Source organism: Lucilia sericata, unplaced genomic scaffold (genome assembly GCF_015586225.1).
Source record: "Lucilia sericata isolate MDLA Ls3-8-SP2 unplaced genomic scaffold, ASM1558622v1 Contig000617F_arrow, whole genome shotgun sequence".
Lineage (NCBI taxonomy): Eukaryota > Metazoa > Arthropoda > Insecta > Diptera > Calliphoridae > Lucilia > Lucilia sericata.
Genome location: NW_023994623.1, coordinates 1872 through 266670, shown reverse-complemented (window position 1 = coordinate 266670; position 264799 = coordinate 1872). Strand labels below are relative to the sequence as shown.

Genomic DNA, 264799 nt, shown 5'->3' with positions numbered 1-264799 from the left:
AGTTTTATTTTTTACAATATTTTAGATTATAGTCTTGACAGCAGACTAGTGCAAGTCTTCACTGTCATCAAGTCTATAGTATTTACCATATTCTAATCTCAAGATTTGATCTTATATATAACCTTGGACTTATAGCCTTGACTATAGACTTGTCTAAAGCCTTGGCAGTCCATAGCCTTGTTACCTATTGCCTTCACTAAAGTCTAGTCTTTAGTCTTGATTAATACCCTAATATAGTAAAGACTACTAAAATCTTGATTAAATATACTATACTCTGATCGACAGTCTTTAATGGTCTATAGTCTAGTCTCTAGTCTACTTTATAACCTAGTCTATAGTCCAGGCTATAGTCTAGTGTACAGTCTAAGCTATAGTCTAGTCTATACTCTAGGCTATAGTCTAGTCTGTAGTCTAGGCTATGATCTAGTCTATGGTCTAATCTATAGACCAGTCTTTATTCTACTTTATAATCTAGTCTAGGCTATAGTGTAGTCTATAGTCTAGTCTATATTCCAGGCTATTGTCTAGTCTAAAGAATAGTCAATATTATAGTCTATAGTCTAGTCTATAGACTATATAGAGACTAGTCTATAGTCTAGTCTAATCTATAATTTAGTCTAGAGTCTTCTAGTATATAGTCGAGTCTTTTTTTCTATTATCTAGTCGAGTCTATAGTCTATTTACTTAGTCTAGTCTATAGTCTAGTATATATTCTAGTATATAGTCTAGTCTATTCTATATAGATATAGACTATATAGAGTCTGTAGTTTATTTACTTAGTTTGAAGAAAGAAAAAAGGAGCACACAACAGGCCCGCTGGATGTTTAGGTGCATTTCTGCGGATTAGATGTAACATATATTCTCCTTTCAAATTAACTAGAATTGAGAAATGCTTATCGATGGAACTATGGACTAATACCGGTAGAATAATTTATAAGTGAATCGAACATTATCAAAATTTGCCTTTAAAAGTTTTAGTCCCGTCTTTCTTTTTGTTCATATATAACTTTAATCGAGATTGCAATTTTAAATAATTTTGTTCAAATTAGAAATTTGGTACACAAGTGTTCTAAGGACGCACCTTATCGGACCATTTTTTCCTATATAGTGCCCCTTAAAACTGTTACTTCGTAAAGTTATACATCGATAATTTTAACAACTTCTAAGCCCTTCTCAAAAAATGCTTTAATAAGATTTTTTTGTTTAAATTGGACTATGACCCAAGGCTCCATATTAACACTTATTCAAAAACTCTGTTTGTCAACAATATATCGGTATTGGAATCAAATCGTATGTAATATTTTATAATGATAAATACATTGTTCTTTGAAAATCTGTTTAGTTTGGTTCGCTGTTGAATTAATACCCGTTAAAGGTCCTCTTCCAAAATCCAGTGTAATAGTCATACTGAATAGGGAACTCGTTATTTCCACGAGAATTGGTCCATAATTGACAATCTTTTTCTATACTTGATAAAGACTCCGTGGGATTCTTATTAAATAAATAAGGAAATTGTTATTTTTCGCCTTCACCTTCTTCTAGACTTGATCAAGATTCCGTCGGATTGTCATTTTATAAATGAATAAATCGTTATTTACCCGATAATTGGTCCATATTTGATTAAGATCCACTAGACTAGATTTTAAACTGCGTCGGATCCTCATTACATAAACGAGGGAGGAAATGGTTATTTCCATGAAAAGTGGTCCATAATGAAAAAAATTCTTCTAGACTTGATCAAGACTCCGTCGGATCAAAATCATATTCCATTAAAATTGACAAAATTAGAAATTAACCATTTTTTTCGAACTGCAAACCTATCAGACTTATTGACCCTAACTCCTTTTGAAAATAAATCTTCCTTGGTTCCACATTGAAATTGAAAATTTATATTAAAAATGAACTATTCTTAGAAAGTGGCCGATATTATACAAGAAAAATCTAGGGAAACTTTTGAATAATACGTCTCAATTTCGAACTTAAATTACAAGACAAACGCTCACCTTTTCTCTATGCCTAATCCTTTGATATTCTTCCGATTCATGGCGATTATTATTATGAGTATTTGAAATCGATTTTGAATGAGAATTATTATTATTATTATATTCACTTGATGGCAGTGCTGAAGCTTTTAATTTATCACTATCACTTGAAGAAGTTTTTAAAGAATTTTTTGACGATGATTTTAATTTATTTAAAACACCATTATTGTTATTATTTTGATTGTTATTATTATTATTGTTATTATTATTATTGTTATTATTATTTAAATTTTGGCATAATATATGTTCTATGGAAAATGGGGTCTTCGCAGAGACCACGCAGGTTGTATTAGAAGCCGTTGAATTTGTATGATTTTGTTGTTGTTGGTTCACGGTTTGATGTTGCATTATTTGTGGCAATTTTGTCACTAAATTTGTTGCAGAAGTTACATTTAAATTTTCACTTATTTGTATAGACATTTTATTTGATTTTTTCTTTAATTTGTTTTTTTTTTATAAATTACTTTTTTAATTAAATGAAAATCGTTATAGTAGTTAACTATTCTTCTTTTACTTAACGTTACAAGTAGTTATTTAACCGTTATTTAGCTGTTTACTCGTTGACGGTTGCATTAACAGTGATTTAACATGAATATACCACAAAATCTGTACTTGAGTTTATAACGTTCTGAAATTTTGCAATCTTTTCCTTTGGCAGGCATCACCAGCTCTTGGTTATTAAAACATCAAGAGCTGCAGCACAAAAAAAAAAAAAAAACAACCACATTTACTCGTTCATCGTTCATGCGATAAGTTGGGAAACCAACCCATAGAGAACTTTGAGTGTGTGCAATTTAATTATCCTTTTTAGTTTTGTATTGCACAACCCCCACCTTAACTGTTAAGTTTATTGTTAACCCTTAGAGGGCAGGAGAATTATTATCGCTCTAGAAACCTTCTAAAAAATATTCAGTCTATAGTCTAATCTATAGTTTAGTTTATAGTCTAGTCTATAGTTTAGTCTGTAATTTAGTCTGTAGTCTAGTCTATAGTCTAGTCTATAGTGTAGTCTATAGTCTAGTCTATAGTTTAGTCTATAGTCTAGTCTATAGTCTAGTCTATAGTCTATTCTATAGTCTATTCTATAGCCTATGCTATAGTCTATTCAATAGTCTAGTCTATAGTTTAGTCTATAGTCTAGTCTATAGTCTAGTCTATAGTCTAGTCTATAGTCTAGTCTATAGTTTAGTCTATAGTCTAGTCTAGTCTAGTCTATAGTCTAGTCTATAGTCTAGTCTATAGTCTAGTCTATAGTCTAGTCTATAGTCTAGTCTATAGTCTAGTCTATAGTCTAGTCTATAGTCTAGTCTATAGTCTAGTCTATAGTCTAGTCTATAGTCTAGTCTATAGTCTAGTCTATAGTCTTGTCTATAGTCTAGTCTATAGTCTAGGCTATAGTCTAGTCTACAGTCTAGTCTATAGTCTAGTCTATAGTCTAGTCTATAGTCTAGTCTATAGTCTAGTCTATAGTCTAGTCTATAGTCTAGTCTATAGTCTAGTCTATAGTCTAGTCTATAGTCTAGTCTATAGTCTAGTCTATAGTCTAGTCTATAGTCTAGTCTATAGTCTAGTCTATAGTCTAGTCTATAGTCTAGTCTATAGTCTAGTCTATAGTCTAGTCTATAGTCTAGTCTATAGTCTAGTCTATAGTCTAGTCTATAGTCTAGTCTATAGCTCTAGTCTATAGTCTAATCTATAGTCTAGTCTATAGTCTAGTCTATAGTCTAGTCTATAGTCTAGTCATAGTCTAGTCTATAGTCTATAGTCTAGTCTATAGTCTAGTCTTATAGTCTAGTCTATAGTCTAGTCTATAGTCTAGTCTATAGTCTAGTCTATAGTCTAGTCTATAGTCTAGTCTATAGTCTAGTCTATAGTCTAGTCTATAGTCGTCTATAGTCTGGTCTAGTCTATAGTCTAGTCTATAGTCTAGTCTATAGTCTGGTCTAGTCTATAGTCTAGTCTATAGTCTAGTCTACAGTCTAGTCTATAGTCTAGTCTATAGTCTAGTCTATAGTCTAGTCTATAGTCTAGTCTATAGTCTAGTCTATAGTCTAGTCTATAGTCTAGTCTATAGTCTAGTCTATAGTCTAGTCTATAGTCTAGTCTATAGTCTAGTCTATAGTCTAGTCTATAGTCTAGTCTATAGTCTAGTCTATAGTCTAGTCTATAGTCTAGTCTATAGTCTAGTCTATAGTCTAGTCTATAGTCTAGTCTATAGTCTAGTCTATAGTCTAGTCTAGTCTAGTCTAGTCTATAGTCTAGTCTATAGTCTAGTCTATAGTCTAGTCTATAGTCTAGTCTAGTCTATAGTCTAGTCTAGTCTATAGTCTAGTCTATAGTCTAGTCTATAGTCTAGTCTATAGTCTAGTCTATAGTCTAGTCTATAGTCTAGTCTATAGTCTAGTCTATAGTCTAGTCTATAGTCTAGTCTATAGTCTAGTCTATAGTCTAGTCTATAGTCTAGTCTATAGTCTAGTCTATAGTCTAGTCTATAGTCTAGTCTATAGTCTAGTCTATAGTCTAGTCTATAGTCTAGTCTATAGTCTAGTCTATAGTCTAGTCTATAGTCTAGTCTATAGTCTAGTCTATAGTCTAGTCTATAGTCTAGTCTATAGTCTAGTCTATAGTCTATCTATCTAGTCTATAGTCTAGTCTATAGTCTAGTCTATAGTCTAGTCTATAGTCTAGTCTATAGTCTAGTCTATAGTCTAGTCTATAGTCTAGTCTATAGTCTAGTCTATAGTCTAGTCTATAGTCTAGTCTATAGTCTAGTCTATAGTCTAGTCTATAGTCTAGTCTATAGTCTAGTCTATAGTCTAGTCTATAGTCTAGTCTATAGTCTAGTCTATAGTCTAGTCATAGTCTAGTCTATAGTCTAGTCTATAGTCTAGTCTATAGTCTAGTCTATAGTCTAGTCTATAGTCTAGTCTATAGTCTAGTCTATAGTCTAGTCTATAGTCTAGTCTATAGTCTAGTCTATAGTCTAGTCTATAGTCTAGTCTATAGTCTAGTCTATAGTCTATTCTATAGTTTAGTCTATAGTCTAGTCTATAGTCTAGTCTATAGTCTAGTCTATAGTCTAGTCTATAGTCTATTCTATAGTCTATTCTATAGCCTATGCTATAGTGTATTCAATAGTCTAGTCTATAGTTTAGTCTATAGTCTAGTCTATAGTCTAGTCTAGTCTATAGTCTAGTCTATAGTCTAGTCTATAGTCTAGTCTATAGTGTAGTCTATAGTCTAGTCTATAGTCTAGTCTATAGTCTAGTCTATAGTCTAGTCTATAGTCTAGTCTATAGTCTAGTCTATAGTCTAGTCTATAGTCTATAGTCTAGTCTATAGTCTAGTCTATAGTCTAGTCTATAGTCTAGTCTATAGTCTAGTCTATAGTCTAGTCTATAGTCTAGTCTATAGTCTAGTCTATAGTCTAGTCTATAGTCTAGTCTATAGTCTAGTCTATAGTCTAGTCTATAGTCTAGTCTATAGTCTAGTCTATAGTCTAGTCTATAGTCTAGTCTATAGTCTAGTCTATAGTCTAGTCTATAGTCTAGTCTATAGTCTAGTCTATAGTCTAGTCTATAGTCTAGTCCATAGTCTAGTCTATAGTCTAGTCTATAGTCTAGTCTATAGTCTAATCTATAGTCTAGTCTATAGTCTAGTCTATAGTCTTGTCTATAGTCTAGTCTATAGTCTAGTCTATAGTCTAGTCTATGGTCTAGTCTATAGTCTATAGACTAGTCTATAGTCTAGTCTATAGACTAATCTATAGTCTAGTCTATAATCTAGTCTATAGACTAGTATAAGTCTAATCTAGTCTATAGGCTATCTTATTTAGCCTAGTCTATAGTGTAATCTATAGTTGACTCGTAAAAACTTTTTCTAGTACTCTTTCACATCTCCATGGGTTAAAAACATTATATGATGCAGGGCAGTTTATATGCTTTATAACAAACATTATCTCCATTAAAAATCATCCCTGTTTTCTTCAATAAATGGAAAAAATTTATATTACACTCAGTCACACACACACCCCAAATATACGCAAATTGTAAACGCCCCTTTTGTATGCTATCAAATCCTTTACCACGCAAACAGCCTATAGCTGTCTCTTTCTTGAAATTTTCTTCCCACTCTACCCTTATATAAAGGTCCTTAAAAATTTCAATAGAATTATTTTATCGTTATATTTTATATAATTTTTTTTTTCATCTACTACATGTGTAATTCCCCAATTAGTGTGTTATTTTAGTCTTAACTAGGTTATATAGTCTCTCGATTTCGGTTCTTGGTACTAAACTCACTCACACAACCATTTTTAAGTGTATGTATGCATGTATCTGTGTTTTTAAATATAAAAAATTTCTGTTTTTCATTTCCTTTATTTATCATGTCAAAGTATTTTTTCACTTCATTAAGTAGGTATTATATAAATGTGTGTATGTGTGGATATGGACTAGAGTATTTGGTACCAAAAAAGGTACTTTTTTAAAGATAGACTAAACTAGGATGAAGGCTAGACTAAGGTCAAGATTATAAAATAGACTATAGTACAGATTATTGACTATACCTTAATCCATTATTAACTAAAGGAAATTCTAAACTATAAACCAGAATAAACTATAGTCCAGACTATACATGTAAATAGACTAGACTATAGACTAAATTATAGATTAATATATAGTCCTGACTATATATTAAACTATAGTTTAGGTATAAACCAAACCATTGTCCTGACAAAGATTAAACTATAGTTCATACTATAAACTAACTACAATAAACTAAAGTCTTCAATATCGTCCATACTGTAGACTAAACTATGCTCCTGGCTATAGACCAAACCACGAACCATAAATACTATAGACATTACTTCAGACCAGCCCTGACTATAAACTAGAGCATATATCAACCTAATGATTTAGCTATTGTTCAGAATAAAGACTAAATTATAGACATAGTCATCATTACGGACCAAACTATAGTCCAGATTATAGAGTCAGCTGTAATGCACACTTAAAACTAGGTCGGTGTCCAGCCTATAGACTGAAATTCAGTGCTAGACAATGGTCTAATATAAGTCTAATCTATATTCCAATCAGGACTATAGTCCAGACTACAGCCTCAATTGAAGTCTAGTCTATAGTCTAGTCGATAGTGCAGTCTCTAGTCTAGTCTGTAGTGTAGTCTATAGTGTAATCTATAGTCCAGTCTTTAGTTTAGTTTTTAGTGTATTCTATAGTCTAGTCTATAACCTAGTCTGTAGCTTAGTCTACAGTCTAGTTTATAGTGTAGTACTTATATAGACTTAGTACCATTTTCCAATTTCATGACCACCATTTTAACACGTAGCATTGCGCAAATCTATTACAAATACACATATTCTTCAACACGAATACAAAATCGTATACCATCCTTAATTGTAGTCGTCGTTCTCAGTTTGCTTGTCGTTTAGTATGTATGAGTGCTACTAGTATTTTGTGAAAGTAGTGAGTGGGTGTTGTACTACTATAGTAGCATCCAAACAGCAATAATAATTTTATGTACATAAATTCAACCATAAACGACTTAAGTATTCTCAATGTATTGATTTTTTACTGCTGCTGTAGTTACTGTGCTTCATTAATTTTACTCTGACTAAAAGACTGACGGACTGACTATCTATATAATATGTAATTTTGTTGTAACTTGTCAACGTTTATAATTTTATTTAATAATTTGCTTGTTTTTTCCTCTTCGCTTTTCTCATCTTGTTCGGGGAAATTGTGCATAATTATGAGAGAATTCAATTAGTTTGACATTTTTTCTGTTCTGCTAATTATCTCTTGAAAAATTTTGTTTATGAATTTTTCTTTTAGAATGAAAAGCGAAAATCGGATTGCAGTAGAGTTCATGTTGATTAAGTTGAAGACTAGATTATAGATTGTAGACTAGACTATAGACTAGACTATAGACTGGACTATAGACTAACTATAGACTAGACTATAGACTCGACTTTAGACTAGACTATAGACTAGACTATAGACTAGACTATAGACTAGATTATAGACTAGACTATAGACTAGACTATAGACTAGACTATAGACTAGACTATAGACTAGACTATATATTAGACTATAGACTAGACTATAGACTAAACTATAGACTAGACTATAGACTAGACTATAAACTAGACTATATATATTAGACTATAGACTAAACTATATATTAGACTATAAACTAGACTAGACTAGACTAACTATAGACTAGACTATAGACTAGACTATAGACTAGACTATAGACTAGACTATAGACTAGACTATAGACTAGACTATAGACTAGACTATAGACTAGACTATAGACTAGACTATAGACTAGACTATAGACTAGACTATAGACTAGACTATAGACTAGACTATAGACTAGACTATAGACTAGACTATAGACTAGACTATAGACTAGACTATAGACTAGACTATAGACTAGACTATAGACTAGACTATAGACTAGACTATAGACTAGACTATAGACTAGACTATAGACTAGACTATAGACTAGACTATAGACTAGACTATAGACTAGACTATAGACTAGACTATAGACTAGACTATAGACTAGACTATAGACTAGATTATAGATTAGACTATAGACTAGACTATAGACTAGATTATAGATTAGACTATAGACTAGATTATAGACTAGACTATAGACTAGACTATAGACTAGACTATAGACTAAACTATAGACTAGACTATAGACTAGAATATAGACTAGACTATAGACTACACTATAGACTAGACTATAGACTACACTATAGACTAGACTATAGACTACACTATAGACTAGACTATAGACTAGACTATAGACTAGACTATAGACTAGACTATAGACTAGACTATAGACTAGACTATAGACTAGACTATAGACTATACTTAGACTATACTATAGACTAGAGACTATAGACTAGACTATAGACTAGACTATAGACTAGACTATAGACTAGACTATAGACTAGACTATAGACTAGACTATAGACTAGACTATAGACTAGACTATAGACTAGACTATAGACTAGACTATAGACTAGACTATAGACTAGACTATAGACTAGACTATAGACTAGACTATAGACTAGACTATAGACTAGACTATAGACTAGACTATAGACTAGACTATAGACTAGACTATATAGACTATAGACTAGACTATAGACTAGACTATAGACTAGACTATAGACTAGACTATAGACTAGACTATAGACTAGACTATAGACTAGACTATAGACTAGACTATAGACTAGACTATAGACTAGACTATAGACTAGACTATAGACTAGACTATAGACTAGACTATAGACTAGACTATAGACTAGACTATAGACTAGACTATAGACTAGACTATAGACTAGACTATAGACTAGACTATAGACTAGACTATAGACTAGACTATAGACTAGACTATAGACTAGACTATAGACTAGACTATAGACTAGACTATAGACTAGACTATAGACTAGACTATAGACTAGACTATAGACTAGACTATAGACTAGACTATAGACTAGACTATAGACTAGACTATAGACTAGACTATAGACTAGACTATAGACTAGACTATAGACTAGACTATAGACTAGACTAGACTATAGACTAGACTATTGACTAGACTATAGACTAGACTATAGACTACTCTATAGACTAGACTATAGACTAGACTATAGACTAGATTATAGACTAGACTATAGACTAGACTATAGACTAGACTATAGACTAGACTATAGACTAGACTATAGACTAGACTATAGACAGACTATAGCCTAGGGACTATATAGGATAGACTATAGACTAGATATATACTATACTATAGATCGACTATAGACTAGACTATATACTGACTATGACAGACTAGAGACTAGACTTAGGGACTAGACTATAGACTAGACTATAGACTCTACATAGACTAGACTATAGACTAGACTATAGACTAGACTATAGGACTAGACTATAGGACTAGACTATAGTACTAGACTATTAGTCTAGACTCTAGACTAGACTATAGGACTAGACTATAGACTAGGACTATAGACTAGGACTATAGACTAGACTATAGACTAACAAAGATAGACTATAGACTAGACAATAGACTAGACTATAGACTATGACTATAGACTAGGACTATAGACTAGACAATAGGACTAGACTATAGACTAGACAATAGACTAAGGACTATAGACTAGACTATAGACTAGACTATAGACTAGACTCATAGGACTAGGACTATAGACTAGAACTATAGACTAGACTATAGACTAGACAATAGACTAGACTATAGACTAGACAATAGACTAGACTATAGACTAGACTATAGACTAGACTATAGACTAGACAATAGACTAGACTATAGACTAGACAATAGACTAGACTATAGACTAGACTATAGACTAGACTATAGACTAGTCTATAGACTAGACTATAGACTAGACTATAGACTAGACTATAGACTAGACTATAGACTAGACTATAGACTAAACTATAGACTAGACTATAGACTAGACTATAGACTAGACTATAGACTAGACTATAGACTAGACTATAGACTAGACTATAGACTAGACTATAGACTAGACTATAGACTAGACTAGACTAGACTATAGACTAGACTATAGACTAAACTATAGACTAGACTATAGACTAGACTATAGACTAGACTATAGACTAGACTATAGACTAGACTATAGACTAGACTATAGACTAAACTATAGACTAGACTATAGACTAGACTAGACTATAGACTAGACTATAGACTAAAATATAGACTAGACTATATACTGTATACTCTATAGACCTTTTGTTTTATAATTAAATATAATTTATAACCTTTTTTTAAACATATTTATCAACTTTAAATGCAATATTTTAAATATTTGTATTAATTGAGTACATCCACACATCAAATTAACATATTCGACTCCCTTCCAGGTCGATTGTTGAAATTAACTACCATAACAACGTAATATATTCATAGAATTTTTGTACAATACATTTACTATATACATAACTATCGCCGTTATAAAATACCTAGTAGTTCTGGGAAACTTTGAACAATTAGGAAATCATCAATATATCGTTTATAGTGCCAGATATTTACTTAAAGTCATCAAAGTGACAATTAACACTAGAATAGATTACTAGTAAAGTGTTAGGTAAGCAATTCAACTCTGCATATTACCGTAATACTTTAACTACTTGCAAAACTACTGGGGCCAATCACTTTATCCCTCAAAATCCCCACCTGCCATACACACACACACACCGAAATACCTTACATGCTTTTATTTACCAGGGATAAATGATGTTTTTATCAATTAATATTTTTCTTTCATAAATTAATTACAATAATTGTGGCATTTAATGAATTTAATGTACGCAATTTATTTATGTCTATGCGTATGTATAACAATATCAACCTATAATATTTTTATAAGTATGTGTGTGTGTTTAAGTAGGAAAAAATATATTGCATATAAAAAGGAGTAAATGCAGCAGTACTGTGGCATGAAATAGATTGAACTATAAAGTAGACTATAAATTTGACTGACTATAGAACAGGTTATTGTCTAGACTATATAGCAAACTATAGTATAGAATATGGACAATAAAGACTATAGAGCAGAATAGACTATAGCGCAGAATATTGACTACACTATGGTCTAGGCTATAGACCAAACTATAGTCAGGACGACTATAACGCAGACTTCATACTAAACTAGACTACAGACTATAGTCCAGATTATGATTAGACTATAGAATAGACTATAGTCCATACTATCGACTAAGCTATGGGCCAGGCTACAGACTAGCCTATAATCTGCACTATAGTCAAGAATATAATATAGTAAATACTATCAACCAGCCTCTAGTCCATACTATAGACAAAACTATAGACCAGATTATAAATTAAACTATCGTCCAGACTTTAGACTAGCATTTAATTCAGACTAAAGTCTAAACTATAGTCCAGATTATAAACTAAACTATAGTCCAGACTATAGGCTAAACTCTATTACAGACTATAGACTATACTATAATACTGACTATAGACTATATTATAGTTCAGACTAGAGACAAAAATATAGTTCAGACTATATATTATACTATAGTCGAGATGATAGATTAACTGTGGTACAGACCATAGACTAGATTATAGTCCTAACTATAGACTAGCATTTAGTCCAGACTATAGACTGCACTATAGTCCAGACTATGTATACACTAAACTATAGTACAGACTATAGACTGAACTATAATCCAATCCAGAGGCTAGCCTCAATTCCAGACTATAAACTTAAGTATTATCCAAACTATGGACTAAACTATAGTCTAGACTATAGACTAAACTATAATCCAGAATATAAACTAAACTATAAACAATAGACCAGACAATCGACTAGCCTATAGTCCAGTCTTTAAACTGAACTGTGGTAGTTACTATAGACTAGACTATATAGTCCAGTATATAGACTAAAGTACTATAGAATTAACTATAGTCTAGACTATATACAAAACTATAGTCTAGACTACAGTCTAAATTATAGTTCATACTATAATTTAGACTAAGTAATAGTCTAAACTATGGTCCTTACTATAGAATAAACTAGAGAACATACTATAGACTAAGCTATTGTCAGACAACCAACTAGCCTAGTCCAGACTAAACTATAGTTTGGACTATAGACTAAATTATAGTCTGGACTATAGACTAACTTATAATTTAGATTATAGACTAAACTACAGTCCAGGCAATAGACAAAACTATAGTCCAGAGTATTGACTAAACCATAGTCCAAACTAATGTCTACACTATAGACTAAACTACATTCCATACTATAGACTATACAATAATCAGACAATTGACTATGGAATAAATACTATAGACTAACAGTAGTCCATACTATAGAATAAGCTACAGTCAGACAATCGATTAGTGTATTCCAGACTTTAGACCAAACTATGGTCCTTACTATTGACCAAACTTCAGACCATACTATAGACTAAACTATAGTCAGACAATCGAATAGTCTATTCCAGACTTTAGACTAAACTATAGTCCTGACTATAGGGTAAACTATAGTTCAGAGTATAGATTAGCCCATAATCCAGACTTTAGTCTACACTATAGATTGGACTATAGACTAGACTATACACCAGACCGTGAACTTGACTAAATTCCTGACTATTGACTAGGGTATAGTCCAGACGAAGAACTAGACTATAATATAGACTATGGATATGATTATAGTACGGACTATAGGGTGAACTATAGTTCAGAGTATAGACTAGTCCTTAATCCAGACTTTAGTCTACACTATAGATTGGATTATAGACTAGACTATACTCCAGACTGTGGACTTGACTATAGTCCAGACTATTGACTAGGGTATAGTCCAGAATATGAACTAGACTGTAGTATAGAATTTTGATAAGACTCTAGTGTAACCAGATTATATTACTTCTCTATACATTTTTGCAAAACATTTTCCTTGATTAGTCCCACTATATTTACGAAATAAATAATAAAGTTTAAATATTCCCTGCTGGAAAATATTTAAACTTATTATGTATTTTATTGATGAGAGCAAATAACTCTGTAACCACATTATCATATTATTTTACCATTTTTAAATGTAACTTTTGGTCAATTGCGTAATTTGGTTTGGTATAGAGTTGATAAAATAAAAATTGTCTATTGAAATATAAATAATTAAAATAAAATGAATAAAATTTAAAAAAAGAATTTTATTTCTAATTAAGCCTCTCTATTCTAAAAAAAATTATTTTCCTTTTAAACTCCCTTGTCGAATTAATTTTGCTATGAAAATATGTACAATAATAAGTTTTTAGCTGTTATTATTGCATTTTTTTTGAAGTCATGATAAAATAACAAAGATAATTTGACAAATACTGCTGTCACTAATTCAATTTTAAAAGCCTTAACGTGACTTCACATTCTTTCGTACTAAATTAAAATGACGACAATAACAAAAAAACAAAATACCCAGAGCTTAATTTAAGAGCATCATCATAACAAGAAGTCCCATGTATAGGGGTTGTAGTGGTGAAAGAAAAGAGGTCCCTAAAAACTCAGCTAACAACAATAAAGTATTTAACCCCACTAAAAACAAATTTCAAAAAGTCCTGTTTTACTCCAACTCCTCTTTAAAAAAACCCCTCTAAAATGAACGCTTTTTTTCCAACAAATAACTGACTTAAAATGGGTACTTAACAAGGAAAATAAAAATTGTCTATATAAATAATTCTACAAACATATGTATGTACAACAACAAAAGCTAATGATAAGGATTATGTTGCTACAACAAAAAGTTGGTTATGGCAAAAATACGTTTTGTTTTTTTCAAATTTTTTTCTAACCAAAAACAGGGCGGTTTTTTCGTTTAATTCTCAACCAATCACAAAGAGTTTCACTTAACCTCTCAGGGGTTAACTATATACTTTTTACCAAACTATATGTAGTTATCCTTTTCTCTCTGCTAACATACTATTTACAGCCTAGAGATTTAGTCCTTGTTTTGTTGTGGCAATTGTTGAAAGTGTTTGGCTAAAATGTGTTTCTTTTTTTATTTTCCACAGATTCTTTTGCTAAAACTTTAGTTTTATAAATCTGACATATGTTTAACCATAATACCCTTAATTTAAGTGTAATATAGAAAAAAAAGTATAACAAAATAAAAAAAAAATCGTATAAAAATATGTATAATGGGAGAGGTTTTAATGATTTTTAATGGATAATAAAACCAACTAAAAAAATCAAAACAGTTCAAAATATGGACTAGATTATAATCCATAATATAGATTAGACAAACGTTCAGACTATACACCAGACCATATTACAGACTAAAGTTCAGACTATAGTACAGACTAGACGATAGACTTGACTATAGTCCAGACGATAGACTAGACTAGACTACAGTCCAGACTACAAACTAGCCTATAGTCCAGACTATAGACTAGACTATAGTCCAGACTATAGACTAGACTATAGTCCAGACCATAGACTAGACTATAGTCCAGACTATAGATTAGACTATAGTTCAGACTATAGACTAGACTATAGCCCAGACTATAGACTAGACTATAGCCCAGACTATAGACTAGACTATAGTCCAGACTATAGACTAGACTATAGTCCAGACTATAGACTAGACTATAGTCCAGACTATAGACTAGACCATAGTCCAGACTATAGACTAGACTATAGACTAGACTATAGTCCAGACTATAGACTAGACTATAGTCCAGACTATAGACTAGACTATAGTCCAGACTATAGACTAGACTATAGTCCAGACTATAGACTAGACTATAGTCCAGACTATAGACTAGAGTATAGTCCAGACGATAGACTAGACTATAGTCCAGACTATAGACTAGACTGTAGTCCAGACTATAGACTAGACTATAGTCCAGACTATAGACTAGAACATAGTCCAGACGATAGACTAGACTATAGTCCATACTATAGACTAGACTATAGTCCAGACTATAGACTAGACTATAGTCCAGACTATAGACTAGACTATAGTCCAGACTATAGTCCAGACTGTAGACTAGACTATAGTCCAGACTATGGACTAGACTATAGTCCAGACTATGGACTAGACTATAGTCCAGACTATGGACTAGACTATAGTCCAGACCATAGACTAGGCTATAGTCCAGACTATAGTTCAGACTATAGACTAGACTATAGTCCAGACTATAGACTAGACTATAGTCCAGACTATAGACTAGACTATAGTCCAGACTATAGACTAGACTATAGTCCAGACTATAGACTAGACTATAGTCCAGACTATAGACTAGACTATAGTCCAGACTATGGACTAGACTATTGTTCATACTATAGACTAGACTCTAGTCCAGACTATAGTCCAGACTATAGACTAGACTATAGTCCAGACTATAGACTAGACTATAGTCCAGACTATAGACTAAAATATAGTCCAGACTATAAACTAGACTATAGTCCAGACTATTGACTAGACTCTAGTCCAGACTGTAGACTAGACTCTAGTCCAGACTATAGACTAGACTCTAGTCCAGACTATAGACTAGACTATAGTCCAGACTTTAGACTAGACTATAGTCCAGACTATAGACTAGACTATAGTCCAGACTATAGACTAGACTATAGTCCAGACTATAGACTAGACTATAGTCCAGACTATAGACTAGACTATAGTCCAGACTATAGACTAGACAATAGTCCAGACTATAGACTAGACTATAGTCCAGACTATAGACTAGACTATAGTCCAGACTATAGACTAGACTATAGTCCAGACTATAGACTAGACTATAGTCCAGACTATAGACTAGACTAGACTATAGACTAGACTATAGTCCAGACTATAGACTAGACTATAGTCCAGACTATAGACTAGACTATAGTCCAGACTATAGACTAGACTATAGTCCAGACTATAGACTAGACTATAGTCCAGACTATAGACGAGACTAAAGTCCAGACTATTGACGAGACTATAGATGAGGCTATAGTCCAGACCGTAGACGAGACTATAGTCTATAGTCTGGACTATATTCTAGTCTATAGTCTGGACTATAGTCTAGACTATAGACAACATTATAATACAGATTGTAGTCCGGACTATAGTCTGGACTTTTGTTCATGCTATAAATTGAACCACATTTTAGAGTATAGACTTTACTATAGTCTAAAATATAGACTTGACTATAGTCCCGACTATAAACTGTACAATAGTCCTGAGTATAAATTATACAATAGTCCAGACTATAAACTAGACTATCGTGCAGACTATAGGCCGTACTGTAGACTAGACTATTATAACTTAGATTACTGCTGTCCGTAGACTATAGTTATTATATCTTTATTAGTTGGTCACATTTTCTTAATTTATTTAATATGCTTCAGTTGGTTAACTAGGTGTAGTTCATTTTGAGCAGGAGTAGGTGGCAGCTGTAGTAGTAGTACATAGTTGTATTATTGCTGTCATCATCACGATGTTGTCGTTTATATTTATATTATCATTTTATGTGGTTACTGTTAGTTCATTTAATAATTTACTTACTTGTTTTTATCATTAGGTTTACATTACATAAAACATATATACATACATACGGCTAATATAAACATTCAAACATACATACATATTTATGTAAGAATAAACAGCAAACAAGGATGTCAAATCCTTTTGTTTATGGTGACTAAAATCTGGGTAATGTTTTGCTTTTATAAATAATTTATTTTCTAAAAGTGGTTTATACCTTTAGATCTATGATGATGTTTTTGCTCTAATTATTTCTTTTAAAAAATCTTAAAAAAAGAATAGAATATTTTTAATATTACAACAGTTTGACGAGTAGAATGTGCAAAAGTGTTGTAAAGGTTGTAATGTTTTAAGTATTTGACAAATTATAATAATTTTTAATGAACAGATATTTAAAAGTATACATATATTCTAGTCTATAGTCAATTTTATATCTACTCTATAGTCTATCTATAGTCTAGTCTATATCTAGTCTATAGTCTAGTCTATAGTCTAGTCTATAGTCTAGTCTATAGTCTAGTCTATAGTCTAGTCTATAGTCTAGTCTATAGTCTAGTCTATAGTCTAGTATAGTCTAGTCTATAGTCTAGTCTATAGTCTAGTCTATATCTAGTCTATAGTCTAGTCTATAGTCTAGTCTATAGTCTAGTCTATAGTCTAGTCTATAGTCTAGTCTATAGTCTAGTCTATAGTCTAGTCTATAGTCTAGTCTAGTCTATAGTTAGTCTATAGTCTAGTCTATAGTCTAGTCTATAGTCTAGTCTATAGTCTAGTCTATAGTCTAGTCTATAGTCTAGTCTATAGTCTAGTCTAGTCCTAGTCTATAGTCTAGTCTATAGTCTAGTCTATAGTCTAGTCTATAGTCTAGTCTATAGTCTAGTCTATAGTCTAGTCTATAGTCTAGTCTATAGTCTAGTCTATAGTCTAGTCTATAGTCTAGTCTATAGTCTAGTCTATAGTCTAGTCTAAGTCTAGTCTATAGTCTAGTCTATAGTCTAGTCTATAGTCTAGTCTATAGTCTAGTCTATAGTCTAGTCTATAGTCTAGTCTATAGTCTAGTCTCTAGTCTAGTCTATAGTCTAGTCTATAGTCTAGTCTATAGTCTAGTCTATAGTCTAGTCTATAGTCTAGTCTATAGTCTAGTCTATAGTCTAGTCTAAGTCTAGTCTATAGTCTAGTCGATAGTCTAGTCTATAGTCTAGTCTATAGTCTAGTCTATGTCTAGTCTATAGTCTAGTCTATAGTCTAGTCTATAGTCTAGTCTATAGTCTAGTCTATAGTCTAGTCTATAGTCTAGTCTATAGTCTAGTCTATGGTCTAGTCTATGGTCTAGTCTATGGTCTAGTCTATAGTCTAGTATATGGTCTAGTCTATGGTCTAGTCTATAGTCTAGTCTATAGTCTAGTCTATAGTCTAGTCTATAGTCTAGTCTAGTCTAGTCTATAGTCTAGTCTATAGTCTAGTCTATAGTCTAGTCTATAGTCTAGTCTATAGTCTAGTCTATAGTCTAGTCTATAGTCTAGTCTATAGTCTAGTCTATAGTCTAGTCTATAGTCTAGTCTATAGTCTAGTCTATAGTCTAGTCTATAGTCTAGTCTATAGTCTAGTCTATAGTCTAGTCTATAGTCTAGTCTAGTCTAGTCTATAGTCTAGTCTATAGTCTAGTCTATAGTCTAGTCTATAGTCTAGTCTATAGTCTAGTCTATAGTCTAGTCTATAGTCTAGTCTATAGTCTAGTCTATAGTCTAGTCTATAGTCTAGTCTATAGTCTAGTCTATAGTCTAGTCTATAGTCTAGTCTATAGTCTAGTCTATAGTCTAGTCTATAGTCTAGTCTATAGTCTAGTCTATAGTCTAGTCTATAGTCTAGTCTATAGTCTAGTCTATAGTCTAGTCTATAGTCTAGTCTATAGTCTAGTCTATAGTCTAGTCTATAGTCTAGTCTATAGTCTAGTCTATAGTCTAGTCTATAGTCTAGTCTATAGTCTAGTCTATAGTCTAGTCTATAGTCTAGTCTATAGTCTAGTCTATAGTCTAGTCTATAGTCTAGTCTATAGTCTAGTCTATAGTCTAGTCTATAGTCTAGTCTATAGTCTAGTCTATAGTCTAGTCTATAGTCTAGTCTATAGTCTAGTCTATAGTCTAGTCTATAGTCTAGTCTATAGTCTAGTCTATAGTCTAGTCTATAGTCTAGTCTATAGTCTAGTCTATAGTCTAGTCTATAGTCTAGTCTATAGTCTAGTCTATAGTCTAGTCTATAGTCTAGTCTATAGTCTAGTCTATAGTCTAGTCTATAGTCTAGTCTATAGTCTAGTCTATAGTCTAGTCTATAGTCTAGTCTATAGTCTAGTCTATAGTCTAGTCTATAGTCTAGTCTATAGTCTAGTCTATAGTCTAGTCTAGCCTATAGTCGATAGTCTAGTCTAGTCTATAGTCTAGTGTATAGTCTAGTCTATAGTCTAGTCTATAGTCGAGTCTATAGTCGAGTCTATAGTCTAATTTATAGTCTAGTCTATAGTCTAGTCTAGTCTATAGTCTAGTCTAGCCTATAGTAGATAGTCTATAGTCTAGTCTAGTCTATAGTGTAGTCAACAGTCTGGTCATTAGTCTAGCCTATGTTTAAGTCCATATTCTACTTTGGAGTCTTCAATCTGGTCTTTAGTCTAGCCTACAGTCTTCCTAAATTATAAAACTAATAAATTAAAAATGTTTTCATTGCCATAGTTTCAAATAAGATTAAAATCAAATTTTGTCATATTTTAAACGCCTTTTAAATAAATTTACATTTTCCTTCTTCTACTTAGTCGGTGTGATTTCCAACTGTTTTGCCATATTGTTGAATTTCATTTAAAATTAAAAATTAAAAAAAAAAAAAACAGAAGTAGATAGACATCAAAGTCACGTGAGAAGACTAATTTGATTAAAATTTGCCACAGCAACACAATAAACAGACACAGCATGTGATTAATGCGATAAAAAAGTTCTCATAAACATAATTTTTGTTTGCTTCACACTCATACAGCAAATCAACGAAGAACATAAGGATATGATGATTTCAACAACGTGATACTTTTAATAAAGATTTTTTTTTATTTTAGCGAGAAAAAAAGGACTAAAATAATAACTCTAATCAATAAAAGTTAACAATACACAACACTGCCCACTTATGAACTGAAAGGTAGTTCATACTTTCCACCCCATTAATACAAAAGCAAATTGAACTAACAGGCAAAACCTCTTGACTACATGCGGGTTAATGAATTTTTATTATTATTGTTCTCATCATCACCATCATTCATCATATAATATTGCATATTTTACGGCTATTTAAAAGGAGGTATTTGTGCGTATACTTGTCTAAGGACATTTGTGTGTGTTTGTGTGTACTTGTTGTTGTCTTAAGTGTGTGTTGCTAACACAATGGCACTTTGATTTTTATTTTTTAACAAACTTAACCCAACATTTGATTTTGCAAATTTCACATGCTGATAGGTCACGTGTTGACAATTAGTTGTTTACAAATATTTATTTATGACAATAATAAACAAAATCTTTATCACAGACTTTTTTTTCTTTTCTTTAAGAATTGACAAAGTTGTCTCGCAGCTACACTTAGTTCTAATGATCTGAAAATATCGTATACTTAAAACTGTCATTTGTCAGTCAAAATTTTTGTTTGAATATGTTAACTCCCAGAAAGGGGGGGCAAAGCAAATCATATTGAAAATTTTTACACAATGGAGGGTATAAAACAGACTAAAGTCTCGATTGGAGGCTATTATATATTCAAGGCTATAGACTATATTCCAGATTATAGACTGTTCTATAGTCTATATTATAGACTGTAGACTGTTCTATAGTCCAGACTATAGATTGTTCTATAGTACAGACTATAGATTGTTCTATAGTCCAGACTATAGACTGTTCTATAGTCCAGACTATAGACTGTTCTATAGTCCAGACTATAGACTATTCTATAGTCCAGACTATAGACTATTCTATAGTCTAGACTATAGACTATTCTATAGTCTAGACTATTCTATAGTCTAGACTATAGACTATTCTATAGTCCAGACTATAGACTATTCTATAATCCAGACTATAGACTATTCTATAGTCCAGACTATAGACTATTCTATAGTCCAGACTATAGACTATTCTATAGTCCAGACGATAGACTATTCTATAGTCCAGACTATAGACTATTCTATAGTCCAGATTATAGACTATTCTATAGTCCAGACTATAGACTATTCTATAGTACAGACTATAGTCCAGAATATAGACTGTTTTATTGTCCAGACTATAGACTATTCCATAGTCCAGACTATAGACTATTCTATAGTCCAGACTATAGGCTATTCTATAGTCCTGACTATAGACTATTCTATATTCCAGACTATAGAATATTCTATAGTCCAGACTATAGACTGTTCTATAGTCCAGACTATGGACTGTTCTATAGTCCAGACTATAGACTGTTCTATAGTCCAGACTATGGACTGTTCTATAGTCCAGACTATAGACTGTTCTATAGTCCAGACTGTAGACTGTTCTATAGTCCAGACTATAGACTGTTCTATAGTCCAGACTATAGACTGTTCTATAGTCCAGACTATAGACTGTTCTATAGTCCAGACTATAGACTGTTCTATTGTCCAGACTATAGACTGTTCTATAGTCCAGACTGTTCTATAGTCCAGACTATAGACTGTTCTATAGTCCAGACTATAGACTGTTCTATAGTCCAGACTATAGACTGTTCTATAGTCCAGACTATAGACTGTTCTATAGTCCAGACTATAGGACTGTTCTATAGTCCAGACTATAGACTGTTCTATAGTCCAGACTATAGACTGTTCTATAGTCCAGACTATGGACTGTTCTATAGTCCAGACTATAGACTGTTCTATAGTCCAGACTATAGACTGTTCTATAGTCCAGACTATAGACTATTCTATAGTCCAGACTATAGACTATTCTATAGTCCAGACTATAGACTATTCTATAGTCCAGACTGTAGACTATTCTATAGTCTAGACTATAGACTATTCTATAGTCCAGACTATAGGCTATTCTTTAGTCCAGACTATAGACTATTCTATAGTCCAGACTATAGATTATTCTATAGTCCAGACTATAGACTATTCTATAGTCCAGACTATAGACTGTTCTATAGTCCAGACTATAGACTGTTCTATAGTCCATACTATAGATTATTCTATAGGCCAGACTATAGATTATTCTATAGTCCAGACTATAGACTATTCTATAGTCCAGACTATAGACTATTCTATAGTCCAGACTATAGACTATTCTATAGTCCAGACTATAGACTATTCTATAGTCCAGACTATAGACGGTTCTATAGTCCAGATTATAGACTGTTCTATAGTCAGATTATATACCGTTCTATTTACCAGACTATAGATTGTTCTATAGTCCAGACTATAGATTGTTCTATAGTCCATACTATAGACTGTTCTATAATCCAGACTATAGACTATTCTATAGTCCAGACTATAGACTGTTCTATAGTCCAGATTATAGACTGTTCTATAGTCCAGATTATAGACTGTTCTATTTACCTGACTATAGATTGTTCTATAGTCCAGACTGTTCTATAGTCCAGACTATAGACTGTTCTATAGTCCAGACTATAGACTGTTCTATAGTCCAGACTATAGACTGTTCTATAGTCCTAATGCTACTTTGCAAAGTGTCATATTTAAATACATATATTTTGTCTAATACATTTTTGGTCTTAAACTATTGTTTCATATTTTAGTTGCTAATTTGTTTAAATACTAAAAATAAATCTCTAACACGTGTCACTTGCCACAAATTCTTAAAAATCAATCAGTTAAAGAAACAAACAGAACGAACCGTGCAACCGGAACAAACGCTAAACCACTAGTTTGGGAAAACAAACATGTAAATGTTTCTCAAAAACCCACTTCCGTTATATTTGAACCAAAGTTCAAACTCTAATTACGGGCATTTTATGTCAGCTTAAGATCACACAGACTCTCTTGTTTTTTATTATGTTAACTTGAAAATAATTCCCAGAAATCAAGAAAACTCGAAACACTTGCATATTACAAAATAACATAAGTGTGTCTAAGATCAGGTTACAACCATGTAACTTGGTAAATTTTTACAAACTCTCTACAAATCTCTTTGAAAATTAGCGCTACAAAAAAAGACTACATTCTCATATTTAATATAAGCTCATTTAGTTTGATTCTCTGGAATGAAAAATTAACTTATGTTATCCTGTTTGTAAGGATAATAGGGCGTACTCTTATGAATATGTATAATAAAAAACTGTAATTCTTCCTGTAGAGGGTGAAAAGTTTTTTAATTTTTCTACATTGTTTGGAACACAATGAAGTGTGGAGTATAGCTGTTCTGGGCAAAAGGTTAGAGAATGTTGTTGTTCTTATTTTTTTTATTATATAAAATATGTGCTTTTGTTAAAGTAATTTTTGACATATTGTTGCTTTAGATGAGGAGTCCTTATTTTTTGTACGTTTGTCTGCCTGGTCCTTATTATCAAAAGCGTGTGAAGTAGAGACTTCCTTTCAGAAGACAACAACAAAAAAAGTTCACAGGTTTAGTATTAAGAGGTTAGTTTAAAGTGCCGAATTATAAAGAAGAAATTTAAGAGATTACACTATAGACTATATATCAGGCTATAAAGAAGAACAGGCTGGACAATAGACTAGACTATAGACAATACTCTAGACTGGACTGTAGACTAGACTGTAGACTAGACTATAAATTAGACTATAGACCATACTATAGACTAGACTATAGACTAGACTATAGACTAGACTATAGACTAGACTATAGACTAGACTATAGACTAGACTATAGACTAGACTATAGACTAGACTATAGACTAGACTATAGACTAGACTATAGACTAGACTATAGACTAGACTATAGACTAGACTATAGACTAGACTATAGACTAGACTATAGACTAGACTATAGACTAGACTATAGACTAGACTATAGACTAGACTATAGACTAGACTATAGACTAGACTATAGACTAGACTATAGACTAGACTATAGACTAGACTATAGACTAGACTATAGACTAGACTATAGACTAGACTATAGACTAGACTATAGACTAGACTATAGACTAGACTATAGACTAGACTATAGACTAGACTATAGACTAGACTATAGACTAGACTATAGACTAGACTATAGACTAGACTATAGACTAGACTATAGACTAGACTATAGACTAGACTATAGACCAGACTATAGACTAGACTATAGACTAGACTATAGACTAGACTATAGACTAGACTATAGACTAGACTATAGACTAGACTATAGACTAGACTATAGACTAGACTATAGACTAGACTATAGACTAGACTATAGACTAGACTATAGACTAGACTAGACTATAGACTAGACTAGACTATAGACTAGACTAGACTAGACTATAGACTAGACTATAGACTAGACTATAGACTAGACTAGACTATACTAGACTAGACTAGACTAGACTATAGACTAGACTATAGACTAGACTATAGACTAAACTATAGACTAGACTATAGACTGGACTATAGACTAGACTATAGACTAGACTATACTAGACTATAGACTAGACTATAGACTAGACTATAGACTAGACTATAGACTAGACTATAGACTAGACTATAGACTAGACTATAGACTAGACTATAGACTAGACTATAGACTAGACTAGACTAGACTATAGACTAGACTAGACTATAGACTAGACTAGACTAGACTATAGACTAGACTAGACTATAGACTAGACTATAGACTAGACTATAGACTAGACTATAGACTAGACTATAGGCTAGACTATAGACTAGACTATAGACTAGACTATAGACTAGACTATAGACTAGACTATAGACTAGACTATAGACTAGACTATAGACTAGACTATAGACTAGACTATAGACTAGACTATAGACTAGACTATAGACTAGACTATAGACTAGACTATAGACTAGACTATAGACTAGACTATAGACTAGACTATAGACTAGACTATAGACTAGACTATAGACTAGACTATAGACTAGACTATAGACTAGACTATAGACTAGACTATAGACTAGACTATAGACTACTATAGACTAGACTAGACTATAGACTAGACTATAGACTAGACTATAGACTAGACTATACTATACTAGACTATAGACTAGACTATAGACTAGACTATAGACTAGACTATAGACTAGACTACTATAGACTAGACTAGACTAGACTAGACTAGACTATAGACTAGACTAGTAGACTAGACTAATAGACTAGACTATAGACTAGACTATAGACTAGACTATAGACTAGACTATAGACTAGACTATAGACTAGACTATAGACTAGACTATAGACCTAGACTATAGACTAGACTATAGACTAGACTAATAGACCTAGACTAATAGACTAGACTATAGACTAGCCTATAGTACTAGACTATAGACTAGACTATAGACTAGACTATAGACTAGACTATAGACTAGACTATAGACTAGACTATAGACTAGACTATAGACTAGACTATGAGACTAGACTAGCTATAGACTAGACTATAGACTAGACTATAGACTAGACTATAGACAGACTAGACTAGACTATAGACTAGACTATAGACTAGACTATAGACTAGACTATATAGACTAGACTATAGACTAGACTATAGACTAGACTATAGACTAGACTATAGACTAGACTATAGACTAGACTATAGACTAGACTAGACTAGACTAGAACTATAGACTGACTATAGACTAGACTACTAGTATAGACTAGTATAGACTAGACTATAGACTAGACTATAGACTAGACTATCGACTAGACTATAGACTAGACTACTAGACTAGACTAGATAGAGACTAGACAGTAGACTAGCATATAGACTAGACTATAGACTAGACTATAGACTAGACTATAGACTAGACTATAGACTAGCTATAGACTAGACTAGAAGACTAGACTATAGACTAGACTATAGGACTAGACTATAGACTAGACTATAGAACTAGACTATAGACTAGGACTATAGACTAGGACTATAGACTAGACTAGACTAGACTAGACTAGACTATAGACTAGACTATAGACTAGACTATAGACTAGACTATAGACTACGACCTCTAGACTAGGACTATAGACTAGACCTATAGACTAGGACTATAGACTAGACTATAGACTAGACTATAGCTAGACTATACTAGACTATAGACTAGACTATAGACTAGACTATAGACTAGACTATGACTTACTAGATAGACTATAGGACTAGACTAGACTAGACTACTAGACTATAGACTAGACTATAGACTAGACTATAGGACTAGACTATAGGACTAGACTATAGACTAGACTATAGACTAGACCTATAGACTAGACTATAGGCCTAGGACTATAGACTAGACTATAGACTAGACTATAGACTAGACTATAGACTAGACTATAGACTAGACTATAGACTAGACTATAGACTAGACTATAGACTAGACTATAGACTAGACTATAGACTAGACTATAGACTAGACTATAGACTAGACTATAGACTAGACTATAGACTAGACTATAGACTAGACTAGACTAGAACTATAGACTAGACTATAGACTAGACTATAGACTAGACTATAGACTAGACTATAGACTAGACTATAGACTAGACTATAGACTAGACTATAGACTAGACTATATACTAGACTATAGACTAGACTATAGACTAGACTATAGACTAGACTATAGACTAGACTATAGACTAGACTATAGACTAGACTATAAACTAGACTATAAACTAGACCATAGACTAGACTATAAACTAGACTATAAACTAGACTATAAACTAGACTATGGACTAGATTATAGACTATACTATAGACTATTATGGAGAGTAGAGTGTTTCATAAATTATGCTACAATTCCCTTAAACACCCTTCATTTATGGTTTTAATTGTGTTTGTAGAGTTTTATCAAGTGCTATACACTTCACTATGGAAAGGAGTTAAAGCAAACTGCTAAACGAACGTGAGGGTGTATCAAATATTTCAAAAGACCTACAAAAAGCCGCCTAAAAATATAAGTGAACTTTAATTATTCTATCAAGTAGTGTTTAATAAAATTATGTTACATTTTCCCTATAATTTTGTTTTTATTGTTACATTTATAACAAAATCTATAATCAAATTATTGTAAAGAAAATCAGTGTAAACTGAACGAAAAAAAAACTACCCTTTCAAGTAGATCCACATAATGTAAAAGATGCCCCGATAAAAATTTTTCTAAAATGTTAAATGTTTACTCCTTTTTAGTTCTTCAAAAAGAGTAACAATTTCTAAATCTCATTACAAATCCCTTGACTTTTTTTTACTGTTCTAATTCTATTTACCTTTTCTTTAGTCTGGTTGTTGTAGTTGTTCGCTTAGGATTTAAGGGCTCGAATATGAATGAATGTTTGTGTCAAACTTGTCGTATGTCTGTAATTTTTTAGTGTAATTTAATATACGACACGCGTCTCTATTTCATTTAAACATCTCTTGATTGTTTGTTGGTATTTATTTGCTTTTGGGAATGTGAGCGGCAGTGACTGAGTGAGTGAGTTCATTCGTCTAGTCCATAATTATATTTAAAAGTATGTAATTGTGGGGTGTTACTTGCAAATTAAGAGCAATAAACTGGTAATAGTTGGACAAAAGGTAACTAATCAGATAAATTCTTATGAATAATTATTGTTATTATTAATGTTTAGAAAATCACTACTGGTGGTGAGGTGTCTAAATGTGTTTGTTTAAGCTTAAAGTACATATAGTAGTTAAGCGTATAAAGAAGATTGTAGTCGGCACTATATAACAAACTGTAGAAAAGGACTTTATAATATACTATAATCTATTATACAGTCTATTCTTTAGTATAAACTCTGGTCTATAGACGATTCAGCAGCCTTAAGTCGCGACTATATGTATTATTTTCTATAGTCTCGACTATAGTTATTATATAATAGTTTTTCAATGTTCTGAACTCATGTCTTTCAGAATTTCTACAGTCCTACTACTGTTCTTTATTATCTAAAGTCCCAAATATAATATATTCTGTTGAATCGACTATAGTCTATTTTTTAGTTTCGTCTTTAGTCTAAACTACAGTCTCGTCATACAGTCAGTTCTGTACTACAGACTATTCTATAGTCTCCTCTGTACTCTATTCTATACTCTTGATTTTAATCGATTTTATATCCTAGACTTAAATCTATTTTATTGAATCGACTATAGTCTTATCTATAGCCTCGCTATAGTCTATTCTATAATTTTGACTATAGTCTATAGTTTTGGCTAAAGCCTACTGCCTCGATAATAGTTTATTCTATAGTTTTGACTATATTGTAATTCTACAGTCTTGACTATAGTCTATTCTATAGCTTATTTTATAAAATAGTCGTACACAGACACCAAATTTTTCAATAAGGATGTTATTAAAAAATTTGGTGTCAATTTGGTAACAGGCGTGTATATTTTTTCCTCTGTGTATGTCGAGTCTATAGTCTAGTCTATAGTCTAGTGTATAGTCTAGTCTATAGTCTAGCCTATATTCTTGTCTATAGACTAGTCTATAGTCTAGTCTATAGTCTAGTGTATAGTCTAGTCTATAGTCTAGTCTATAGTCTAGTCTATAGTCTAGTGTATAGTCTAGTCTATAGTCTAGTCTATAATCTTGTGTATAGTCTAGTCTATAGTCTAGTCTATAGTCTAGTCTATAGTCTAGTGTATAGTCTAGTCTATAGTCTAGTCTATAGTCTAGTCTATAGTCTAGTCTATAGTCTAGTCTATAGTCTAGTCTATAGTCTAGTCTATAGTCTAGTCTATAGTCTAGTCTATAGTCTAGTCTATAGTCTAGTCTATAGTCTAGTCTATAGTCTAGTCTATAGGTCTAGTCTATAGTCTAGTCTATAGTCTAGTCTATAGTCTAGTCTATAGTCTAGTCTATAGTCTAGTCTATAGTCTAGTCTATAGTCTAATCTATAGTCTAATCTATAGTCTAGTCTATAGTCTAGTCTATAGTAGTCTATAGTCTAGTCTATAGTCTAGTCTATAGTATAGTCTATAGTCTAGTCTATAGTCTAGTCCATAGTCTAGTCTATAATCTAGTCTATAGTCTAGTCTATAGTCTAGTCTATAGTCTAGTCTATAGTCTAGTCTAAAGTATAGTCTATCGTCTAGTCTATAGTCTAGTCTATAGTCTAGCCTATATTCTTGTCTATAGACTAGTCTATAGTCTAGTCTATAGTCTAGTCTATAGTCTAGTCTATAGTCTAGTCTATAGTCTAGTCTATAGTCTAGTCTATAGTCTAGTCTATAGTCTAGTCTATAGTCTAGTCTATAGTCTAGTCTAAAGTATAGTCTATCGTCTAGTCTATAGTCTAGTCTATAGTCTAGTCTATAGTCTAGCCTATAGTCTAGTCTATAGTCTAGTCTGTAGTCTAGTCTATAGTCTAGTCTATAATCTAGTCTATAGTCTAGTCTAGTCTATGTCTAGTCTATAGTCTAGTCTATAGTCTAGTCTATAGTCTAGTCATAGTCTATCTAGTCTAGTCTATAGTCTAGTCTATAGTCTAGTCTATAGTCTAGTCTATAGTCTAGTCTATAGTCTAGTCTATAGTCTAGTCTATAGTCTAGTCTATAGTCTAGTCTATAGTCTAGTCTATAGTCTAGTCTATAGTCTAGTCTATAGTCTAGTCTATAGTCTAGTCTATAGTCTAGTATATAGTCTAGTCCATAGTCTAGTCTATAGTCTAGTCTATAGTCTAGTCTATAGTCTAGTCTATAGTCCAGTCTATAGTCTAGTCTATAGTCCAGTCTATAGTCTAGTCTATAGTCTAGACTATAGTCTAGTCTATAGTCTAGTCTATAGTCTAGTCTATAGTCTAGTCTATAGTCTAGTCTATAGTCTAGTCTCTAGTCTAGTCTATAGTCTAGTCTATAGTCTAGTCTATAGTCTAGTCTATAGTCTAGTCTATAGTCTAGTCTATAGTCTAGTCTATAGTCTAGTCTATAGTCTAGTCTATAGTCTAGTCTATAGGTCTAGTCTATAGTCTAGTCTATAGTCTAGTCTATAGTCTAGTCTATAGTCTAGTCTATAGTCTAATCTATAGTCTAGTTATAGTCTAGTCTATAGTCTAGTCTATCGTCTAGTCTATAGTCTAGTCTATAGTCTAGTCTATAGTCTAGTCTATAGTCTAGTCTATAGTCTAGTCTATAGTCTAGTCATAGTCTAGTCTATAGTCTAGTCTGTAGTCTAGTCTTAGTCTAGTCTATAAGTCTAGTCTATAGTCTAGTCTAGTCTATAGTTAGTCTATAGTCTAGTCTATAGTCTAGTCTATAGTCTAGTCTATAGTCTAGTCTATAGTCTAGTCTATAGTCTAGTCTATAGTCTAGTCTATAGTCTAGTCTATAGTCTAGTCTATAGTCTAGTCTATAGTCTAGTCTATAGTCTAGTCTATAGTCTAGTCTATAGTCTAGTCTATAGTCTAGTCTATAGTCTAGTCTATAGTCTAGTCTATAGTCTAGTCTATAGTCTAGTCTATAGTCTAGTCTATAGTCTATATCTATAGTCTATCTTTCTAGTCTATAGTCTAGTCTATAGTCTAGTCTATAGTCTAGTCTATAGTCGTCTATAGTCTAGTCTATAGTCTAGTCTATAGTCTAGTCTATAGTCTAGTCTATAGTCTAGTCTATAGTCTAGTCTATAGTCTAGTCTATAGTCTAGTCTATAGTCTAGTCTATAGTCTAGTCTATAGTCTAGTCTATAGTCTAGTCTATAGTCTAGTCTATAGTTAGTCTATAGTCTAGTCTATAGTCTAGTCTATAGTCTAGTCTATAGTCTAGTCTATAGTCTAGTCTATAGTCTAGTCTATAGTCTAGTCTATAGTCTAGTCTATAGTCTAGTCTATAGTCTAGTCTATAGTCTAGTCTATAGTCTAGTCTAGTCTATAGTCTAGTCTATAGTCTAGTCTATAGTCTAGTCTATAGTCTAGTCTATAGTCTAGTCTATAGTCTAGTCTATAGTCTAGTCTATAGTCTAGTCTATAGTCTAGTCTATAGTCTAGTCATAGTCTAGTCTAGTCTATAGTCTAGTCTAGTCTATAGTCTAGTCTATAGTCTAGTCTATAGTCTAGTCTATAGTCCAGTCTATAGTCTAGTCTATAGTCTAGTCTGTAGTCTAGTCTATAGTCCAGTCTATAGTCTAGTCTATAGTCTAGTCTATAGTCTAGTCTATAGTCTAGTCTATAGTCTAGTCTATAGTCTAGTCTATAGTCTAGTCTATAGTCTAGTCTATAGTCTAGTCTATAGTCTAGTCTATAGTCTAGTCAATAGTCTAGTCTATAGTCTAGTCAATAGTCTAGTCAATAGTCTAGCCTATAGTCTAGTCTATAGTCTAGTCTATAGTCTAAGTCTATAGTCTAGTCTATAGTCTAGTCTATAGTCTAGTCTATAGTCTAGTCTATAGTCTAGTCTATAGTCTAGTCTATAGTCTAGTCTTAGTCCAGTCTATAGTCTAGTCTATAGTCTAGTCTATAGTCTAGTCTATAGTCCAGTCCTTATAGTCTAGTCTATAGTCTAGTCCTATAGTCTAGTCTATAGTCTAGTCCTTATAGTCTAGTCTATTAGTCTAGCTAGTCTATAGTCTAGTCTATAGTCTAGTCTATAGTCTAGTCTATAGTCTAGTCTATAGTCTAATCTATAGTCTAGTCTAGTCTTCAGTTTAGTGAATAGTCTAGTCTATAGTATAGTCTACCTAAAAATTATGTTGTTATTAGAATGTAGAAACGGCCCTTGTGTATAATTTGTACATAAAAATAAACTTGGCAGCACTTTATACTATACACAATAAACGTAAATTTGGTAACACTCATATGTAGTACAGAAGCAATTTCAAAGAGGTCGCATCAGTTGCCAAAGCAAAACTGTTCATTTTAAACCATTTTATTTAACTCACTGTATTTTAGCAATCTAAAAATCCACACATATTTTAGGCTCGACATATTTAGCAAATATGCGAACCATTATGTTATACTTATTATGAACCAAATTCTTTTCACTTCCTAAAAGTATGCTTTGGAATAAAATTTGCTAACAATATTATTTTTAATGAAATAAAACACTTTTAATTATATTTTTACGATTATATTTGAATATGAACAAATTATTTATTATTTTTCTTGTTTATCAAATAAAAAAGAATGAAACTTTCTTTTAACTCTGTTGAAGATTGTTCTTTTTTTGTTTTGCTCTCTTTTATATTGTTGTTGGTCAACATCTCTATCAAATGTATAAAATATTTTTTGTTATTAGTTTTAGATTGGATTAATGAAAGGATTTTTCGTTAATATATTTTGTTAGTATTATAAAATTTGTTTAAAGCTTTGTTTTTTTTATTATATTTATAAAAGTAAAGTACATATATATTTTATGCTTGGTTTTGTATTAAAATTCAAAATTAGGTTTTGTGTTTTTTCTTTTTATTTTTCACGCTAAACAAAATTTGGCAACATCCTGCAGTCCTGTAATTAAATTTTTTTGTAGGGGGTTTGGAGTGGAATTTTAAGAATTCAAATTGTTATTAATTGAAGAGTTTAGTACTGATTTTATAAGTTTTAGTTTTATGTAGTTGTTCAAACATTTAAAGGTTTTAATATTTTTATTTTTCTATAATTTGTTGTTATTTTTGTTTTTAGCTACAATTTTTGGTTCCCATGGGTTAAATAGATTTAGTTTAAAGGTTGTCTTTAATGCTGTGGGTAGGGAGTCGTTAAGAAGTAAACTAGAACTGAACGAGAACACAACTATGTAGAACTGAACTATGTAAAACTGAACTATCACTAAACTAGAACTAGAAATGGAATAGACCTGACCTAGAACTGAACTAGAACTGACCTAGAACTGAACGAGAACTGAACTAGAACTGAACTAGAACTAAACTAGAACTGAACTAGATCTGAACTATAACTGAACAAGAACTGAAGTAGAACTAAGTAGAACTGAACTATAACTGAACTAGAACTGAACTATAACTGAACTATAACTGAACTATAACTGAACTATAACTGAACTATAACTGAACTATAACTGAACTATAACTGAACTAGAACTGAACTAGAACTGAACTAGAACTGAACTAGAACTGAACTAGACTGAACTAGAACTAGAACTGAACTAGAACTGAACTAGAACTAGAACTGAACTAGAACTGAGCTAGAACTGAACTAGAACTAAACTAGAACTGAACTAGAACTGAACTAGAACTGAACTAGAACTGAACTAGAACTGAACTAGAACTGAACTAGAACTGAACTAGCACTGAACTAGAACTGAACTAGAACTCAACTAGAACTGAACAAGAACTGAACTAGAACAGAACTAGAACAGAACTAGACAAGAACTAGAACAGAACTAGAACAGAACTAGAACAGAACTAGAACAGAACTAGAACTGAACTAGAACTGAACTAGAACTGAACTAGAACTGAACTAGAACTGAACTAGAACTGAACTAGAACTGAACTAGAACTGAACTAGAACAGAACTAGAGCAGAACTAGAACTGAACTAGAGCTGAACTAGAGCTGAACTAGAACAGAACTAGAACAGAACTAGAACAGAACTAGAACAGAACTAGAACAGAACTAGAACAGAACTAGAACAGAACTAGAACAGAACTAGAACAGAACTAGAAACAGAACTAGAACAGAACTAGAACAGAACTAGAACTAAACTAGAACTGAACTAGAACTGAACTAGAACTGAACTAGAACTGAACTAGAACTGAACTAGATCTGCACTAGAACTGATTTAGAACAGAACAGAACTGAACTAGAACTAGAACAGAAATAGAACAGAACTATAGCAAAAATAGAGAAGAACTAAAAAAGAACTTAAACAGAACTACAACTCAACTAGAACAGAACTTGAACAGAACTAGAACAAAACTAGAACAGAACTAGAACAGAACTAGAATAGAACAGAACTATAACAGAACTAGAACAGTACTAGAACAGAACTAGAAACAGAACTAGAACAGAACTAGAACAGAACTAGAACAGAAACTAGAACAGAACTAGAACAGAACTAGAACAGAACTAGAACAGAACTAGAACAGTACTAGAACAAAACTAGAACTGAACTAGAACAGAACTAGAACAAAACTAGAACAGAACTAGAACAGAACTACAACAGAACTACAACAGAACTACAACAGAACTAGAACAGAACTAGAACAAAACTAGAACAGAACTAGAACAAAACTAGAACAGAACTAGAACAGAACTAGAACAGAATTAGAACAGAACTAGAACAGAATTAGAACAGAACAGAACTAGAACAGAATTAGAACAGAACTAGAACAGAATTAGAACAGAACTAGAACAGATCTAGAACAGAACTAGAACAGAAACTAGAACAGAACTAGAACAGAACTAGAACAGAACAGAACTAGAACAGAACTAGAACAGAACTAGAACAGAACAGAACTAGAACAGAACTAGAACAGAACTAGAACAGAACTAGAACAGAACTAGAACAGAACTAGAACTGAACTAGAACAGAACTAGAACAGAACTAGAAAACTAGAACTGAACTAACCAGAACTAGAACAGAACTAGAACAGAACTAGAACAGAACTAGAAACTAGAACAGAAACTAGAACAGAACTAGAACAGAACTAGAACAGAACTAGAACAGAACTAGAACAGAACTAGAACAGAACTAGAACAGAACACTAGAACGAACTAGAACTGAACTAGAACTGAACTAGAACTGAACTATAACTGAACTAGAACTGAACTAGAACGGAACTAGAACTGAACTAGAACGAACTAGAACTGAAACTAGATTGAAACCATACTGAACTAGAACTGAACTAGAGCTGAACTAAGAACTGAACTAGAACGTAACTAGAACAGAACTAGAACTGAACTAGAACAGAACGTAACTAGAACAGAACTAGAACGTAACTAGAACAGAACTAGAACAGAACTGGAACAGAACGGAACAGAACTAGAACAGAACTAGAACAGAACTAGAACAGAACTAGAACAGAACTAGAACAGACTAGAACAGAACTAGAACAGAACTAGAACAGAACTAGAACAGAACTAGAACAGAACTAGAACAGAACTAGAACAGAACTAGAACTGAACTAGAACAGAACTAGAACAGAACTAGCACAGAACTGGAACTGAACTAGAACTGAACTAGAACTGAACTAGAACTGAATTAAAACTGAACTAAAACAGAACTAGAACTGAACTAGAACAGATCTAGAGCTGATTTATAACTAAACTAGAGCGATTTTAGAACTGAACTAGAAGTAAACTAAAAGCAAAATGTTTCTAAAACCAAATTTTAAAAAATTTTAAAATTTGTCTTTAACACTCCCTTGTTTTTATATAAAAATGTTTATATTGATTATAATTTTCTATATTTAGACGTGATTATAGTTTTTGTTTTTGTTTTAGTTTTGTTGGTACAAATTTTAAAGTCTGATTGATTTTATTTAATTTTGGAAAAATACTGCCACAACTCTAGTTTTATATTAAAGTTAATTGTATTAATTTTGTTAATTAATTAGTTTTTTGTTATTAATAAATTTCGTTAATAGTTTTTATTTAAAGTTATTTGATTGTTTTGTTTGTTTTTTTTTTTTTCCACTAATATTTTTTAAGATATTTGCAGCTGTAAAGGGGAAAATACTTTACTTTAAGAGTTTGTTTTTTTAAATAAAAATTTTCAGTTTTTTTTTATGGTTTAAATTTCTTTAGTTTTTTTAATTATAATAATAATATATTTATATAAATTTAAAAAGTTTTTTACAAATTATTAAATAATTTTATAAAAAAAAAGAAAATAAATTTAAATTAAAATTAATTAAAATGCTTATAATTATAATTTAAATTAGGTTTTTTTTTAAGAAAAAATAAGTCATAGACAAGTTAAACAATAAAATAATAATAGTAAATGATTAATAAGCCTTTAACAATAAATTATATTACTAATATACACAATTAAACAACTAATTAAAAACAAACAAAAGTGATAATCATAAAAAAACAAATTTTTTAATTTTAAATTTAAATTTTGTCCAGAAAAAAATTTAATGCTAAAAAACAAGATTTTTTTTAATTTAAAATTAAGAACAAAATATTGCAGTTTTTGCAGTTTGCAACTTATATAAACTTAAACCTTTTTTTAAATTTTCATTAAAACTTAAAAATTATTTAATAAAATTTACAAATTATTTAGTTTTTTTTCTGTTATAAATGAGTATTTTTAAATAAACTTTATATTTCTTATTTTTTAATAAAAAAAAGGAAAACCGTCATGTTTCTTCATCTTTGGATTTTAAATACAATTCAAAAATGTTTTAATTTTTATATAATTATTTGCCTTTTAAGTGATGTTTTGTTTTTTTTTTCATTTAATACTATAAATTATTTATTTCTTTTATCTTAAAAAAAAAAACATATTTAATTTTGTTTTCTCCATCAAAACAAATAGTTTGTTAATATATTTAATTATTTAAATATTATTTTCTTTAACAAAAATTCTATTCATTTAACGCCTTTATTATTGTTTACCTTATGAGGAGTAAGTAGTTTTGTAATTAATTAATATGCTTTAATTTATTTATTTATATATAATAATTATTGAATAGAATTTCAAAATTTTAAGTATTTTATTGTGATATAATTTCTGTGTTATTTGTTGTTGTTGTTATATGTATATCTGTTGTATTTATAAATATTTCTTAAAAAAAAATATTAATTTAATAATAATTATTGTTGATTTTGAGAACGAGATTCAAACATGGCTGTGACATCGCGTATAGAAAATTGTGGTGAAATTTTTTCACGACTGTAAAAGAAAATAATTTAAAAAAAAAAAAAATTAATTTAAATTAGAAATATTTATATTCAATATAAATTGTTGTTTAGTTCTAAATCCTTCTAAAAAAGTTTAGTTGTACAGCAGCTTTAGTTAGTCCTACATCACTTGTAATTCATTTCTTGTTCAGTTAAAAATCAGTTCTAATTCTAGTTCTGCACTAGTTCAGTTGTAGTTCAGTTCTATTTCAGTTCTAGTTCAATTCTAGTTCAGTTCTAGTTCAGTTCTAGTTCAGTTCTAGTTCAGTTCTAGTTCAGTTCTAGTTCAGTTCTAGTTCAGTTCTAGTTGAGTTCTAGTTGAGTTCTGTTCTAGTTCTGTTCTAGTTCTGTTCTAGTTCTGTTCTAGTTCTGTTCTAGTTCTGTTCTAGTTCTGTTCTAGTTCTGTTCTAGTTCTGTTCTAGTTCTGTTCTAGTTCTGTTCTAGTTCTGTTCTAGTTCTGTTCTAGTTCTGTTCTAGTTCTGTTCTAGTTCTGTTCTAGTTCTGTTCTAGTTCTGTTCTAGTTCTGTTCTAGTTCTGTTCTAGTTCTGTTCTAGTTCTGTTCTAGTTCTGTTCTAGTTCTGTTCTAGTTCTGTTCTAGTTCTGTTCTAGTTCTGTTCTAGTTCTGTTCTTGTTCTGTTCTAGTTCTGTTCTAGTTCTGTTTTAGTTCCGTTTTAGTTCTGTTCTAGCCTGTTCTAGTTCTCTAGTTCTGTTCTAGTTCTGTTCTAGTTCTGTTCTAGTTCTGTTCTAGTTCTGTTCTAGTTCTGTTCTAGTTCTGTTCTAGTTCTGTTCTAGTTCGGTTCTAGTTCTGTTCTAGTTCTGTTCTAGTTCTGTTCTAGTTCTGTTCTAGTTCTGTTATAGTTCTGTTATAGTTCTGTTCTAGTTCTGTTCTAGTTCTGTTCTAGTTCTGTTCTAGTTCTGTTCTAGTTCTGTTCTAGTTCTGTTCTAGTTCTGTTCTAGTTCTGTTCTAGTTCTGTTCTAGTTCTGTTCTAGTTCTGTTCTAGTTCTGTTCTAGTTCTGTTCTAGTTCTGTTCTAGTTCTGTTCTAGTTCTGTTCTAGTTTTGTTCTAGTCCTGTTCTAGTCCTGTTCTAGTTCTGTTCTAGTTCTGTTCTAGTTCTGTTCTAGTTCTGTTCTAGTTCTGTTCTAGTTCTGTCTAGTTCTGTTCTATTCTGTTCTGTTCTAGTTCTGTTCTAGTTCTTTCTGTTCTAGTTCTGTTCTAGTTCTGTTCTAGTTCTGTTCTAGTTCTGTTCTAGTTCTGTTCTAGTTCTGTTCTAGTTCGGTTCTAGTTCTGTTCTAGTTCGGTTCTAGTTCTGTTCTAGTTCTGTTCTAGTTCTGTTCTGTTCTGTTCTAGTTCTTTTCTAGTTCTGTTCTAGTTCTGTTCTAGTTCTGTTCTAGTTCTGTTCTAGTTCTGTTCTAGTTCTGTTCTAGTTCTGTTCTAGTTCTTTTCTAGTTCTTTTCTAGTTCTGTTCTAGTTCTGTTGTAGTTCAGTTCTAGTTCAGTTCTAGTTCAGTTCTAGTTCAGTTCTAGTGCAGTTCTAGTTCAGTTCTAGTTGAGTTCTAGGTTAGTTCTAGTTTAGTTCTAGTTCTGTTCTAGTTCTGTTCTAGTTCTGTTCTAGTTCTGTTCTAGTTCTGTTCTAGTTCTGTTCTAGTTCTGTTCTAGTTCTGTTCTAGTTTCTGTTCTAGTTCTGTTCTAGTTCTAGTTATGTTCTAGTTCTGTTCTAGTTCTAGTTCTGTTCTAGTTATGTTCTAGTTCTGTTCTAGTTCTGTTCTAGTTCTGTTCTAGTTCTGTTCTAGTTCTGTTCTAGTTCTGTTCTAGGTCTGTTCTAGTTCTGTTCTAGTTCTGTTCTAGTTCTGTTCTAGTTCTGTTCTAGTTCTGTTCTAGTTCTGTTCTAGTTCTGTTCTAGTTCTGTTCTAGTTCTGTTCTAGTTCTGTTCTAGTTCTGTTCTAGTTCTGTTCTAGTTCTGTTCTAGTTCTGTTCTAGTTCTGTTCTAGTTCTGTTCTAGTTCTGTTCTAGTTCTGTTCTAGTTCTGTTCTAGTTCTGTACTAGTTCTGTTCTAGTTCTGTTCTAGTTCTGTTCTAGTTCTGTTCTAGTTCTGTTCTAGTTCTGTTCTAGTTCTGTTCTAGTTCTAGTTCTTTCTGTGCTAGTTCTGTTCTAGTTCTAGTTCTGTTCTGTTCTGTGCTAGTCTGTTCTAGTTCTGTTCTAGTTCTGTTCTAGTTGTTCTAGTTCTGTTCTAGTTCTGTTCTAGTTCTGTTCTAGTTCTGTTCTAGTTCTGTTCTAGTTCTGTTCTAGTTCTGTTCTAGTTCTGTTCTAGTTCTGTTCTAGTTCTGTTCTAGTTCTGTTCTAGTTCTGTTCTAGTTCTGTTCTAGTTCTGTTCTAGTTCTGTTTCTAGTTCTGTTCTAGTTCTGTTCTAGTTCTGTTCTAGTTCTGTTCTAGTCTGTCTAGTTCTGTTCTAGTTCTGTTCTAGTTCTGTTCTAGTTCTGTTCTAGGTTCTGTTCTAGTTCTGTTCTAGTTCTGTTCTAGTTCTGTTCTAGTTCTGTTCTAGTTCTGTTCTAGTTCTGTTCTAGTTCTTGCTGTTCTAGTTCTGTTCTAGTTCTGTTCTAGTTCTGTTCTAGTTTCTGTTCTAGTTCTGTTCTATTTCTGTTCTAGTTCTGTTCGAGTCTGTTCTAGTTCTGTTCTAGTTCGGTTCTAGTTCTGTTCTAGTTCTGTTCTAGTTCTGTTCTAGTTCTGTTCTAGTTCTGATTCTAGTCTATTCTAGTTCTATTCTAGTTCTATTCTAGTTCAGTTCTAGTTCAGTTCTAGTTCAGTTCTAGTTCAGTTCTACTTCAGGTGTAGTTAAATTCGAGTCCCCCACAAAATTTTCTGTAATTTTTTGTTTTTATTATATTTTCTACTCACTTTGCTGCTAAACTATTTCTAGAAGTCGTTGTTGTTGTATTTGAGGTTGTCAATCCAGTGGTACTACCCGGTTCCTGTTGTCTAGGCCTTTCACGGCTATTCAAATTTACACCTCCACCGACACTAACACCATTAACAAAATCCATACTTTTACGTTCGAATTTTTGTACTGTAGCGCGAGCAGAAAATTCCTCCTGTTCACTGGGACTATTGGGTGAAATGACTTTATGCAGAGAATGCTGTGAGTGAGGAGAACGTTTAATGAAATCTTTGGTCTCCGTTGTTGTAGTGTTAGTTGTAGTATTATTGGCATTTGTTTCAACATAATTATTTTGATTTTTTTCATCCGAAATACTTCTGACACGATGTTGTATATTCAGGGTTGTTTCGGATACCGCAGAAGAAGGAGGATTTCTACCAAATTCTTTAAGATTATCCATGTCTTTCTGTAGCGTACGCATATCAGCACGAGATTTTGATTTAACTCTTAGTGAGGTGTTATCGGGTACGAATTTTTCATCTTCATTTTTCGAGGAATTTAAATCACATTTTGATTTCGATTTGAAGCTATCGGTATGATATTTTTGCGTTAATTGTTGGCGTCTTTCCTCCTTAATGCGATCAATTCTTTCTCTGTCCAATTTAACTCCTGAAAGTACTTTCAAAGGAGGATTATTACTGGAGTTGCTGATATTGGAATTATTAAGATCCAGAGAGTTTTCGGGTTGTACATTATTTGTATAAGAGAGATTCTATTTTCGGTTGTGGGAGTTATTTTCAACTCACTGCTGTCGTAATCATTGTCTAAATTATTGAAATTCTTTTCTTTGGGTAAATCAATTCTCAATAGAGATTTCTCTGTAGTTTTAGAGGGGAAATGTTCTTCAGTTATGGGCATGCCGGGTAGTCTTTTAGGGGGATTTAGCGTTTTGGGCCGGGTAAAATCAAAACTTTTTCTTCTATTGTGGGGCTCTGAGAGTTCAGGCAATTGCTGGGAACTTTTGATTTGCAATTCCTGTAGATTTTTATTGCCAAATTCTCGTATAAAAGCATTTTCATCTAGAGATCTGGTTATTTGTTGTGTTTTATTAAGTTTCTGTTTGAGGGAGGATGTCTGAGGCACCTTGCCATGTCTCTCGGGATGAGTATTAATATTTGGCTGTGGTGGTGTGGATTTCCGTATAGAACTGCGTGTAGAGAAATCAAATGCCGGCATTTGTTCTATGGGTGAAGACTCAAACTTATTGGCCAACTCTTTGACACTGAAATTCGAAGGAGATCTTCTGGCAGAACTGCAAATTTCTATAGTTTCGGACTCCTGATCTTTAATGCTATCCAAACTATCCAGCTCTACCTCTGGGTCTTGAAAATCTTCGGTTTTTGCTTGTTTCATACTCTCACCCATCATGTTTTCGTAAACACTTTTTGGTTTGCGCAGTTCAACATTCTCATACAAAAGTTTCTCCTCATCAGACATTTGTATATCATCCACATTTTCTACAGGAGTTATTAGCTCCTTATCCGACTCCCTCTCACTTTCACTTAATTCCTCGATTTCAGCCAAATTCTCCAATTCACTGTTCAGAAACTTGCGATCCTCATTAAGCAATTGATTGACTTCTGTTACCGAATTCCTAAAGAATTTCACTTGTTCATACACCGTATTCTCATCGAAAGAAGTTTCCAATATAGTTCTTGGCTTTTTATCTTCTTTGGCTCTTAAAAATGATGGTTTACCACCAACACATTTATCACTAGAATCCTCCGTTTCCCTGGAGGGTGATTTTAAATTAAATGTTATACTTATGGTAGATTTAATAGGACTAGCTATATGTTTTAAAGGAGAATAAGATTACTTGGAGTATTCTCATATTCTTCATAGGCTGGTGAATTTTCTTCCGTTTCGATTAGAGAATGCATGCTCAATTGGCGCTGCAAGTTTTGATAACCAAATTCACTGGTGTTACCGATTGACTAGTGTTATCGGTGAAATTTGAATTAGGAGAAATTAAATTTTGATTACGTTGTGTATTAATATCAGCTGTGGAAAGTTTAGAGCCTCCTACAGTGTTTAAATCCAAGGATAGCTCTCGCTTTAAGCCTGCATATCACGTTTGTCATGTAACTATGGGGGAAAAAGAAGGAAATTTATTAAATTTTCTGTTTTCTACTTATGTTCTAGTTCTCTTCTAGTTTTCTAGTTCTGTTCTAGTTATGTTCTAGATCTGTTCTGTTCTGGTTCTGTTCTAGTTCTAATTCTGTTCCAGGTCTTTTCTAGTTCTGAGTTTCTGTTCTAGTTCTGTCTATTCTGTTCTAGTTCTGTCTAGTTCTGTTCTAGTTCTGTTCTAGTTCTGTTCTAGTTCGGTTCTAGTTCTGTTCTAGTTCTGTTCTAGTTCTGTTCTAGTTCTGTTCTAGTTCTGTTCTAGTTCGTCTAGTTCTGTTCTAGTTCTGTTCTAGTTCGTTCTAGTTCTGTTCTAGTTCTGTTCTAGTTTCTGTTCTAGTTATGTTCTAGTTCTGTTCTAGTTCTTTCGAGTTCTGTTCTAGTTCTGTTCTAGTTCTGTTCTAGTTCTGTTCTAGTTTCTAGTTCTGTTCTGTTCTAGTTCTAGTTCTGTTCTAGTTCTGTTCTAGTTCTGTTCTAGTTCTGTTCTAGTTCTGTTCTAGTTCTGTTCTAGTTCTGTTCTAGTTCTGTTCTAGTTCTGTTCTAGTTCTGTTCTAGTTCTGTTCTAGTTCTATTCTAGTTCTGTTCTAGTTCTGTTCTAGTTCTGTTCGTTCTGTTCTAATTCTATTCTAGTTTGTTCTAGTTCAGTTCTAGTTCTAATTCTGTTCTAGTTCTGTTCTAGTTCTGTTCTAGTTCTGTTCTAGTTCTGTTCTAGTTCTGTTCTAGTTCTGTTCTAGTTCTGTTCTAGTTCTGTTCTAGTTCTGTTCTAGTTCTGTTCTAGTTCTGTTCTGTTCTAGTTCTGTTCTAGTTCTGTTCTAGTTCTGTTCTAGTTTGTTCTAGTTCTGTTCTAGTTCTGTTCTAGTTCTGTTCTAGTTCTGTTCTAGTTCTATTCTAGTTTGTTCTAGTTCTGTTCTAGTTCTGTTCTAGTTCTGTTCTAGTTTGTTCTAGTTCTGTTCTAGTCCTGCTCTACTATTCTAGTTCTGTTCTAGTTCTGTTCTAGTTCTGTTCTAGTTCTGTTCTAGTTCTGTTCTAGTTCTGTTCTAGTTCTGTTCTAGTTCTGTTCTAGTTCTGTTCTAGTTCTGTTCTAGTTCTGTTCTAGTTCTGTTCTAGTTCTGTTCTAGTTCTGTTCTAGTTCTGTTCTTTCTGTTCTAGTTCTGTTCTAGTTCTGTTCTAGTTTGTTCTAGTTCTGTTCTAGTTCTGTTAGTTCTGTTCTAGTTCTGTTCTAGTTCTGTTCTAGTTCTGTTTTAGTTCTGTTCTAGTTCTGTTCTAGTTCTGTTCTAGTTTGTTCTAGTTCTGTTCTAGTTCTGTTCAGTTCTGTTCTAGTTCTGTTTAGTTCTGTTTTAGTTCTGTTCTAGTTCTGTTCTAGTTCTGTTCTAGTCCTGTTCTAGTTCTGTTCTAGTTCTGTTCTAGTTCTGTTCTAGTTCTGTTCTAGTTCTGTTCTAGTTCTGTTCTAGTTCTGTTCTAGTTCTGTTCTAGTTCTGTTCTAGTTCTGTTCTAGTTCTGTTCTAGTTCTGTTCTAGTTCTGTTTTAGTTCTGTTCTAGTTCTGTTCCAGTTCTGTTCCAGTGTTCTAGTTCTGTTTTAGTTCTGTTCTAGTTCTGTTCTAGTTCTGTTCTAGTTCTGTTCTAGTCTGCTCTACTTCTATTCTAGTTCTGTTGTAGTTCTGTTCTAGTTCTAGTTCTGTTCTAGCTATGTTCTAGCTATGTTCTAGCTATGTTCTAGCTATGTTCTAGCAGTTCTAGCTATGTTCTAGTTCTGTTCTAGTTCTGTTCTAGTTCTGTTCTAGTTATGTTCTAGTTCTGTTCTAGTTCTGTTCTAGTTCTGTTCTAGTTCTGTTCTAGTTCTGTTCTAGTTCTGTTCTAGTTCTGTTCTAGTTCTGTTCTAGTTCTGTTCTAGTTCTGTTCTAGTTCTGTTCTAGTTCTGTTCTAGTTCTGTTCTAGTTCTGTTCTAGTTCTGTTCTAGTTCTGTTCTAGTTCTGTTCTAGTTCTGTTCAGTTCTGTTCTAGTTCTGTTCTAGTTCTGTTCTAGTTCTGTTCTAGTTCTGTTCTAGTTCTGTTCTAGTTCTGTTCTAGTTCTGTTCTAGTTCTGTTCTAGTTCTGTTCTAGTTCTGTTCTAGTTCTGTTCTAGTTCTGTTCTAGTTCTGTTAGTTCTGTTCTAGTTCTGTTCTAGTTCTGTTCTAGTTCGTTCTAGTTCTGTTCTAGTTCTGTTCTAGTTCTGTTCTAGTTCTGTTCTAGTTCTGTTCTAGTTCTGTTCTAGTTCTGTTCTAGTTCTGTTCTAGTTCTGTTCTAGTTCTGTTCTAGTTCTAGTTTGTTCTAGTTCTGTTCTAGTTCTGTTCTAGTTCTGTTCTAGTTCTGTTCTAGTTCTGTTCTAGTTCTGTTCTAGTTCTGTTCTAGTTCTGTTCTAGTTCTGTTCTAGTTCTGTTCTAGTTCTGTTCTAGTTCTGTTCTTTTCTGTTCTAGTTCTGTTCTAGTTCTGTTCTAGTTCTGTTCTAGTTCTGTTCTAGTTCTGTTCTAGTTCTGTTCTAGTTCTGTTCTAGTTCTGTTTTAGTTCTGTTCTAGTTCTGTTCTAGTTCTGTTCTAGTTCTGTTCTAGTTCTGTTCTAGTTCTGTTCCAGTTCTGTTCTAGTTCTGTTTAGTTCTGTTTTAGTTCTGTTCTAGTTCTGTTCTAGTTCTGTTCTAGTCTGTTCTAGTTCTGTTCTAGTTCTGTTCTAGTTCTGTTCTAGTTCTGTTCTAGTTCTGTTCTAGTTCTGTTTAGTTCTGTTCTAGTTCTGTTCTAGTTCTGTTCTAGTTCTGTTCTAGTTCTGTTCTAGTTCTGTTCTAGTTCTGTTCTTTCTGTTCTAGTTCTGTTCTAGTTCTGTTCTAGTTCTGTTCTAGTTCTGTTCTAGTTCTGTTCTAGTTCTGTTCTAGTTCTGTTCTAGTTCTGTTCTAGTTTTAGTCTGTTCTAGTTCTGTTCTAGTTCTGTTCTAGTTCTGTTCTAGTTCTGTTCTAGTTCTGTTCAGTTCTGTTCTAGTTCTGTTTTAGTTCTGTTTTAGTTCTGTTCTAGTTCTGTTCTAGTTCTGTTCTAGTCTGTTCTAGTTCTGTTCTAGTTCTGTTCTAGTTCTGTTCTAGTTCTGTTCTAGTTCTGTTCTAGTTCTGTTCTAGTTCTGTTCTAGTTCTGTTCTAGTTCTGTTCTAGTTCTGTTCTAGTTCTGTTCTAGTTCTGTTCTAGTTCTGTTCTAGTTCTGTTCTAGTTCTGTTCTTTTTCTGTTCTAGTTCTGTTCTAGTTCTGTTCTAGTTCTGTTCTAGTTCTGTTCTAGTTCTGTTCTAGTTCTGTTTAGTTCTGTTCTAGTTCTGTTCTAGTTCTGTTCTAGTTCTGTTCTAGTTCTGTTCTAGTTCTGTTCTAGTTCTGTTCTAGTTCTGTTCTAGTTCTGTTCTAGTTCTGTTCTAGTTCTGTTCTAGTTTCTGTTCTAGTTCTGTTCAGTTCTGTTCTAGTTCTGTTAGTTCTGTTCCAGTTCTTCTAGTCTGTTTAGTTCTGTTCTAGTTCTGTTCTAGTTTCTGTTCTAGTGCCTGTTCTAGTTCCTGTTCTAGTTCCTGTTCTAGTTCTGTTCTAGTTCTATGTTCTAGTTCGCTAGTGTCTAGTTCGATGTTCTAAGTTCTGTTCTAGTTTCTGTTCTAGTTCTGTTCTAGTTCTGTTCTAGTTCTGTTCTAGTTCTGTTCTAGTTCTGTTCTTTTTCTGTTCTAGTTTCTGTTCTAGTTCTGTTCTAGTTCTGTTCTAGTTCTGTTCTAGTTCTGTTCTAGTTCTGTTCTAGTTCTGTTCTAGTTCTGTTCTAGTTCTGTTTCCTAGTTCTGTTCTAGTTCTGTTCTAGTTCTGTTCTTTTTCCTGTTCTAGTTCTGTTTCTAGTTCTGTTCTAGTTCTGTTCTAGTTCTGTTCTAGCTATGTTCTAGCTTGTTCTAGTTCTGTTCTAGTTCTGTTCTAGTTCTGTTCTAGTTCTGTTCTAGTTCTGTTCTAGTCCTGCTCTACTTCTATTCTAGTTCTGTTCTAGTTCTGTTCTAGTTCTGTTCTAGTTCTGTTCTAGTTCTGTTCTAGTTCTGTTCTAGTTCTGTTCTAGTTCTGTTCTAGTTCTGTTCTAGTTCTGTTCTAGTTCTGTTCTAGTTCTGTTCTAGTTCTGTTCTAGTTCTGTTCTAGTTCTGTTCTAGTTCTGTTCTAGTTCTGTTCTAGTTCTGTTCTAGTTCTGTTCTAGTTCTGTTCTAGTTCTGTTCTAGTTCTGTTCTAGTTCTGTTCTAGTTCTGTTCTAGTTCTGTTCTAGTTCGTTCTAGTTCTGTTAGTTCTGTTAGTTCTGTTCTAGTTCTGTTCTAGTTCTGTTCTAGTTCTGTTCTAGTTCGTCAGTTCTGTTCTAGTTCTGTTTTAGTTCTGTTTTAGTTCTGTTCTAGTTCTGTTCTAGTTCTGTTCTAGTCCTGTTCTAGTTCTGTTCTAGTTCTGTTCTAGTTCTGTTCTAGTTCTGTTCTAGTTCTGTTCTAGTTCTGTTCTAGTTCTGTTCTAGTTCTGTTCTAGTTCTGTTCTAGTTCTGTTCTAGTTCTGTTCTAGTTCTGTTCTAGTTCTGTTTTAGTTCTGTTCTAGTTCTGTTCCAGTTCTGTTCCAGTTCTGTTCTAGTTCTGTTTTAGTTCTGTTCTAGTTCTGTTCTAGTTCTGTTCTAGTCCTGCTCTACTCTATTCTAGTTCTTAGTTCTGTTCTAGTTCTAGTTCTAGTTAGTTCTGTTCTAGCTATGTTTCTAGCTATGTTCTAGCTATGTTCTAGCTAGGGGGGGGGAGTGTTCTAGCATGTTTCTAGCTATGTTCTAGTTCCAGTCTAGTTCTGTTCTAGTTCTGTTCTAGTTCTGTTCTAGTTCTGTTCTAGTTCTGTTCTAGTTCTGTTCTAGTTCTGTTCTAGTTCTGTTCTAGTTCTGTTCTAGTTCTGTTCTAGTTCTGCTGTCTAGTTCTGTTCTAGTTCTGTTCTAGTTTCTGTTCTAGTTCTGTTCTAGTTCTGTTCTAGTTCTGTTCTAGTCTGTTCTAGTTTTTCTGTTCTAGTTCTGTTCTACAGTTCTGTTCTAGTTCTGTTCTATGTTCTGTTCTAGTTCTGTTCTGTCTTTCTAGTTCTGTTCTAGTTCTGTTCTAGTTCTGTTTCTAGTTCTGTTCTAGTTTCTGTTCTAGTTCTGTCTAAGTTCTGTTCTAGTTCTGTTCTAGTTCTGTTCTAGTTCTGTTCTAGTTCTGTTCTAGTTCTGTTCTAGTTCTGTTCTAGTTCTGTTCTAGTTCTGTTCTAGTTCTGTTCTAGTTCTGTTCTAGTTCTGTTCTAGTTCTGTTCTAGTTCTGTTCTAGTTCTGTTCTAGTTCTGTTCTAGTTCTGTTCTAGTTCTGTTCTAGTTCTGTTCTAGTTCTGTTCTAGTTCTGTTCTAGTTCTGTTCTAGTTCTGTTCTAGTTCTGTTCTAGTTCTGTTCTAGTTCTGTTCTAGTTCTGTTCTAGTTCTGTTCTAGTTCTGTTCTAGTTCTGTTCTAGTTCTGTTCTAGTTCTGTTCTAGTTCTGTTCTAGTTCTGTTCTAGTTCTGTTCTAGTTCTGTTCTAGTTCTGTTCTAGTTCTGTTCTAGTCTGTTCTAGTTCTGTTCTAGTTCTGTTCTAGTTCTGTTCTAGTTCTGTTCTAGTTCTGTTCTAGTTCTGTTCTAGTTCTGTTCTAGTTCTGTTCTAGTTCTGTTCTAGTTCTGTTCTAGTTCTGTTCTAGTTCTGTTCTAGTTTTGTTCTAGTTCTGTTCTAGTTCTGTTCTAGTTCTGTTCTAGTTCTGTTCTAGTTCTGTTCTAGTTCTGTTCTAGTTCTGTTCTAGTTCTGTTCTAGTTCTGTTCTAGTTCTGTTCTAGTTCTGTTCTAGTTCTGTTCTAGTTCTGTTCTAGTTCTGTTCTAGTTCTGTTCTAGTTCTGTTTTAGTTCTGTTCTGTTCTGGTTCTGTTCTGGTTCTGGTTCTGTTCTGGTTCTGTTCTGGTTCTGTTCTGGTTCTGTTCTGGTTCTGTTCTGGTTCTGTTCTGGTTCTGTTCTGGTTCTGTTCTGGTTCTGTTCTGGTTCTGTTCTGGTTCTGGTTCTGTTCTGGTTCTGCTCTGGTTCTGTTCTGGTTCTGTTCTAGTTCTGTTCTAGTTCTGTTCTAGTTCTGTTCTAGTTCTGTCCTAGTTCTGTCCTATTTCTGTTCTAGTTCTGTACTAGTTCTGTTCTAGATCTGTTCTAGTTCTGTTCTAGTGTTGTTCTGTTATGTTCTAGTTTTGTCTAAGTTATGTTCTAGTTCTGTTTCAGTTCTGTTCTCGTGTAATAATTACTTACATTTGAACCCAAAGATTCATGGGAAGTACCCAAATACGAAGAGGTCTCCACACCCAATAACATTTGTTGCATTTGATTGGAAGAGGCTGCAGATATACCCGACATGGCTGAATTAATCATTAAAGGCTCTAAATCATGTTGTGGCGTAGTAACCGCTGAACTATTCTCCGAACTTGTGTCACCCATTAGCAAAGAATAACGAGGACTCTGTATAGGTGATGAGGGTGTCACCGACAGTTTGGATTGTTCCATTTCATTGTGTGTAAGAGTTCTATGTAAATTTTCTTTGGTTATATCACCCGAATAACTGCGCAGCAGTTGTTCCTGCAGAGAGCCTTCCTGGGGAGCACAATAACTATTGCGATTTTTAACTTTAAGTAAATCATAAGCAGGTTTGGCGGTTAAATGATGTTTCGTGGGTTTGGGGGAGTTATTGCCGGAACTGTTTGAAGCCGGACTGCTGGCACTAAAGGAAACGGTTCTGAAACAGAAAATAAAGAAAAATGATAAAAGTTTCTGTTGTTATATAAAAAAAATATACCTTTGCTTGCCGGATTGATGCTGCTGCTGATCCTCTTCCTTTTTCTGTTGTTCTGCCTCCTGTAGCAACATTTTGCTCATGGCTTCCTTGGAGGAAAAACGTCTATCCGCTGTTACATTTGATCCGGGATAACTAAAACGTTCTTTGGTTCCTGTTATGGCTGTCGCATTTGTGGCATCTTGATCTTTACGTTTCGTGCCCAAGGGTACAGAAGGATAACTGTAACGTGAGTTTAAAGATGAAGTATAATTTGTATTATGTGATGCAATTGATTTAACCGATTCCTGTGCGGACGACTGTTGTCTTTGTGACGTTATTTCCGTAGAACCATAAAGAGATGATTTCGATAGTGAAGTTTTGGGAGGAGCATGTACCTGTACACTAGTGTATAAAGTCTGTGTAGTGGGCGGCACTGCATGCTCGGGAGTGCCACAATCTATGAATTGTATATCCGATAGTTGATCTTCTAATTTATAACGTTTGCAACAACTTTCATCTCCATTGTGTTCGTGACAATTTTCACTATTACATTCTCCATTGGCGGAGGATTGAGACCAATTACTGGGACTAGCTGCTGTACTGGGTGATAGTAGTAAATTGAGACGTGGTTGCTTTTTGGGACTGGGATTAACACTATTCGTTTGACTGGAGAACTCCTCAGGGCGAGCTCTCATTATGCGTCTCGAGGTGGCACACGAAGAGGGAGGTATATTTTCTTTACCCACCCGAGGAGAACTAACTAAAGATTCACTCTCAGAGAAAATGCGCATTTCAGGCTCCTCACGATCGAAATTAAGACCCAATTCGGAAAGTTCTCTGTTGGAAATAAGGAAATGAAAGTGTTAGAAGAAAGAAATTTATATCAAGATAAAATTTTCTAAAGAAATTTATGTTTAAGGCATAATAATCTTAAGAAATTTATGTCTAAAACATAAACGGTACATACCTTGAGGGACATGTAGTCATATGACCCCTTTGGGGTGATTGTAACAAATCAAAATATGAATCATGTGATACAGATCTAGAGTGCCCAGCTGTGCGCAAACTATCAATAGAATTTGAACGAACACACACCTCAATGGGTTTGCTGCTGGTTTCACCACAATAAGAGCGTGACGTTTCAAACATTTCAATCGATTTGTGTTTATCTTCACGCTTCATTAGAGCACTTTTTGAGGGTTTACCATTTACACCGATTATTGAGTCGTTGTCGGCAAATGTTACTTGAGTAGCTTCTTTATGGCGTGGTAGTGGTGGTGAAGAGGAGTCTTCGTCGTTGTTGTGTGAGGCCACCACTATGGAGGATTTGAGTTCATGAGCTGCTCCATTGCTAACGGGTCGTTGATTGCGTGAAAATAGGGATTTCCAGGAGTGGGTTTTACGTTTTTGCCAACTGCGTGGCACTGAGAGAACTGTATGATATTTATCGGGTAAGGAGGAGGGACCACCGCCCACCTCTATATAGGAGCCTATGTTTTGACCCGAATTTACGCTAGAAATCATATTAATGGGCATGGAGTGTTTCATATCGAAACCATCATAGCGCATGTGTCTTTCTTGAGCTTCTTCCAGGCTAATGAGTTTGGGACCACTGGCACTTAGACTTTTGGGCCTTTCTACACACATAAGACTTTGATCGTGTTCTCTTTGTTCCACTAGCAAACTTTCACAGTCTGTTAAGGAATCTAGACGATTATCGGCAGCCAATGAAACCGGGGTGGCTCCCTGGGTAGCTATATAACTTAAACGAGCGGTGGCCTCTTCCAAAGCATCGAATATATGATGGCAATTGCGTATTAAATATTCCGTAACTACAGCTTGTACACCAACACCTCTTAAGGCGGCCACGCCCCCGGATTCTAAGGCGGGGGAACGTAATAAATTGGGAGCCCAGACTATGGCCAGATTCTTATCAGTCATACCCGTGCGATCGGAGTATTGAGAGATTTTATTTAAATGCTCGGATAAATATTTGAGAGTTCTAAAAAGAGAGAATATTAGAAATGTTCAATAGACTTTTGGGATTTCAAACACTTACCGATAATGAGGGGGAGGCAATTTCAAAACTGTCTCCTTCATCAATCTCAATCTTTCGTTGCTTTCACTTTTCGCCTGTATGGCTTCCACAAAATTATCATACAACTGATAGGTGCACAATGGATTGGGCAGTTCTCGGAAATACATTTTCAGCAACGAACTGACAGCATGAATATCCTGTTTCATTTCCGGATTACCCAAATCTGGTATTCTTTCCTCATCAAATGCGCGACGCAACTTTTGTATATTGGAGGTAATACCGGACAAACGATAAATGCCATCAACAATGCCATGTTCCTCAATAAATTCTGCACAACACTTCAAAACCATGGGAATCTCTTGACCACTGTTTAGTAAATGCTCTGAGAGATCACAGGAGAATACACGCTCCCGGTAAATGCCACTTTGTTTAAGTCTACGCCTTGAGGGTCTTGATAATATAAATGAGCGAAAGAAGGCTATGAGTTTGCCATGTTTGCGTAAAACTGGTTTAGTGGGCGACACCTCCACTTGGCCCACTAAGGGGGCGGGCATTGGAAAATGTCTGGGTATTTTATCGCCTATGGTGGCCACACAAGATTGTGGGAAAAAACCCACTTCATAGTGTGATTTTTGTAAATGCGATTTCTTGCCTCGCCACCATATAGACTCCGCGGGGGAAGGCATGTCAATTACGGAAATCATATCCCCCACTTCTATGGATATCTCATCTGAGGCCTGAGCCTGATAACGTCTTACACCATAGGCCGCCCCTACAGCCGGGGTATTTATTGTCCTCATAGTATCATCATCGGCCAATGGTAAACGTCTGCCTTTATTGTCCAACTGCAGCCAAGTTAAGATAGTACCACAGGTCAATGAATCAGAGGCTATTTTCGAAAATCTCTCCAAATATTTAGCCACTGCATACTCGACATCTTCCTCACTTTTGAAGTCCATTTCATTAAGATTCTTAAGGCCGCTTATTTTACGATCATAAACACATCTGTGTAACATTTCATCCAACATTTGCATATTATCAAAAGATCTCTTAACTAGAAAGGGATCTGAACGGTGTGGAAATACTTTAATGATAAACCAACAGGAGGAAGGAGAAAAGGGTCGCAGTGAGGAGGGTCCCTGTGAAGAATTGGCAGTGCCTGCTATATCACCGCCTATCGACTGAGAGGCAATACTGCTATTTAGCAATTCAGACTTGTCATCGACCAAACGTACCGAGAGTGGCCCCAACTGGACACGTTCATAGTGGAAATGGGCACATTCTTCGAGTTTTGGAAAACGACACGTTTTCTGTAAATAGAGAAAAGAAGAGAAGAGTTTAATAAAAATTTTGAAACTAGAGGACATATTTTATAAAATTAGAATTTAAGAGTTCAGTTCTGTAGTAGTTCTGTTCTAGTTCTGTTCCAGTTCTGTTCTAGTTCTGTTCTACTTCTGTTCTAGTTCTGTTCTAGTTCTGTTCTAGTTCTGTTCTAGTTCTGTTCTAGTTCTGTTCTAGTTCTGTTCTAGTTCTGTTCTAGTTCTGTTCTAGTTCTGTTCTAGTTCTGTTCTAGTTCTGTTCTAGTTCTGTTCTAGTTCTGTTCTAGTTCTGTTCTAGTTCTGTTCTAGTTCTGTTCTACTTCTGTTCTAGTTCTGTTCTAGTTCTGTTCTAGTTCTGTTCTACTTCTGTTCTAGTTCTGTTCTACTTCTGTTCTAGTTCTTGTTCTGTTCTAGTTCTGTTCTAGTTCTGTTCTAGTTCTGTTCTAGTTCTGTTCTAGTTCTGTTCTAGTTCTGTTCTAGTTCTGTTCTAGTTCTGTTCTAGTTCTGTTCTAGTTCTGTTCTAGTTCTGTTCTAGTTCTGTTCTAGTTCTGTTCTAGTTCTGTTCTAGTTCTGTTCTAGTTCTGTTCTAGTTCTGTTCTAGTTCTGTTCTATTTCTGTTCTATTTCTGTTCTAGTTCTGTTCTAGTTCTGTTCTAGTTCTGTTCTAGTTCTGTTCTACTTCTGTTCTAGTTCTGTTCTACTTCTGTTCTAGTTCTTGTTCTGTTCTAGTTCTGTTCTAGTTCTGTTCTAGTTCTGTTCTAGTTCTGTTCTAGTTCTGTTCTAGTTCTGTTCTAGTTCTGTTCTAGTTCTGTTCTAGTTCTGTTCTAGTTCTGTTCTAGTTCTGTTCTAGTTCTGTTCTAGTTCTGTTCTAGTTCTGTTCTAGTTCTGTTCTAGTTCTGTTCTAGTTCTGTTCTAGTTCTGTTCTAGTTCTGTTCTAGTTCTGTTCTAGTTCTGTTCTAGTTCTGTTCTAGTTCTGTTCTAGTTCTGTTCTAGTTCTGTTCTAGTTCTGTTCTGTTCTAGTTCTGTTCTAGTTCTGTTCTAGTTCTGTTCTAGTTCTGTTCTATTTCTGTTCTATTTCTGTTCTAGTTCTGTTCTAGTTCTGTTCTAGTTCTGTTCTAGTTCTGTTCTACTTCTGTTCTAGTTCTGTTCTACTTCTGTTCTAGTTCTTGTTCTGTTCTAGTTCTGTTCTAGTTCTGTTCTAGTTCTGTTCTAGTTCTGTTCTAGTTCTGTTCTAGTTCTGTTCTAGTTCTGTTCTAGTTCTGTTCTAGTTCTGTTCTAGTTCTGTTCTAGTTCTGTTCTAGTTCTGTTCTAGTTCTGTTCTAGTTCTGTTCTAGTTCTGTTCTAGTTCTGTTCTAGTTCTGTTCTAGTTCTGTTCTAGTTCTGTTCTATTTCTGTTCTATTTCTGTTCTATTTCTGTTCTAGTTCTGTTCTAGTTCTGTTCTAGTTCTGTTCTAGTTCTGTTCTAGTTCTGTTCTAGTTCTGTTCTACTTCTGTTCTAGTTCTTGTTCTGTTACTTCTGTTCTAGTTCTGTTCTAGTTCTGTTCTAGTTCTGTTCTAGTTCTGTTCTAGTTCTGTTCTAGTTCTGTTCTAGTTCTGTTCTAGTTCTGTTCTAGTTCTGTTCTAGTTCTGTTCTAGTTCTGTTCTAGTTCTGTTCTAGTTCTGTTCTAGTTCTGTTCTAGTTCTGTTCTAGTTCTGTTCTAGTTCTGTTCTAGTTCTAGTTCTGTTCTAGTTCTGTTCTAGTTCTGTTCTAGTTCTGTTCTAGTTCTGTTCTAGTTCTGTTCTAGTTCTGTTCTAGTTCTGTTCTAGTTCTGTTCTAGTTCTGTTCTAGTTCTGTTCTAGTTCTGTTCTAGTTCTGTTCTAGTTCTGTTCTAGTTCTGTTCTAGTTCTGTTCTAGTTCTGTTCTAGTTCTGTTCTAGTTCTGTTCTAATTCTGTTCTAGTTCTGTTCTAGTTCTGTTCTAGTTCTGTTCTAGTATAGTTCTAGTTCAGTTCTGGTTAAGTTCTAGCTTAGTTCTATTTAAGCTCTAGTTCAGTTCTAGTTCAGTTCTAGTTCTAGTTCAGTTCTAGTTCAGTTCTAGTTCAGTTCTAGTTCAGTTCTAGTTCAGTTCTAGTTCAGTTCTAGTTCAGTTCTAGTTCAGTTCTAGTTCAGTTCTAGTTCAGTTCTAGTTCAGTTCTAGTTCAGTTCTAGTTCAGTTCTAGTTCAGTTCTAGTTCAGTTCTAGTTCAGTTCTAGTTCAGTTCTAGTTCAGTTCTAGTTCAGTTCTAGTTCAGTTCTTGCTCAGTTCTAGTTCAGTTCTAGTTCTAGATCAGTTTTTTCTAATGATATTTATGTTTTGACATAAAATTTTCTAAAGAATTATATGTTTAAACATAAATTTCTATAAAATATTTGTTTGGTACATTTCCATACCAAAAAAATCTTAATTCTTTTCATAATTTAAGCTTTAGTTACTTCTAGGTCACTTGGTTGATTTCATTCTTCTTCAAAAAGTAATAAATGTTTTGTGTTTAAAATCTACATGTAAATATTTTTTTCCAACAACCCTTTTTTTAGCTAAACGGGGAAAAAAAGTATCAAAAACATATTCGCACGTTTCAAGCTGTGTTTTTGCATTAATATCAAAATATGCTAAAGAAAATATACAAAAAAAAAAGAATTCAACATAAATTGTTAATGTTAAAAGGAAAACATCAAACATACAACGCACAAGGAAATAATGTAGAAGAAATATTATAATAATAATTCCACAAAACATTTTGCGCATTTAGCTGTCAGCTTTTGTAGTGTAATATGAACACATTTAGTGCCAAAAAGTAGAGGAATGAAAAACAAATATTAATGAATCATAAATACCATGTATTTATAGCCTTTAAAGGGGAACTAAATATGTTGGTACTTTGTTAAAATAGTACTTTTTGGATAGCGAAAAAGTTGCTTTTTAAGAAAGTTCTTAAAATAAATTGAATATTCGAACTGAAACTTGAAATTTCAGAATCAAAGTAGAAAATTTATCTTTTGTAAAAGGTTTTACGGTTTAAGTGTTAAAAGTACTTTTTTTAAGTTGCAATTTTACTAAACATCATCTCTGTTAGAGATATCTACTTGCTTTTTTTTGCTCCAGCACTCACACACAGATTGACCTAATTCCTTTTTCTCTAAATGTTGTAGTTTTTTAATGTTGAGTAAAGAGAGAGAACCACCAATGTTGCGGAAAGTATGATGAAAAACAAAAAACAACAAGTATTGCGTAAAATTGTTGTCATTATTGTGCTATGTACAGGAAAACAATGAAAATCTTATATAGAGGATTGTGTGTCCATGTGTTGGTATGTAAAGGATATGTGATAGAGAAAATAAACAAAGGATGTTTATGGTTTTAGGCAGAGGTGTAAAGGAACTAGTTCTGTTCTAGTTCTATTCTAGTTCTGTTCTAGTTATGTTTTAGTTATGTTCTAGTTCTGTTCTAGTTCTGTTCTAGTTCTGTTCTAGTTCTGTTCTAGTTCTGTTCTAGTTCTGTTCTAGTTCTGTTCTAGTTCTGTTCTATTTCTGTTCTAGTTCTGTTCTAGTTCTGTTCTAGTTCTGTTCTAGTTCTGTTCTAGTTCTGTTCTAGTTCTGTTCTAGTTCTGTTCTAGTTCTGTTCTAGTTCTGTTCTAGTTCTGTTCTAGTTCTGTTCTAGTTCTGTTCTAGTTCTGTTCTAGTTCTGTTCTAGTTCTGTTCTAGTTCTGTTCTAGTTCTGTTCTAGTTCTGTTCTAGTTCTGTTCTAGTTCTGTTCTAGTTCTGTTCTAGTTCTGTTTTAGTTCTGTTCTAGTTCTGTTCTAATTCTGTTCTAGTTCTGTTCTAGTTCTGTTCTAGTTCTGTTCTAGTTCTGTTCTAGTTCTGTTTTAGTTCTATTCTAGTTCTGTTCTAGTTCTGTTCTAGTTCTGTTCTAGTTCTGTTCTAGTTCTGTTCTAGTTCAAGTTCAAGTTCAGTTCTAGTTCAGTTCTAGTTCAGTTCTAGTTCAGTTCTAGTTCAGTTCAGTTCTAGTTCAGTTCTAGTTCAGTTCTAGTTCAGTTCTAGTTCAGTTCTAGTTCAGTTCTAGTTCAGTTCTAGTTCAGTTCTAGTTCAGTTCTAGTTCAGTTCTAGTTCAGTTCTAGTTCAGTTCTAGTTCAGTTCTAGTTCAGTTCTAGTTCAGTTCTAGTTCAGTTCTAGTTCAGTTCTAGTTCAGTTCTAGTTCAGTTCTAGTTCAGTTCTTGTTCAGTTCTTGTTCAGTTCTTGTTCAGTTCTTGTTCAGTTCTAGTTCAGTTCTAGTTCAGTTCTAGTTCAGTTCTAGTTCAGTTCTAGTTCAGTTCTAGTTCAGTTCTAGTTCAGTTCTAGTTCAGTTCTAGTTCAGTTCTAGTTCAGTTCTAGTTCAGTTCTAGTTCAGTTCTAGTTCAGTTCTAGTTCAGTTCTAGTTCTGTTCTAGTTCTGTTCTAGTTCTGTTCTACTTCTGTTCTAGTTCTGTTCTAGTTCTGTTCTAGTTCTGTTCTAGTTCTTGTTTCTAGTTCTGTTCTAGTTCTGTTCTAGTTCTGTTCTAGTTCTGTTCTAGTTCTGTTCTAGTTCTGTTCTAGTTCTGTTCTAGTTCTGTTCTAGTTCTGTTCTAGTTCTGTTCTACTTCTGTTCTACTTCTGTTCTACTTCTGTTCTAGTTCTGTTCTAGTTCTGTTCTAGTTCTGTTCTAGTTCTGTTCTAGTTCTGTTCTAGTTCTGTTCTAGTTCTGTTCTAGATCTGTTCTATTTCTGTTCTATTTCTGTTCTAGTTCTGTTCTAGTTCTGTTCTAGTTCTGTTCTACTTCTGTTCTAGTTCTTGTTATGTTCTAGTTCTGTTCTAGTTCTGTTCTAGTTCTGTTCTAGTTCTGTTCTAGTTCTGTTCTAGTTCTGTTCTACTTCTGTTCTAGTTCTTGTTCTGTTCTAGTTGTGTTCTAGTTGTTGTTCTAGTTCTGTTCTAGTTCTGTTCTAGTTCTGTTCTAGTTCTGTTCTAGTTCTGTTCTAGTCTGTTCTAGTTCTGTTCTAGTTCTGTTCTAGTTCTGTTCTAGTTCTGTTCTAGTTCTGTTCTAGTTCTGTTCTAGTTCTGTTCTAGTTCTGTTCTAGTTCTGTTCTAGTTCTGTTCTAGTTCTGTTCTAGTTCTGTTCTAGTTCTGTTCTAGTTCTGTTCTAGTTCTGTTCTAGTTCTGTTCTAGTTCTGTTCTAGTTCTGTTCTAGTTCTGTTCTAGTTCTGTTCTAGTTCTGTTCTAGTTCTGTTCTAGTTCTGTTCTAGTTCAGTTCTAGTTCAGTTCTAGTTCAGTTCTAGTTCAGTTCTAGTTCAGTTCTAGTTCAGTTCTAGTTCAGTTCTAGTTCTGTTCTAGTTCTGTTCTAGTTCTAGTTCTGTTCTAGTTCTGTTCTAGTTCTGTTCTAGTTCTAGTTCAGTTCTAGTTCAGTTCTAGTTCAGTTCTAGTTCAGTTCTAGTTCAGTTCTAGTTCAGTTCTAGTCAGTTCGTAGTTCAGTTCTAGTTCAGTTCTAGTTGAGTTCTAGTTCAGTTCTAGTTCAGTTCTAGTTCAGTTCTTGCTCAGTTCTAGTTCAGTTCTAGTTCAGTTGTTTCTAATGATATTTATGTGTTGACATACAATTTTCTAAAGAAATATGTGTTTAAACATAAATTTCTATAAAATATTTGTTTTGTACATTTCCATACCAAAAAAATCTTAATTCTTTTCATAATTTAAGCTTTAGTTACTACTAGGTCACTTGGTTGATTTCATTCTTCTTCAAAAAGTAATAAATGTTCTGTGTTTAAAATCTACGTGTAAATATTTTTTTTCCAACAACCCTTTTTTTAGCTAAACGGGGAAAAAAAGTATCAAAAACATATTCGCACGTTTCAAGCTGTGTTTTTGCATTAATATCAAAATATGCTAAAGAAAATATACAAAAAAAAAAGAATTCAACATAAATTGTTAATGTTAAAAGGAAAACATCAAACATACAACGCACAAGGAAATAATGTAGAAGAAATATTATAATAATAATTCCACAAAACATTTTGCGCATTTAGCTGTCAGCTTTTGTAGTGTAATATGAACACATTTAGTGCCAAAAAGTAGAGGAATGAAAAACAAATATTAATGAATCATAAATACCATGTATTTATAGCCTTTAAAGGGGAACTAAATATGTTGGTACTTTGTTAAAATAGTACTTTTTTGGATAGCGAAAAAGTTGCTTTTTAAGAAAGTTCTTAAAATAAATTGAATATTCGAACTGAAACTTGAAATTTCAGAATCAAAGTAGAAAATTTATCTTTTGTAAAAGGTTTTACGGTTTAAGTGTTAAAAGTACTTTTTTTAAGTTGCAATTTTACTAAACATCATCTCTGTTAGAGATATCTACTTGCTTTTTTTTGCTCCAGCACTCACACACAGATTGACCTAATTCCTTTTTCTCTAAATGTTGTAGTTTTTTAATGTTGAGTAAAGAGAGAGAACCACCAATGTTGCGGAAAGTATGATGAAAAACAAAAAACAACAAGTATTGCGTAAAATTGTTGTCATTATTGTGCTATGTACAGGAAAACAATGAAAATCTTATATAGAGGATTGTGTGTCCATGTGTTGGTATGTAAAGGATATGTGATAGAGAAAATAAACAAAGGATGTTTATGGTTTTAGGCAGAGGTGTAAAGGAACTAGTTCTGTTCTAGTTCTATTCTAGTTCTGTTCTAGTTATGTTTTAGTTATGTTCTAGTTCTGTTCTAGTTCTGTTCTAGTTCTGTTCTAGTTCTGTTCTAGTTCTCTTCTAGTTCTGTTCTAGTTCTGTTCTAGTTCTGTTCTAGTTCTGTTCTAGTTCTGTTCTAGTTCTGTTCTAGTTCTGTTCTAGTTCTGTTCTAGTTCTGTTCTAGTTCTGTTCTAGTTCTGTTCTAGTTCTGTTCTAGTTCTGTTCTAGTTCTGTTCTAGTTCTAGTTCTGTTCTAGTTCTGTTCTAGTTCTGTTCTAGTTCTGTTCTAGTTCTGTTCTAGTTCTGTTCTAGTTCTGTTCTGTTCTAGTTCTGTTCTGTTCTGTTCTGTTCTAGTTCTGTTCTAGTCTGTTCTAGTTCTGTTCTAGTTCTGTTCTAGTTCTGTTCTAGTTCTGTTCTAGTTCTGTTCCAGTTCTGTTCTAGTTCTGTTCTAGTTCTGTTCTAGTTCTGTTCTAGTTCTGTTCCAGTTCTGTTCTAGTTCTAGTTCTGTTCTAGTTCTCTTCTAATTCTCTTCTAATTCTGTTCTAGTTCTGTTCTAGTTCTGTTCTAGTTCTGTTCTAGTTCTGTTCTAGTTTTGTTCTAGTTCTGTTCTAGTTCTGTTCTAGATCTGTTCTAGTTCTGTTCCAGTTCTGTTCTAGTTCTAGTTCTGTTCTAGTTCTGTTCTAGTTCTGTTCTAGTTCTGTTCTAGTTCTGTTCTAGTTCTGTTCTAGTTCTCTTCTAATTCTCTTATAATTCTCTTCTAATTCTGTTCTAGTTCTGTTCTAGTTCTGTTCTAGTTCTGTTCTAGTTCTGTTCTAGTTCTGTTCTAGTTCTGTTCTAGTTCTGTTCTAGTTCTGTTCTAGTTCTGTTCTAGTTCTGTTCTAGTTCTGTTCTAGTTCTGTTCTAGTTCTGTTCTAGTTCTGTTCTAGTTCTGTTCTAGTTCTGTTCTAGTTCTGTTCTAGTTCTGTTCTAGTTCTGTTCTAGTTCTGTTCTAGTTCTGTTCTAGTTCTGTTCTAGTTCTGTTCTAGTTCTGTTCTAGTTCTGTTCTAGTTCTGTTCTAGTTCTGTTCTAGTTCTGTTTTAGTTCTGTTCTAGTTCTGTTATAGTTCTGTTATAGTTCTTTTCTAGTTCTTTTCTTTCTAGTTCTGTTCTAGTTATGTTCCAGTTCTGTTCCAGTTCTGTTCCAGTTCTGTTCCAGTTCTGTTCCAGTTCTGTTCCAGTTCTGTTCCAGTTCTGTTCTAGTTCTGTTCTAGTTCTGTTCCAGTTCTGTTCCAGTTCTTTTCCAGTTCTGTTCCAGTTCTGTTCTAGTTCTGTTCTAGTTCTCTTCTAATTCTCTTCTAGTTCTGTTCTAGTTCTGTTCTAGTTCTGTTCTAGTTCTGTTCTAGTTCTGTTCTAGTTCTGTTCTAGTTCTGTTCTAGTTCTGTTCTAGTTCTGTTCTAGTTCTGTTCTAGTTCTGTTCTAGTTCTGTTCTAGTTCTGTTCTAGTTCTGTTCTAGTTCTGTTCTAGTTCTGTTCTAGTTCTGTTCTAGTTCTGTTCTAGTTCTGTTCTAGTTCTGTTCTAGTTCTGTTCTAGTTCTGTTCTAGTTCTGTTCTAGTTCTGTTCTAGTTCTGTTCTAGTTCTGTTCTAGTTCTGTTCTAGTTCTGTTCTAGTTCTGTTCTAGTTCTGTTCTAGTTCTGTTCTAGTTCTGTTCTAGTTCTGTTCTAGTTCTGTTCTAGTTCTGTTCTAGTTCTGTTCTAGTTCTGTTCTAGTTCTGTTCTAGTTCTGTTCTAGTTTTAGTTCTGTTCTAGTTCTGTTCTAGTCCTGTTCTAGTTATGTTCTAGTTCTGTTCCAGTTCTGTTCCAGTTCTTTTCCAGTTCTTTTCCAGTTCTGTTCCAGTTCTGTTCTAGTTCTGTTCTAGTTCTCTTCTAATTCTCTTCTAATTCTGTTCTAGTTCTGTTCTAGTTCTGTTCTAGTTCTGTTCTAGTTCTGTTCTAGTTCTGTTCTAGTTCTGTTCTAGTTCTGTTCTAGTTCTGTTCTAGTTCTGTTCTAGTTCTGTTCTAGTTCTGTTCTAGTTCTGTTCTAGTTCTGTTCTAGTTCTGTTCTAGTTCTGTTCTAGTTCTGTTCTAGTTCAGTTCTAGTTCAATTCTAGTTCAGTTCTAGTTCTGTTCTAGTTCTGTTCTAGTTCTGTTCTAGTTCTGTTCTAGTTCTGTTCTAGTTCTGTTCTAGTTCAGTTCTAGTTCAATTCTAGTTCAGTTCTAGTTCTGTTCTAGTTCTGTTCTAGTTCTGTTCTAGATCTGTTCTTAAGAAAATTCTTTTAAGTATCTGTTTAAGCACACAAATACTAAGCAACAATTTTTGTATAGAATAAAACAAAAAAGAATAATATTTAAAACATGAGGACGAATAACTAAAATAAACAAAACACGAGGATGTTTCTAATGATGATGATGATTATGAAGTTTGTGGTGGTGCTGATGGTAATGGTTGAGTCGAGAAATTTTTCTTTTTTTTGCCTTAAAAGGCAAATATTATTTGGGGCGTTGTCTGTTGAACAAGTTGCTAGTTGTTTTAAGCATTATTAAGACTATTACTGTGAATATTTTTATTTTCAAGAGAAAAAAAAAGAATTGTAATATTAACACAAATATGTCGTTAAATATAGAACATGTTAAATAATAAAGTTTACCATGATGTTATACTTGTTTCTGTATTCAATCATTAAACAAACATTAAAAAAAATTTGTATAAAAACGCAAATTATAATAAAAGTATAAATATTTTGCTGGTTTAGTTAAACAAATTTCAAAGGAGTGGTTTTATTTTACAAGGACTCACATAGGACTTTTATGCTAAACTAAATGACAGTAATAGTGGTTTAGAAAAAAAAAGAACAAGGGAAGGTCAAGTATTATTAAGAGTAATGAGAAATGTAATGCGCACAAAAATAAAGTGTGAAAAACTTGTTAATTTGCTAAAGTAATAAATTAAAGTAATTAAATAGAACTTTATAAGGACGGACTTAAGATAAAATCTATAAAAAGACCTAAATTTTTCAACTAAAATGGGTTTTTGAAACAAAATTTTATAAGAAACTTTGTTGAGAGACAAATTTCTAAAGAAAACTTTGTCCAGACACAAAATTGTAAAAGAAACATTGTTTAGATACCATATTTTATTAGAAAACTTTGTTGCGAAACAAAATTATGTAAGAAAAATTGTTTAGATACTTATTTGTTTGGGAAACTTTGTTGTCTAGATACCAAATTATGTAAAAAACTTTATTGAGAGAAAACATTTTACAGAAAACTTTGTTTAGATACAAAAAATCTAAAGGAAACTTTGTCTAAAGACAAAACTGTATAGGAAACTTTGTTTAGAAACAAATGTATATAGAACATTATGTTTAGAAACACATTTTTATAGAAAACTTGTATTGAAACTATGTTGATAAACAAAACTTTGTTCAGAGACAAAACTGTATAGAAAACTTTGTTGTGAGATAAAATATAGATACAAAATTATATAAGAAACTTTGTTAAAAAACATATGGTTAAGGAACATTGTTTAGAGATAAAATTATATATCAGAAATATTGTTGAGAGACAAACTAGTATAAGGAACATTGTTTAGAGACACATATATATATATAGGAAACTTTGTTGTTTAGACACAAAATTACATTAGATACATTGTTGAGAGAAAAAAATTTACAGAAAACCTTGTTTAGATACAAAATTTCTATAAGAAACTTTGTTGAGAGACAAAACTCTATAGGAGACTAGTTATAATAACAAAATTTCTAAAAGAAACTTTGTTGAGAGACAAATTTTTATAGAAAACTTTGTTGAGGTAGAAAATTGTATAAGAAACACTGTTTAGAAACATAATTGTATAGGAAACGTTGTTGCACTTTGTTGAGTAACAAAATTGTTTAGAAAACTTTGTTTAGAAAACGTTGTTTACAAACTTTGTTGAAAAACAAAATTGTCGAAGAAACTTTGCTGAGAGACAAAAATTTATCGAAGAAACTTTCTTTAGAGGCAAAACTCTATAGGAGTCTCCTTTTAGATACAGCATTTCTAAAAGAAACTTTGTTGAGAGAAAAATTTTTATAGAAAACTTTGTTGAAGTAGAAAATTGTATAAGAAACACTGTTTAGAGACAAAATTGTATAGGAAACATTGTTGAGGGATACATTTGTATACGAAACTTTGTTGAGAAACAAAATTGTTTAGAAAACTTTGTTGAGTGACGAAACTGTAGAAGAAACTCTGTTGAGAAAACAAATTGTAGAAGAAACTTTGTTGAGAGACAAAATTGTTGAAGAAACTTTGTTGAGAGACAAAAATTTGTCGAAGAAACTTTGTTTAGAGGCAAAATTCTATAGGGGACTCGTTTTATATACAAAATTTCTAAAAGAAACATTGTTGAGAGACATATTTTTATAGAAAACTTTGTTGTGGTGGAAAATTGTATAAAAAACACTGTTTAGAGACAAAATTGTATAGGAAACATTGTTGAGGGACACATTTATATACGAAACTTTGTTGAGAAACAAAATTGTTTAGAAAACTTTGTTTAGAGGCGAAACTGTAGAAGAAACTTTGCTGAGAAACCAAATTGTAGAAGAAACTTTGTTGAGAGACAAAATTGTCGAAGAAACTTTGTTGAGAGACAAAAATTTGTCGAAGAAACTTTGTTCAGAGGCAAAACTCTATAGGAGTCTCGTTTTAGATACAGCATTTCTAAAAGAAACTTTGTTGAGAGACAAATTTTTAAAGAAAACTTTGTTGAGGTGGAAAATTGTATAAGAAACACTGTTTAGATACAAAATTGTATAGGAAACATTGTTGAGGGATACATTTGTATACGAAACTTTGTTGAGAAACAAAATTGTTTAGAAAACTTTGTTTACAGATGAAACTATAGAAGAAACTTTGTTGAGAAACCAAATTACAGAAGAAACTTTGTTGAGAGACAAAATTGTCGAAGAAACTTTGTTGAGAGACAAAAATTTGTCGAAGAAACTTTCTTTAGAGACTCCTATAGAGAGTCTCGATTTAGATACAAAATTTTCTAAAAGATACTTTGTTGAGAGACAAATTTTTATAGAAAACTTTGTTGAAGTAGAAAATTGTATAAGAAACACTGTTTAGAGACAAAATTGTAAATTGTACCAAATTGTAGAAAAAACTTTGTTGAGAGACAAAATTGTCGAAGAAACTTTGTTGAGAGACAAAACTTTCTCGAAGAAACTTTGTTCAGAGACAAAACTCTATAGGAGTCTCCTTTTAGATACAAAATTTTCTAAAAGAAACTTTGTTGAGAGACAAATTTTTATAGAAAACTTTGTTGACGTACAAAATTTTATAAGAAACACTGTTTAGAGACAAAATGGTATAGGAAACATTGTTGAGGGACACATTTGTATAGGAAACATTGTTGAGAAACAAAATTTTTTAGAAAACTTTGTTTAGAAACATAACTAAAGAAGAAACTTTGTTGAGAAAACAAATTGTAGAAGAAACTTTGTAGAGAGACAAAATATGACGAAGAATGTTTGTTGAGGGATACAATTTTGGAAGGAACTTTGTTGAGATACAAAATTGTATAGGAAACTTTGATGCGAGACACTTTGCATACGAAACGTGTTTTAAAAACTTTGTTGGGAAACAAATATTAAAAGAAATTTTGTTGAGAGACAAATTTGTAAAAGAAACTTTGTTGCGGTAGAATATTGTATTATGAACATTGTTTAGAAACATATATAGAGAAAACTTTGTTGTGAGACACATTAGTAAACTTTGTTGAGAAACAAAATTTTTGAGGAAACTTTGTTGAGAGTTTAAAATTGTTTAGGAAACATAGTTTTTTTTAAAGATTATTTTAAAATATTTGTTATAAACTTAATTTTTAAAAACACTTTCTTTTTTTTATAAAATTTTGTTTAATTTTTTTTTTTTCTTAATTTTTTACCTCAAAATCTAAAGATAAAATTATAAGTTTGCCTTCTTGCACTTTACTCATTTATATAGAATTTTTTCTTTCTTTACAATAAGAAATTTTAGCACCATTTAAAATGATATTGTCTAACCAGAACTCACTCACTTAAAACTGATTTAAAAACGATGAAATTATATCTAGACAAGCAATAGCTCACAATGTATAATCTTTAAGTTTTATAATTAAAAACAAAACAAGATTATATCGCGGTTTAAATTATTATTATTTTTATAACAACAGACTCACTCAAAACACAAATGATTCACTTGGTGTGCAACGTTTGGGGTTTTCAGTTACTTGCCAGCAACATTGACAATAACAAAAAATAAAGAATATCTAAAGAAAATCTCGAAAATTTCAAAAAAATAAAAATGCAAGTTGCAAGTCTAATTTTACATGTTTTCAAACGTTTTAAATTATTTCAACTAAAGGTATTTTATTTCTGTAAAAAGATTTTAGCAGCAGACTAGAATAGAAAACATGAAATATTAAATATGCTTTAAAGTTTGAAGGCATAAAGCATGACATTTTGCTTTATGAACAAAAACAAAAAAAAAAAGTGGAAAATAAGAATGCAATGAAAAGGAAAAAATCAAAGCTGGAAAAAAGGGTTGTTAAGGTAGAATTAAAGAGAGAGAGAGAGAGGAGGAAAGAATTTTTACAAAAAAACTTTTGGTATAAGCGAATTTTAGATACCCAACACTCAAAAGTTTTGTTGAGCAACAAAATTCTACAAGAAACATTGTTGAGAAACTAAAATGTATAAGAAACATTGTTTAGAAACATTGTTGAGTCAATATTGTATAGAAAAACTTTGTCGAGAGTTACATTTGTATAGGAGACTTTGTTTGGGGACAAAGCTGTAGAAGAAACATTGTTGAGGGACAAAATTGCATTTGAAGAAACATTGTTGAGAGAAAAAATTGTACAAGAAACATTGTTTAGAGACAAAATTGTATTGCAACACTTTTTGAGTAACAAAATTGTGTAGAAAATTTTGTTTATAGACAAAATTGTTCAGAAAACTTTGTTAAAAACAAAACTGTTGAAAAAACTTTGTTGAGAGACAAAACAGTTTAGTAAACATTGTTGAAAGACAAAACTGTAAAGGAAACATTGTTTAGAGACAATATTGTATAGGAAACTTTGTTGAGAAACAAAATTGTTGAAGAACATTTGTTGAGAGACAAAACTATTTAGGAAACATTGTTGAAAGACAAAACTGTATAGGAATCATTGCTTAGAGACAAAACTTAAAATTGTATAAGAAACATTGTTTAGAGACAAAGTTGTATTGGAAAGTTTGTTGAGGAACAAAATTGTATAGAAAACTTTGTTTATAGACAAAACTGCAGAAGAAACATTGTTGAGAGACAAAATCGTAGAAGAAATTTTGTTGAAAGAAAAAAACTGTAAAGGAGACATTGTTGAAAGACAAAACTGTATAGGAAACATTGTTTAGAGACAAAATTTGTTGAGAAACAATAAACACTTTGTTTAGAGACAAAACTGTAGAAGAAACATTGTTGAGAGACAAAACTGTATAATGAACTTTGTTGAAAGACAAAACTTTATGGGAAACATTGTTTGGAGACAAAATTGTATAGGAAACTTTGTTGAGAAACAATATTGTATATAACACTTTGTTTAGAGACAAAAATGTAGAAGAAACTTTGTTGAAAGACAAAACTGTTTAGGAAACATTGTTGAAAGACAAAACTGTATAGGAAACATTGTTTAGAGTCAAAATTGTATAAAAAAAACATTTTCTATAAAACAAAATTTTATAGAAAACTTTTTTGAGAGAAAAAATCCTTAAAGAAACTTTGTTCAGAAACAAAATTGAAGAAACATTGTTTAGAGACAAAATTGTATGTGAAACTTTGTTTATAGACAAAATTTTAGAGGAATCTATGTAGAGAGAAAAAACTGTTGAAGAAACTTTGTCGAAAGACAAAACTGTATAGGAAACATTGTTTAGAAACAAATTTATAAAGAATACATTGTTGAGAAACAAAATCGTATAGAAAACTATCTTTTGAGACAAAACTACATTCTTTATAGTCAAAATTGTAAAGGAAACTTTGTTGAGGCACAAAATTGTAGAATAAACTTTATTGAGAAACAAAATGGTATAAGACACATTGTTTAGAAACAAAATTGTACAGAAAACTTTGTTTGGAAATAAAAATGTATAAGAAACTTTGTTTAAAAACAAAATTCTATAGAAAACTTTGTTTAGCAACATGAGTACTAAGGAAATTCTAGATAGAATGATGTTTAGCAACAAAATATTTTTGTTTAGATGCAAAAAACTATAGGCATATATGTTACTGTATAAACTTTTGTTTAGCAACAAAATCTTATTGTTTAGAAACAAAATTGTATTGTTTGCAATAAAAATTTGAAAGAAACTTATGTATAGCAATAAAATTGTATTGTTTAGAAACAATATTTGCAAGAAAACTTTGTTTAGCAACAAAATTATATAGAAAGATACATATGTTTAACAACAATATTCTATAGAAACTTTTGTTTAGTAACAAAATTCTATAGAAACTTTTGTTTAGTAACAAAATTCTATAGAAACTTTTGTTTAGCAACAATATTCTATAGAAACTTTTGTTAAGCAACAAAATTCTGTAGAATTCTAAGAAAATTCTAAAGAAAATTATGTTTAGCAACAAAATACTATTGTTTAAATGTAAAAATCTGCTATAGAAATAAAATTCTATATAAACATTTGTTTAGCAACAAAATTGTATACAAACTTTAGTTCAGCAACATGAGGCATTACAAACCTTATAAACAAATTATAATACTTCTCTCCTTTTTAGCAGTTAAAATATATTTTAAATTATACACATTTCATAACGAGAAGAAAATATGGAGAGCTTTAAGAAGAGGGTTGAGTCGAGAGGGTTTCAGAGACCTAAAATGAACACAAACAAATTTACATAGTAAGTAAATCCCCTTTTCTCAATGGTGGCTAAATGTATTTAAGCATAAAATGCAATTTTTTTACCTTTGACGTTTTCCTCTAATGAGGTAGCAAAGAAAGTAAACATAAATAAAGGAAATCGAAAAAATATGAAAACATAACAAAACACTTAGAGAAAAAATAAGGGCAAAAGAAAATATTTCAGATCATATAAAATAAATATGATCAAATATCAGTTTAAAAACCAGAATTCTCATTGAAAACCTGTTGCTTTTTTATTTAAAAGGTCAAAGTTCAATTTCTTATTTACAATATAATATTGAGAGCATCTTGAAACCTTCACAAACAATCTGAACCATAAATATGTGAACAACTATTTTCTCATAATTTCATTTTTTTATCTTATAAAATATATAAAATTTATTATTTGAAAACGATTCAATTATCGATAAAAGAAATCATTGAAAAATATTTGAAATTCTCTTCTCCTTTAGTTTATGTCATATAAAGACATTTTCAATAGGAAATATATGAACATGAAGTCGACAGAAAAAAAAAACCCAACTTAACCTCATTTCAATTATTTTTAGCCCTTTTTTGCTATATACGCTCTCATATATAGTTTTTTTCGAATAAAGTGTCTACAATAGTTTCGGGTGGAAAACAAACAATAAAGCAAAAAAAAAGTAGAAGAAAACAACTTAAGCAAAAGCAACATGTAGACTGAGGTCTTAGGGAGGGAAATAAGGTACAAAAGTACTATTTTTTTATGGTACTTTGGATATCAAGTAAAACGTGTTATTGAAAAATAAAGGAAAAAGATGCTTCAGGAAATCATAGTTAGTCAATCCAACGACACTCCAAATGAAAAATCGGACTCTCTCACAAGATCTGAGGCAAAGAGGATCAGGTCTCCCGAAAAGTTGACAACTGAGAATAAACCTAAGAAGAAAAAGAGCTCCCCGTCTTCTAATATACAGTCGAAGCCAAGCCATACTCCACTCAAAGGAACCTAAAGTCAGAATCCAGCGAGTAAGGGTGACAACGCCAAGATAGATATACCGAAGACGATCACTCGAAGGTACGGGTATCTCAAAAGAAGCTCCGAAAAGCGAGGAAAGAGAGGCTAGACAGTGGAAAAGGAAAATAGCCGCCATCTTACGCCAAAATTGCCAGAAGAAGACACCGGGACGATCTCTGCTATACAGTTAACGATGCCGGTAATCCGACAGGCAAAATTCCAATAGACCAACAGACTAAGGTAGAAGATTTGATGAACAATAAGATAGTGGACCATGAAATCGCTTCAAAGGGCAAACAACCAATAGCGAACGTGAGCTGCGAGTTCAGCATGGTCGTGATGTTGATGAGATTGGCATCTCACCAATGTGTTAGCACCCTAAAGAACTTGATGGAAAGTATCCCTCCTCCCTGGGACGGCGGTAAGCTAGGACTGTTACAACAAGCCTCGAAAAGGACACTAAAATACCTAACGTTAAGGAGTCAAATCCTAAAAGCGAGGAAGCTACCACTAACTCGCAAAAAGAAGATGCAGCTACCCTTTCCAAAATTGGGAGGGCGCTGATTGAAAGGGATGTCAAAACCGGCCCCGATAAGTACACTAAAACACCTAAGACGGTAGCCAAAGCATCATTAGCAAGTACTGGTAATTTTGAGGAGTCAAATCCTAAAAGCGAGAAGGAAATCGCCCACTCGCCAGAAGACAGAACAGCAGTGCTGTCCAAAATTGGGAAAGTGTCAATTAAAAAGACTGCTCCTGCTAACTTTAGATAAAATTTTAATTTTTCATGAGTTTAGCTGATTTTATTGCATAACAAATAGAACTCAAGCAATTTTAATAACTAAACTTTAGTTTCAAAGGTTTAAACTAAGTTTAACTAAGCTAAAATCAAGTTTAAGATTTAAATTTAGTTTCATTAAATTATTTAAATAACAAAAACTTAAACTTTGGATAACCAAGTTTAAACTTAGTTTAACTTTAACAAAATTTTGAAGTTTTCTTAAGTTTAGCTGTTTTTATTGCATGACAACTTATGCAAAAGCAAATTTAATGCTTAAACTTAAATTTTTCAAGTTTAAACTAAGTTTAACTAAGCAAAATTTAAGTTTAAGGTTTAATTTTGTTCGCAAAGGTTTATTTGGCAAACAAATAACATAGTTAAGTACTTTTTGGCCGACTTTTTTTTAACCCATCTCTAATGCAGTTGATTTCTAAAGGGAAATAGTACAATTTTATAAATAAAACAAGGCACTGCCTGAACCTACAACTAAAAGGCAAACAACAATTGTGTCTACTTGATATAAAAACAAGTAAGAGTGCTATATTCGGTTGTGCCGAATCTTATATACCCTTCACCAAGTATGTTTTAACAAAACAGTTTTTATTTATATTTAGAATTTAATTTAATTTTATAAAATTTCAATTAATTTTTGTATTTTATTATAATTCTACATTTTATATCTGCATCAAAGTAAGTAAAAACAACAATAACAAATAAATAGATCATTTGTAGTACAAACCGCATTTTGAATCGACTTGTGTATCTCTGCACACATGTCACACATAACATACACACAAACAAATATAAACTGTATTAGCGCAGAAAGAACTGTACTACCACTGTTAACTGTTAAACTGTATTACCACCCTCAAACAAATATGAGCTGTTTTACCAACATTTTACTGCTTTATCTCATTGTTGTTGTTTTTTATACTTTTATTTATAATTTGTTGAGGAAATTTTCAGAGGTAGTCTCAGATTTTTGCCAATATCTCAGTTATTTATGGATCGATTTGGCTGATTTTCAATAGGAAACTTCTTGAAAGCATGTCTGACAGAATTTTTGAAGATTTGGATCCCGAAGATATCGGGGGTCTTCAGAAAATTGATTTCAACAGACAGACGGATATGGCTTAATCGACTTCGCTATCTATAAGGATCCACAATATATATATATATATACTTTATAGGGTCGGAAAATTATATTTTGGAAATTACAAACGGAATGACAAACTTATATATACCCTTCTCACGAAGGTGAAGGGTATAACAAGACACTGCCTGGACCTACAACTAAAAGGCAAACAACAATTGTGTCTACTTCATATAAAAAAAAAGAAGACAACGGACAAACGACAACAACAACAAAAAACGACCAAGACTAGTAATACCAGAAAACCCTAAATAACACCCCACGTACAGTCGATGGCGGTACAACAACTTGGCCAAATGCCAATTTTATATTGTATACTAGTATTTTCTTCTTTAAGTAAATTCATCCGTGTGTATGTTGCATGCATGAGCATGTAATCTTTCCATACAATTGTTTATTCCTATACATTTGTACGATTTTATATTTGTTTAAAATGCAAGAAAAACCATAATTTATGGACAATATGAATTCTAAATAAAATATGTACGAAAGAAACAAAAAAAAAACAAACAAAATTGCATATAAAAAAATTTCCTATATGAATAGTAGTAAAATTACATATTTTTGTTGTTGTTTTTTTTTTACATGGACAAATACTCATAAGACTTGTTGTTGGAAATGGAAAAAAATTTTGAAATTATAAACATTTTTTCCTTAAGAAAAAATGTTTTCCAGTTGTCTTATGTTATAATTTCTATTTGTTTTCTGTACATTTTTTCGTTTAAAAACAAAAAAGTAAAAAGTTTTGGGCACTGGAGCATGAAATTTTCTTAAAGTTAAAAGTTTATTTTATTTCCTACTATTTGCACTGAGAAAAAACATCCAGTTAAAGTAGAAAAATTAAAAATTTTTAAGCCTAAATACTAGTATCAAGTGAAATTTCCCGTTTATATAAAGTTTAAACCAAGTTTAAGAAAAACTATTTCTTGTTTTACTTTGCTTGTCATTTTATCTACTATTTAAAACTAAAAATGAATGATAAACTTACTTTAAGCTAACTTAAACTAAGTTTAAACCCAAAGTTTTAATAAAATTTTTTGCAATTTCAATTACAAAGAGAAAAATTTCCTGGCATCTAAATCTGCTATTAAACGTTTAAATAAGTTTATAAATTAAAAATTCTAACAGTTAAACTTAGTTTAAACTTAATAAACTCGAGTTTAAGCTAAAATTTTTAATGATTCTAATTCCTTATAATTTTAATAAATTTTTAAAATCAAAAAATAAAGTTAAACTTGATTTAAGCAAGCTTAAACCGAGTTTAAATCTACATTTTAACAAAAAAATATATATTTTTTATAAAAAAATTTATATTTTTTTTTTGTAATTTTAACTATAAACATTTAAATAAGTTTGTAAATTTTAAAATAACTATTTATAACTTAATTTTTTAGCAGTTAAACTGAGTTTAAACTTATCTTAACTTAATAAACTCAATTATAAGCTAAAAACTTGTAATGACTTTATTTCCTTAGACTTTTCTTAAATTTTTAAATTAAAAAACGAAAGTTAAACTTGACTTAAGCAATGTTAAACTTAGTTTTTTCCTTAGTTAAACTTAGTTTAAACTCAGTAGAATTAAGTTTAAGACTTAAAAACATTATTTTCTTTACAAAACACAAAATTGTGCAGAATTTTTAGTAAAATTTTAGGTAAACTTTACTGTTTCTTTAGTTAAACTAAGTTTAAACTCGAAAGCTAGTCTTACTAGGGTTCTATAGTTGAAACGAAAAGTCGACTTTTTGCATTCAGTTAAAAGTCGACTTTTCGACTTTAAGTATTTTATAAATAGTCGACTTTTTCCGACTTTTCGATTTTTTTCAACTTTTTGACTATTTTCGACTATTTTTTGACTTTTTCGAGTTTTTCCGACTTTCCGACTTTTTTCACAGACGGTAGTCTAGTTATCATCTTTTTTGGAACAAAATAGTCGACTTCGACTTTTCGACTTTTTTCGACAAAAAGTCGATTGTTCGATTATTCGAAAGTCGATTTATAGAACCCTATTTAAGACTTAATATTGTTTTCTTCATATACACTCAAAATTATAAAAATTTTACAAGAACATTTTATTTAAACTTCAGTTTTCCTCGTTTAAACTAAGTTTAAACTCTGTAGAGTTAAGTTTAAGCCTTAAAAATTTAGTTTTCTTTAAAAATAATTTAAATTACAAAACATTTTCAGTAAAATTTTAGCTAAACTTGTTTTTATCAAAAGTAAACTCGGTTTAAACTTAATAAAACTAAGTTTAAGATATAAAACTATTGTTTTCTTTATACTAATAAAAAACTAAAAAGAATTTTTAAGAAAATTTTTATTAAACTTGAGTTTTCCTCGTTAAACTAAGTTTAAACTCAGTAGAGTTAAGTTTAAGCCTTAAAAACTTAGTTTTCTTCAAATATAATCTAAATTACAAAACTTATGCGGTAAAATTTTGGGTAAACTTTATTTTTTTCATATTTAAACTCGGTTTAAACTTAGCTAAACTAAGTTTAAGCTATAAAAATCTAATTTTCTTTATATAAGCTTTATATGGTAAAGAGTTTGTATGAATATTTTAACAAAACTTGATTTTTCCATAGTTAAACTAGGTTTAAACTTAGAGGAAATAAATTTAAGCTGCAAAAATATTGTTTTCTTAGTACAAGAACTGAATAGTAAAACAATTTAAAAGAAACAGTCATTAAACTTGAATTTCTCACAGTTAATCTTAGTTTAAACTTGCTTATTGAAAGATTAAGCTGTGAGGCCTTTTGCTGACAAATCCTCGCGTTATTCTCATTTCAAAGGTTTTAGTTTGCTAAACATATATTTCAGTCTTTAATAAAAATTTGAAAAATTTTCCTAAACTTAGAAAAGAAGACGAAAAAAAAAAGTATCGCCAAAAAATGTTCCTCTTCGTTTTTGTCCTATAACCAAACTTCCATAAACTACTAAAAATACATTTTATCATTTTCAAGCAGTTCTATCGATGATAATCTTCTAAATACAAAGTAATCTTTTAAAAGAAAATCTCCATTAGCAACTTTAGCAGACCCTTTCCTCCCCCAATACAACAAGCACACACACTCAGCAGATATACAACATAAATTACTGACACATTAAATTCTATGCTTTTTTGGAAAAAACGTATAAATTTCAAAAATACAATGTCTTGCCTTTTGATACTAAGGCACAAGAGAACGAAAGAAACAAAATTAAAAGATTATCGATAAAGATTTGAACTTAATGTCACAACAACAAATTCCCAATGTGAACAATCTAGCGAAGACAATAATGCAGCTAGCAAATGAATGCAATTTTTGTTTTGTAAAGATTTCCATCTGCAAGGGGGCGGGGGGAGTAGAGATAAGAATTTGTAAAAGAATTTTTTACGCCCCCATATTGTAATGGATCTTATGCATGCAAATACATGTTAGAACATGTATGCGTAAAATTTTAAAAATAAATAATACTTTTGCTCTTTCTCTTATCTTCCTTGATATTCAAATGAGTTGAAGTTGATACTTGAGACTGTAAAATTTTCTATATGATATTTTTGTTACAAATGAGTCCTTATTTTTGACTTCAACTTCTTGTCGCTTTGTTTTGGAAGTCCTTATTATATGTTTGATGACTAAATTAAGGTTTGAAATGGGAAAAGAAGTTGATTTCTTTTATTTACAGAAAAAACACTTAGAGAAATTAAGGGGTAAAACAGCATAAACAGATCTAGAACAGAACTAAAACAGAACTAGAAGAGAGCTAGAACAGAACTAGAACAGAACTACAACAGAACTAGAACAGAACTAGAACAGAACTAGGACAGAACTAGAACAAAACTAGAACAGAACTAGAACATAATTAGAACAGATCTAGAACAGATCTAGAACAGAACTAGAACAGAACTAGAACAGAACTAAAACAGAACTAGAACAGAACTAGAACAGAACTAGAACAGAACTAAAACAGAACTAAAACAGAACAAGAACAGAACAAGAACAGAACTAGAACAGAACTAGAACAGAACTAGAACAGAACTAGAACAGAACTAGAACAGAACTAGAACAGAACTAGAACAGAACTAAAACAGAACTAGTACAGAACTAGAAAAAAACAGAACAGAACTAGAACAGAACTAGAACATAACTAGAACAGCACTACAACAGAACTACAACAGAACTACAACAGAACTACAACAGAACTAGAACAGAACTAGAACAGAACTACAACAGAACTAGAACAGAACTAGAACAGAACTAGAACAGAACTAGAACAGAACTAGAACAGAACTAGAACAGAACTAGAACAGAACTAGAACAGAACAGAACTAGAACTGAACTAGAACTGAACTAGAACTGAACGAGAACTGAACGAGAACTGAACTAGAACATAACTAGAACAGAACTAGAACATAACTAGAACATAATTAGAACAGATCTAGAACAGATCTAGAACAGAACTAGAACAGAACTAGAACAGAACTAGAACAGAACTAGAACAGAACTAGAACAGAACTAAAACAGAACAAGAACAGAACAAGAACAGAACTAGAACAGAACTAGAACAGAACTAGAACAGAACTAGAACAGAACTAGAACAGAACTAGAACAGAACTAGAACAGAACTAGAACAGAACTAGAACAGAACTAGAACAGAACTAGAACAGAACTAGAACAGAACTAGAACAGAACTAGAACAGAACTAGAACAGAACTAGAACAGAACTAGAACAGAACTAGAACAGAACTAGAACAGAACTAGAACAGAACTAGAACAGAACTAGAACAGAACTAGAACAGAACTAGAACAGAACTAGAACAGAACTAGAACAGAACTAGAACAGAACTAGAACATAATTAGAACAGATCTAGAACAGAACTAGAACAGAACTAGAACAGAACTAGAACAGAACTAGAACAGAACTAGAACAGAACTAGAACAGAACTAGAACAGAACTAGAACAGAACTAGAATAGAACTAGAACAGAACTAGAACAGAACTAGAACAGAACTAGAACAGAACTAGAACAGAACCAGAACAGAACTAGAACAGAACTAGAACAGAACTAGAACAGAACTAGAACAGAACTAGAACAGAACTAGAACAGAACCAGAACAGAACTAGAACAGAACTAGAACAGAACTAGAACAGAACTAGAACAGAACTAGAACAGAACTAGAACAGAACTAGAACAGAACTAGAACAGAACTAGAACAGAACTAGAACAGAACTAGAACAGAACTAGAACAGAACTAGAACAGAACTAGAACAGAACTAGAACAGAACTAGAACAGAACTAGAACAGAACTAGAACAGAACTAGAACAGAACTAGAACAGAACTAGAACAGAACTAGAACAGAACTAGAACAGAACTAGAACAGAACTAGAACAGAACTAGAACAGAACTAGAACAGAACTAGAACAGAACTAGAACATGACTAGAACAGAACTAGAACAGAACTAGAACAGAACTAGAACAGAACTAGAACAGAACTAGAACAGAACTAGAATAGATCTAGAACAGATCTAGAACAGATCTAGAACAGATCTAGAACAGAACTAGAACAGAACTAGAACAGAACTAGAACAGAACTAGAACAGAACTAGAACAGAACTAGAACAGAACTAGAACAGAACTAGAACAGAACTAGAACAGAACTAGAACAGAACTAGAACAGAACTAGAACAGAACTAGAACAGAACTAGAACAGAACTAGAACAGAACTAGAACAGAACTAGAACAGAACTAGAACAGAACTAGAACAGAACTAGAATAGATCTAGAACAGATCTAGAACAGAACTAGAACAGAACTAGAACAGAACTAGAACAGAACTAGAACAGAACTAGAACAGAACTAGAACAGAACTAGAACAGAACTAGAACAGAACTAGAACAGAACTAGAACAGAACTAGAACAGAACTAGAACAGAACTAGAACAGAACTAGAACAACACTAGAACAACACTAGAACAGAACTAGAACTGAACTAGAATAGTTCTAGAACAGAACTAGAACAGAACTAGAACAGAACTAGAACAGAACTAGAATAGAACTAGAACAGAACTAGAACAGCTCTAGAACAACACTAGAACAGAACTAAAACAGAACTAGAACAGAATTAGAACAGAACTAAAATAGAACTAGAACTGAACTAGAACTGAACTAGAATAGATCTAGAACAGAACTAGAACAGAACTAGAACAGAACTAGATCAGAACTAGAACAGAACTAGAACAGAACTAGAACAGAACTAGAACAGAACTAGAACAGAACTAGAACTGAACTAGAATAGATCTAGAACAGAACTAGAACAGAACTAGAACAGAACTAGAATATAACTAGAACAGAACTAGAACAGAACTAGAACAGAACTAGAACAGAACTAGAACAGCACTAGAACAACACTAGAACAGAACTAGAACAGAACTAAAACAGAACTAGAACTGAACTAGAACTGAACTAGAACTGAACTAGAACTGAACTAGAACTGAACTAGAACTGAACTAGAACTGAACTAGAACTGAACTAGAACTGAACTAGAACTAAAGTAAAAATGATTTAGAAAAAATCCATCTGCTTCGAAATTTGAATATTTTGAAAAAATTCATGGAAAAAATTTTCTTCAATCAAGCAATTTTGTTTTAAAATTAAAAAAATATTTCGGATGATATTTTTTAAATATTTTTACTAAATTTAATAGCTTATGTTAAGGTCTATTAAATTTAAAAGAAACACAAACTGTCTTTTACAACTTAAGATTGCACAATTTTAAAAATGTAGCGAGAACAAAAGATAAAATATTTTTTGCTTAAAACATCAGAAGTTTTGTTTTAATACAAAACATTTTTTATATGTTAATAATATTGTCTAAAAATTTTGTTTAATTTTATTAGCTCTGGTTATGGCCTATTAAATGTTAGAAAACATGTCGCGTGTTTTTTTTTTAATTTATACCCGGGAGATTTTGACTATAATAAAATTAAGGCTAAAAAATGTTCTAACAACTTTATTTTCATAAAGTTTGTATTAAAATTTTCAAAATATTTTGATAAATTTTAATAGTTTATAATACGGTCTATTAAAATTTAGAAAATAATTTCGTAATTTTGTTGTTTTAAATGCTAAAAGTTTGGGATCTTTGAAAATTAAGTAAAAAGCTTTAAAATAATTTTTGTCTAAGAAATTTGCTTTCTTGTTCTTTAAAAATTTAAAAAAAAATATTTTAAAATTTAAGTTTAAGACAAAGACCAATTTTTTCGTTATATGTATAATTTTATTGTTTAACAAAAATGTCCTTTTTCATAAAAAGAAAGTGAAACATGTGCTTTTGTCTTCAATATATGTAATTTTTTGTTACTTTTTGTTTGTGTAACAGATAAGGGTGTTTAAAAACACAAGTAATTTACATGTTCTTTAACAAATAAAACAGTTATCAAATGCATAAAATATATGTATGTATTCAAAAATTGTTGGGTTCAAAAGAGCCCAAAAAGTTTAATGGGCTTGGTGGTGGCAAAATTTATTCAAATGGTGGTTGTTGGTGACAGTTTTGTTTTTTTGTTGTTGTGTCTCGTTATAATATTTTATCGTCTAAATGCAATGAAAGCTAGTGAGGCAAGTGCAAACCAGACATGGAAAATAGACAATTTGAAAAAATACAATAACTCAAACCAAAAGACAAGACTAGACTATAGATTAAACTATAGACTAGGCTATAGACTAGACTATAGACTAGACTAAAGATTAGACTATAGACTAGACTATAGACTAGACTATAGACTAGACTATAGACTAGACTATAGACTAGACTATAGACTAGACTATAAACTAGACTATAAATAGACTAAACTATAGACTAGACTATAGACTAAACTATAGACTAAACTATAGACTAGACTATAGACAGGACTATAGACTAGACTATAGACTAGACTATAGACTAGACTATAGACTAGACTATAAACTAGACTATAAACTGGACTATATACTAGACTATAGACTAAACTATAGACTAGACTATAGACTAAACTATAGACTAAACTATAGACTAGACTATAGACAGGACTATAGACTAGACTATAGACTAGACTGTAGACTAGACTATAGACTAGACTATAGACTAGACTATAGACTAGATTATAGACTAGACTATAGACTAGACTATGGACTACACTATAGACTACAGTATGGACTACACTATAGACTACTTTATAGACTATAAACTGGACTATAGACTAGATTATAGACTAGACTATAGACTAGACTATGGACTACACTATAGACTACTTTATAGACTATAAACTGGACTATAGACTAGATTATAGACTAGACTATAGACTAGACTATGGACTACACTATAGACTACACTATGGACTACACTATAGACTACTTTATAGACTAGACTATAAACTAGATTATAGAGTAGACTATAAACTGGACTAAAAACTAGACTATAGACTAGACTATAGACTAGACTATAGACTAGACTATGGACTTACACTATAGACTAGACTTATAGACTAGACTATCGACTAGACTATAGACTAGGACTAATAGAACTAGACTAATAGACTAGACTAAGACTAGGACTATAGACTAGACTTAGAACTAGACTATAGAATTAGACTATAGACCTAGACTATAGCCTAGACTATAGACTAGACTATAGACTAGGACTATAGTTCTAGACCAATGTAATGAGACTATAGTCTAGTTCTACAGTCCCTTCTATAGTCTAGTCTATAGTTAGTCTAAGGTCTAGTCTATAGTCTAGTCTATAGTCTAGTTCTATAGTCTAGTCTATAGTCTAGTCCTATAGTCTAGTCTATAGCTAGTCTATAGTTCAGTATAGTCTCGTCTATAGTCTAGTCTATAGTCTAGTCTATAGTCTAGTCTATAGTCTAGTTCTATAGTCTAGTCTATCGTCTAGTCTATAGGTCTAGTCTATAGTCTAGGTCTATAGTCTTAGTCTATAGTCTATAGTCTTATAGTCAGTCTATCGTCTAGTCTATAGTCTAGCTTTATAGTCTAGTCTATAGTCTAGTCTATAGTCTAGTCTATAGTCTAGTCTATAGTCTAGTCTATAGTCTAGTCTATAGTCTAGTCTATAGTCTAGTCTATAGTCTAGTCTATAGTCTAGTCTATAGTCTAGTCTATAGTCTAGTCTATAGTCTAGTCTATAGTCTAGTCTATAGTCTAGTCTATAGTCTAGTCTATAGTCTAGTCTATAGTCTAGTCTATAGTCTAGTCTATAGTCTAGTCTATAGTCTAGTCTATAGTCTAGTCTATAGTCTAGTCTATAGTCTAGTCTATAGTCTAGTCTATAGTCTAGTCTATAGTCTAGTCTATAGTCTAGTCTATAGTCTAGTCTATAGTCTAGTCTATAGTCTAGTCTATAGTCTAGTCTATAGTCTAGTCTAGTTAGTCTATAGTCTAGTCTATAGTCTAGTCTATAGTCTAGTCTATAGTCTAGTCTAGTCTATAGTCTAGTCTATAGTCTAGTCTAGTCTATAGTCTAGTCTATAGTCTAGTCTAGTCTATAGTCTAGTCTAGTCTATAGTCTAGTCTAGTCTAGTCTATAGTCTAGTCTATAGTCTATAGTCTAGTCTATAGTCTAGTCTATAGTCTAGTCTATAGTCTAGTCTATAGTCTAGTCTATAGTCTAGTCTATAGTCTAGTCTATAGTCTAGTCTATAGTCTAGTCTATAGTCTAGTCTATAGTCTAGTCTATAGTCTAGTCTATAGTCTAGTCTATAGTCTAGTCTATAGTCGAGTCTATAGTCTAGTCTATAGTCTAGTCTATAGTCTAGTCTTTAGTCTAGACTATAGTCTAGTCTATAGTCTAGTCTATAGTCTAGTCTATAATCTAGTCTATAGTCTAGTCTATAGTCTAGTCTATAGTCTAGTCTATAGTCTAGTCTATAGTCTAGTCTATAGTCTAGTCTATAGTCTAGTCTATAGTCTAGTCTATAGTCTAGTCTATAGTCTAGTCTATAGTCTAGTCTATAGTCTAGTCTATAGTCTAGTCTATAGTCTAGTATCGTCTAGTCTATAGTCTAGTCTATAGTCTAGTCTATAGTCTAGTCTATAGTCTAGTCTATAGTCTAGTCTATAGTCTAGTCTATAGTCTAGGCTCTATAGTCTAGTCTATAGTCTAGTCTATAGTCTAGTCTATAGTCTAGTCTATAGTCTAGTCTATAGTCTAGTCTATAGTCTAGTCTATAGTCTAGTCTATAGTCTAGTTATAGTCCTAGTCTATAGTCTCGTCTATAGTCTAGTCTAAGTCTAGTCTATAGTCTAGTCTATAGTCTAGTCTATAGTCTAGTCTATAGTCTAGTCTATAGTCTAGTCTATAGGTCTAGTCTATAGTCTTAGTTATAGTCTAGTCTAAGTCTAGTCTATAGTCTAGTCTATAGTCTAGTCTATAGTCTAGTCTATAGTCTAGTCTATAGTCTAGTCTATAGTCTAGTCTATAGTCTAGTCTATAGTCTAGTCTATAGTCTAGTCTATAGTCTAGTCTATATCTAGTCTAGTCTATAGTCTAGTCTATAGTCTAGGTCTATAGTCTAAGTCTATAGTCTAGTCTATAGTCTAGTCTATAGTCTAGTCTATAGTTTAGTCTATAGTCTAGTCTATAGTCTAGTCTATAGTCTAGTCTATAGTCTAGTCTATAGTCTAGTCTATAGTCTAGTCTATAGTCTAGTCTATAGTCTAGTCTATAGTCTAGTCTATAGTCTAGTCTATAGTCTAGTCTATAGTCTAGTCTATAGTCTAGTCTATAGTCTAGTCTATAGTCTAGTCTATAGTCTAGTCTATAGTCTAGTCTATAGTCTAGTCTATAGTCTAGTCTATAGTCTAGTCTATAGTCTAGTCTATAGTCTAGTCTATAGTCTAGTCTAAAGTCTAGTCTATAGTCTAGTCTATAGTCTAGTCTAAAGTCTAGTCTATAGTCTAGTCTATAGTCTAGTCTAAAGTCTAGTCTATAGTCTAGTCTATAGTCTAGTCTATAGTCTAGTCTATAGTCTAGTCTATAGTCTAGTCTATAGTCTAGTCTATAGTCTAGTCTATAGTATAGTCTATAGTCTAGTCTATAGTCTAGTCTATAGTCTAGTCTATAGTCTAGTCTATAGTCTAGTCTATAGTCTAGTCTACAGTCTAGTCTATAGTCTAGTCTATAGTCTAGTCTATAGTCTAGTATATAGCCTATTACCTAGTCTATAGTCTATTCTATTGTCTAGTCTAAAGTCTAGTCTATTGTCTAGTCTAAAGTCTAGTCTATAGTCCAGTCTATAGTCCAGTCTTTAGTCCAGCCTATAGTCTAGTCGATAGTCTAGTCTATAGTCTAGTCTATAGTCTATAGTCTAGTCTATAGTCTAGTCTATAGTCTAGTCTATAGTCTAGTCTATAGTCTAGTCTATAATCTAGTCTATAGTCTAGTCTATAGTCTAGTCTATAGTCTAGTCTATAGTCTAGTCTATAGTCTAGTCTATAGTCTAGTCTATAGTCTAGTCTATAGTCTAGTCTATAGTCTAATCTATAGTCTTGTCTATAGTCTAGTCTATAGTGTAATCTATAGTCTTGTCTATAATCTAGTCTATAGTATAGTGTATAGTCTAACTATTGACCATCCTATGGACTCAGCTAAAAAAAATTTAAATAACGAAAATGCCGCAATATATTTCAATGTCAAGGATTTTCCATCCCTGCTATGTTCTGTCGGGTACTTTTTATATGTATGATGAGTGGGTCTATCTATAGCAATGACGACGATGAGGATGACATGACGCAAACACTTAATTTTAATTAATCTAAAAGGAAAACCGGCTTTATACTTTTTTTTTTTTTTTGTGGGTAAGTTATCAGTATTGTAACATTTCTCTATATGGAATCAAGACAGCAGCCACTTTTAAGTCTGCTTTTGTCTTAATATTTTAAGTGATTAAGAGAAAAATCATAGCAAAGGATTAATACAATTTAAAAGGGGACTATATAATATAAAACAAAATCCTGACAAATGATGATACAGATTTATGTGACAAATGATTATTAAGATTAGTAGAATGTAATAGAAAGGGGGCCAAAATAGAGTTTTATTGGGTTTAAGTGAGCTTTAGTAATTAATCTTTGTCTAAGCCAATTATGGTTAGAAATTGCTTACTATCTATGTATTTGTAATTGAAAAGATTTATGGATTTAATTTAAATGTTTGGCATAATTTTCTTATGAAATTGCAGTTGTATTTTTTTTTTTTCTTCTAATAAAGTGTGACTTGTTTGGGATTTTAATAAGTCCAGAGTTAGAAGATGTAAGAGTTAATGGGGTTTTGACGTTAAAGTGTGTTGTGTATTTTTGCTGGTTGGCTTTTTTGTGTCTGTCAGTCTGCATTTATATGAACGTTTGGTCTTTCTTTCTGTCTGTCCTTCCGTCTGTCTATCTGTCTGTCCTTCCGCCTGTCCGTCCGTCTGTCTATCTATCTATCTGTCTGTCGGTCCGTTTGTTATATAAGATAAAAACGTTTTGTTGTTTAAATGTTTATTCTCAGGTCTGGTTTTACTGCTAGTCTGCATTTTCTTCCAGTCCATCCGTCTGTCTATTTGTCTTTCCATCCGTCCGTCCGTCTGTCTTTCTGTCTGTTAAACAGCTTCGAATTTATTGTCAATTTGTCTGCTTTTGGGAAAATTGCATTTCCTTTTCTATTTGTTACAGACGTGTTTTATTTTCTTAATGTTTTTTTTATCACTCTTCCTATATTTATCATTTAGTTTATGTCTGTATTTTTTTTTATTGCTTCATTTTGTAAATGCTAAAGCTCTATCAAGCAAAAGTTATCAAGTTTATATATTCCCATATCTAATACCTATTAAGGTTATAATCATATTTTTCAAAATTTTTATTTTGCTCTCTCTATTCGGCACCTCTAAAGCCCTTAAGGCTTTTAAGAAATAAAAAAAAAATTTTTGACAATAATATTTTCATGACTTGTCAAGCAATCATTCTATTTTACCCCCCCAAAAAAAACAGAAAAAAATTTCAACACGTTTTACTCTTACACAACATGTCAACATAAATTATGTTCTTTTTTTCGCAAAATTATTGAAATTTTTAACGCACAACTTGTAAAAGTACACTTTAAGGTTTCGATATAATAATAAAAAAAAGCATAAAAGACGCTTTTTGATAACTTAATTTACATATAAATAAAAAGCTTAAATTAAAACAACCCTCCAAAAAGAAATCCTTTTAAATGTGTTCAAAAAACTTTGACACTTTAAGCTAACACCCCTTATAAAGAGAATATTGCCTAAAGACTCATTACAAATGAAAAAACCCCCCAAAAAAAGTTATTCCCCCTTTTAAACAGGAAGTATTATTTGAAAATTTTTAGACTGAAACATTATTCAGCTAAAAGTTCAAAATAAATATTTTAAAATTTAAAAGATTTTAACATTAACTTTGTTTAAGCAACATTTTGAATAAGGCAGAACATGTTTAGCAACATTATGTTAGGTTTGAGCATGGAAATGTTTAGCAACATATTAAGTTTTAAACATGAGATTAAACTCAAAGAAAAAGTAAATTTTTCGAAATTTTTTTTCCAAAAATACCAAAGAAACAACTTTAGTTTCCAGCGGGAAATGTTTAGCAACATGTTTCTTATTAAAGAAATTGTCTGAACAAACGAAAAAGAAAAGTTGCTTAGAAAAAAAAAAACATCAGTAAGATACAACATATACGCTTGAGTTGAGAAATGTATAGCAACATGAGACGAGAACTATTTAGCAACTTTTCAACTTGAGTCTGGAATTGTTTAGCAACATTTAAAGTTTCAAATTCAAGATTAAGTTTAAGGAAAATGTATATTTTATTCATCTAACGAATTTCATAACTAGTATGGAAAATTTAACAAAATGTTGCTAAACAACTTTAGTAACTAGCAGGAAATGTTTAGCAACATGTTAGGTTTAATATTAAAGAAATTGTCTGAACATATTTCTTTATAAAGAGAAAAATAGCTTAGAAAGAGACATTAGTACGAAGCGGGATATGTTTAGCAAATTATCAGCTTGAGTCTGGAAATGTTTAGCAACATGTTAGGTGGCAAATTAAAGAAATTTTCTAAAAACAAATGAAAACAAAATATTTCTTTATAAATGGAAAAAGGGTTTATAAATAAACATCAGTAAGAGACGGGATATGTTAGCAACTTTTCAACATGAGACTGAGAATGTTTAGCAACATTTAAAGTTTCAAATTCAAGATTAAGTTTAAGGAAAATGTATATTTTATTCATTTAACAAATTTTATAACTATTATGAAAATTTTAACAAAATGTTGCTAAACAACTTTAGTAACTAGCGGAAAATGTTTAGCAACATGTTAGGTTTAATATTAAATAAATTGTCTGAACATATTTCTTTATAAAGAGAAAAATAGCTTAGAAAAAGACATCAGTACGAAGCAGGATATGTTTAGCAACTTATCAGCTAGAGACTGGAAATGTTTAGCAACATGTTGATTTGAGCAAATTGAAGACTAAGATTAAAGAAAAAGTATATTTTATTCATTTTTATAAAAAGAAAAGTTTAGGAAAAAAAAAACATCAATAAGAGACGAGATATGTTTAGCAACTTATCAGTAAGTGACGGGATATGATTAGCAACTTATCAGCTTGCGACTGGAAATGTTTAGCAACATGTTGTATTGCAAACTGAAGATTATGATCAAGGAAAAAGTGTATTTTATTCATCTAACAAATTTCATAACTATTTTGAAAAATTTAACAAAATGTTGCTAAATAACATTAGTAATTAGTGGCAAATGTTTAGCAACATGTTAGGTTTAATATTAAATAAATTGTCTGAACATATTTCTTTATAAAGAGAAAAATAGCTTAGAAAAAGACATTAGTACGAAGCGGGATATGTTTAGCAACTTATCAGCTAGAGACTGGAAATGTATAGCAACATGTTTAGTTGCAAATTGAAGATTAAGAAAAAGTATATTTTATTAATTTTTATAAAAAGAAAAGTTGCTTAGAAAAAAGAAAACATTAGTAAGAGACGGAATATGTTTAGCAACTTATCAACATGAGACTGCGAAAGTTTAGCAACATTTTAAGCTGCAAATTGAGGATTAAAATCAAGGAAAAAGTTTACTTTAGAAATCAGTTTCCTTATTCATTTAACAAATTTCAAAACTATTTTGAAAAATATAACAAAATGTTGCCAGACACCATTAGTTTCTAGCAGGAAATGTTTAGCAACATGTAAGGTATCAAAATAAAGTAATGGACTTTAAGAGGAAGCAAAATGTTTCTTTTTAAAAAGAAAAATTGCCTAGAGATATAATTAAGGAATAGGAAACCTTTAGCAACATATTTGTTAGAAACTAGAAATGTTTAGCAACATGTTAAGTTTCCATGAAATGTTAATTTTTCTAAATTTGTTTCCTTCTTCGTCTATCAAATTTCATAATAATTCAAAAAAATATGTAAAACAAAATGTTGCCAAACAACTTTAGTATCAAGCAGGAAATGTTTAGCAACATGTTTGGGTGACAAATTAAAGAGATTATCTATTAAATTTAAGACAAATTTTTTGAACATATTTCGCTCAGGACTCATAAAAAAGTTGCATAAACTTTATGCAAAACTTTTTAAATAAATTTCTTTTTCCTCAAAAAACAGACACTATTAAAATTGTCTTAATTAAGTAATGGCGCAAAACTTTCAACCAAAACGAAAAAAATGTTTTTAGATTAATTAACCAAAAAATGTCGATAATGTGAACGCACGATTTATTTCACAACATACGATTTACGTGATCATTAGATGGATTAGACATTGAAAAAGGGGGGGTACAAAAGAGTCAAATCAACATAATTTAAAGACAAAATACAGTTTTAATAAAAACCAGAAGTAAAAGTTTTATGCTTTCCAAGAAAAACTACTAAAATACGTGACCCTGCTAAACAAATGAAAGCTAAGTTTTGCCCCCTTTACAAACAAATAGACCCCAAAATAATGTTATGTGTTGGAAACACCCTTATGTATAACAAACTTTATAGGCTTAAATTATAACAACAACAACCCTTCAAACTTTTTGTCTAGTTTTACAAATCTACTCTCTTTTGTAACTGACATTTATAGCTCCTTTCCCTCTTTCCTTTATATTTCTATAATTTATTTAACATTTTGTGATTGCTAGACCAAAAATTTGTTGTAACTCTAGGTTTTATATCCGTTTTCTAGTACATAACACTGACAACAACTTGTTTTTTGTTTGTTAACTGTCTCTCCTCCTCTCTCTCTCTCTCTCTACTAACTGTCATTTCATCATCTCCTTTGTGTTTATAAACATTATACATTGTTGCAAAATTGCATGAAATTGTTTAGACTCATTTCGCTTGTGTTGTTTCTAGTGTTGCTAGCAAGTGTTTTGTTAAAAAAAAACAAGCAAACAAATGTTTATGTCTAAATGACTGTCTGCCATATGTAATTTACATTGTATATAACTTCCTTTAATGTTACTTAACATCCTTCCTAAACCCATTCCCAGGGAAACAAAAAAAGAAGGTGTTTTGTTTTGCACTAAAAGTGAAAACTTTAAAAATCAAATATTTTTCAAAACGATTTTAAACTAATTTTCTGTATTTATAAAGGAACACATAAGCTTTCAGAAAATATAGTTTTTGTTTATATTGTTTAAACATTGTTAAAGCTTTAAGCTTTCAAAGTTAAAAACATACTTCATTTTTAAGCATTTCTTGTCAAAATTAAAAATTGAAATATTTCAAAAATTTTGCTATCGATTTTAATAAAAATTGCTCCAGAATTATAGAGAAGGACATAAGCTTTCAGTAAATAAAGCTTTTAAACATTATGCTTGAGTACAATTAAAGCTTTAGGCTTTCAAAGTTTACTGCCAAGTGTAAATAACAAAAATTCTTGGAGAAAAAGTTGTAACTTATAAAAACGAATATTTCGAAAACTTCTAAACCGATCTTAAAGGAATTTGTTTTAGAATTATAGAGAAAGACATAAGCTTTCAGAAAATGTAGCTTTTAAACATTTTGTTTAAATGCTTACAAAGCTTAATTTTGTCAAAGTTAAGCCTTAACAAGTGTAATGAAAACTTCTTGCAGAAAAAGTTGCATCTTTAAAAATCGTATACATTCGAAAACTTCTAAACCGATTGTAGAATAATTTTATAAAAAAATATACAGAAAGGCATAAGCTTTCAGAAAAAGTAACCTTTACACATATCGTTTGAATACTGTTAGAGCTTTAGGCTTTCAAACATAACTATCTCAAGTGCAATAAAAAGTTCATATTTTTCGAATTCCTTGCTAAAAAAAGTCAAATATTTTGAAAACTTCTCACACGATCATAAAGAAATTTGGTAACAGATTATAGCTGAGGACATAAGCTTTCAGTATAGGTAGCTTTTAATAATTTTGTTCAACTACTGTAAGAGCTTAAGGCTTCCCAACATAAGCATCTCAAGTGCAATAAAAAGTTCATATTTTTCGTATTCCTTGCTAAAAAAAGTAAAATATTTTCAAAACCTTGGAATTAATCTTAAAGAAATTTAATCATAGATTATACAGAAGGACCTAAGCTTTCGGAAAATATAACTATCAAACATATCATTTCAATACTGATAGAGCTTTAGGCTGCCAAAGTTCCAAAGTCTCAAGTGTTATAAAAAGTTTATAATTTAGGCATTTCTTGCTGAAAAAGTCAAATATTTTGAAAACTTTTATACGATCTTATAGGAATTTGGTCATGGATTACACAAGAAGACCTAAGCTTTCAGAAAAGGTAGCCTTTACATATACCGTTCGAATACTATTAAAGCTTTAGGCTTCTAAAGTTAACTTTTTCAAGTGTAAAAGAAAAGTTCTTGCAACAAAAAGTTACAACTTTTAAAATCGAATATGTGGGTATTTGGTTAACAATGTTAGACTTTTGATATACCGAATGAAAGCTCAGAGGATCTAGACTTTAAACATTTAGACATAATTGTACTAACTTAAAATATGTTTAACAAAATTATGCAAAATTTTAGGTTTTGAAGTAAAATTAAACTTTTTGTTTTTTTTTTTAATATGGTTATGTTTGGCGTCCATTTTGTGGAAGTATCGTTAGTAAAATCTGGACTTATTTTATATCAAAAGAAAGGAAATCAAATCTAGTTTTTGAAAATGTATAAATAACTTAAAACTTTTAATAAAAGTTTAATAAATGAACATAAAATTAATAATATGAAATGAAATTCTACTTTTTATTTTTATAAAATGGGGTCATGCTTCGGTTATCTTTTTTTGGATGATAGGGAATCAAAATCTGAACTTATTATATATCAATAGAAAGGAAATTCTGTCGAGTGTTGATATAATTTCAATAATATTAAGTTTGTTTAACAATTTCTATGATTTTTAAGGTAAAATTATAATTTTTGTGTTTTATAATATAACGTAAATTTTGTCGGCCATTTTGTTGGTATATTGGTATCAAACTTTACACGTATTATATATCAATAGAATGGAAAAATGTATAAAGAATTATAATCCCTTAATAAAAGTTTAATAATTGACACAAAGTGATGATGTGAATCAACACATTTTTAGTGTTATAAAATAAGGTTATGTTTAGGGTATATATTTAAGATATTGGGGAATCAAAATGTGCACTTATTATATATCACTTGAAAGGAAAGAAAACTATAGACAATTATAGTTTTCAAAAATGTTCAAATAGTTTCAATAATATTAAATTTGTTTAATAAGTTTAATTTTTTAAGGTAACATTAAACTTTTTGATTGTTAAAAAATAAGGTTATGTTGGCGGCCATTTTGTTGGTTGTAGAGGGTTAAACTTTAGACTTATTATATATCAATGGAAAGTTGATGGTGTCTAGTTTTTTATAATTAATTATACTCTTTCAATAAGAGTTTAACAAATTCAGGTAAAATTAATTATATGAAGTAAAATTTTACATTTTTATTTTTATGAAATGGGGTTCTGTTACGGGGGTCTTTTAGGAATTGGGGTATCAAAATTTAGACTTATTGTATATTAATAGAAAGGAAATTGTGTCTAGTTCTCAAAAATGTTGCAAAAGTTTTACAAATATGAAATTTGTTTAAAAAATTTTATGTTTAAAGGCTTTAAAAACTGAGTTTATGTTTGGCGGCCATTTTGTAGCTACATGGGGATCAAACTTTATACTTATTATATATCAATGGAAAGGTGATGGTGTCTAGTTTTTAAACATATGTAACTGATTGTACTTTTTCAATAAAAGTTTAACAAATTCAGGTAAAATTAATTATATGAAATAAAATTCAAACTTTTTATTTTTATAAAATGGGGTCACGTTTCGGGGGACTTTTTATGGGTAATATGGACTCAAATTTGGACTTATTATATATCTGTAGAAAGGTTATTGTGTCTAGTTTTTAAAAATTTTGCAATCATTTTAAAAATATAAAATTTGTTTAAGAAATTCTATGTTTTTAGAAAAAAATATACTTTTTTTATTCACAAAATAAGGTTATGTATGACGGCCATTTTGTGGGTGTTTTTCGAACAAAATTTAGTTGTATTATATATCAAAAGAAAGGAAATTGTACGTAGTTTTCAAAAATGTATAAATTTTTATAAAACTAATTAGACCAAATGAAATTTTAAAGATCTATTTAAGATAATATTAATAGTGATGCTTTTATGAATAAAACTGTTTTAATTTTTCTTCTAACTTGTGAGTTTAGTTAAACTTAGTTTAAAAAATTTTACGGTTAAGGTTCAAAAAAGTTATTTATACTAAACTTTTTTAAGAAAATCCTGATTTCTTTTAAATTTTTGTTAATTTTTTTTTAATAAAAATAATCAAAAACAACTTACCCCAGCTACACTTTGAGCTACAACCGGTTTACCAGCTCCAGCCTTAACTAAAGCCATAGCATTGCTGCTTAAACAGCTACCAACATACGAAGAAGTCTGCTGCTGTTGTGATGATTGCTGCTGCTGTGTTGTTACTTGTAAAGAATCATTAGAAATTGCCGAAAATTGTGATGAATTCATTATAGAATTATAATCCAAAATGGTTCCACTACTACTGTTGCCATTTATAGCCGCCGCACTGCTGCCGTTGTCCACCACATTTGTGGGTATTAATTGAAATTGCAATTGAGCCGTTATAGTGCCAGGAGCAAATTCAGCTGATGATTCCATATCACTGCCACTGTTAAGGCTGGTAGTGGTGTTGGTATTTAAAGCCGTAGGCGTTGTTAAAGAGCAGTCACGTGTTTGAGCTGCCGTTATTAAATCAACAGTGGGTGTTAAATTGTGATTTGTACTCAAAGTACTAGAGATTAGTGTAGGATTACCAATGAGTGTAGTAGAGCCCACTCCAGCACTAGTACCAGCCGAACTACTGGCGCCCACTGAAGAGGTTAAATGCAGTGAACGTACCTTTTCAGACATTATTTGTTGTGTGTTAAAAAAAATAGTAGGCGGGGGGTTAGCAAGAGGCGTGGTAGCAGTACAAGTTAAGAGCTGGTAGCATTAAGAACAGTATTTAAGTTAAAGTCTCATAAAGTTTAAGTAAAAGGAAATCCCAATCACGTCCCCGTCAGTTTGTTTATAAGTCCCCGTCAAGTCCCCCGTCTGTTAGTTTATGTTGTTGTTTTTGTATTTAAATACTGCGCTAATGATTCATTTTATTAATTTATTTTAAACAGCTAAAAAGAAAATGAAAGACAAGAGAAAAAAAGAAATGATTATGAATGTGATTTTTAATTTTTTTCTTTTTTTTTTGGTAAAAGCGTCTATTTAGTGTGTGAATGTTTTTTAATTTATTATTATTTATGGTCTAAAGTTTTATTTGTGTGTATGTGCAAGAATTTGTTAAACTTTTCTTTTTTTTTCATTTCTACTTAATTAACTAAATATTCTAATTCTTATAAATCTATTTAATATTAATTGGGAGTTAACAGCATTTGACAGTTTTATGATTTTGTTAAATTAATTGTTGTAAATGTATTTTCTTGTTTATGGTTTTTAGGTTTTTGTTTTAGTAATTTTTCTTATTTTATTTTTATACAAATTATTTATGTAAAGAAGTTCAATCACCAGTGTAGACGAGCATTGACAAACATTAAGAGACTTCGAAATGTTTGTTTGAAATAAAAGAAGAATGATCATAAAATGACCACACAAACATCATGAATTTAACCCTTTGAGGGGGTAAACCAACACAGCAGAAATATAATATAATCTGGATTATAGAAAAGTCCATAATCTGGACTATAGAACAGTCTACACACTGGGCTATAGAACAGTCTACACTGTACTGTAGAACAGTATATAGTCTGGACTATAGAACAGTCTATATATAGTCTGGACTATAGAACAGTCTATAGTCTGGACTATAGAACAGTCTATAGTCTGGACTACTGAACAGTCTATAGTCTGGACTATAGAACATTCTATAGTCTGAACTATAGAACAGTCTATAGTCTGGACTGTAGAACAGTCTATAGTCTGGACTATAGAACAGTCTATAGTCTGGACTATAGAACAGTCTATAGTCTGGACTATAGAACAGTCTATAGTCTGGACTATAGAACAGTCTATAGTCTGGACTATAGAACAGTCTATAGTCTGGGCTATATAACGGTCTATACACTGGACTATAGAACAGTCTAAACACTGGACTGTAGAACAGTATATAGTCTGGACAGTATAACACTATATGGAGAACAGAGAACAGTCTATAGTTTGGACTACAGATCAGTCTATAGTCTGGACTACAGATCAGTCTATAGTCTGGACTACAGATCGGTCTATAGTCTGGACTATAGATCATTCTATTGTCTGAATTATAGATCAGTCTATAGTCTGGACTATAGATCAGTTTATAGTATGGACTGAAGATCTTTCTATAGTCTTTACTATAGATCAGTCTATAGTCTGGAGTCCAGATCAGTCTATAGACTGGGTTATATATCGGTCTATAGTTTGTGCTATAGATCAGTCTATAGTTTGTGCTACAGATCAGTCTATAGTCTGGACTATAGATCAGTCTATATTCTGGACTATAGATCTGTCTATAGTCTGGACTATAGATCTGTCTATAGTCTGGACTATAGATCTGTCTATAGTCTGGACTATAGATCTGTCTATAGTCTGGACTATAGATCTGTCTATAGAATGCACTATAGATCTGTCTGTAGTCTGGACTATAGATCAGTGTATAGTCTGGACTATAGATCAGTGTATAGTCTGGACTATAGATCAGTGTATAGTCTGGACTATAGACCAGTCTATAGTCTGGACTATAGATCTGTCTATAGTCTGCACTATAGATCTGTCTGTAGTCTGGACTATAGATCATTGTATAGTCTGGACTATAGATCAGTGTATAGGACTATAGATCAGTCTATAGCCTCCACTATAGATCATTCTATAGTCTGGACTATAGATCAGTCTATAGTCTGGACTTCATATCGGTCTATAGTCTGGACTACAGATCAGTCTATAATCTGGACTACAGATCAGTTTATAGTCTGGACTGTAGATCTTTCTATAATCTGGACTTCATATCGGTCTATAGTCTGGACTACAGATCAGTCTATAATCTGGACTACAGATCAGTTTATAGTCTGGACTGTAGATCTTTCTATAATCTGGACTATAGATCAGTCTATAGTCTGGAGTCGAGATCAGTCTATAGTCTGCACTATAGAAGAGTTTATAGTCTGGACTATAGATAAGTCTATAGTCTGTATTACAGATCAGTCTATAGACTGGGCTATATATCAGTCTATAGTTTGAGCTATAGATCAGTATATATGGTGGACTATAGATCAGTTTATAGTAATGACTATAGAACTGTCTATAGTCTGTACTATAGATCAGTGTTTAGTTTGGACTATAGACCAGTCTATAGTCTGGACTATAGATCAATCTATAGTCTGGACTATAGATCAGTCTATAGTCTGGACTATAAATCAGTCTATAGTCTGGACTATAGATCAGTCCACAGCCTGAACAATAGGTCAGTTTATAGTCTGCACTGTAGATCAGTTTATAGTCTGGTCTGTAGATCTGTCTGGACTAAAAAAACAGTCTATATTCTGGGCGTTAGATCCATAGTCTGGACTATAGATCTATATTATGTACTATATTCTTCTCCATAATACTGCAATGCAGTGAAAGCTTAAAACTTCTTAATTACTTTTTATTTTATCTTTCATTATTTTTTTCATTAAGCCCATAACTAATTATTTTAACTATTATGTTAATAATATTACGCTGACTGAGCCCCCTCCCATAATTTAGTGCAGTTAAAAAAAACTAATTTACATTTTTCATTTCTGAAAAAAAGCTCATTTCTTATCTCTTTTTTTTAATTTTTTTAATTAAAAATGTTAAACAATTTATCTATGTTGTTGCGTTTTATTTCAAAAACAACATTCTATACTAAAAGTTGCTTTTCAACACAAAATGGTTTTTCCTTTTGAAATTTAAAAATTTATAAAAAAAAAAGTATGAAGAAAAAAGGGTGGTTGTTGCTGGGAAAAAGCCATGATAGCAGTAGACTAGAAGAAAAGAAAAATTACATTAGACTAACCGGTCTACATTTAATTTACGGTGAACGAACAAAAGTTGAAAAGTCTATTTAGTGTGTGCAGAGAGCAGGGTGTTAGGCAGGAGGTGGGGAAGGAGGGGTGCTGTTATAATAAAGTGGAGTTGTTTGATTAAACTGCTCGTAACTGCCACTATTTAGTCGGTAAAGCGCCAACTTTTAAACTCTTTTTTTTTGTGTGTTTTTCATAGTAAAACAGACAAACGTGTAGAAGCAGCAACAGAAAAAAAACAGTAGTTGTTGGTTGACTGATTTAACCATAAACCAGCTGTAATAACAAGCAACAACAACAACAGCAAAAACAATAATAACATCTAAACTATAGTTAAAGCTATAACAACGAATCGAAAGTTATTGACCGGAACTAATAACTTTTTATGATTTTTATGTTTGTTGTTTTTATTGCACAGTTTTTGTTGTTATTGTTGTGTTTTTTTCCTACTTCTAGTGTTTTTTCTTTTCTATAAAAAGCGTTCAAATTGTTTGTCTCTCTTTAGTCAACTGTGGACTTACCAGACTTTTAATAATTAAAAATTAGAACTGATCTATACTTCAGACTATACACCCTGACTATAAACTGATCTATAGTGCTGACTATAAACTGACCTATAGTCCAGACTAGACTGTTCTATAGTCCAGACCATAGAATGTTCTATAGTATAGGCTATAGAACATTCTATAGCCTGGACTATAGAATATTCTATGGTCTGGACTATAGACTGTTCTATAGTCCAGAATATAGACTGCTCTATATTCCAGACTATAGACTGTTCTATCGATACTATAGACTGTTCTATAGTCCAAACTATAGACTGTTCTATAGTCCAGACTATAGACTGTTCTATAGTCCAGACTATAGACTGTTCTATAGTCCAGACTATAGACTGTTCTATAGTCCAGACTATAGACTGTTCTATAGTCCAGACTATAGACTGTTCTATAGTCCAGAATATAGACTGTTCTATAGTCCAGACTATAGACTGTTCTATAGTCCAGACTATAGACTGTTCTATAGTCCAGACTATAGACTGTTATATAGTCCAGACTATAGACTGTTCTATAGTCCAAACTATAGACTGTTCTATAGACCAGACCATAGACTGTTCTATAGTCCAGACTATAGACTGTTCTATAGTCCAGACTATAGACTGTTCTATAGTCCAGACTATAGACTGTTCTATAGTCCAGACTATCGACTGTTCTATAGTCCAGAATATAGACTGTTCTATAGTCCAGACTATAGACTGTTCTATAGTCCAGACTATAGACTGTTCTATAGTCCAGACTATAGACTGTTATATAGTCCAGACTATAGACTGTTATATAGTCCAGACTATAGACAGTTCTATAGTCCAGACTATATACAGTTCTTTAGTCCAGACTATAGACCGTTCTATAGTCCAGACTATAGACTGTTCTATAGTCCAGACTATAGACAGTTCTATAGTCCAGACTATAGACAGTTCTATAGTCCAGACTATAGACAGTTCTATAGTCCAGACTATAGACTGTTCTATAGTCCAGACTATAGACCGTTCTATAGTCCAGACTATAGACTGTTCTATAGTCCAGACTATAGACTATTCTATAGTCCAGACTATAGACTGTTCTATAGTCCAGACTATAGACTATTACATAGTCCAGACTATAGAATGTTACATAGTCCAGACTATAGACTGTTCTATAGTCCAGACTATAGACTGTTCCATAGTCCAGACTATAGACTGTTCTATAGCCCAGACTATAGACTGTTCTATAGTCCAGACTATAGACTGTTCTCCTTCCAGACTATAGACCGTTCTATGGTCCAGACTATAGACTGTTCTATAGTCCAGACTATAGACTGTTCTATAGTCCAGACTATAGACTTTTCCATAGTCCAGACTATAGACTGTTCTATAGTCCAGACTATAGACTGTTCTAAAGTCCAGACTATAGACTGTTCTATAGTCCAGACTACAGAGCGTTCTACAGTCCAGACTATAGACTGTTCTATAGTCCAGACTATAGACTGTTCAATAGTCCAAACTATAGACTGTTCTATTGTCCAGTCTATAGACTGTTCCGTAATCCATTCTATAGACTGTTCTATAGCCCAGACTATAGACTGTTCTATAGCCTAGACTATAGATTGTTCTATAGCCCAGACTATAGACTATTCTATAGTCCAGACTATAGACTGTTCTAAAATCCATACTATAGACTGCTCTATAGTCCAGACTATAGACTGTTACATAGTCCAGACTATAGACTGTTCTATAGTCCAGACTATAGACTGTTCTATAGTCCAGACTATAGACTGTTCTATAGTCCAGACTATAGACTGTTCTATAGTCCAGACTATAGACTGTTCTATAGTCCAGACTATTGACTGTTCTATAGTCCAGACTATTGACTGTTCTATAGTCCAGACTATTGACTGTTCTATAGTCCAGACTATAGACTGTTCTATAGTCCAGACTATAGACTGTTCTATAGTCCAGACTATAGACTGTTCTATAGTCCAGACTATAGACTGTTCTATAGTCCAGACTATAGGCTGTTCTATAGTCCAGACTATAGACTGTTCTATAGTCCAGACTATAGACTGTTCTATAGTCCAGACTATAGACTGTTCTATAGTCCAGACTATAGACTGTTCTATAGTCCAGACTATAGACTGTTCTATAGTCCAGACTATAGACTGTTCTATAGTCCAGACTATAGACTGTTCTATAGTCCAGACTATAGACTGTTCTATAGTCCAGACTATTGACTGTTCTATAGTCCAGACTATAGACTGTTCTATAGTCCAGACTATAGACTGTTCTATAGTCCAGACTGCAGACTGTTCTATAGTTCAGACTATAGACTGTTCTATAGTCCGAACTATAGACTGTTCTATAGTCCAGACTATAGACTTTTCTATAGTCCAGACTATAGACTGGTCTATAGTCCAGACTACAGACTTTTCTATAGCCCAGACTATAGACTTTTCTATAGTCCAGACTATAGACTGTTCTATAGTCCAGACTATAGACTGTTCTATAGTCCAGACTATAGACTGTTCTATAGTCCAGACTATAGACTGTTCTATAGTCCAGACTGTAGACTGTTCTATAGTCCAGACTATAGACTGTTCTATAGTCCAGACTATAGTTCTATTGTTCACACTATAGTCCAGTCTATAGACTGTTCTATAGTTCAGACTATAGTCCAGTCTTTAGACTGTCCCATAGTCCAGTATATAAACTGTTGTAGAGGGAGATTAGTTTAGTTTTCAATCCCGGAAGTATATTTGTTTTTTTTTTTTTTTAAGGTGGCATCACTTAATTCTTCTTTTTACTAACTTTCTTTACCTTATTTTGTTTATTAGTATTATTATATTAAAATTCAATAATTATTGTATAATCCATTTAAAGACAAAACGTGAAAAAATGTTTACAAAACGTTTTTAACTTTTTTTATTTCTTTCGAAATTTCATAACTTTTTTGGACGTTTTTGGTTTTTTTATGATTTTCAAAATGCAAAATTTAGAAATGTATAAAAATTGTTAACAAATTAACATAATTTTAATAGAGAAAACACAACTCATATTTCACTCTATTGTTAATTTAATCAAATGTTTAAATATGCTAATTTTAAAAGAAAAAAATTTAAAAAACAAATTTGAAAAAGTCTGGTATTTTAGCCTGGAGCTAAAATTTTAAATAAATTTTTTCTTAATAAATTTAGCATATTTTAAACATTTATTTGAAATTTAAATAAAGCTGGTTGGTTGGTTTAAGATTTCTTAAACTAAGATTTAGTTAAACTTAAATTTTGTTAAACCATTACTTAAGGCACGTAATTTTTTTAAGATTTTTCAATATCTTTCTTTAAATAATTTGTTTTTATTTTTAAAGTCATTGACTTTTCACCCATTTAATGTTTTATAAATGTTTTAAAACTTGAAAAAATAGAAAATTTACATTTAATTAAAATTAAAACAATTCGTCTTAATCACCAGGTTTAAGACTTAGAACACGTATAAATAAAATTTACTTAAAAATTGTTTTTTTAAAGCATTTGCTATTCCTACTCATAGAATATTCAAATTAACGGTTGAAATATAAATTAAATAATAATAAAAAAAATCCCATGCATTGTTCTATGAGAATTTTTGTATTTACTTTGGGAAAGCGGGAGTGTTTCTTTCTCCCATTGTTGTGTTAAATAGCGGCTTTAGTGACTTTTTAGGCCCTTAAAGATTTCATTTAACTAACTCTATTGTGTGTTGCTTTTATTGTCTATATAAACAAATTGTAGAAGAAGAAAGAATCGTAAAAAAACAGTAGTTTTTTTAAGAAAAATAAAAACAAAGACATAGTAAATCATTATGCAGCTACTTTTCTAGCTTCAACATTGTGTAATTAAACCTTTAAGAGACAAATACTAATAATGGGGAACAGTCTATAGTCTGGACAATAAAACAGTCGATAGTCTGGACTATAGAACAATCTATAATCTGGACTATAGAACAGTTTATAGTCTGGACTATAGAACAGTCTATAGTCTGGACTATAGAACAATCTATAGTCTGGACTATAGAACAGTCTATGGTGTGGACTATAGATCTGTCTATAGTCTGGACTATAGATCAGTCTATACTCTGGACTATAGATCAGTCTATAGTCTGGACTATAGATCAGTCTATAGTCTGGACTATAGATCAGTCTATAGTCTGGACTATAGAACAGTCTATTGTCTGGACTATAGAACAGTCTATAGTCTAGACTATAGAACAGTCTATAGTCTGGACTATAGATCAGTCTATGGTGTGGACTATAGATCTGTCTATAGTCTGGACTATAGATCAGTCTATACTCTGGACTATAGATCAGTCTATAGTCTGGACTATAGATCAGTCTATAGTCTGGACTATATTTCAGTCTATAGTCTGGACTATAGAACAGTCTATAGTCTGGACTATAGAACAGTCTATAGTCAGGACATTGAACAGTCTATAGTCTGGACTATAGAACAGTCTATAGTCTGGACTATAGATCAGTCTATAGTCTGGACTATAGAACAGTCTATTGTCTGGACTATAGAACAGTCTATAGTCTAGACTATAGAACAGTCTATAGTCTGGACTATAGATCAGTCTATGGTGTGGACTATAGATCTGTCTATAGTCTGGACTATAGATCAGTCTATACTCTGGACTATAGATCAGTCTATAGTCTGGACTATAGATCAGTCTATAGTCTGGACTATATTTCAGTCTATAGTCTGGACTATAGAAGAGTCTTTAGTCTGGACTGTAGAACACTTTATAGTTTTGACTATAGAACAGTCTGGAGTATAGATCAGTCTATAGTCTGGACTATAGAACAGTCTATAGTATGGACTATAGAACAGCCTATAGTCTGGACTATAGAAAACTCTATAATCTGGACCATAGATCAGTTTATAGTCTGGACCATAGATCAGTTTATAGTCTGGACTATAGATCAGTCTATAGTCTGGACTATAGAAGAGTCTATAGTCTGGACTATAGAAGAGTCTATAGTCTGGACTATAGAAGAGTCTATAGTCTGGACTATAGAAGAGTCTATAGTCTGGACTATAGATCAGTCTATGGTGTGGACTATAGATCTGTCTATAGTCTTAACTATAGAACAGTCTATAGTCTGGACTATAAAACAGTCTATAGTCTGGACTATAGAACAGTCTATAGTCTGGACTATAGAACAGTCTATAGTATGGACTATAGATCAGTCCATGACCTGGACTATAGATCAGTCTATAGTCTGGACTGTAGATCGATCCATAATCTGGACTATAGATCAGTTTATAGTCTGGACTATAGATCAGTCTATAGTCTGGATTATAGATCAGTCTATAGTGTGGACTATAGATCAGTCCATAATCTGGACTATAGATCAATCTAAAGTCTGGACTATAGATCAGTCTATAGACTGGACTATAGATCAGTATATAGTCTGGACTGTAGATCGGTCCATAATCTGGACTATAGATCAGATTAAAGTCTGGACTATAGATCAGTCTATAGTGTGGCCTATAGATCAGTCCATAATCTGGACTATAGATCAATCTATAGTCTGGACTATAGATCAATCTATAGTCTGGACTATAGATCAGTCATAGTCTGGACTATAGAGCAGTCTGGACTATAGATCAGTCTATAATCTGGACTATAGATCAGTCAATAGTCTCGCTTATAGATGAGTCTCGCTTATAGATGAGTCTATAGTCGCGCCTGAAGATCATTCTATAGCCCCGCCTACAAATTACTCTATGGTCTATACTACAGATCAATTTGCAGTCTATAGATCAGGACATAATCCGCACTCTAAATGAGTCTTTAGTCAGAACTATAGAACTTTGATCCACTGTTATTAAGTTTGTTATAGATTTTTCAGAACTATCTGAACATATTCTGAAAGCTTAATCTCTATTCCATTAACATGCGAAATTTTACCCTTAATGAATCATTAGTTTCCATTTAAACTTGATAAGATTGCACAGACCCTTTTCGTTTACAATTTAAAAGAAATGTATCATGATTCTGATGATTCATTAAAAAAATCACTTTTTTATAATAAATTTAAAGGAAAAAGTAAACATTATTTTAAAATAAATTTTATAAATTCTATTAAATATTCAACTCATAGGTAATTTCGTAAAAAAACGAAAACTTTCACTTAAATTTCACGAGAAATAATTATTTCTTTTTCTCTTTTTTTTTTTTTTTTTGATTAAAATGACAACAATTTAAATCAAATTTCAATTGAAAACATCAAAAAAGCAAACAAAGCAAAAAAAAGAAATTTATTTTTAAACAATTAAAAACACACTTGTTCAACAAAAAAAAAAAACATGTAAACTTTAGCAAAAAAAAAAATGTGTTACGATTTTTTTAATGATTTGGCAATATCAACTAAATAATAAATGTTTTACACAAAAACATTTATTTAATTGCTTTTGTTTTATATTTAGAAAAATTGCAAAATTTCCAAATGTTTATAAAAAATAATTAAAATTAAATCTAGCGCCTCTAAACAATAAATGTTAATGTATGCAAAAAAACCAGGCGAAAAAATGTGGTTAAATATTTTTCATTTAAAGTGTTGATTACTCAATTATTTAAACAAAATTTCAAATAAATCCACAAAAAAACTTGCTCTCATTAAAAACCATATGGTCCAAATATTGGCGAAGAAAACAAATTATTTATTTATAACAAACTGTGTTTTATTGCTAAAATTCAATCATGATTTATGAGACATTTTCCAGTATTTTGCCCAAAATGTATAATTGCCACATTTCCTTAAATGTCTTTCATTTCAATATTTATTGATAAATCATAGATAAATAATAAATACAAACAAAAATTTCCAATATTTTCCTGTTTTTTAAAGCATTTCCTTTTCTCCCCATATACATGGGGTTTGGATTTTTTTTGTTGATAAAATTCAATATGGCAAACGGGAGATTTCATTTTTATAGACCAGACATTGTAATAAGAGTATGATGGATGGAAAGACAAAAATTTGTTAAAATAATAATAATAAAAAACGTTTTCGATAAAAAGTCAAAGGAAATTGTTAAATTAAGGAGCCGGTTATCGTTAATAATTTGAAAGAAAAGTTTTAATATTAAAGAAAATTTTTGTATAATACTGATGTAAAAAATAGACTATAGACAGATCTATAGTACAAAATGAAGACTATAGAACTAGAAGAGAACTAAAACAGAACTAGAACAGAACTAGAACAGAACAGAACTAGAACAGAACTAGAACAGAACTAGAACAGAACTAGAACAGAACTAGAACAGAACTAGAACAGAACTAGAACAGAACTAGAACAGAACTAGAACAGAACTAGAACAGATTATAGACAGATCTATAGCCCAAGCTATAGATAGATCTTTACTCCAGATTATAGTCAGATTTTAAGTTCAGACTATAGACAGGTCTATAGTCCCGACTAAAGACAGATCTTTAGTCCCGACTATATGCAGATCAACAGTCGAGACTTGAGACAGATCTATAGTCCAGACTATAGACAGATCTACAGTCAAGACTAAAGACAGATCTATAATCAAGACTATAAACTTATTTATAATCCATACTATAGACGGATCTATAGTCCCGACTCTAAACAGAGCTATAGTCCAGACTATAGACTGATCTATAGTTTAGACTATTGGCAGATCTATAGACCAGACTGTAGACCTAGCTATAATCCAGACTATAGTGAGATTCTTAATCCAGATTATAGACAGATCTGTAGTCTACAGAGATCTATAGGCCAGACTGTAGACCTATCTATAATCCAGACTATAGAGAGATTCTTAATCCGGATTATAGACAGATCTTTAATCTACACTATAGACAGAGCGTAGACAGATCCAGACTAAAGACAGGTATATAGTACAAACTAAAGATAGATCTATAGTTTAGACTAGAAACAGTTCTATAGTCCAAGCTATAGATAGATCTATAGTTCAGATTATAGACAGATCGATATACAGTCCCGACTAAAGATAGATCTATAGTCCCGACTAAAGACAGATCTATAGTTCCAGCTATAGACAAATCTATAGTCGCGACTATAGACAGATCAATAATCGAGAATAGAGACAGATCTATAGTCCAGACTATAGACAGATCTATGATCAAGACTATAGACATATCTATAATTCATACTATAGACGGATCTATATTCCCGACTATCGACAGAGCTATAGTCCAGACTATATACAGATCTATAGTTCAGACTATAGGCCGATCTATAGGCCAGACTGTAGACAGATCTATAATCCAGACTATATACATGCCCAGACTAAAGACAGGTATATAGTCCAAACTAAAGACATATCTATAGTTCAGACTATAAAAAGCTATAAACAGTTGAAGCTGTAGATAGCACTATAGTACAGATTATAGACAGATTTAAAGAGAGGTCTATAGTCCAAACTATAGACAGATCTATAGTCCAGACTATATGCAGATTTTTAATCCAGACTATAGACAGATCTATAGTCTATACTATAGACATAGTTATTGTTCAGACTATATACTTCTAGAAACTAGAAGATGTATAGATCTGTCTATTGATCTATAATCTAGACTATAGACAAATCTATAGCATATACATTTTTTATAATTAAATTTTAAATTTTAGTTGTTTACCACTTTGTCTCACTGTAACTTTATTTGGTTTAAACTTTTTCAAAATTTAAAAAAAAAAAAGATTTGGAAAGTATTGGAATTGGTTATGTAAAAACGTTTATAATTATTTTTGAAAATTTGATATTTTTTTTTATAATTACTTTATTAGTTGTTAATAAATAACTCTTTCTTAATATTAAATAAAATATATCATTTAACCTTGAAATTCCACACACAATCATAAAATTTAGCAATATCTGGCAACTATTTACACAATTTTGAAATAAAACAAAAAATTCTCATTAAGTTAAGAAATAATTCCTTCAAACAAAACAAAATCAGGGTCAAGTTTTTATATAAAAAATAAAAAAAATTTCTTGTAAACAAAAAAATATTAAGAAATTTACCTTTTTTTTATTAAACGTTTTGTAAAAATTATTTAATCCAAAAACTCTGCCAAGCGGCCCACAAATGTTGTTTGTTTTTGTTGTTATTTTTATATAAAATTTTTGATATTTTTCTGTTAGAAAAAAATTAATTTATCATACTATTCTTTTTCAAAAAAACAAATTAATTTTTTTTTTGTTTTTATTTTTTTAATTTTTTTTTTAATTTATTATTTCATTTATTGACTTATAAACAAAATATAAGCTGTTGATAAATGTTTTTTGTTACAATATTTATTTATTTTTTTAATACAAAATAAATCACTTCATTTAACAGCAAAAAAAAATTTAAACAAAAATACAACAGCAATAAAAACAAAAGAAACAACAGGTTTGTCAAACACTAAAAAAAAATTAATTTCAAAACTTACAAAAACAATAACAAAACTTAAAAATGAAATAAAACAAAAAAACTCTTACAAAATATTTACTCATTTAAAATTTTTAAAGATTTTTATAGGTTTTTTTTCTTCATGAAAACCACCAAAAACTCATAAAAAAGAAATACATATTTTTTTGATTGACACTGACCCCGTTTCAAGTGAAATAACAAAAATTTTTAAGAGTTTTTCAGTCCACCGATTTCTTCCTTTTTAAATAATAAAATTAATTATATTTTATGTATTTTTTACACATTTTTCTTTAATTTTTAATTTAATGCATAATAAATGTGTTAATTTTAATAAAAATTTAAGTTTTTAAAAACATTTTTAATGATTAATCATTTCATTGATTAAAGTGAACAATTTTTTCTTTTTCCACCTTATTTTCTTTAAGTGTACTAGAACTGAACTTAAACTGAACTACAACTGAACTATAACTGAACTAGATCTAACCTAGAACTGAACTAGAACTGAACTAGAACTGAACTAGAACTGAACTAGAACTGAACTAGAACTGAACTAGAACTGAACTAGAACTGAACTAGAACTGAACTAGAACTGAACTAGAACTGAACTAGAACTGAACTAGAACTGAACTAGAACTGAACTAGAACTGAACTAGGACTGAACTAGAACTGAACTAGAACAGAACTAGAACAGAACTAGAACAGAATTAGAACTGATATAGAACTGAACTAGAACTGAACTAAAAATGAACTAGAACTGAACTAGAACTGAACTAGAACAGAACTAGAACAGAATTAGAACTGATATAGAACTGAACTAGAACTGAACTAAAATGAACTAGAACTGAACTAGAACTGAACTAGAACAGAACTAGAACAGAACTAGAACAGAACTAGAACAGAACTAGAACAGAACTAGAACAGAACTAGAACAGAACTAGAACAGAACTAGAACAGAACTAGAACAGAACTAGAACAGAACTAGAACAGAACTAGAACAGAACTAGAACAGAACTAGAACAGAACTAGAACAGAACTAGAACAGAACTAGAACAGAACTAGAACAGAACTAGAACAGAACTAGAACAGAACTAGAACAGAACTAGAACAGAACTAGAACAGAACTAGAACAGAACTAGAACAGAACTAGAACAGAACTAGAACAGAACTAGAACAGAACTAGAACAGAACTAGAACAGAACTAGAACTGAACTGAACTAGAACAGAACTAGAACAGAACTAGAACACAACTAGAACACAACTAGAACTGAACTAGAAATGAACTAAAAATGAATTAGAACTGAACTAGAACTGAACTAGAACTGAACTAGAACTGAACTAGAACTGAACTAGAACTGAACTAGAACTGAACTAGAACTGAACTAGAACTGAACTAGAACTGAACTAGAACTGAACTAGAACTGAACTAGAACTGAACTAGAACTGAACTAGAACTGAACTAGAACTGAACTAGAACTGAACTAGAACTGAACTAGAACTGAACTAGACTGAACTAGAACTGTACTAGAACTGAACTAAACTGAACTAGAACTGAACTAGAACTGAACTAGAACTGAACTAGAACTGAACTAGAACTGAACTAGAACTGAACTAGAACTGAACTAGAACTGAACTAGAACTGAACTAGAACTGAACTAGAACTGAACTAGAACTGAACTAGAACTGAACTAGAACTGAACTAGAACTGAACTAGAACTGAACTAGAACTGAACTAGAACTGAACTAGAACTGAACTAGAACTGAACTAGAACTGAACTAGAACTGAACTAGAACTAGAACAGAACTAGAGTAGAACTAGAACAGAACTAGAACTAAACTAGAACTGAACTAGAACTGAACTAGAACTGAACTAGAACTGAACTAGAACAGAACTAGAACTGAACTAGAACTGAACTAGAACTGAACTAGAACTGAACTAGAACTGAACTAGAACTGAAGTAGAACTGAACTAGAACTGAACTAGAACTGAACTAGAACTGAACTAGAACTGAACTAGAACTGAACTAGAACTGAACTAGAACAGAACTAGAACAGAATTAGAACTGATATAGAACTGAACTAGAACTGAACTAAAATGAACTAGAACTGAACTAGAACTGAACTAGAACAGAACTAGAACAGAATTAGAACTGATATAGAACTGAACTAGAACTGAACTAAAAATGAACTAGAACTGAACTAGAACTGAACTAGAACAGAACTAGAACAGAACTAGAACAGAACTAGAACAGAACTAGAACAGAACTAGAACAGAACTAGAACAGAACTAGAACAGAACTAGAACAGAACTAGAACAGAACTAGAACAGAACTAGACAGAACTAGAACAGAACTAGAACAGAACTAGAACAGAACTAGAACAGAACTAGAACAGAACTAGAACAGAACTAGAACAGAACAGAACAGAACTAGAACAGAACTAGAACAGAACTAGAACAGAACTAGAACAGAACTAGAACAGAACTAGAACAGAACTAGAACAGAACTAGAACAGAACTAGAACAGAACTATGAACTAGAACTAGAACAGAACTAGAACAGAACTAGAACAGAACTAGAACAGAACTAGAAAGAACTAGAACAGAACTAGAACAGAACTAGAACAGAACTAGAACAGAACTAGAACAGAACTAGAACAGAACTAGAACAGAACCTAGAACGAACTAGAACAGAACTAGACAGAACTAGAACTGAACTGAACTAGAACAGAACTAGAACAGAACAAAAACTGAACTAGACAGAACTAGAACACAACTAGAACACAACTAGAACTGAACTAGAAATGAACTAAAAATGAATTAGAACTGAACTAGAACTGAACTAGAACTGAACTAGAACTGAACTAGAACTGAACTAGAACTGAACTAGAACTGAACTAGAATGAACTAGAAAGAACTAAACTGACAGAACTGAACTAGAACTGAACTAGAACTGAACTGAATGCACTAGAACTTGAAACTAGAATTGAACTAGAAATGAACTAGCAACTGAAACTAGAACTGAACTAGAACTGAACTCAGAACTGAACTAGATGAACTAGAACTAGAACTGAACTAGAACTGAACTAGAACTGAACTAGAACTGAACTAGAACTGAACTAGAACTGAACTAGAACTGAACTAGAACTGAACTAGAACTGAACTAGAACTGAACTAGAACTGAACTAGAACTGAACTAGAACTGAACTAGACTGAACTAGAACTTACTAGAACTGAACTAAACTGAACTAGAACTGAACTAGAACTGAACTAGAACTGAACTAGAACTGAACTAGAACTGAACTAGAACTGAACTAGAACTGAACTAGAACTGAACTAGAACTGAACTAGAACTGAACTAGAACTGAACTAGAACTGAACTAGAACTGAACTAGAACTGAACTAGAACTGAACTAGAACTGAACTAGAACTGAACTAGAACTGAACTAGAACTGAACTAGAACTGAACTAGAACTGAACTAGAACTGAACTAGAACTGAACTAGAACTGAACTAGAACTGAACTAGAACTGAACTAGAACTGAACTAGAACTGAACTAGAACTAGAACAGAACTAGAGTAGAACTAGAACAGAACTAGAACTAAACTAGAACTGAACTAGAACTGAACTAGAACTGAACTAGAACTGAACTAGAACTGAACTAGAACAGAACTAGAACTGAACTAGAACTGAACTAGAACTGAACTAGAACTGAACTAGAACTGAATTAGAACTGAACTAGAACTGAACTAGAACTGAAGTAGAACTGAACTAGAACTGAACTAGAACTGAACTAGAACTGAACTAGAACTGAACTAGAACTAAACTAGAACTGAACTAGAACTGAACCAGACCTAAACTAGATCTAAACTAGAACTGAACTAGAACTGAAATAAAACGAACTCTGATCTCCGGAAGTAGTTCCTTTGGAATTTTCCAATCTGTATTGCTGAGGGATGTAAAATCTGGATATAACTTTGTGCTTCACTATTCTTCCGTCATGCTCTATATTCTTCTGAATCCGTGTGCCATTTTATCAGATTTTTTGGGAGTTAATACTTTCTTTTAATTTTTTATTGATTGTTGATTTTTGTTTAAATTTCTACTAAATTTTATGATTTAATTTTTGTATTTTTTTATAAATTTTTATTTAAAACTTAAGTTTGTTTAATTTAATAAACGATTTTGCTTTAAATTTATGCATTTTTTTAATTCTTTTAAATTTTTTGCTATTTTACTTTTAGTTAAAATTTAAATACTAATCTTTTTAATATTTAATATTTTTAAAACATTCTAAGAAATGTATTTAAAATTATTTATTTATATTTTTTAATAATAATTCTTTATATTTATCACTTTTTTATTTTTTTTTTTTTTTTTTTTTTTTGTTAAAATTTTTTATTATTTTTTTTAATAATAATTTGATTTAATAAATTCTTTGTTTTGTTTAAATTCTGTATTTTTTACCAAATTTTAAATTTTTTATTTTAATTTTTATTATTTTTTATTTCAACTCGACTTTTTTTTATTTTACATTCTAATTGTTTTTAGAAATGTTTTTTTTTTAATTTTTAAAATTTTTATTTATTTATTTAAAATTTTCATTATTTATTTTAGATTTAGCTGAATTTATCTTAATTTTCTTGTTTATTTTTCTTTTTTCTCTTTTCAATTAGGTTTCAAACATTTTCTTTAATTTCTTTGTCAATTCCTTAAAAAAATTCTTCTTTTAAACAACATTTTTTATTCAACAAATTTATAAACCAATTTAATTTTTTTATAAATTACCTTAAAACAAATTACACTTTTTATCGTATTAATTTACACTTATAGAAAAAAATAATCACACACGCGCGTTTTTTATTTTTTCTACAAAAAATATTTTTCTTATAAAAATTTTACGTTTTTCTCCAAACCGCCTTTTCGTTTTCGTGTTTAAAGTATGACTAAAATGTGCGATTTCATTGAATATTGTCTAAAGGCCCTATTAAAATAGACAACAACAACAAAAACAAAACACATGGAGCAGCAGCCAGAAACAACAACAACTAAACATTTACGAGAAACGAAGTAGAAGAAGAAAAAGAAGCAATGAATAATAGAAAAACAAAAACAAATAATCACTTGTTCGGGAAAAAATTGTATACACCAGGTATGGAAATTACAGTGCTATAGTGAAATTTTTAAATGGAGTATAGATGGAATAAAATAGACTATACTATAGACTAGATTCTAGACTAGACTATGGATTAGACCATAGACTTGACTATGAACTAGACTACATACTAGACTGTAAACTTGACTATAGACTAGATTATAGAAAAGATTACAGACTAGACTATTGTTAAGACTATAGTCTTGACTATGGACAAGACTATAGACTAAACTACAGAATTTACTATATATTTGACTATAGACTAGACTATAGACTTCCCTATGGACTAGATTATAGACAAGTCTATAGATGGAACTATAGACTTTATATATAGACTATAGACTAGACTATAGACTATACACTAGACTATAGACTAGACTATATACTAGACTATATACTAGACTATATACTAGACTATATACTAGACTATAGACCACACTATATACTAGACTATAGACTAGACTATAGACTACACTATAGACTAGACTATAGACTAGATTATAGACTATAGACTATACTATAGACTAGACTATAGACTAGACTATAGACTATACTATAGACTATAAACTAGACTATAGACTAGACTATAGTCTGTTCTAGTTCTCTTCTAGACTATAGACTAGAACAAAACTAGAACAGAACAATAACAGAACTAGAACTGAACTAGAACTAGAACAGAACTAGAACAGAACTGGAACAGAACTAGAACAGAACTAGAACAGAACTAGAACAGAACTAGAACAGAACTAGAACAGAACTAGAACAGAACTAGAACAGAACTAGAACAGAACTAGAACAGAACTAGAACAGAACTAGAACAGAACTAGAACAGAACTAGAACAGAACTAGAACAGAACTAGAACAGAACTAGAACAGAACTAGAACAGAACTAGAACAGAACTAGAACAGAACTAGAACAGAACTAGAACAGAACTAGAACAGAACTAGAACAGAACTAGAACAGAACTAGAACAGAACTAGAACAGAACTAGAACAGAACTAGAACAGAACTAGAACAGAACTAGAACAGAACTAGAACAGAACTAGAACAGAACTAGAACTGAACTGAACTAGAACAGAACTAGAACAGAACAAAAACTGAACTAGAACAGAACTAGAACACAACTAGAACACAACTAGAACTGAACTAGAAATGAACTAAAAATGAATTAGAACTGAACTAGAACTGAACTAGAACTGAACTAGAACTGAACTAGAACTGAACTAGAACTGAACTAGAACTGAACTAGAACTGAACTAGAACTGAACTAGAACTGAACTAGAACTGAACTAGAACTGAACTAGAACTGAACTAGAACTGAACTAGAACTGAACTAGAACTGAACTAGAACTGAACTAGAACTGAACTAGAACTGAACTAGAACTGAACTAGAACTGAACTAGAACTGAACTAGAACTGAACTAGAACTGAACTAGAACTGAACTAGAACTGAACTAGAACTGAACTAGAACTGAACTAGATCTGAACTAGAACTGTACTAGAACTGAACTAAAACTGAACTAGAACTGAACTAGAACTGAACTAGAACTGAACTAGAACTGAACTAGAACTGAACTAGAACTGAACTAAAACTGAACTAGAACTGAACTAGAACTGAACTAGAACTGAACTAGAACTGAACTAGAACTGAACTAGAACTGAACTAGAACTGAACTAGAACTGAACTAGAACTGAACTAGAACTGAACTAGAACTGAACTAGAACTGAACTAGAACTGAACTAGAACTGAACTAGAACTGAACTAGAAAACTGAACTGAACTAGAACTGAACTACTGAACTAGAACTGAACTAGAACTGAACTAGAACTGAACTAGAACTGAACTAGAACTGAACTAGAACTGAACTAGAACTGAACTAGAACTAGAACAGAACTAGAGTAGAACTAGAACAGAACTAGAACTAAACTAGAACTGAACTAGAACTGAACTAGAACTGAACTAGAACTGAACTAGAACTGAACTAGAACAGAACTAGAACTGAACTAGAACTGAACTAGAACTGAACTAGAACTGAACTAGAACTGAATTAGAACTGAACTAGAACTGAACTAGAACTGAAGTAGAACTGAACTAGAACTGAACTAGAACTGAACTAGAACTGAACTAGAACTGAACTAGAACTAAACTAGAACTGAACTAGAACTGAACCAGACCTAAACTAGATCTAAACTAGAACTGAACTAGAACTGAAATAAAACGAACTCTGATCTCCGGAAGTAGTTCCTTTGGAATTTTCCAATCTGTATTGCTGAGGGATGTAAAATCTGGATATAACTTTGTGCTTCACTATTCTTCCGTCATGCTCTATATTCTTCTGAATCCGTGTGCCATTTTATCAGATTTTTTGGGAGTTAATACTTTCTTTTAATTTTTTATTGATTGTTGATTTTTGTTTAAATTTCTACTAAATTTTATGATTTAATTTTTGTATTTTTTTATAAATTTTTATTTAAAACTTAAGTTTGTTTAATTTAATAAACGATTTTGCTTTAAATTTATGCATTTTTTTAATTCTTTTAAATTTTTTGCTATTTTACTTTTAGTTAAAATTTAAATACTAATCTTTTTAATATTTAATATTTTTAAAACATTCTAAGAAATGTATTTAAAATTATTTATTTATATTTTTTAATAATAATTCTTTATATTTATCACTTTTTTATTTTTTTTTTTTTTTTTTTTTTTTTTTGTTAAAATTTTTTATTATTTTTTTTAATAATAATTTGATTTAATAAATTCTTTGTTTTGTTTAAATTCTGTATTTTTTACCAAATTTTAAATTTTTTATTTTAATTTTTATTATTTTTTATTTCAACTCGACTTTTTTTTATTTTACATTCTAATTGTTTTTAGAAATGTTTTTTTTTTAATTTTTAAAATTTTTATTTATTTATTTAAAATTTTCATTATTTATTTTAGATTTAGCTGAATTTATCTTAATTTTCTTGTTTATTTTTCTTTTTTCTCTTTTCAATTAGGTTTCAAACATTTTCTTTAATTTCTTTGTCAATTCCTTAAAAAAATTCTTCTTTTAAACAACATTTTTTATTCAACAAATTTATAAACCAATTTAATTTTTTTATAAATTACCTTAAAACAAATTACACTTTTTATCGTATTAATTTACACTTATAGAAAAAAATAATCACACACGCGCGTTTTTTATTTTTTCTACAAAAAATATTTTTCTTATAAAAATTTTACGTTTTTCTCCAAACCGCCTTTTCGTTTTCGTGTTTAAAGTATGACTAAAATGTGCGATTTCATTGAATATTGTCTAAAGGCCCTATTAAAATAGACAACAACAACAAAAACAAAACACATGGAGCAGCAGCCAGAAACAACAACAACTAAACATTTACGAGAAACGAAGTAGAAGAAGAAAAAGAAGCAATGAATAATAGAAAAACAAAAACAAATAATCACTTGTTCGGGAAAAAATTGTATACACCAGGTATGGAAATTACAGTGCTATAGTGAAATTTTTAAATGGAGTATAGATGGAATAAAATAGACTATACTATAGACTAGATTCTAGACTAGACTATGGATTAGACCATAGACTTGACTATGAACTAGACTACATACTAGACTGTAAACTTGACTATAGACTAGATTATAGAAAAGATTACAGACTAGACTATTGTTAAGACTATAGTCTTGACTATGGACAAGACTATAGACTAAACTACAGAATTTACTATATATTTGACTATAGACTAGACTATAGACTTCCCTATGGACTAGATTATAGACAAGTCTATAGATGGAACTATAGACTTTATATATAGACTATAGACTAGACTATAGACTATACACTAGACTATAGACTAGACTATATACTAGACTATATACTAGACTATATACTAGACTATATACTAGACTATAGACCACACTATATACTAGACTATAGACTAGACTATAGACTACACTATAGACTAGATTATAGACTATAGACTATACTATAGACTAGACTATAGACTATACTATAGACTATAAACTAGACTATAGACTAGACTATAGTCTGTTCTAGTTCTCTTCTAGACTATAGACTAGAACAAAACTAGAACAGAACAATAACAGAACTAGAACTGAACTAGAACTCAACTAGAACTCAACTAGAACTGAACTAGAACTGAACTAGAACTGAACTAGAACTGAACTAGAACTGAACTAGAACTGAACTAGAACTGAACTAGAACTGAACTAGAACTGAACTAGAACTGAACTAGAACTGAACTAGAACTGAACTAGAACTGAACTAGAACTGAACTAGAACTGAACTAGAACTGAACTAGAACTGAACTAGAACTGAACTAGAACTGAACTAGAACTGAACTAGAACTGAACTAGAACTGAACTAGAACTGAACTAGAACTGAACTAGAACTGAACTAGAACTGAACTAGAACTGAACTAGAACTGACTAGAACTGAACTAGAACTGAACTAGAACTGAACTAGAACTGAACTAGAACTGAACTAGAACTGAACTAGAACTGAACTAGAACTGAACTAGAACTGAACTAGAACTGAACTAGAACTGAACTAGAACTGAACTAGAACTGAACTAGAACTACTAACTACTAGAACTGAACTAGAACTGAACTAGAACTGAACTATAACTGAACTAGAACTGAACTAGAACTGAACTAGAACTAGAACTGAACTAGAACTGAACTAGAACTGAACTAGAACTAAACTAGAACTGACCTAGAACTGACCTAGAACAGAACTAGAACAGAACTAGAACAGAACTAGAACAAAACTAGAACAGAACTAGAACAGACTATAGTCTAGTCTATAGTCTAGTCTGTAGTCTAGACTATAGACCAGTTTATAGTCTAGTCTATAGTCTAGTCTATAGACTAGTCTATAGTCTAGTCTATACTATAGACTATACTATAGACTATAGTCTAGTCTATACTATAGACTATACTATAGACTATAGTCTAGTCTATACTATAGACTAGACTATAGACTAGACTATAGACTAGACTATAGACTAGACTATAGACTACACTATAGACTAGACTATAGACTAGACTATAGACTAGACTAGTCTATTCAATAGTCAAGTCTATAGTCTAAGCTATAGTCTACAGTCTAGTCTATGGTCTAGTCTATGGTCTAGTCTATGGTCTAGTCTATGGTCTAGTCTATGGTCTAGTCTATAGTCTAGTCCATGGTCTAGAGTATGTTCTTGTATGTAGTCTAGTCTATGGTTTGGTCAATAGTCTAGTCTATAGTCTTGTCCATAGTCAAGACTATAGTCTTATCAATAGTCTAGTCTATAGTCAAAGCTATAGTCAAGTTCATAGTCTAGTATGTAGTCTAGTCCATAGTCAAGTCTATAGTCAAGTTTATAGTCTAGTATGTAGTCTAGTCCATAGTCTGGTCTACAATATAGTCTTTAGTATAGTCTTTATAGTTTATTCTATAGTCTATTCTATAGTCTATTCTATAGTCTAGTCTATAGTGTAGTCTATAGTCTAGTCTATAGTCTAGTCTATAGTCTAGTCTATAGTCCGATCAATAGTCTAGTCTTTAGTTTACACTTTAGTCTAGTCTATAGTCTACTTTTTCAAAATTTCAATTTTCCATGCCTGGTTTACTTAGAGTGGGGAGAGTAAGAGAGAGAGAGCCCGAAATAGAGAGAGAACAAAAAGTGGAGTGAAATGTAAACAGCCCCCATTCACCGTTCACACACAATCACACTTATTTATACATTCAATAACATTCAAAATTGTAATTTTAATGAGTAAAAGAAAAAGCAGAATAAAAGAAAAACAAACGAAAACAACACACAACAAAAACAACAATTTTATGTAAAAATATTAAAGTAAAATAGAAAATAATCATGTTATTCAGTGTTTTAATAAAACTACAAGTAATGTGAACAATCATCATTATCAACATCATCATTGTCATCAATAACAAACAACAACAGCAACAGTAATAACATCCATTTGAATAAAGAAGAGTTGTTATGGAAAGAAATATAAGATAAAAAGCAACAACAATTGAAAACAATATAGATTTTTTTTGGTATATGCTGTGTTCACACTTATTGAAAAAAAAAAATTCATATAGATTTTTTTAAGTTATTTTTTTTTTTTTTGTAAATATAAAGAGAGCATGAAACGTTATGATAATTTACAATTGAAAAAAAAGAGTCACTTTTTCTTACTCATACGTACTCTTTAAAAAGTACTTGAGTACTTTTTTTTTCGTTTTCTTCAGGTTTTTCTGCTACTAATTGCAATAAAATTTGCTTTTATGTTTAAACAAAATTAATTATTAATCATTTTAAAACTTTTAATTCATAAATATTTATAAATTTGTTTAAGAAAAAGGAAATTATTGCAAAATTTTTTTTCCGAAAAGGTTTTATAAAGAAACCGCAAAACAATTCTTGTGATAAGTAATAAAATTCTTAAAATTTCTCGTACTTAAACGATTAATATTACAAAATATTTCTCATTCTTTAAAACAATTTTTTTAAATAATTATCAAAAATGTTTGCGGTTTTTTATAGAAAAAGAATTTATAAAAGATTTTAAAGCAATTTCCGCAATATTTTATAAAGAAAAACAACAAAACTTACTAAAAAACCGATTACTTGCCAGAAAAAAGCTCTTAAACCTAAAAAAATAAGAATAAAAACGAAAATTTGTAGAAATTTCAAAACGGTTACTCGAGTACCGATTTAAAATTTAAACAAAATTTCTCAAATTTTCTTAGAATTTCTAAAAGAAATATGATTTTGCTATAAAATCTATCAAATTTCGAGTATTTGCAAGCAATTTCAAAACGGTTACTCAAGTACTCGCAAAACAATTCTTGCGATAAGTAATAAAATTATTAAAATTCCTCGTACTTAAGCGATTAATATTACAAAATATTTCTCATTCTTTAAAACAATTTTTTAAATAATTATCAAAAATGTTTGCGGTTTTTTTATAGAAAAAGAATTTATAAAAGATTTTAAAGCAATTTCCGCAATATTTTATAAAGAAAAACAACAAAACTTACTAAAAAACCGATTACTTGCCAGAAAAAAGCTCTTAAACTTAAGAAATAAGAACAAAAACGAAAATTTGTAGAAATTTCAAAACGGTTACTCGAGTACCGATTTAAAATTTAAACAAAATTTCTCAAATTTTCTTAGAATTTCTTAAAGAAATATGATTTTGCTATAAAATCTATCAAATTTCGAGTATTTGCAAGCAATTTCAAAACGGTTACTCAAGTACTCGTTTAAAAATTAATCAAATTTTCTCAAAATTGTTTAAAGAAATATGATTTTGTTATAAAATCTATGAAATCTCGAGTATTTGCAAGCAATTTCAAAACGGTTACTCGAGTACTTGTTTAGAAATTAAACAAATTGTCTCAAATTTTATTAAAATTTCTTAAAGAAATAACATTTTAATGTAAAATCTATAAATGTTTGAATAATTTCAAAACGGTTACTCGAGTACTCGTTTAATAATTAAACAAATTTTCTAAAATTTTCTTTAAATTTCTTAGAGAAATATGATTTTGCCATAAAATATATCGAATTTCGAGTATTTGCAAGCAATTTCAAAACGGTTACTCGAGTACCCGTTTCAAATTTAAAGAAATTTACTCAAGTTTTCTTAAAATTTCTTAAAGAAATATGATTTTGTTATAGGGCCTATCAAATTTCGAGTATTTGCAAGCAATTTCAAAACGGTTACTCGAGTACCCGTTTGAAATTTAAAGAAAGTTACTCAAGTTTTCTTAAAATTTCTTAAAGAAATAACATTTTAATGTAAAATCTATAAATGTTTGAATAATTTCAAAACGGTTACTCGAGTACTCGTTTAATAATTAAACAAATTTTCTAAAATTTTCTTTAAATTTCTTAGAGAAATATGATTTTGCTATAAAATCTATCAAATTTCGAGTATTTGCAAGCAATTTCAAAACGGTTACTCGAGTACCCGTTTGAACTTTAAAGAAATTTACTCAAGTTTTCTTAAAATTTCTTAAAGAAATATGATTTTGTTACAGAATTTGTCAAATTTCGAGCATTCGCAAGCAAATTTCAAAGCGGTTACTCGAGTACTCGTTTAAAAATTAAACAAATTTACTAAAATTTTCTTAGAATTTCTTAATCGGTTACTCGCCTAAAACAATCATTAAAAGCTATTTTTAACAAAAAAGTTATTTAGGTTTTAATTTTGGAGCAAAAATAATAGCAGTGGCGCAATTATAAAACGGTTACTCGATTAAAACTAATGGTTACTCGTTAAAAATAGCCATTTAAACGAATTTTTTTATTAAAAAAGTTATGCAGCTTTAGGTTTTTATTAAAAATAATATAGGTAGCACCAATAAAATTCGGTTACTCGGTTAAAATAATCTGTTACTCGTTTAAAAAAAACCATTTAAACGAAATTTGTTTCAAGAAAAGTTATTTAATTTTCAATTTTGCACTAAACTAATATCTGTAACACATTTATAAAACGCTTACTCGTTTGAAATAAACGGTTACTCGTTGAAAATAATCATTTAAACAAATTTGTTGTTGAAAAAAGTGCAATCATTTCTAGTTTTGGACAAAACTATTACCAGTAGAGCAATTATAAAACGGTTACTCGTTTAAAATAAACGGTTACTCGCCTGAAATAACCGGTTACTTCTTAAAAATAATCATTTAAATAAATTTGTTATTGACAAAAGTTCAATAACTCTTAGTTTTGGACAAAACTAATACCAGTAGCGCTATTGTAAAACGATTAAAATCACCAATAAAATTCGGTTACTCGGTTAAAATAATCGGTTACTCGTAAAAAATAACCATTTAAACGAAGTCTGCTTCAAGAAAAGTTATTTAATTTTCAATTTTGCACTAAACTAATATCAGTAACACATTTATAAAACGGTTACTCGTTTGAAATAAACGGTTACTCGTTGAAAATAACCATTTAAACGAATTTGTTATTGAAAAACTTTGCAATAATTTCTAGTTTTGGACAAAACTAATACCAGTAGAGCAATTATAAAACGGTTACTCGTTTAAAATAAATGGTTACTCGTCTGAAATAACCGGTTACTCGTTGAAAATAACGATTTTAACGAATTTGTTATTGAAAAGAGTGCAATAATAAACGGTTACTCGTTGAAAATAACCATTTAAACGAATTTGTTATTGAAAAAATTGCAATAATTTCTAGTTTTGGACAAAACTAATACCAGTAGAGCAATTATAAAACGGTTACTCGTTTAAAATAAACGGTTACTCGTCTGAAATAACCGGTTACTCGTTGAAAATAACGATTTTAACGAATTTGTTATTGAAAATAGTGCAATAATTTATAGTTTTGGACAAAACTATTACGAGTAGCGCAATTATAAAACGGTTACTCGTTTGAAATAAGCGGTTACTCGTTGAAAATAACTATTTAAACGGATTTGTTATTGAAAAAAGTTCAATCATTTTTAGTTTTTGACAAAACTGATATTAGTAGCGCTATAATAAAACGGTTACTCGTCTAAAATAAGCGGTTACTCGTGGAAAATAACCATTTAAACGAATTTGTTATTAAAAAAAAATTCAATAATTTCTTTTTTTGTACGAAACTAATACCAGTAGTGCAATTATAAAGCGGTTACTCATTTAAAATAACCGGTTACTCAACTAAATTAAACATAAAACCGAATATTTTTATAACAAAATTTATTTAGTTTATATTTTGAAACAAGAAATAACAACAATAGCAAGTTTAAGAAACGGTTAAAAACGGAAAAAAAAACGGTTACTTTAACCGGTTACTTAACAAAAATGAACTTCTAACTGAAAAAAATGTGGAAAAATGCATGGAAACTTCTTTACTAAAGTGTATTTAACAAAATTTAGGTCATTAATATGTGGTTACTCGAGTACCCGTTTAACTAAAATTCAAATTTTCTTAAAAAAACTGAACTGAAAATTGCGTTTAAATGAAAAAATTGTTATTTGGCAACAACTAATCTAATTTTGAACATGTTATAACAAAAATAGTTCATTAGTATGTGGTTACTCGAGTACCCGTTTAACTAAAATTCAAATTTTCTTAAAAAACTGAACTGAAAATTGCGTTTAAATGAAAAGAATTGTAATTTGGCAATAATTAATCTAATTTTTAACGTGTTAAACGGCCATTTTTTGGTAAATTTAAAATTTTATCTTTTTTAACAAAAAACAATTTTAAAATTTTAGAAATTTTCTCTAAACTTTTTCTTTCTACTAACATTAAATTTTTATTATTATTTCTAACATACTTCAAAAACAATGAGTTTAATGTTAACACTTGTTTTGCATTCAAAACCGAATGAAATTGAAAGTTTCTAAAACGAAAATTTCACTTTCTGCGTTTTTTTTTATCTTCTCAAGAAGAAACCAAAAAAAGCGTATAAAAACGGCATAAAAAAAAAAAAAAAACGTTTTAGAATTTTTAATAAACTTATAACAATCAAAAAAACAAAAATTCATACTCTTATACAGAAATAAAATTTGTTAAAAAAAATTTTTAAATGTGTTTATTTTTTTAAATATTTTTTTAAATATTAACAGCAGCAGTAAATGTGTGGCACAGCAGCAGCAACAGCAGTCACATACAAAGTAATAAATGTTTTTTTGAATATGTCATGGTTAGCGAAAGTTTTTTTTTTATGGTTTGTTTTTAGATTGAAATCCCCCCTTCTATTTTTAAAAAAAACCTCCTCTAACACCATGAACTCTCTATGATAAACAAAATACCACAAAAAAGTTAAAATGTAAATTATAAAAATATATTAAAAAAAAATTTAGCAATATTAAAAATACGCTTGTGTTTTTTGTTAAAAACACATAAATTTCCTAATATTTCTATGTGTTCATTCAAAAAAATTTCAAAGAGTGTTTTTTTAAATATTGTTTGAATATGACTAAACTAAACTATTTATCATATGATGTATGATGTATAAATTATTTGAAATGTGTATCAGCAACACCAAATAATTTTAATGCCAAAATATGCAAAAAATTATAAACAATTTTATGATGTCGGTTATTTTTCAAATAATTCAAAAGCCTATGTAAGCTAAAATGGCGTTTAAATGTGACATATGTTTTACTCATTTCTTTTTTAATTCTAAATTAATGATTCATTCCATAGAATTGTTTTACTAAATTATAAGTACAATAATCTAGTTATAGTTAGGCCTATAGACTACACTAGTCTAAACTACAGTATAGTTCAACAAAACTATAGACTGGAATATAAGGTGCTAGACTATACTATATACTAGACAATAGTCAAGACTGTAGACTATACTATAGACAACAGACTAGACTTTTGAATAGACTATAGACTACGGACTAGACTAGCGACTAGACTATAGACTAGACTATAGGCTAGACTATGGACTGGATTAATACTATAGACTAGACTATAGACTAGACTATAGACTAGACTATAGACTAGACTATAGACTAGACTATAGACTAGACTATAGACTAGACTATAGACTAGACTATAGACTAGACTATAGACTAGACTATAGACTAGACTATAGACTAGACTATAGACTAGACTATAGACTAGACTATAGACTAGACTATAGACTAGACTATAGACTAGACTATAGACTAGACTATAGACTAGACTATAGACTAGACTATAGACTAAACTATAGACTGGACTAGACAGTAGACTAGACTATAGACTAGACTAGACTATAGACTAGACTAGACTAGACTAGACTAGACTATAGACTAGACTATAGACTGGACTATAGACTATAGACTTGACTAGACGAGACTAGACTAGTATAGTCTATAGTATAGTCTATAGTCTAGTCTATAGTCTAGTCTATAGTCTAGTCTATAGTATAGTCTATAGCATAGTCTATAGCCTAGTCTATAGTCTAGTCTATAGTCTAGTCTATAGTCTAGTCTATAGTCTAGTCTATAGTCTAGTCTATAGTCTAGTCTATAGTCTAGTATATCAGTCCTAGTCTACTAGTCTAGTCTATAGCCAGTCTATAGTCTAGTCTATAGTCTAGTCTATAGTCCAGTCTATGGTCTAGTCTATAGTCTAGTCTATAGTCTAGTCTATAGTCTAGTCTATAGTCTAGTCTATAGTCTAGTCTATAGTCTAGTCTATAGTCTAGTCTATAGTCTAGTCTATAGTCTAGTCTATCGTCTAGTCTATAGTCTAGTTATAGTTCTAGTCTATAGTCTAGTCATAGTCTAGTCTATAGTCTAGTCTATAGTCTAGTCTATAGTCTAGTCTATAGTTAGTCTATAGTCTAGTCTATAGTCTAGTCATAGTCTAGTCTATAGTCTAGTCTATAGTTCTAGTCTATAGTCTAGTCTATAGTCTAGTCTATAGTCTAGTCTATAGTCTAGTCTATAGTCTAGTCTATAGTCTAGTCTATAGTCTAGTCTATAGTCTAGCTATAGTCTAGTCTATAGTCTAGTCTATAGTCTAGTCTATAGTCTAGTTATAGTCTAGTCTATAGTCTAGTCTATAGTCTAGTCTATAGTCTAGTCTATAGTCTAGTCTATAGTCTAGTCTATAGTCTAGTCTATAGTCTAGTCTATAGTCTAGTCTATAGTCTAGTCTATAGTCTAGTCTATAGTCTAGTCTATAGTCTAGTCTATAGTCTAGTCTATAGTCTAGTCTATAGTCTAGTCTATAGTCTAGTCTATAGTCTAGTCTATAGTCTAGTCTATAGTCTAGTCTATAGTCTAGTCTATAGTCTAGTCTATAGTCTAGTCTATAGTCTAGTCTATAGTCTAGTCTATAGTCTAGTCTATAGTCTAGTCTATAGTCTAGTCTATAGTCTAGTCTATAGTCTAGTCTATAGTCTAGTCTATAGTCTAGTCTATAGTCTAGTCTATAGTCTAGTCTATAGTCTAGTCTATAGTCTAGTCTATAGTCTAGTCTATAGTCTAGTCTATAGTCTAGTCTATAGTCTAGTCTATTGTCTAGTCTATAGTCTAGTCTATAGTCTAGTCTATAGCCTAGTCTATAGTCTAGTCTATAGTCTAGTCTATATATAGTCTAGTCTATAGTCTAGTCTATATAGTCTAGTCTATAGTCTAGTTCTATAGTCTAGTCTATAGTCAGTCTATAGTCTAGTCTATATAGTCTAGTCTATAGTCTAGTCTATAGTCTAGTCTATAGTCTAGTCTATAGTCTAGTCTATAGTCTAGTCTATAGTCTAGTCTATAGTCTAGTCTATAGTCTAGTCTATAGTCTAGTCTATAGTCTAGTCTATAGTCGTATATTAGTCTAGTCTATAGTCTCGTCTATAGTCTAGTCTATAGTCTAGTCTATAGTCTAGTCTGTAGTCTAGTCTATAGTCTAGTCTATAGTCTAGTCTGTAGTCTAGTCTATAGTCTAGTCTATAGTCTAGTCCGTAGTCTAGTTTATAGTCTAGTCTATAGTCTAGTCTAAGTCTAGTCTATAGTCTAGTCTATAGTCTAGTCTATAGTCTAGTCTAGTCTATAGTCTAGTCTATAGTCTAGTCTATAGTCTAGTCTAGTCTATAGTCTAGTCTATAGTCTAGTCTAGTCTATAGTCTAGTCTAGTCTATAGTCTAGTCTAGTCTAGTCTAGTCTAGTCTAGTCTATAGTCTATAGTCTATAGTCTAGTCTAGTCTAGTATAGTCTAGTCTAGTCTAGTCTATAGTCTAGTCTATAGTCTAGTCTATAGTCTAGTCTATAGTCTAGTCTGTAGTCCAGTCTATAGTCTAGTCTATAGTGTAGTCTAGTCTATAGTCTAGTCTATAGTCTAGTCTATAGTCTAGTCTATAGTCTAGTCTATAGTCTAGTCTATAGTCTAGTCTATAGTCTAGTCTATAGTCTAGTCTATAGTCTAGTCTATAGTCTAGTCTATAGTCTAGTCTATAGTCTAGTCTATAGTCTAGTCTATAGTCTAGTCTATAGTTAGTCTATAGTCTAGTCTATAGTCTAGTCTATAGTCTAGTCTATAGTCTAGTCTATAGTCTAGTCTATAGTCTAGTCTATAGTCTAGTCTATAGTCTAGTCTATAGTTTAGTCTATAGTCTAGTCTATAGTCTAGTCTATAGTCTAGTCTATAGTCTAGTCTATAGTCTAGTCTATAGTCTAGTCTATAGTCTAGTCTATAGTTTAGTCTATAGTCTAGTCTATAGTCTAGTCTATAGTCTAGTCTATAGTCTAGTCTATAGTCTAGTCTATAGTCTAGTCTATAGTCTAGTCTATAGTCTAGTCTATAGTCTAGTCTATAGTCTAGTCTATAGTCTAGTCTATAGTCTAGTCTATAGTCTAGTCTATAGTCTAGTCTATAGTCTAGTCTATAGTCTAGTCTATAGTCTAGTCTATAGTCTAGTCTATAGTCTAGTCTATAGCTAGTCTATAGTCTAGTCTATAGTCTAGTCTATAGTCTAGTCTATAGTCTAGTCTATAGTCTAGTCTATAGTCTAGTCTATAGTCTAGTCTATAGTCTAGTATAGTCGTCATAGTCTAGTATAGTCTAGTCTATAGTCTAGTCTATAGTCTAGTCTATAGTCTAGTCTATAGTCTAGTCTATAGTCTAGTCTATAGTCTAGTCTATAGTCTAGTCTATAGTCTAGTCTATAGTCTAGTCTATAGTCTAGTCTATAGTCTAGTCTATAGTCTAGTCTATAGTCTAGTCTAAATAGTCTATAGTCTAGTCTATAGTCTAGTCTATAGTCTAGTCTATAGTCTAGTCTATAGTCTAGTCTATAGTCTAGTCTATAGTCTAGTCTATAGTCTAGTCTATAGTCTAGTCTATAGTCTAGTCTATAGTAGTCTATAGTCTAGTCTATAGTCTAGTCTATAGTCTAGTCTATAGTCTAGTCTATAGTCTAGTCTATAGTCTAGTCTATAGTCTAGTCTAGTCTATAGTCTAGTCTGTATAGTCTATCTAGTCTATAGTCTAGTCTATAGTCTAGTCTATAGTCTAGTCTATAGTCTAGTCTATAGTCTAGTCTATAGTCTAGTCTATAGTGTAGTCTATAGTAGTCTAGTCGATAGTCTAGTCTATAGTCTAGTCGATAGTCTAGTCTATAGTCTAGTCGATAGTCTAGTCGATAGTCTAGTCTATAGTCTAGTCTATAGTCTAGTCTATAGTCTAGTATATAGTCCAGTCTAGTAGTCTGAACAATTTGTAACAAAATATTTACCCAAATGCTGTCAACACATAAAGAAACAAAATCGCAATATTTACCTGAAAGTAAAAAAAAAAAACAAATACATTTTATTAATATTTATTGTAATTTTAGGAAAATAATTAAAAATAATATTGAAAATTTTATAACATTTCATTAGACTTTTTTTGATATTTTAGAATTTTTTTAGATTTTATTAAAAATTTTTAATATTTTTGCTGTATAATTCATTTTTTTAAAATTGTGGTAACATTTTTGATGCGACTTAAATTTAGTTAAAAGAAGTCTTGACATTTTTTAATTTCTTTAGTTATTTTGACAAGTTGGCCTATGATTTCAGCTAAATTTAAATCACTTGCGATTTTAAAAACAAATTGTTTTTTTTTTTTTTTTTTTTTGGCGTAAAAAAAACGTAAAAAGAATATGTTTAAGAAATTGTTGGCGTGTGGCCAGTTTAAAAATAAATTGAAAACAAAAACTTACGCATACGAGTTGAATGACGAAAAAAAAAAAAATAATTGAAAAAAATTTTAAGAAAAAAATATACAATGAATAAGAAATTGTGGCGTTTTTTTTGAGTAGGCTGACAGTTTCCTTTGCTATTTTTAAAAAAAATTTTTGATAAAGAAAATCTGCCAACAAAAGAAAAAATTTTTTTAAAAAAATCGCATAAAATATAAAGAATTTTAATAATGGGGGACAAATTTTTCTTAAATTTTGTTAAATAAAACATAATTTAAAAGTTTTTTTAAATAAAAATTATTTAAATTACAATATTTACATAAAAAAATATTAAGTTTAAGTAGAAACACACTACTGCAAGGCATTCAATACATTAGACAGAGTGAACAACAACACAGTCATAATAAATATTCAATGATAATTTTTAATAAAAACACATGTTTACATACAAGTTCATTTTATTTAAATTGAAATTTTCTAAAATCTAGTTTATTAATTATTAAAAGCTTAACAAAAAGCTACAAATCTAAAGCAAAAACAACAAAAAATATATAAAAATATTAATAACTTGTAAATGACCTAGAAATTGTAGAGGAGAACAAAATAAACTTATAAAAAAAAAAACAACGACAACAACACTAATAATAATATAGTGTTAAGCAACTAATTTAGTAATATATAAATAGCAAAATGTGTTTTTGTAAACTTGAAATGAAATAAATATAACAAAGCAATTAAGTAATCAACAAAAATATTAATTAAAAACACACTTAAACAAAAATTTAAAAAACAATAACAACAACAACAACACTATATAGCAATTATTTGTTAGAAAGGCAAGGGTGCATTCTAAAGCAGGAAAGGAATAGCTATAGTCTAAAAACTGCACTACAAATAAGTTCAAAAAGAACTATAATATATCTTTATTCTGGGCTATAGATTAGTCTATAGACTGCACTACAGTCTAGAGACTACAGTCCTATTCTATAGTTTGGGCTATAGTCTAGTCTATAGTCTGGACTATAGTTTAGTTTATAGTCTGGACTACAGTTTAGACTATAGTCTGGTATATAGTCTGCCCTATATTGTAGTGTAGAATCTATTGTCTGCGAATAGTCTAGTCTTTACAGTCGACGATAGTCTAGTCTATAGTGTGGATAAATTGCTTTGCTATAATCTAGTTTATAGTCTGTGCAATAGCTGGTCTACAGTCTGGACAATAATCTAATCTATATATTCTAGTTTATTGTCTGTGCAATAAACTAGTATATAGTATAGTCTATTGTGTGAACTATAGTCTAGTCTATGTAGTCTATAGGTAAGTCTATAGTCTAGTCTAGTAGTCATAGTCTATCTATAGTCTAGTCTATAGTCTAGTCTATAGTCTAGTCTAGTAGTCTAGTCTATAGTCTAGTCTATAGTCTAGTCTATAGTCTAGTCTATAGTCTATTCTATAGTCTAGTCTATAGTCTAGTTTATAGTCTAGTCTATAGTCTAGTCTATATAGTCTATAGTCTAGTCTATAGTCTAGTCTATAGTCTAGTCTATAGTCTAGTCTATAGTCTAGTCTATAGTCTAGTCTATAGTCTAGTCTATAGTCTAGTCTATAGTCTAGTCTATAGTCTAGTCTATAGTCTAGTCTATAGTCTAGTCTATAGTCTAGTCTATAGTCTAGTCTATAGTCTAGTCTATAGTCTAGTCTATAGTCTAGTCTATAGTCTAGTCTATAGTCTAGTCTATAGTCTAGTCTATAGTCTAGTCTATAGTCTAGTCTATAGTCTAGTCTATAGTCTAGTCTATAGTCTAGTCTATAGTCTAGTCTATAGTCTAGTCTATAGTCTAGTCTATAGTCTAGTCTATAGTCTAGTCTATAGTCTAGTCTATAGTCTAGTCTATAGTCTAGTCTATAGTCTAGTCTATAGTCTAGTCTAGTCTAGTCTATAGTCTAGTCTATAGTCTAGTCTATAGTCTAGTCTATAGTCTAGTCTATAGTCTAGTCTATAGTCTAGTCTATAGTCTAGTCTATAGTCTAGTCTATAGTCTAGTCTATAGTCTAGTCTATAGTCTAGTCTATAGTCTAGTCTATAGTCTAGTCTATAGTCTAGTCTATAGTCTAGTCTATAGTCTAGTCTATAGTCTAGTCTATAGTCTAGTCTATAGTCTAGTCTATAGTCTAGTCTATAGTCTAGTCTATAGTCTAGTCTATAGTCTAGTCTATAGTCTAGTCTATAGTCTAGTCTATAGTCTAGTCTATAGTCTAGTCTATAGTCTAGTCTATAGTCTAGTCTATAGTCTAGTCTATAGTCTAGTCTATAGTCTAGTCTATAGTCTAGTCTATAGTCTAGTCTATAGTCTAGTCTATAGTCTAGTCTATAGTCTAGTCTATAGTCTAGTCTATAGTCTAGTCTATAGTCTAGTCTATAGTCTAGTCTAGTCTATAGTCTAGTCTATAGTCTAGTCTATAGTCTAGTCTATAGTCTAGTCTATAGTCTAGTCTATAGTCTAGTCTATAGTCTAGTCTATAGTCTAGTCTATAGTCTAGTCTAGTCTAGTCTATAGTCTAGTCTATAGTCTAGTCTATAGTCTAGTCTATAGTCTAGTCTATAGTCTAGTCTATAGTCTAGTCTATAGTCTAGTCTATAGCCTAGTCTATAGTCTAGTCTATAGCCTAGTCTATAGTCTAATCTATAGTCTAGTCTATAGTCTAGTCTATAGTCTAGTCTATAGTCTAGTCTATAGTCTAGTCTATAGTCTAGTCTATAGTCTAGTCTATAGTCTAGTCTATAGTCTAGTCTATAGTCTAGTCTATAGTCTAGTCTATAGTCTAGTCTAGTCTAGTCTATAGTCTAGTCTATAGTCTAGTATAGTCTAGTCTATAGTCTAGTCTATAGTCTAGTCTATAGTCTAGTCTATAGTCTAGTCTATAGTCTAGTCTATAGTCTAGTCTATAATCTAGTCTATGGTCTAGTCTATAGTCTAGTCTATAGTCTAGTCTATAGTCTAGTCTATAGTCTAGTCTATAGTCTAGTCTATAGTCTAGTCTATAGTCTAGTCTATAGTCTAGTCTAGTCTATAGTCTAGTCTAGTCTATAGTCTAGTCTAGTCTATAGTCTAGTCTAGTCTATAGTCTAGTCTATAGTCTAGTCTCTAGTCTAGTCTCTAGTCTAGTCTATAGTCTAGTCTCTAGTCTAGTCTATAGTCTAGTCTATAGTCTAGTCTATAGTCTAGTCTATAGTCTAGTCTATAGTCTAGTCTATAGTCTAGTCTATAGTCTAGTCTATAGTCTAGTCTATAGTCTAGTCTATAGTCTAGTCTATAGTCTAGTCTATAGTCTAGTCTATAGTCTAGTCTATAGTCTAGTCTATAGTCTAGTCTATAGTCTAGTCTATAGTCTAGTCTATAGTCTAGTCTATAGTCTAGTCTATAGTCTAGTCTATAGTCTAGTCTATAGTCTAGTCTATAGTCTAGTCTATAGTCTAGTCTATAGTCTAGTCTATAGTCTAGTCTATAGTCTAGTCTATAGTCTAGTCTATAGTCTAGCCTATAGCCTAGTCTATAGTCTAGTCTATAGTCTATAGTCTAGTCTATAGTCTATAGTCTAGTCTATAGTCTAGTCTATAGTCTATAGTCTAGTCTATAGTCTAGTCTATAGTCTAGTCTATAGTCTAGTCTATATTCTAGTCTATAGTCTAGTCTATAGTCTAGTCTAGTCTAGTCTATAGTCTAGTCTATAGTCTAGTCTATAGTCTAGTCTATAGTCTAGTCTATAGTCTAGTCTATAGTCTAGTCTATAGTCTAGTCTATAGTCTAGTCTATAGTCTAGTCTATAGTCTAGTCTATAGTCTAGTCTATAGTCTAGTCTATAGTCTAGTCTATAGTCTAGTCTATAGTCTAGTCTATAGTCTAGTCTATAGTCTAGTCTATAGTCTAGTCTATAGTCTAGTCTATAGTCTAGTCTATAGTCTAGTCTATAGTCTAGTCTATAGTCTAGTCTATAGTCTAGTCTATAGTCTAGTCTATAGTCTAGTCATAGTATAGTCTAGTCTATAGTCTAGTCTATAGTCTAGTCTATAGTCTAGTCTATAGTCTAGTCTATAGTCTAGTCTATAGTCTAGTCTATAGTCTAGTCTATAGTCTAGTCTATAGTCTAGTCTATAGTCTAGTCTATAGTCTAGTCTATAGTCTAGTCTATAGTCTAGTCTATAGTCTAGTCTATAGTCTAGTCTATAGTCTAGTCTATAGTCTAGTCTATAGTCTAGTCTATAGTCTAGTCTATAGTCTAGTCTATAGTCTAGTCTATAGTCTAGTCTATAGTCTAGTCTATAGTCTAGTCTATAGTCTAGTCTATAGTCTAGTCTATAGTCTAGTCTATAGTCTAGTCTATAGTCTAGTCTATAGTCTAGTCTATAGTCTAGTCTATAGTCTAGTCTATAGTATAGTCTATAGTCTAGTCTATAGTCTAGTCTATAGTCTAGTCTATAGTCTAGTCTATAGTCTAGTCTATAGTAGTCTATAGTCTAGTCTATAGTCTAGTCTATAGTCTAGTCTATAGTCTAGTCTATAGTCTAGTCTATAGTCTAGTCTATAGTTTAGTCTATAGTCTGGACTAAAATCCAGTCTATAGTCTGGACTAAAATCCAGTCTTATAGTCTTGACTATAATGTGGTCCATAGTATAGACTATAGTGTGGTCCATAGTTGGTCTGTAGTCATTTAAACTTTACCATTTGCACATCAATAATATTTTAATCACCCTCCCTGTCTGTATAGATATTGGCTTTATTATTTAGATGTCTCATCATCTATTTTCATCGTTCATTCTCTATGACACTATACAAATTCAATTCAATTTATCTTAATTAACTTTTAAGTGTATTTGTATGTAGTTTTTTTATTATTATTTTATTTTAATATCTTTTAAGAATTTTTTTATTTTATTGCGCGTTTTTAGAAAAAAATATTTTTTTAATCATGTCACATTCGCTACAGATGTGTCTTGTCTATTGGATTTGTATTCTAAAAAAATATGGAGTGAACTAAAATTTAATGCATATCAGCTTATTTTTTTTTTTTTTTTTTTTGTGTTGTTTAAAGCTACAATTGATACTACCTTCAATTGTAATTTAAATTTCGAAAAAAATGTTTAGAAAATGTGAGCAACAAAAAGTTTTTGTGGTTTAGAAATTTTTAATAGAAATTAAAAACGAAATGAGAATTTTAAATGAAAATTCATTCAAAATCTTATAATACATTTTAAAAGTTTTGTTAGTTAGTCATAAGCCATCTAACCTCTTTTTCCAAATTAAATTTGTTTTGTTAAAATATTTTTTTTTTTTTTTTGGCTAAAATCAACCTTAATTTTCTTCCGTTCAGTTATCTCATATTCAAAATCCCCCATAAATTTTTAAAATTCTTATTTAATCTTAATTTATGTTTAAATTTGTTATAATAATAATTTTCATTCAATATTTTTTTTTTGTTTTTTTTTTTGCAAATGTCATTAAAGCATAATTTAAGGTAACAGGTGCTACTGTCATAAAAAAAAACTCTATACTTTTGCCACCAACTGAAGGCATTGCCCCATTACATTCTGCAGTTATGGTGGTGTCAGTAATGCTAGTAGGTGCCAAGTTTGGCAATGCAAAAATATATTTTCAAATTGAAATTCAAATATATCGTATATAAAGATTTTTTTCATTAAACTTTAAAAAAATGACGACTGCACCTTTTTGCTGTGGCCTGGTAGTTGTAGCATTTACTATTTGGCCAATATTGCTATGAGTTTGTAAAAAAATATGCAGACATGTATTTGGCATTAAATTGTTTAATACTTTATTTTCACACTAACAAAAAAACTCAACAAAAAGAAAAAAGAAAAACAATAAAATTTATACATAAAGATTTCATAATGACAAGTGTAAAATAATGACAAACAATTTTGTTTGTAACTATTAAAGCAATATTTTTACTATTTATTTGTTGTTAATTTACGGATAAAAAAGTCAATGAACTTATGGAAATATGTCTTAATCTAGCCGATAAAAGACTATAGACTAGACTATAGACACTAGAACTACATAACAGACTGTATACTAGAACATACACTAGACTATAGACTAGACTTTAGACTAGACTATAGACTAGACTATAGGCTAGACTATAGACTAGACTATAGACTAGGACTATAGACTAGACTATAGACTAGACTACAGACTAGACTACAGACCAGACTATAGACTAGACTATACACTAGACTATAGATTAGACTATAGAATAGACTAGACCATAGACTATACTATAGTCTAGACTATAGACTAGACTATAGACTAGGCTATAGACCAGACTATAGACTAGACTATAGAATAGACTATAGACTAGACTACACAATAGACCAGACTATAGACTAGACTATAGAATATACTATAGACTATACTATAGACTGGACTATATACTAGACTATATACTAGACTATAGACTAGACTATAGACTAGACTATAGACTAGACTATAGACTAGACTATAGACTAGACTATAGACTAGACTATAGACTAGACTATAGACTAGACTATAGACTAGACTATAGACTAGACTATAGACTAGACTATAGACTAGACTATAGACTACACTATAGACTAGACTATAGACTAGACTATAGACTAGACTATAGACTAGACTATAGACTAGACTATAGACTAGACTATAGACTAGACTATAGACTAGACTATAGACTAGACTATAGACTAGACTATAGACTAGACTATAGACTAGACTATAGACTAGACTATAGACTAGACTATAGACTAGACTATAGACTAGACTATAGACTAGACTATAGACTAGACTATAGACTAGACTATAGACTAGACTATAGACTAGACTATAGACTAGACTATAGACTAGACTATAGACTAGACTATAGACTAGACTATAGACTAGACTATAGACTAGACTATAGACTAGACTATAGACTAGACTATAGACTAGACTATAGACTAGACTATAGACTAGACTATAGACTAGACTATAGACTAGACTATAGACTAGACTATAGACTAGACTATAGACTAGACTATAGACTAGACTATAGACTAGACTATAGACTAGACTATAGACTAGACTATAGACTAGACTATAGACTAGACTATAGACTAGACTATAGACTAGACTATAGACTAGACTATAGACTAGACTATAGACTAGACTATAGACTAGACTATAGACTATAGACTAGACTATAGACTAGACTATAGACTAGACTATAGACTAGACTATAGACTAGACTATAGACTAGAATAGACTAGACTATAGACTAGACTATAGACTAGACTATAGACTAGACTATAGACTAGACTATAGACTAGACTATAGACTAGACTATAGACTAGACTATAGACTAGACTATAGACTAGACTATAGACTAGACTATAGACTAGACTATAGACTAGACTATAGACTAGACTATAGATTAGACTATAGACTAGACTATAGACTAGACTATAGACTAGACTATAGACTAGACTATAGACTAGACTATAGACTAGACTATAGACTAGACTATAGACTAGACTATAGACTAGACTATAGACTAGACTATAGACTAGACTATAGACTATAGACTAGACTATAGACTAGACTATAGACTAGACTATAGACTAGAATATAGACTAGACTATAGACTAGACTATAGACTAGACTATAGACTAGACTATAGACTAGACTATAGACTAGACTATAGACTAGACTATAGACTAGACTATAGACTAGACTATAGACTAGACTATAGACTAGACTATAGACTAGACTATAGACTAGACTATAGACTAGACTATAGACTAGACTATAGACTAGACTATAGACTAGACTATAGACTAGACTATAGACTAGACTATAGACTAGACTATAGACTAGACTAGACTAGACTATAGACTCGACTATAGACTAGACTATAGACTAGACTATAGACGAGACTATAGACTAGACTATAGACTAGACTATAGACTAGACTATAGACTAGACTATAGACTAGACTATAGACTAGACTATAGACTAGACTATAGACTAGACTATAGACTAGACTATAGACTAGACTATAGACTAGACTATAGACTAGACTATAGACTAGACTATAGACTAGACTATAGACTAGAATATAGACTAGACTATAGACTAGACTATAGACTAGACTATAGACTAGACTATAGACTAGACTATAGACTAGACTATAGATTAGACTATAGACTAGACTATAGACTAGACTATAGACTAGACTATAGACTAGACTATAGACTAGACTATAGACTAGACTATAGACTAGACTATAGATTAGACTATAGACTAGACTATATACTATAGACTAGACTATAGACTAGACATAGACTAGACTATAGACTAGACTATAGACTAGACTATAGACTAGACTATAGACTAGACTATAGACTAGACTATAGACTAGACTATAGACTAGACTATAGACTAGACTATAGACTAGACTATAGACTAGACTATAGATTAGACTATAGAACTAGACTATACTATAGACTAGACTATAGACTAGACTATAGACTAGACTATAGACTAGACTATAGACAGGACTATAGCTAGACTATAGACTAGACTATAGTCCAGATTATTATAGACTATAGATCAAACTATAGACTAGACTATTACTAAAGTGTAGTCCAGACTAAAGAGTAGACTATAGCCCAGACTATTGACTATAGATCAAACTATAGACTAGACTTTAGTCTAAGCTTTAGACTATAGTCCAGACTATAGACATGACAATACACTAGACTATAGACTAGACTATATACTAAACTGTAGTCCTAACTATAGCCCAAACTTTAGACTGGACTATAGTACAGACTATAGACTAGTCTATAGACTAGACTATAGACTTGCCTATAGACTATAATATAGAGTAAACTATAAACTAGGTTATAGACTATAATATAGACTTGACCAGGGAATAGACTATAGACTAGTCTATAGTCCAGACTATTCCTAAATCATACACCCTTTTGCATTTAATACCTTTACCTTAAGTGACAAACCAAACAAGTTTATTCGTGTAATTCCTGCATTAATAATATTCAACTTTAAAAAATTGCTTTTCTTATATAAACATAAATCAATGTCAGTCTATAAGACTGTCTTACGAGACAGTGGTGGTGGTTCTATATTTAAAAAGAATGAATACAAAAACCCAGTCTACAATAATACAACAGAGTGGGTAGTTGGCTTCTAAATATTAAAATAATTCATTTTTATATATTTAAGATAAAAAGGAAAATAAACTATAAAATATAAAAAAAAAACTATCATAATTTTTTATTTATCACAATTAAGCTTTGGTAATTTTCATATTTTTCTTTTACAACAAATTTGTCATCATAATAAGTTTGCAGAGCAGAGCCAAAGACACATTTCTAGTCTGATTTCAATATTAAGACTTCAGTAGTGAATAGTGGATTTTCTACATTGAAAATGAAAAGTCATAAATTTGCTTTCAAAACAACAACAACAACAACAAAAAATAGTGCTTTTGGTTTGAAAAAATGTTGTTTTCAACTCCAATACAAACCTGCCTACGCACTGGCCATAAACAATAAAACTCGAAGGCTGTTGTGGTTGGTGTTGTTTATGGAGTTTAGTTTAGTTTTATTTTTTTTTGGAGCAACATTTAGTCTAAATGAGGCTATAAAAATTGCCAGCAACATCAAAAAGATACAAAATGAAATGGAAAATCTAGTTTTTGCCTTGTTATTGGCAGAAAACTATTTTTCTGGGTAGGATTTTGTTTTTGCATTTAGAAGACAAGATGTTTGAAAGAAAATGTTAAAGAAAGTGTGTCCACGAGATCGGAACCCAAGAAATAGTTTAACTTAAAATAAAGTGTACATGATTTTAGAAGCAACTAAAAATAACGTGGGACTGAACTAGAACTGAACTGGATCAGAAGTCAAACAGAACCAGAACAGAACTAGAACAGAACTAGAACAGAACTAGAACAGAACTGGAACAGAACTAGAACAGAACTAAACAGAACTAGAACAGAATTAGAACAGAACTAGAACAGAACTAGAACAGAACTAGAACTAGAACAGAACTAGAACAGAACTAGAACAGAACTAGAACAGAACTAGAACAGAACTAGAACAGAACTAGACAGAACTAGAACATACTAGAACAGAACTAGAACAGAACTAGAAATGAACTAGAACAGAACAGAACAGAACAGAACTAGAACAGAAATAGAACAGAAATAGAACAACTAGAACAGAACTAGAACATAACTAGAACAGAACTAGAACAGAACAGAACCAGAACAGAACTAGAACAGAACTAGAACAGAACTAGAACAGAACTAGAACAGAACTAGAACAGAACTAGAACAGAACTAGAACAGAACTAGAACAGAACTAGAACAGAACTAGAACAGAACTAGAACAGAACTAGAACAGAACTAGAACAGAACTAGAACAGAACTAGAACAGAACTAGAACAGAACTAGAACAGAACTAGAACAGAACTAGAACAGAACTAGAACAGAACTAAACAGAACTAGAACAGACTAGAACAGAACTAAAACAGACTAGAACAGAACTAGAACAGAACTAGAACAGAACAGAACTAGAACAGAACTAGAACAGAACTAGAACAGAACTAGAACAGAACTAGAACATAACTAGAACAGAACTAGAAATGAACTGGAACAGAACTAGAACCAGAACAGAACTAGAACAGAACTAGAACAGAAATAGAACATAACTAGAACAGAACTAGAAACATAACTAGAACAGAACTAGAACAGACTAGAACAGAACTAGAACAGAACTAGAACAGAACTAGAACAGAACTAGAACAGAACTAGAACAGAACTAGAACAGAACTAGAACAGAACTAAAACAGAACTAGAACAGAACTAGAACAGAACTAAAACAGAACTAGAACAGAACTAGAACAGAACTAGAACAGAACAGAACTAGAACAGAACTAGAACAGAACTAGAACAGAACTAAAACAGAACTAAAACAGAACTAGAACAGAACAACAGAACTAGAACAGAACTAGAACAGAACAGAACTAGAACAGAACAGAACTAGAACAGAACTAGAACAGAACTAGCACAGAACTAGCACAGAACTAGCACAGAACTAGAACAGAACTAGAACAGAACTAGAACAGAACTAGAACAGAACTAGAAACAGAACTAGAACAGAACTAGAACAGAATTAGAACAGAACTAGAACAGAACTAGAACAGAACTAGAACAGAACTAAACAGAACTAGAACAGAACTAGAACAGAACTAGAACAGAACTAGAACAGAACTAGAACAGAACTAGAACAGAACTAGAACAGAACTAGAACAGAACTAGAACAGAACTAGAACAGAACTAGAACAGAACTAGAACAGAACTAGAACAGAACTAGAACAGAACTAACAGAACTAGAACTAACTAGAACAGAACTAGAACAGAACTAGAACTGAACTAGAACTGAACTAGAACAGAACTAGAACAGAATTAGAACAGAACTAGAACAGAACAACAGAACTAGAACAGAACTAGAACAGAACTAGAACAGAACTAGAACAGAACTAGAACAGAAACTAGAACAGAACTAGAACAGAACTAGAACAGAACTAGAACAGAACTAGAACAGAACTAGAACAGAACTAGAACAGAACTAGAACAGAACTAGAACTAGAACAGAAGTAGAACAGAACTAGAACAGAACTAGAACAGAACTAGAACTGAACTAGAACTGAACTAGAACTGAACTAGAACTGAACTAGAACTGAACTAGAACTGAACTAGAACTGAACTAGAACTGAACTAGAACTGAACTAGAACTGAACTAAACTGAACTAGAACTGAACTGGAACTGAACTAGAACAGAACTGGAGCAGAACTAGAACAGAACTAGAACTAGAACAGAAGTAGAACAGAACCAGAACAGAACTAGAACAGAACTAGGACAGAACTAGAACTGAACTAGAACTGAACTAGCACAGAACTAGCACAGAACTAGAGAACTAGAACAGAACTAGAACAGAACTAGAACAGAACTAGAACAGAACTAGAACAGAATTAGAACAAACTAGAACAGAACTAGAACAGAACTAGAACAGAACTAGAACAGAACTAGAACAGAACTAGACAGAACTAGAACAGAACTAGAACAGAACTAGAACAGAACTAGAACAGAACTAGAACAGAACTAACAGAACTAGAACAGAACTAGAACAGAACTAGAACAGAACTAGAACAGAACTAGAACAGAACTAGAACAGAACTGGAACAGAACTAGAACAGAACTAGAACAGAACTAGAACAGAACTAGAACAGAACTAGAACAGAACTAGAACAGAACTAGAAACAGAACAGAACTAGAACAGAACTAGAACAGAAACTAGAACAGAACTAGAACAGAACTAGAACAGAACTAGAACAGAACTAGAACAGAACTAGAACAGAACTAGAACAGAACTAGAACAGAACAGAACAGAACTAGAACAGAACTAGAACAGAACTAGAACAGAACTAGAACAGAACTAGAACAGAACTAGAACAGAACTAGAACAGAACTAGAACAGAACTAGAACAGAACTAGAACTAGAACAGAAGTAGAACAGAACCAGAACAGAACTAGAACAGAACTAGAACAGAACTAGAAGAACTAGAACTGAACTAGAACTGAACTAGCACAGAACTAGCACAGAACTAGAACAGAACTAGAACAGAACTAGAACAGAACAAGAACAGAATTAGAACAGAACTAGAACAGAACTAGAACAGAACTAGAACAGAACTAGAAACAGAACTAGAACAGAACTAGAACAGACTACTAGAACAGAACTAGAACAGAACTAGAACAGAACTAGAACAGAACTAGAACAGAACTAGAACAGAACTAGAACAGAACTAAACAGAACTAGAACAGAACTAGAACAGAACTAGAACAGAACTAGAACAGAACAGAACTGGAACAGAACTAGAACAGAACTAGAACAGAACTAGAACAGAACTAGACAGAACTAGAACAGAACTGGAACAGAACTAGAACAGAACTAGAACAGAACTAGAACAGAATTAGAACAGAACTAGAACAGAACTAGAACAGAACTAGAACTAGAACAGAACTAGAACAGAACTAGAACAGAACTAGAACAGAAACTAGAACAGAACTAGAACAGAACTAGAACAGAACTAGAACAGAACGAACAAACTAGAACAGAACTAGAACAGAACTAGAACAGAACTAGAACAGAACTAGAACAGAACTAGAACAGAACTAGAACAGAACTAGAACAGAACTAGAACAGAACTAGAACAGAACTAGAACAGAACTAGAACAGAACTAGAACAGAACTAGAACAGAACTAGAACAGAACTAGAACAGAACTAGAACAGAACTAAAACAGAACTAGAACAGAACTAGAACAGAACTAGAACAGAACTAGAACAGAACAGAACTGGAACAGAACTAAACAGAAACTAGAACAGAACTAGAACAGAACTGGAACAGAACTAGAACAGAACTAGAACAGAACTAGACAGAATTAGAACAGAACTAGAACAGAACTAGAACAGAACTAGAACAGAACTAACAGAACTAGAACAGAACTAGAACAGAACTAGAACAGAACTAGAACAGAACTAGAACAGAACTAGAACATAACTAGAACAGAACTAGAACAGAACTAGAACAGAACTAGAAATGAACTAGAACAGAACAGAACTAGAACAGAACTAGAACAGAAATAGAACAGAATAGAACATAACTAGAACAGAACTAGAACATAACTAGAACAGAACTAGAACAGAACAGAACCAGAACAGAACTAGAACAGAACTAGAACAGAACTAGAACAGAACTAGAACAGAACTAGAACAGAACTAGAAGAACTAGAACAGAACTAGAACAGAACTAGAAACAGAACTAGAACAGAACTAGAACAGAACTAGAACAGAACTAGAACAGAACTAGAACAGAACTAGAACAGAACTAGAACAGAACTAGAACAGAACTAGAACAGAACTAGAACAGAACTAGAACAGAACTAAACAGAACTAGAACAGAACTAGAACAGAACTAAAACAGAACTAGAACAGAACTAGAACAGAACTAGAACAGAACAGAACTAGAACAGAACTAGAACAGAACTAGAACAGAACTAGAACATAACTAGAACAGAACTAGAAATGAACTGGAACAGAACTAGAACCAGAACAGAACTAGAACAGAACTAGAACAGAATAGAACATAACTAGAACAGAACTAGAACATAACTAGAACAGAACTAGAACAGAACTAGAACAGAACTAGAACAGAACTAGAACAGAACTAGAACAGAACTAGAACAGAACTAGAACAGAACTAGAACAGAACTAGAACAGAACTAGAACAAACTAGAACAGAACTAGAACAGAACTAGAACAGAACTAGAACAGAACTAGAACAGAACTAGAACAGAACTAAAACAGAACTAGAATAGAACTAGAACAGAACTAGAACAGAACTAGAACAGAACAAACAGAACTAAACAGAACTAGAACAGAACTAGAACAGAACTAGAACAGAACTAGCAGAACAGAACAGAACTAGAACAGAACTAGAACAGAACTAGAACAGAACTAGAACAGAACTAGAACAGAACTAGAACAGAACTAGAACAGAACTAGAACAGAACTAGAACAGAACTAGAACAGAACTAGAACAGAACTAGAACAGAACTAGAACAGAACTAGAACAGAACTAGAACAGAACTAGAACAGAACTAGAACAGAACTAGAACAGAACTAGAACAGAACTAGAACAGAACTAGAACAGAACTAGAACAGAACTAGAACAGAACTAGAACAGAACTAGAACAGAACTAGAACAGAACTAGAACAGAACTAGAACAGAACTAGAACAGAACTAGAACAGAACTAGAACAGAACTAGAACAGAACTAGAACAGAACTAGAACAGAACTAGAACAGAACTAAACAGAACTAGAACTAACTAGAACAGAACTAGAACAGAACTAGAACTGAACTAGAACAGAACTAGAACAGAATTAGAACAGAACTAGAACAGAACTAGAACAGAACTAGAACAGAACTAGAACAGAACTAGAACAGAACTAGAACAGAACTAGAACAGAACTAGAACAGAACTAGAACAGAACTAGAACAGAACTAGAACAGAACTAGAACAGAACTAGAACAGAACTAGACAGAACTAGAACTAGAACAGAACTAGAACAGAACTAGAACAGAACTAGAACAGAACTAGAACAGAACTAGAACTGAACTAGAACTGAACTAGAACTGAACTAGAAGAACTAGAACTGAACTAGAACTGAACTAGAACTGAACTAGAACTGAACTAGAAGAACTAGAACTGAACAGAACTGAACTAGAACTGAACTAGAACTGAACTAGAACTGAACTGAAAGAACTAGAACAGAACTAGCAGAACTAGAACAGAACTAGAACTAGAACAGAAGTAGAACAGAACAGAACAGAACTAGAACAGAACTAGAACAGAACTAGAAATGAACTAGAACTGAACTAGAACAGAACTAGAACAGAACTAGAACAGAACTAGAACAGAACTAGAACAGAAACTAGAACAGAACTAGAACAGAACTAGAACAGAACTAGAACAGAACTAGAACAGAACTAGAACAGAACTAGAACAAACTAGAACAGAACTAGAACAGAACTAGAACAGAACTAGAACAGAACTAGAACAGAACTAGAACAGAACTAGAACAGAACTAGAACAGAACTAGAACAGAACTAGAACAGAACTAGAACAGAACTAGAACAGAACTAGAACAGAACTAGAACAGAACTAGAACAGAACTAGAACAGAACTAGAACAGAACTAGAACAGAACTAGAACAGAACTAGAACAGAACTAGAACAGAACTAGAACAGAACTAGAACAGAACTAGAACAGAACAGAACTAGAACAGAACTAGAACAGAACTAGAACAGAACTAGAACAGAACAGAACTAGAACAGAACTAGAACAGAACTAGAACAGAACTAGAACAGAACTAGAACAGAACTAGAACAGAACTAGAACAGAACTAGAACAGAACTAGAACAGAACAGAACAGAACTAGAACAGAACTAGAACAGAACTAGAACAGAACTAGAACAGAACTAGAACAGAACTAGAACAGAACTAGAACAGAACTAGAACAGAACTAGAACAGAACTAGAACAGAACTAGAACTAGAACAGAAGTAGAACAGAACAGAACAGAACTAGAACAGAACTAGAACAGAACTAGAACAGAACTAGAACTGAAAAGAACTGAACTAGAACTGAACTAGCACAGAACTAGCACAGAACTAGAACAGAACTAGAACAGAACTAGAACAGAACAAGAACAGAATAGAACAGAACTAGAACAGAACTAGAACAGAACTAGAACAGAACTAGAACAGAACTAGAACAGAACTAGAACAGAACTAGAACAGAACTAGAACAGAACTAGAACAGAACTAGAACAGAACTAGAACGAACTAGAACAGAACTAGAACGAAACTAGAACAGAACTAAACAGAACTAGAACAGAACTAGAACAGAACTAGAACAGAACTAGAACAGAACAGAACTGGAACAGAACTAGAACAGAACTAGAACAGAACTAAAACAGAACAGAACTGGAACAGAACTAGAACAGAACTAGAACAGAACTAGAACAGAACTAGAACAGAACTAGAACAGAACTAGAACAGAACTAGAACAGAACTAGAACAGAACTAGAACAGAACTAGAACAGAACAGAACTGGAACAGAACTAGAACAGAACTAGAACAGAACTAGAACAGAACTAGAAACAGAACTAGAACAGAACTAGAACAGAACTAGAACAGAACTAGAACAGAACTAGAACACTACACTAGAACTAGAACAGAACTAGAACAGAACAGAACTAGAACAGAACTAGAACTGACCTAGAACTGACTAGAACAGAACTAGAACAGAACTAGAACAGCACTAGAACAGAACTAGACAGAACTAGAACAGAACTAGAAACAGAACTAGAACTAGAACAGAACTAGAACAAAACTAGAACTGAACTAGAACTGAACTAGAACTGAACTAGAACAGAACTAGAACTGAACTAGAACTGAACTAGAACAGAACTAGAACAGAATTAGAACAGAACTAGAACAGAACTAGAACAGAACTAGAACAGAACTAGAACAGAACTAGAACAGAACTAGAACAGAACTAGAACTGAACTAGAACTGAACTAGAACTGAACTGAACTAGAACTGAACTAAAACTGAACTAAAACTGAACTAGAACAACTCTAAAAAGAACTAGAACAACTAGAACAGAACTAGAAAAGAACTAGAACAGAACTAGAACTGAACTAGAACTGAGCTAGAACTAGAACTGAACTAGAACTGAACCAGAACTGAACTAGAACTGAACTTGAACTAAAACAAAACTAGAACAGATCAAGATGAATTAATCATTATTCAAGTTCTACTCGTAATCAATAGTTAATATATAATGCTTTACCAAATGTTTTACCATATCTTTCTTCCCTTAGTTAGTTTAAGAGTAAAATTGTTATAAACTTTTCCTCAAAACAGCCACAGCAGGAGGGCCATTTTCAACTTTAGATGATAACTTGCCCATTTTCTTAAACTAGAGTCTCTAATTTATAATCAAAAGAAAACAAAAACTAGTTTCTTCTTCAAACACAAACTTATTAAACTTCACTCCACAAAACAGACTACAAGTTTCATGATCAAAATATTACTTGATGATCTTCATAGTCAAGAAAGACACATAAATAATGTAAATCTAAAAAAATTAAAATTAATATAAAAAACCCCCGACATCTTTCATATTAATTAAATATACAAACATATTTTTTTTTCAAACATTTCCAAAGTAATTTCTCTCTTTAATTGTAAGAAAGATTAATGTTAAATGATAAACATTATTAACTATAAAATCCTGTCTTGAAGTTTCTTTACTAACTAGGAAGAGGTTTTTAGTTTATTATCTGAATGAAGAAAATGTAATAAAAATTTTAATTTGTTTAAGCAGCACGAGTTAAAAACGTGAATGTGTTACAGAAACTCATAAATTTTATTTGTTTTACAATTGATTAAGTGTTTACAATTTAGTAGTAATAATGACGGAAAGATTTTGTAAAAACAAATGTATAAAGAAATTTATGTGTCAAAAAGTAATTGACAAAACAAAACTGGACTGAAATGAAAGAAACGAAAAAAGTGAAAACGGTTCATTAATGTCTTTAATAAATAAATGAGGCCTACTTAATTATTTTAATAAAAGATTTAAATTGATTAAGACTAATAATGAGTAACAATTTAAAAAGTTGTTTAATAACTTTAAATAACTTTATTTTTACTAAAAATCAGTTTTAGTTCTGCTTAAGTTTAGTTCTAGTTCAGTTCTTGTTATGTTCTACTTCTGTTCTAGTTCTGTTCTAGTTCTATTCTAGTTCTGTTCTAGTTCTGTTCTAGTTCTGTTCTAGTTCTGTTCTAGTTCTATTCTAGTTCTGTTCTAGTTCTGTTCTAGTTCTGTTCTAGTTCTATTCTAGTTCTGCTCTAGTTCTGTTCTAGTTCTGTTCTAGTTCTGTTCTAGTTCTGTTCTAGTTCTGTTCTAGTTCTGTTCTAGTTCTGTTCTAGTTCTGTTCTAGTTCTGTTCTAGTTCTGTTCTAGTTCTGTTCTAGTTCTGTTCTAGTTCTGTTCTATTTCTGTTCCAGTTCTGTTCTAGTTCTGTTCCAGTTCTATTCTAGTTCTGTTCTTCAGCACTTTGCTGAAAACTCTTTAAAAATATTTTTTTTTTATTTCAAAAAGAAACAGAATTTTCCATTTAAGGAAATCATTCTGCTCTTTAAAAGAAAAATCAAACGTTCACCTTGACATTTACAATTTGAAACTTTAGAAGCAAAAAACTGCACAAGACATTAAAACAGACATTTCCAAATGCTAAAAGTAGCTTCTTCGAATCTGTATTTTGGAATGAGTTGCACAAAAAAAACGATAAATTACTTGCAACAGAGCACTCCCTATTTTGAATTTAAAGCATTTTCTGTTTTTCTTAATATATTGAAATAGATTTTTTGTTGTTATCTATGCAAAAATAAAGAAATAAAATTCCATGTTAACAGTTTTAATGGAATATATATATTTTTTGTATTCTTTCAAAAAATAAGTGTGCCAGACTTATGCTGCTGTTAGTATTCGATTTTATTTTATTTTATTCATTTAGTTTTTTTGTTAAATATTTTTCTATGATTTTTTTTCCAAAAGTCAATTAAAACATGTTCTATGCCTTTTTATGGTCGTTTGAGAGTATTTTTATGGCGACAATATTTTTTTTATTTTATTTTTATTATTATATTGACTATTTGCCACATTGTACTACATGTCTCTTTTCAATTCAGTCATTCTTTCATTCATTCTTTTGAAGCGCCCATTGTTCTTGATTACTAGATTGTAGAGACTCAATATTTTTTCTATAGTTTTATTATTTATTGATAGTTTTACACAATTTATATTCAATTAAATATATCATCCATCGTATGTTTTCCTTTTTTTTTTTGTTTTATTATATTAAATGTGGAACACTATCGTTTAAATTGTTTTAATAGTTGATTTATTTGAACTTAAATTAACACAATTGTTTGATATATTTATTAGACCCTTCAAACAAAGTGACAAGTTATTTTAAATTTCACATAAACTGGACTAGAACTGAACAATAACTGAACTAGAACTGAACCGGAACTGAACAATAACTGAACTAGAACTGAACTAGAACTGAACTAGAACTAGAACTGAACTAGAACTGAACTAGAACTGAACTAGAACTGAACTAGAACTGAACTAGAACTGAACTAGAACTGAACTAGAACTGAACTAGAACTGAACTAGAACTGAACTAGAACTGAACTAGAACTGAACTAGAACTGAACTAGAACTGAACTAGAACTGAACTAGAACTGAACTAGAACTGAACTAGAACTGAACTAGAACTGAACTAGAACTGAACTAGAACTGAACTAGAACTGAACTATAACTGAACTAGAACTGAACTAGAACTGAACTAGAACTGAACTAGAATTGAACTAGAACAGAACTAGAACAGAACTAGAACAGAACTAGAACTGAACTAGAATTGAACTAGAACAGAACTAGAACAGAACTAGAACAGAACTAGAACAGAACTAGAACAGAACTAGGACAGAACTAGAACAGAACTAGAACAGAACTAGAACAGAACTAGAACAGAACTAGAACAGAACTTGAACAGAACTAGAACAGAACTAGAACAGAACTAGAACAGAACTAGAACAGAACTAGAACAGAACTAGAACAGAACTAGAACAGAACTAGAACAGAACTAGAACAGAACTAGACAGAACAGAACTAGAACAGAACTAGAACAGAACTAGAACAGAACTAGAACTAGAACAGAACTAGAACAGAACTAGAACAGAACTAGAACAGAACTAGAACAGAACTAGAACAGAACTAGAACAGAACTAGAACAGAACTAGAACAGAACTAGAACAGAACTAGAACAGAACTAGAACAGAACTAGAACAGAACTAGAACAGAACTAGAACAGAACTAGAACAGAACTAGAACAGAACTAGAACAGCACTAGAAAGAATTAGAACAAAATTAGAACAGAACTAGAACAGAACTGAACAGAACTAGAACAGAACTAGAACAGAACTAGAACAGAACTAGAACAAACTAGAACAGAACTAGAACAGAACTAGAACAGAACTAGAACAGAACTAGAACAGAACTAGAACAGAACTAGAACAGAACTAGAACAGAACTAGAACAGAACTAGAACAGAACTAGAACAGAACTAGAACAGAACTAGAACAGAACTAGAACTAGAACAGAACTAGAGAACTAGAACAGAACTAGAACAGAACTAGAACAGAACTAGAACAGAACTAGAACAGAACTAGAACAGAACTAGAACAGAACTAGAACAGAACTAGAACTGAACTAGAACTAAACTAGAACTGAACTAGAACTGAACTAGAAGTGAACTAGAACTGTACTACAACTGAACTAGAACTGAACTAGAACTGAACTAGAACTGAACTAGAACTGAACTAGAACAGAACTAGGACAGAACTAGAACTGAACTAGAACTGAACTAGAACTGAACTAGAACTGAACTAGAACTGAACTAGAACTGAACTAGAACTGAACTAGAACTGAACTAGAACTGAACTAGAACTGAACTAGAACTGAACTAGAACTGAACTAGAACTGAACTAGAACTGAACTAGAACTGAACTAGAACTGAACTAGAACTGAACTAGAACTGAACTAGAACTGAACTAGAACTGAACTAGAACTGAACTAGAACTGAACTAGAACTAGAACTGAACTAGAACTGAACTAGAACAGAACTAGAACAGAATTAGAACAAAATTAGAACAGAACTAGAACAGAACTAGAACAGAACTGGAACAGAACTAGAACAGAACTAGAACAGGACTAGAACAGAACTAGAACAGAACTAGAACAGAACTAGAACAGAACTAGAACAGAACTAGAACAGAACTAGAACAGAACTAGAACAGAACAGAACAGAACTAGAACAAAACTAGAACAGAACTAGAACAGAACTAGAACAGAACTAGAACTGAACTAGAACTGAACTAGAACTGAACTAGAACTGAACTAGAACTGAACTAGAACTGAACTAGAACTGAACTGGAACTGAACTAGAACTGAACTAGAACTGAACTAGAACTGAACTAGAACTGAACTAGAACTGAACTAGAACTGAACTAGAACTGAACTAGAACTGAACTAGAACTGAACTAGAACTGAACTAGAACTGAACTAGAACTGAACTAGAACTGAACTAGAACTGAACTAGAACTGAACTAGAACTGAACTAAACTGAACTAGAACTGAACTAAATCTGAACTAGAACTGAACTAGAATTGAACTAGAACTGAATTAGAACTGAGCTAGAACTGAACTAGAACTAAACTAGAACTGAACTAGAACTGAACTAGAACTGAACTAGAACTGAACTTGAACTGAACTAGAACTAAACTAGAACTGAACTAGAACTGAACTAGAATTGAACTAGAACTGAACTAGAACTGAACGAGAACTGAACTAGAACTGAACTAGAACTGAACTAGAACTGAACTAGATCTGAACTAGAACTGAACTAGAATTGAACTAGAACTGAAGTTGTCATACTCTAAATTTGAAGGACCCATTTCAAATATAGCAGAAAAAGGGTCCTTCGATCCAGGATAAATACATAGATTTTATTTTCTAATTTCCTGAAACAATAAAAATTTTCTTTCCGTACATTTTCTTCTTAACATTGAACTGCTTAGAAATGTATGATGACCCATTTTTTTCGATCAGAATACTACATAGTCTGCTTTTCATTATTTATTTAATGTGGAATTAGTAGAAGTAAATAGAATTTATTAGAACAACTCTTACCATTTTTGGCCACAAAACTTGTTTAAAAGTGTTCTTGTTGTTTAGTGACTGCAGCCGCATTTGTACGTGTTGCATATTGAAAAGGTGTCACATTTGTTTTTTTTTTATTTATAAATGTTGCACATTCATTACGGAATGTTGCGTTGTATGTTGTACGCATATTTTGTTTTTAAATGTCTTGTGACATAAATTTCAATGGAATTTCTTAATTTTTTTTTTATTTGAAACTCTTTACTTGGAGTTATAATTTTAGTTTTTTTTTCGGATTTCTTAATAAGATCAAGTATTGTAGTGGAATTAGTAGTGGTCTGTCTGTCTGTCTGTCTCTCTAGTATCTGTTTTCAGAGTTTGGTTACGCTTTTTAATACCATATGTCTTGTCGGTTTGTTTTAGGAGTTTTGTTTTTTAGTTTTTAACATTTTCGAGAAAAAAAAACATGACTTGGGGAATTGTATAATTCTTTTGCATTTGATGTCTGCTGTTGACTTCGTTACGTTTTAATTTCAGTTTGATTTGGTTTTGCTTGAATGATTTGAAAAATATGACCCAATAATTGTTATATAAATTTCAAAAGAAGAATCGTATCAACAACTGGTTGTTCTAATTGCAACAACTGTTGACTTATTTTTCAGTTTTATTAAATTGTATCACCAGATTATGTGTATTAAATTACATGACAGTTTATTCGAAAGTTGTTATTTGAAGTGGTCTATTAACAGTTAAATTAATAAGAGAATATAGATTAAAAATCCAACTGATTGAAATTTACAAAGAAATGGTTCTCCAAACTACAATTGAGTAAATTAATGGTGATGCGAACTAGAACAGGACTAGAACAGAACTAGAACAGAACTAAAACAGAACTAAAACAGAACTAGAACAGAACTAAAACAGAACTAAAACAGAACTAAAACAGAACTAAAACAGAACTAGAACAGAACTAGAACAGAACTAGAACAGAACTAGAACAGAACTAGAACAGAACTAGAACAGAACTAGAACAGAACTAGAACAGAACTAGAACAGAACTAGAACAGAACTAGAACAGAACTAGAACAGAACTAGAACAGAACTAGAACAGAACTAGAACAGAACTAGAACAGAACTAGAAACAGAACTAGAACAGAACTAGAACAGAACTAGAACAGAACTAGAACAGAACTAGAACAGAACTAGAACAGAACTAGAACAGAACTAGAACAGAACTAGAACAGAACTAGAACAGAAGTAGAACAGAACTAGAACTAGAACAGAACTAGAACAGAACTAGAACAGAACAAGAACAGAACTAGAACAGAACAAGAACAGAACTAGAACAGAACTAGAACAGAACAGAACTAGAACAGAACTAGAACAGAACTAGAACAGAACTAGAACAGAACTAGAACAGAACTAGAACAGAACTAGAACAGAACTAGAACAGAACTAGAACAGAACTAGAACAGAACTAGAACAGAACTAGAACAGAACTAGAACAGAACTAGAACATAGAACAGAACTAGAACAGAACTAGAACAGAACTAGAACAGAACTAGAACAGAACTAGAACAGAACTAGAACAGAACTAGAACAGAATTAGAACAGAACTAGAACAGAACTAGAACTAGAGCAAAACTAGAACAGAACTAGAACAGAACTAGAACAGAACTAGAACAGAACTAGAACAGAACTAGAACAGAACTAGAACAGAACTAGAACAGAACTAGAACAGAACTAGAACAGAACTAGAACAGAACTAGAACAGAACTAGAACAGAACTAGAACAGATCTGGAACAGAACTAGAACAGAACTAGAACAGAACTAGAACAGAACTAGAACAGAACTAGAACAGAACTAGAACAGAACAGAACTAGAACAGAACTAGAACAGAACTAGAACAGAACTAGAACAGAACTAGAACAGAACTAGAACAGAACTAGAACGGAACTAGAACAGAACTGGAACAGAACTAGAACAGAACTAGAACAGAACTAAAACAGAACTAAAGCAGAACTAAAACAGAACTAGAACAGAACTAGAACAGAACTAGAACAACAACTTAACTACTGTTGAACTACAACTGATCTCCAACTGAACTACAACTGAGCAACAACTGAACTATAACTAAACTACAACAGAACTGTAATTGAACTACAACTGAACTGAAACTGAAGTACGACTGAATTACAACTGGAACTGAACTAATACTGAACTACAACAACTACAACTTAATTACAACTGGATTACAACTTAACTACAACTGAATTACAACTTAACTACAACTGAATTACAACTTAACTTCAACTGAATTGTAACTAAACTACAACTGAACTAGTATTTATCTAAATTATAAACTGAATTGGTTCAGAATTGTTCAAGAGCTGAAATAATTAGAAATTAAAATAGATCTGTACCAATGAAACTGAACTGGAACTGATAAAAAAGCTAATTGTAAATGCAGTAAATATTTGAAGAATATCTGATCTCTCATTTTCATTTTAGTTTTTACATTTAATATTATATTGAGAATTTAGAACAAAAGCTCTGTCAAACATTTAGTTTACTTCGAGACACTCAACTCAAGGCAACAAACAGCAGCCCCATGTAAAAACCTTGTGAAGAGGCATTTCAAGCCGTGAGGCACAATGACAGAAATAAAAAATGTTGAAAGAATTGAAAAAACAAGTAGAAAATAAATGTTACAAAAGGAAGAAAATGATTCTGCCTGCATTTACACAGAATTATAGACAAAAATAACATCTATGTCACGTAAAAATCTAGTAAAATAAAATACTGGTAGTTGCACTACTTTTATTTCATTCCATTTCTATTATTCTGCTTAAAAAGATACTGTATCTGTAGCGATAAAAAATAAAAACTAAAAATGGGTCTAAAGAATTGTCACAAATACGGGGACAACAATGAGCAATAACTTTTTATTTCTATTTCATTATTATTTTTGTATCGGTGGTTCAAACCAGATTTCATATTGACCCATTTTTATCTTTTAATACAAGTCTGAGATTTATTTGTATTTTTATTTATTTCTTTTTGTTGTTATTAATGTTTAACGATTTCTTTTTAGTGGTTTCTGGTTTAATAAATTATTATTATTTGATTTTTATTATTGCAAATGGTTTTTTAATGTTTTTAAATTTGTTGGTTTTTATTTTTTATTATTATTTTTATTTCTCCAGGTGGCTGCTGTCAGTCGTCATTCCAATATTTTGTTTGGATTTTAAGTGTTTGTGGCGTGACTCCGAAAACTCGCTTGCAAATTTTGTATTGTGTTGGTTTTAGTTCAGAAAATGCATGTTTTACAAATGCATATTTATTCTTTTGACACAATTAAATTAGTTCAAAGCACACTAAAGCCACACCAAAGAAGAAAATTTAGTTTAAAATAATATTTTTGTAAAAATCAACAAATAAATGATAAGATTTGTAAAAAATCTTAAATTTTTAAGATTTTCTTCACACCATGCTAAATATGTATTTATATGCAAATGTTTTACATAGTGCGAACAATATCCATAGAAAAAATTTATAAAATTCCAAAAAAGTTCAATTCTAATTCTGTTCCAGTTCCGTTCTAGCTCTTTCCTTTCTGTTCTAGTTCTGTTCTAGTTCTATTCTAGTTCTATACAGTTTTTATTCAGTTCTAGTTCTGTTCTAGTTCTGTTCTAGTTCTGTTCTAGTTCTGTTCTAGTTCTGTTCTAGTTCTGTTCTAGTTCTGTTCTAGTTCTGTTCTAGTTCTGTTCTAGTTCTGTTCTAGTTCTGTTCTAGTTCTGTTCTAGTTCTGTTCTAGTTCTGTTCTAGTTCTGTTCTAGTTCTAGTTCTGTTCTAGTTCTGTTCTAGTTCTGTTCTAGTTCTGTTCTAGTTCTGTTCTAGTTCTGTTCTAGTTCTAGTTCTAGTTCTGTTCTAGTTCTGTTCTAGTTCTGTTCTAGTTCTAGTTCTGTTCTAGTTCTAGTTCTAGTCTGTTCTAGTTCTGTTCTAGTTCTGTTCTAGTTTCTGTTCTAGTTCTGTTTCTAGTTCTGTTCTAGTTCTAGTTCTGTTCTATTTCTGTTCTAGTTCTGTTCTAGTTCTGTTCTAGTTCTGTTCTAGTTCTGTTCTAGTTCTAGTTCTGTTCTAGTTTCTGTTCTAGTTCTGGTCTAGTTCTAGGTTTCTAGTTTCTAGTTCTGTTCTAGTTCTGTTCTAGTTCTGTTCTAGTTCTGTTCTAGTTCTGTTCTAGTTCTGTTCTAGTTCTGTTCTAGTTCTGTTCTAGTTCTGTTTCTAGTTCTGTTCTAGTTCTGTTCTAGTTCTGTTCTAGTTCTGTTCTAGTTCTGTTCTAGTTCGTTCTAGTTCTGTTCTAGTTTTGTTCTAGTTCTGTTCTAGTTTTCTGTTCTAGTTCTGTTCTAGTTCTGGTTCTAGTTCTGTTCTAGTTCTGTTCTAGTTCTGTTCTAGTTCTGTTCTAGTTCTGTTCTAGTTGCTGTTCTAGTTCTGTTCTAGTTGTTCTAGTTGTTCTAGTCTGTTCTAGTTCTGTTCTAGTTCTGTTCTAGTTCTGTTCTAGTTCTGTTCTAGTTCTGTCTAGTTCTGTTCTAGTTCTGTTCTAGTTCTGTTCTAGTTCTGTTCTAGTTCTGTTCTAGTTCTGTTCTAGTTCTGTTCTAGTTCTGTTCTAGTTCTGTTCTAGTTCTGTTCTAGTTCTGTTCTAGTTCTGTTTAGTTTCTGTTTTAGTTCTGTTCTTGTTCTGTTCTTGTTCTGTTCTAGTTCTGTTCTAGTTCTGTTCTAGTTCTGTTCTAGTTCTGTTCTAGTTCTGTTCTAGTTCTGTTCTAGTTCTGTCTAGTTCTGTTCTAGTTCTGTTCTAGTTCTGTTCTAGTTCTGTTCTAGTTCTGTTCTAGTTCTGTTCTAGTTCTAGTTCTGTTCTAGTTCTGTTCTAGTTCTGTTCTAGTTCTGTTCTAGTTCTGTTCTAGTTCTGTTCTAGTTCTGTTCTAGTTTCTGTTCTAGTTCTGTTCTAGTTCTGTTCTAGTTCTGTTCTAGTTCTGTTCTAGTTCTGTTCTAGTTCTGTTCTAGTTCTGTTCTAGTTCTGTTCTAGTTCTGTTCTAGTTCTGTTCTAGTTCTGTTCTAGCTCGGTTCTAGTTTTGTTCTAGTTCTAGTTCTGTTCTAGTTCTTTTCTAGTTCTGTTCTAGTTCTGTTCTAGTTCTCTTCTAGTTTTGTTCTAGTTCTGTTCTAGTTCTATATTACTTCTGTTCTTGTATAACTAAGGCATTTTTATTATTTACATCATGTAAATAATGTATTTTTATCGTGTAAAGTATGGTTTTTTATACTGTACATCATGTATAATTATATCCTTATTATTTTCTTATATAAATTATTACTTTTTGTAAAAATTTTCTTTAAAAAATGACTTGTTTAACTATTGATTACATGTTAAAAACAAACCAGATCATGTTTTAGTGGCTGCTGTTCTTGTTATTGCAATATAATTAGTTTGCAAAAAAAAAAAACAAAATTAATAAAGAAACATGTCTAAAAAGTGTGTTGCTCTTGTTAACAAAATACACTAGAAAATTGTGAAAAAACAACATTGTGTTGCCATAAGCTAAAACAAATTTTACGATTGACACATGATAATTAAACGAATGACAGGCAGCTGTCATGGTGAAACAAAAATTTGTGGGTTAAATATGGTTAAAGTTAAGATAAACAGTAAATAGTGAGTAAATAGGATTAAAAAGACATTTTTGTTATATATATGTTAAGGAATTTGAAGAAAGTTTGTTGTTAAAGAGGTTTTACTGTGTCACGCAATCAATATTAAATATGATACTCAACAAAACTTAAATATTTAACGCTATTTAAAGTCTTATAAAGACAGCTATTAGTTTCAGTTTTTTCATTTATTGGCAATAAAGTAATTAATGGCTTTGAATGAAAGGAATTTAAGAAAATTTAATTTTGCCACAAGTTTATTTTGGCAAAAACAGGGAGCGTTTCTCAAGTAATAAATTCTTATTAAAATTCAAAATTTACCTTTTAATTTAAATGATTAAAACTGCTGCTGATGAGGTTTGTTAAAGATGATGATGATGGTGTTGTGTTCATTATTTAACGGCTAAAAGAGAGAGAGAGAGAGAATTAAAATTTTGAGTAATTTTTGTAACAAAGTGAGTCAAATTTGCAATATTTAAAAGATGATGAGTAATATTAAATGTAAAGCATACTTTAGGGCAGACAAAAATAAGTAAAGTGAAAAATTATTGTATAAGTTTAAGGCTTAAAAAAATGAATCATACTTTTAGGCATTTGAAAAATAAATTGGTAAAAATAATTCTAGGAAAAAAGTTGTTTGATTGGGCAGATTACTCAAAGGGAATTTCCCAGAAAATGCTGCCAAAAGAGAGAGAGAGAGAGAAATTTGAAAGGGAAAGAGAATTTAAAGAAAAACTTGTTATTCAAAGGGAAATTCCAAAGAAAATGATGACAAAACGGAGAAAATTAAAGGGGGAAACAAGAAATTTACATTATTTACATTAGGTAAACAGTGTAAATACATAATTTACAGCATATAAACAATTTAAATACATTATTTACAGCATGTAAACAATGTGTTTACATTATATACATCGGGTAAACAGTGCATTTTTATTGTTTACATAGGGTAAACAATATATTTTCATTATTTACATCGGGTAAACAATGTATTTACTGTATTTACGTCGGGTAAACAATATACTTTCATTATGTACATCGGGTAAACAATGTATTTTCATTATTTATAACGGGTAAACAATGTGTTTTCGTTATTTACATCGTGTAAAGAATATGTTTCCATTATCTACGTCGGGTAAACAATGTATTTACTTTATTTACATCGGGTAAACAATGTATTTTCATTATTTACTTCGTGTAAACAATGTATTTACTTTATTTTCATCGGGTAAATAATTCATTTTCATTATATACACAAGGTAAACAATGCATTTACTTTTATTTTCATAAAGTAAACAATGTATATACTTTATTTACATCGCGTAAACAATGTATTTTTATTATTTACATTGGGTAACCAATGTATTTTCATTATTTACATCGTGTTAACAATGTATTTTCATTATTATCATCGTGTAAACAATACATTTTCATTTATTACATCGTGTAATCAATGTATTTTTATTATTTACATCGGGTAAACAATGTATTTTCATTATTTACATCGTATAAACAATACATTTTCATTTATTACATCGGGTAAACAATGTATTTTCATTATTTACATCGTGTAAACAATGCATTTCCATTACTTACATCGAGTAAACAATGTACTTTTATTATCCACGTCGCATAAACAATCTGTTTTACTTAACTAAGTGCTTCAGTTGTTAATTTCCATGTTCTATGTTTCCAAAACATTCATTTAGTTTCCCTTAAACAAATTAAATTCTTTAGTTTAAAGAAAATATTTCTGAACAACAAATTTGTTCAACTTAACGGTTAGTTAAACTTTATTTTTTAAACAATTATTTCCTCTAGCGAAAATTTTCTTAATTTTCTTTCAGTTTACCTTAACGGTTTTTAACAGTCAAGTGTTGAAAATTGCTTCAAGGCTGATTTAATCAAAATCTTTTTTTCTATTTAATACAAACTAACAAGTTTGGGAAAATTTCTGTTAAAGTGTTGCCAACAAGAGGGGAGAGAGGGAAGAGTTTTAAACATAAAATAAAGTAGCAAAATGTTTTTTTCTTCAAACTGTTTGTTATGCTTATAAAATAAGCTTTTGCTACTTAAAAAATTATTTTTCTAAAGTGTTAACACTTTGTGAAATTTTTGTAGAAATTATTAGAGCACTTCATATTAAATAGATTTTTTTTTTCTAAAGGCTTTAGGGTTTTGTTTAGAAGGAAAAGAAGAAACAATGAAAAAAAAAAAAACAATTTAAACTTAATTTTTAATGGTTTGTTAAATTATGTTTAAACTGTTAGAAGCCAAAGTGCTAAATCAGCTTGAAAATTCTATTAGTGTAAAGAAAATTTAGTTGCAAACGAAAAGAGTATTGTTTAACCATAAATAAAATGTAAAATTTCTTTTAGTTTTTAACAAACACTTTGTAAATTGATTAATGATAACAAATGCTCTTTAAAATGTGAGAAAATAATAAAGTTGTGTTAATTAAAGATCTTTAGAATTAGTGTAGAATTAACGAAAATATTTTCTAGTTTATAGCGCAAAAAAAAATCAGCGAAATCGCTTTAGAAATGGCCGAGTTATAAGCGAAAGAGTGTAAACCTATAAGTTTTCACCTCAATAAACTCGATTCTCACCAGTTTTCACCACAACTCTCTCTCCCTCTCTTTCTCACGATCTCTAATAGGGTTTTCAAATCAAACAAAACTTTAAAAAATCGCTAAAATGTATAAAATGGGTAAACAAAGTGTTTTTATTATTTACATGAAGTAAACAATGTATATGTTTATTTACATCGAATAAACAATACATTTTCATTATATACACAAGGTAAACAATGTATTTACTTTATTTACATCGGGTAAACAATGTATTTTTATTATTTACATCGGGTAAACAATGCATTTTTATTATTTACATCGGGTAAGCAATGTATTTCAATTATTTACTTCGGGTAAATAATGTATTTTCATTATTTACATCGGGTAAATAATGTATTTGCATTATCTACATTGGGTAAACAATGTATTTTCATTATATACATCGGGTAAACAATGTATTTTTATTATCTATATCGAGTAAACAATGTATATAAATTATTTACATCGGGTAAACAATGTATTTTCATTATTTATCTCGGGTAAACAACATATTTTCATTATTTACATTGGGTAAACAATGTATTTTCATTATTTACATCGAGTAAACAATGTAATTTCATTATCTACATCGGGTAAACAATGTATTTTCATTATTTACATCGGGTAAACAATGTATTTTAATTATCTACATTGGGTAATCAATGTATTTTCATTATTTACATTGGGTAATCAATGTATTTTCATTATTAACGTAAGGTAAACAATGTATTTTCGTTATCTACGTCGGGTAAACAATGTATTTTCATTATTAACGTAGGGTAATAATGTAGTTTCATTACATACATCGGGTAAACAATATATTTTCATTATTTACATAGGGCAAACAATGTGTTTTCATTATTTATATCGAGTAAACAATGTATTTTCATTGTTTACATCAGGTAAAAAATGTATTTACTTTATTTATTTCGTGTAAACAATGCATTTTCAGTATTTACATCGGGTAAACAATGTGTTTTCATTATTAACTTCTGGTAAACAATGTATTTTCATTATTTACATCGGGTAAACAATACATTTTCTTTGCATACATGAGCTAAATAATGTATTACATGAGGTAAACAATGAATTTTCATTATTTACATGGGTAAACAATACTTTAAACAATGAATAAACAATGTATATTGATAATTTACATGGGTTAAACGTTGTATTTTCATTATTTTACATTGGGTAGACAATTGATTTTTATTATCAACATCGGGTAAACAATGTATTTTCATTATCTACATTATTAACATCGGGTAAACAATGTATTTTTATTATTTACATCGGGTAATGAATGTATTTACTTTATTTATTTCGTGTAAACAATGCATTTTCATTATTTACATCGGGTAAACAATGTATTTTCATTATTTACATCGGGTAAACAATGTATTTGCATTATTTACATAGTGTAAACAATGTAGTTTTATTATTTACATCGGGTAAACAATGTATTTACCTTATTTATTTAGTGTAAACAATACATTTTCATATCATACAAGAGGTAAATAATGCATTTTCTTTATTTACATCGGGTAAATAATACATTTTTCCTATTTACATTGGGTAAACAATACATTTTAATTGTATATATGAGGTAAACAATGCATTTTCTTTAATTATATGAGGTAAACAATACATTTTCCCTATTTACATCGCGTAAACCATGTATTTTATCGCGTAAACCATGTATTTTCCCTACTTACAATGTGTAAATAATCTATTTAGCTAATTTACATAACGTAAATCATACATTTTCTCTACTTACTTTAATAAAACCAAACATATTTCTCCGTTTACATCAAGTAAATATTGTATTATCGTTGATTATTCTAAAAAAAATTCCATTCTTTAAACCCTAAACATTCTTTTGTTTCCCTACAAAACAATTTTTTTCTTTTTTCTACAATTTTCTTAATTTCTATATATTTTTCTAATTGTTTAATGTCAATAACACCTCTCTTCTTTTTTTTTTGGATTTATAAATTAATTTGTTTATTTATCTTTATTTTTAAGTTAAAATTCAATGACTCTTTTCATTCACTAAATATTTACCTAAACTAAACATCTATTGTTGTGTCTGTGTGTGTGTGTTGTCTATATTTGGTTTAGTTAGAAACAAAAAATACCACAAGTTCAAGTGCAGGCTAAAATAACAGCTAAAAAAGCCATAATTTGCTTTTCAATAGAAAACAATTGTTGGTGGTTTAGAGGTGTTTTTTGTCACCAAAAACCAAAACGTTTGACAAATAGTTAGACAATAGAGCCGTTTATGGATGAGGCAAGTAAATATTTGAATATTTCATTTTGTTAAACAATAAATGAGTAAAACGTCTTTTAAGTAAACTTTTAAAAGGAAGTTATAATAATGAAAAAGAAAATGTTCAAGAACTTTGTAAGAAAATGAAGAAAAATTTAAATAATTTTTCTATAACAAATCCATTCTTTTAAAAATAGCCTCCTTTTTCTCTAGAATCTTTTTTATCTATACAAAATATTTCTGCATTAATGTGTATACTTTTTATCACATAAGCAACCCTCCTTGACATCTTGTGGCATAAAAACTATATAATTGCTGCATCTCTACATGATGTTGCAAAGAAACTATGACGACGATGATAATGATGACGTTGTTGACCTTATTCCCTTTTCATTATTATTACAATTTTGCAGTTTAACTTTGAAAAACATGTTTCTTTTTTTGTTTCATTTAAAATATTTTTTTTTTGCTTATTCATGACGGGTTTATTAAAAATGCGAAAAAAGTATAAAAAAACATTTTCTCTTTTTTTTATTATAAAAAATTCTATGTTGTTTTTTTTATCGCAATGAATGAATAAAATAATGAACAACATTGACCGCACTTGATTTTTTCCTCTACTGAGTTAAGGGAAATTTTTTTCTATTAAGGGAAAGTATGCGAATACCTGCCTATGATCACTCTATAGTCTTTACTTCTGGATTAGGGATTAATCTGATCAAATAGTCTGTCTCTGGATTAAAGATCAGTCTGTAGTCTGGACTATAGATCAGTCTATAGTCTGGACTATAGATCAGTCTATAGTCTGGACTATAGATCAGTCAATAGTCTGGATTATAGATCAGTCAATAGTCTGGACTATAGTTCAGTCTATAGTCTGGACTATAGATCAGTCTACAGTCTGGACTATAGATCAGTCTATAGTCTGGACTACAGATCAGTCTACAATCTGGACTATAGATCAGTCTATCGCCTGGATTATAGATCAGTCTATAGTCTGGAATATGGATCAGTATATAATCTGGAATATAGACAATCTATAATCTGGACTATAGATCAGTCCATAGTCTGGACTATAGATCAGTCTATAGACTTTAGTATAGATCGGTTTGGCCTATAGATCAGTAGTCTATATAGTATGTATTACAGTTCTGTTCTGGTTCTGTTCTAGTTCTTTTCTAGTTCTGTTCTAGTAATGTTAGTCGTTCTAGTTCTGTTCTAGTTCTGTTCTAGTTCTGTTCTAGTTCTGTTCTAGTTCTGTTCTAGTTCTGTTCTAGTTCTGTTCTAGTTCTGTTCTAGTTCTGTTCTAGTTCTGTTCTAGTTCTGTTCTAGTTCTGTTCTAGTTCTGTTCTAGTTCTGTTCTAGTTCTGTTCTAGTTCTGTTCTAGTTCTGTTCTAGTTCTGTTCTAGTTCTGTTCTAGTTCTGTTTCTAGTTCTGTTCTAGTTCTGTTCTAGTTCTGTTCTAGTTCTGTTCTAGTTCTGTTCTAGTTCTGTTCTAGTTCTGTTCTAGTTCTGTTCTAGTTCTGTTCTAGTTCTGTTCTAGTTTCTGTTCTAGTTCTGTTCTAGTTCTGTTCTAGTTCTGTTCTAGTTCTGTTCTAGTTCTGTTCTAGTTCTGTTCTAGTTCTGTTCTAGTTCTGTTCTAGTTCGTTCTAGTTCTGTTCTAGTTCTGTTCTAGTTTCTGTCTAGTTCTGTTCTAGTTCTGTTCTAGTTCTGTTCTAGTTCTGTTCTAGTTCTGTTCTAGTTCTGTTCTAGTTCTGTTCTAGTTCTGTCTAGTTCTGTTCTAGTTCTGTTCTAGTTCTGCTGTTCTAGTTCTGTTCTAGTTCTGTTCTAGTTCTGTTCTAGTTCTGTTCTAGTTCTGTTCTAGTTCTGTTCTAGTTTCTGTTCTAGTTCTGTTCTAGTTCTGTTCTAGTTCTGTTCTAGTTCTGTTCTAGTTCTGTTCTAGTTCTGTTCTAGTTCTGTTCTAGTTCTGTTCTAGTTCTGTTCTAGTTCTGTTCTAGTTCTGTTCTAGTTCTGTTCTAGTTCTGTCTAGTTCTGTTCTAGTTCTGTTCTAGTTCTGTTCTAGTTCTGTTCTAGTTCTGTTCTAGTTCTGTTCTGCTTCTGTTCTGCTTCTGTTTAGTTCTGTTCTAGTTCTGTTCTAGTTCTGTTCTAGTTCTGTTCTAGTTCTGTTCTAGTTCTGTTCTAGTTCTGTTCTAGTTCTGTCTAGTTCTGTTCTAGTTCTGTTCTAGTTCTGTTCTAGTTCTGTTCTAGTTCTGTTCGAGTTCTGTTCTAGTTCTGTTCTAGTTCTGTTCTAGTTCTGTTCTAGTTTCTGTTCTAGTTCTGTTCTAGTTCTGTTCTAGTTTAGTTCTTTTCTAGTTCTGTTCTAGTTCTGTTCTAGTTCTGTTCTAATTCTGTTCTAGTTCTGTTCTAATTCTGTTCTAGTTCTGTTCTAGTTCTGTTCTAGTTCTGTTTTAGTTCTGTTCCAGTCCTGTTCTAGTTCTGTTCCAGCTCTGTTCTGGTTCTAGTTCTGTTCTAGTTATGTTCCATTCCTGTTCTAGTTCTAGTTCTGTTTAAGTTCTGTTCTAGTTCTATTCTAGTTCTGTTCTAGTTCTGTTCTAATTCAGTTCTAGTTCTGTTCTAGTTCTGTTCTAGTTCTGTTCTAGGTCTGTTCTAGTTCTGTTCTAGTTCTGTTCTAGTTCTGTTCTAGTTCTGTTCTAGTTCTGTTCTAGTTCTGTTCTAGTTATGTTCTAGTTATGTTCTAGTTCTGTTCTAGTTCTGTTCTAGTTATGTTGTAGTTCTGTTCTAGTTCTGTTCTAGTTCTTCTCTAGTTCTTCTCTAGTTCTGTTCTAGTTCTGCTCTAGCCTAGACTATAGATCAATCAATAGTTTACATTATAAAGTCTAAAGTTTCCTTTCAATTTCTATTACGTTTCCTAAGGAAACCTTCCCTTTTATTTGCAACAATATCTCAGTACACTCTTTGCATTTCATTCACAACATTACGTGGTTTTACTTGAGACGAGTTTCTATGGAAATTATTGCGTGCCAAGAATTAGTAAAATAAATGACAAGTATTTTTATAAATAATTCCCTTTCAATTTGTATGTCTTGTCTTAGGCCTAAAAGAAAAACACTGATTTCTTTATAAAATAAAATAATTATTAAAAAAAAAAAACAAAGTTGTGAATCAGTTTTTAAAACAAATATTTTCAGTGAAATTTTATTTGAATCTATCAAATGTTTAAGCAATATTTCTAAAGCTTTCAATTATTTTCCTAATGACCTTTTTATCTAATGTAATCTAAGTAAAATGTTGTTTAAAAGTTTTAAATTACCAAGAATTTTTCCATCTGAATAATAATATTGAAAAACCTGCTATTTATTTTCTTAAAATACATTGTTATTTCAACCGCAAATCAAAGTATTTTTTTCTAGCTTTTTTTTCAAATGAAATTTAAATATAGAATTTCTTAATTGATATTGATTTACAACTGGAAGTTGGCTGGGTGTTAAAATGGATGTATTAACCTTAGGGAGCAAAAAACTCAAGTAATACTAAAATGAAAATTAAGAAAAAGAATAAAAATATAAATAGATTATGTAGAATAAAAACGATTTCATAAGCAAGATATTCCAATTACCAGTAGGAATCAGTTTAAACTTTAAGTTATGGACAAGCCATAGACACTATAGAATAAAATATAAACTTGACTATAGACTAGACTTCACATAAGACTACTACAGACGACACAAAAGATTAGACTATAGACTACACTTCAGACTAGACTATAGACTAGACAATAGACACGGCTATGGACTAGACTATAGACTAGACTATAGACTAGACTATAGACTAGACTATAGACTAGACTATAGACTAGACTATAGACTAGACTATAGACTAGACTATAGACTAGACTATAGACTAGACTATAGACTAGACTATAGACTAGACTATAGACTAGACTATAGACTAGACTATAGACTAGACTATAGACTAGACTATAGACTAGACTATAGACTAGACTATAGACTAGACTATAGACTAGACTATAGACTAGACTATAGACTAGACTATAGACTAGACTATAGACTAGACTATAGACTAGACTATAGACTAGACTATAGACTAGACTATAGACTAGACTATAGACTAGACTATAGACTAGACTATAGACTAGACTATAGACTAGACTATAGACTAGACTATAGACTAGACTATAGACTAGACTATAGACTAGACTATAGACTAGACTATAGACTAGACTATAGACTAGACTATAGACTAGACTATAGACTAGACTATAGACTAGACTATAGACTAGACTATAGACTAGACTATAGACTAGACTATAGACTAGACTATAGACTAGACTATAGACCAGACTATAGACTAGACTATAGACTAGACTATAGACTAGACTATAGACTAGACTATAGACTAGACTATAGACTAGACTATAGACTAGACTATAGACTAGACTATAGACTAGACTATAGACTAGACTATAGACTAGACTATAGACTAGACTATAGACTAGACTATAGACTAGACTATAGACTAGACTAGACTAGACTATAGACTAGACTATAGACTAGACTAGACTATAGACTAGACTATAGACTAGACTATAGACTAGACTATAGACTAGACTATAGACTAGACAATAGACTAGACTATAGACTAGACTATAGACTAGACTATAGACCAGACTTTAGACTAGACTATAGACTAGACTATAGACAAGACTATAGACTAGACTATAGACTAGACTATAGACTAGACTATAGACTAGACTATAGACTAGACTATAGACTAGCCTATAGACTAGACAATAGACTAGACTATAGACTAGACTATAGACTAGACTATAGACTAGACAATAGACTAGACTATAGACTAGACTATAGACTAGACTATAGACCAGACTTTAGACTAGACTATAGACTAGACTATAGACTAGACTATAGACTAGACCATAGACTAGACTATAGACTAGACAATAGACTAGACTATAGACTAGACTATAGACTAGACTATAGACCAGACTTTAGACTAGACTATAGACTAGACTATAGACTAGACTATAGACTAGACCATAGACTAGACTATAGACTAGACTATAGACTAGACTATAGACTAGACCATAGACTAGACTATAGACTAGACTAGACTATAGACTAGACTATAGGCTAGACTATAGACTAGACTAGACTATAGACTAGACTATAGACTAGACTATAGACTAGACTATAGACTAGACTATAGACTAGACTATAGACTAGACTATAGACTAGACTATAGACTAGACTATAGACTGGACTATAGACTAGACTAATAGACTAGACTATAGACTATAGACTAGACTATAGACTAGACTATAGACTAGACTATAGACTAGACTATAGACTAGACTATAGACTAGACTATAGACTCTATAGACTAGACTATAGACTTGACTATAGACAAGACTATAGACTAGACTATAGACTAGCTTATAGACTAGACTATAGACTAGACTATAGACTAGACTATAGACTAGATTATAGACTAGACTATAGACTAGACTATAGACTAGACTATAGACTAGACTATAGACTAGACTATAGACTAGACTGTAGACTGGACTATAGACTAGACTATAGACTAGACTATAGACTAGGCTATAGACTAGACTACAGACTAGACAATAGACTAGACAATAGACTAGACCATAGACTAGACTATAGACTAGACTATAGACTAGACTATAGACTAGGCTATAGACTAGACTATAGACTAGACTGTAGACTGGACTATAGACTAGACTATAGACTAGATTATATATTAGACTATTGACAAGACTATAGACTAGACTATAGACTAGTCTATAGACTAGACTATAGACTAGACTATAGACTAGAGTATAGACTAGACTATAGACTAGACTGTAGACTTGACTATAGACTTGACTATAGACTTGACTATAGACTAGACTATAGACTAGACTATAGACTAGACTATAGACTAGACTATAGACTAGACTATAGACTAGACTATAGACTAGACTATAGACTAGACTATAGACTAGACTATAGACTAGACTATAGACTAGACTATAGACTAGACTATAGACTAGACTATAGACTAGACTATAGACTAGACTATAGACTAGACTATAGACTAGACTATAGACTAGACTATAGACTAGACTATAGACTAGACTATAGACTAGACTATAGACTAGACTATAGACTAGACTATAGACTAGACTATAGACTAGACTATAGACTAGACTATAGACTAGACTGTAGACTAGACTATAGACTAGACTATAGACTAGACCATAGGATAGACTATAGACTAGACTATAGACTAGACTATAGTTCTGTTCTAGTTCTGTTCTAGTTCTGCTTTAGTTCTGTTCTAGTTCTAGTTCTGTTCTGTTCTACTTCTGTTCTAGTTCTGTTCTAGTTCTGTTTTGTTCTGTTCTAGTTCTAGTTCTGTTCCGTTCCGTTCCGTTCCGTTCTAGTTCTGTTCTAGTTCTGTTCTAGTTCTGTTCTAGTTCTGTTCTAGTTCTGTTCTAGTTCTGTTCTAGTTCTGTTCTAGTTCTGTTCTAGTTCTGTTCTAGTTCTGTTCTAGTTCTGTTCTAGTTCTGTTCTGGTTCTGTTCTAGTTCTGTTCTAGTTCTAGTTCTGTTCCGTTCCGTTCTAGTTCTGTTCCGTTCCGTTCTAGTTCTGTTCTAGTTCTAGTTCTGTTCTGTTCCGCTCTAGTACTGTTCTAGTTCTTTTCTAGTTCTATTGAAGTTCTGTTATAGTTCTACATCAGTTCAATAATCTCTTTCAAAAAGGGATCATGATTTTTATATTGTAAAAGTTTGTATGTATATGTGCCTTAAATTTTGTTAAACAATTTTAAATTGTTTGTTTTCTTTTATGCATTTCGTAACAATGTGTTTGTACATCATTTAACATTTATCATGTTTTATTATTTTTTTTTTCTTTTTTGTTTTAAACATTTACCACCTTTAAATTTTTTCCATTTTATTTTCCTAGTTTCACGCTTAAATTGTGTTTTATAACATTTAATTAAGCTTTAAATTTACATTAACTGACTGTTTACAGTTTGTTTTGGTGTTTTTTATATTAATGTAGTTGTTGTTGTTATTGTTAGTGTAATTGTTAAGTGGAGAGTAAAAGCAACAATATATTAACTAAACTTTTAAAATTATTTTAATTATGTAGTAGTGACCGTTATTTTAATGTTCACTCATTTAGTTTCAGTGTTTCTTTTCTGTTTTTTTTTTTTTTGTTTATTTACTTCGACTATTAAACCATAACAAAAACAACAAAAAAGTAATGATGTAATAAATATTATGCAGCAAAAACAAACATAGAGAAAACATAAACAAACTTACATATACAAACATATCGATTAATATTAATCCGTTAGTCATTTTAATAATAACAATAACAAACTTATATTAAAGAGTAATTAAGTAATGAGAGCCTTTTTTAAGGCAAGAGAGGAGTTTAAAATACTTTGTTAAGTGTTAATTATTTAAAATCACTTTTTAAAACCTTCTCTCAATTACAGATTTTGTTTTAATCTTAATTATGACTCATTCTCCCAAAAAAAAAAAGTACAAAAGTTCATTAAACTCATTTATTATCGTTAAAAATCATCTACATGAAAATCAATTATGATTGAATTTAAAAAATTAACTCAAAACAAATTATCGCCCTCTATACTACTACACACACTGAAAAATTAAATGACAATATAATGTGACACAAAGAAACAATTCCCCTCTAGACAAGAAAACCCAAAAATGAAACCATATTGATTTCTTAAGAAATTCCAAAAAAAAATCAATTTCATAAATAAAGTCATAAAAATCTTTGTCATAATAATTTAAAAATTTTCATAGAAATTCCCAACAACAAAACAACAAATAATACTAAGGGATCATCTTAAAAACTACAAAACAATAATGACAATCATTAAACTAAAATAAATTACACACACAAAATTTAAATCCCCCAAAAAAAAGCAGGAGGGGAAGACCAATACTAAAAGATAATAAAACTCTAAAAACTAAAAAAAAAGAATTATTACACAATATTTTAAATTAGGGTTTTATGTAGAAAAGAAATACTACTCCTACCAAGCCATTAAAGTGGATAGACAGACGTACAACATAGTGATTTAGCTGTTAAGTTCAAGCAGTTGGAGTTTAAATAATTATTAACTTAAACCCGACACTCACTCTTTAAAACGCTTAATAAATGAATATGATCTTTAAAAATGGAAAGCGAAAGTATCTATATAATTAATAGGCAAGACGATTTTTTGTGACCCCTTTTACTCTTACCGTATACATCTGATCTTGGCAAAAAATATATCATTTTAAAGGTATTTGTTCACAGATGTGCACAATATATATATTAATGAGATCGGTTCAGAATTTTAGGAGCTATAAGCGTTTAAAGTTGTTACTAATACATAGAAACAATAGTCACACGTACGTATTCTTGAAATTAAAAACAAACAAAAAAAGCATGAACCAAAACAAAAAAGTAAACAACACGGCTTTTTTAAAAAAAGAGAGGAGAGTGCAGAAACGTTTAACTTCTCTGTTGCTGTTTTCTTTTTATATTTTGCATGATATTTGTTTTTGTTGCTTTTAATAAGATTTTTGTAAACAAATAAGTATGTAAACAGGCTCAGGCAATGCGAAAACAGGATTTTATTGTTTTATATTTTTGTGTAAAGTGCTAAATTGTGAATGAGATAATGATCTATTTTGTTATAACATCGTTACGATTGTTACCAAATCGAATATTTTTATAAGAAGTAGGACTTCAGTTTTATATTTAGAGTTTTCGATTGAAGGTTTTTCGTTATTTAAACTTTTCAAAATAATTAAATTGAAGGACTTTCCTGAGGAAACAACGAACTGCGAATATAAAAACATGTGTAAATAATGCTTGGGGACACCTCAAGATATGCCAAAAAATGTACTGATATTGATGTTTGACCTGGAAAAATATTGGTAGGACATCAGTACCGGAATTCAAATTGTTTTAATTTTAAGTATTGATATCGTAAAGTAATGACAAATATCGGTTACATTAACGAATTTTCAATTCCCTAACTTTTTAACGACCGTAGAATATTTTAAAAACAAAGATCGGAAAACTATAAGAATGTCAAAGTTATGTATTGATACATAATTATTAGTTTTGATTTGGAAGATTTAAATGATGGATTAACGAATTGATTCAGTGTCAGTAAGTAATAAAAAAGCCTGTATAAAATATATGTAAGTAAAGTTTAGTTCGTCATGCCGGTACATGATACACCGCAATAAATGGATAGGTATATCGCTTATATGCAGGTTTAGCACAGCGAGGATTTGATGATATTCTTCTTTTTTGGGTTATTCTAACCAATTAGGAAATAGTAGTGTAAAGTGAAAACTGTAAGTTGAATAGGTGATGGTTATATGCTATACACAAATAGATAAAACTGCTAAATATAAATCATGTCTTTTGGGATGAAGAGTGTTTAACCGTACTTAGCAATTTATCGTTTATTTAATAAATGTAGGTCTGCTGAAGTCTTTGTCGAGTGTTATAAGGGAGAATTTATACAGCATATACTTGATGGAAGGACTACTAATGACATCCAAATAAAATTTATTTATAATTAGATAAGACATTATTTATTTTAAATATTTTTATTGTTTTGACAAATTATTTAGAACATTTCCACTCTGTATTTTGAGCAGCTAACGTATCTTGGTGTGTACAGTAGAGTACTCCAGCATTGTTAACGTAGCGTAAATATGTAGGGGATAATAAGTCGATAGAAGAAATGTTCGTTATTTATTATTTTTAAAATAGTTCAAATACTTTTGTAAAACAAGTTGTATAACTAATTTTGACAATTGAGGTTTTGAACTTCTGATGGGACTTTTACCAAAAACCCATCACATTTTCTAAAAGAAAACATTAATCAATGCAAATTATACACTTTGATAATATCAATAAAGTCAATTTTTTACCGCAGATTTGAACTACAAAAAAAGGGTTTTATTTTAGCATATTTATGCATTTTTTTCAGCATAGGTTCTGGTCGAATTTCGACCGCTGGGCGAACTCTAGTTTATATAAAAAAATAAAAAGTTTTAACCACAGACTAGATGTAGTCTAGTCTAGTCTATAGTCTAGTCTGTAGTCTAGTCTATAGTTTAGTCTATAGTCTAGTCTATAGTTTAGTCTATAGTCTAGTCTATAGTTTAGTCTATAGTCTTGTCTATAGTCTATAGTCTAGTCTATAGTCTAGTCTATAGTCTAGTCTATAGTCTAGTCTATAGTCTAGTCTATAGTCTAGTCTATAGTCTAGTCTATAGTCTAGTCTACAGTCTAGTCTATAGTCTAGTCTTTAGTCTAGTCTTTAGTCTAGTCTTTAGTCTAGTCTATAGTCTAGTCTATAGTCTAGTCTATAGTCTAGTCTATAGTCTAGTCTATAGTCTAGTCTATAGTCTAGTCTATAGTCTAGTCTATAGTCTAGTCTATAGTCTAGTCTATAGTCTAGTCTATAGTCTAGTCTATAGTCTAGTCTATAGTCTAGTCTATAGTCTAGTCTATAGTCTAGTCTATAGTCTAGTCTATAGTCTAGTCTATAGTCTAGTCTATAGTCTAGTCTATAGTCTAGTCTATAGTCTAGTCTATAGTCTAGTCTATAGTCTAGTAATATAGTCTATAGTCTAGTCTATAGTCTAGTCTATAGTCTAGTCTATAGTCTAGTCTATAGTCTAGTCTATAGTCTAGTCTATAGTCTAGTCTATAGTCTAGTCTATAGTCTAGTCTATAGTCTAGTCTATAGTCTAGTCTATAGTCTAGTCTAGTCTAGTCTATAGTCTAGTCTATAGTCTAGTCTATAGTTAGTCTAGTCTAGTCTATAGTCTAGTCTATAGTCTAGTCTATAGTCTAGTCTATAGTCTAGTCTATAGTCTAGTCTATAGTCTAGTCTATAGTCTAGTCTATAGTCTAGTCTATAGTCTAGTCTATAGTCTAGTCTATAGTCTAGTCTATAGTCTAGTCTATAGTCTAGTCTATAGTCTAGTCTATAGTCTAGGTCTATAGTCTAGTCTATAGTCTAGTCTATAGTCTAGTCTATAGTCTAGTCTATAGTCTAGTCTATAGTCTAGTCTATAGTCTAGTAGTCTAGTCTAGTCTAGTCATAGTCTAGTCTATAGTCTAGTCTATAGTCTAGTCTATAGTCTAGTCTATAGTCTAGTAGTCTATAGTCTAGTCTATAGTCTAGTCTATAGTCTAGTCTATAGTCTAGTCTATAGTCTAGTCTATAGTCTAGTCTATAGTCTAGTCTATAGTCTAGTCTAGTCTAGTCTATAGTCTAGTCTATAGTCTAGTCTATAGTCTAGTCTATAGTCTAGTCTATAGTCTAGTCTATAGTCTAGTCTATAGTCTAGTCTATAGTCTAGTCTATAGTCTAGTCTATAGTCTAGTCTATAGTCTAGTCTATAGTCTAGTCTATAGTCTAGTCTATAGTCTAGTCTATAGTCTAGTCTATAGTCTAGTCTATAGTCTAGTCTATAGTCTAGTCTATAGTCTAGTCTATAGTCTAGTCTATAGTCTAGTCTATAGTCTAGTCTATAGTCTAGTCTATAGTCTAGTCTATAGTCTAGTCTATAGTCTAGTCTATAGTCTAGTCTATAGTCTAGTCTATAGTCTAGTCTATAGTCTAGTCTATAGTCTAGTCTATAGTCTAGTCTATAGTCTAGTCTATAGTCTAGTCTATAGTCTAGTCTATAGTCTAGTCTATAGTCTAGTCTATAGTCTAGTCTATAGTCTAGTCTATAGTCTAGTTCTATAGTCTAGTCTAGTCTATAGTTAGTCTATAGTCTAGTCTATAGTATAGTCTATAGTCTAGTCTATAGTCTAGTCTATAGTCTAGTCTATGTCTAGTCTATAGTCTAGTCTATAGTCTAGTCTAGTAGTCTAGTCTAGTCTATAGTCTAGTCTATAGTCTAGTCTATAGTCTAGTCTATAGTCTAGTCTATAGTCTAGTCTATAGTCTAGTTAGTCTATAGTCTAGTCTATAGTCTAGTCTATAGTCTAGTCTATAGTCTAGTCTATAGTCTAGTCTATAGTCTAGTCTATAGTCTAGTCTATAGTCTAGTCTATAGTCTAGTCTATAGTCTAGTCTATGTCTAGTCTATAGCTACCTATAGTCTAACCTATAGTCTAACCTATAGTCTAGTCTATAGTCTAGTCTATAGTCTAGTCTATAGTCTAGTCTATAGTCTAGTCTATAGTCTAGTCTGTCTAGTCTAGTCTATAGTCTAGTCTATAGTCTAGTCTATAGTCTAGTCTATAGTCTAGTCTATAGTCTAGTCTATAGTCTAGTCTATAGTCTAGTCTATAGTCTAGTCTATAGTCTAGTCTATAGTCTAGTCTATAGTCTAGTCTATAGTCTAGTCTATAGTCTAGTCTATAGTCTAGTCTATAGTCTAGTCTATAGTCTAGTCTATAGTCTAGTCTATAGTCTAGTCTATAGTCTAGTCTATAGTCTAGTCTATAGTCTAGTCTATAGTCTAGTCTATAGTCTAGTCTATAGTCTAGTCTATAGTCTAGTCTATAGTCTAGTCTATAGTCTATAGTCTAGTCTAGTCTATAGTCTAGTCTATAGTCTAGTCTATAGTCTAGTCTATAGTCTAGTCTATAGTCTAGTCTATAGTCTAGTCTATAGTCTAGTCTATAGTCTAACCTATAGTCTAACCTATAGTCTAGTCTATAGTCTAGTCTATAGTCTAGTCTATAGTCTAGTCTTTAGTCTAGTCTATAGTCTAGTCTATAGTCTAGTCTATAGTCTAGTCTATAGTCTAGTCTATAGTCTAGTCTATAGTCTAGTCTATAGCCTAGTCTATAGTCTAGAATATAGTCTAGTCCATAGTCTAGTCTATAGTCTAGTCTATAGTCTAGTCCATAGTCTAGTCTATAGTCTAGTCTATAGTCTAGTCTATAGTCTAGTCTATAGTCTAGTCTATAGTCTAGTCTATAGTCTAGTCTATAGTCTAGTCTATAGTCTAGTCTATAGTCTAGTCTATAGTCTAGTCTATAGTTTAGTCTATAGCCTAGTCTATAGTCTAGAATATAGTCTAGTCTAGTCTAGTCTATAGTCTAGTCTATAGTCCAGTCTATAGCCTAGTCTATAGTCTAGTCTATAGTCTAGTCTATAGTCTAGTCTATAGTCTAGTCTATAGTCTAGTCTATAGTCTAGTCTATAGTCTAGTCTAGTCTAGTCTATAGTCTAGTCTATAGTCTAGTCTATAGTCTAGTCTATAGTCTAGTCTATAGTCTAGTCTAGTATAGTCTAGTCTATAGTCTAGTCTATAGTCTATAGTCTAGTCTATAGTCTATAGTCTAGTCTATAGTCTAGTCTATAGTCTAGTCTATAGTCTAGTCTATAGTCTAGTCTATAGTCTAGTCTATAGTATAGTCTATAGTCTAGTCTATAGTCTAGTCTATAGTCTAGTCTATAGTCTAGTCTATAGTCTAGTCTATAGTCTAGTCTATAGTCTAGTCTATAGTATAGTCTATAGTATAGTCTATAGTCTAGTCTATAGTCTAGTCTATAGTCTAGTCTAGTCTATAGTCTATTCTATAGTCTAGTCTATAGTCTAGTCTATAGTCTAGTCTATAGTCTAGTCTATAGTCTAGTCTATAGTTATAGTCTACAGTCTAGTCTAGTCTGTATTCTAAAGTCAGGTTTATTGCCTATAGTCTGGACTTTATTATTGTATTTAGTCTAGACTAAAAGTCTTAATTATAATTTAATCTATTATCTGTACTAAACTAATAAATCATTTGCGGAATTGGTAGTATTGTAAAGAACATCATGCAATATCCACGTTTTCTATTTTCCCATAAAAGAAAGCTTTAAGAATTCCTCTTTTAATTAAATATTTCTTTAGTTTGCTATATTTCTCATGGCAAAATCAGGCTCTCGGGCTGTTCTTTTGATCATATGTAGTCTGATTTTAAGGTATTTTTTGTTTGTAATAAACATATTGCTGTTTAAGAAAAAAATCAACACCCAACTAAAACTGAACATTAATGTAGAAATATGTTGTATTTGCTTGCCTCTGTCAGTTTGTCATTAATAATTTTTACCCTTTTCTGCTGTTGTCGTGTTGCTTCCGTTTCATGTTTTGGTTTTTTATGAGAGTTTTTGCACAAATCTTTAGTTTTGTTTTAATTGCTGGTTTTTGTTGTGTTTGTTTTGCTTTAAAGGAAGTTCATGTTGTTTGTAAGAACAATAAGAAGAAAAAGAAAACATACTTTAGATTAATTATGTGAAGAGAACATTATGGTGGGAAAATTTGTAGCTCAAGACAGGAAAAACATTTTTATGTTAAATATTGAATTGTTTGTTGTATTTTTGTTATAATTTTATTATTTTTTTTTATAAAATTTTATAGCAATTTGTTTTATTTTCTAATAATTTTCAATTTTTCTTTTGTTTTAGTGATTTTTTGTTTATAAAATGTGTCACTTTGTTTTGAAAAGTTTTGTTTACATTTTCATTTTAGAGAGTTGCCAATATTAAATGTTAAAGCTACCAGATAATATTCAAGATAAAAACGCTTAAATGTTTTATTACATTCGTTTTGTTTTGGTTTTTCTTTATTGTTTGTTGTATTTGAAATTTCCTACCCCACTTAATGTAATTAAATTCAATTGAAATCAATTAAACAATAATAAAATACAACAACAACAAAAAAACTGACATGTATCTCTTGCTTCTTTCACAAAAACAAAGTTTTTTTTTATTTGTTTCATGTTTTTGACACAAACAATTACTTTTACAACATTGTCTGCTGTAAATTTTATGAATCATTTTCATCATTACTAAACTTGTAGTAAAAATCTTAAAACGTTTTCTTTAAAATTTGCAAAAATACATTCTATATTGTAAAGGTTTTAAATTTCCTGGTTTCATTAAAGATAAAAATCTCAACTATAGTGAACCCCTCCCTACTCCCTGTGCGTTTCAAGAATCATGAATTAATTATAAATAAAAAAAGAAATAATCAAAGTCTCTCGTGTTAAATAATGCAACTGAACTTTTATAAACACAAATAACTAATTATCTCATAATTTACAAAAGCAAAAAATTAAAAAGACTTTTATTATTATTTAATGTTAAACAATTATGTCTGTTTAAATGCTGATCACTGAGAAAGTGACTAATCTCTGTCTCAATATATACATATAAATAATTAATAAATTATTTATAAATATTTAATAAGGCTTATTAAAAAAGAAATAAATTAATAATAAAAAGAAATAAAATAAATAACCAAACTCTGGTAAACAAATTAAATCATAATAGTAAATAAGAGTTTTCAAAAACAACATTAAAAGGTAAACAAAAATATCCCATTGCAAAACGTCACCCTGAACTTTATTCCTAACTATACCAACAACTGGCATCTCTACGCAAGTAATTAAAACAAAACAGCTGTTTGCAAAATGTAAACATTGCAATCAACTGGAAAGTTTTTTTTAAACTTTTTTAGGAATTTCAACAAATATTATAAAAAATATGATTTGATTTTATTAAGAAAGGGTGTGCCGATTAGATTTTCCAGGAATACACCTTATTTTTTTAATTTTTTTTATCAATTCACAAACTTTATCACAACACAAACTAATAATAAATAAATAAAAATGACTTAAACTTATAAAAATTAAATAAATTTTAACTATAACTAGGATAGAGTTCAGACTAGAGACTACACTGTAGACCAGACTATAGTCTGGACTATAAACCAGACTATAGACAAACTATAGACTATACTATAGAATGGACTAGACTAAAGACTTAAATAGAGACTAGACTATAATCTAGACTATAGACTAGACTATAGGCTAGACTATAGACTAGACTTTAGACTAGACTATATACTAGACTAGACTGACTAGACTCGACTAGACTAGACTATAGACTAGACTATAGACTAGACTATAGACTAGACTATAGACTAGACTATAGACTAGACTATAGACTAGACTATAGACTAGACTATAGACTAGACTATAGACTAGACTATAGACTAGGACTATAGACTAGACTATAGACTAGACTATAGACTAGACTATAGACTAGACTATAGACTAGACTATAGACTAGACTATAGACTAGACTATAGACTAGACTATAGACTAGACTATAGACTAGACTATAGACTAGACTATAGACTAGACTATAGACTAGACTATAGACTAGACTATAGACTAGACTATAGACTAGACTAGACTATAGACTAGACTATAGACTAGACTATAGACTAGACTATAGACTAGACTATAGACTAGACTATAGACTAGACTATAGACTAGACTATAGACTAGACTATAGACTAGACTATAGACTAGACTATAGATCGACTATAGACTAGACTATAGACTAGACTATAGACTAGACTATAGACTAGACTATAGACTAGACTATAGACTAGACTAGACTAATAGACTAGGACTATAGACTAGACTATAGACTAGACTATAGACTAGACTATAGACTAGACTATAGACTAGACTATAGATAGACTATAGACTAGACTATAGACTAGACTATAGACTAGACTATAGACTAGACTATAGACTAGACTATAGACTAGGACTATAGACTAGACTATAGACTAGACTATAGACTAGACTATAACTAGACTATAAATAGACTATAGACTAGACTATAGACTAGCTATAGACTAGACTATAGACTAGACTATAGACTAGACTATAGACTAGACTATCTAGACTATAGACTAGACTATAGACTAGACTATAGACTAGACTATAGACTAGACTATAGACTAGACTATAGACTAGACTATAGACTGGATTATAGACTAGACTATAGACTAGACTATAGACTAGACTATAGACTAGACTATAGACTATACTATAGACTAGACTATAGACTATACTATAGACTAGACTATAGACTAGACTATAGACTAGACTATAGACTAGACTATAGACTAGACTATAGACTAGACTATAGACTAGACTATAGACTAGACTATAGACTAGACTATAGACTAGACTATAGACTAGACTATAGACTAGACTATAGACTAGACTATAGACTAGACTATAGACTAGACTATAGACTAGACTATAGACTAGACTATAGACTAGACTATAGACTAGACTATAGACTAGACTATAGACTAGACTATAGACTAGACTATAGACTAGACTATAGACTTGACTATAGACTAGACTATAGACTAGACTATAGACTAGACTATAGACTAGACTATAGACTAGACTATAGACTAGACTATAGACTAGACTATAGACTAGACTATAGACTAGACTATAGACTAGACTATAGACTAGACTATAGACTAGACTATAGACTAGACTATAGACTAGACTATAGACTAGACTATAGACTAGACTATAGACTAGACTATAGACTAGACTATAGACTAGACTATAGACTAGACTATAGACTAGACTATAGACTAGACTATAGACTAGACTATAGACTAGACTATAGACTAGACTATAGACTAGACTATAGACTAGACTATAGACTAGACTATAGACTAGACTATAGACTAGACTATAGACTAGACTATAGACTAGACTATAGACTAGACTATAGACTAGACTATAGACTAGATAGACTAGACTATAGACTAGACTATAGACTAGACTATAGACTAGACTATAGACTAGACTATTTTTTTATTTATTTTAAAGTTGTACACATTATTTAACAAATTTTGTCTGTAATTTGACAGTGAAAATAATTTGTATTATTAGCGGATATTTATTTAATTTTGTTGATTTTGGCAGCAAAGGGAAAGTTTTTTTCATTTTATTTAAGCCGTAAAATGATTACTTAATTTATAATACAGGAATAATCCACTATAGACTAGACTATAGACTAGACTATAGACTAGACTATAGAGTAGAATATAGACTAGAATATAGACTAGACTATAGACTAGAATATAGACTAGACTATAGGCTAGACATAGACTAGACTATAGACTAGACAATAGACTAGACTATAGACTAGACTATAGACTAGACTATAGACTAGACTATAGACTAGACTATAGACTAGACTATAGACTAGACTATAGACTAGACTATAGACTAGACTATAGACTAGACTATAGACTAGACTATAGACTAGACTATAGACTAGACTATAGACTAGACTATAGACTAGACTATAGACTAGACTATAGACTAGACTATAGACTAGACTATTTTTTTATTTATTTTAAAGTTGTACACATTATTTAACAAATTTTGTCTGTAATTTGACAGTGAAAATAATTTGTATTATTAGCGGATATTTATTTAATTTTGTTGATTTTGGCAGCAAAGGGAAAGTTTTTTTCATTTTATTTAAGCCGTAAAATGATTACTTAATTTATAATACAGGAATAATCCACTATAGACTAGACTATAGACTAGACTATAGACTAGACTATAGAGTAGAATATAGACTAGAATATAGACTAGACTATAGACTAGAATATAGACTAGACTATAGGCTAGACATAGACTAGACTATAGACTAGACTATAGACTAGACTATAGACTAGACTATAGACTAGACTAGACTAGACTAGACTAGACTATAGACTAGACTATAGACTAGACTATAGACTAGACTATAGACTAGACTATAGACTAGACTATAGACTAGACTATAGACTAGACTATAGACTAGACTATAGACTAGACTATAGACTAGACTATAGACTAGACTATAGACTAGACTATAGACTACTATAGACCAGACTATAGACTAGACTATAGACTAGACTATAGACTAGACTATAGACTAGACTATAGACTAGACTATAGACTAGACTATAGAATAGACTATAGACTAGGCTATAGAATAGACTATAGACTAGGCTATAGACTAGACTATAGACTCGACCTATAAACTAGACATAGACTTAGACTATAGACTAGACTATAGACTAGACTATAGACTAGACTATAGACTAGACTATAGACTAGACTATAGAAAAGACTATAGAAAAGACTATAGACTAGACTATAGACTAGACTATAGAAAAGACTATAGACTAGACTATAGAAAAGACTATAGACTAGACTATAGACTAGTCTATAGACTATAGACTAACTATAGACTAGACTATAGACTAGATGATAGACTAGACTAGACTATAGTCTAGTCTATAGTCTAGACTATAGTCTAGTCTATAGTCTAGTCTATAGTCTAGTCTATAGTCCCTAGGTCTATAGTCTAGTCTATAGTCTAGTCTATAGTCTAGTCTATAGTCTAGTCTATAGTCTAGTCTAGTCTATAGTCTAGTCTATAGTCTAGTCTATAGTCTAGTCTATAGTCTAGTCTATAGTCTAGTCTATAGTCTAGTCTATAGTCTAGTCTAGTCTAGTCTATAGTCTAGGCTATAGTCTAGTCTATAGTCTAGTCTATCGTCTAGTCTATAGTCTAGTCTATAGTCTAGTCTATAGTCTAGTCTATATTCTAGCCTATAGTCTAGTCTATAGTCTATTCTATAGTCTAGTCTACTGCCTAGTCCATTATTCCCTGTATTATAAATTAAGTAATCATTTTACGGCTTAAATAAAATGAAAAAAAACTTTCCCTTTGCTGCCAAAATCAACAAAATTAAATAAATATCCTCTAATAATACAAATTATTTTCACTGTCAAATTACAGACAAAATTTGTTAAATAATGTGCACAACTTTAAAATAAATAAAAAAAATTACAAATGTGCAACAAAATGCAGCCAAATATAAAATGGAGAAAAAAAATTAAAGGTTATTTACCTTTAACTAACAAATAAAAAAATCCACTTAAAATATATTTTGTCATTTTGTGTTTTATTATTTGAAAATTACAACTAACTGTGAAATTATTAAAATTATATAGATTGTAGTTTTAGGTTTGTATTTTATTTTAATGCAATATAATTTTATTTATTTTTAAAATTATTGCTCCAATTTAGTTTTTGCATTTAAACAAAAACAAAACTGTCTTAATTTAATCAAATTAAATTTGTTTTGCTGTTCAAAAAAATAAAAACCAATTAATGTCTATTTATTTTCCATATGACAGTTAACAATTTTTTCAAGTTTTTTTTTTTGGCAAAACAAACACAATTTGATTACACAAACTTTCACTTTCACTCTCTAATATTTTAGACATACAAGTCAAAAATTTGAAAAAAAACTTTGTTCGATATACAAAACTTTTACAAGTAAGTAAAGCCGTCAACACAGTTAGCGAATTCAGTTAAAGTTAAAAAGACAGACAGGCGGACGGACGGACGGACGGACAGACAGACAGACATATGAACTTTCTTAAAAATAATTCATTACAACCCATGGAAGGTGGTGTTGGTGTTGGTTACACAAATCATGTTTAATAGTTTATTTTAATATTTTGTCTTAATTTCTATTATTTGGTACAATTTATGGTCTGAATATGTTAATAAAGAAATTATAAATTATTGTAGTTTTTAGCTGACAATGAAATGTCAAGTCTTGCGTCCATTAATGTTTTCAGTTAAAGTGACATGTTTTGTGAGAGAAACAAATGAATTTCAAAATAATCAATTAAGCTTGACGAATAAAATTGTAAAAAATTTAAATTTTATGAAAATTAATGAAATTATCAGCAAATATAGTAAAAATTATTCGAATAACCGAATAAAATTATTCGAATAATCGAATAAAATTATTCGAATAATCGAATAAAATTATTCGAATAACCGAATAAAATTATTCGAATAATCTTTCAAAAGCATTTATATAATAGACTAAGCCATCAAAAGTAATATTTGGGAATTTTTCAATAAAATTTTTTATTAAGCGAATACAATTTAACGATTAATCGCTTAATATTATCCAATTATTCGTATAAAAATATTCGCTTAAACAATTAAAAGTATTTTTATGAGATTTAGCGCAAATTATAAAATTAATCGATTCAAATTACCCGATTAATCGATTAAAATTATTCGAATAATCGTTCGAAAGCATTCGTATAATCGACTAAGCTATAAAAAATAATATTTGCGAATTTTTCTATAAAATTGTTTTTAACCGAATAAAATTTAACGATTAATCGGTTAATTTTATCCAATTATTCGAATAAAAATATTCGCTAAAATAATTAAAATAATTTTTATGAGATTTTTCGCAAATTATATAATTTATCGATGAAAATTATCCCATTAATCGATTAAATTTATTTGAATTAAAATTATTCGATTAAAATTATTCGAATAATCGTTCAAAAATATTTATGTAGTCGACTAAGCGACTAAAATTAATATTTGACGATTTTTTTATAAAATTTTTCTTATTAATCAAATAAAATTTAACGATTAATCGATTAATGTTTTCCAATTATTCGAATAAAAATATTCGTTTATACGATTAAAAGTATTTAAAGAGATTTAGCGCAAATTAAATTATTAAAAATTTTAATTATCCGATTAATCGATTAAAATTATTCGAATAATCGTTTAAGAATATTCGAATAATCGATTAAGCAATCAGAACTAATATTTAATAATTTTTTATAATTTTTTGAGAATTTTTCAACAAAATTATTGTTTTAATCGATTAGTACTGAACGATTAATCGATTAAAATTATCCAATTATTCGAATAAAAATATTCGCTTAAACGATTAAAAATATTTTTATGAGATTTAGCGCAAGTTAAATTATTAAAAAATTTAAATTATCCGATTAATCGATTAAAATTATTCGAATAATCGTTTAAGAATATTCGAATAATTGATTAAGCAATCAGAGCTAATATTTAATAATTTTTAATATTTTTTGAGAATTTTTCAACAAAATTATTGTTTTAATCGATTAAAAAGTAAACATTAATCGATTAGTACTGAACGATTAATCGATTAAAATTATCCAATTATTCGAATAAAACTATTCGCTTAAACGATTAAAAGTAATTTTATGAGATTTAGCGAAAATTATTAAATTCATGTAGTCGACTAAGCGATTAAAATTAATATTTGACAAAGCATTTTTCTTATTAATCGAATAAAATTTAACGATTAATCGATTAATATTATACAATTATTAGAATAAAAATATTCGTTTTTTATGAGATTTAGTGCAAATTAAATTATTAAATTATTAAAAAATTAAAATTATCCGATTAATCGATTAAAATTATTCGAATAATTGTTTAAAAATATTCGAATAATCGATTGAGGGATTACAGCTAATGTTCTAGAATTTATAATATTTTTTTTTCATAATTTTTCAGCAAAATTTTTGTTTTAATCGATTAAAATTTAACGATTATTCGAATAAAAATATTCTCTTAAACGATTATAAGTATCTTTATTTCTCACAATTAATCGAATAAAAATATTCCGATTAATCGCTTCAAATTATTCGAATAATAGTTTAAAACCAATCGAATAATCGATTAAAAATATTCGATTAACCGAATAAAAATATTCGAATAATGGATTTAAAACTATTTTTTAAAATTTTAAATGAAATCATTGCATTAATCGGATTAAAATTGTACGATTAATCGATTAAAAATATTCGAATAATCGATTAAAAATTTTTCGAATAATCGATTATTTTAGAAAATAGTCAAATGAAATTTTTGCATTAAAAAGATAAAAATAATGCGATAAATTGATTAGAAACTATTCGAATAATCGATTAAAATTAGTCAATTGATTCGTTAAAAGCTATTTCTTGAAAACTAGCGAATAAAATATGTATATTTGTATTAAATGGATTAAATGTATACGATTCATCGATTAAGAATATTCGAATAATCGATTAAAAATTATTTTAGAAAATTGCCAAGTAAATTAATGAGAAGGAATGTAATGAATGAGTGATTAAGCAAATAAGAATATTCGAATAATCGATTAAATATATTCGAATGATCGATTAAAAATATTCGAATTATCGATTAAAAATATACAAATACTCGATTAAAAATATTGGATTAATCGATTTGAAATATTCGATTAAAAATATTTGAATAATCGTTTAAAAATATTCGAAATAATCGATTAAAAATATTCGTAAAATCGATTGAATATATTCGAATAATCGATTAAAAACATTCGAATAATCGATTAAAAATATGCAAATACTCGATTAAAAATATTGGAATAATCGATTAAAAATCTTTGAATAATCGATTAAAAATATTCGAATAATCGTTTAAAAAAATTCGAATAATCGATTAAAAACCTCCGAATAATCGATTAAAAATATTCGAAAAATCTTTTAAACATATTTAAATACTCGTTTAAAAATATTCGAATAATCGATTAAAAATATTCGAAATAATCAATTAAAAATATTCTAATAATCGTTTAAAAATAATCGATTAAATATAATCGAATAATCGAATAATCGATTAAAAATATTCGAACAATCGAATCGAATAACACCAGAATAGACGATTAAAAATATTCGAATTATCGATTAAAAACATCCGAATAATCGAATAAAAATATTCGAATAATCGAATAAAACGATTTTAAATTTCCGTAAAATTATGAATTTTCAGTGAAATTTTTTTTTTGGTAAAAATTTAAATTTTTGGTGAAATTTTGTGTTTTTTTTTTAAATTTTTTTAGAAAATTTGATTTGAATTTTAAAAAATACTGGATTCTACCCAAAACATTTATAAAAAATACCTTTTTAAGTTTTGCTTTAAATTTTAAAAATCCGTTTAATTACCTGCAAAGAAATAATGAAATAAAATGATTAATATTTTAAAACAAAGTCAGGGTTTAATTAAAACAAAATAAAAGACAACCCTGTCTAATAAAATAAGGCTGCCATATTACATTCACTTAATGTCTGTCTGGCCACTTGGTTTGTTTTTGTTTACAAATAAATTCCCTTTTGTAGCAAAGAGTGACAAAAAAACGGGATCAATTATTTGCCATAGTAATTGTTGTTTGTTTTGTTTGGCATTTATTACACTTAACAAAAAAGTATGGGTAAATATAGCAGCTAAAGTATGAATAAGTTGTAAGCAAAAGTAAAGAAATTATAAATAAATTAATTTGTGGTATTTTAAAGTTTAAAGTAGAAGAAGAAAAAAACTCCACAGACAACAAACTACTAGAGAGGAGAAGATAATGGGACTACATATTTTGAAAAAAAAAAGAAAATTAAAATACAAGACAAAATGTCAGCTAACGAACAGCAGTCGGGCAGTCAGTAGTCATTTTAGTGATTTTGTTGTATGGCATAAGTTTCAATGAGGCAAACTATTGCGCCGAGTAAGTAGTAGGCTTGGGGTTTTGGGGATGTAATGCAATGGCTGGCAATGGATGTATACAATCAAAATGTGTAGAATGAATACTAAGTAAATGTATGACACAATGAGGCTATTTTTATAGCTGTCAAATAATAGTTGATGGTGCTTTGGGCCGTGAGCTGTAATACAAAGGAAAAGAAGAAATACTCTGCCAGGCCAACCAACCAACTAGCTTTAGCTAGACATATAAACAACAGTCAACTAAAGCAGCAGCAAAAACTGTCTGCTACATGAAGTATGTATGTAAGTGCTACATACATCGTTTCACACATGTTGAATTTTAGAATTCATAGACCTTTTCTTTATTTCTCTATATGGAGCAACAACTACATACTGAAAAAAGTGGCAGCAATCAGTCAGTCAGAGTCAGTAGCTGCTGCAATTGCTGCTGCTGCTGCGACATTATTTTGCATTTAAATTTATTCCATGCAACACTTACATGTCACAACAAACACTAAAGATTTTAGAATTTATAAAAAAAACTTTGTTCTTTTTACTAGTTTGTTGTTTAAAGAGTTCTTTACACTTTTATTTTAAAGTGTCTGGTTTCACAGTAAAAAATAGAAATAAAAGAAAATAATTTTTAATTTTAACAGCTTTTGTTTTCAAAATATTTCTTTAAATTTGCAACAACTTTTGTAAAGATTTTCTTAAACTCTTAAAAAATTCATGTATGTACAACTATAACTACTACTAGTCCATAGTTCAGTCCATAGTCTAGTTTATTTCTAGTCTATAGTCTAGTTTATAGTCTAGTCTATAATCTAGTCTATAGTCTAGTCTATAGTCTAGTCTATAGTCTAGTCTATAGTATAGTCTATAGTCTAATCTATAGTCTAGTCTATAGTCTGGTCTATAGTCTAGTCTATAGTCTGGTCTATAGTCTAGTCTATAGTCTAGTCTATAGTCTAGTCTATAGTCTAGTCTATAGTCTAGTCTATAGTCTAGTCTAGTCTATAGTCTAGTCTATAGTCTAGTCTATACTCTAGTCTATAGTCTAGTCTATAGTCTAGTCTATAGTCTAGTCTATAGTCTAGTCTATAGTCTAGTCTATAGTCTAGTCTATAGTCTAGTCTATAGTCTAGTCTATAGTCTAGTCTATAGTCTAGTCTATAGTCTAGTCTATAGTCTAGTCTATAGTCTAGTCTATACTCTAGTCTATAGTCTAGTCTATAGTCTAGTGTATAGTCTAGTCTATAGTCTAGTCTATAGTCTAGTCTAGTGTATAGTCTAGTCTATAGTCTAGTCTATAGTCTAGTCTATAGTCTAGTCTAGTGTATAGTCTAGTCTATAGTCTAGTCTATAGTCTAGTCTATAGTCTAATCTATAGTCTAGTCTATAGTCTAGTCTATAGTCTGGTCTATAGTCTAGTCTATAGTCTGGTCTATAGTCTAGTCTATAGTCTAGTCTATAGTCTAGTTCTAGTCTATAGTCTAGTCTATAGTCTAGTCTATAGTCTAGTCTATAGTCTAGTCTATAGTCTAGTCTATAGTCTAGTCTATAGTCTAGTCTATAGTCTAGTCTATAGTCTAGTCTATAGTCTAGTCTATAGTCTAGTCTATAGTCTAGTCTATAGTCTAGTCTATAGTCTAGTCTATAGTCTAGTCTATAGTCTAGTCTATAGTCTAGTCTATAGTCTAGTCTATAGTCTAGTCTATAGTCTAGTCTATAGTCTAGTCTATAGTCTAGTCTATAGTCTAGTCTATAGTCTAGTCTATAGTCTAGTCTATAGTCTAGTCTATAGTCTAGTCTATAGTCTAGTCTATAGTCTAGTCTATAGTCTAGTCTATAGTCTAGTCTATAGTCTAGTCTATAGTCTAGTCTAGTCTATAGTCTAGTCTATAGTCTAGTCTATAGTCTAGTCTATAGTCTAGTCTATAGTCTAGTCTATAGTCTAGTCTATAGCCTAGTCTATAGTCTAGTCTATAGTCTAGTCTATAGTCTAGTCTAGTCTAGTCTATAGTCTAGAATATAGTCTAGTCTATAGTCTAGTCTATAGTCTAGTCTATAGTCTAGTCTATAGTCTAGTCTATAGTCTAGTCTATAGCCTAGTCTATAATCTAGTCTATAGTCGAGTCTATAATCTAGTCTATAGTCTAGTCTATAGTCTAGTCTATAGTCTAGTCTATAGTCTAGTCTATAGTCTAGTCTATAGTCTAGTCTATAGTCTAGTCTATAGTCTAGTCTATAGTTTAGTCTATAGTCTAGTCTATAGTCTAGTCTATAGTCTAGTCTATAGTCTAGTCTATAGTCTAGTCTATAGTCTAGTCTATAGTCTAGTCTATAGTCTAGTCTATAGTCTAGTCTATAGTCTAGTCTATAGTCTAGTCTATAGTCTAGTCTATAGTCTAGTCTATAGTCTAGTCTATAGTCTAGTCTATAGTCTAGAATATAGTCTAGTCTATAGTCTAGTCTATAGTCTAGTCTATAGTCTAGTCTATAGTCTAGTCTATAGCCTAGTCTATATCTAGTCTATAGTCGAGTCTATAATCTAGTCTATAGTCTAGTCTATAGTCTAGTCTATAGTCTAGTCTATAGTCTAGTCTATAGTCTAGTCTATAGTCTAGTCTATAGTCTAGTCTATAGTCTAGTCTATAGTCTAGTCTATAGTCTAGTCTATAGTCTAGTCTATAGTCTAGTCTATAGTCTAGTCTATAGTCTAGTCTATAGTCTAGTCTATAGTCTAGTCTATAGTCTAGTCTATAGTCTAGTCTATAGTCTAGTCTATAGTCTAGTCTATAGTCTAGTCTATAGTCTAGTCTATAGTCTAGTCTATAGTCTAGTCTATAGTCTAGTCTATAGTCTAGTCTATAGTCTAGTCTAAGTCTAGTCTATAGTCTAGTCTATAGTCTAGTCTATAGTCTAGTCTATAGTCTAGTCTATAGTCTAGTCTATAGTCTAGTCTATAGTCTAGTATAGTTAGTCTATAGTCTAGTCTATAGTCTAGTCTATAGTCTAGTCTATAGTCTAGTCTATAGTCTAGTCTATCTATAGTCTAGTCTATAGTCTAGTCTATAGTCTAGTCTATAGTCTAGTCTATAGTCTAGTCTATAGTCGAGTCTATAGTCGAGTCTATAGTCTAGTCTATAGTCTAGTCTATAGTCTAGTCTATTAGTGTAGTCTATAGTCTAGTCTATAGTGTAGTCTATAGTCTAGTCTATAGTCTAGTCTATAGTCTAGTCTATAGTCTAGTCTATAGTCTAGTCTATAGTCGAGTCTATAGTCGAGTCTATAGTCTAGTCTATAGTCTAGTCTATAGTCAGTCTATAGTCTAGTCTATAGTCTAGTCTATAGTCTAGTCTATAGTCTAGTCTATAGTCTAGTCTATAGTCTAGTCTATAGTCTAGTCTATAGTCGTAGTCTATAGTCTAGTCTATAGTGTAGTCTATAGTCTAGTCTATAGTGTAGTCCTATAGTCTAGTCTATAGTCTAGTCTATAGTCTAGTCTATAGTCTAGTCCTATAGTCTAGTCTATAGTCTAGTCTATTAGTCTAGTCGATAGTCTATAGTCTAGTCTATAGTCTAGTCTATAGTCTAGTCTTAGTGTAGTCTATAGTGTAGTCTATAGTCTAGTCTAGTCATAGTCTAGTCTATAGTCTAGTCTATAGTCGAGTCTATAGTCTAGTCTATAGTCTAGTCTATAGTCTAGTCTATAGTCTAGTCTATAGTCTAGTCTATAGTCTAGTCTATAGTCTAGTCTATAGTCTAGTCTATAGTCTAGTCTATAGTCTAGTCTATAGTCTAGTCTATAGTCTAGTCTATAGTCTAGTCTATAGTCTAGTCTATAGTCTAGTCATGTTAGTCTAAGTCTAGTCTATAGTCTAGTCTATAGTCTAGTCTTATAGTCTAGTTTATAGTCTAGTCTAGTAGTCTAGTCTCTATAGTCTAGTCTACTAGTCTAGTCTATAGTCTAGTCTATAGTCTAGTCTATAGTCTAGTCTATAGTCTAGTCTATAGTCTAGTCTATAGTCTAGTCTATAGTCTAGTCTATAGTCTAGTCTATAGTCTAGTCTATAGTCTAGTCTATAGTCTAGTCTATAGTCTAGCTATAGTCTAGTCTATAGTCTAGTCTATAGTCTAGTCTATAGTCTAGTCTATAGTCTAGTCTATAGTCTAGTCTATAGTCTAATCTATAGTCTAGTCTATAGTCTAGTCTATAGTCTAGTCTATAGTCTAGTCTATAGTCTCGTCTATAGTCTAGTCTATAGTGTAGTCTATACTCTAGTCTATAGTCTAGTCTATAGTCTAGTCTATAGTCTCGTCTATAGTCTAGTCTATAGTCTAGTCTATAGTCTAGTCTATAGCCTAGTCTATAGTCTAGTCTATAGTAGAGTCTATAGTCGAGTCTATAGTCTAGTCTATAGTCTAGTCTATAGTCTAGTCTATAGTCTAGTCTATAGTCTAGTCTATAGTCTAGTCTATAGTCTAGTCTATAGTCTAGTCTATAGTCTAGTCTATAGTCTAGTCTATAGTGTAGTCTATAGTCTAGTCTATAGTGTAGTCTATAGTCTAGTCTATAGTCTAGCCTATAGTCTAGTCTATAGTCTAGTCTATAGTCTAGTCTATAGTCTAGTCTATAGTCTAGTCTATAGTCTAGTCTATAGTCTAGTCTATAGTGTAGTCTATAGTCTAGTCTATAGTCTAGTCTATAGCCTAGTCTATAGTCTAGTCTATAGTCGAGTCTATAGTCTAGTCTATAGTCTAGTCTATAGTCTAGTCTATAGTCTAGTCTATAGTCTAGTCTATAGTGTAGTCTATAGTCTAGTCTATAGTCTAGTCTATAGTCTAGTCTATAGTCTAGTCTATAGTGTAGTCTATAGTCTAGTCTAGTCTATAGTGTAGTCTATAGTCTAGTCTATAGTCTAGTCTATAGTCTAGTCTATAGTCTAGTCTATAGTCTAGTCTATAGTCTAGTCTATAGTCTAGTCTATAGTCTAGTCTATAGTCTAGTCTATAGTCTAATCTATAGTCTAGTCTATAGTCTAGTCTATAGTCTAGTCTATAGTCTAGTCTATTAGTCTAGCCTATAGTTAGCCTATAGTCTAGTCTATAGTCTAGCCTATAGTTTAGCCTATAGTCTAGTCTGTAGTTTAGCCTATAGTCTAGTCTGTAGTTAGCCTATAGTCTAGTCTGTAGTCTAGTCTATAATTTGGTCTATAGTCCAGTCTATATTCTAATCTATAGTCTAATCTATAGTCTAGCCTATAGCAGCAAATTTTTATTTTTTTTTATTTTAATATTTTCTTTAATTTTTTATAAGAAAAATCTTAAATTTATTTCTCACCAAAAAAAAAAAAAAGGCTGGCAACCAAATATTTCAATACCTTAAAATATAAAACCATCCGTCCATCCATCAATCATGTCATATCAAACTTTTGATAAAAAACAAGATTTAATGTTTTCTATTTTCTTTAACTTAAAAGTGACCAGCTGAGAGAGCTAAAGGTCACCAAGGGCCAAAACCATAAGAAGAAATTTATTTGAAAGAAAAACTTTAAAGAAAGTTTTCCATAATGATTAATTATACAGAGACAAAGTGATTCTTGTTGATTTCCAGGAATTTGAAATAAATTTGTTAAGTGAAAAAAAAAACGTAACGTTACAATGAAGATAGTTGGCAAAGTTTTCACTTAGACGACGTTGTCTAACAAAAGTAAGAAAAAATATAGTTTTTTTTATAAAAAAAAAAGATAATTTCTTTTATTATTTTTGCAACAACTTGGCATTTCTTTTCTTTTATTAACTTGGAATAGTGAGAGTTTAATTTCATTTATAGTTTCTTCAGGTTTTTTTTACAAGCAAGTACCAATTAAAAAGAAATAGACTTAACAAGAAAATGTGTTCAGTCAGCAATTTATTTGTAAATCAATTATTGTTCGAATATAGTTTTAAAATTTCTTAAGAAAATTAAAGAATTGCCGAAGAAGAAGAAGGAAATTTACTATTATTTTAAAAAATTTATTAATGTAATTGATGTTTTTCATACTTTTGAAATGTTTCTCTTGTTAAGGGGTGTGTAATCGTTTATTGTTTTGCCTTGATTGTTAATGTTCATAATGGCCATTGAAAAGTGTAACAATAAGTGGCATCCTACTAGCCTAGATTTAGTTTAAATCGGCAGCACTGCACCTAAAACAGTGATGCCAAATGCATCAAATAAAGTTTAATGTAATTGCAAACGTGAGCTTTATAACTAAACTCAGGAATTCATGGTATCCTGAAAGTTGTTCACCTTAGCTGCATAAAATTTTTCTCAAAAAAATCTATAAAAAATGCCACCTTTAAATAACAAATATTTGTTTAAAAAACTTTATCAAATGTAAACCAAAGGTAAAAGGTAAAAAACCTTATAACTACCCTTTGTCATAATGAAAATTTCATGCATATAAAAATATAAAAAGCGAAATACTACTCAAGTTGAATGACAGACAACCCTCTCTCTGTGTTCAAGCAAGATATAATAAAAATAGATAACCTACAACAACACACAACAGCAACAATCTTATCATAATAGTTTCGGGTAAAGTAAATAAAATACACGTGTGTGAGTCCTTTTTCCACATGCACTTTGACTTTGTGGGAGGTTAGAAGCAGCAGTAACTAATTGCCCTACTCCAGTGTCTTTAAAAAACCAGCAGATCTGAGGACCAAGAAAAAGAACTAGAACAGAATTAGAATAGAATAAAACAGAACTAGAACAGAACTAGAACAGAACTAGAAAATAGAACTAGACAGACTAGAACATACTAGAACAGAACTAGAACAGAACTAGAACAGAACTAAACAGAACTAGAACAGCACAGAAAGAGAACAGCACTAAACAGAATAGACAGAACTAGAAACAGAACTAGAAAAGAACTAGAACAGAACTAGAACAAACTAGAACACGAACTAGAACAGAACTAGAACAGAACTAGAACAGACTAGACGAACTAGACGAACTAGAACAGAACTAGAACAGAACTAGAACAGACAGAACAACTAGAACAGAACTAGAACAGAACTAGAACAGAACTAGAACAGAACTAGAACTAGAACAGAACTAGAACAGAACTAGAACAGAACTAGAACTAGAACAAACTAGAACAGAACTAGAACAGAACTAGAACAACTAGAACAGAACTAGAACAGAACTAGAACAGAACTAAACAGAACTAGAAAGAACTAGAACAGAACTAGAACAGACTAGAACAGAACTAGAACAGAACTAGAACAGAACTAGAACAGAACTAGAACAGAACTAGAACAGAACTAGAACAGAACTAGAACAGAACTAGAACAGAACTAGAACAGAACTAGAACAGAACTAGAACAGAACTAGAACAGAACTAGAACAGAACTAGAACAGAACTAGAACAGAACTAGAACAGAAAAGAACTAGAACAGAACAGAACTAGAACAGAACTAGAACAGAACTAGAACAGAACTAGAACAGAACTAGAACAGAACTAGAACAGAACTAGAACAGAACTAGAACAGAACTAGAACAGAACTAGAACGAACTAGAACAGAACTAGAACAGAACTAGAACAGAACTAGAACAGAACTAGAACAGAACTAGAACAGAACTAGAACAGAACTAGAACTAGAACAGAACTAGAACAGAACTAGAACATAGAACTAGAAGAACAGAACTAGAACAGAACTAGAACAGAACTAGAACAGAACTAGAACAGAACTAGAACAGAACTAGAACAGAACTAGAACAGAACTAGAACAGAACTAGAACAGAACTAGAACAGAACTAGAACAGAACTAGAACAGAACTAGAACTAGAACAGAACTAGAACAGAACTAGAACAGAACTAGAACAGAACTAGAACAGAACTAGAACAAACTAGAACAGAACTAGAACAGAACTAGAACAGAACTAGAACAGAACTAGAACAGAACTAGAACGAACTAGAACAGAACTAGAACAGAACTAGAACAGAACTAGAACAGAACTAGAACAGAACTAGAACAGAAAAAAAGAACTAGAACAGAACTAGAACAGAACTAGAACAGAACTAGAACTAGAACAAACTAGAACAGAACTAGACTAGAACAGAACTAGAACAGAACTAGAACAGAACTAGAACAGAACTAGAACAGAACTAGAACAGAACTAGAACAGAACTAGAACAGAACTAGAACAGAACTAGAACAGAACTAGAACAGAACTAGAACAGAACTAGAACAGAACTAGAACAGAACTAGAACAGAACTAGAACAGAACTAGAACAGAACTAGAACAGAACTAAAACAGAACTAAAACAGAACTAACACAGAACTGGAACAGAACTGGAACAGAACTAAAACAGAACTAGAACAGAACTAGAACACAACTAGAACAGAACTAGAACAGAACTAGAACAGAACTAGAACAGAACTAGAACAGAACTAGAACAGAACAGAACTAGAACAGAACTAGAATAGAACTAGAACAGAACTAGAACATAACTAGAACAGAACTAGAACAGAACTAGAACAGAACTAAAACAGAACTAGAACAGCACAGAACTAGAACAGAACTAGAACAGAACTAGAACAGAACTAGAACAGAACTAGAACAGAACTAGAACAGAACTAGAACAACTAGAACAGAACTAGAACAGAACTAGAACAGAACTAGAACAGAACTAGAACAGAACTAGAACAGAACTAGAACAGAACTAGAACAGAACTAGAACAGAACTAGAACAGAACTAGAACAGAACTAGAACAGAACTAGAAACAGAACTAGAACAGAACTAGAACAGAACTAGAACAGAACTAGAACAGAACTAGAACAGAACTAGAACAGAACTAGAACAGAACTAGAACAGAACTAGAACAGAACTAGAACAGAACTAGAACAGAACAGAACTAGAACAGAAACTAGAACAGAACTAGAACAGAACTGAACAGAACTAGAACAGAACTAGAACAGAACTAGAACAGAACTAGAACAGAACTAGAACAGAACTAGAACAGAACTAGACAGAACTAGAACAGAACTAGAACAGAACTAGAACAGAACTAGAACAGAACTAGAACAGAACTAGAACAGAACTAGAACAGAACTAGAACAGAACTAGAACAGAACTAGAACAGAACTAGAACAGAACTAGAACAGAACTAGAACAGAACTAGAACAGAACTAGAACAGAACTAGAACAGAACTAGAACAGAACTAGAACTAGAACAGAACTAGAACAGAACTAGAACAGAACTAGAACAGAACTAGAACAGAACTAGAACAGAACTAGAACAGAACTAGAACAGAACTAGAACAGAACTAGAACAGAACTAGAACAGAACTAGAACAGAACTAGAACAGAACTAGAACAGAACTAGAACAGAACTAAACAGAACTAGAACAGAACTAGAACAGAACTAGAACAGAACTAGAACTAGAACAGAACTACTAGAACAAACTAAACAACTAAACTAGAACAGAACTAGAACAGAACTAGAACAGAACTAGAACAGAACTAGAACAGAACTAGAACAGAACGAAACAGAACTAGAACAGAACTAGAACAGAACTAGAACAGAACTAGAACAGAACTAGAACAGAACTAGAACAGAACTAGAACAGAACTAGAACAGAACTAGAACAGAACTAGAACAGAACTAGAACAGAACTAGAACAGAACTAGAACAGAACTAGAACAGAACTAGAACAGAACTAGAACAGAACTAGAACAGAACTAGAACAGAACTAGAACAGAACTAGAACAGAACTAGAACAGAACTAGAACAGAACTAGAACAGAACTAGAACAGAACTAGAACAGAACTAGAACAGAACTAGAACAGAACTAGAACAGAACTAGAACAGAACTAGAACAGAACTAGAACAGAACTAGAACTAGAACAGAACTAGAACAGAACTAGAACAGAACTAGAACAGAACTAGAACAGAACTAGAACAGAACTAGAACAGAACTAGAACAGAACTAGAACAGAACTAGAACAGAACTAGAACAGAACTAGAACAGAACTAGAACAGAACTAGAACAGAACTAGAACAGAACTAGAACAGAACTAGAACAGAACTAGAAGAACTAGAACAGAACTAGAACAGAACTAGAACAGAACTACTAGAACAGAAACTAGAACAGAACTAGAACAGAACTAGAACAACTAGAACAGAACTAGAACAGAACTAGAACAGAACTAGAACAGAACTAGAACAGAACTAGAACAGAACTAGACAGAACTAGAACAGAACTAGAACAGAACTAGAACAGAACTAGAACACAGAACTAGAACAGAACTAGAACAGAATAACAGAACTAGAAGAACTAAAACAGAACTAGAACAGAACTAGAACAAACTAGAACAGAACTAGAACAGAACTAGAACAGAACTAGAACAGTACTAGAACAGAACTAGAACAGAACTAGAACTGAAACTAGAACTGAACTAGAACTGAACTAGAACTGAACTAGAACTGAACTAGAACTGAACTAGAACTGAACTAGAACTGAACTAGAACAGAACTAGAACAGAACTAGAACAGAACTAGAACAGAACTAGAACAGAACTAGAACAGAACTAGAACAGAACTAGAACAGAACTAGAATATAACTAAAACAGAACTACAACAGAACTAGAACAAAACTAGAATAGAACTAGAACAGAACTAGAACAGAACTAGAACAGAACTAGAACAGAACTAGAACAGAACTAGAACAGAACTAAAACAGAACTAAAACAGAACTAGAACAGAACTATTTCTTAAGGGTTCCTTTTGGCACCCTTAAATCTAAAGGGCTTTTTCTTCCTGTATCTACCGGGGGGTAGTTTTTCTTTTTGCTGTTATCTATTATTCTTATCCTCTCTCTTTTTTAATTTTTGACAGTTGCACCCTCTCATGTTTGCTCATAAAAAAAGAAAACAAATGAAATAAAAAAGAAAGGAGTAATGAACAATAAAAAAAAAACAAAAACTGAATAAACAAAAACATTTTGTTGTGTTCCAAAGACACAATTCTGTTATGGTGAAAACAACAACAAAAAGAGGATTAACAAGACAACGCCTTTGTGTGACACTAGTCTACTGAAGCGACACATGTAATTTTTCTGGATTTTTTTTATTAAAAAAAAAAAATAAAGAATTACAGTTTTAACACAGTGATTGATAATTTTCGTACTTTAATTTTTAAGTTTGTATAAAAAAACTCCTGAAATTACTTCTTTGAGATTTTCTAACATATTTTATTCAGTTGGGGTACCAACTTTAAGAAGCCGCTCTCCAGCAATTGTGATCAGGTAAAGAGTTGACAACACTTATTTTCAGTAATCTTTCTATTACTTACAATAACAGAGGGTTGCCATATGTAACCAAACACAACTTTAGTTTTCAAATTATATCAAATTATTTCCCTATAAATAATTATGAAATTTTATTTGCTGCCTAAAATCTTCATTAATTTAATTTAAAATATTTCTTATAATTTAGTTTTTTTTTAGATAAAACTAAAAATACTTCTTCTATGTCATGCTTAAAAGATTTCTTTAGAAAAAAATAACACAAAAACAAAAGTATTTGGAGCATGAAACATGCAATTGTAAGATAGATAGTTTGAAATTAACAAAAAAATATCATGTTACAGTTTTAGTTTTTCTTTATATTGTTTGAAACCCAAATATATCTTTAAGATCATATTATGTAAGCTGCAACTTACATGCTTAAAAAGAGAAGAAAACAATAACAAAGATTTACAGTTGTTAGTTTTCTGGGGGAAATGATAGTACTCGTATTAAAAGGGTCTAATAAGATTATTATCCATGACTTTTTAATTATGAGAAAGAAAGAAAAGGGATTTTTTAAGAGGAAATAAAGAGAGCATAAACGAATTAATGTTTAAGCTAGATTAAAACATAGATCTGAAATAGAACAGAACTAGAACAGAACTAGAACAGAACTAGAACAGAACTAGAACAGAACTAGAACAGAACTAGAACAGAACTAGAACAGAACTAGAACAGAACTAGAACAGAACTAGAACAGAACTAGAACAGAACTAGAACAGAACTAGAACAGAACTAGAACAGAACTAGAACAGAACTAGAACAGAACAAGAACAGAACTAAAACAGAACTAGAACAGAACTAGAACAGAACTAGAACAGAACTAGAACAGAACTAGAACTGAACTAGAACTGAACTAGACCTGAACTAGAACTGAACTAGAACAGAACTAGAACAGAAACTAGAACAGAACTAGAACAGAACTAGAACAGAACTAGAACAGAACAGAACTAGAACAGAACTAGAACAGAACTAGAACAGAACTAGAACAGACAAGAACAGAGCAGAACTAGAACAGAGCAGAACTAGAACAGAGCAGAACTAGAACAGGAGCAGAACTAGAACTAAACTAGAAACAGAACTAGAACAGAACTAGAACAGAACTAGAACAGAACTAAACGAACTAGAAACAAAACTAGAACGAACTAGAACAGAACTAGAACAGAACTAGAACAGAACTAGAACAGAACTAGAACCGAACTAGAACAGAACTAGAAAAGAACTAGAACAGAACTAGAACAGAACTAGAACAGAACTAGAACAGAACTAGAACAGAACTAGAACAGAAACTAGAACAGAACTAGAACAGAACTAGAACAGAACTAGAACAGAACTAGAACAGAACTAGAACAGAACTAGAACAGAACTAGAACAGAACTAGAACAGAACTAGAACAGAACTAGAACAGAACTAGAACAGAACTAGAACAGAACTAGAACAGAACTAGAACAGAACTAGAACGAACTAGAACAGAACTAGAACAGAAACTAGAACAGAACTAGAACAGAACTAGAACAGAACTAGAACAGAACTAGAACAGAACTAGAACAGAACTAGAACAGAACTAGAACAGAACTAGAACAGAACTAGAACAGAACTAGAACTAGAACAGAACTAGAACAGAACTAGAACAGAACTAGAACCGAACTAGAACAGAACTAGAACAGAACTAGAACAGAACTAGAACAGAACTAGAACAGAACTAGAACAGAACTAGAACAGAACTAGAACAGAACTAGAACAGAACTAGAACAGAACGAACAGAACCAGAACAGAACTAGAACAGAACTAGAACAGAACTAGAACAGAACTAGAACAGAACTAGAACAGAACTAGAACAGAACTAGAACAGAACTAGAACAGAACTAGAACAGAACTAGAACAGAACTAGAACAGAACTAGAACAGAACTAGAACAGAACTAGAACAGAACTAGATCAGAACTAGAACAGAACTAGAACAGAACTAGAACAGAACTAGAACAGAACTAGAACAGAACTAGAACAGAACTAGAACAGAACTAGAACAGAACTAGAACAGAACTAGAACAGAACTAGAACAGAACTAGAACAGAACTAGAACAGAACTAGAACAGAACTAGAACAGAACTAGAACTGAACTAGAACTGAACTAGAACTGAACTAGAACTGAACTAGAACTGAACTAGAACTGAACTAGAACTGAACTAGAACTGAACTAGAACTAGAACTAGAACTGAACTAGAACTGAACCAGAACTGAACTAGAACTGAACTAGAACTGAACTAGAACTGAACTAGAACTGAACTAGAACTGAACTAGAACTGAACTAGAACTGAACTAGAACTGAACTAGAACTGAACTAGAACTGAACTAGAACTGAACTAGAACTGAACTAGAACTGAACTAGAACTGAACTAGAACTGAACTAGAACTGAACTAGAACTGAACTAGAACTGCACAAGAACTGAACTAGAACTGAACTAGAACTGAACTAGAACTGAACTAGAACTGAACTAGAACTGAACTAGAACTGAACTAGAACTGAACTAGAACTGAACTAGAACTGAACTAGAACTGAACTAGATCTTAACTAGAACTAAACTAGAACTGAACTAGATCGTAACTAGAACTAAACTAGAACTGAACCAGAACTGAAGTAGAACAGAACTAGTTTAAAGGAATGTCTATAGAATAGTCTATAGTCTAGACTATAGAATAGTCTAGTCTTAGAATAATCTATAGTCTAGTCTATAATCTAGTATATAGTCTAGTCTATAGTTTAGTATATAGTCTTGTCAATGGTCTAGTCTATAGTCTAGTCCAGTATTTAGAGTGGTATATAGTCTTGTGTATAGTATAGCATATAGACAAGTCGCTAGTCTAGTCTCAAGTCTAGTCTTTGGTCTTAAATTCACTTTAAATTATTTTCAAACTTTAACTACAAGTTTTATCCAAAGATTTAATACAAAGTTCATTGATCTTTATGCTGTTTTTAATCTCCCCTATTAGCAAAATAAATAAAAAATATGAAAACTTTTTAAAAATAACAAGTGTTAAGTGTAAAAGAAAACTCTTTAAAATTGACACATACAAAGTAGCAAGTAAAAAGAAAATGGTACCATCATCTTACCAAAACTACAAAATTTTTAGTATAAATATAAAAAAAGTATTAAAATAAGTTTGTTTATTAACACTTAAAGGAAATTGCATTTACAAGGTGGTGAATGGGGATGGTTAAGGGGGGTCACACCATAGTGTAATGTTTAGGAGTTTGTATATTAAATGCACCAAGAGCAGCACGATGATGATGTACACAGCTTGAGATTATTTTTTCAAATTTTTTTAAGTAAATAAATCTAAGAGTAATGTTTTTTCGTTTAATAAAAAGACCCCACAGACAATAATTTCTTCTTAAAAATAAAAAATAAACAAAGAAAATTTTAAAATTTATTTTCAGACTAAAAATCGTGCTTCTGTTATTTTTATTTTTTTGTTTTTTAATACATATTGTCCAACAAATAACTAATGACATTCTAAATAAACATTGTTAATTTGTTTGCTAAAGTACAAAACTGAAAGTAAAATTTTGTTTGAACATTTGAACATTTTTCTGCTGGCATTCGCAAATATAAAATATATTTACCTTTTAATGAAAATATTTGTTTTATTTTCACTTTAAATTAGCAGTAAATCACACAAAATCATTTTAAATTGATTTAACAGAGTTAATATTTAAAAAAGTACCAGATTTTGTAAATAAGTTAAAATAATGAACTTTTCGAAAGAGATATAGCAACTCTTATTTAAGTAAGTTTTAAGAGAAATAAAGATAAGGAGAACTAGATAAAATATTCTAATCGTTTTATTCGATGTACTCGATCTATTCGATGTATTTCATGTATTCGATCTATTCTATCTATTCAATCTATTCCATCTATTCGATCTATTTCACCTATTCGATCTATTTCATCTATTCGATCTATTCAATCTATTCGATCTATTAGGTCTATCCGATCTATTCGATCTATTCGATGTATCTATTCGATCTATTTGATCTATTCGATCTATTCGATCTATTCGATCTATTCAATATATTCAATCTATTCAATATATTCAATCTATTCGATCTATTCGATGTATTCGATCTATTCGATATATTCGATCTATTCGATCTATTCAATCTATTAGATGTATTTGATGTATTCGATCTATTCAATCTATTCGATCTATTCGATCTGCTCAATATATTCAATCTATTCGATCTTTTCGATTCGATCTATTCAATCTATTCGATGTATTTGATGTATTCGATCTATTCGATCTATTCGATTTGTTCGATCTATTCGATCTACTCGATCTATTCAATCTTTTCGACCTATTCTATCTATTCGATCTATGCGATCAATTCGATCTATGCAATCTATTCGATCTGTGCGATCTATGCGATCTATTCGATCTAGTCGATCTAGTCGATCTATTCTATCTATTCAATCTATTCCATCTTTTCCATCTATTCGCTCTATTCCATCTAATCGATCTATTCGATCTACTCGATCTATTCGATCTACTCGATCTATTCGATCTATTCGATCTATTCGAACTATTCGATCTATTCGAACTATTTGATCTATTCGATCTACTCGATCTTTAGATCTATTCGATCTTCCAATCTATTCGATCTTTCGATCTTCCGATCTATTCTATCTTTCGATCTATTCGATCTTCCGATCTATTCTATCTTTCGATCTATTCTATCTTTCGATCTATTCGATCTTCCGATCTATTCTATCTTTCGATCTATTCGATCTTTCGATCTATGTATTTGATGTATTCGATCCATTCGATCTATTCAATATATTCAATCTATTCGATGTATTCTATCTATCTATCTATCTATCTATCTATCTATCTATCTATCTATCTATCTATCTATCTATCTATCTATCTATCTATCTATCTATCTATCTATCTATCTATCTATCTATCTATCTATCTATCTATCTATCTATCTATCTATCTATCTATCTATCTATCTATCTATCTATCTATCTATCTATCTATCTATCTATCTATCTATCTATCTATCTATCTATCTATCTATCTATCTATCTATCTATCTATCTATCTATCTATCTATCTATCTATCTATCTATCTATCTATCTATCTATCTATCTATCTATCTATCTATCTATCTATCTATCTATCTATCTATCTATCTATCTATCTATCTATCTATCTATCTATCTATCTATCTATCTATCTATCTATCTATCTATCTATCTATCTATCTATCTATCTATCTATCTATCTATCTATCTATCTTCTATCTATCTATCTATCTATCTATCTATCTATCTATCTATCTATCTATCTATCTATCTATCTATCTATCTATCTATCTATCTATCTATCTATTCTATCTATCTATCTATCTATCTATCTATCTACTATCTATCTATCTATCTACTATCTATCTATCTATCTATCTATCTATCTATCTATCTATCTATCTATCTATCGATCTATCTATCTATCTATCTATCTATCTATCTATCTATCTATCTATCTATCTATCTATCTATATCTATCTATCTATCTATCTATCTATCTATCTATCTATCTATCTATCTTATCTATGCGATCAATTCGATCTATGCAATCTATTCGCTCTCTGCGATCTATGCGATCTATTCGATATAGTCGATCTAGTCGATCTAGTCGATCTAGTCGATCTATTCTATCTATTCAATCTATTCCATCTTTTCCATCTATTCGCTCTATTCCATCTAATCGATCTACTCGATCTATTCGATCTACTCGATCTATTCGATCTATTCGATCTATTCGTTCTATTCGATCTTTTCGATCTATTCGATCTATTCGATCTTTAGATCTATTCGATCTTCTGATCTATTCGATCTTCCGATCTATTCTATCTTTCGATCTATTCGATCTTCCGATCTATTCTATCTTTCGATCTTTCGATTTATGTATTTGATGTATTCGATCCATTCGATCTATTCAATATATTCAATCTATTCGATGTATTCTATCTATCTATCTATCTATCTATCTATCTATCTATCTATCTATCTATCTATCTATCTATCTATCTATCTATCTATCTATCTATCTATCTATCTATCTATCTATCTATCTATCTATCTATCTATCTATCCTATCTATCTATCTATCTATCTATCTATCTATCTATCTATCTATCTATCTATCTATCTATCTATCTATCTATCTATCTATCTATCTATCTATCTATCTATCTATCTATCTATCTATCTTCTATCTATCTATCTCATCTATCTATCTATCTATCTATCTATCTATCTATCTATCTATCTATCTATCTATCTAAAATTTGAAGACCAAAATTAATAGCACTTGAATCAAACCCCATAAAATGAACTGAAGTAAAAATGTATCCAATAGTGGGGTCTATAGTTTGGAATATAGTCTAAGTAGTCTATAGTCTAGTCTATAGTCTAGTCTATAGTCTAGTCTATAGTCTAGTCTATAGTCTAGTCTATAGTCTAGTCTATAGTCTAGTCTATTCGATGTATTCTATCTATCATCTATCTATCTATCTATCTATCTATCTATCTATCTATCTATCTATCCTATCTATCTATCTATCTACCTATCTATCTCTCTATCTATCTATCTATCTATCTATCTATCTATCTATCTATCTATCTATCTATCTATCTATCTATCTATCTATCTATCTATCTATCTATCTATCTATCTATCTATCTATCTATCTATCTATCTATCTATCTATCTATCTATCTATCTATCTATATATCTATCTATCTATCTATCTATCTATCTATCTATCTATCTATCTATCTATCTATCTATCTATCTATCTATCTATCTATCTATCTATCCAAAGCCTTAATCTTCTTCCAACAACTACCTAAACTTATTTAGCCTCATCAAGTTCACAAAACTATTAATGTCTTCATTAATCTTCATTTCCCAGAAAATCTAATGAATACCAAACAATTTAACCCTTAAACTCACTATTGCTCCCAATTTTAAAGCCAAAGAACCTACAATTTCTGTTAATGACCCAAATTTACTTCAACTACAACTAACTGCTAACACAAATAACATTTAAAGCCTCCATTTACCGGTAATTCTAGAAAAAAATTGAAAATAACAAGTAATAAAAACCAAAAAAAAAAAAAAACAAACTTTGTACATTGAACACCGGGAGAACAGAACAAATAATTGTAAACGAAATCCATGTAGAAGAAAGAAACGTAACGTTTTAATAGTTTTGTAAACTTGACTCATTTGACCATTGAATTCCTCCATTTTTTTTCTATACTATTTTGCTATTTATTAGAAAAAATCTAGGTAAAATGTAGACATGAGGTTTGAAAGACAACTTTTTCTTATTTTCAGAATAAAAGTGCTCTAGCGAGCACATGGTATGACCCACTTAACCATAAAATAGAAAAAAAAAAAAAAACTCATGATCATGTAAAAGCGTTTGCGCACATTTTTTTCTTCGAATTTATTTTTTTCTTTTAAAATAAATAAAGAAAACAACAAAATAAACGTTTATTACTGACAGCATAGAGGAAAAATACTATAACAAATATTTATTTTATTATTTAAAATAAAATGAAGATCAGTTATAGTAAAGTTGTAAAAAATAACAAAAATAAAGAGAGTGTTTATTAAAGCGTAATAATAATGGTTATTAAAGTTATAGTGCTAATTAAATTATGAATTATTTTTTTTTTATAGAATTTTTCTAAATAAAGTAATTGTTAAAGTTTATTTTCAACAATATTTTGTGTAAAACTGTATTTAATAAAAAATCTGGGGCAATTATTTCAGTTCATTGCACATGAAAAATTTAACAAAACAATTAAAGAATTTTACCGAATTGTTGATGTTTGTACAATGTTTACGTTACAGCAACTAAAATTTGAAGACCAAAATTAATAGCACTTGAATCAAACCCCATAAAATGAACTGAAGTATAAATGTATCTAATAGTGGGGCCTATAGTTTGGAATATAGTCTAAGTAGTCTATAGTCTAGTCTATAGTCTAATCTATACTCTAGTCTATAGTCTAGTCTATAGTCTAATCTATAGTCTAGTCAATAGTCTAGTCTATAGTCTAGTCAATAGTCTAGTCAATAGTCTAGTCTATAGTCCAGTCTATAGTCTAGTCTATAGTCTAGTCTATAGTCTAGTCTATAGTCTAGTCTATAGTCTAGTCTATAGTCTAGTCTATAGTCTAGTCTATAGTCTAGTCTATAGTCTAGTCTATAGTCTAGTCTATAGTCTAGTCTATAGTCTAGTCTATAGTCTAGTCTATAGTCTAGTCTATAGTCTAGTCTATAGTCTAGTCTATAGTCTAGTCTATAGTCTAGTCTATAGTCTAGTCTATAGTCTAGTCTATAGTCTAGTCTAGTCTATATTCTAGTCTATAGTCTAGTCTATAGTCTAGTCTATAGTCTAGTCTATAGTCTAGTCTATAGTCTAGTCTATAGTCTAGTCTATAGTCTAGTCTATAGTCTAGTCTATAGTCTAGTCTATAGTCTAGTCTATAGTCTAGTCTATAGTCTAGTCTATAGTCTAGTCTATAGTCTAGTCTATAGTCTAGTCTATAGTCTAGTCTATAGTCTAGTCTATAGTCTAGTCTATATTCTAGTCTATAGTCTAGTCTATAGTCTAGTCTATAGTCTAGTCTATAGTCTAGTCTATAGTCTAGTCTATAGTCTAGTCTAGTCTAGTCTATAGTCTAGTCCAGTGGTGCTCAAACACATACTACCATAGACTACCATAGTTTTATTTGTGTTGGTAAAGCAGCAGAGAACAGAATTCAATTCAAAATAAAAGTATACTAATAAAATGACTACAAACTATAAAGTATATGCTAACTGTCAAATATTTATTATGGATTTTGACAGCCAGCGTATAGCAAGGTCTATATATAAAAAACTATCAACTGTTCTCTCATGTTCTCCTACATTCATTCGGCTTTCTCAAAATTTTGTTGTTGTATTTCTGTGTGTATTTTAAAAACGTCGCGCACAGACCTTGCTTTGACAAGTGCTGATCAGCAACTGATTTGATTTTGTTTTTCAAGTTGAGAGCAAACCAACTGATATTGCTCATTATAAAAAGAAGAAGAATTAAACCTGTAGTGTATGTGTATCAACTTAGCGTCAGCAGAATTTTCTTACCCTATCACGCGTGCTATGACACGGAAATATTGAGCTTCTCTGGTCTAGTCTATAGTCTAGTCTATAGTCTCGACTATAGTCTAGTCTATAGTCTCGACTATAGTCTAGTCTATAGTCTAGTCTATAGTCTAGTCTATAGTCTCGACTATAGTTTCGACTATAGTCTAGTCTATAGTCTAGTCTATAGTCTAGTCTATAGTCTAGTCTATAGTCTAGTCTATAGTCTAGTCTATAGTCTAGTCTATAGTCTAGTCTATAGCCTAGTCTATAGTCTAGTCTATAGTCTAGTCTATAGTCTAGTCTATAGTCTAGTCTATAGTCTAGTCTATAGTTTAATCTATAGTCTAGTCTATAGTCTAGTCTATAGTCTAGTCTATAGTCTAGTCTATAGTCTAGTCTATAGTCTAGTCTATAGTTTAATCTATAGTCTAGTCTATAGTCTAGTCTATAGTCTAGTCTATAGTCTAGTCAATAGTCTAGTCTATAGTCTAGTCTATAGTCTAGTCTATAGTCTAGTCTATAGTCTAGTCTATAATCTAGTCTATAGTCTAGTCTATAGTCTAGTCTATAGTCTAGTCTATAGTCTAGTCTATAGTCTAGTCTATAGTCTAGTCTATAGTCTAGTCTATAGTCTAGTCTATAGTCTAGTCTATAGTCTAGTCTATAGTCTAGTCTATAGTCTAGTCTATAGTCTAGTCTATAGTCTAGTCTATAGTCTAGTCTATAGTCTAGTCTATAGTCTAGTCTATAGTCTAGTCTATAGTCTAGTCTATAGTCTAGTCTATAGTCTAGTCTATAGTCTAGTCTATAGTCTAGTCTATAGTCTAGTCTATAGTCTAGTCTATAGTCTAGTCTATAGTCTAGTCTATAGTCTAGTCTATAGTCTAGTCTATAGTCTAGTCTATAGTCTAGTCTATAGTCTAGTCTATAGTCTAGTCTATAGTCTAGTCTATAGTCTAGTCTATAGTCTAGTCTATAGTCTAGTCTATAGTCTAGTCTATAGTCTAGTCTATAGTCTAGTCTATAGTCTAGTCTATAGTCTAGTCTATAGTCTAGTCTATAGTCTAGTCTATAGTCTAGTCTATAGTCTAGTCTATAGTCTAGTCTATAGTCTAGTCTATAGTCTAGTCTATAGTCTAGTCTATAGTCTAGTCTATAGTCTAGTCTATAGTCTAGTCTATAGTCTAGTCTATAGTCTAGTCTATAGTCTAGTCTATAGTCTAGTCTATAGTCTAGTCTATAGTCTAGTCTATAGTCTAGTCTATAGTCTAGTCTATAGTCTAGTCTATAGTCTAGTCTATAGTCTAGTCTATAGTCTAGTCTATAGTCTAGTCTATAGTCTAGTCTATAGTCTAGTCTATAGTCTAGTCTATAGTCTAGTCTATAGTCTAGTCTATAGTCTAGTCTATAGTCTAGTCTATAGTCTAGTCTATAGTCTAGTCTATAGTCTAGTCTATAGTCTAGTCTATAGTCTAGTCTATAGTCTAGTCTATAGTCTAGTCTATAGTCTAGTCTATAGTCTAGTCTATAGTCTAGTCTATAGTCTAGTCTATAGTCTAGTCTATAGTCTAGTCTATCGCCTAGTCTATAGTCTCATCTATAGTCTAGTCTATAGTCTAGTCTATCGCCTAGTCTACGCGTTATCCATTGCGTCACAGGACCTTCGATAAATTATGATTCTATGATGTTCGACTTTAAATAGAGAAATTGGCAACATTAAAAAAAAAAACTAAGAAATTGGCAATATTGCCCTATTTATAAGTTATAGGTAAGGCTGTTGACGAGAAGTGGGAAAAAGCAGTTAGAGAGAGAGGGAGAGTAAGTAATTGCGAATATTAAGAAAACCAATAAGAAGCTGAATTTTGGCGAAAAATATTAATTTTTTTCAAAAATAAAAGAATCAAGAAAATAAATTTGTGGATTAAGTCTTTTTAAGGCGATATTAAGGAACTAAAGCAACAAAATCAAGCATGTTAATAATATATTGATGTCCCTTAGGTTTAATACCTTTGTTCATGCTGCTGCTGCTTGTTAATAAATCCCTTGTCAATCAATTTATAAACTAATTAAAAACAGTTGTTTCAAAATTAATGACTTTACACCACCAGCAGCCACTACAGACACCAACTTCTAGTAAAACTTGTAAAATTGGCTTGTTTCTTAAAATTTCTTTTAACAAAAATAGTTTTTGAACATTTTTCCGGTTTGTTTAACAAAAATTGACATTGAATTTTTTGTTCGTCGATATTTTTGTTGGTTGCCTTTGTCTTGCGACTTTTTAATATTATAATTTATTGCATTTTAATGCTTAACATCATGTAATGTGAAATGTGTGTGTTTTTGTGTGCTCAGCTTTAACACGCAGCCATCATTTCCATCACCACCAGCAATAACCGCTTACTATATAACACACACGCCCGCTGTCCCCCTGTTTCCAAAAAAAAAAAAAAAAAGATTTGTGTTTAAAAATCATGTTCTTCATAAATCTTTCAATTTATATTTTAAAACTTAAGCAGCGGATGCTGATTTGTTGCTTTTGGAGTAGAAAAAAAAACAAAACTTCATATTTCTTTCTTTGTTTTCCAGGTTTTAGTGTTTGAACCAGCAGTTTGCCAGCAGTTCATTGAGTTTCTTTTTCTTTTCTTTTACTACACAAAAATTGATTTCAATTTATTTCATTTTATTCATTCATTGAAGCATCAGTTGTCATTTTTCTTTATTTGTTGTTTTTATTATTGTCTTATTATTATGATTATTGTTGTTGTTAAATGTGTTGTCATTTTATTTTTAGCAACCCACACTTCTTTCTTTTATGCTGTCACTCTCTCCCTATTCTTCTTCTTCTTCTTTTTTATATTGTAGGAGTCATCATAGAGTGTGGCCAAATGTTATTTTCTTTTTCTCTTTATGTCATTTGTGCTATTTTTTTGTGAAAATCAACTTTTTCTTTTGTTAAATCTTTTATTTTTTTATTATTTTTTGGATTATTATTTATTTAAGGCAGATTATTACATTTCCGACTGATGTTCATTCATGTTTTTTTTTTTGTATTATTTATTATTCCAATTTAAAAGTTTATTGTAACACTTTTATAAGAGGAAAATATATGGAATTGTGGGCAAATTATGTTTGTTAAACAAAGAAATAAATTTTAATGAAATATCCAAAATATGAAGATAAAGATCAGTGGAAGTCTATAGTCAAGTCTATAGTGTAGTCTATAGTCTAATCTATAGTGTAGTTTATAGTGTAGTCTACACTGTAGTCTACAGTGTAGTCTATAGTGTAGTCTATAGAGTAGTTTATAGTGTAGTCTACAGTTTAGTCTATAGTCTAGTCTATAGTCTAATCTATAGTCTAGTCTATTGTATAGTCTATAATGTAGTCTATAGTGTAGTATATAGTGTAGTCTATAGTGTAGTCTATAGTGTAGTCTAGTCTAGTCTAGTCTAGTCTAGTCTATAGTCTAGTCTATAGTCTAGTCTATAGTCTAGTCTATAGTCTAGTCTATAGTCTAGTCTATAGTCTAGTCTATAGTCTAGTTATAGTCTAGTCTATAGTCTAGTCTAGTCTATAGTCTAGTCTATAGTCTAGTCTATAGTCTAGTCCATAGTCTACTCTATAGTCTAGTCTATAGTCTAGTCTATAGTCTAGTCTATAGTCTAGTCTATAGTCTAGTCTATAGTCTAGTCTATAGTCTAGTCTATAGTCTAGGTCTATAGTCTAGTCTATAGTCTAGTCTATAGTCTAGTCTATAGTCTAGTCTATAGTCTAGTCTATAGTCTAGTCTATAGTCTAGTCTAGTTAGTCTAGTCTATAGTCTCTATGGTCTAGTAGTCTAGTCTATATTTAGTCTATAGTCTAGTCTATAGTCTAGTCTATAGTCTAAGTCTATAGTCTAGTCTATAGTCTAGTCTATAGTCTAGTCTCTAGTCTAGTCTATAGTCTAGTATATAGTCTAGTCTATAGTCTAGTCTATAGTCTGTCTATAGTCTAGTCTATAGTCTAGTCTATAGTCTAGTCTATAGTCTGCGATGTAGTCTATAGTCTAGTCTATAGTCTAGTCTATAGTCTAGTCTATAGTCTAGTCTATAGTCTAGTCTATAGTCTAGTCTATAGTCTAGTCTATAGTCTAGTCTATAGTCTAGTCTATAGTCTAGTCTATAGTCTAGTCTATAGTCTAGTCTATAGTCTAGTCTAGTCTAGTCTCTAGTCTAGTCTATCGTCTAGTCTATAGTCTAGTCTATAGGTCCTAGTCTATAGTCTAGTCATAGTCTAGTCTATAGTCTAGTCTATAGTCTAGTCTATAGTCTAGTCTATAGTCTAGTCTATAGTCTAGTCTATAGTCTAGTCTATAGTCTAGTCTATAGTCTAGTCTATAGTCTAGTCTATAGTCTAGTCTATAGTCTAGTCTATAGTCTAGTCTATAGTCTAGTCTATAGTCCGTCTAGTAGTCTAGTCGATAGTCTAGTCTATAGTCAGTCTATGTCTATCTATGTCTAGTCTATAGTCTAGTCTATAGTCTAGTCTATAGGTCTAGTCTATAGTCTAGTCTATAGTCTAGTCTATAGTCTAGTCTATAGTCTAGTCTATAGTCTAGTCTATAGTCTAGTCTATAGTCTAGTCTATAGTCTAGTCTATAGTCTAGTCTATAGTCTAGTCTATAGTCTAGTCTATAGTCTAGTCTATAGTCTAGTCTATAGTCTAGTCTATAGTCTAGTCTATAGTCTAGTCTATAGTCTAGTCTATTCTAGTCTATAGTGTAGTTTATAGTGTAGTATATAGTCTAGTCTATAGTCTAGTCTATAGTCTAGTCTATAGTTTAGTCTACAGTCTAGGCTATAGTCTAGTCTATAGTCTAGTCTATAGTCTAGTCTATAGTCTAGTCTATAGTCTAGTCTATAGTCTAGTCTATAGTCTAGTCTATAGTCTAGTCTATAGTCTAGTCTATAGTCTAGTCTATAGTCTAGTCTAGTCTAGTCTATAGTCTAGTCTATAGTCTAGTCTATAGTCTAGTCTATAGTCTAGTCTATAGTCTAGTCTATAGTCTAGTCTATAGTCTAGTCTATAGTCTAGTCTATAGTCTAGTCTATAGTCTAGTCTATAGTCTAGTCTATAGTCTAGTCTATAGTCTAGTCTATAGTCTAGTCTATAGTCTAGTCTATAGTCTAGTCTATAGTCTAGTCTATAGTCTAGTCTATAGTCTAGTCTATAGTCTAGTCTATAGTCTAGTCTATAGTCTAGTCTATAGTCTAGTCTATAGTCTAGTCTAGTATAGTCTATAGTCTAGTCTATAGTCTAGTCTATAGTCTAGTCTATAGTCTAGTCTATAGTCTAGTCTATAGTCTAGTCTATAGTCTAGTCTATAGTCTAGTCTATAGTCTAGTCTATAGTCTAGTCTATAGTCTAGTCTATAGTCTATAGTCTAGTCTATAGTCAAGTCTATAGTCTGATCTAATTCATTCGTAAGACGCATTTGTATTACAATATTTTAAGGTCCTGTGGCGCAATGGATAACGCGTCTGACTACGGATCAGAAGATTCCAGGTTCGACTCCTGGCAGGATCGAAGTAATTTTTTCACTTATTCACATATATTTTTCTATGATTTTATTAATCATTTCGAAATGATTCTTTGTAATTGTCTTCACTATAACATTTAATAAACAATATAGAGTGCACTGTTGTCAAATTTCACACCTACAATTTTATAAACAGAGTTATATTTAGAAAGAGTTCTTGATCTTACATTACTTAGAATTATAGTAGATAATAGCTAGAACTATTCTCAGAAATATTATATGGTCCTGTGGCGCAATGGATAACGCGTCTGACTACGGATCAGAAGATTCCAGGTTCGACTCCTGGCAGGATCGAAGTAACTTTTTTTATATTTGTTATTATTTATTTTGTTACACATGATTCTTATCTAACAATAATAGTTATTTGAAAGTAATTCAATTACTGCTAGGTTGCCAATTTTCAAATTTACAATATCATTTGAAAACTTCTGTTCTAAAACTCATGCTCTTCTTATATGGATTTAAGCATTAATATTTTGTTATGACTTGAATGTAATTTAGGTATATATTGCTATGTTGCCAATTTTCACATTTGCTATATCAATTGCAGAGTTGTATTCTAAAACTCATGGTTTTCTTGCATGGAGTTAAGCATTAACTTAGTTTTGTAATATGTACAGTATTTTGATGTAATTTAAGTATTGCTATGTTGCCAATTTTCACATTTGCAATATCAATTGCAGAGTTGTATTCTAATGCTTATATGAGTCATGCTTAAGCTTGTCTAGAATAGAGCATTTTTGTAGTCTTTTGGTATCATTAGAGTTATTGGGTCCTGTGGCGCAATGGATAACGCGTCTGACTACGGATCAGAAGATTCCAGGTTCGACTCCTGGCAGGATCGAGGTAAATTTTATATTTTATCTCATTTATCATGTAATTTGTTTAAAAAATTTATGAAAAAATTCTGACCGCTTATCACTTTGAAATCTTTGGGTTAAAGTTTATTTTAATAGAACACAAATATTTATTTAATAAGAACAATGATATTGAAGTAATTCATGTATTGCAATGTTGCCAAATTTCACATCTTTTGAATTTCAGAGTTGTATTTCTTTGCTTTCAATAGTCATGTGAACATCATGTTCAGATAGAGTTTGAAATCCTAATTTGTATAACATTTTGACTTTGTTTATGCTATAGGGTCCTGTGGCGCAATGGATAACGCGTCTGACTACGGATCAGAAGATTCCAGGTTCGACTCCTGGCAGGATCGAAGTAGATTTTTTACTTTTTCACCCAAAATAGCTTTCCGCGTTAAATGTTTTTACTATCACAACTAGTTTTGAACTTAAAAGCTATTACATCACTCCCTTTTTCTCTCATTTCTTTAACATTTCATTGTTTTTATTGTATTTTCCTTTGTATTCATTTTCTTTAACCTTTTTTCTCCCATCTTATATTACAATAAGTCATTGTGTTAATCAGTCACTAAAGCGGTAAAAAAATACAGCTAAAATTTGAAATTATATTTCAATGGCTTTGCCACTGAATTGAGAAAGATGAAGTAGACTGATAACCGATAGCTAGATGTAAAGATTCAAATGATTGATGTTATAAAGTTGCACTTGATTTGCTATTAATGCTTTGTCATTTTCAAACATCTTGATTGATTACAAATTAATAATTTTACACTTTTTTTATAAAATTAAATGTTAACTGTTGCACGTTTAATATTTACAAACAACTTGATAGAAATTTATAGTAATTAAAGTAAAGGTATTAGTCATTTGACTAGTGATAAGGGGACAAGTTATCACTTTAACTTTTCCGTTTAATTTTCATCTTTAAACAACAATAACTTTAGGAAAAACATTTGAAAACTAGATCCCTTAACTTAAAGAACAAGTTACGTTACTAGTTCAGTATTAATTGCCATCTCTACCTCAAGCTTCTATTTCCCTCTTCTAAAACACCATGTTTTTATCGTATTTCAATATATTTTCCATCAAACTAGCTTCTTATATCACTCATACACGCTTAGCACTTAACACCATTAAACGGTCACTTTAATTCCCCCTTCCTCTTCACATCAATTGATTTATCAGCAAATTATATCAATAAAACGTTTAATAAAATATTTATATACCACTTAATAATCCACTTGTTTGCTGTTTGCATGTTGAAAAATGCTTTAAAAAAATTTGATTTTAATAACGTTTAGGACAGACATTTATGTTGGCAACATTGTTAATTTGATAAAAGAAGAAAGAAACCACAAACAAAATGTATAAATAAATATTTAAATATTTATTTATGTCTTCTTGATTATATGTAAGAATGTCTGTGTGTGTGTTTAATGCGTAGCATAAATTAATAGTTTTTTTATATTCTTTGTTCTTTTTATAAATTTGTTTATGTTTTGGGTGTAGAACATGTTTGAGCATGTTATGTTTTATTGAAATTATTATACGGTCCTGTGGCGCAATGGATAACGCGTCTGACTACGGATCAGAAGATTCCAGGTTCGACTCCTGGCAGGATCGCAGAGAAACTTTTTTATTAATTTTTCTATTTTCCTATTTAAATAGAATATTCTTAATATTTTTTAATCATGAAGTATTAAAAAAACGGTCCTGTGGCGCAATGGATAACGCGTCTGACTACGGATCAGAAGATTCCAGGTTCGACTCCTGGCAGGATCGCAGCTTTTCTTTTTAATACTTAAATATACTAAACATTAGTATCACAAATTTAGAATTTAAAACTTATTCTAAAGAGACTTAAAATAACATTTAGTTATTAATATTACTGTTAAAATAGATTTGCCACGCCTATTGCTAACAGCCCCTTTTTATGATTCTTTTCTATTTCAAATAAAAATCTATTTATAACTCATTTTTCCCCAACTACTTCAAGGTCCTGTGGCGCAATGGATAACGCGTCTGACTACGGATCAGAAGATTCCAGGTTCGACTCCTGGCAGGATCGCAGCTTTTCCTTTTATTACTAAAAGTTGTAATATTACATAGTTCTAATTACACATCTGTTCTAATTCTAGATATTCCTAATCTAAATCTATGTATTCTTAATCTAAATTTGTGGATTCTTAATCTAAATGTATATATTCTTAATCTAAATTCTAAAGCAATTTGTGTTATTCCATAACCTTAAATCTGATTGGCCACGCCTTTAATCTATAGCCCCCCTTTTTGTTCCAATCTTTAGCTCAAAATAATATTCTTATAACTGCTTGGTATCGTAACTATTTCAAGGTCCTGTGGCGCAATGGATAACGCGTCTGACTACGGATCAGAAGATTCCAGGTTCGACTCCTGGCAGGATCGCAGACAAATTTTTGGTGAAAAATTGTTATTTATTATGAGAACTTTTAACAAGTGTAAGACCAGAGTTTAAACTCTGACCTCTGCATAGTTAGGAACTGAGGCTTGCGTTTTCTTAATAACTTCAATATGTCTCTTAAGGAAGAACACTCATTATAAGACATATTGGTTTTGCCACTTTATTATGAGAACTTTTAACAGCTTCGATCACGAGTTAATTTAAACTTTGATATTGATCTTAACTTTTTGATCTTATGCTTTAGATAATTAAGAACTTTTATCTTCTTGGAAATCACATTATAAAATACATTTGTTCTTTAATGTTCTCAAGGTCCTGTGGCGCAATGGATAACGCGTCTGACTACGGATCAGAAGATTCCAGGTTCGACTCCTGGCAGGATCGCAAATAATTCTTTTTTTTATTGTTTAATATAATTATTACAAAACTGTAGTTTTTTAAAACTAATAGATTTGTTTTTATTAATTCATTAAATTGTTTCATTTGTATCTCGTAATTATTTATATTATTAAGTATAAAATCCCTTTAATACATAACGAGTTCATGTACGGTCCTGTGGCGCAATGGATAACGCGTCTGACTACGGATCAGAAGATTCCAGGTTCGACTCCTGGCAGGATCGAAGTAATTTTTAATGATTTTTAATATGCGAACAGATTTGAAGTTAAATCTTCTTATAATCTCGCTTTAAGATAAAAAAGATCAATAATGATTGATTCGATTCTACTGCAAAAATGTTCTGAATTACTACATAAGTCTCTCCAAGAAATTTCAAATCTTCTGGATATCCAATTTAAGGTACGTTGTCTCAAACTCCGTTTATAGGGTAGATATTATGCCGTTTAAAATAATTTTTGTATGAAAACTGTATATTTATCGTTGCATTAGCACATAACTACACCTTATTAATAAAATTAATAAGGTTCTTGAGATTTGAACATCTATCACCCATTACTATTCAGACCTAGAACTTTTAAAAATATTTGTAAGATTATTTACTCGACTTACAGAAGTATAAAATATAATATTTTCATCTTTAATCAAATGGGTCCTGTGGCGCAATGGATAACGCGTCTGACTACGGATCAGAAGATAAAATATGTTTATTTTATGTTAATTTTTTTGTTTATTTAAATTTTTAACTTTTAATTTATTCATAATTTGGATAAATTTGAAGAATATCTCTTAAGATTCAAACACACGGTCCTGTGGCGCAATGGATAACGCGTCTGACTACGGATCAGAAGATTCCAGGTTCGACTCCTGGCAGGATCGAAGAAATTTTTATTTTTTTTTAAATATTTTTAATTAATTTTTATTTAAAACATTTTAATATTTATTTGACATTGGAAATGTTTAGAAGAGTTTTTAAAATTTTTGAATTTATTTAAAGAAGTTTTTAATTTCAGAAGTTCTGGAAATATTTTATATAGAATTTACATCTCCATACACATTATACGGTCCTGTGGCGCAATGGATAACGCGTCTGACTACGGATCAGAAGATTCCAGGTTCGACTCCTGGCAGGATCGAAGAAACTTTTTATGGAAAATATCCGAAAAATAGTTTTAATTTTTTTGTAAATTTCGTAGCATTTAAGAGTTTAACAACTTTTACGTAACTTTCTCGAAATGGAGCTAATATCTCTTTAGCTCTGTTGCCAAAAATCCATAAAAATTACCTATTATACATCACTTTAGTTATAACTATGTATACGCAAAGATTTCATTTCCATCGATATATTACAAATCTACTTACATATATAAAGTTCATTTGTTAAATAGTTGGTATAGGGTCCTGTGGCGCAATGGATAACGCGTCTGACTACGGATCAGAAGATTCCAGGTTCGACTCCTGGCAGGATCGAAGTAACTTTTTATTACTCACTTATAACATTTCGTTTTTAAGGCTTAATTTGAAAGGATCCTGTATCTTTCTCTATCCTCTTTAGAGATTTTTCATACAACACACTCCTATTTTTATTACTTTTTATCTAGGTCAAAGTTCAAAAATTTTACTATTAAAAATAATTTTTACTACAAGAACACTACACGGTCCTGTGGCGCAATGGATAACGCGTCTGACTACGGATCAGAAGATTCCAGGTTCGACTCCTGGCAGGATCGAAGTGATTTTTTTGATATTTCAAATTAAAGTTCTGAACTTCTACATCAAATATCTAATTATTAGCTGCGGTGTCTTTAGCGAAATGCTATGTTGCCAAATTTCGAAATTGCAGTAATGCAATTTATTGCTGTGACGAGTCATGATCGTCGTTTTTAGTGCTGTATCCAATAATAATGCTAAATGTATAAGATATGTGTTTAAGAACCGTTATGTGGTCCTGTGGCGCAATGGATAACGCGTCTGACTACGGATCAGAAGATTCCAGGTTCGACTCCTGGCAGGATCGAAGAAATTTTTTTTATATGAAAACCAATTTTCTATAAAATTTATGTAAATTTTAATTGAAATAATAGTTTTGTTCTATGAAGTTTATTATTTTCAAGAATAAGTAACGATTTATAAACTTTTTATTAATATAGCGCAAACCAATTTACATATGGTCCTGTGGCGCAATGGATAACGCGTCTGACTACGGATCAGAAGATTCCAGGTTCGACTCCTGGCAGGATCGAAGAATTTTTTTTATTTTAAATTTTTTTATTTACAATTTATTATTAGTTTTTTACAGACAATTTTTAAAATATTAATTATTAACTTTATTAAAATCTTAAAGTTGTAAAATTTTATAAATTTGCTTTATTAACAAACAAATTTACATTTTTCTTAAGAATTTTAAAAGAGTTTGTCTTTTGAATCTTGCTATTAATAGCATTAAAACAACTTTACACACACACACTCTCACCATGTATTTTTAAAGTTATTAATTTATGTAAATTTTTTTGTATAGACTTTATTCTTTGTAATTTAAATTTTTTTTCTTTTATTTACATTCTGTTTTATGGGCAGTTGTTTTTGTAGTGGCGTTTACACTTGTTCAAATAGTAAGCTATAAATAGAAATCATTATTAAGAAGATAATAACAATGATCGATTTGCTTCGTTATTGTGAGTATGTAACCAAAAATTGTATTAGCCTTTAGACATACGGTCCTGTGGCGCAATGGATAACGCGTCTGACTACGGATCAGAAGATTCCAGGTTCGACTCCTGGCAGGATCGCAGAGAAATCTTTTTTTAATTTAAGGTATAAGAGTTGTTTATTGTAAAGAAATGTGTATAACAATTTTTCTTTAATAAAAATGTATATAACTGTTTTTTCTTTAGAAAAAACTCTGTATAATAGTTTTTCCTTTAGAAAAAAGTGTGTATAACAGTTTTTTCTTTAGAAAAAATTGTGTATAACAGTTTTTATTTAGAAAAAAAGTGTGTATAACAGTGCGTATAACAGTTTTTATCTAGAAAAAAGTGTGTATGACAGTTTCTTCTTTAGAAAAAAGTATGTATAACAGTTTTTTCTTAAGAAAAAAGTGTGTATAACAGTTTTTATTTAGAAAAAAGTGTTTATAAAAGTTTTTTCTTAAGAAAAAAGTGTGTATAAACCGTTTTCTTTAGAAAAAAGTGTGTTTGACAGTCTTTTCATTAAAATAAAGTGCGTATAACAGTTTTTTTCTCAAGAAAAAATGTGTATAACAGTTTTTTCTTAAGAAAAAAATGTGTATAACAGTTTTTTCTTAAGAAAAAAATGTGTATAACAGTTTTTTCTTTGGTAAAAGTGTGTATAAGAGTTTTTTCTTTAGAAAAAAGTATGTATAATAGTTTTTTCTTTAGAAAAATGTGTGTATAACAATTTTTTCTTAAGAAAAAAGTGTGTATAAAAGTTTTTTCTTTTGCATAAGTGTGTATGACAGTTTATTCTTTGGAATAAAGTGTGTATAACAGTTTTTTCTTTAGAAAAAAGTGTGTATAACAGTTTTTATTCAGAAAAAATTGCATATTATAGTTTTTTTTTAGAAAATATGTGTATAACAGTTTTTTCTTTAGAAAAAAGTGTGTATAATAGTTTTTATTTAAAAAAAGCGTTTATAACATTTTTTTCTTTAGGAAAAATGTGTATAACAGTTTTTTCTTAAGAAAAAAGTGTGTATAACAGTTTCTATTTAGAAAAAAGTAAGTATAACAGTTTTCCTTTAGAAAGAATGTTTTTTATTTAGAAAAGTGTTTTTTTTCTCTTAAAAAATGTTTATAACAGTTTTTTCTTTAGAAAATATGTATGTGTATAACTGTTTTAATTCTTTAGAGAGATCTGTATATAACAGCGTTTTCTTTAGAAACCGTGTGTATTACAGTTTTTTTCTTTTGAAAAAAGTGTGTATAATAGTTTTTTTTTAGAAAAAATAGTATATAACAGTTATTTCTTTACAAAAAATTATACATAATTCTTTCTCTGTAGAAAACTGTTATACAAACCAGGTTTATCTTTAGAAAAACGTTTTTATAACAGTTATTTTTTTTAATAAAGTGAGAATAAAAGTTTTTTCTATAGTAAAAACGGTGTATAACAGTTTTTTCATTAGAAAAATGTGTGTATAACAGTGAGTATTAAAGATTTTTCTTACAAATTGTTTATAATTGTCGTTCTTTTAGAAAAATATATTTATAACAGTGTTCCTTCAAAAATAAATCATATTTAACAGTTTTTTCTTTATAAATAGTGAGTAAGCAGTTTTTTCTTTAGAAAATGTATGTATAAATGTTTTTCTGTAGAAGAAGTGTGTTAAAACCTAGTTTTTCATTAGAAAAAGTTCTATATAATAGTTTTTTTAAAGAGTATTTCCTTCAGATAAAATGTGTATAACAGTTACATATTCCTATAGAAATATTTTTGTAGGACATTATTTTCTTTACAAAAAATGTGTCTTTTTAAGAAATATTATTAACTACATACTACATACCCAGCAAAAATTTTCATTACCTAGTAATCTAGAAAGTAATATTGCAATCACGTGGAAACTAATTACTTTTGGGGTGAATAACTAATTATTTTTGTTCGACGAGGTTCAAATAATATGTACCTACCTTAAACAAATTAATAAATGGTTACTAATTTGATTACAAAAACTTTGCGAAATAACTAGTTACAAATAAACCTTCAAATATGTTATGTGATAGCTAGTTATTTTGGGCCGACTTTGTATGTAGAAAACAAAAAAATAAAAAAATTCCTCGGCCGGGATTTGAACCCAGGCATTCAGTTTTTTCTATGTTTCTCACTGCAGCCGCTTACTCGATGCTCCATTAACATGTTGCTTTTTATAATTTTGAGAACGGCTTTTTACAAAAATATATAAATGAATGTCATTTTGAAAAAAATAAACAGTATCCAGCAGGGCTCGAACCACGAACCCCCTGTTTGTTAAATGAACGACCTAGACAATTGAGCCATAACAAATCCAAATTATTTTGTTCTTTACCAGTAATAACCTATTCAGCTAAATGAAATAATGTGGATGATAATGAACACCCATTACCAAGTAATGTATGAAATAACTACTGGCTATTACCAAAAATTTCAGATTTTTTGCTGGGTAGTTTCATAGGTTTAAATTTGCCAAATAGTAGGTATTCTAAAGAGAACCCCTTGGGTCCCATCTCAACTAAAACATGTTTCACCTTCACACTTTGCTAAATATGGTAAAAAACTCTCTTAGCTCAAAAAAAAAATCCCCTAAAGAGTTAGTTTTATAATAGAAAAATTCCTTTTTAATTATATGTAAACATTGTTTTAAAAAAATGTAAACAAAAGCAAACTTCAAGTAAATAAATATGTTTATTATTTGTTAATATTTAAACCACACCTACATAAATACTGAAGGATTTTATACACCGAGAGAAAAGAGCAACAACTGCAGCAGCCAGCTAGAGCTACTGTCAAGTCTTTTTATTTTGAGTAAGGTAAATAAACACCTAAAAAACAACAAATTTTATTTGTTTACATATAGGTAAACACTCACTCTCGATTAAGAAAGAAACACAAAATGACAATAATACATAAGTATAAGCAAATTTAAAACAAAAACAAATTGCGACTAACAAAAGAAAAAAAAAACAAAACAAAAAAAATGAGGCTATGGACATTTTTGGGGGCAAAGAATAAAAAAAAACACACAAGAAAAAAACAAGAATGATAAAAATAGTACATTTTAAGCAAAACAACAATAATGCGAGCTAATGTAAAAGGGGAGTGAGAAAGAGAGAGGAGAATATGTGTGACAAACTTTGTAAAAAAAAAACAAAGTTAAAGGATATTTAATTTACATTAAATATATTTATTAAACAATAAATATTTTAGCTAAAATAACCTAAATTAAAAATAAACTAAGAACTTTGGGAGTAAAGTGGCAATATAAAGGGAAATTATTGTAGGGCTTTTTTCTATTAAAGTGACAACAACAATTGTATACTTATTCCCTGTCACAACTGCAATTACCTTAAATTGGCACCTCTTTTTTTTTTCTTTTGAACTAGCAAACAGATGTCAATTAGAAAAATTGTAAAATTAATAATAAAAAAGCAAACAATTACCTTAATTATAAATAATCCATTAATTACAGCTGTTTTTTTGTTTGAAACTTTTGTTTTTTGCACAATTTTTCTTGTATTTTTTAATTTCTTTTTCTAACACACACTCTCACTTTAGGTTCTTCTTGTATTTTTTTTTTTTGCTTTTACTATTGGAGGTTTTTTGTTGTTGTTTTACATACAGCTCCCCCAGAAAGGGGCGTCTTCTACTTTTTTTCTGCAAAAAAAATCTATCTAAAGATGGCCTGGCCTTTATACAGCCTCAATTGATAAACTCTTAAAATTTGCTTTAATTTTTAATTAAACTTGTTAAATTTTTATAACTTTTTTTCACTATGACTTTAATTTGAAGTTTTACTTTTGTAATTTATCAAATTTCTTTTAAAAAACGAAACTCACTTTTTGCCGAACATAAAAGGCAGACACAATTTTCTTTTTATTTTAATATTTCACACAAATTGTTATAAAATTTATGTTTTTTCTAACAAGGTTTTTCCTTTAAACTTCTTTTTTCACTGGGGGCGAATTTCTTTTTTTATATATTTGCAAAAATAATATTCTACGTAAATAACAAACGAACGCATTCGCCAAACAACTAAATTTACCGACGTCTTTTGCAACACTGCTGGGAAAATTTTTTGTGGGTAGTTTTTGTTGTTTGAGTAAAAAACAAAAAGAGCGTAAAATTGAGTTGCCCCTCTTCTAAAGAAGAAAAAACGCCAAAAGTTTATCATAACTTTAAGACATTTTTTTAATAAAACTTTATAAAGAATTAAAATAATTATTAAGAAATTGTATTTTTACCATAAATTATATTAAATTACTTAAATTTTGTTAAAATTCTTAACTAAAATTTAATACTTTAATGAAAAGCCTAAAATATGGCATCTCTTGTTTATGTTTTTCTTGATTTTTTCCCCTGTTCCTGTTTTTCTCCTTGTTTTTAAAAAGGGAAATTTGTAAAAAGGAAATTTCTCCTGGTAAAATCTGGCCATTTGTAAACAAAAACAGTATGGTAGCCCGCATTTAATAAAGAAATATTGCGGTTATATGCTAAATTTCTAAAATTTTATAAAAAATTTAAAAATTTTGCTATATAATTAAGATATTACTGTTAAATTTTATAAATTTTAAAGAAATTTAAACCATTTCTGCTAAAAACTTAAACAATTCTTTAAAAAACTCTCAAATTTTATAAAGCAAAACTTATTAAATAAAACTCTTCAAATTTCTACAAAATGATGCATTACAAAAAAACAAAACAAATTTATTTGATATTTTAAATACAATGAGATTAAGTCTTTAAGAAAATTATCAAAAAAAAAAAAAAAACTTAATAAATAATCAAAATTTCCATTTTAATAATACTCGTCTTCATCACTTTCATTAGCACTATGATAATAGTCATCTTCTTCATCAGTGCCGGTTTTATAAAATTCAGCTTCTTCATCCTCCTCGTCCTCATCATCCTCATCACCCTTTTTAGCTTTAGTTTTTTTCAAAATACGTGCCTTATAACGAGCATAGGCTAAACCATAACGATCTACATCACAACTATCAACATCATTACAGAAACCCTCCTCTTCCGGATCAATGGAATGAACATAAGGATCACGATAGGCATTATAGAAACCACCATCATCCGAAGAGGAATCATTAAAGCCCTCCACATCGTTTTCTTCATCATCATCATCGCCTTTTTATAAAAAAAAACAAGTTTGAAGAATTTATATACTATTTTTTAAAGGAATTTTTTTACCGAAAACAAATTTTTCCAATCCTTTCCTCAAATGTTTGGTACTTTCATCTTCATCTATATCATCTATTTCAATTTCACGATCACTATTTAAGGCAGCATCATCATCTTCATCTGGGTATTCATTGCCGAAATAATTTTCCTGATTTGAATCTTCTGAATCGTATTCCTCATCATCCTCATTGTTGTAACGATCTTCATAGATTAAATCATCAAAAGCTCGGACACTGAAAATGGATAAAACGAAGGATATAAACTATAATGTTAATGGACCACAGAATAGTCTATGGTGGGTACTATAGAATAGTCTATAATCTGGATTATAGAATAGTCTGGACTATAGAATGATCTTAAAACTGGACTATAGAATGATCTTAAAACTGGACTATAGAATGATCTTAAAACTGGACTATAGAAATGTCCATAATCTGGACTATAGAAATGTCCATAATCTGGACTATAGAAAAGTCTATAGTCTGGACTATAGAAAAGTCTATAGTCTAGACTATAGAGTAGAATATAGTCTGGACTATAGAATAGTCTAGAATGTGGACTATAGAGTAGTCTATAGTCTGGACTATATAATTGTCTATAGCCTGGACTATAGAATTGTTTATAGTCTGGACTATAGAATTGTTTATAGTCTGGACTAAAGAATAGTCTATAGTCTGGACTATAGAATAGTCTATAGTCTGGACTATAGAATAGTCTATAGTCTGGACTATAGAATAGTCTATAGTCTGGACTATAGAATAGTCTATAGTCTGGACTATAAAATAGTCCTATAGACACTGAAAAAGGATAAAACGAATGATATAAACTATAATGTTAATGGACCACAGAATAGTCTATGGTGGGTACTATAGAATAGTCTATAATCTGGATTATAGAATAGTCTGGACTATAGAATGATCTTAAAACTGGACTATAGAAATGTCCATAATCTGGACTATAGAAATGTCCATAATCTGGACTATAGAAAAGTCTATAGTCTGGACTATAGAGTAGAATATAGTCTGGACTATAGAATAGTCTATAATGTGGACTATAGAGTAGTCTATAGTCTGGACTACAGAATAGTCTATAATGTGGACTATAGAATTGTCTGTAGTCTGGACTATATAATTGTCTATAGTCTGGACTATAGAATTGTTTATAGTCTGGACTATAGAATAGTTTATAGTCTGGACTATAGAATAGTCTATGGTCTGGACTATAGAATAGTCTCTAGTCTGCACTGTGGAATAGTCTCTAGTCTGGACTGTGGAATAGTCTATAGTCTGGACTATAGATAGAATAGTCTATAGTCTGGACTATAGAATAGTCTATAGTCTGGACTATAGAATAGTATATAGTCTGGACTATAGAATAGTCTATAGTCTGGACTATAGAATAGTCTATAGTCTGAACTATAGAATAGTCTCTAGTCTGCACTGTGGAATAGTCTCTAGTCTGGACTGTGGAATAGTCTATAGTCTGGACTATAGATAGAATAGTCTATAGTCTGGACTATAGAATAGTCTATAGTCTGGACTATAGAATAGTATATAGTCTGGACTATAGAATAGTCTATAGTCTGGACTATAGAATAGTCTATAGTCTGAACTATAGAATAGTCTATAGTCTGGACTATAGAATAATCTATAGTCTGGACTATAGAATAATCTATAGTCTGGACTATAGAATAATCTATAGTCTGGACTATAGAATAGTCTATAGTCTAGACTATAGAATTGTCTATAGTCTAGACTATAGAATAGTCTATAGTCTAGACTATAGAATAGTCTATAGTCTAGACTATAGAATAGTCTATAGTCTAGACTATAGAATAGTCTATAGTCTAGACTATAGAATAGTCTATAGTCTAGACTATAGAATAGTCTATAGTCTAGACTATAGAATAGTCTATAGTCTAGACTATAGAATAGTCTATAGTCTAGACTATAGAATAGTCTATAGTCTGGACTATAGAATAGTCTATAGTCTGGACTATAGAATAGTCTATAGTCTGGACTATAGAATAGTCTCTAGTCTGGACTATAGAATAGTCTCTAGTCTGGACTATAGAATAGTCTATAGTCTGGACTATAGAATAGTCTATAGTCTGGACTATAGAATAGTCTATAGTCTGGACTATAGCATAGTCTGTAGTCTGGACTTTAGAATAGTCTATATTATGGTTTGTAGGCTGCGATTTAACACACTTCCGTTGTAGTTAGAGGACAGTTCAAACTGAATCTAGGAGACTTCTGTTATAGTCTTCAAAGTAAAGCTCACTTTATTATATAGAAACTTTTTTAATTTCTCATATTTTATCTGATAATTTTTCTCAGGATGCGGAGTTTTTGTGGACCTTAACCTCTTTAAAAAGTATGTTGAAGTTTGGCTCGAACACAGCATGTTTCATATGATATCTACTTATTACGACAGTATTTTTTGTAAATAATAAAAAACTTGGTTTAAAAAAACAAATTAAAATAAATGTAAATAAAACAACAAAGTTATTTTGTTTTGTTTTTTTTTTTTTTTTAATTTTTTTGCAATGTATTTGTTTATTTCAAGTTATTTATGGGTATTTCTTGCTGGCTTAAGAGTTTGTTCATCAAAATTTATTTTATACATTTAAAGGTTTAAAGAAAGTTATTTATTTACTTTTAACTTACTTTTGTTATAATATATTTATTTAGTTTTTGTTTTGTAGGATTTTAATATTTTTTGGTTTTTAAACCAAGCATTTTATTATATAAGTTTATATAACAATTAAAAAGTACATTTCTTTAATAATAAAGTATACAGTTATAAAAAAAATTCTAATAATATAAAACTTATAGCTATAAAAAATAGTAAATTAAACTATTTTTTTGTTGTAATGTAATCACAAAGTAGTTTAGCAAAAAAAAGTATAAACTAAATTTCAATAATAAAAACACAAAATTATACTAAAATCTAAAGGAAAACTTGTTCGTTATGGTTGGAATTGTTAAATATTATAGGAAAAAATAACAAATAAGACGAAGCAACAAACAAAAAAGCACCCCAAAAACAACAAAAACTAAACAATAATAAAAATGTAATGATTAAAAGCAGGAATATTAAACTTTAAGTTAAAGAATTTAAAAGCAAAATGTAAAAGCTTTTAAATGAATAAAAGGATTTGTTTATAGACCAAACTAAATTATTTGCAACACCCTGTTGAAAATGAAGCTATGTTTACAAATCATTCACAATAGTTTAAAATTCACAATAATAATTGATTTCATATGAAAATTTCATTATGTTAATGAAATTTTTTATATTAATGAAATGAATTACAAGATAAAACAAACTAAAAAGCAAAAACTACATAAAAAAATAAACACAAATTACTAATAGCAACAAAAATTAACCCAACAAAAAGAAATTACTAAAATAAAAACAAAATTTTATAAAATATAAAAATTTTATATAAAAACATGAATGAAAAAACTTTACACTTGCTGTTCAACAACTAGCAATAGTTGTTTTTTAGAGGCTTTGTTTTTGTTGTTGTTTCGTTTTATTTTTGTATTAGCATGTTAACGTCGGGAGCTGTCTAACTAGGGAAAGGTTTTACCAATATTGAAAGTGTACCTCGTTGTAATAATTGAAAGGATATTGTAGCCTTTTTCGGGTTTTAAACATAATTTATTGATTGTTTGTTTGAGGAGTATGAGTTTGAGAGAAAAATAGAAGGAAAAAAAAAAATTAAAATAAAAACAAATTAATTTTTATGTGGTATTAAGAAAATAAATGCTTGAAGAAGGGGGGAGTGAATGAAATTAATGCAAAAATACTTAATGAAAAGTTTAATTAAAGTGTTCAAAACTTAATTTCGAATTTGAATATAACAACAAAAATTATCAAAAATAAAAGTTTTAACAGCTATCTATCATTATCTATGAGAAAAAGTGAAAAAAATTATGTTCGAAAATTCGAACGTAATTTTGAACTTCAAAAAAATCGCCAAAAAGTGCTTCATTTATTGCTATTTATCAATTTCTGTTAAAAATTTTGAAAAAAATTACATTTTCCTTAAGTTCGAAAATTCGAACTTAATTTCGACTTTCAAAAAAATTGTCAAAATTGCAAAAAATTGCTTAATTTCTTTGATAATTTTCAATTTCTGTTAAAAATTTTGAAAATTATTAAATTTTTCTTAAGTTCGAAAATTCGAGCTTAATTTCGAAAAAAAAAAAATCGTCAAAATTGTTCAAAAAAGGTTAATTTCTTGCTACATTTCAATTTTTGTTAAAAATTTTGAAAAAAAAAATAAATTTAGCTTAGATTGAAAATTCGAACTTAATTTCGAAAATTCGAACAGAATTTCGAACTTCAAAATATTATCAACATTGCTAAAAAAAATGACTCCAAATTGTTATTATTCAATTTCTATGACAAAATAGTGCAATATTGAAATTCGAAAATTAGGTTCTAAAATTCGACCTTAATTTCGAATTTTAAAATATCAACCAAATTGTTAAAAAAGTGACTCCAAATTGTTATTATTCAAATTTTATGACAAAATAGTGAATAAAATTAATAAAATTTGTATGTTCGAAAATTCGAACTTCAAAAAAATCGTAAAATTTTTAACAAAATTTCTTCATTATCTATCAAAAATAGTAAAAAAATGTATGTTCGAAAATTTAAACTTAATTTCGAATTTTGAAAATTTATCAAAATTGTATAAATATTATTTAAAATAACTATTTTTCAACTTTTACTACAAAAATGCGCCAAAAAAATTATATTTTTTTATGTTCGAAAATTCGAACTTATTTTCAAATTTTGAAAAACCACGAAAATTGAGATAAATATATTTTTAAAAGGCTATGAATTATAGTGAAAAATATTAGTGAAAATCTAATTTTTTTCTTGTTCGAAAATTCGAAATTAATTTCGAATTTTGAAAAAATTTTCAAAATGGTAAAAAAATAGTTCCGAATCGTTGTGTACTAATTTCTATTGAAAAAAATTAGAAAATTTAAAAAGTTTTCAATGTTCAAAAATTCGAACTTAATTTCGAAATTTAAAAAATCATGCATAATGTAAAAAAGTTTGTCTTAACTGTTAATTTTCAATTTCTATTCAAAATTTTAAAAGAAATTTTAAATTTTTTTAGTGTTCGAAAATTCGAAGATAATTTCGAATTTCAAAAAATTCATTAAACTTATGAAAAATTTTTTGAAATTACTATTTTTCACTTTCTGTTAAAGTAATGTGAGAAAATATACAATTTTTCTATATTCGAAAATTCAAACCTAATTTCGAATTTGAAAAAAATTCATCGAAATTACATAAAAATGATTTCAAATTACTATTTTTCAACTTTTGCTGAAAAAATGTGCAAAATATTTAAATTTTTCTTAATTTCGAAAATTCGAACTTAATTTCGAATGTGAAAAAAATCAAAAAAGTTGTGATAAAATTTTTGTTCTAAAATGCTATTCAACAATTCCTGTGAAAAATATGAGTGAAAATCGAAATTTGTCTATGTTCGAAAATTCGAACTTAATTTCGAATTTTAAGAAATACATCAAAATTGGGGGAAAAATGCTTTAAAATGCTATTATTAGAAAATTAGAAAAAAATTTTAAATTCTTATGTTCGAAATAAATTTGAATGTAAAAAAATGCATCAAAATTGCAAAGAAATGCTTCAAGTTACTATTTTTTCACTTTCTGTTTTTTGAAGGACCTTAGACAAAGGACATATCTTTCCAGCAAAAATAAAGAGTTTTTCTAAAATTTGCAAACACAAAGAAATATTATTTCTTTAGTTCTTTCTAACTAACCTAGTAACATCCCCTTTACACAAACAGCATCCACCATAGTTCAAACAAGTTTCTCTAACCTAACTTATTATTCTGCATTCGTTTTTTTATTGAAACTTAAAAAGTAAAGAAAAAGTTATCAAAAAAATATGAGAAATGTATTCACTAATGAAAAGAAAACCTTAATATTACTAAGAAAAAAATCATAATAAATGAATACTAATTTTTAATGGGGTTTTTTTGTGTGTTTCTTTTCAACCTGCGCTTGCTTGCATTTCTATTTCTTTTATATAAAACGATTTGTAAACATAAACATATCGACATGTAAGACCAACCTTAAATAATTGTCATCCATAAGATCGACATAATCAGCCTGTTGTTCGTTATCGGGTATATACAGATCATAAACATAACCAGTATCGGAATCTGTAGGCATAGTTAAGGCAGCTGCAGCAGCAGCAGCGCTAGTAGCAGCAGCTGCCGCTGATGTAGAAGCTTCCAACAAATGTTCATTTGTTGTAGATTTTAAAACAGTCTTATTATCAGCAGCATTAGGTGTAGTAGTGGTGGCATTATGTTTTTCAATATCAACTATGGTTATCTCTTTAGATTTTTTGGCTGCAGAGGCACTGGCTTCGTCTTCGTCTCCCTCCAAAGTGGTGCGTAAACAATTGACCACACGAAAACGTTGTTCCTGTTGTTGTTGACGCACTTCCTGTCGCAGCTTATCGTTAAAATTCGAGGGTTTATGGGATTTTTGCAAAACCAACTCTTTGGCCTGCTCTTTGGAAAGGCGTGCATATTGGGTGGTAGCTGTATCATCCTATAGGCGAAAAAAGTTAATGAAATATTAAGAAAACTTGGAACAGTTTCCATTTTCTTCAAAGACCTACCTGTTCCTTTATGGTACCGGCAAATTTCAATAATGTGGATAATTCTTCTTTGGCACCACCACTAGCACCCGTTTCCTCTTCAAGACGACGTCTTTTGCCATTTAATACAAAGGCCGACAAAGGCTCTTCGTCTATACGTCTTTTAACTCTTACTACAGCTGGCATTTTTTGTTAATTTTTATAATTCTTTTATTATTTTTGCAATTCTAATGTTTTTCTTTAGTTTTTTTATTATAATAATTTAATAATAATATAATTTTTTTGTAAATAATTTCTGCAAACTTTGTGAAATATACACGCCGTTTTTTTTTTCTTTTCTTCTGGATTAAACTAACAAAAAAAAGATCAGAGCCCTGTGCCGACAAATATTAACGGCGGCGACGGCTGACACTAAAAATATCGGCGGCGATGAAAAAAAAAATAAAAAAATATATTTTAAAAAATTTGATTAACTCTTAAAAATTAAAAAAGTTTTATGATGATCGACCTATATTATACCAGGTATTTATTTTTGCCGCATAGAGTAATCTATATTATAAAATTTTTAATAATCTAAATAACATTTTGATTTGTTTTTTTTTCAAACTTTAATTTGTAATACGCCGTTAAAAGCGCCTCTCAAAGACATGTTATCAAAATTAATTATAATTCCTTCATGTGAAATATAAATAAAATTGGAAAAACTTTAAAAAATTGTATTTTTATAATTTGATCCAGATCACCAAACATTGGCGTAAGGACAAAAATTCTTCAAACTATTTTAAATTATTAAAATTAATAAAACATCTATATTTATTATATAGTCTCTATAATTTTTTTTATTTAAAGATAATTTTTTACTTTAAAATTATAATAATTTAATTAAAATTTTTAAGCACATTTAAAGCATTTTTTTTTTTCAAATATATATTTTTTTTGAAGAAACAAATTGGAAAACGAACTAAGAAATTTTATTTCATTACATAAAATATTTTAAATACTATAACTAATTGCTATTAGCATTGAGTATACATTTATAATGTATCTGTTTTTTCTTTTTGTTAATTTTACTCTTAAGGGGAATCTCAGTTTTGGCCGTTCAATCGGGATACAAGTAGTCTTGCAAGATATTTTGGAAAGCAATTTTAATTTTACCACGATCTCGACCATTTAGCTTTTGTATATCGGGCAGTAGACTCATTAAGAACATGGCATCTGGATCGGTTTTACAATCACATAGCTCGGGTGTGGCCGGAGCGGGAACCGCTAGTAAGGAGGAAGAATTAGCTGAGCCGGCGGAGGAGGTGGTGGGGTTTAAGGGGTTAGCTGTGGAATTAATAGCGGAAATTTCAAAACGTTGCTGGTGATGATGATGTTGCGTATGACTCATGGAGGATGTGGAGGAATAGTGTGAAGCCGAGGTGGAGGAGGTGGTAGTATTATGATGTTGATTGTTGGAGGATGAGGAGGAATTTAAACGAGCCGTAGAGTTGGTAACCGGTTCCAGGTCATTGTTTACTACCGAGGAGGCTGAAGAGGAATTGGAGTTATTGCTCGTATTGCTGCTGGTGTTATTGTTGTGGCTAGAGTTATTGTTATGACTTTGGGTGGTAGTGCTGACCACCTCCAGAGGTTTAGCAAAGGTGGGTCGCACAAATGACACATTATTGGTGTGATTGGTGGAGGAAGCCATTAACGAAGACGAGGAAGACTGTGAGGAAGAGATATTATCATGAGATCGAGCTCTTTTGTGGCGAAAATCCTCATAGAATGCTCTCGATTGTAGGCGCTGCAAATGCTGTAAACGCTGTTGTTGTTGCTGCTGTTGTTGTTGTCTTTTTTCCAAAGAATTTAACACAAAGTTGCGCATTTCCGCATCATCCGCATCGTGATCATCCTCATCTACTAAGGGTCTTTCCACATTATCATACTCATCAGCAATATCTTCACATTCGGACTTAATAATATCGTGGGCCAGGGTAGAATGAGCAAAATGTTGTGGTGGATTAGAGGGTTCATCATCGATCATATCATCCAGTTCGGAGTTATTTGGCTCGCCATCATCAAAATAACCATCCAAATAAGGATCTAGCTGAGGCTGTGACGGTGAGCCATTATTTGATTGTGTATTAAGAGAACTAGCGGCTGCTGAGGCTGCCGCAGCCACTGCTCGCTCCCTTTGCAGCCGATTGGATAAGGAACTTATTTGCACTAAAGCATCTTGTACTTGTGAATCCAACGATTTGGATTGTTGATGTTTTCTGTAGGTGAAAAATGAAAAGAAATGGAAATATTTTTAGTTTTAATGTTCTGTGGGGTAAAGCAACACTCACTTCCTTAAATAGGGATGTAGGAAGAACATGCGATCGAAATAGGTCCAGCAAGGCGGCACCTTTTCCTCGAGATAATTCGTATACTCACGGCGAAACGAGATGCGCAAGTTAGTCCATTTAGCCAGACTGGCTCCAGCTGTAAAATGAATTTTATTAAGGCCAGACATTTTTATTGCTATATAGGTATCTCACTCACGATTCTTTTCCAATTTCAAGTCGACCTCACGCCAAAAATTCTCCACATAGGGACGACAGAAATAGTATTTGTGTCGTGGATTATAAATTGCCTCATTACGTTGCACTAAATCAATTAAGGCAAATACCTCCTCCGTCAACCATCTAGTGGAAGTACAGGCATTATTATTATTACTATTATTAATGGTGGATGAAGAAGCCGCATTCGAAGAGCCCGTTATAGAGCTAAAATATTCCGTAGACATATTAGTAATTAAATCACATTATTTTTTCCCCATTCACTTTAGTGTCTAACGCAATTTTTTCGCAATGTGATGTGGGTAATAAACGAGAAAAAAGCAATTTATAAATTTTATTGCGAAAAATTCTTGCAAAAAATTTTCACCAGCAAATAAAAACACACAGCTGTTCGACAGAGTTGTATTTTCCACATAAACAACAGAATTAATAACATTATGAGACATGCTATAAGAAAACTTATAGTTTATGAAACACCCAGTAACAAATGTTGACATTTCTAACTTAGTTTGTTAAAACTATATAATTTTTAAAAATATTAGCCAATAACACTACTTATAATTTATTTTTATTATAAAAATGTTATAATTATTGAAATATATTGTTTTTATTAATATTTTTATTGAAATTTATCAGTTTTTTCTATTGTATAATAGTTTTTTATATGTGGCAGCGCCCTCTGCCATTTAGTAGTTTTGTTGTTATTTTGAACAGCTGTTCAATGTAAACAAACTTCTTTTACATTTGGCGCGCAAATTCCTGTATACAAGCAGCTGTCAGTGTAAATTGGCGTGTGTTTTTCTTTTTCGGCTTTAAACTATTTTTGTAAACTTTTATTGGTTTATTTTATAAAAATCTGTTAAAGCGGTTGTTTGTTATTCTTTTTATAAGTTGTTTTATTTGTTGTTAAAAGTATTTCCACTAAAAATCAACTATGGATGTAGCTGATGCTAATATTGGTCAACTGCGTGTTAAAGATGAAGTGGGCATAAGATGTCAAAAGTTATTTCAAGATTTTTTGGAAGAGTATGCACTGAAAACATTGAAATAATAAGAATCATAAAAATTAATGTAAATTTTCATATAGATTCAAAGAAGATGGTGAAATAAAGTATGTTAAACCAGCTGCCGATTTGGAGTCACCCGATCGTTGTACATTGGAGGTCAGTTTCGATGATGTTGAAAAGTATAATCAGAATTTGGCCACCACTATAATAGAGGAGTACTATAGGTAAGTTTATTAATAGAAATTACTTGTGGATATCCTGTATAATTTTCTTAAAAACTTTTAGAATCTTTCCTTATCTCTGTCAATCTGTTTCCAACTACGTCAAAGACCGCATTGGCTTGAAAACCGAAAAAGAGTGTTATGTTTCCTTTACCGAGGTGCCGACACGTCATAAGGTACGTGATTTAACCACCTCCAAGATAGGCACTTTGATTCGTATCTCCGGCCAAGTGGTGCGTACTCATCCTGTACATCCCGAACTGGTTTTGGGTGTTTTCATGTGTTTGGATTGTCAAACCGAAATACGCAATGTGGAGCAACAGTTTAAATTTACCAATCCCACTATTTGCCGTAATCCTGTTTGTGCCAATCGTCGTCGTTTTATGCTGGATGTGGAGAAATCCCTCTTCGTTGATTTCCAAAAGATACGCATCCAAGAAACTCAATCGGAATTGCCTAGAGGTTGTATTCCGCGTTCGGTGGAAATTATTTTACGTTCTGAATTGGTAGAAACTGTTCAGGCGGGAGATCGTTATGATTTCACCGGCACTTTAATAGTGGTGCCCGATGTAGGTGTTCTTAGTATGCCGGGCGCTAAGGCTGATATGGGTTCACGCCATAAGCCCGGAGATGGCCCCGAAGGTCTGACGGGTCTTAAGGCTTTGGGCATGCGTGAGCTTAACTATCGTATGGCCTTTTTGGCCTGCAGTGTTCAGGCAACTAATGTACGTTTCGGTGGTACCGACTTACCCATGTCTGAGGTAACGGCTGAAGATATGAAGAAGCAAATGACAGATGCAGAGTGGAATAAGGTCTATGAAATGTCGAAGGATCGTAATTTGTATAGTAATTTGATTACCAGTTTATTCCCCTCGATCTATGGCAATGATGAGGTGAAACGCGGTATATTGTTGCAGCTGTTTGGTGGCGTAGGAAAGACCACACATGAGAGTAAGTACTAAGTGAAAATGCTGCTATTTTTGTGAAAAAGTTCTAATTTTGTTCAAAAGCTCTTTTTCACTGAAAAAGTCCTTTTTATTAAAAAAGCTCTTTTTAGTCAAAAATGGATTTAGCTTTTCTCTAATTTCCTAAAACTAACACCTTTCCTTTTCACTTTTCAGAAACCACTTTACGTGGTGATATCAACGTCTGTATTGTCGGTGATCCCAGTACGGCCAAATCACAATTCCTCAAACAAGTCGCTGACTTTTCACCTCGTGCCGTCTACACTTCCGGTAAAGCCTCTTCGGCAGCTGGTCTTACTGCTGCCGTAGTAAGAGATGAGGAAAGTTTTGATTTTGTCATCGAGGCTGGTGCCCTGATGTTGGCCGATAATGGTATCTGTTGTATAGATGAATTCGATAAAATGGATCCCCGAGATCAGGTAGCCATTCACGAAGCTATGGAACAGCAAACTATATCATTGGCTAAAGCAGGTGTTAGAGCTACACTTAATGCTCGTACTTCTATTTTGGCAGCTGCTAATCCCATTAATGGCCGTTATGATCGTTCAAAAAGTTTGCAACAGAATATTCAGTTGTCTGCTCCCATTATGTCACGTTTTGATTTGTTTTTTATTTTGGTCGATGAATGCAATGAAGTGGTGGATTATGCTATAGCACGTAAAATTGTCGATTTGCATTCGAATATAGAGGACAATATCGAAAGAGCTTATACCCGTGAGGAAGTTTTACGTTATATCACATTTGCCAAGCAATTTAAACCGATCATTAGTCAAGAGGCGTGTAAACTTTTGGTAGAAAACTATGGACATTTAAGACAACGTGATACTGGTACTTCGGGACGCAGCACTTGGCGTATTACCGTTCGACAATTGGAGTCTATGATACGTTTAAGTGAGGCGATGGCTAAATTGGAATGTATGAATGAGGTGCAGGAGCGTCATGTTAAAGAGGCATTCCGTTTGCTTAATAAATCCATTATAAGAGTAGAACAGCCGGATATACATTTAGATGACGATGATATTGATGAGGCATTTACCGGCGATGTGGATATGGATCATGGAAATGGCACTAATAATGGCACAGCCATGGATACTGGGGAGGGTGGAGAAACTGAACTTAATACTTCGGCGGGCCAGACCGCTTTGCAAAAGAAAAAACTTACTTTATCTTTTGAAGATTATAAAAATCTCTCCACTATGCTGGTTTTGCATATGCGCAACGAAGAGGCCCGCTGTGAAACGGAAGCCTCTGATACGGGCATGAAACGTAGTGATGTCGTCACCTGGTATCTAGAACAAGTGGCCGATCAAATTGAATCCGAAGATGAGTTAATATCACGTAAAAATTTGATCGAAAAAGTCATAGATCGTTTGATTTATCATGATCAAGTTATTATTCCCTTAAAAACTACCGAATTAAAACAGCCGGGCAAAAGTCCCAAACGCACAGAGGAGGATGAGGAAGAAGATGATCCTTTGTTGGTGGTACATCCTAATTATATTATAGAATAGTTTCGCATTTGTTAAACTTTACATTTTATAAAGAAAAATATCTTCATTTGGTTTCCATACATATTGACTTTGTAGTTTTTAAGTTGGCCCTCGATTAGAGGGCTAGAGTTACTTTTTTATGTTCATAGATTGTTAAGCAGGAAATTATTTCAATATTTTTGCAACAAAATTTTTATAAATAAAAAATCTTAAAGAAATTTTATTGGTTTTCTTACGTTTTCAGTAGAAATTTTAGGGTTTTGTAGAAAATTGCTTCCAAACTTAGGTATTTGATATCCAAATCTTCTATTTTACACTTATAAGAAAAAGGTTTCACAATTCGCTAGATGTTTTTAGTCAAAAAATATACTATTAGTGAAATTCTGACTACCACTTTCACCCAATTTCTCTTTTTATCCCAAATTTTTGGACAAATTTAAACTAAAATCTTTCTAAATTAAATTTGTTTTCCATAAATCACAAATCAAACACATCATTTAATTTATTTTTTAAACAATTTCGAATAGTTTATTTTATATAAAAAATATCTTCCCTTTTTCTGGAGAAGATTTTCACCAAAAACAATTTTATGTAAAGAAATAATAATTGTGCAAATAAAATAAAGAAAACTTAATAGTTTCCAACTTAAAATTACTAAAGAATGTGTGTTTTTTTTTTCTCTTATAAAATGCAAATGAAACAAATCTACTTCATGCTATTTAAAAGAAACTTATTTATGCCGGGAATACCTAAATTAACAAGAATGAACTGAAAACAGGTGTGTGTAAGCAAGCATTTTGGGTGATTTTTTCTTTTCAACTTAAACGCAACAGAACTTATAAACTACCAGTAGTTTAGCTTTCATCATCCTCAATTTTAGGCGCCAAATAGTAACGTATATAGCCCAGCTCTTGTATGCGATATTCAACCACCAAAGGAACATCTGCCGACATAGACAACTGTACTTGTCCCGATAAGGGTGTGGCCTTGGTAAAGGCATTCAGGTAACGACAGGCGAAAGTAAGTGTAACAGGCTCTTGCATTTCTATGACCACAGCCTCTTCCTCCTTGTCTACACTGGAAGTTTGAGCCAATTTAACATTGGCTGAACCTACATCACCGGAGGCCGAGAATTTCACACCCTCTTTGGTGCAGCAAATCAACATGCTCTCACTGAATTGTGCCAAATCACGGCAAATGCGGGCAAATTCCATCGAAGGCATACGCACTACACAGGAATAATCGGTTTCGGGTATACCCAAGTGTTCCTGATCGAGATTCATAAGTTTCATTTCGTAATCAGAAACCTTTTCATGATTGGGTGATTCAAACATAAAGGTCACAGTATCGGCATTATCTTGGGCCTTAATGGTAACGGTGTCATCATTGTTGGCACACTTTAAAATCTTAGCCATGCTGCCCAGGTTCATGCCCATGGATATATTGCGATCACAGCGGAATTTGTCAAAGCCATCACTTCGTAAAGTTAAAGAAACCAAGGAAACATGAGAATTATCCATGGCTTGTAGCTAATCAAAGAAAACCACCATAATTAACAAAATTTTCCATTAATTTCATTTCGCAACTTACTTGTATGCCGGAATCACTGCAATCGAAGGTGCCTTCATTTAACAAATCTTTGATGGCATCCAAGATTTTCTTTAGGATAGTAGCACTGATTAAACGGGCTTCGAACATTTTGTTTTCTTTTTTAAATCACTTATTTACACAATTATTTTTTTCAATAAATTACGTTTTAGCTGCTTTCCTGTGCGGCTTTTTACAATTAAATGTGCTTGCGTTTGTCTTGTTGTGTGCAAAAATTGCTTTTGTGAGATTCGCACAAAAAAAAGAATGACAGCAGAACGCTTGTTTTGGCGCCAAGTGTCAAAAGTAATTTTCACAAAGAAACCTACGCCGACAAGCAATAACGGCGACGGCGGTAATTTGTATCTTGTTATTTAATGAGAAATCCTTTAAGTTTATGAATAATATCGAAAGCCTTTAAAGCAGTTTTTATAAAGATTCTTCAGAAATGTATGTTTAGTGTAGTTCCGCTTGTAAAGGCGAAAATATAAGGTATCGATTTCGACTTTGAAATCTTTGAAATTTTTACGACGGCTAGAATTTGAAAACGGTTAACCAAACAGACACAGGGATCTGTGAATGTGTCGCAATTCTGTAGAGAAGCGCCACCATGCGTTGAGTAGCACTATGAAAGCATACTATACAAAAAGTGATGACAATAATTTTACTTTTGTGTACTTGATAGTAGGGTTCTATAAATCGACTTTCGAATAATCGAACAATCTACTTTTTGTCGAAAAAAGTCGAAAAGTCGAAGTCGACTATTTCGTTCCAAAAAAGTCGATAACTCGACTATCGTCTGTGAAAAAATCGAAAAGTCGACTTTGTTAATAAAAGTCGAAAAAAGTCGATAAGTCGAAAAAAGTCGAAGAAAGTCGAAAAGTCGTAAAAAGTCAAAAAGTCGAAAAAAGTCGAAAAGTCGACTATTTATAAAATACTTATAGTCGAAAAGTCTAAAAGTCGACTTTTAATTAAATGAAAAAAGTCGAAATGTCGAAAAATCGACTTTTCATAAAATGCAAAAAGTCGAAAAGTCGACTTTTAACTAAATGAAAAAGTCGAAAAGTCGACTTTTCGTTTCAACTATAGAACCCTACTTGATAGGTTTCTATAAATCGACTTTCGAATAATCGAACAATCAACTTTTTGTCGAAAAAAGTCGAAAAGTCGATGTCGACTATTTTGTTCCAAAAAAGTGGATAACTCGACTATTGTCTATGAAAAGGGTCGAAAAGTCGACTTTGTAAATAAAAGTCGAAAAGTCCAAAAACTTCGATAAGTCGAAAAAAGTCGAAAAGTCGTAAAAAGTCGAAGAAAGTCGAAAAAAGTCGAAAAGTCGTAAAAAGTCGAAAACACGAAAATAGTAGAAAAAAGTCAAAAATAGCCGAAAATTTTAAAAAAGTGGAAAAAAGTAAAAAACTCTAAAATAGTCGGAAAAACTCGAAAAAAGTAAAAAAGTAGTCGAAATAGTCGAAAAGTCGACTATTTATAAAATACTAAAAGTCGAAAAGTCTAAAAGTCGACTTTTAATTAAATGAAAAAAGTCGAAAAGCCGAAAAATCGACTTTTCATAAAATGCAAAAAGTCGACTTTTAACTAAATGCAAAAAGTCGAAAAGACGACTTTTCGTTTCAACTATAGAACTCTAGTACTTGACAGTTAGTTAGTTATACAGTAGTTTTCCGATTTAACGACCATTCAATTCTACGAACATCGCATTTAACGAACAAGCTAATTTTTCCTATTGACTACCTTAAATAACGAACAAAACTTGTTTTTTGTACTCTGTTTAACGAACTAATAAAAATATTATTATTTAAATGAAGATAAAATGACATTTATCAAAAATAACAAATAACCTAAGTTGTAGCAAAAAACTATACCGTTGTTTTAAGCGGTGCTTTTATACCCAAAACTGTAACACATTCTGGGTTCTTATTAAAATTTTAGTTCGATGTAGCTATGTCCGTCCTTCAGATAATGACTTTAACGCTCAATACTCGCTTAACAATACGAGTACGCCGATGAAATTCGATACAAAAATGTTCTATACTAACCGAAATCTCTAACAAATTTTATGGGAATCGGTCCATAATTGACCTTACCCTCCATATCAGGCCCCTTAAGAAAATTACTTCAACGCTCATTACTCGCTTAAAAATACGAGTATAGCGATGAACTTCGAGAAATAACGAGAAATAACTGAATTAAAAATACAGCGATTAAATTCGACACAAATATGGCTTGAAGGTGGGTATATAAGATTCGGAATTTTGTGTTTTGTGCTATTTTTATAAAAAAAAGAATTCATTTTTATAAAATACATTTAAAAAATATTTTATGTACCTATTTTAAATTATTTTCCTACCAAAAACCCACGTTTTAGTTAGTACTGCATATAACGAACTTTTCAATTTTACGAACAGGCCTGACAACATATGGGTTCGTTAAATCGGAAAACTACTGTACGTTAAAAATTAATAAGTTTTTATCTACATTACTTTTTAATGCATTTTTTACTTTGTCACCTAAAACTATGCAATGGTTGGTTACCACTTAAATGAACCATTAAGATTTGTTTCTTTAAGGCAAACACACATATGCATGCGTGTAACTACAATTATAAAAAAATTTAAACAAAGAGAGATTAAACTTTGCAAGTGCACAATTTCCGTTTCCTTTCTCTCTGTTTTTTATTCTTATTTTATATTGATAATTTGTATGTTAATTTTGTAATTTCTACAAAAAATTTATTGAATTTATTGGAAAATAGAATTAGAAATAGTATAAACATGACGTCATGTTATATGATCTAATAACAATTGTTGTAATTGTATATAATGGAGGCAAAAAAGTAACACAATTGTTGAATATAAAATATGCAAATTAAAAATGACTTTAATATAAAAACAAGGGTATTTTTAAAAGCATTTGAAATACATATGTATAACGAAATTATTATACAAATAAATATGTCAATAATAAAAATATAGATTATTACATTGAGGAAATGAGAATGTAAATAATGTACATACATATTTTCTAAGAAATGTTAAAAGAAAGAACATGTATTTAATTTAGCTGTCGTAACCTAATAACAAAATTTAAAAATAGGAAATATTTTTTTAAACAAAAGTTTCTACAAAACCTACAATTATATTTAACAATGTAAGCTTTCATTGGTGTAATAAATATGTAATAATTATTCAAAATAAATGAGTTAACAAAATAATATAGCTAAAACTTTTTGTGTTTAAACAACCACAGTTTGATAAACTATAGACTATATATGTATGTACTTACATACATATGTATGTATATGTATGTACATTAGACTAGACTAAAGATTAAAATTTCTAGACTAGACTATATACTACACTATAGACTAGACTATAGACTAAACTCTGGACTAGACTATAGACTAGACTATAGACTAGACTATAGACTAGACTAGACTAGACTACTAGACTATAGACTAGACTATAGACTAGACTATAGACTAGACTATAGACTAGACTATAGACTAGACTATATACTAGACTATAGACTAGACTATAGACTAGACTATAGACTAGACTATAGACTAGCCTATAGACTAGACTATAGACTTGACTATAGACTAGACTATAGACTAGACTATAGACTAGACTATAGACTAGACTATAGACTAGACTATAGACTAGACTATAGACTAGACTATAGACTAGACTATAGACTAGACTATAGACTAGACTATAGACTAGCCTATAGACTAGACTATAGACTAGACTATAGACTAGACTATAGACTAGACTATAGACTAGACTATAGACTAGACTATAGACTAGACTATAGACTAGACTATAGACTAGACTATAGACTAGACTATAGACTAGACTAGCCTATAGACTAGACTATAGACTAGACTATAGACTAGACTATAGACTAGACTATAGACTAGACTATAGACTAGACTATAGACTAGACTATAGACTAGACTATAGACTAGACTATAGACTAGACTATAGACTACTATAGACTAGACTATAGACTAGACTATAGACTAGACTATAGACTAGACTATAGACTAGACTATAGACTAGACTATAGACTAGACTATAGACTAGACTATAGACTAGACTAGACTATAGACTAGACTCTGACTAGACTATAGACTAGACTATAGACTAGACTATAGACTAGACTATAGACTAGACTATAGACTAGACTATAGACTAGACTATAGACTAGACTATAGACTAGACTATAGACTAGACTATAGACTAGACTATAGACTAGACTATAGACTAGACTATAGACTAGACTATAGACTAGACTATAGACTAGACTATAGACTAGACTATAGACTAGACTATAGACTAGACTATAGACTAGACTATAGACTATAGACTAGACTATAGACTAGACTATAGACTAGACTATAGACTAGACTATAGACTAGACTATAGACTAGACTATAGACTAGACTATAGACTAGACTATAGACTAGACTATAGACTAGACTATAGACTAGACTATAGACTAGACTATAGACTAGACTATAGACTAGACTATAGACTAGACTATAACTAGACTATAGACTAGACTATAGACTAGACTATAGACTAGACTATAGACTAGACTATAGACTAGACTATAGACTAGACTATAGACTAGACTATAGACTAGACTATAGACTAGACTATAGACTAGACTATAGACTAGACTATAGACTAGACTATAGACTAGACTATAGACTAGACTATAGACTAGACTATAGACTAGACTATAGACTAGACTATAGACTAGACTATAGACTAGACTATAGACTAGACTATAGACTAGACTATAGACTAGACTACTATAGACTAGACTATAGACTAGACTATAGACTACTATAGACTAGACTATAGAGACTAGACTATAGACTAGACTATAGACTATAGACTATACTAGACTAGACTATAGACTAGACTATAGACTAGACTATAGACTAGACTATAGACTAGACTATAGACTAGACTATAACTAGACTATAGACTATATATAGACTAGACTATAGACTAGACTATAGACTAGACTATAGACTAGACTATAGACTAGACTATAGACTAGACTATAGACTAGACTATAGACTAGACTATAGACTAACTATAGACTAGACTATAGACTACAGGCTTCACTTCTGACTAGATTATAGTCTAAGCTATATAATTTACAATATAAATTACAATATAAATTACAATAGATTATAGAATAGACTATTCTCTAGTCTATTGTCTAGTCTGTGGTCTAGTTTATAATATAGTCTACATTTATAGATTATTAGCTATAACCAAGTTTATAGTATAGTCTATTGTCTAATAAATAGTCTAGTCTATAGTGTAGTCTAGAGTCCAGTCTATAATCTAACCTGTAGTCTATGCAGACTGCATTACTGACTAGACTACAGACTATAGTCGAGTCTATAATCTTGTCTTTAGTCTAGTCTATAGTTCAGCATATATTCTAGTCAATAGCCTAATCTTTAAGACTAGACTATATAGTCTAGTCTATAATATAGTCTATAGTCCAGTATATATTCTAGACTATGCTAAGTCTATAGTATAGTCTACATTTTTAACTTTAACCTAGTTTATAATATAGTCTATTTTTTAGTCTATATTGTAGTCTAGAGTCCAGTCTATAGTCTAGCCTGTAGTCGAGTCTTTAATCTAGTCTACAGTCCGGTGAATAGTTTGGTCAATTATCTAGTCTACAGTTTAGTCTATAGTCTATAGTTTAGACAATTTAGTCTATAGTCAGTATATAGGCTAAACTATTAACTAGGCTAGTCTAGTTTATAGTCCAGTCTATATTATAGTCATTAGTCTAGCTTATAATCTAGCCTAAAGTGGTATTGTCTAGTCTATAGAATAGTCTATATTGTATACTATAGTTAATAGAGTAGACTATAAGTCTATTTAGACTATAAACTTGAAATATTCTTCATTTCAATCTGAGCTCATTATGACATCAACTCTTTTCTAAAAATAACATAGTTTTAAATTGAAATTTATATTACTTAACGACTGTATTATTTACAATTTAAGTACCAAAAAAAGGATTTTGTTTTACTCTCAATATTTGTATTTAACGATAATTGTCATAATTCCGAACCATTAGCAGTTATTTGTTTAGCATTTAAAGTCCTTAAACACTCACATCCTTATATGTAATTAAAATAAGAACTTTTATGTGTGTTAATAAATAAATCTAAAATTGCTTCAAATCCAGATCATATAACAATTTAAGTGATTTTTAATGTATTATTGAACCAATATGATGATGATGGTTACTAAAGCAGGGGGTATGGTATGAAAATTTAGTTAGAGGGAAAAAGAGGAGCCCCAATACCAATGACATGTGTATGTAAACACCAAAGACACATGTGTCAATAAATAAATGTTTCATTTAAATTAATAAATTTTTAAACTATTGCTAAAAATTGTAAGGAATTTTTAGAATTTCTTTAAAATAATCATTTTTGGTTATGCAAGGTCTTAAAAGACATTTTCTTTAAGAAAATCTTAAAAGGTTGTTACCTTTTTTTCCAAGATGCAAAAAAGACATCTTTTTAGCTAAAAAAACAACCCCAAGTTATAATAAAAAACAATAACAACTAATATAAGAAAACATATATAAAAATGTTAAAAGGAAGTTAACAAGACACAGGACCTCTTAGAGTAAGTTGTAAGTATGGGTGTATTATTAATAATCAAGGTACAATACATGACTAATGTTTAACACACATTCCCATTTAAGGATGAATGTATGTAAGTCCTACATGTGTTTGTATGTTAAAGTTTAAGCACCGCCTACCAAACAAAATACCAACAACAATATGAAGAGCTCTAATGCAAAGTGTTTATGAGTATGAGTGTAAAGTAAATACAACAACAGGTCGTCCTAGCTTAACTTAATAAGCTTTGTGTAGGTGTTGTAATAAAAACAACAACACCAATAATACACCACCTATTTTTTACCACACAGGAGTGTATAAGAAATATGTTAAAATCTACCACAACAACAACCACGTCAAACCAAAACAGATAAATACTAACAATAACAAAAACAAAAGGAGAATAAAAATGATGACGTAATTTAAGTCAACAAACTAGGCATGGGAAACTGATATTTAATAATATAGACTATACTATACTAATAGACTAGACACTACACAATAGATTAGACTATATACCAGATTATAGACTAGACTATAGACTAGACTATAGACTAGACTATAGACTAGACTATAGACTAGACTATAGACTAGACTATAGACTAGACTATAGACTAGACTATAGACTAGACTATAGACTAGACTAGACTATAGACTAGACTATAGACTAGACTATAGACTAGACTATAGACTAGACTATAGACTAGACTATAGACTAGACTATAGACTAGACTATAGACTAGACTATAGACTAGACTATAGACTAGACTATAGACTAGACTATAGACTAGACTATAGACTAGACTATAGACTAGACTATAGACTAGACTATAGACTAGACTATAGACTAGACTATAGACTAGACTATAGACTAGACTATAGACTAGACTATAGACTAGACTATAGACTAGACTATAGACTAGACTATAGACTAGACTATAGACTAGACTATAGACTAGACTATAGACTAGACTATAGACTAGACTATAGACTAGACTATAGACTAGACTATAGACTAGACTATAGACTAGACTATAGACTAGACTATAGACTAGACTATAGACTAGACTATAGACTAGACTATAGACTAGACTATAGACTAGACTATAGACTAGACTATAGACTAGACTATAGACTAGACTATAGACTAGACTATAGACTAGACTAGACTAGACTATAGACTAGACTATAGACTAGACTATAGACTAGACTATAGACTAGACTATAGACTAGACTATAGACTAGACTATAGACTAGACTATAGACTGACTATAGACTAGACTATAGACTAGACTATAGACTAGACTATAGACTAGACTACTAGACTAGACATAGACTAGACTATAGACTAGACTATAGACTAGACTATAGACTAGACTATAGACCTAGACTATAGACTAGACTATAGACTAGACTATAGACTAGACTATAGACTAGACTATAGACTAGACTATAGACTAGACTATAGACTAGGACTATAGACTAGACTATAGACTAGACTATAGACTAGACTATAGACTAGACCTATAGACTAGACTATGGACTAGACTATAGACTAGACTATAGACTAGACTATAGACTAGACTATAGACTAGACTATAGACTAGACTATAGACTAGACTATAGACTAGACTATAGACTAGACTATAGACTAGACTAGAGATAGACTATAGACTAGACTATAGACTAGACTATAGACTAGACTATAGACTAGACTATAGACTAGACTATAGACTAGACTATAGACTAGACTATAGACTAGACTATAGACTAGACTATAGAGTAGACTATATACTCTAGACTATAGACTAGACTATTAGACTAGACTATACTATAGACTAGACTACTAGGAACTAGACTATACTAGCTAGACTATAGACTAGACTATAGACTATATACTAGACTAGACTATAGACAGACTATAGACTATAGACTAGACTAGACTATAGACTAGCCTATAGACTAGACTATAGACTAGACTATAGACTAGACTATAGACTAGACTATAGACTAGACTGTAGACTAGACTATAGACTAGACCGTAGACTAGACTATAGACTAGACTGTAGACTAGACTATAGACTAAACTATAGACTAGACTGTAGACTAGTCTATAGACTAGACTATAGACTAGATTATAGACTAGACTATAGACTCTAGTCTATAGTCTAGACTGTATACTAAACTGTATACTAAAGTAGTATCGTATTTCCCATCTCTGTTTACTATACAAACAACACAACACTCATACTCATAGGAGTGTAGGCTTTATTCCACACGCTCCCTATTTCCCTCTCTTTTCAACGTACAAAACACCTTAGTGTGGACAAACACCTTTAATAGTTTTCTTTGTTTTATTATTAGTTAAGCTTTAAACCATTAAAGCTCTCATTTTCTCGGCATAGCAATACAATACTCTTCGTTTGACAAAAACAAAAAAAGCAACAGGATTTTAGTTTTACTCACGATTCTTAAAGCAACAAAAACCTAACACGAATTAAACATTTAAAAACGAAACAACTTCGTGTTTAAATGTAGAAAAGTTGTATAAATATTGCAGACACTGTTGGCAATTCAAACATTCGTACGTTACTTGTTGGTGGCGTCTAACGTTTGATAAAACAAAGCAAGTTTTTTTGTGTGTAAAAATATAAATAATTTCAAATAAAAATTGTGTGCTAAACCAAAAAACATAAAGAGCAAGAGCTAAGAAAATAACGTTTTTGCTAAGTTTAAAAATTTGTTAAAAAAAATTAAGAAAAAAATAATAATTAGAAAAGAAAACTTAAAATAAATTAAAGAATTGTTTAAGAAACAAGTGTTTAAAAAATAAAGAAAGAAATATTTAAAACTATTTGATAAAAGTGAGGAAATTAAAAGAAATATTGTTCAAAAAATTTACGAAAAGGTAAGTTTAATATTAAAGTTTAATTAAGAAGTTGGATTAAGAGAATATTTGGTTAAAAATATTATTTTTTTATAAAAAAATTAGTTTTAAATTAAAAAGTGGATATTTTTTTTATATTTTGTAAAGACAACTAAATGAACTGATGAAATTTGTTAAAATTACTAAAATTTGTTAATACTGTAACAAAATTTGGTATAAGAAGTTATTATTAAAATTTTAGTGATTTTGTTTTTAATGTAGAAAAATTGTTTTTGAACGAAATATTAAAAATTATTTTCTATTTTCCAATAAACAACTAAATGAACTTTCAATATAAATAAAAATAATTTATATTGTTTAATACTATTTCTTTTTTAAAGCTGCCTCAAAGTTTCTTAAAAAAATTTGTAATTCCCATTTTTAAGGTAATTTTCTTTTTTAACCAAAAAATTTATTTATAATAAAAAAGTGGAAATTTTTTTCATAGTTTCTAAAAGTCTTTTAAATAAACTAATAAAATTTATAAAAATAACTAAAATCGATTAATATGTATTTTTGTAATCTTCTAACAAAGTTGCGCAAATAAGGGCATCAGATAAAATTTTAATGATTTTGTTTTTAACTTCAAAAAATTATTTCTTAATAAAATATTTAAATTAATTTTTTAGTTTTTAATAAACCACATAAACAAGCTTTCAATATTAATAAATACAATTAATATTGTTTAACAAAATTTTTTATAATGTTAACAAAAAATTTGGTGAAAATTTTTTAATACACAATTTTAGTAATTTTTTCTTTATATGCAACAAATTAGTTTATAACAAAAAAAATTTTAAATAATTTATTACATTCTAATAGCTCAATAGACTAGTTAATCAAATTTATAAAATGCTGTGATAAATTTCAATATAAGTATTTTTTTAAACTTTAAAAAATTTTCAATCTTTTTTTTTAGTAATTTTTACATTTTTATTTAAAAATTGTTTTTAGCAAAACTTTCAAACTTTTTGTTTATTTTCTATTAGATCATAACATGAGCTTTCACAAAATATTAAAATCTCTGAAATCCTGTGATATGTTTTTTTTTAAATACTTCTTTAAAATTTCACTAAAAATATTTTGTAATTCATTTTAGAGAATTTTTTCTTTATAAACAATTTTTTTTTCTAACAAAAAAATACTCCTGCAAAATTTCATCAAAAGTACTTTGCGATTTTTATGGACTTAAGATTTATCTATATTCTTCCCTATAGCCTGGTCTAAAATATTTTCAATAGTCTGGAGACTTGAGACCTATCTATAGTTAGAACTATGCCAATAGTCTGTACTATAGACTAGACAATAATTTTGTCTATAGAATAGGCGATAGCCTGGATTGCAGTCTTGTCCAAATTCTGGATTCTAATACTGCCAATAGCCTTAACTATGAATATATAATAGTCTTGATATATTATTGCGTGGATTACATTGTCGTTTTATCTCAAGTTTGGATTACAGTCCTGTATACATATAGTCAGGACAAAAGTTATCTATAGACTCTAATATAGAGGTGTCTATAGTCTGGACTTTAGAGTTGTTTATAGTCTGGACTATAGAACAGTTTACAGTCTGGATTAAATACTTGTCTATAGTCTGAACTATAGACTTGTCTATAGTCTGAACTATAGACTTGTCTATAGTCTGAACTATAGACTTGCCTATAGTCTGAACTATAGACTTGTCTATAGTCTGAACTATAGACTTGTCTATAGTCTGAACTATAGACTTGTCTATAGTCTAAACTATAGACTTGTCTATAGTCTGAACTATAGACTTGTCTATAGTCTGAACTGTAGACTTGTCTACAGTCTGAACTATAGACTTGTCTATAGTCTGAACTTGTCTACAGTCTGAACTATAGACTTGTCTATAGTCTGAACTATAGACTTGTCTACAGTCTGAACTATAGACTTGCCTATAGCCTGAATTGTAGACTTATCTGTACTATAGAGTTGTCTATAATCTGAACTATAAACTTGTCTATAGTCTTCGCTATAGAATTGTCTATAGTCTAGACTTATCCGTAGTCTGAACTAAAGCCTTGCCTGTAGTCAACAATTTTCTATAGTGTGAACTACTTGTCTATAGTCTGAACTATATACTTGTATATAGTTTGAACTATATACTTGTCTATAGTATGAACTATAGAGATGTCTATAGTCACAACTATAGACTTGTCTATAGTCAGAACTATAGGCTTGTCTATAGTCAGACCTATAGGCTTGTCTATAGTCTGAACTAAAGACTTGTCTATAGTCTGAACTACAGACTTGTCTAAAGTCTGAACTACAGGCTTGTCTATAATCTGGATAATAGAATTGTCTATAAGTTGGCCTGTAGATTTGTCTTTAATCTGGACCATAAACATATCTATAGTCAAACTATAGTCTTGTCTATTGTCTATAGTCTGATCTATAGTCTGATCTACATAATTATCTATAGTCTGAACTATAGGCTTGTCTATAATCTGAACTATAGACTATTCTATGGTCTGACCTATAGACTTGTCTATAGTCTGAAATAAAGACTTGCCTATAGTCTGAACTATAGACTTGACTATAGTCTGAACTATTGACTATCTATAGTCTGAACTATAGACTTATCTATAGTCTGAACTGTAGACTGAACTATAGATTTGTCTATAGTCTGAACTATAGACTTGTCTATAGTATGATCTACAGAATAGTATATAGTCTGAACTATAGACTTGTCTATAGTCTGGACTATAAACTTGTCTTAGTCTGGACTTGTATGAAATAAGTCAGTATTAAAGTCCTAACTATTACCTTTAAAATTTCCATTAAACCTATTAAACAATTATTCTAAAACTCTGCAATCAATGACTTTTTGTTTACTACAAAAAATTTCATTGCATACTTTTAGGGAAAATATAATCAATTATTTATATATTTATGATTTTTTCACAAAATATGCAACAAACTGCAATTTTTTTTATCTTAACTCATTTGCATATTTCAATGTTTAGCAAACATTTTGTTATATTGTCATCAATATTATATGCAACCACAATGCTTTAACTAGATTTTTATTATATTTATAAAATAACCATTTTCTATTTAAACAGATTTTATATGGAAATTTTATAAAAAAAAGTGCAAATTAAAGAAATTAACATAAATATTGAATAGGTTTTATTAATTTTTGCCCCTGAATATAAAACTAAAATAAAATTGATTTATATATAAACAATAGCATACCTTAAGGTTTGCAAAAAGCACAGATTAAAGGTTTAAAATGAAAAAGTTTAAACAATTTGCAAAAACTCATACAAGAAATCAGTCGGCTGATATTATAAATATATTTTACCAAAAATTTATCTAGAATATCAGCCGACCTCCATAAACCTCATATTAATTTCCCCTTAACTAACAAAAAGAAATTATAAACAATTTAATAACACCATTAAAATTCCAAATATACAAAATTTAATTATTACATACATTATTATTATCAATTTTAAAACAAAACAATAAATTAATACCAGAAAATACCACAGAAAATTTCCAAGTAATCAAAGCATATTTTAAGGCGGTGATTACTATCAACTATTTAAAGCCTACTTTTATGTGTGTAAAAAAAACTGTTTAAATTCCTTTAAATTTAAATTCTCTATAAATCTGCTTGCCATTAATTATCAAAATATCTTTTTAACTTTTGTTCTATACTTGTTTTTTTTTTTGACTTTTGCTTTGGATAATGTTTAATTACTTAGATTAAGCAATTAAAAAGTGTATTTAAAAAGATATAAAACAATTTTAGAACATTTTCTAGAAGGAAACGATAAGAAAAAGGAAGCAATTTGTTTTGTTGAAAATGAAATTTAGAAATAATTTAAAATGACAATAAAAATATAATTAAAAATAACGAAAATAGTTTAAAAAGAGAAAAGAGGTATATAATCTAAATTAATAGCTAAAGTTTGGACTCGACTATAGATTAAATTTTTATTAAAACTAAAATCTAGAATAAATTCTAAAGTCTTGCTTTTTTTAACTCTATTCTTGTCTATAGTAACGACTATAGTATGGACTGTAGTTTTGGACTATGCTCTTGTCTAACGTCTGGACTATAATCTTGTCTAAAATTTGGGTTACAGTTTTGTCTATAGTTTGGACTATTCTGGGCTATAGGCTGGCTTATAGTCTAGTCTATAGTTAGAATCTAGAATCTTGTCTACAGTCTGAACTATTTCTTTGTCTATCAATAGTCTGGACCATAGTCTTGTCTACAGTTTAGACTATAGCCTTGTTTATAGTTTGGACTATGGTCTGTACTAAAGCCTTGTCTATAGTCTGGACTATAGTCTTGTCTATAGCCTGGACTATAGTCTTGTCTATAGTCTGGACTATAGTCTTGTCTATAGTCTGGACTATATTCTTGTCTATAGTCTGGACTATATTCTTGTCTATAGTCTGGATTATAGTCTTGTCTATAGTCTGGACTATAGTCTTATCTATAGTCTGGTTTATAGTCTTGTCTATAGTCTGGACTATAGTCTTGTCTACAGTTTAGACTATAGCCTTGTTTATAGTTTGGACTATGGTCTGTACTAAAGCCTTGTCTATAGTCTGGACTAAGACTATAGTCCAGACTATAGACAAGGCTTTAGTCTGGACTATAGTATATATTCTTGTCTTGACTATATTCTTGTCTATAGTCTGGACTATATTCTTGTCTATATAGTCTGGACTATAGTCTGGACTATAGTCTGGACTATAGTCTGGACTATAGTCTAGTCTATAGTCTGGACTATAGTCTGGACTATAGTCTGGACTATAGTCTTGTCTATAGTCTGGACTATAGTCTGGACTATAGTCTGGACTATAGTCTTTTCTATAGTGTGGACTATAGTCTTGTCTACAGTTTAGACTATAGCCTTGTTTATAGTTTGGACTATGGTCTGTACAAAAGCCTTGTCTATAGTCTGGACTAAGACTATAGTCCAGACTATAGACAAGGCTTTAGTCTGGACTATAGTATATATTCTTGTCTTGACTATATTCTTGTCTATAGTCTGGACTATATTCTTGTCTATAGCCTGGACTATAGTCTTTTCTATAGTGTGGACTATAGTCTGGACTATAGTCTGGACTATAGTCTGGACTATAGTCTGGACTATAGTCTGGACTATAGTCTAGTCTATAGTCTGGACTATAGTCTTGTCTGTAGTCTGGACTATAGTCTTGACTATAGTCTGGACTGTAGTTTTGTCTATAGTTTGGACTATAGTCATGTCTATAGTCTGGACTGTAGTCTTGTCTATAGTCTTGTCTATAGTCTAGTCTATAGTCTAGTCTATAGTCTAGTCTATAGTCTAGTTTATGGTCTAGTTTATAAGCTAGTCTATAGTCTAGTCTATAGTCTAGTCTATAGTCTAGTCTATAGTCTAGTCTATAGTCTAGTCTATAGTCTAGTCTATAGTCTAGTCTATAGTCTAGTCTATAGTCTAGTCTATAGTCTAGTCTATAGTCTAGTCTATAGTCTAGTCTATAGTCTAGTCTATAGTCTAGTCTATAGTCTAGTCTATAGTCTAGTCTATAGTCTAGTCTATAGTCTAGTCTATAGTCTAGTCTATAGTCTAGTCTATAGTCTAGTCTATAGTCTAGTATAGTCTAGTCTATAGTCTAGTCTATAGTCTAGTCTATAGTCTAGTCTATAGTCTAGTCTATAGTCTAGTCTATAGTCTAGTCTATAGTCTAGTCTATAGTCTAGTCTATAGTCTAGTCTATAGTCTAGTCTATAGTCTAGTCTATAGTCTAGTCTATAGTCTAGTCTATAGTCTAGTCTATAGTCTAGTCTATAGTCTAGTCTATAGTCTAGTCTATAGTCTAGTCTATAGTCTAGTCTATAGTCTAGTCTATAGTCTAGTCTATAGTCTAGTCTATAGTCTAGTCTATAGTCTAGTCTATAGTCTAGTCTATAGTCTAGTCTAGTCTAGTCTATAGTCTAGTCTATAGTCGTCTATAGTCTAGTCTAGTCTATAGTCTAGTCTATAGTCTAGTCTATAGTCTAGTCTATAGTCTAGTCTATAGTCTAGTCTATAGTCTAGTCTATAGTCTAGTCTATAGTCTAGTCTATAGTCTAGTCTAGTCTAGTCTATAGTCTAGTCTATAGTCTTGTCTATAGTCTAGTCTATAGTCTAGTCTATAGTCTAGTCTATAGTCTAGTCTATAGTCTAATCTATAGTCTAGTCTATAGTCTAGTCTTAGTCTAGTCTATAGTCTAGTCTATAGTCTAGTCTATAGTCTAGTCTATAGTCTAGTCTATATTTAGTCTATAGTCTATAGTCTAGTCTATAGTCTAGTCTATAGTCTAGTCTATAGTCTAGTCTATAGTCTAGTCTATAGTCTAGTCTATAGTCTAGTCTATAGTCTAGTCTATAGTCTAGTCTATAGTCTAGTCTATAGTCTAGTCTATAGTCTAGTCTATAGTCTAGTCTATAGTCTAGTCTATAGTCTAGTCTATAGTCTAGTCTATAGTCTAGTCTATAGTCTAGTCTATAGTCTAGTCTATAGTCTAGTCTATAGTCTAGTCTATAGTCTAGTCTATAGTCTAGTCTATAGTCTAGTCTATAGTCTAGTCTATAGTCTAGTCTATAGTCTAGTCTATAGTCTAGTCTATAGTCTAGTCTATAGTCTAGTCTATAGTCTAGTCTATAGTCTAGTCTATAGTCTAGTCTATAGTCTAGTCTATAGTCTAGTCTATAGTCTAGTCTATAGTCTAGTCTATAGTCTAGTCTATAGTCTAGTCTATAGTCTAGTCTATAGTCTAGTCTATAGTCTAGTCTATAGTCTAGTCTATAGTCTAGTCTATAGTCTAGTCTATAGTCTAGTCTATAGTCTAGTCTATCTATAGTCTAGTCTATAGTCTAGTCTATAGTCTAGTCTATAGTCTAGTCTATAGTCTAATCTATAGTCTAGTCTATAGTCTAGTCTATAGTCTAGTCTATAGTCTAGTCTATAGTCTAGTCTATAGTCTAGTCTATAGTCTAGTCTATAGTCTAGTCTATAGTTTAGTCTGTAGTCTAGTCTATAGTCTAGTCTATAGTCTAGTCTATAGTCTAGTCTATAGTCTAGTCTATAGTCTAGTCTATAATCTAGTCTATAGTCTAGTCTATAGTCTAGTCTATAATCTAGTCTATAGTCTAGTCTATAGTGTAGTCTGTAGTCTAGTCTATAGTCTAGTCTATAGTCTAGTCTATAGTCTAGTCTATAGTCTAGTCTATAGTCTAGTCTATAGTCTAGTCTATAGTCTAGTCTATAGTCTAGTCTATAGTCTAGTCTATAGTCTAGTCTATAGTCTAGTCTATAGTCTAGTCTATAGTCTAGTCTATAGTCTAGTCTATAATCTAGTCTATAGTCTAGTCTATAGTGTAGTCTATAGTCTAGTCTATAGTCTAGTCTATAGTCTAGTCTATAGTCTAGTCTATAGTCTAGTCTATAGTCTAGTCTATAGTCTAGTCTATAGTATAGTCTATAGTATAGTCTATAGTATAGTCTATAGTCTAGTCTATAGTATGTCTATAGTCTAGTCTATAGTCTAGTCTATAGTCTGGTCTGTAGTCTAATCTATAGTATAGTCTATAGTATAGTCTATAGTCTAGTCTATAGTCTAGTCTATAGTCTAGTCTATAGTCTAGTCTATAGTCTAGTCTATAGTTTAGTCTGTAGTCTAGTCCATAGTCAAGTCTATAGTCTAGTCTATAGTCTTGTCTATAGACTAGTCTATAGTCTAGTTTATAGTCTAGTTTATAGTCTAGTCTGTAGTCTAGTCTATAGTTTATAGTCTACTATATAAAATAGTCTAGTCTATAGTCTAGTCTTTGGTCAATTCTAAACATATTCGAGTATATAGTTTTGTCTTGTCTTAAACATAGTTTAGTCTATAGCCTTGATTACATTTTATTGTCTATCTTAATGATTGTGTTTTTATACTTACAAAACAGCATTATAATTATAATTTGTTACATTTTCCTAGATTGGCTTTGTTTGGTAATTTTTCAAAGAAAACTATGATTATTAAGTATTAAGAGTATTTATTACATTATATAAACATAAATTTCTTTCAATACGGAGAACATTGTTAAACATTATTTTATGCTAGAAACTAAGGCACACACACAGAGGAAGTGCAAAGAAAAGATAGAGAGAAAAGAAAATCTCAACAAACTATGAAAGGATACATATTAGTAAAAACAAACTATTAACAAACTCTATAGTGCAGCTGGCATCCTTTTTTTCGAGAAAAAACAGCAGTAGTCTTCCATTGTAAGGGAACACAAACTGGTTAATTTTTGTCATACAATTGTGGGTAAACAAAACTACCACATAATAAGCCAATTTGTGGTATATTGTTAATAAAATAGAAAACAAAATTGGCTATAGAAAACCAAGTGGCCCTGTAGTGTTCGAAAATTTCTTAAAAATTGTAAGAAAGTTGGCGAAAAAAGTTTGTTTTTCATTTTGTTGAGTGAAGGTTTTCGAAAAACTAAGAAAGGACAATTTCAAGGAAAGTGAGTAGAGAAGGATAAAGAGAAGCTGTTGAAGTGTTTAGAAAAAAAATCAAATTTGTTAAACAAATAAGTAAATGAAAAGCAACTTAATTTGACTGATAATAAAAATTTGTTTATAATAAATTCTATGAAAGAAAATAAGTTTTGCCATAATTATAGATATTTTGTTTAAATAAAGAACTCAAAATAATAAAAGATATTCTTAATTTTCAAAGTTCAATTAATTTTGCAATTTTTCCTTGCAATTTTGAAACACAAATTGCTTCAGGCATTTGACTTCCATAATAATTGAATTAGTACACTTATAGCCACAACGCAATAAATAATATTATTTGTGTAACTTAAGAAAATATTAATTTGATTTGAAAATAATTCAACAGCAGCCAGCAGAAACATGCAACAGGTGATAAATAACAACAGCGTATACTTAATATTAATTACAAATAATTCAATTAAATATTGTTCATACGCCTCAGAGCATTCATAGAAATTTTTTTAGGGCTGAAACATTAAATTATATTTTTTTAGGATTCTTATCAAAAAGAAAAAAAAAAAAAACATTTGATAATTAAAAAAATTGACATTCCACGTGGTTTCATTTTCAATATTAATTTTCTTCGTTTTTTTTTGTTTGGGGGGAGTTCAATATATTGAAAAAATAGAGATGTTATCTAAAGTAATGTGCCCATTAGACTGTCTGGCTTTTCAGAGAAAAAGTCTTATTTTAAATAGAGTGTAATATAAATATTTGTTAAATAATATAATAATACTAATTTGTTTTATTTGCTTTAAATGCATTACTAGATGTTTGGTGTTATTGTTAAGAAAATTTTTGTTTGTTTTTGTTGGGTGAGAAAATTGTTTACACTTGATATCAGTTGTTGAATAAATTATGTTAAACAAAGGAAGAATTCTATTAGAGACGTAAAGGTCTTTTTCTATTTTACCCATCTAGTTCAGATCTAGTTCTGTTCTAGTTCTGTTCTAGTTCTAGTTCTGTTCTAGTTCTGTTCTAGTTCTGTTCTAGTTCTGTTCTAGTTCTGTTCTAGTTCTGTTCTAGTTCTGTTCTAGTTCTGTTTCTAGTTCTGTTCTAGTTCTGTTCTAGTTCTGTTCTAGTTCTGTTCTAGTTCTGTTCTAGTTCTGTTCTAGTTCTGTTCTAGTTCTGTTCTAGTTCTGTTCTAGTTCTGTTCTAGTTCTGTTCTAGTTCTGTTCTAGTTCTGTTCTAGTTCTGTTCTAGTTCTGTTCTAGTTCTGTTCTAGTTCTGTTCTAGTTCTGTTCTAGTTCTGTTCTAGTTCTGTTCTAGTTCTGTTCTAGTTCTGTTCTAGTTCTGTTCTAGTTCTGTTCTAGTTCTGTTCTAGTTCTGTTCTAGTTCTGTTCTAGTTCTGTTCTAGTTCTGTTCTAGTTCTGTTCTAGTTCTGTTCTAGTTCTGTTCTAGTTCTGTTCTAGTTCTGTTCTAGTTCTGTTCTAGTTCTGTTCTAGTTCTGTCTAGTTCTGTTCTAGTTCTGTTCTAGTTCTTTCTAGTTCTGTTCTAGTTCTGTTCTAGTTCTGTTCTAGTTCTGTTCTAGTTGTTCTAGTTCTGTTCTAGTTCTGTTCTAGTTCTGTTCTAGTTCTGTTCTAGTTCTGTTCTAGTTCTGTTCTAGTTCTGTTCTAGTTCTGTTCTAGTTCTGTTCTAGTTCTGTTCTAGTTCTGTTCTAGTTCTGTTTAGTTCTGTTCTAGTTCTGTTCTAGTTCTGTTCTAGTTCTGTTCTAGTTCTGTTCTAGTTCTGTTCTAGTTCTGTTCTAGTTCTGTTCTAGTTCTGTTCTAGTTCTGTTCTAGTTCTGTTCTAGTTCTGTTTAGTTCTGTTCTAGTTCTGTTCTAGTTCTGTTCTAGTTCTGTTCTAGTTCTGTTCTAGTTCTGTTCTAGTTCTGTTCTAGTCTGTTCTAGTTCTGTTCTAGTTCTGTTCTAGTTCTGTTCTAGTTCTGTTCTAGTTCTGTTCTAGTTCTGTTCTAGTTCTGTTCTAGTTCTGTTCTAGTTCTGTTCTAGTTCTGTTCTAGTTGTTCTAGTTGTTCTAGTTCTGTTCTAGTTCTGTTCTAGTTCTGTTCTAGTTCTGTTCTAGTTCTGTTCTAGTTCTGTTCTAGTTCTGTTCTAGTTCTGTTCTAGTTCTGTTCTAGTTCTGTTCTAGTTCTGTTCTAGTTCTGTTCTAGTTCTGTTCTAGTTCTGTTCTAGTTCTGTTCTAGTTCTGTTCTAGTTCTGTTCTAGTTCTGTTCTAGTTCTGTTCTAGTTCTGTTCTAGTTCTGTTCTAGTTCTGTTCTAGTTCTGTTCTAGTTTGTAGTTCTGTTCTAGTTCTGTTCTAGTTCTGTTCTAGTTCTGTTCTAGTTCTGTTCTAGTTCTAGTTCTGTTCTAGTTCTGTTCTAGTTCTGTTCTAGTTCTGTTCTAGTTCTGTTCTAGTTCTGTTCTAGTTCTGTTCTAGTTCTGTTCTAGTTCTGTTCTAGTTCTGTTCTAGTTCTGTTCTAGTTCTGTTCTAGTTCTGTTCTAGTTCTGTTCTAGTTCTGTTCTAGTTCTGTTCTAGTTCTGTTCTAGTTCTGTTGTAGTACTGTTCTAGTTCTGTTCTAGTTCTAGTTCTGTTCTAGTTCTGTTCTAGTTCTGTTCTAGTTCTGTTCTAGTTCCGTTCTAGTTCTGTTCTAGCTGTTCTAGTTCTGTTCTGTTCTATTCTAGTTCTGTTGTAGTTCTGTTCTAGTCTATTCTTATTCTGTTGGTAGTTCTGTTCTAATTCTGTTCTAATTCTGTTATAGTTCAGTTATTTTTTTTTTTTTGTAAATGTTCTTGGCATTATTTTTCCCTTGAAAAGCTTTTTAATTTCGTGGCCATTTGCAAAATGTCTGTTAAATTCTTAATATATAATTCTTTTATGCACAAACACTGTTTATTCATATAGAAGCTCACCAACAAATACATTAAAAATCCCTGTTTTTGTATTGTTCATGTTGTCCACAATATGATGAACACGATAGCAGGAAGGCGTTAATATTTTTCCTGCTACTTGTTGTGTTTCCTTTAGATTAAATAAAAAAGTCAAAATTCAATATAAACAAAGTACTTACACTAAAATGCTAGAGCAGGAGGCGTAGGTGATAATACCACAATAAATCATTTACAATTATGTTTTGTATTCACATTAGGGTACATTCTCATGATGGGCTTCCTTTTAGAGAGAAAAAATAAAGAAAATAAGAAAAAAATTAAAGCTAAAACTAGAATAGTTGCAATTATTTGAGAATATTTAAAATTGTACAAATTTATTACAATTTAAAATTTTGTTTTTTTCCTTTTCATTTCTTTGTTTTCCATTGTTTTCTATGTTTGTGAATACATTATAAATTTGCAGTTTACAAGCTGATAAACAATAGCTTTTTTTTTACAAACATAACATAAAACATAGAAAGAAATAGTTTCACTTTCTAATGCATGCATAAACATGCAAAAAAATAAAACTTAAAAAACTTGTTACAAAAAATGTTTATGTTATTGCAACAATAGAGAAAACAAAACTACAAAAATGGAAATTGGAACACATACATACACATACATAAGTACATAGTTGGAAAAAAACTAATATTTATGAACATATTTTAAGAACAAAATAGATTTGTATTCAGGAAAATCAAATTGAAAATTTCACGACATTTTAAAATTTAAATATAGAAAATAAAGTAAGAAAGATAAAGCTTTAATAAAGCTTTCTTTATTTATATGAATAAAGATTGTTTAAACTAATCAATAATTTCTCTAAAGAAAACTATTCTATGGCTACATTTTGACACTACAATGACTTATAGACTAGACTATAGACTAAACTATAGACTAAACTATAGACTAGACTATAGACTAGACTATAGACTAGACTATAGACTAGACTATAGACTAGACTATAGACTAGACTATAGACTATACTATAGAATAGACTATAGACTAGACTATAGACTAGACTATAGACTATACTATAGACTAGACTATAGACTAGACTATAGACTAGACTATGGACTAGACTATAGACTAGACTATAGACTAGACTATAGACTAGACTATAGGTTAGACTATAGGTTAGACTCTAGACTAGACTATAGACTAGACTATAGACTAGACTATAGACTAGACTATAGACTAGACTATAGACTAGACTATAGACTAGACTATAGACTAGACTATAGGTTAGACTATAGGTTAGACTCTAGACTAGACTATAGACTAGACTATAGACTAAACTATAGACTAGACTATAGACTAGACTATAGACTAGACTATAGACTAGACTATAGACTAGACTATAGACTAGACTATAGACTAGACTATAGACTAGACTATAGACTAGACTATAGACTAGACTATAGACTAGACTATAGACTAGACTATAGACTAGACTATAGACTAGACTATAGACTAGACTATAGACTAGACTATAGACTAGACTATAGACTAGACTATAGACTAGACTATAGACTAGACTATAGACTAGACTATAGACTAGACTATAGACTAGACTATAGACTAGACTATAGACTAGACTATAGACTAGATATAGACTAGACTATAGACTAGACTAGACTAGACTATAGACTAGACTATAGACTAGACTATAGACTAGACTATAGACTAGACTATAGACTAGACTATAGACTAGACTATAGACTAGACTATAGACTAGACTATAGACTAGACTATAGACTAGACTATAGACTACACTATAGACTAGACTATAGACTAGACTATAGACTAGACTATAGACTAACTATAGACTAGACTATAGACTAGACTATAGACTAGACTATAGACTAGACTATAGACTAGACTATAGACTAGACTATAGACTAGACTATAGACTAGACTATAGACTAGACTATAGACTAGACTATAGACTAGACTATAGACTAGACTATAGACTAGACTATAGACTAGACTATAGACTAGACTATAGACTAGACTATAGACTAGACTATAGACTAGACTATAGACTAGACTATAGACTAGACTATAGACTAGACTATAGACTAGACTATAGACTAGACTATAGACTAGACTATAGACTAGACTATAGACTAGACTATAGACTAGACTATGACTAGACTATAGACTAGACTATAGACTAGACTATAGACTAGACTATAGACTAGACTATAGACTAGACTATAGACTAGACTATAGACTAGACTATAGACTAGACTATAGACTAGACTATAGACTAGACTATAGACTAGACTATAGACTAGACTATAGACTAGACTATAGACTAGACTATAGACTAGACTATAGACTAGACTATAGACTAGACTATAGACTAGACTATAGACTAGACTATAGACTAGACTATAGACTAGACTATAGACTAGACTATAGACTAGACTATAGACTAGACTATAGACTAGACTATAGACTAGACTATAGACTAGACTATAGACTAGACTATAGACTAGACTATAGACTAGACTAGAGACTAGACTATAGACTAGACTATAGACTAGACTATAGACTAGACTATAGACTAGACTATAGACTAGACTATAGACTAGACTATAGACTAGACTATAGACTAGACTATAGACTAGACTATAGACTAGACTATAGACTAGACTATAGACTAGACTATAGACTAGACTATGTAGACTAGACTATAGACCAGACTATAGACTAGACTATAGACTAGACTATAGACTAGACTATAGACTAGACTATGGACTAGACTATAGACTAGACTAAGACTAGACTAAGACTAGACTATAGACTAGGCTATAGACTAGGCTATAGACTAGACTAGACTAGACTAGACTAGACTACTAGACTAGACTATAGACTAGACTATAGACTAGACTATAGACTAGACTATAGACTAGACTATAGACTAGACTATAGACTAGACTATAGACTAGACTATAGACTAGACTATAGACTAGACTATAGACTAGACTATAGACTAGACTATAGACTAGACTATAGACTAGACTATAGACTAGACTATAGACTAGACTATAGACTAGACTATAGACTAGACTATAGACTAGACTATAGACTAGACTATAGACTAGACTATAGACTAGACTATAGACTAGACTATAGACTAGACTATAGACTAGACTATAGACTAGACTATAGACTAGACTATAGACTAGACTATAGACTAGACTATAGACTAGACTATAGACTAGACTATAGACTAGACTATAGACTAGACTATAGACTAGACTATAGACTAGACTATAGACTAGACTATAGATAGACTATAGACTAGACTATAGACTAGACTATAGACTAGACTATAGACTAGACTATAGACTAGACTATAGACTAGACTATAGACTAGACATAGACTAGACTATAGACTAGACTATAGACTAGACTATAGACTAGACTATAGACTAGACTATAGACTAGACTATAGACTAAACTATAGACTAGACTATAGAGACTATAGACTAGACTATAGACTAGACTATAGACTAGACTATAGACTAGACTATAGACTAGACTATAGACTAGACTATAGACTAGACTATAGACTAGACTATAGACTAGACTATAGACTAGACTATAGACTAGACTATAGACTAGACTATAGACTAGACTATAGACTAGACTATAGACTAGACTATAGACTAGACTATAGACTAGACTATAGACTAGACTATAGACTAGACTATAGACTAGACTATAGACTAGACTATAGACTAGACTATAGACTAGACTATAGACTAGACTATAGACTAGACTATAGACTAGACTATAGACTAGACTATAGACTAGACTATAGACTAGACTATAGACTAGACTATAGACTAGACTATAGACTAGACTATAGACTAGACTATAGACTAGACTATAGACTAGACTATAGACTAGACTATAGACTAGACTATAGACTAGACTAGACTATAGACTAGACTATAGACTAGACTATAGATAGACTATAGACTAGATAGACTAGACTATAGACTAGACTATAGACTAGACTATAGACTAGACTATAGACTAGACTATAGACTAGACTATAGACTAGACTATAGACTAGACTATAGACTAGACTATAGACTAGACTATAGACTAGACTATAGACTAGACTATAGACTAGACTATAGACTAGACTATAGACTAGACTATAGACTAGACTATAGACTAGACTATAGACTAGACTATAGACTAGACTATAGACTAGACTATAGACTAGACTATAGACTAGACTATAGACTAGACTATAGACTAGACTATAGACTAGACTATAGACTAGACTATAGACTAGACTAGAACTAGACTAAGACTAGACTATATACTACACCTTCGACTAGACTTTATGTTTACCTAAAATATGCTTTATTTAATAGTAAATATTTAATTTTGTTTAAACTTCATTTCAAATTCTATCCTTTTAACTCAATTATTTAAAGATAAATTACCACCTTTGGTTAAATTAACTATTTAGCAAATAGTTTATGGCATTATATGCGTGTGTGAGTGTGCATACTTTTAGAAGTAAAACCATAAAATTTCAATTAGTTTCTTGGTATACCAAAAATAACACATGTTTAAATGTAATTGAAAATTTGCCAAAAGGCTTTTAAAAGTCAATTAATGTTTAGAAAAATAATTAAATGAGTATAAACTTAAGGTAAAATTTATGTATAAAATCAGAATTACAAGTAGATAAGTAAGGGGAAATCAATTTTAAATTTATTTAAATATGTGTATGTTTGCTAAACTCAGTGTTTGTGTAACTTAATATATAAACAAAAATTTTAATTTATTTGAGCCATTTTAGCCACCTAAAACTATGTTGCAAATATCAGGTCATTTATATGCCATTTGTCTCTCTTTACCTACAACTTTTTGTAATTATTTTTCTAATTTCTATTAAACAATTCAAATTCTACTAAATGTGTGTTAATTTACAAACAAAACCCCATTTTCATATACAACTAATTACATTTTCGTTCATTTTGGTTACGCTTTAGCCACAATTTGATTGAATTTTTGTAATGTAATGATCATGATTAATGCTTGTACTTTGTACAACAATATGTCGTGTTTGTGTAATCTGTGTTTGGTCGTCGCTGAGGTTTTACTCAAATGACATTTTAAATGAAAATTGGTCTGCTTACTTTTATTGAGGCTATTTGCTTACGTATTCAAATGTTTATTTGATTTTCGAGTAAATGTTCCAATTTATGCCAAAAAGTGTTAAAGTAGTAGTTGTTGTTGCTGTTGTCAACAACAACAAAAACATTTGGTTTTGTGCTGTTAAACATAATTTCCATGAATAGCATATGATTTGTGGGTAATTGTAAAGCTTTGTTTAAATATAAGTTTTGTTTGGTCAAGCGTTTAATGGGAAAGTTATATATAACATTTCATATAACGTTTCTATAGTATTTAAATAGTTTTAAGCAAAAGGAATAAAGTTTTAAGCAAACCTTCCTATAGAAAACCTTCGTATAGAAAGTTTTGATGTAAATAGTTTCTACAGTAAATTAAGCTGTAACTTCAAAAAACTAAAGCTTTAATACAAACAACATTTCTATACAAAAACAAGTAAGAATTTATAATCGTGCATGGCCGACCATATGATATACTACACCAGTGATTATGCTACAAATTTTGATTATTTTTTAATAGTATTTATATTAATTTTACCTTAATTCAGAAATATTTCAGAAGTAATTTGATGACAAAAAAAGGGATTTTCTAAAAAAGGGCTTATATGGAGGCTTATACATTTTGGTAAAGGGAATTACGTCTAGATCAGTTATTTAAGCAGAATATCGTCATGATATATTGTTATAAGTGAATGTTGATAACCAAGTCATTTTCTGAAGGGGACTTTGTAAGGGGGATAGGGTCATAACAGGCACAATCATTTCGAAAATCAGCGGTATCATTAAGATTTATATAAGAACATTTAACATATTATGTGCTCAAAAGCCCTATCCGGGGGTAGGGCTATAATAGACCGATTTTAATCATTTTAAGGGGGGTAGGGTCATATCAGACACAATCATTTCGAAAATCAGCAGTATCATTAAGACTTATATAAGAACATTTAACATATTTATGAGCTCAAAAGCCCTATCCGGGGTGTAGGGCTATAATAGACCGATTTAATCATTTTAAATAGGCTTCGTCCTTGGGTGAAAAGAAATTTCATCAAATTATCTATAAAATTGTAACCTATAGAGCGCGCACAAGATGGACATAGCTAAAACGATTCAGAAAGTAATTCTAATTGGCATAATTTAAGGTGGGTGTAGGACCGATATTTTTGGGTGTTAAAACATCAGCACAAACGCATTATACCCTCCCCACTATAGTAATGTAGGCTATAAAAAGCTTTTAAACAAGCAACTATTCAATAGCAAAGAAACCTTTATTTGCTGTAGAAGAGAAAGCTTTAATGCAAGCAAGTTTGTATAGAATATAAAGCTTAAATAATACTTAATTTTCTATTTAAGTTAGTTAGTTAGTAGTAAGTTAGTTAGTAGTTAGTTAGTTAGTTAGTTAGTAGTGTTAGTTAGTTAGTAGTTAGTTAGTTAGTTAGAGTAGTTAGTTAGTTAGTTAGTTAGTTAGTTAGTTAGTTAGTTAGTAGTTAGTTAGTTAGTTAGTTAGTTAGTTAGTTAGTTAGTTAGTTAGTAGTTAGTTAGTTAGTTAGTAGTTAGTTAGTAGTTAGTTAGTAGTTAGTTAGTTAGTTAGTAGTTAGTTAGTTAGTTAGTTAGTTAGTAGTTAGTTAGTTAGTTAGTTAGTAGTAGTTAGTAGTTAGTTAGTTAGTTAGTAGTTAGTTAGTAGTTAGTTAGTTAGTTAGTTAGTTAGTTAGTTAGTTAGTTAGTTAGTAGTAGTTAGTTAGTTAGTTAGTTAGTAGTTAGTTAGTAGTTAGTTAGTAGTTAGTTAGTTAGTTAGTTAGTTAGTAGTTAGTTAGTTAGTAGTTAGTGTTAGTTAGTTAGTTAGTTAGTTAGTTAGTTAGTTAGTTAGTTAGTAGTTAGTTAGTAGGGAGGGAGGGAGTTAGTTAGTGAGTAGGAGTAGTAGTAGGGAGGAGTGAGGAGGTAGTAGGTGGGAGTAGTTAGGGAGTAGTTAGGGAGGGAGAGGGAGGAGGGAGGGGAGGGAGGGAGGGAGGTAGGTAGTGAGGGAGGGAGGGAGGGAGGGAGGTAGGGAGGGAGGAGGGAGGGAGGGAGGGAGGGGGGAGGGAGGAGGAGGAGGAGGGAGGGAGGGAGGGAGGGAGGGAGGAGGGAGGAGGGAGGGAGGAGGGAGGGAGGGAGGGAGGGAGGGAGGTAGGGAGGGAGGGAGGAGGAGGGAGGGAGGGAGGGAGGAGGGAGGGGGGAGGAGGGAGGGAGGGAGGGAGGGAAGCGCGCGCGGGCCGCGCGCCGGGGGGGGGGGGGAGAGAGGAACGAACGAACGAACGAACGAACGAACGAACGAACGAACGAACGAACGAAGAACGAACGAACGAACGAACGAACGAACGAAAACGAACGAACGAACGAACGAACGAACGAACGAACGAACGAACGAACGAACGAACGAACGAACGAACGAACGAACGAACGAACGAACGAACGAACGAACGAACGCGAACGAACGAACGAACGAACGAACGAACGAACGAACGAACGAAAACGAACGAACGAACGAAACGAACGAAACGAACGAACGAACGAACGAACGAACGAACGAACGAACGAACGAACGAACGAACGAACGAACGAACGAACGAACGAACGAACGAACGAACGAACGAACGAACGAACGAACGAACGAACGAACGAACGAACGAACGAAACGAACGAACGAACGAACGAACGACGAACGAACGAACGAACGAACGAAGAACGAACGAACGAACGAACGAACGAACGAACGAACGAACGAACGAACGAACGAAACGAACGAAAACGAACGAACGAACGAAACGAAACGAACGAACGAACGAACGAACGAACGAACGAACGAACGAACGAACGAACGAACGAACGAACGAACGAACGAACGAACGAACGAACGAAACGAACGAACGAACGAACGAACGAACGAACGAACGAACGAAAACGAACGAACGAACGAACGAAACGAACGAACGAACGAACGAACGAACGAACGAAACGAAAACGAACGAACGAACGAACGAACGAACGAACGAACGAACGAACAACGAACGAACAACGAACGAACGAACGAACTAACGAAACGAACGAACGAACGAAAACTAACTAAAACTAACGAACGAAAACGAAAACGAACGAACTAACTAACGAACTAACGAACTAACGAACGAACTAAACGAACTAACGAACGAACAATAACTAACTAACTAATAACTAACTAAAACTAACTAACTAACTAACTAACTTAAATAGAAAATTAAGTATTATTTAAGCTTTATATTCTATACAAAACTTGCTTGCATTAAAGCTTTCTCTTCTACAGCAAATAAAGGTTTCTTTGCTATTGAATAGTTGCTTGTTTAAAAGCTTTTTATAGCCTACATTACTATAGTGGGGAGGGTATAATGCGTTTGTGCTGATGTTTGTAACACCCAAAAATATCGGTCCTACACCCACCTTAAATTATGCCAATTAGAATTACTTTCTGAATCGTTTAGCTATGTCCATCTTGTGCGCGCTCTATAGGTTACAATTTTATAGATAATTTGATGAAATTTCTTTTCACCCAAGGACGAAGCCTATTTAAAATGATTAAAATCGGTCTATTATAGCCCTACACCCCGGATAGGGCTTTTGAGCTCATAAATATGTTAAATGTTCTTATATAAGTCTTAAT

The 264799-nt window shown here is 31.1% G+C and overlaps 5 protein-coding genes and 17 non-coding genes across 23 annotated transcripts; 18 read left to right on the top strand and 4 right to left on the bottom strand.

Annotated features, from left to right (window-relative positions):
- Window positions 1–36497: 36497 nt before the first annotated feature.
- LOC119606736 (GTPase-activating protein CdGAPr) lies at window positions 36498–219231 on the bottom strand. Its single transcript, XM_037960309.1, is given in 14 exon segments — window positions 36498–37049; window positions 39950–40688; window positions 40691–41797; window positions 41800–41907; window positions 41910–42050; window positions 42053–42074; window positions 48409–48889; window positions 48950–49765; window positions 49896–50930; window positions 50988–52276; window positions 90748–91586; window positions 153767–153848; window positions 218622–218848; window positions 219018–219231. Coding segments are annotated over 11 exon segments (6399 nt in total). The 5' UTR covers window positions 91330–91586; window positions 153767–153848; window positions 218622–218848; window positions 219018–219231; the 3' UTR covers window positions 36498–36970.
- Window positions 208685–208757, top strand: Trnar-acg. Its single transcript has one exon. It is a non-coding gene; the product is annotated as a tRNA-Arg (tRNA).
- On the top strand, window positions 208992–209064 carry Trnar-acg. Its single transcript has one exon. It is a non-coding gene; the product is annotated as a tRNA-Arg (tRNA).
- Window positions 209542–209614, top strand: Trnar-acg. The gene has a single exon. It is a non-coding gene; the product is annotated as a tRNA-Arg (tRNA).
- Trnar-acg lies at window positions 209914–209986 on the top strand. The gene has a single exon. It is a non-coding gene; the product is annotated as a tRNA-Arg (tRNA).
- Window positions 211184–211256, top strand: Trnar-acg. The gene has a single exon. It is a non-coding gene; the product is annotated as a tRNA-Arg (tRNA).
- On the top strand, window positions 211343–211415 carry Trnar-acg. Its single transcript has one exon. It is a non-coding gene; the product is annotated as a tRNA-Arg (tRNA).
- On the top strand, window positions 211629–211701 carry Trnar-acg. The gene has a single exon. It is a non-coding gene; the product is annotated as a tRNA-Arg (tRNA).
- On the top strand, window positions 211985–212057 carry Trnar-acg. The gene has a single exon. It is a non-coding gene; the product is annotated as a tRNA-Arg (tRNA).
- Trnar-acg lies at window positions 212385–212457 on the top strand. The gene has a single exon. It is a non-coding gene; the product is annotated as a tRNA-Arg (tRNA).
- On the top strand, window positions 212623–212695 carry Trnar-acg. Its single transcript has one exon. It is a non-coding gene; the product is annotated as a tRNA-Arg (tRNA).
- Trnar-acg lies at window positions 213276–213348 on the top strand. The gene has a single exon. It is a non-coding gene; the product is annotated as a tRNA-Arg (tRNA).
- Window positions 213533–213605, top strand: Trnar-acg. The gene has a single exon. It is a non-coding gene; the product is annotated as a tRNA-Arg (tRNA).
- On the top strand, window positions 213867–213939 carry Trnar-acg. Its single transcript has one exon. It is a non-coding gene; the product is annotated as a tRNA-Arg (tRNA).
- Window positions 214127–214199, top strand: Trnar-acg. Its single transcript has one exon. It is a non-coding gene; the product is annotated as a tRNA-Arg (tRNA).
- Trnar-acg lies at window positions 214414–214486 on the top strand. Its single transcript has one exon. It is a non-coding gene; the product is annotated as a tRNA-Arg (tRNA).
- On the top strand, window positions 214639–214711 carry Trnar-acg. Its single transcript has one exon. It is a non-coding gene; the product is annotated as a tRNA-Arg (tRNA).
- Window positions 215186–215258, top strand: Trnar-acg. Its single transcript has one exon. It is a non-coding gene; the product is annotated as a tRNA-Arg (tRNA).
- A 621-nt stretch (window positions 219232–219852) lies between the features above and the next one.
- LOC119606735 (probable RNA polymerase II nuclear localization protein SLC7A6OS) lies at window positions 219853–227425 on the bottom strand. The gene is made up of 4 exons (XM_037960308.1): window positions 227059–227425; window positions 226501–226988; window positions 220378–220601; window positions 219853–220314 (listed from the first exon to the last, which is right to left on the bottom strand). Exons 1-4 carry the CDS (start codon window positions 227221–227223, stop codon window positions 219977–219979), a joined length of 1215 nt encoding a protein of 404 aa, XP_037816236.1. The 5' UTR covers window positions 227224–227425; the 3' UTR covers window positions 219853–219976.
- Window positions 227426–227967: 542 nt separating this feature from the next.
- On the bottom strand, window positions 227968–229988 carry LOC119606734 (bromodomain-containing protein DDB_G0270170). Of its 2 annotated transcripts, none has more exons than XM_037960306.1 (3): window positions 229567–229988; window positions 229371–229506; window positions 227968–229298 (listed from the first exon to the last, which is right to left on the bottom strand). In XM_037960306.1, exons 1-3 carry the CDS (start codon window positions 229808–229810, stop codon window positions 228137–228139), a joined length of 1542 nt encoding a protein of 513 aa, XP_037816234.1. In that variant the 5' UTR covers window positions 229811–229988; the 3' UTR covers window positions 227968–228136. The 2 variants fall into 2 exon arrangements, with proteins under 2 accessions (XP_037816234.1, XP_037816235.1); XM_037960307.1 differs by having other exon boundaries at window positions 229374–229506.
- Window positions 229989–230338: 350 nt separating this feature from the next.
- On the top strand, window positions 230339–234197 carry LOC119606732 (DNA replication licensing factor Mcm6). The gene is made up of 4 exons (XM_037960304.1): window positions 230339–230609; window positions 230671–230814; window positions 230876–231762; window positions 231933–234197. Exons 1-4 carry the CDS (start codon window positions 230518–230520, stop codon window positions 233285–233287), a joined length of 2478 nt encoding a protein of 825 aa, XP_037816232.1. The 5' UTR covers window positions 230339–230517; the 3' UTR covers window positions 233288–234197.
- On the bottom strand, window positions 233772–235159 carry LOC119606733 (proliferating cell nuclear antigen). The gene is made up of 2 exons (XM_037960305.1): window positions 234857–235159; window positions 233772–234795 (listed from the first exon to the last, which is right to left on the bottom strand). Exons 1-2 carry the CDS (start codon window positions 234962–234964, stop codon window positions 234121–234123), a joined length of 783 nt encoding a protein of 260 aa, XP_037816233.1. The 5' UTR covers window positions 234965–235159; the 3' UTR covers window positions 233772–234120.
- Window positions 235160–264799: the final 29640 nt, after the last annotated feature.

Coding starts and splice junctions, on each gene's coding strand:
- LOC119606735 (XM_037960308.1), bottom strand. CDS start 227,223: ATGCCAGCTGTAGTAAGAGTTAAAAGACGTATAGACGAAGAGCCTTTG. Junction 226,989..227,058: donor CCGGTACCATAAAGGAACAG/GTAGGTCTTTGA, acceptor TTTCGCCTATAG/GATGATACAGCTACCACCCA. Junction 220,315..220,377: donor ATTGGAAAAATTTGTTTTCG/GTAAAAAAATTC, acceptor TTTTATAAAAAG/GCGATGATGATGATGAAGAA.
- LOC119606734 (XM_037960306.1), bottom strand. CDS start 229,810: ATGTCTACGGAATATTTTAGCTCTATAACGGGCTCTTCGAATGCGGCT. Junction 229,507..229,566: donor CTTGAAATTGGAAAAGAATC/GTGAGTGAGATA, acceptor TTCATTTTACAG/CTGGAGCCAGTCTGGCTAAA. Junction 229,299..229,370: donor CTACATCCCTATTTAAGGAA/GTGAGTGTTGCT, acceptor TTTCACCTACAG/AAAACATCAACAATCCAAAT.
- LOC119606732 (XM_037960304.1), top strand. CDS start 230,518: ATGGATGTAGCTGATGCTAATATTGGTCAACTGCGTGTTAAAGATGAA. Junction 230,815..230,875: donor ATAATAGAGGAGTACTATAG/GTAAGTTTATTA, acceptor AAAAACTTTTAG/AATCTTTCCTTATCTCTGTC. Junction 231,763..231,932: donor AGGAAAGACCACACATGAGA/GTAAGTACTAAG, acceptor TTCACTTTTCAG/AAACCACTTTACGTGGTGAT.
- LOC119606733 (XM_037960305.1), bottom strand. CDS start 234,964: ATGTTCGAAGCCCGTTTAATCAGTGCTACTATCCTAAAGAAAATCTTG. Junction 234,796..234,856: donor GCAGTGATTCCGGCATACAA/GTAAGTTGCGAA, acceptor TTCTTTGATTAG/CTACAAGCCATGGATAATTC.